The 207,871-nt window shown below is 39.5% G+C and overlaps 9 protein-coding genes across 14 annotated transcripts; 4 read left to right on the top strand and 5 right to left on the bottom strand.

The window, feature by feature from the left end:
* Positions 1-1,390: 1,390 nt before the first annotated feature.
* pde6a (phosphodiesterase 6A, cGMP-specific, rod, alpha) lies at positions 1,391-75,450 on the bottom strand. Of its 2 annotated transcripts, XM_074673820.1 has the most exons (26): positions 75,389-75,443; positions 57,532-57,592; positions 57,382-57,440; positions 54,281-54,614; positions 52,296-52,437; positions 45,430-45,582; positions 41,962-42,051; positions 38,193-38,333; positions 35,974-36,048; positions 35,833-35,897; positions 33,631-33,697; positions 32,721-32,768; positions 25,829-25,978; positions 23,461-23,604; positions 22,868-22,933; positions 22,508-22,654; positions 18,113-18,220; positions 17,511-17,620; positions 15,084-15,171; positions 12,743-12,843; positions 12,178-12,285; positions 12,042-12,105; positions 7,569-7,643; positions 2,321-2,404; positions 2,029-2,191; positions 1,391-1,855 (listed from the first exon to the last, which is right to left on the bottom strand). In XM_074673820.1, the coding sequence occupies exons 4-26, from the start codon at positions 54,607-54,609 to the stop codon at positions 1,812-1,814; spliced, it is 2,562 nt and encodes an 853-aa protein (XP_074529921.1). In that variant the 5' UTR covers positions 54,610-54,614; positions 57,382-57,440; positions 57,532-57,592; positions 75,389-75,443; the 3' UTR covers positions 1,391-1,811. The 2 variants fall into 2 exon arrangements, with proteins under 2 accessions (XP_074529921.1, XP_074529922.1); XM_074673821.1 differs by lacking the exon at positions 57,532-57,592 and having other exon boundaries at positions 75,389-75,450.
* Positions 59,571-69,287, top strand: slc26a2 (solute carrier family 26 member 2). Its single transcript, XM_074674246.1, has 5 exons — positions 59,571-59,672; positions 61,479-62,095; positions 63,623-63,913; positions 64,033-64,481; positions 67,674-69,287. The coding sequence occupies exons 2-5, from the start codon at positions 61,493-61,495 to the stop codon at positions 68,488-68,490; spliced, it is 2,160 nt and encodes a 719-aa protein (XP_074530347.1). The 5' UTR covers positions 59,571-59,672; positions 61,479-61,492; the 3' UTR covers positions 68,491-69,287.
* A 1,141-nt stretch (positions 75,451-76,591) lies between the features above and the next one.
* Positions 76,592-90,440, bottom strand: lamp2 (lysosomal-associated membrane protein 2). Of its 3 annotated transcripts, none has more exons than XM_074673900.1 (9): positions 90,253-90,439; positions 87,691-87,806; positions 85,772-85,979; positions 85,521-85,682; positions 85,197-85,426; positions 84,989-85,108; positions 84,566-84,620; positions 84,316-84,486; positions 76,592-77,750 (listed from the first exon to the last, which is right to left on the bottom strand). In XM_074673900.1, exons 1-9 carry the CDS (start codon positions 90,296-90,298, stop codon positions 77,608-77,610), a joined length of 1,251 nt encoding a protein of 416 aa, XP_074530001.1. In that variant the 5' UTR covers positions 90,299-90,439; the 3' UTR covers positions 76,592-77,607. The 3 variants fall into 3 exon arrangements, with proteins under 3 accessions (XP_074530001.1, XP_074530002.1, XP_074530004.1); XM_074673901.1 differs by having other exon boundaries at positions 77,613-78,744; positions 90,253-90,440; XM_074673903.1 differs by lacking the exon at positions 76,592-77,750 and adding an exon at positions 78,783-81,868 and having other exon boundaries at positions 90,253-90,440.
* A 1,909-nt stretch (positions 90,441-92,349) lies between these two features.
* On the bottom strand, positions 92,350-104,736 carry cul4b (cullin 4B). The gene is made up of 20 exons (XM_074674430.1): positions 103,822-104,736; positions 102,190-102,305; positions 101,995-102,098; positions 101,803-101,872; positions 99,155-99,228; positions 98,912-99,074; positions 98,634-98,723; positions 97,428-97,510; positions 97,274-97,341; positions 97,060-97,178; positions 96,790-96,982; positions 96,601-96,705; positions 96,404-96,514; positions 96,224-96,309; positions 94,540-94,647; positions 94,318-94,431; positions 94,130-94,235; positions 93,859-94,031; positions 93,636-93,788; positions 92,350-92,720 (listed from the first exon to the last, which is right to left on the bottom strand). The coding sequence occupies exons 1-20, from the start codon at positions 104,279-104,281 to the stop codon at positions 92,625-92,627; spliced, it is 2,592 nt and encodes an 863-aa protein (XP_074530531.1). The 5' UTR covers positions 104,282-104,736; the 3' UTR covers positions 92,350-92,624.
* Positions 104,737-106,404: 1,668 nt separating this feature from the next.
* Positions 106,405-109,753, top strand: mcts1 (MCTS1 re-initiation and release factor). The gene is made up of 6 exons (XM_074674216.1): positions 106,405-106,606; positions 107,045-107,197; positions 107,281-107,378; positions 109,079-109,212; positions 109,333-109,400; positions 109,490-109,753. The coding sequence occupies exons 1-6, from the start codon at positions 106,596-106,598 to the stop codon at positions 109,569-109,571; spliced, it is 546 nt and encodes a 181-aa protein (XP_074530317.1). The 5' UTR covers positions 106,405-106,595; the 3' UTR covers positions 109,572-109,753.
* Positions 109,754-111,330: 1,577 nt separating this feature from the next.
* c1galt1c1 (C1GALT1-specific chaperone 1) lies at positions 111,331-115,591 on the bottom strand. The gene is made up of 2 exons (XM_074674243.1): positions 115,449-115,591; positions 111,331-112,935 (listed from the first exon to the last, which is right to left on the bottom strand). The coding sequence occupies exon 2, from the start codon at positions 112,919-112,921 to the stop codon at positions 111,968-111,970; it is 954 nt and encodes a 317-aa protein (XP_074530344.1). The 5' UTR covers positions 112,922-112,935; positions 115,449-115,591; the 3' UTR covers positions 111,331-111,967.
* A 3,811-nt stretch (positions 115,592-119,402) lies between these two features.
* Positions 119,403-122,853, top strand: urp1 (urotensin-related peptide 1). Its single transcript, XM_074673673.1, has 5 exons — positions 119,403-119,515; positions 119,603-119,731; positions 119,829-119,869; positions 120,467-120,572; positions 122,822-122,853. The coding sequence occupies exons 1-5, from the start codon at positions 119,413-119,415 to the stop codon at positions 122,851-122,853; spliced, it is 411 nt and encodes a 136-aa protein (XP_074529774.1). The 5' UTR covers positions 119,403-119,412.
* On the bottom strand, positions 122,647-129,408 carry clic2 (chloride intracellular channel 2). Its single transcript, XM_074674082.1, has 6 exons — positions 129,136-129,408; positions 126,536-126,645; positions 125,982-126,107; positions 125,798-125,898; positions 123,762-123,943; positions 122,647-123,670 (listed from the first exon to the last, which is right to left on the bottom strand). Exons 1-6 carry the CDS (start codon positions 129,187-129,189, stop codon positions 123,509-123,511), a joined length of 735 nt encoding a protein of 244 aa, XP_074530183.1. The 5' UTR covers positions 129,190-129,408; the 3' UTR covers positions 122,647-123,508.
* A 9,034-nt stretch (positions 129,409-138,442) lies between these two features.
* On the top strand, positions 138,443-170,992 carry sec24b (SEC24 homolog B, COPII coat complex component). Of its 3 annotated transcripts, none has more exons than XM_074674460.1 (24): positions 138,443-138,687; positions 139,571-140,233; positions 140,361-140,510; positions 142,918-143,049; positions 147,020-147,103; positions 147,192-147,355; positions 148,947-149,131; positions 149,309-149,411; positions 150,499-150,625; positions 150,716-150,825; positions 150,938-151,050; positions 151,140-151,258; positions 153,270-153,325; positions 153,413-153,619; positions 154,171-154,294; positions 156,322-156,480; positions 156,575-156,748; positions 157,121-157,231; positions 158,922-159,097; positions 159,544-159,681; positions 159,808-159,912; positions 161,946-162,038; positions 162,656-162,759; positions 170,068-170,992. In XM_074674460.1, exons 1-24 carry the CDS (start codon positions 138,621-138,623, stop codon positions 170,180-170,182), a joined length of 3,579 nt encoding a protein of 1,192 aa, XP_074530561.1. In that variant the 5' UTR covers positions 138,443-138,620; the 3' UTR covers positions 170,183-170,992. The 3 variants fall into 3 exon arrangements, with proteins under 3 accessions (XP_074530561.1, XP_074530560.1, XP_074530562.1); XM_074674459.1 differs by having other exon boundaries at positions 138,443-138,714; positions 170,068-170,990; XM_074674461.1 differs by lacking the exon at positions 142,918-143,049 and having other exon boundaries at positions 138,443-138,714; positions 170,068-170,991.
* Positions 170,993-207,871: the final 36,879 nt, after the last annotated feature.

Here is a 207,871-nt window from a genome sequence, read left to right as displayed (position 1 = left end):
GTACTGAACGAGAGTCAAAGAAGTTTGCCTTTGTTTACAACATGACATATCTGTCTCGGAGATTTTTCCAGGTTCTTTTAACCGATTTCTCTTCTCTGCTGAGAGTGGCCACAATTTCACACCATGAATTATTTACCACTCCGTTATCACAGTGATCTCTGTGTAAAGAGTCATACAGATTCCTGTATTTCTGCACTTTAACCATTAGGAGATCCCATTCTTTTGCCATCTTGTCTGCGCGTCTCCGTCTGGCAGGTTAGAAATTTCTGAGTGAAGAATTTTCCGCATGAACGGTTGGTGAGGTGGTCTGCTTGCAGTGTGAGCTTGCACAAAACACCAAACAGTCCCCTGAGGTGATAGTGAAACTGATACCCCAGGTCTGAGTCGTCATCAAGGCACAAAGCCGTGAGCTCGTCAAGCTTAAATCAGCCTTTACATGCCCCCTACCATGAGGGGGCACAGTTGGCTGTGGAAACACAAACAGGACCAGGCTTAACTGATCCAACCCGAACCAAACCAAACTGATCTAAACCATAGACTGTACACAGAGTGGACAGCGTGGCTCCACCATTTACAGTTGTACGGTTTTGAAGCCAAAATTCCCCCATCACAGGCGCAGCCATTGGCAGCAGTGGAGCTGGGTGACAAAAATAATATATTTGTTTCTTCTTTCTAATCCCTAATCGCTTCTTGACTCTACCTCTCGACATATTTTACAATCCCTGAAATATATACATGAGAATGTCAGCTGTCAATCATCGTTTAATGTGGCGTAATGCCTTGTTTTGAACCTCTCATAACTAATGAAATCAAAACTTTTCGGGAAAAAGAGGATTTGAATACAAGACAGCCAAATGATATCTTCAAATCACCACAACAATCAGACGTGAGAAAAATTTCTATGAGGTGTATTAATTTTTTTAAAGTTTGACCACAGCTCATCTGTAATGACTGGGGAGATGGATTTGTTTTACCTATACTGCAGCCAGCCACCAGGGGGAGCAGTTTTTGTGGCAACCTCACTTCGAGCCGAGCAAGATGACAGAGATGACGAGATGACATTTTTTACAGTCTATGATCTAAACCGGGCTGCTTGGTGGAAACACGGCTTCAGACAGTAGGTGGTGATAATTCCCTGCAATGGGTTTAGACACCACTACTTCACAGTGTGGAAGAAGACCTGCAAGGTTTCCTTTAAGGTACGAACTGAGCATGTCTGACTGCAAGTACACCGACTCCATAAGGATGGAACCAGGATCAACAGGGTCTTTAGGCCGGTAATCACGTGAATGAAGGATGAAGACACTTAAAAGCAACAATGAGTATTTATTTTCCTGGTTAGAAAAACAAAACATGGTTTCTTTCGGATCCTCTGACTGGAGCTTGGCGTGACCCTCCAGACTCTTCATACATTTCCTCTCAAATCTTAATATTATAGATGGTTCATGTAGTGATTAAACACAAAACCATGGCTGTTAAGCTTCCATCATTACTGACATTTAAGATCATTTTTCAAACTAATTATCTGAATATTTTTGCTAACTTCTCTAGATACTCAAATTTTTAATGCAAACACCAACAAACTCCAGCATGTTACAGAAAGACAGAAGAAGAAGAAATGCCAAAGGTAACGGTTTTATGGTTATCCTTAAATGTCAGATGGAGCCTAAAACCAGGTGATCTATTAATAAAACAGTAACAAAGGACAACCAACCAAAGCGATAAAATCAAAACATCAGCCCAGAATAAACTAAATATCTTAATCTTTGAGGTAGCCCAGAGCTGGACTACGATGAGCCACTGTAGCATCCTTAGCTGAGAGCACAAGTCTTCGACTGAGACGGTGCTGCACTCGCTGCAGGAGGAAGGAAGAACAGAAAAAAAAGTTATTTCTCTGTGGATGAAAATGAAAAGTGTGCAGAACTTTCTCTTTTTTGTGTTTATGACGTCTGCATAAATTTTACGCTCGCATCGACCTCCAACCTCAGAGGTAATTACATAAAACAGACACATGGAAACTTCTCCCACCTCGTCTGCCACCTCCTTTCTGAGCCTCCTCCTTGGCTTTTTTGGCCTCCTCCAGCGCGGCCATCTTGGCCTCGTGCTCCTCTTTCAGGGCGTTCCACTCCTTCCTGTTGTTGAGCAGGCGGTCCAGCATCGGGGTGATCTCCACGTGGAAACGACTGAACTCCTGAGACACAAGAGAGGAGGAGAGTCAACACAGGAGGGGAGTTTTCTGTGTGTGTGTGTGTGTGTGTGTGTGTGTGTGTGTGTGTGTGTGTGTGTGTGTGTGTGTGTGTGTGTGTGTGTAAGGTCTCACCTTGTACACAAAGGAGCAAACAAAGTCAATGAAACCACACTGCAGCTTGGGCAGCTCGTCTGCTTTGTTCCTGTCCATCATTGGCTGAAGGAGAGAGACAGGAAGTGAACAGCGTTACTCTTCATGAAGAGGGACAAACACAGGACGGCTCAGAGCAGATAAAAGTTTAGAAAAAACGTCAAACATCATCATATTAAAGTTTGACTCTAACATATAATTATCATTATTTGCACACAAAATTATTCATTTTTTATTAAATTTGCAACTAAAATTGAATCAAAATACTCCAGCCAGTATTTCTGTAATTTATGAAAGCACATAACTTCTTTTTTATCTGTTATGTTTTGAGTTTGGAATAAAAACTGTGATTTATTTACTTTTTTATCATCATTATTTTCAAGCTTTTTGTTAATGGACCAGTTGCCAGAGTGAAGCACACAATTAAAATATTAATTTTTTGGTTAATATTGACCATTAGACATAACAACAATAATAATAATAATAATAATAATAATAATAATAATAATAATAATAATAATAATAATAATAATAATAATAATTATAATAATAATAACAATAAAAATAATAATAATAATAATAATAATAATAATAATAATAATAATAATAATAATGTATTTTATTTGAAAGCGCCTTTCAGAACACTCAAGGACACTTTACAGTAATTGAAAAACACAATTAAAAAGACAACCACAATAGAGATAAAATATGAGCTACTTTTACCTGACAGGTCCAGAAAAACATTTCATTTTATGATTAATTGCCTGTACAGAGTAAGAAAAAAATCAATCAATAAGTCAAGAAAAATTTGCTTGTCAAGTTTTTTTTGTAATAAGAATAATATTTCAATAAAAGAAACTAAAGATGTACGTTTTAACTTCTCCACTGTACGATTTTTAAGAATTTATTTTTTAAGTAGTTCAGGCATCATTTCTGTCTTTTTTCCAACTGGGGGATGGTATTTAAGATCTTAGGAGGATTACTTGCAATACTAAAGGATATTCTCTGTGCTGTGGCTTTTTGTCATTTCTCTACAGAAAAACTCTGGATCTTTGACTGTTTGATGTGGATGAATTCAATCAACTCTGCTGAATCAAACTTTGTCCCACTCCTCAAGGGTGTTTGGGACAATAATATCCCTTTAAAGGGGCTGTGAAGAGTTTCTTAGTGATATTGAAAAAGTCTCCCTTTTAGATACATACCTGATCATAATCCATACTTTAAAATGAGATTATCAGCGCCAATATTGGTTATGTAGAAATGCTACTTCTCAGCTTCCTGATTGGGACCAGATTGATTTACTGATTGTCTGAGTTTCAATGACAACACCACGCCGGCTGACAAAGTTTAGTAGAGAGAAGAGAGATCTGTGTTTTTCTCTGCTAAAAATGATTTCTGTGATTAGTTTTGTAGTGATGGTGGACACTGGAGCCAAACTGTCTGACAGGAAAAGGACAGAAGAGCAGAAAGAAGCCAAACAGGAGAGTGATACAGCCTGAGCTAAAAGCTAAAATAAGGGCTAAACTGTTTGTGCTAATGTTGACTCCAACCCACAGTCAGCAGTTAATCTGCAGTGGTCTGTTCAAACTTGAGAGTCTATCAATAAAATGAAGAGTGAGGTTATGTTAGCTCTGATTGGTAGATGACTTGGTAGTGACAGTTTACTTGTTGTCATGCTAGCCTACAGATACGTTGTAGCCCTGGGCTGCTAGTAGCGCTACATATAGTCAGCTGCTGACGTACGGTTCAAACTTAAAAAGTTTGCTTGTTGTCACGTTTCAAATAACAGCGCTACGTAACTGTACTGTTAATACTTTACCTTGTCATGTTGTATCCAGCACCAAGTTGTCATGATTATCTTTTTTTTTTTCCAAAACAAACACACACCTGGTTAGCCATGTCTTTAAAACAGTGTGTGTGTGAGACTCCGGGCCAGAAGGTGGCGAGGTAGTCCAGTTAAAACAGATCCTCCTCATAGCAGCTTTAACTGAGCTTTTTCTAACAAGTTAATCTGGCTATTCATTTGGCCTCGGACTAGATTTTCTAATAACAGTAACATGTGGGGCTAAAAATGCTTTTTGCAAGTCAAAATGGTCTGAATGATAAAATCCAAATCCTGACATATTTTCTCTATACCGCCCCCTAATGGAAAATATTTTCCTTGGTCAGAAGCAGAGTTTGCTGATGTTTAGGCTGCAGAAAACTGACCAAACATCATCTGGTATCAAGTGACACCTGAGGGACAGGTGAGCTTTGATTTCATCACTCTGGTTTCAGAAAACACGACTGAGGCTCAGAGCGTGAGTCCCGTTATTGTGGCTCTGTCTCTTCTCCTGTTCAGCCTGTGCAGCAGAACATGTACCAAAACCCTCTGTGCTCACTGACTGAGAAACTATCCCTTCAAACTGTAGTGAGACAGAAAGAAAAGTTTGAAACAAGAAAAGTCTCCTAAAAGCATCACACAGAGGCATGTTATTCGTCACGTTAGATCCACATCTGAAGACCACGTTCAGGTCTATAATGTGTCCCTGTCAGCACAGAGGACCGAACCTGTCTGAGCTGACAGGAAGTTGATGCTGGCTGTAATTGCTGGCACAATTGTCCACCTACGTCTCCTGATGGAAACCGTTCAGGTGTTTCAACCTCTGCTAAATGTTTTTTTTCTCGTGCGACCACAGCGAGCCACAGAGTCGACTGCTGGGAAATACAAACTGATCAAATGAAACGCTCTCCCTGCTGACACAGATGCTATTAAGTTCAGAGCAGAGCGAAGTGCTTCTCACACTTCAAGTGTCTCAAGGACACAAGGAGGGAAGGAAACAGAGAGAGGGGACACAGAGGGAGCCAGGGGAGGGGACGCTCGGCTGGGTTAGGGCCACAGTGCCCGCTCTTTCTGTTTCAGTGCTTCACATAATGGCCTGAACATGGCTCCGCGCGGCCGCCACAGGGAGCTAAATCCGTCTTTTCATTTTCTCCTCTTGACTCTCTCTTTCTCATCGTGTCCTTCCTGCTCTCCATCCTGAATTAAAGCCCTAAGGAGAGGCTCGTCCTGCCTTATTTCCCATCATTCCTGTCCACCCACTAAATCCTCCCTCCTCTCCGCTCGAACTTTAGCTGCTCAGCACAAAATGATTCAGAAAGAAACTGGAGGGCAGGAGAAAGTTTGAGACACTCTGGTTCTGTTTGGGGGAGTTTGACTGAGAATGAAAGACACATTAATGCAAATTATTATTAAAAATATGAGGAAATCATTTCAGTTCTAGTTTAAAAAATACGGGGAGGTTAAAACAGAAATCCATACAGAAGAATAGCTTACATTTTCTTTACCTTTATACATGTTGACATCAGTTTGTTCAGCATCATGCTGTTTTTGCAGCAGAGATAGACCATTTTATTTATTCATCAGTTTATTTAGAGTTCTAAATAACCCATACGTCACTTTTATCCCAATGTTTGAGAAAAATAAAGGTAATTTTGTACTGTTTTATTTTAATTATATTGGACTTTCTAGCCAAGCACACCACTTTTGGTCAGACCTTTGGTGATTTTGAAGCATTTTTTTTTTCCATGTACGGACACAACATTCAGTTTTAGTTGCATTACTGTCACAGACTGTGTTAGCAAAACTACAACAAAACTTCAATGCTAAAGCTTACAGTCTATTCACAGTGAAGTAAAGTAAAGCATTGACGTTTCTTGTGACTTCAGCTCTACTTTTTAACTTATCAAAGCATATGTTGATGCTACAGAAGCAGGTTTTCTACCAGCTTAACTTCCACTTTCTGAAACTGAAAAGCAGCAAAGCTACATGTTAGACCAAACAGAGCAGTCATACCACATTCGAACAGCGATACCTTGACTTACAAGTGTCCCAACTAACACGTTTTTTGAGGTACGAGTCTTTTCTTGCCTGCTTTTTTACTTTAAGTTGGGAGCTAAATTTAAGATTTAAGACCTTCGGAGACCTCACAGTTTTAGAAAGCATCAGAGTTCTGCTCACATTTGTGCTTACAGTAATTTACCAAAACTTCAAACTTTGTTAAAAAAAAACACCCAGAAAAAGTTGGGCGTGGGACAGTGCTATTTAAAGATACCTGCCCAACACATTTTCAAGACATTCTGAGAAGGAGGATGAAGGAGATCTCAATGGACCCATTTTTTTCTTCAAAAACTTCTGTAGCTGAAAGTGAGGAAAGTGTGGTGAAAGGAGGAAAAAATCAGTGAATCAGATTCAGTTACACAATTCAGCTTTTCTCCTCCACTTCCGTCAGCAACTTCAAGTCGTCTGATCTCCAAGTGAATGCTACATTATACTGAATAAAACCAGTTTATTGCAGTTCATTTTATTGTACAATTCTACAGTTTTCTTTTAGCAGATGCTTATGTCCAAAGTCATACAACACAAACAAGAATTTAGACAGAAGTGAAAGTTAGTGCAACAAAGTGCTACAAGTTATTTGGCTGCAGGTGCTGCCATCAAGTGCAAGAAGATTTTTTTTGTACGTATCAGGGACGGAGCCGAAATTTTAATTTTGTGTGGACCTTAAATTTCTAAAGTTAGTAAATAACTATTCCTATTCAGTTATGGATAAAGTAATGTTACTTTGTATGTTTCAAAGCAGATTTAGTTGCTTTTTGATCATTTAATATTTGATAAAATTTTGGTCCAATGGCTCTCTATGTTATCAGCCAAAGATTATCACTCTAATGCATCAATGGGCTGCGCTGCCTCAACTTTCCGTGTATTATAGACTGTAAGACCAGCAACATTAACCACGGTTAAAAAAAAGACAAAAATCTACAGTTTTTCCCCAAATTAGTTCTGGGGGTATAAAATTAGGTTGAATGAGTCATACCTCTTTTAGCAACAGGTGAAAAATTGCCAAACTTGGCCTCTTTCACAAAAACAAAGACAACAAAAAATAACAAAATTAGGGTGAAGTGACAAAATGTTATGATATTTCTCTTTAAAACAGATTTTTTAAAGGATAAATTTCAAATTGTAATTTTTCAAAGAAAAGTTGAGCCTGTCAGAAAGTGGCTGCATTTTTTTTTTTTTTTTTGGAAGGGATGGGGCGTGTTATGGTACAGATTAACAGCATTTCAATTCATTTCAATGGGGAAAATAAATCCATACGGAACAAATTAAACTTATAAGTCAAGGCACCACTGTTTCTAAAACAAAAAAACGTATTCCTAAAATTTCCAACATCGCGCTGTTTGTCCTTACGATGGGTTGTTGCTCCAGGACAGTCCTCTCCAGGTCTCCCTGCTCCCAGAACTCTGCAGCCACTGACAGCGCCACCTAGGGTAGGGTAAGAAAGCATACTTAAAATTCCAAAAATTCAGCAATTTCTCATCATCTCTCTGAGTACATAACCAGCCTGTCTTTCAGGGTCCAAAATGCACGGAACTGAGTTTTGCAAAGCTGTAATGCTAGTTGTGCATAACTCAATACCATGATTTTTGGACCTTGTTTGTCGAACTCCCATATTTCTGACAGAGGAGCAGTTGTAACCACCAGATTTCCCTCCAGGGGAAATAAAGCGTGTCTGATTCTTATATCTAACAATATGAAGCAATGTGATGGCTGCTTTAGCTGCAGTTAGATCACTGACAACAAATCACTACATTATCTTTCATCCAGAAAAAAATGAACCAGATCCTGAATTCCAGTATGTCATCTTAAAGTTGCTTGTTTGGATCAATTAACATTTTATAACAGCAGCTCAAAAAGTTTGAACGTGTTTCTCTCAGCTGACAAATTAAGAGTCGTCATTTCAGAAACACCTCTTCAGCTGAAACTGTCCCTGAGGACAACAACAGTCTCCATGGAGCTGCTCTCCGTGTCAGGGATCTCTGTTCGCGTTGTTTAATAAAACCTCACAGAAAGCTTTCACATCGCCCCATAAATGAGTCTCTTATTCACTGATCACACGGCAGTTTCAGCTTTGTGTCCTGATGAAATGAAAGGCTGTTTTGTCAGCTCTCACAGACCTAAAATGGAGCAACATGAGCTGTGATGAATAATCTGTGAATTCAGGGTTGAAGCCTCGTTTTAGAAAGAGTTAGTCATCCAGCCTGTTTTTAGGGGGAACAATCACACGAGGCTGCTGCCGCCTGGAGAAAAGAGATTCAGCGTGCGTGGGAAGAAACTGTAGAAAATGAAATGCGCCATAAAAATGTCAGAGAAATATCTCATCAGGAATGAAGCAGGTTGAGCGATTGTTTCTTTATAACATCCCAAATAAGAGCTGCATGTTAAAGCATAAAAAAACGTGTTTACCTGAACTTCAGATCATTTTATGGGACTCATTCACCGCCGACTGCTCATACTCAGTTTAAGTATCTGCAGCTCTCTGCGCGTAACAATCTCCCTAACCAAAGTTTGTGATGTTTAATGTCAGCCACGATACATTATGACCGTTCTCAGGCTGGAGTTCACCTTTAAAAGGACGCGTTAGTCATCAGACCACTTTTAGAGCGCAGTCTGCAGGAGGCAGGCCGCTGCAGGAGCTGATCTGACAGTGTGTGGGATGTAGAGCTGACTCACCAGGTGCACATAAAGGTGAAATCTAACAAGAGCAACAAGATGCACCAAAAATAAAATGTGGGATATCCTAATTGGCAACAGTTGTGCAATGCAGGAGGAGTAAAGGAACAGTTTGTTTTTTTATGTGTTCATACGGGAGAGAAAGAGGATGCTGCAGCTTTCACACCTGCAGAAATATCCCAAGAATGTCTCCAATTTAGCAAATAACAAGAACTTAAAGTCAGTCTACAGGGCCAGGAAGAAAAGGTCGTTTATGCCTGTTTACATCCTGGTTGTAAGGTGTTAAGGCATGATAGCAAATCATTGTCCCTGCTTTCATACTTCCATACTTCCTTTACATTGGCATTGTAGTTAATACATCCACCAGGGGGGGCAGCCCAGAGTCAAAAGTTTATGACAATGAAATTCAAAAACATGCATGGCAAAAGTGGAGAAGGTATTGTATATGCATCTAATACATAAAACACAATATCGGAGGCAGCAATGTGGGAGTGGTGGTCAATGAGGCACTTAAATACATCCTGAAATTTCAGCCATTGTTATTTCTTTTTCGTGTGTCACTAGAGCTACGTTTCAGGCAGTAACAGCAACACTGCCCCCACAGTTTCTGGTGGTACTGCTCTGTTTGGTCCATATCCCTGAGCTTCATGGAAATGTGCAGAAATACAGACAAAATGAGCACAGACACAGGGCTCTGTCCGTATCCGTATGTAACGTTGAGTCTATATCATAGACTGTATAAAACATGGACGTAGTCTCCCTGACGTCACCTGTCTGTTTCTGAAACAGAAAATGAAGCACATCGGCTATCGGTGGCCATGTTGGGAGTTGCAAGGGCTCCGCGTACAGCTACAGGGTGCCTGTCGGTCACGTGACCCTGAGCTGTACCTCTGATTGGACGAGCTTGCGATCATAATATCCTCTGAACTGCCCAGTTAGAAAAAAATTCACCCCCCTACAGTGGGTGCTGATAGTAAAATTAGTGACTCAGACAGGAGAAAACTTTTTTGAACCAGGCTGTAAATAGGTTCATTTCTGCTTTGAAAACTTTTTTTGGCTTGGTGTGTTTGTGACTTCCAGTACTTCTGGAGCCAGCCTCAAGCAGAGGCTCTAGAAGCAGCAGATTTTAGCTCTTCAGCTTTGTCTCATATTCTTAGACCGGAGGTTGCCGCTTGGTATAAATGGGCCTTTAGACAGCTGGAACAGCAGAAGATGGATGGACGGGTGTTTCAGGTGCCAACTAACGAGGGTGACTAAGTCCAGTTCAGTTGTATCAAAGTTGGGTCGGGCCATGAATTGCCTTCCAAATCCAAAACTATTCTTTTAACTGCATATTTCATCCTTTAATGTTAAAATAAATAAGCTAATTTCATACAAATCAGCTAAACCAATTGTCTCTGGACCTCTGTTTGTTTGCCTTTCTCTGTTTTTGGATTGGTATTTTGTGTATTCCAGCAGCAGTGGCGTGAAGGTCTCTGGCAAGACTGTTTTAAGAGGTTGCTGAAAAATAGAGGGAGGTAAAATTTTTGAAAAATCAATGCTTTGCAATATTTTCCTGCCAATTTAATAACAATTTAGAAAACCTCCTAGCCAAATAACAACAAACTGGCCACCAAGCGGCAACCTCCGGTCTGGGAACATGAGAATGAAGAAGTGCTAAAGTCTGCTGTTTCTCGAGTGTTCGCTTGAGGCTGTTTCCGGAAGTCACAAACACACCAAGCCAAAAAAAAAAACTGTTTTCAAAGGAGATATTAACCTTTTTACAGCCTGGTTCAAAAAACGTCTCCTGTCTGAGTCACTAATTTTACTATCAGCACCCACGGTACAGGGGGTGAATTTTTTTCTAACTCGGCCGTTCAGATGATATTAAGATCCCGAACTCCACCAATAAGAGGCACAGCTGAGGGTCACGTGACTGACAGGCGCCCTATGGCTGTAGGCGAAGCCCTTGCCACTACCAATATGGCCGCTATAGCCAATGTGCTTCATTTTCCGTTTCAGAAACAGACAGGTGACGTCGGCAAAACTACGTCCATGTTTTATACAGTCTATACTGGCTATCAAAGCAAGCAGCAGTGTAAAGCAGGCTCCTTTAGCTTTAAGTCCAATGTTTGGGTTGTTTTATTGCTCAAAAATGTGAGTTGACAGACTACATATATTTACATGGGCATAGAAGTAAATATTTAAAAACTGTCAGCAGAAACTCTAATTATTTGTGTTTTTCTACTTCTCACTTAACTGACATCTAGGCATTTAAATCAAATCAAATTATATCGATATTTTGTCTGAGGTGAACTGACCAATCAGGAAATATCTACAGCAACATGGAAGCTTTGATTGAAGACATGAAATGCGGCTTTGTTGCTCTGATTGTTTTAGTTCACTTTTTTTCCAGCATAGGCTTTTTATGACTCAATATGTGAATCAAGAAGACAAATCAGTGTGTCTCTGACCTTGTAGTTCGACCTAAACCTGACTTGTAACTCCTTGACGCAGAGTTCCACCTGGAGCTTTTATTTGAAGTTTCTGTTTATATTTATGATATGGTAAATTATTTCCATTTTTGAGCTTTTAAAATGAGTGGAATCACATGGTTTCCCAAGTCTCCAGATTTACTCAACCTGTCCCTTTAAGAGGCACATCTCAGAGGATGGAAATAACCTGCACTCCTGGCTGGTTTTATATGATATGAGACTTTAATGGAGTCTTTTTGAGTGTATATGTGTAAACAGGAAGGTGTTTTGAAGGAAAGTATATGTTTGCTTTGAATGCCAGACGTATAAAGGTAAAAAATGACCTCCAGCAGCAGCTTTCTAACAGCTCGAAATGCTTTCTGTATATATTTATACTCCTGTATGTGCGGGCTTTATGGCGACGCGACTATTACATGCTTTAGAGAAATAACACACTTGAGCCTGCCAGGCGGTGATGAGAGGAATGAAAAGCACAAAGTAGCTTTTGATACATGAGAGCGTCAGGAGTCACCACTGAACGCCGCTGAGAGGAATGGCTCTGATGACAAAATGTCTTTCTCACGGCACTTTATCACTGAGTGTGTCTCTTATTACCGCGAACAGCTGGAGAGACATTTTCAGACCCCCCGCTGTGACGTATGAGGGGACCCTGCACCAGGACCACACAGGTGTGTACCTTGCTCTGGATCTCCCAGGGTTTGGCGATGGCGGAGAGGTCGCACGCAGTCATCATCATGGCCCTGGAAGCAACACATGAGAGGAATCAGCGCCTGTGTATGCGTTGGTTTTTAACTTTCTGAGTCTGAGCTTACATCACGATCTCTTTGCGTGTGGTCTCCAGCATCATGTATTTGGTCCAGTCATTCCAGCTCTCGTAGGTCTTGGACTGGTCCACGATTTTCTGGAACATCGTCCTCTTCCTGTGGACACGAAGCACTTCAGTTTGGTTTTACACCATATTCTTTCCTCCTTCACTTGTTTTGTCAGCTCATTTGGAGAGGGTGATTCAGAAAACTCCAACAAAACCAGCTCCAGGTTTTCGCCTGGTTTTGTTTTGGAGTACGTGGGTGGGTTACCAAACAGACACGTCATTTAGCTTTAGTCAAGTTTGCTGTGCATGAAAACACACCGTGCTGCCTGTTATTGTCTGATGTTACAGTAAAGTAGTGTGGGTTGGTGGGTAGGAGGGTACTTTGGTGATCCTGTAGACCTGAACAGAGAACTCTTCTCTGAGCTGACTCAAAGGCATCATTTGATCGCTGAGACGTCAGGGATCTCATTTTTTCTTTCATCAACATGTCTGAGTTGTGGTAAAAATAGAATTACTCAGAAGTTCAGAAGTTTTGTTTTGTTTTAAGTCAAAAAGTTTTGACTGACTTGAAGTAGAGAGCCAGGTCAGTGGCGATGATGGCGATGTCCATCAGGTGGATGACGAGGTCGTGTTGACGACGGTTCAGATTCTGATAAATGTTCAAAGACTGAAAAACAAGAGAGGATAAGAACATCAACGAACAACAAAACCCAGAAACTTAAGAAAATGCATCAAACATTTCTCATCTTTTGTCAAATCCAGTCTGTAGCCTGTTTCCTGCATTTCATTTCCCAATCTCACCCAGTTTCCTACACTATCCACTGTCCTTTCCTCTTTAATTAAAGGTATAAAACACCCGAAAAAAATACTTAAAAAGAAAATATCTCATCTTAAAGCTGTTGTACATCAGGAACAAGAGGAAACTCAAACAAGAACTGATGGATATAGAATTGAAGAGATGTTTTACAAATCAAATTGTTAAAAAGGCCATTCAAAACAGGAGAGGTCAAAAATGTTTTAGATTTTACCATCTTCGTTCAATTTTGACTATCGAGGCTACCTGAGGATAATGAAGAAGACTGTTTAAAGATGCCATGAGTAGGATCTGTTTTAACTGGACTGCCTCACCACCTTCTGGCCCGGAGTCTCACACACACTGTCGTTAATTACTTTTAGCAAGGTGCAAGGTGAGTGTTGTGCAAGACAACCTTTTACTGGATACAACACGCCAGGGTAAGGTATTTATCAGTACAGTTACAAAAAGATATGGTTTGAAACGTAACATCAAGCAGATGTTGTAGAAGCCGGCTATATGTAGCGCTATCGGCAGCACTGTGCTGTGACATATCTGACGTATAGGCTGACATGACAACAAGTAAACACTGTCAGTTTGTAAGTAGATTAGTAGCTGTTTATATTTGGCAAAGCTGACAGCCCCGAGCTCTAAGGCATGTCTGTAATGTATAACGTTAGTAAATCCTGGTTAGCCATGTCCTGCCAGTCATCTACCAAGCATCTACCATCTACCAAAAGTGGAGGAAAACTTCCAGAGGATGTATGTTTCTTCATCATGGGTTTCTGGATAAATCAGTGCAGTTATTTACAGCAGATGAACAATCTTTACAGGGGAACAAAAGCAACACATACATAAAAAAAATAGAAATCAAACCAAGCAGAAACACACAAAAAGAACAGAGAGTTAAAGATTGGATTCTTTGGAGGAGAATTATTTAGTGTCCAGGAGCCACACAGGTAAAAACACAAACCTGAGATGCTTTACACGCTACATATCAGAGATCAATGCTACAGACTTCTACTGCTTGTAAATGCTCCTGTTTCTAAAGGTTGAAGTCTCTGAACCTTATTGTTCCTGAGCTGTAAGCTGCATCAACGCTGACAGGCTGTTTGTGTTGTTTTTTAATGGTCCGTTATGGCCTACTTCCATACTTTGGGTCTTTTTCACACATGGATTAAACTCAATCTCAAACAAACTATAGCAGCTCTTCTTTTGAACTTCAAACTACTTTGTTTTTTACATTATTTAATTAAAGATTCTATGAGGAGGATCTGTTTTAATTGCACTCCCTCGCCCCCTTCTGGCCTGGAGTCTTCACACACTGTTGTAAATGACAGGGTACCGAGGTAAGGTATTTATCAGTACAGTTACAAAGCAATACGGTTTGAAACGTGACATCAAGCAAATGTAACAGATGTTAGCCTGGTGCTCTGATGTATCTGTAGGCTAATGTAACAACAAGTAACACAGTCAGTTTTAAGTGGTTTAGCAGCTGTTTATATTTTGACACAAGTCCATAATGTGTAACGTTAGTGAATCCTGGTTATGTCCTGCTAATCATCTCCCAATCAGAGCTAACGTAACCTCACTCTTTGTTTTATTGATAGACTCTCAAGTTTGAACAGACCACTGCAGAATAACTGCTGACTGTGGGTTGGAATCAACATTAGCACAAACAGTTTAGCCCCTGTGTTAGCCTTTATCTCGTGCTCTATCTCTCTCATGTTTATCTTTCTTCTGCTCTTCTGTCCTTTTTCTGTCTGACAGTAAGACTCCAGTGTCCACCATGACTACAAAATTAATCACAGAAATTTCAGCAGAGGAAAACACAGATCTCTCTTTTCACTACTAAACTCTGTCAGCCGGCGTGGTGTTGCCATAGAAACCTAGAAGAGCTGTAGATTGATGTGGTGCTCAACCCAATCAGGAAGCTAAGAAGTAGCATTCTGAAATAACCTGTAACCCACTGCTGTCTATATATAATATGTGTGTGTGTGTGTGTGTGTGTGTGTGTGTGTGTGTGTGTGTGTGTGTGTGTGTGTGTGTGTGTGTGTGTGTGTGTGTGTGTGTGTGTGTGTGTGTGACAGTGAGAGGAGGGAACTGTAGCATACTTCATCTCTCAGCAGCGTCTTCCCAAACTCCAGATGGTGTCTTTCCAAGATGGAGGAGCCATGAAGTTTAGCCAGAGGATTACCAGACCTGGGAACACACACACACACACACACACACACACACACACACACACACACACACACACACACACACACACACACACACACACACACACACACACACACACACACACAGCATGTCGGGGAGGTTCTGCTGTGATAAATCATGCATGTTAAACCCAGGGTGGGCCTGGCCTGCTGTGTCTGCGGCTAATGGCGGCTCTCATTAGCTCATCAATCAGCAGGTGGAGCAGAGCAGCTGGAGGTGTATCTGGTCAATATCGGCTCATTGATGTTCGCCGCGTGCAATGTTACCTTCACCTAAAGAGCTGAGGTCAGCTCGTCTGTACACGGGAGGAGTGGCCGCTGTCACTTTGAGTCAATTAAAGACCTGAAGAAATATCAAACCTGTGATTTCAGAACCAGAGACAGAGAAACTGGGTCACAGCAACAGGAAGGAAGCAGCATATTTCTCTCATTGACCTCTTACTGCTTTATTTCTATAGGCTACACACACACCATCAGTGTAATGTGTGAGACACAGGAGCTCAATAGGTACTTATATCTTATTTTAAAGAGAAATATCATTAAGTATAGATAACATATCACATTACGCGGAAGATTATCAGTTGTTTTCTGTGGTCAGTGCATATGTCAAAGGACGATTTCATAAATCACTTTCATATTGACCCCAAAACAATTCCAAACCTTTGCACACATCCCTACCTTTTGAGATCTTTGTGTTCAGAACAAGCTCTCCAAAAGTCCAGAACTTTAATCTAACTTTAGTCAAGACTAAAGGGAATTACGTGTTTTCCAGTCAAGCTGCAACCTCTGGTGTAGAAAAGTGAAGCCAATTCAGAAGTGGGATTCCCCAGGTGTCAAAAGGAAAGGGGGGGTTGTGAATTTCTTCCAAAACCAAAAAGTATTTACGAAGGCCTTTTTTTCTGTTGATTTAAAATTATAAACTAAAACAAAAACAGAAGTAAAATTTGATTAAAAAACAAAAAAAACAAAGACAAACATAAATTTGTTCATTTAATTAAACGCAAATTCTACCCTCCGTTCCTTTTCGAGAAAATGATCTGTGACTCTGTTGTACCAACCAGGTGTTTTTTCCAGTGATTTTACCAGTGTTCTCTGAACACTCGCCGTTTTTAAGAAAGGTAAACTTGCTGGGGATCGATAAAGCCTCCGGATCAGTCCAAAACAACTCAGAAGATGCTCTGGTGGAGGGTTATACTTCAAGATCGCTGACTGGCTCATTTCACTGTCAATCAAAAAGGGATTCAGCCTCAGACAGATCATCCAATCATCATGCAGAAGCCGAGTGTCCAGGCCAGCCCACTGCCTCATAGACCCCCAGAGACGCTGAGCGTCCGATGGGCGGGACAAAGCCCAGCGTTTATCCAATGACCACCCATTTTCCACAGTGGAACAACCCACTCTACGCTTCCCAACTGAAGTCAGAAGACGCTCAGCGTCTGACTGTGTTACAGCGCTGAGATGCTGTGGGGATGAATGAGAAGGAAGTGATAGGTAGCTGATTCTGGACAAAAGATGAAGGAATTCTAGCGCATATTTTGTCAATGAAATGTACACACAGCAGAACATATCATCACTTTTTTGGGGGGACATATTAGGGGAAGCTAAAACTGGTACTAATGGAGTTTTTCTTGACCTGGGTTCTTCACAGCAGTCTGTTTCTGGAGCATCAGGCTCAGGTGACCGTCTTCTTTCACACTTTTCGATAAGTCCTGACTCGGCTAAGTCCAGAACTTGCGTAGTTTGGTCGTTGTTCTGGGCTCTTGAGAGGTACACATCAGCCTCTCACTGGTTTTCTAGTTTGACCCCGTTAGCTTTTGGTTTTTAACAGCAACTTAGGACATTTTTGAAAAAATAATTTCAGAGGGGCTAATCAGCATGACCTTAACTGAACACATCTTATCAGTTAGGTATTTTAGGGCTTTTTATACCTGTTGTCTGCTTTTTGATTGTTCTGTTGATTTATTCTTATGGCAGGAGGCCGTGGATTGAAAACTTTAGGAACTCCTGGACGTGAGGAATGGCACAATAAGCCAACCTTGTTATAACTGGTGTTGTTGAGCTCCGATCCAAACAGATTTTGTTGGTCTTTGCAGCTCTTTGGGGGCAGGGTTTAACTGACTGACAGGTGGATGCTTTGAGGGGCAGAGGTTTGCAGCTGGGGCTCAGCTCCACAGTTTGCCTGTTTCCAGTTTACATTAAAAAAGCTGTGGACAGTTTCACTATCGTCTTTATCAAAGAAACCACACCCTCAGCTTACACGGTCATTGAGCACCTCTATGACTGATTAAACCACGTGCTAGGCATCCCAGCCGCTCTTACTTCATCTGGTACAGGTTGTTGGTTCCTCTGTGGTCGATATCGTGGCAGAAGCCAGCGGTCACCATCGCCATACACTCCAGGTCTGTGTAGTAACGCTTCAGATCACCTGTCTGACAACACAAACAGAAATAAAAAAACACATGTGTATCACAGAAAGGAGATGAGATTTGTCTGCACTCATGATTTATTGGTTCAGTCTCGCATTAAGTGACACAACACAGAAACGCATGCAGGCTGACTGAGTCTCCCAGGAGGATCAGTTTCCATCCAAACAACAAGAACATACTGGTTTCTTTATTAATGACCAGTTCAAGCAACGCTGACTCCCATTTCTTGGAAGACACACTTCATTATCTCTCCAATTCACACACACAGATCAAAATAACAACATGCATTTTCACACACACACAGCTCGTTCCACATCACATGGACTGAACGAGGAAGAAAATCATGTTTAATACTGATTTAAAGGAAGAAGGAGGAGGCGGAGGAGGAGAGGAGATGAAAGATGTTGGGAAATGAGGAGGAGGAAGAGAAGAGTTGAAGAAAAGGTTTTTGTGTCAGACTCAGCAGCTGGAGGAAGCAGATTCGTGGTGTCTCACCATGAGCAGGGTGAACATGGTCTGTCCAACGTTGAAGCCGTGTCTCCAGTTGTGGTAGGTGATTTTCCTGTAGCCTTTACTGAGAGAGTACATGAACTTCACCAGGACCTGAAACACACACAGACAAATATTTCACCAATTTATACTCAAATAAAACTGATTTATTCATAGTTACATGATCTTATGTTTGATTAAGTCTGTTGTCCTGATTTATAACCTCGTTGGACTCCCTTTTCCCTGAATTCTTGGTGGCAGAGATTCATCGTCAGAGTTTTTTGGTTGATACTGATATAATAGCTTCACAGCCACTGCAGAGTTGTGGCTGAACATCTGTAATGAGAATCTCCCATTCCTCCACATCCCACATGTGCTCTACAATCTGAGATCTGGTGACTGTGGAGGCCACCGAGGTCCAGTGAACTCATCATCATGTTCAAGAAAGCAGTCTGAGATGATCTGAACTTTGTGACACTGCTGATATCAGGATGGATCCATGCTTTCATGTTGTTTCCTCCAAATCTTAATCCTGACATCTGAATGTGGAGCAGAAATCGAGATTTAAAAGATCAGGCAACTTTTTCCAATCTTCTATTGTCCAGTTTTGGTGTTGCTGTGTGAATTGTAGCCTCAGTTTCCTGTTCTTAGCTGACAGGAGAGTCACCCGGTGTGGTCTTTTGCTGCTGTAGCCCAGAACCTGGGTTGGATATATATATAACTTTTTTTTTATATTTAATTTAATTTGATTTAATTTAATTTAATCTGATTTATTATTTTTTATTTTATTTTATTTTTTCATTTTAATTTATCTTATTTTTCTTATTTACAGATTTTCAATTTTTCAATTAACAAAGTTCAACATATTGGTTTTAGAATACCCAAGAACACATTTTGACCAAATACACAAATAAACAAAAGCACAAATATACAGGACACATACACACACAAAAGAACAGAAAAAAAGAAAAGAAAAGAATAGAAAAGAAAAGAAAAGAAAAGAAAAGACAAGAAAAGAAAAGACAAGAAAAGAAAAGAAAAGAAAAGAAAACAAAAGAAAAGAAAAGACAAGAAAAGAAAAGAAAAGAAAAGAAAAAAGCAATGTGGCTGCCAGTTCATAGTTATGTACATAGAGTTTAATGTCTATTGTTTATTTGGATCCCTATCAGTCACAACTTGAGTAGTGACCACTCCCGGGGTCCACTCATACAAGCATAAATTAAAAAGAAAAAATAAAGGAAAAAAAAAAAAAACGTCCAAAACACAACAAAGAAGGATTGAAAAAAAAAAGAAAATAAGTGGCAGCTCAATAACAATCAATTACAAATTTAAGAGCCCTAATATAAAATCTATTACATATATATATATATATATATATATATATATATATATATATATATATATATATATATATATATATATATATATATTAGAAAATAAAAAATAAAAAGACTGTTTCAAAGTTTTTAGCACAAGAGTAACCATTTAGGAATGAGGTAAGTGACATGAAAATATGGTAGAAGAAGAAGAAGAGGTTCAACTTTTGGACCACCGGAAGCAAGCTGATATCACAATCTGCCGAGAGGTCTCCAAACTCTCTCAAGTTTATTGTCTGTGTTGGATTTCTGAGTTGTCTCTCATCTTCAACCAATCAGTCTGTTCTCCTCTGACCTCTGGTAGTAAAACATTTTGTCTCCAATAACTGATGCTCAGTGGGTAATTTCTCATTTTGGGACCAAAAAAGTCTCATTGATCTCCTTTCTTCTCCATTCTGATGCTCACTTTGAGCTTCAGCAGCTTGTCTCCACCATGACTACATGACTAACTTCTGCAGAGTTGCTGCCCTGTGATTGGCTGAGTGAAGATTTGAGCTGCGTGTAAATAAATTGTATAAACATATCAGTTATCAGACTGTCTGTGATTGTGTCTCAGTAAAAGCAGCTCCAGCCTCCTGCCTTTGAACCTCGTTTCTCTCTCATCTCTGGTGTGGGGGAAACCTCCATATGAAAAGCAGACTTTGAGCCTTTAAACACATAAACTCCTGACTTTATCCAGATCGTCTCAGGACATTCAGGCTCTGATGTTTTCACTGCCTTTCACACATGCACCTCACAGCAGGAGGTTGGCTCTGTCAGATGTGTTCTTACATCTCGGTATACTCGGTTTCTGTGGAGGGAGTAGGTGTCTGAATATACCTGCTTTTATGCATCACAGACTCTTCCAGAAATACAAAAACAAGCCTGAGTCGAGAAGAGAGGAGTATAAAGCAGCAAAGCTCTGCTTAACAGCTTCATCGCTCCATCCACTTGCTTTTCACCTGTTGTGTTTACATTTGCGCTTTAGCTTTGGACGAGTAGCCTATGCACAATCTAAATCTAGCTTAGTGAGACGAAATGAGATTGACTTTGGTTTGGTTTGTGCACACTGAGTCTGATTTTGGACATGCCGGGTTTGAGCTGTTGGTCTGTCTCACTCTTTAATTGTAGTGCATGACTAATCAAGTGAATACAAAGGAGAGAAGATTTGTGAATACACATTTTTATTCATGATTAAATAAAACTTAAGTCGGGGCATCTTGTCCAAAAAATTTTAAATTGTATAATGATACAAAAAATAAACTTGCCATTCAAAGGCCTGAGCAAAAATTTGCTAGCCTCACTCGCAATCTTCATCTCCATTTCTGTTGTCACCTTGGCTTTGTTTGGTTTGATCAGCGGCGCATGTATGGGTCCTTCAACTGGCTAATGTTAAAGGTCCCATATGATAAAAAAAATCACTTTAAGTCTTTTAGTGAAATTTGTGGGTCTTTGGCTTTCCTCCCAGCCCACAAAATGTGATATTTAATGACAAAATGTGTACTTAGTAGAGCTTGTGAATGTAAAATCCTGACTTAAAACGAGCTGTTTGGATTTTAGGGATTTGCCGACGTCAGCGATTCCCTTTTTTGACCAATCAGGAGCAAGTCTGACCTGATTGGTCCACCGGAGCAGATACCCCTGAACCCCCTCCCTGCCCACTCCCCTCCCCGCTGGAGGAGAATGCCAAAGTTGAAGAGCCATCACTGCTTTGTTTTTGGCTGTAAACAGCCACTTAGTTCCATGCACAAGCCTCCCATCTCAGAAGAAGACAAGACTAAGTGGCTAGAGTTCATTTATCAATGAAATATTCCAGCTACACTCAGTAAAACTGTGCATATGTGTGCCAATCACTTCACGGCCGACTGCTTTTCCAACTTTGGACAGTCCAACAGAGGGCTAGTGAACAGACTGGTCCTGAATCCAGGCGCATTACCAACCATCCGCCAACAAACCTGGGACCCTGGAAATGTGAGTATTTTAAATGCTGTGTGCTGTGGAGCAGATGTAAGAGCTTTTCCTCAGTGTCCCCCCTGTCTCTGTGTTAGCGTCAGGATGCTAACTGTAGCTGCAGTTAGCCTGTTGTTTTAGCCTGTTATGTTACTGTAAATGAGCTTCGCTGTTTTCTAAACATTGTGCACTCGGAGCTCGTGGTGCCGCTCTCAGTGACGCAGAAGAGCGGGGCGGTATCAGCGGTGGCTCATTTACATATGAAGGCCACGCCCACTAAATCAGAGCGTTCTGAACAGAGGGGCTATGAGAGCCTGGAAACAATGCTGCTGTGCTTGATTTATTGGCTTTTTGGACCAAAACATGTTACTGCCATTTCATGAAGACATCAATGATCCATATTAAACTGCAGAAAAGGAGGAGAATATGGGACCTTTAAAATATCCATGTTTGTTGCCATTGACATCAATAGACATCAATTCAATTGTAGCTGTTTACTGTGTTTATAGAAGTAAATCATGTTTTTCAGCAGGGGGCGGCGGAGTCTGTCAGAGCTTGTCAATCAAAATCCTGCTCATAAACTACTGTGGGTAAGAGCAGTGTGCTCTTTGGATGAGAGCTCAGCATGGATAAGAGGAGAAGATGAGAGATGAGAAGATAGCGAGACGCTGCAAGTCAGGAAAGTTCAGGTAGCTCACGCTCCAACTGAGGATGTGTCGCGGTAGATCAGAGAGAAAGAGCGGCGCAATCAGGAGAAAAGACGACGGAGATCATGGAGAGGATCAAAGAATGGAGCACCCAAGCTGAACGCAATCAGAAAAAGTATGTTTTTTCTGTTTTTCAGATCAAAAACAGGAAGAGGGACACAAAAGAAGAGCGTCCACTCTTCTTAGGTAGTTTTGGTGTTTACATAGTCATAAAAAACAATTTTATTTGGGTCTTGAAAGATTGTTTAAGATACCCTGAAAATGTCTGGCAGCCAATTTGTGTTGTACTTAATTAATCTAATTAATTTGTTAAAGTGACAGCCCTAAAAATAATCTTTCAAATCTTTCCTTATTTAGAGAAAATCTTACAGAGGAAACCAACAACCCACCTCTCTGGGAATGTGAAACTTGTCCACCACTTTCAGCTCGTAATACATCTTGATGCCACATTTCACCAGATCCAGCTCAGTGTGGTCGAAGTCACAGAAGTGAAACTCAAAGATTTCAGATTTCTTAGAGTTTGGAAGGACTTCTGACTGTGGACAGAGAAAAAACACATAAAGGAAGTAGGAGGTAGAAGAAACAGTGAAGTGTCATGAAAAAGTCAGAGGTTAAATTTGTGGAATTGGTTAAATCATAGTTTTCAGACGTTGGTTAAATCGTCACATCTGCTGCCTCTTCTTCAAATAAAAACGTCTCCTTCTCTCAGGATATTTACTTCAGGTGGGATGATTCTCCGTCTTGTTTACCAGAATCTCTTGGAGCTCCTCCTCCTCGCACTCATCCGGCTCCTTCCCCCACCTCTCTCTGGTATTCTGGGGAAAACACACGTTATCAACTCTCACCTTGGATGAAATGCTTCAGCATCAATCACCAGACTCCTGATCTGAGGTCAAAGCAGGTCAGCTCCCTGCTTTTGTCCTCTTTCTCTTCCTCTCCCTCTGCCCGCTGACAAATCACCTCATAGAAATCCTGACAGTTTATTTCAGCTTATAAATGATGCTCATCTCGGTTTATATCACACAATCAAAGCGACTGGTTTGAAGCAGAATGGTTTGATTTTGTCCAAACTGATAGTAAAGGAAAAATACACAGGTTAGAAACATGTCTGTCTCCTTCTTCCTTCAACAGCTCTGCTAATCCACCTGAGTTTCAGTTAAACAGAAGAAAATACTTCTGAAAAATATAAAGAGCATTCAATCAGGACTGAAAACAGAAAATATGGTCTGCGTGGACGCTTGGATCCAAAGCGTGGTCTTAACAGCAGCCTTTAAGCGGGCTCTGATTAAAGATTCATCCTGGAAGTGGAGGATTATGTAATGAATCTCATTTATTTACCCACCAGGATGTGCTGGATTTCATCCTTACGACACTTCACATGGTACATGACCATGTCCTGGAAAATGTCCTTTCTGTTCTCCAGTTTGTTCATTTTGTCGTAGGTGTCCGGATTCAGCATGGACCAGCCCAGGAACTGGGTCAGGGACTGGATGCAGGGGCCACATGGAAAGAGAAAGGAAATTAGAGTTATGATCCTCTAGCCACATGTGGTCCTTTAGGCACCCCTGTCTCGCTCGTATAAGGTCAATCATAAATTAGAACAAGTGCTGTCAGGCAATTAAAAAAAATAATCTAGTTAATTACAGGATTTGTAATCAATTAATCTAATTAATTGCATTTTATCTCATATCTGCTGAAGTTCCCCAAATAAAGAATTTGAATTCTAGGACATTACAAAATTGTAGTGCACGACTAGTCAAATGAATACATGAAAAAAAGAAGATCTGTAAAAATCTGTAAAAAACGTTTTTTTCAACTGGCCAATATTAGAATGTCCTTGTTTGTTGCCATAGTTAGATTGCAACCATCTGCGCCTACATAAGTAAATTGTGTTTTTTTCAGCAGGGAGAGGCGGGGTCTGGCGGAGCTTGTCAATCAGAATCCTGCTCGTAAACTACTGAGGGTGAGAGCGGTGTGCTCTTTGGATGAGAGCTCAGCATGGATATGAGGAGAAGATGAGAGATGACAGAGACATAGCGAGACGCTGCAAGTCAGAAAATTTCAGGCAGCTCACGCTCCAACTGAGGATGTGTCGAGGTAGTTCAGCGAGAAAGAGCGGCGTGATCGTGAGAGGAGCAAAGGATGGAGCACCCAAGACCAACGGGATAAAAAAAAAGTATGTTTTGTCTGTTTTTTGGATCAAAAACAGGAAGAAAGACACAAAAGAAGAGAGTCCACTCTTCTTGGGTAGTTTTAGTGTTTACAAAGTCATAGAAAACAATTTTATTTGGGTCTTGAAAGATTGTTCAAGATGCTCTGAAAATGGCCGGCAGCCAATGAGTGAATCACCCTGTTCATGATGTTGTTGGTGCGGCCTCTAACACCATTCTGGTGGCAGCTCATGGACAGTAATAGCCCGTCCCTGCTCCAGCTGGTGGAGATAACCTTTTAACACAGGTTTATTAACTTCTTGACATGTTTGGTTGTTCTTTTTTTCATTCATGTTGGCATAAAAAATGTGTATACAATATAAAAACAATATCTCAAATGAATAAAAATGAGCTGAAAGAAGAAAAAAGTCTTATTGGATCTGCCCCTTCTCTCATTAAAATACTGTCAGCCAGTATCTCTTTTAACTTTCCATTTATTCTTTCTGATAGTAAGAGGAAAAGCAAAATGATCCACAAACATAAGTGCTCATTTCTATAAAACAAAAGAAAAACAGAAAAAACAAAAACAACTTCTTATTTTAACTGTTATTCATATGTTTTTTTCTTTTCTGTTGAAAGGTTTAGATTAGATTAGATCAACATGTAAAACAGAGAAAAAGAGCAAGGAAGTATAAACCTCAACATTCTACCATATCCATCTGTTTTTTTTCTTTATTTTTCACATTAAAGAGAGGGTACTCTGTTTTCCCATTTTAAAAAATAAATAGAAAGTAATAATTTTGGATGTTCCTAAATTTGGGCAGATTTTGAAACCTCTGCCCTAAAAATAGTATCAGATCTGCACAAAATGGTGATAAAAACTTTCCTGACATGTTGGAGTTGTGAGCCTCAAATACCAAGGTGTACCCACAGCTTTGCCCCTAGCTTGGCCAATCAGAGCGAAGGGGGTTTGAGCCTTAAAGGGACAGCAGCTAAAAGAGTTTTTTAAAACCAGTGTCAGATTAATCATGTGAAGATGCCATGGAGGCGCCTGAGGGACAGACTAACTAAGCCTAGAAAAATCATGATACCCCCTCTTTAAGTCTAACTCAGTAATGAAAGACATGATAATATGACATGATAATTGTTTTTTGATTATAACAAGCAGATACTTTCCCCCTGTGTGTGTGTGTGTGTGTGTTTGTAAACACTGTCACACTCAATCCGTAAAAACATCAATCCTAAAAACTCTTCGAAGAACATTTTGGTGAAGGTGGGGCTGCAGTAAATTTAAACCAAATCCAATTCAAAAGTTAGAATATGGTTCGTGTTTCTAAATGCTTTGATTTGGGAGCAGCAGAGGAGGATCAAGCTGTCATGTTGTGTATTTAAAATGAATCCTGAGGAGCGAGGCAGAGAGAGGAACTTCAGTAAAAAGCCTCAGGGCCCAGAGATAAATAATGCAGACGCTCTGAATGGCCTGAGTGTATTTATAAACCAGTGACTCAGTGCTGCTCACACACACACACACACACACACACACACAAACAGAGCCTTTACCTCCATCAGTGTTTCATCCATTTCATCAAAGGGTTTCCCATCTTTCCTATTATAGAACGTGGCCACTCCCACGATCTCCTCTTTCTTGTTGACGATTGGCAGGGACAGGACGTTCTTAATGGTCCAGCCGGAGTCGTCCAGAGGCTCTTTCTGCACACACACACACACTTTGCATCATAATAATGCTGAATATCCCTTCATACAGCACTGTTAGTGACCCTTCATGGCTGTAATCAGGAAAGCAGCAACGCGTGAGGAATGAAATGTGACCATCCTCATTCAGGGGAATGTGAGAGACCATCAATAATTCACCTGCTCACTTCCCCTTAAATCTGAACATCCTGCAGCAGGCTTCTTAAAATAAGTGCTTGTTGAGCTGCTGCCTCACAAACAGCGTGAACAAAAAGAGGGAAACAAAACAACAAGGCTCCCTCAGATTACCTGTCAGCAGTTACAAAGGACTGGATGCATTAAAAACACATATTCATCCTTCACTGGAGGAGCCTGTAAGTTTCACAAAAACTGGAGGAAAACTTCCAGAGGATGTTTGTTTCTTCGTCATGGGTTTATGGATAAACACGCAGAGTTATTTACAGCAGATGAACAATCTTTATAGGGGAATAAAAGCAACACACACAGAAAAAATAGAAATCAAACCAAGCAGAAACACACAAAAAAAAACAGAGAGTTAAAGATTGGATTCTTTGGAGGAGAATTATTTAGTGTCCAAGAGCCACACAGGTAAAAACACAAACCTGAGATGGTTTACACGCTACATATCAGAGATCAATGCTACAGACTTCTACTGCTTGTAAATGCTGCTGTTTCTAAAGGTTGAAGTCTCTGAACCTCATTGTTCCTGAGCTGTAAGCCGCATCAACGCTGACAGGCTGTTTGTGTTGTTTTTAATGGTCTGTTATGGCCTACAAAACTTGTGATGCAAATTCAAGGTAAACAAAAAAAAAGGCTCACATGAACTTAACACAATATCACACAAACTACAGCAGCTCTCTTTCAAAGTTCAAACTACTTTGTTTTTTACATTATTTAATTAAAGATGCTATGAGGAGGATCTGTTTTAATTGCACTCCCTCGCCACCTTGTGGCCCGGAGTCTCCGCACACTGTCGTAAATTATTTTTAGCGAGTTGTGTCTTTGTTTTTGAATTAAACAGAGATCAGATCAAAACATTTTTTTTTTTGTTTAAGACAACTTTTTACTGGATACAATGCGCTGAGGTAAGGTATTTATCAGTACAGTTACATGGCGATACAGTTTGAAACGTGACATCAAGCAAACCATCCATATGTTAGCCCAGTGCTCCTACGTATCTATAGGCTAACATGACAACAAGTAAACACTGTCAGTTTGGAAGATAGTGAATCCAGGTTATGTCCTGCTAGTCATCTACCAATCAGAGCTAACGTAACCTCAGTCTTCATTTTGTTGATCGACTCTCAAGTTTGAACAGACCACTGCAGAATAACTGCTGACTGTGGGTTGGAATGAACATTATCAGTTTAGCCCCTGTGTTTTAGAGTGATTCTGTATCACTCTCCTGTTTATCTGTCTTCTGCTCTTCTGTCCTTTTTCTGTCTGACAGTTAGACTCCAGTGTCCACCATCACTACAGAATTAATCACAGAAATCCTTTTTAGTTGAGAATTACACAGATCTCTGTGTTTTATGTCCTCTCACTTCTAAACTTCATCAGCCGGTGTTGTGTTGTCATAGAGACCTTGATCACTCCGGTCCTGGTCAACCCGATCAGGAAACTAAGAAGTAGCACTTTAGAATAACCTGTAAGCAGTAGGGATGGGTACCGAATTAGGTACTTTTTTAGGTACCGACCGAATTCTGTCAAAAGTATCGAGTACCGATTCACGTAGAATCAAAAGGTACCATGTTTAGGCACCTAAATGCATCCTTGTGACTGCGAGGAAGTGGAAGAGTAGGTAATTTTCCATGCTGGACATGAACACAGCATTACAGGCAAGGTTATAATAGTTAACTAAAACGAAACTAAAAACGAAAACTAAAATTTAAAATACATTGCAGTTAACTCAAACTAATAAAAACTAGGAAAGAAAACAAAAACAATAAGTAAACTAAAACTGTATCTTGTGTTCACAAAACTAACTGAAACTAACTAAAATTATAGACGAAATTCCCTTAGTTATAGTTTTTGACAATGTTAATAGCCTTTAGGATTTAAATTAATCCAACACATTTTCCCAACCAATTTTACGACAGTTTTCGGCAGTTGTCAGCGCCGTACGGCACCATCATAGCGACGAACTGGGACATGCTTGTTTACTGCACTGACTGGCTGTGCGCTGTGCTGCGACGAAACGTGGTGGAGCAATAAATTAGAGCATCTGTAGTAGTTTAATTTCATGTGAGTCTGACTTTAATTGTTTTTAACTCTGTCTTTCTTGTTAGAGTCCAAGTTTCTAAATATTCAAGCTCATATTATATTGTTTTTTATAGTTTTAGTTTATATTAATTTTATGTAATTCAGGTTAACATTATTTTTATATAATTTATGTTTATATTTTTTATATTAAGTTTATATTATTTTTGTGTGAGCAGTGAGCACTATGTTGAACTGGAAAATAAACAGTATTAAAAAATATTTACTCTGACCTTTTTGAATCCTGCACCTGGTTAATAAGGTATGAAAAACTAAAACTAAACTAAAACTAAGCCTTGTTGCAAAACTCAAAACTAAATAAAAACTAGAATGCCCACTATAAAACTAATTAAAACTAAACTGTAATGGAAAATAAAATGTCAGAACTAACTAAAACTAAATTATAATGACAAATCCAAAACTATTATAACCTTGATTACAGGGTTATATACTGAGCAATAAATACGTTCAATTGAAAAAATGTATACTTTAGGATTAAAAAAAAAGATATTTTTTACCACATAAACACAAAAAAGTACCGGAAATTGGTACCATTAAGTACTGGTACCGTATCGTTTCAAATGTGAGAGGTACCCATCCCTAGTAACCAGCAATATTGGCGCTGATAATCTCATTTTAAAGTATGGATTATAATCAGGCATATATAGATCACTTTGAAACTTCTCACAGCTTCTTTAATGAAACATTATTCTTTATTTTAACGTAAACATAGTTTACTGTATCTTTTTATCAAGCTGTGTTAAAGTCTTGGTTCTGATTGGTTAATACTAAAACGCAGCAGTCAGTTATTTCCCACTAGCAGACTTGTTATGAAGACCACACGATGGCTCAGGTTTCTGCTCATTTCACTGACTCTGCTGGACTATCAGTGATTAAACTTATATGCTAAAAGAAGTGCAGTTAATTAGATGTCCTTGTGTGTTCAGTAGTAAAAAATGTATGGTGGCCCTGAGGCACAAAACTCACAGGGCAAAAAAAGAAAGAAAGAAAACAGGAAAAGGGGTTCCTGACTTAAACTACTGAAGATTAGATGAAAACACTGTCCATTTTTTTGACTCAAGGACAAACGTTGTGCTTTGTGATTTCAAAGTATTCGCTCTTTGAATCATTGGCTTGGAATGGGGTACTGACCCCTGAAAAAAGCATTTTTTGGTTGTAGTTTTTTTTCTGTAGTTCACGTATTTATGTCACTAATACTTTGTATAACAGAAGCCCAACTGAACAAGCTAGTTTACACAAGGCTTTAGCCTCTTTGCACTGGAAAAACTGAAATTGTATCAAGTGTTTTTTTTATCTTATTTTCGGTAAAAATGCCTTTTTAGACCTAATATGAACCACATTCACTTGGCCAATCCAGAAAAATGTCTTATTTCAAGTTATTTTAAGACAAAATGAGGTCTGAATTGTTTGTAACAAGTAAAAAAAAAATCAGCCAATGGAACAAGAAAATTTTGCAAGAAAATTTTCTTAAAACTAGAACAATGTCTCTACACAAGTCACCTTTCTCTTGTTCCACTGGAAGATTGATTTATTTTATTATTATTATTTTTTTACTTGTTACAAGCAATTCAGACCTCATTTTTGTCTTTAAATAACTTAAAACAAGACATTTTTTCTGGACTGGTCAGGTGTATGTGGCTCATTTTAAGTATAACAAGAGAATTTTTACTTAAGATACAACAAAAAACACTTGATACAATTTCAGTTTTTCGCAGTGTGTTCATGAGTTTAGAAGCTTTGTATTGAAATAATGTTAAATGCCATCTTTGCTGTTAGGTTTAACACATTCAGTCAATATAATGACCTTCATCAGGTTTTTAAACAGTAGTTTTGTCACGGAGTAAATCTGAATGAGGTTAGGATGAATCATCATGAGGCAGCAGGAGGACAACGCTCAAGATCAAAACTTGAAGGTGACTCCAAAGCAGGAGCTTCTGCCAGGACCAACATTACAGTCTCCACAATCAGACAAAACTGTGCAGCAATAACATGACTTCACATCCTCTTAATATCATCACAAAACAGCTCCTGTATCCCAGTGATCTTGGGCAGAAATCAAAGTGGAAAAAGGTGATTTCAGACCCGAGGATGGAGGGTCAGGCAGAAAAAATGGTCACCACTGAATCAGTATAATAAGGACAGATATAATAGGATCCTTACAGCCCTCAAGAAACTAATTTAAACCAAGAGGAGCAGTGAATGAGGAACATACCATTAATTCAATTAGGACTATACGACTGAGTCCTCCGTCTGATGGTCCCTGGTGGACTCCTATACCACACAAGGGCCCGTTTTACAGCAATAAAAGCTTTTTAATACATTAATCTAACATATACTGCTGCTTCTATTATATTCAAATCATTCCCAAGAAAAAGCTTGTATGTGATGCAATTACTGTAATCTGACTGCCGAATGCTAATGCCGCCTATTACTTTATTAAAATCTGATTAGAGATAATGAGGAGATATCTGTCTTATCGCACAGAAACAACTGGTGAGAGCAAACATTAACATCCTGCTGGATGGTTTCTCCTCTGGATAAATAAATGCATTAGAGATAATAATAATGTGGTGCTGGGCTTCACTTTGAACAGAAGCTTCTGTGAAGGAAATAAATGCAAATTTTCAATCAGGAGCGTTCTTATCGTCTAATGTGAAACAATAAAACAGCTGGGTGTAATAATGGTTTGTATCAGCGCTGTCAGAGAGGTGTTCAGTAACAGCAGCTCCATCACTAAACTCCACTGGAACTCTCTTTAAACTCGGGTCAGAGACGTAATACCTGTTTTATTATACAACATTCACTTTGTTTAAACTTGTTTATCCCTTTACTGTGATTTTATAAGCTTGCTTTAGCAGCTTTAAGCATCTTCTTTCAAAAGGTTTCTTCTGACCATTATCAGGAAGCTTTTAGTGTCTTGTGTGATGCAGGTAAAATTGCATATTTCCATTGTTGAATAGAATAAACTCACCTCTTTTTCAAAACATGTAAATAGAAATGAATTTTTTTTTCTTTGCAACTCTCTGCATCTTGGTGTGTCTCTCTGTGCAACTTCCTCTACATCTTTCTGCATCTCCTTCTGCATCTCTCTGTACCTCTCTCCCTGCATTTCTACCTGCATCTCTGTGCATATTTCTTTGCATTTAGGTGTATCTCTACCTGTATCTCTCTGCATCTCTCTCTGCATCTCTCTTTTCTCCCCCTGCATATCTCTGTATCTCTCTCTGCATCTCTCTTTTCTCCCCCTGCATATCTCTGTATCTCTTTCTGCATCTCTCTTTTCTCCCCCTGCATATCTCTGTATCTCTTTCTGCATCTCTCTTTTCTCCCCCTGCATATCTCTGTATCTCTTGCTGCATCTCTCTTTTCTCTCCCTGCATCTCTAAATGCATCTTTCTCTGCATCTCTTTTTTCTCTCAGTATTTTTTTCTCTTCCTGCATCTCTTTCTGCATCTGTTTTCTCTCCTTGTTTATCTATCTGCATCTCTCCCTGCATCTCTCTCTGCATCTGTTTCTGCATCTCTTTTCTCTCTCTCTCTGCACCTCTCACTGCATCCCTTTTTACTCTCCATGCATCTCTCAGCATTCATTTTCTCTTTGCTGTCCCTGCATCTTTATCTGAATCGCTCAATGCATTTCTTTTGTCTTTTTCTCTCCCTGGATCCCCCTCTGCATCTCCTTTTTCTCTCCCTGCATCTCTTTTTTTCTACATCTCTCTCTCTCTGCATTTCTTTTCTTTTTTTTCTCTCCTGGGATATCTCTCTGCATCTTTTTTCTCTTTTCTGTCCCTGCATCTCTATCTGCATCTGTGTTTCTCTTCCTGCATCTCATCCTGCATGTTTTTTTCTCTTCCAGCATCTCTTTGCATCTCTTTTTCTCTCCCAGGATCTCTCTCTGCATCTCTTTTTTCTTTTTCTCTACCTACATCGCCAACTGCTCCTGTCTCTGCATCTCTTTTTCTTTCACTGCATCTCTATCTGCATCTCTCTGCATCTGTGTATCTCTATATCTCCCCCTGCATCCTTCTGTGTATTTATCTTTGCATCTTGCTCTTTATCTCTTTGTTTCTCTTCTTTTATATCTGTCTTCCTTCATCTCTCTTTGCATCTCTATATCTCTCTTTGCATCTTTGTCTCTGCATCTTTATCTGCATCTCTCTCTTTATCTCGTTATTTTTCCCCTTATATCTCTTTGCACATCTCTCTCAGCATCTCTGTCTATCTCTCCCTGTATCTCTTTTTACATCTATCTGCATCTCAAAATTTTGACTTTGGATCTTTAATTTCTCCTATTTTGCTTCTTAAGTACCATTGTTTTGGTCATTGTTGAGGATATGTCAGCCATTGTTGTTGTTGTTGTTGTTGTGGAGGTGGAGGTGGTCAGATCACTTTTGTGACTCTTGCTGTGTCTTGTTTTCTCCTGAGCTGAGCTTCTTTAAAAAAAAATTCAGCTTTCTCACCTGGAAGTTGAAGAAGTCATCCTGAGCAGCGTTCATGATGTTGCAAATCTGTTGAAAACATGGAAATATGATTTATCACAGCTGGATGACAAAATTAAAGCAATTTGCGAGGCTGTGTTTTGAACAAAGCAATGCTGAAAGTAGAATTTTTAAATCCACTGAACAGTCTGAATCGTTTGGTATTATCACAAAAATAAACTTCTTCTGGTTTGGAGGAAATTATCAGAAAGAATAAATCTCCCTCTCCTCTGCTCACACAAAGAGCTCCAGCTCCAGGTTTTTGGGTCTGAGTGACTGTTTGTCATTTTCAGGAGTTGACAAGAAGTTTTATAGCTCCACAGGAATCCATTCAGAAGCTCCCGTGTCACATTCAAAACCATTAGTGTCAATCCCACACGTCTTTCTCTCTCAGATTTATGAAGAGCTGGCTCTGTGCAGAAGTTGAGCTTCCACCTCTTACCTGATGTAAGAGAGGAAAAAGGAGAGCATTTGGGATGACGGTGGAGCTGAAAAATGACACATGCCCAAAAGGATGAAAGGACAGGGGAGGAAGGATGGACAGGAAGCAGCAGATGGAGGGATAGATGGATGGATGGATAGATGGATAGATGAGCGATGGCAGGCTCAGCGGTTTGGGGAAAGCTCAGTGTGATTAATTATAACGGCTGCAGAAATTACAATTATACATCAGAGCGGCGTGAGGCTGAGCACCTCTCATTTCCACAAGCGTGTGCACACTGACAACTGTATAATAAGGCCTAATGGCGTTCTGCTCGTCTGACCACCCGCAGCTTCCAGTGAAGGTTTTCTGTAATAACGACGCTTTAAAGGACACTGCTCGAAACATGGCGCCTGCACAGCAGAAAAGTTGTCTGAAAGTTTGAGAGAGGAATAAAAAGGGGACACTTACAAGTCCAGTTTCTGCGACATAGGTGGGTAAACCAGTACACAGGACCCAGTGATCTGCAGGAGGATTACTGAGGAGGAACAGAGAAATACAAACATTTATCAGAAATCCCTGAATCTGTCTGTAAACTGCACAAAACGGTCTGTCCTGAAAAAAAGCACCAGCTCTTTATGAGACTTGCTGAAATGATGAGGTCATCACATGAGGATCTCCTAACTGGCCTCAAACACCAAGATCTGCTCATAGCCCCGCCCCCTGACAGGCTTCCAGAGAGCTGGCCAATCAGAGTGAAGGGTGTTTGTGGAGCAGGGAGCCTTAAAGAGACAGAAGCTAAAGCAAAGCGTTTCAGACAGAGGCTGAAATAAGTTTTGAACATGTCAACTTTTTTCTCACTACATTTGTTTTCAGAGATGTAATTCAAACAAAACTTCTACCAGACATTGGTATTAACTCAAATAATCCACACATGAGAGGAAATCATGACATTCAAGTCCATAAATAACGATTATGTGGATTCAAGTTCAATAACACAGGAAAAAAAGTATTGAACACACCATGGAAAGGCTTGAACTTGAACTTCCAATTAGTACAAACCAACATCAGCTGGGCTAGAGCAAATTGATGGTCCTATAAAAAAGGTTGTTTTTTCACCAAGCAGTTAAATACCACACACCTCATGATGGGTAAAGGCAAAGAGCTCTCTGAAGACATTCACAACCTGATTGTTGCTCAGCATCAGAATGGAACTGGTTACAGACTTATATCAAAGCACCTGAATATTCCAGTCAGCACCGTTGGGGCCATTATTCACAAGTGGAAGAAGCACCACCTTACCATCAACAGGCCACACAGGAGCTCCTTGAAGATTTCTGACCAGGGAGTCAGAAAGATAGTCAGAAGAGTACTCAACGAGCCAAGGACCACCCTGAAAGTGCTCCAGAAAGACTTGGAGGCAGCAGGTACATTTGTTACAGAGAAAACAATAGGCAATGCACTCCACCACCATGGCCTCTATGGACGCTCAGCCCGCAAGACTCCATTCCTCAAGAAAAGGCACGTTGAAGCTGGTTTAAAGTTTGATAAACAGCATCTTGACAAGCCTGTAGAATACTGGGAGAATGTTTTCTGGTCAGATGAGACCAAAACTGAACTTTTGGGCTGTCATACTACAGACCATGTTTGGAGGAGAAATGGCACTGCACATCAGCCAAAAAACACTACACCAACAGAGAAGTTTGGAGGTGGAAGCATCATGGCATGGGGTTGTTTCTCATCTCATGGTGTTGGCAAACTTCATATAACTGACGGAGCAATGAATGGAGCCATGTATCAGGAAATTATTGATATGAATCTGCTGCCATCCACCAGGATGATGAAGATGAGATGTGGCTGGACCTTCCAGCAGGACAACCATCCAAAGCACACGACAAAGTTGACTCTCAAATGGTTTCAAAAAAAGAAAATCAATCTGTTAGAATGGCCTCGTCAATCACCTGACTTAAATCCAGTTGAAAATTTGTGGAAAGAGCTAAAGAAAAGGGTTCACCAGAGGGCACCAAAGAACAATCTGTGCAGAGGAATGGGCCAAAATCACACCTGAGCAGTGTGGTCCATTAGTTCAAACATACAAGAAGCTTCTGGAAGCTGTCATTGCAAACAAAGGCTTCTCCACTAAGTATTAGATGAGTCTCAGTCAGCGTGTTCAATACTTTTTTCCTGTGTAATCGTACTTAATTCCACATAATCATTATTTATGGACCTGAATGTTGTAATTTCTCTTCATGTGGAGCTGCCAGAATCTGTATGCACCTTTAAGATGGCGCAGGTTGTAAAGAGGTCTAAAGATCAGTCTTAATAATAAAGAATTGGTTAAAAAAGGAAGTCAGATTGTGTCATAGCCGATAATAAACAGTCCCAATGTCTCCCTTGATTTCACGCCTCAGTAAAGATCTTTCTAATGCGATTATGGTCTTAATAGTATCAAGTCTGAGTTATCTGTCAACAAGGATTGAGGCCTAACAAGCATATCAACCCTCCAACCAAATCTGCTCTCTTCTAGTTTCAACGACAACAAACACAGGGAGCTGCACAGCTCGCCTCAAGGAACAGGAAGTAATGAGCGATCTCATGGTGGCCACGTCAAAACACTTCATATCACATTAAAGGTTTTTAGTGAGCTTTGATTGCACGAGCGCTGTGACTTACGGGATGACTTTAATGTCTTCTTTGCCATGGAGGATGTAGTCGATCAGTTTGTAGAAGACAATTTCCTAGAGGTAGAGAGATGCGAGTTTTAACAGGAGGAATGCAGGAATGAGTGATAACTAGAGGTGAATGTTTGCTCACTCTGCCATCAGGAGTTTTAGGTCCATCATACGGAGGAACCTCTCCCATCAGAACGGGCCACAGGTCGAAAAACTCCTGTGAACACACACACAGACAGAATGAAGGATTCTGATGCTGCAGTTTAGTAATTCAGAAGAAGTATCTGTGAGTTAACAGCTGACAGCACTCAGCCTGAAACTGCCAAAGCCAGCAGCCTTTAATGGCTGTCTAATATCTCTGCTCCCTCCGTTTTTCAAACTGCTGAGTCACTAGTTTTTGTTGATTCTTTAGGGCTTTATTCATGAACATGGTTGTTGTTTCCAGACAGCCATCTGTGCCGGCAGACAACATGTGTTTGTTCTCAGTTAACAGGTGCTGGGAATCAACTGCAGCTGCTTGTAATTAGGTGACAGCCAGAGCCAATAAGTAGAGTTTACGACAGCATGTTAGTTATGACAAATACTCCGACAGCGTACAGAAATGATAAGTATTACTTCTTTTACAGAGGCAAAGAGCTGAAACAGGAAAGAAACTGAGAAATGAGTCAGATTAGACAAATAAAACACAGATTCCTTTTATCACTCTGCTGGGATAAAAACAGGATTACGTGATTTATAATCAGTGAGTTTGAGAATTGTAGTTTGTTGTTACCAGTTTTCCCCATGTGCTAAAGTCTTAGGATTTTAAGATGTGAAGCTCGGGTTATGATATAAACCAAATTAAATCAACATGCCATGGTTAGTTTTTTCTGATTTGAATCTTAACTGTAGAGTTTGCATGTTTTTATCTGCTCTTTGGTTTCCCTCAGTGTTGAAACATCAAGTTGTTTGGTTGGTCACCAACTTGCACTGGTGCCTGTATGTGCCCTGGATTGGTTGCTTCTTTAAATGTTAGCTTTGTGATTGACTGGAGACCTGTTCAGGGAGAACCTCCCTCCAATATCCCAAGATTCAATGCGTGTGAAAGCTAAAGATGGCGGACACAGCCTAACTCCAGAAGGAGTTCTGTTTCATCCAGTTGTGAAGGACTTCTGGCAACAGCTATGTGATTGTATCTCTAAAACAGTGAAGAATATTTTGTTTACCTGAGAAAAAATGTGTTGTTTGGGCTCTTTTTTTAAGTAATAATTTTTAACTTAATATTATTTATTCATTTGTTTATTTGTCATTATTTTTAACTTAATTTTATTTATTTATTTATTTATTCATCATTATTTTTTACTTTATTTTATTCGTTAATTTATTTGTCACTATTTTTTAACTTAATTTCATTTATTATTTATTTATTTATTTATTTTTCATTATTTTTTATTTAATTTTATTTATTAATTTATTTGTCATTACTAACTTAATTGTATGTATTAATTTATTTCTCATTATTTTTGATTTGATTTTATTTTTTGATTTATTTGTCATTATTTTTAACTTAATTGTATTTATTAATTTATTTGTCATTATTTTTAACTTAATTTTTTTTTTTCATTATTTTTTATTTTATTTATTTATTTATCTATTATCCATCGATTGATTTATTTGTTTGTTGGTTGGTTTTTTTTTATTTCAGAAATATATGAGTCTAAAAATGTTGTTTGCCGCTCAAAATATTTTGAACAAAAGAAAATAATACCATAATACCATGACCATAAAAACATCCTGTCATATTTTTCCCATATCGCCCCCTAATGGGGAACATTTTCTTCCAGTATCATATGGTATTGTGAGACACCTGAGGGACAGGTCAGGTTTGATTTCATCAGTCAGTAATAATAACCAGTAGGTTGTCTGACCACACTTAGTGACTGTTTGTTGTTGTTTTTTTAGCTTCTCCTTTTTTACCACAGAATTAATGAAAGTGTTTTTAAGAGCTGCTGGTTCTTGGTCATTTTCTCAGGGTCACAGTTTGGACGTCTCTGCTTTAAAAGCCTGTTTCCTTCTTGTGTTGTAAATCATCTCCTCTGATACTTTCCCTAACAGCAGCTCCACTCATAAACCTACAGTAAAGGGATAATCAGTCTTGTCACTGATGGTCTTATTTGTTTTTGTAAGTCATAAAGAGACATCACTTTTAATTTCAGCCTGTTTCAGACTCAGTTAAAACTCCTCAGAGAGGTTTTAGGGACCACTCAGAGGAAACCTCAGAGCAGAGCAGATGCTGAGGACTCTGCTCACTCATCTCTTCATTTCTCCATCGTTGTATTTGTGTTAGCTCACCCCTGACTCCATCCACCTGTGAAAACCCACCTTGGTCTTGGTCATGTCCAGCAGACCCACAGAGTAGCGGTCACAGTTGAGGAAAGCCCTGACTGTGTACAGAGCTTTGTGAAACTGCCTCTCGATGTCTGTCAGCTCCTCGAACACTTTGCTGGCCGACCACAGCAGCACCTGGAAAACAAAAAGATGAAGCACTTTGAACATTTCATCATTTTTGTTGGAGTCTTATTGGATTCGGCTTGAATCGCTTATATTGAGGTGTGCATAAGTTTAAGGCAGCTTCTTTTCTTTATAAAGAGATGTCACTGGATGCTAACTAAGAATAAATTATCTGAGTAGACACAGCACAGAGAGTTTCATTTAAACTAGACTTCGTATCAGTAAAAACCCAAATATCTGGCACTTTTAAGGAGTTAGCTTAAAAATAATTTTTGTCTTTAAATGACTTGAAACAAGACATTTTTCTGGAATGAATGTGGCTCATATTGAGTTTAACAAGATAATATTTACTTAAAATAAGAAAAAAAAACACTTGTTAAGATTTCGTTTTTTTGCATTGAAGTTTTAAAAGAGGAGTTCATTTTTCACAAATCATCTCTGCATGTTTCTTCATAGCAAAGCATATAGACTTATACTATTATTATTCATTAATATCCCAAACCACAGTGTGACCTAAAATAATTACACCATTTTGCACTAAACTCTACATCATAGGAGTGGGGATGGGGATCGAAAACCAGTGCCTGTTTAGAATCGATAAGAAATGTTTTAATCCATCAATATCGTTAGCCTTTGTGCTTAATGATTCCCTTATCAATTCTCTACATTGTGCCGGAGCTGCCGGGCCTCACATCGACTAGTCTGCTGCAGCTACCTTAGCTCAACAGTTAGATAACGTTTCCTAAGAAAACTCTGATTCAGGATTTACAGCTTGAAGTTTTACTGAAGAACTGACTTCATTAAGAAATGTACATCACTCTCTCTCAGGAGATTCATATTCAGTACATTCAAAGTGGTATAAATCACCTTATTTACCAAAATAACAAAATAGCGCAAGCTTGATGCTAACGTATATGGGGAAACTGCATTGATATGCTATCAGCTAGCATACATCAGTACAACTTCAGCTTCAGAATAGAATTTCAACTTTCATCACAGAAACATATCACATCAACTCTTTGTAAAAAAAAAAAAACTGAGAATTTCAAATGTTAAAAGCTAACAAGTGATTGACAGGCTCATGGCTGACTTTATAACTATGGAAAGCTTCCAAACAACTTAAACAATTGCTATAACCACTATGAGACACTAGATGGCCTACTTGAATTATTAATATATTATAACACAGTACATCAACGTCACATTGTGTGGAATTTTTACCTGTTTCTGTATAATTATGCCCAGAAATATCCAGACTCAGGGACCAATTACATTTTATTCACTTACAGTATAAACTCAATTAAATGTTGTTTATCCACACGGGAATCCATAAAGAATCAGATCGATAAGCAGAATCGATAAGGACATCGGTATTGACAAAATCTTATCAATTCCCATCCCTACATAGGAGGAGAGGAACAAAAAGAAAGATTTGCCTTTTGGGTTAACCTTAGCATATTATTCCCACTTTAACAGATGAAAATAATCAAATGAGATAGTAAGATTTGCATTATTTTTTAGTTGCATTATAACACAGCACACTGTAAGTTGCCAAACTGTGCACATTTATAGTTATCTCCATAAAAAACCCAAAACCTCACTTTGACTTCTTCAATTCTCAGAGTTGAGGGTAATTAACGGTTTTGATTAAACACTGTAGAGGCTCCGTTTGGATTTTAACCCCTTCAGACCCTGCGTCCATTGGAATGGACATGACATATTTGTTGCTCTAAACCATTAAAAACACTGTGATTGAGTCATGTCAGTATTTCTGGTTGCTAATTGGATCCCAATTGTCCAATCAGAATCAAATTATGACTTTGAACATGCTCCAAAAAAGTAACAGACATCAGACAAGACAAGCATGGCTGAGCGGCTGAAGAGAGGGAAGAGTAGGTCCCCATTTTCAATTAAAAATACAAATTTATGTTCATGCAAGTGAAACAAAATTGCTCTGAGACTAATCTTAACTGTTAAAAGTGACAGTATTTCAAGTTATTTTGACTGCAACTCTTATAATTATTTAACAGGATTTTTTAAAAGTTTGATGTCCATTGCAATGGACAACAGGACTTAGTTGATGTTCGCTAACAGTTCTGTTTAGGGTCAGTATGCAAAGAAACAATACACCTTTTAGCTTTTCAAAGGTAAAGTTTGTTATCACAGTGTTGTTAATCTTGTTTACAAAATGTTAAATGTATATATTTTTGTACATAATGCTCTTGTAGAGTATAAAGTCGAAGACTTCCTTGAACGTCTCTTAAATTGAGTTATCTGAACTCGACTCCTTGAATTCAGGAAATGAGGCAGATGAGACCAGTGAAATAGATGGTGAGGTTAGAAATGAAGTATTTCTAATTCAAAGTATGAGTGGTAGACCCAGTATGTCTCCAGAGCCCACAGTATGTCTCCAGACCAACTCAACGACAGGTTCAGGATTTGATGCCTCTACCTGAAGTGTAGTACGATATGGTTGACCACATGCCAAATTATGATGACAAGAAAGAGGCCACCAGATGCAAGATGCCAGACTGCACAGGAAAAACACACGTCTTTTGTGACAAGTGCACCATCCACCTGTGCTTTGTACCACACCGAAACTGCTACAAGGCTGCTCATCAAAAATAAGAATATATGAAAACATGCACAAGCTTGATGTCTTCTCCAGGGCACGTTCCAGTTCCATTTAAAGTAAATGTTTGATCAGTTCATATAACCTACAAAAAAAATATGGTAATGTATTGGAAGTGATAGTTTACTGAAGGCAGAACTGATTTCTTAGATTATCTTATCTACAATCATACATCATTGAGTTCATGTTCAGATCGGGTCGTGGCATCTACCTCTCTTCCTGCAGGCCCTGGTTTTCCTGGTGGTTAGCTCACAGATGTTCACTACCAATGCTGGAATACATCTCCCAAGATTATTTGCATGTTCAGAGATGCAGACAGTCTCAAAAATAACAATCAATCAATCTTTTATCATTTTCATAAGTATCAAAATGAAATTGTGTTCAGCGCTTTCATACACTGTATAGCAGGAGGTAGCTATAGCCTTATAAAGTGCAAAAATGGTGCAGTAAAGTACAAAAATGGTGCAAGACCCTTCTCTAAAATAAAGTAAAGTAAAATAAAGTAGTATATAGGCAGACATCCAATTTTTAGGTAATACCTGATTTATTTCTATGTACTAAGTTTTCATGTCATTATACGCTCATTTAGTCCTGGCGTCCATTGTAGTGGACATCAAAAAAACCCACTAAAAACACGAGTTGTCAAAAAATAAAAAAAATCACTTTGTTTCTATGTTAGAGAGGACTTAAAATCCGTTGGACAATTTTTTTTTTGCCCAGCAGAAAAAATGCGGGTCTGAAGGGGTTAAGAGTCATACCACCAGTTGAGTTCATGACTTTCTTCTTTTGAACCAAATATTGACTAATTAAGACTCAAAATAAGTGAGTCCATGAACCTTTCTTTTCCTCTTCAAAGTGATGCTTAAGAAGCTCCAAATCTGAGCTGAAACAAGGTCATACGGAGGCACTTTCTGTAAGCCCAGCAAATAAACTCTCTGATTAAACTCTGATCCAGGCTTTAAGGGGAACGTGCATGAGGTGGTGAGGGAAGAGTTTTCAGGGTCTCACCTGTCCTCTCCTGGTCTCACAGTTGTGCAGGTAGCTCAGGTGGAAAACCCTCAGCAGCAGGTTGGCAAAGTTCAGATACTTGTTCAGAGCCTGGAAGACAGGAGCACATCACGAGTTATGTCCCCTTAAAAGTCGACTTCATGTCCTTCAGTCACAGCAGACGACACATTTTAAACTGCAAACGTGTTTTTTTTCAGCCAGGATTTCTGATAGCTCAGCGTGACCTGTTAAATTACCCCTAAAGGTTACTCCATCTCATTTTTCATGGCACAGAAACACATCAAGGCGGCAAAAATTGAGGTCTAAAACTTCTGGCTTTACAATATCAGGAGATCAACTTCTGGTAATGTGAGGTAAGATTAAATTCTGGTTGGGGGTGTATTACAAAAATTTCACATCTCGCTGGCTGTGTGATAACATTTCACATCACTCTCTGCCTGTTATGGCTGTGACTGTTCGTTTCATCCGTTTCTCGTGACTTTCTCGTCGCTGTAGCCAAATGTCTTTGCACCCAGTGGAAATCTCTCCCTCCAAATGATTTCTGACAGGTTCCTCTGGGCTGAGAAACACGTTTAAAAATCAGAACTGTTAGTGATGATTTGGAGCATGAATTAAGTGAATTAAAAACTTTTACCCATGAGGCTGAATCTTTAAAATCAGCTGTTTTCAGGGTTTATTTCCAGGATCAGGGGTGTACCTACAATTTATGCGAACACAGGCAATTTCCAGGGGCCCCAAAACATCTCTTATAAACTGATTTATGAAGGTTTTTATTTTCTTCTCATGCTTCAAAAAACATCAAAATGTTTAATCTTTCATGATTGTTTTGGGTATTCCCCCCTTTTCTTCTCATTCAATGGTCTATTCCATATTTCAACACATGTGGAAAAACAGATTCAATAAGAAAGTGGTATAAACCCCTTTGTTTTCTTATTTTCTTTAAGTTGCAAGTACAAACAATATTACACTTAGATCTGAGATAAACACATAAGACTTTTAGGTCAAATTCAGACCTTTTGAGTCGATGATAAACATTGAAAAAATCAAAATACCTTTTTGGATAAATAATTTACCGGGGGACATAAATATGGGGCACCAATTGTAAAGTTGCACACACTGTAAATAACAACATTTCTCCACATTTAGCTCCAAAACATCACTTTTTCTGCAGATTTAGAGAAATATTTGAGAAAAATATTTGTCAAGCATTATATATTAATGTTGAATATTTAATCTAAGTTTTAAATGTTATATCTCAATGTTGAATGTTATTTATAAATGTTATAAATGAATGTCCTGATTCTCAGTATTTGGCAACATTTCTAAACATTTAGTTTACATTCTAAATATTTTGCTAAGACTACATATTTCTCGAAGATTTATGAATATTTTCTAAGGTTTCTAAATACTTAGTAAAGATTTCTTAGTCTTCAGCAAACATTTATAAATATTTTGCAAAGATTTTAGGATATTTGCTAAAATTTTTTAAAATATTTATTCAAGATTTGTAAATCGTAGGCTAAGATTTCTAAATCTTGAGGTACGATTTCCAAATATTTAGCTAATATGCAAATTCAATCTCCTGCCTGCTAGGAGTACCAAAATAAAAGTTCGAGGAAGCGATCCAGCCAAGCAGATTTTAAGAATCCTAAACACAGTCGTCAAAATGAGCCATTAGAAAATAAACGTACCAAGTGCTGTGATGGTACTGTTGAAGATCCTGTGGCTGACATCAAAGAAGTAGAACTTGACATTCTCAAAATCACTTCTTCAAACTTTTATTTTGGTGCTACCCAGCGGGCAGGAGTGTGAATTTGCATATTTGCTAAATATTTAGAAATCTTTGCTTAAGATTTAGAAATGTTTGCTTAAGATTAATGAATCTTGACTAGATATTTAGAAACCCTAGAAAATATTTAGAATTTGATAAATATCCAGTCGTTAGGCGCTGCCCAAGTAGCTGCCTGTTGCAGCAGCTCTCTCATCTTTGTCCATTTCTTGTAATTTTTTTTCGTCTCTTTTTCGTAATCTTTGTATTTTGAGTGGATCATCACTTTGTATGGTTCGTTGTCGGTCACGGACACCAAACTTTTTGTGGCTTCGGCGATATTTTTTACTACTTTTCTCCTGTGTTTGTCTGGAGATCCTACATGTAACCATGGCTGCATTGTTTACATACGAAATTAGCTGTTAGCAGCCTGTAGCATGTCAATGCTAACTAGTGTAGGGCTTGATGATTTCCCTCGAGCTGAGGAGGAGGAGGTGAGGACGACGTGCTGGTTCTTGGATGTGAGCTGGGAGGTGACGACGTGGACCTGTCCTTCCATCCATCGTTGTTGGGAACGTGGGATCTAGCCCCGGGGGATGGACAAGCTAGCCGTGCTAACCCAGCGGCATCGTGCTGTTCACGGACGTGGCTGACGGAGCTGACATCGGACGCCGGCCCCACATTGGAGGAGCTTCGCCTGCTGTGAGCAGACAGGATCCAGGAGACAGAGACTGAACAGACTGCTGGGGAGGCTCAGTCCTGGACCCTGTGGAGGTGGAGACTGGCTGGGCTGGAGAGTGGTGGACGAGTGGTGGACGGGATGTCGTCATCTAATTTCTTATGGACCTTTTTGCACTTTCTATATTCTTTCTTACTTTTGTTTTCTTAAATGCTGCGGTGACTCCTGAATTTCCCCTTGGGGATAAATAAAGTATTTTCTATTCTATTCTATTCTATTCTATTTAGAATCAGGACATTCATCTACAATATTTATAAATAACATTCAACCCATATATATAATATTTGAAAAATATTACTCTAAATTTGCAGAAAAAGTGAGGTTTTTTAGCTAAATGTGGAGAAATGCTGTTATTATTTTAGTGTGTGCAACTTTACAATCAGTGCCCCATACATAAAAAATATATTAACTGGAATATTGTGGAAAAAAAAACATGATAACTATAAATATCACCTTTTTCAGTAGATTTTTTTCAGTTTCATGTTATGCTTGACATTTACATATTTTCTTTACTGAATTATTCTATTTAATATTTTTCAATGTTTTTCACTTCATACTTTCCTGTTTGCTACTGTTACTCTGTAAATTTTCCCATTGTGGGACAAATAAAAGAATACTTTATCTCATCGTATCTTATCTTAAACCTGGTTCTGTAACCAGTAAATTGAGCTGTCAATTAACTGTAAAATATTTCAAACACAGGACAAAATGGTTTAAATTACGTATTCACCTTTTTCAAAATCTAACTAAAGTTCAGAAGTTGAGGAAAGCATTTATGTGTGTTTCGTTACCATGTACAAAGTTAACACTGACTCATGCCTTGATTCTCAGAGAGAGACAGTGGACCCAGGGGAAGGCCGGTCTAGCTCTGAGGACATGGGGGCTCCAATGACTGGGTTTGCCTTGGGCCCCCAAACGACTAATTACGCCCCTGTCCAGGGTAGGTGACATCAGTCGTTACCTCCTCATCCTTGGCGGTGAAGTGCGGCCCGTCCAGCTTGTTGACGGCCATCATGACAGCCACCATGTCTTTACCGTTCATGATGGGGACGGCCAGGACGTTCTTGGTCTGATACTCGGTCAGCTCATCCACGAAGCTGCTGAAATGAGGGCTCTGGGTAAAGACGGAGACAAAGACAGAGTTTGATGGTCTTTAATTGCCCGCTCTTTGCCCCGCGCACACCCAAACTTCCAGACTTTTATGAGCTCCCCTCTTTACTTCTGTCAGTAAACGCTGCCAGCAGAGGCCCTCCATTATCTGAAAACTTCAGGCCCTTTCTGTTGCACTCCACCTACTGCTCCTCCCGTACAACAGGGGTCATCAATCGTGTCCCTCCAGGGGTGAGGCGGAAAGAGAGCAGCTCATTAACTGCAGAGAAGGAAGAGAAACCTGCAGAGAGCGGCCCTTAAGGGAGCCGAATTGGTGACACGGTCCTTATTTGGGTAAGACGAGCTGGGACTATTTTGATTTGACTTTCTGGTTTAAGACGGAAAGACACACACGTTGGTGTCACTGAGTCAGAAGAGCTTGAGACAGGATCAGTGATTTTATCCTACAACAAAGTGCACAGTAAAGTTAAGGATTATGGGTTGACTGAGCAAGAAGTTTTGAGGCTAGTGTTTGTTTCTGGGGTTAACAAACTTTTCAGTGAACAATTATTTGACTTTAATAACTATAAAGGTGTTTTTGACCAACAGGAACTAAAAGGATCACAGGAACTTCATGGTACCTGTGGCCCACTGTTTTCACACAGAATCAAAGACCCAGATGATGAAAATCAAACGAGCGGCGCAGGAGAAAAAAATTCTTGTAGTACAATGTCAGACCAATCGAGGGAAGTCAAACAAAAAAACAAAGGTCATTCAGCAAAAATGACAACGTAGAAGAAGACACAACAGCAATGGTTGCGTATCAAGGGATAAACTGCAGTCTCCTCTCTCCTCTCTCCTCCACAGCACCAGGATGTCACGAAGCGACAATTGTGCTCAGAGGAGAGAGGAGGGAGAGCAGACTGTCAGAATAAAACACTTGTGCCATTTCCTTTAGAGTTTTATTCATGAGGTTAGGGGAGAGTAAAGAGTGACAGGATTTCTATTTTCACTGAAATCTAATAAATAATATCTTCCTGAGACACAAAAACTAGGTTATATTAATAAGAGTTTAGAGTTCACTATCAGACACGGCTCTCAATAAAGGCTACTGTGTTTTTTTCCCTTTAATACCTCCAGGTTGGATTCCCTTTTGCCTTCAGAACTGCATTAATCCTTTGTGTCATCGATTTAACAAGGTCCTGGAAACATTCCTCAGAGAGTTTGGTCCATATTGACATGATAGCATCACACAGTTGCTGCAGATTTGTCGGCTGAACATCCATGATGAAAATCTCCCGTTCCACCACATCCCAAAGGTGCTCTATTGGATTGAGATCTGGGGACTGTGGAGGACATTTGAGTACAGGGAACTCATTGTCATGTTGAAGAAACCAGTCTGAGATGATTCCAGCTTTATGACATGGAGCGTTATCCTGCTGGAAGTAGCCATCAGAAGATGGGTACACTGTGCTCATAAAGGGATGGACGTGGTCAGCAACAATACTCAGGTAGGCTGTGGACTTTAAACCATGCTCAGTTGGTACTAAGGGGCCCAAAGTGAGCCAAGAAAATATCCCCCACACCATTACACCACCACCAGCAGCCTGAGCCATTGATACAAGGCAGGATGGATCCATGCTTTCATGTTGTTGAGGCCAAATTCTGACCCTACCATCTGAATGTGGAGCAGAGATCCAGACTCATCAGACCAGGCAACGTTTTTCCAATCTTCTATTGTCCAGTTTTGGTGTTGCTGTGTGAATTGTAGCCTCAGTTTCCTGTTCTTAGCTGACAGGAGGGTCACCCGGTGTGGTCTTCTGCTGCTGTAGCCCATCTGCCTCAAGGTTGGACGTGTTGTGTGTTCAGAGATGCTCTTCTGCAGACCTCGGTTGTAACCAGTGGTTATTTGAGTTACTGTTGCCTTTCTATCAGCTCCAACCAGTCTGTCCATTCTCCTCTGACCTCTGGCATCAACAAGGCATTTTGTCCCACAGAACTGCTGCTCACTGGATATTTTCTCTTGTTGGGACCATTCTCTGTAAACCCTAGAGATGGTTGTGGGTTAAAATCCCAGTAGATCAGCAGTTTCTGAAATACTCAGACCAACAACCATGTTCAAAGTCCCTTAAATCACCTTTCTTCCCCATTCTGATGCTCGGTTTGAACTGCAGCAGATCATCTTGACCATGTCTTCTACTTTGTATACATGTATTTTTGCTCATGAACTCATGTATGTATTCTTTTTATTCCCATATTTATCTTAAACATAGTTTTATCCTTATCTTTTAGAGAAAGATATGGTTTACTAATTTTTTTAAGGTTTTAATCTGATTTTAATGGAGGGTACCTCCCCATCTTTTTTGCCTATTGCTGCTGTGCTGATGGAACATGGAGCACTTCAATGTCTTAATATTTCAAATATATCTTTTTTATTTATCCATGCTTTAAAGTTTTTTTTTCCTGTTCGTAGATTTTCCCAACACACAGATGTTTTTTTTTTAGCATTAGTTGTGACAGACAAAGTGAACATGTGGGCAGGACTTAATTGCAATGTGTCTCATTGATCTGAGCATCCGAGTCAGTCAAGCTTTTAAAATAACCTCACGCTCCTTTTCCTTAAACATGTGCACCGCTACGGTTTTATTCTGCTGCTGCTACAACATGCAAAATCAACCCACTCACCTCCTGACTCTGCACAATTATGAGCTTTAGCAGATTTAATGCTTTTGTATATGTGGAGAGTGACGCGCCGACATGTTTCTCCAAGTTCAGAGCTGCTCTGTGTCAATTTTCTTTACTTTCTGCATCAGTTGGAGAAACAGTAAGACGATTTGAGCCGCCATCATCACCACAAGCTACATGCTAAGTTAATTAATCCTCCTTTGTGTGTTTTAAAGTCTCAAGTTGTGTCCCGGCCTGCAGCAGAAGAAGCAGAATCCTGATCCAGGATCTGCAGAGTACAGTAGCTGATTGCATGGATTACAGATCACCCTGTTGAAGAGGTCTGGGCAGTTTGACAGCTTGTTATTGGGTGACCTTTGACCCTTTAGAGCCTGGAGAAGTTTTTATCCTGCTTGTTATCCTTAACTGAAGCTCTGAGCTGACCTTTACCCAGCAGCTCTGCTCTTAAAGCGTGGGTATGAAATTTGTTTGGTGTGAATAAAAACACACCTGAAGTCTTCATGCACAAACAGGGTCAACGACAAACCAAAAAAGGAGTATGATGGATTAATTTAAAAAGTGAAAATGGTTAATTTGTGCACCAAACTGCTAAAGAAATGATCTAAATATAAACATTTTGCTCCTTGGTTTAGAGCACATTAAGTGGATTTCAGGGAGTTTCTGCTCGAACTGCAACAATAGAGTGTAACAGAGCAGATTAAAGGTGTGCCACAGTGCTGAGTCTGTGGAAATGGCTCAGGGCCTGTGTGACCTCAACGAGTAATCTGGGATCGCTCTAATTCAGGACAGATTAACCGGCTTCATCTGCAAACCTCCCCCACCTCCCTCACACGCACACCTCTCCCGTTTCCACACCTCAAACAACACGCAGAGTAATTGGTCTGTGAATCCTGCGCAGAAGGACAGGCAGAAATGAGGCCTCGGCACGTAATCCCAGCGAACACAATCCCCATCCAGCTCCAAGGATCCTGCGCGATGACGCCGGCTCTGGATTGGACCAGGATGGAGGCAGAGCTCAGAAAAAGTGATTCCCAGTCGCCGCCTCGCTCTGAAAGGCCGTCCTCGGTGCATTAGCATCATAAAGCCAAGCAATTATATGGAAACATTAGCGCTTCCTTCACTGCGACTGGGGAGGCTCCGAGGCTTTGATATCTTTCCAGTCGCCACATTTCCCATCAAGCTTTCATGTGTTTGTGCGAGGCCGCGGCGTGACGGACAGAGGTTTTAAAACAGCGTGATGATGTTTGTTCTCGCCATGGAGGCGCACCCGACCGGGCCTGGCAGCAGAACCCAGAGATAAAGAAACCAAATGGGAACAATCGACCCGGCTGTGTTCTGTTGGTGCATCAGCAGCTGAGCTTTCTAATCTCCCATGAAAGGAAGTGATTGAACCGATACAGAGGAGGCCTCGTAAAGCAAACAGTCATCAGGAGTGGGCTGCTGCCACGAACACGTAAACGTCACGCTAAGACACTGAACAGGGTGCAGAGATGAAGGGACGGAGGAGGGGTGAAAGAGGAAGAGGGGTGGAGAGGTGGAGAAGAAGGGGTGGAAGGATGGGGAGGGATGGATGAGAGATCAAGAAAGGATGGAGGAATGCAGTGGTGAGGAATTGAGAGATGGAGAGATGGATGAGGGATAAAGGAGAGATGGAAGGTTGGAGGGAGGATAAAAGTGTATAAGGGGAAGAGGGATGGGGTGGAGGGGTAGGAGGATGGGAGGATGGGTGGGGAAGGATGGAGGAGAGATTGGAGGATGGAGAAGGAATGGAAGTGAAAGAAGGAAAGAGGGATGCAGAGAAGGAGAGATAGGGTAAAAGGGTGGAGGAATGGAAAGATGGAGGTGGGGAGTGATTGAGGGATGGAGAGATGGGGGAGTGGAGGGATGGAGGGATGGATAAGAGATGTAAAAAGGATGGAGGAATGCAGGGGGTGAGGAATTGAGAGGTGGAGAGATGGATGAGGGACAAAGGAGAGATGGAAGGATGAAGGAGGGATAGAAGTGGAAGAGAGATGGAGAGCTGGGGGGGTGACGGATAAGGGAATGGATGAGGGAGTAAGGAGAGATGGAAGGTTGGAGGAAGGATAGAAGTGAATAAGGGGAAGAGGGATGGGGTGGAGGGGTAGAAGGATGGGAGGATGGGTGGGGAAGGATGGAGGAGAGATTGGAGGATGGAGGAGGAATGGAAGTGGAAGAAGGAAGAAGGAAAGAGGGATGCAGAGAAGGAGAGATAGGGTAAAGGGTGGAGGGATGGAAAGATGGAGGTGGGGAGGGGTGGAGGGATGGAGAGATGGGGGAGTGGAGGGATGGAGGGATGGATGAGAGATGTAAAAAGGATGGAGGAATGATACAGGGGTGAGGAATTGAGAGATGGAGAGATGGATAAGTGACAAAGGAGAGATGGAAGGATGGAAGAGGGATAGAAGTGGAAGAGAGATGGAAGGTTGGAAGGATGGATGAATGGGATAGAAATGGAAGAGGTATGGAGAAATGAAGGGATGGAAAGGGGATGAAGGGGTGAGGGATGGAGGGATGGATGCAGGAGTAAAGAGAGATGGGAGGTTGGAGGAGGGATAGAAATGAATGAGGGATGAAGGGTTGGGGTGGAGGGTTAGAAAAATGGAGAATGGGGAAGGATGGAAGAGTGATGAATGAAATATGGAGGAAGGATGAGGGAGAGATTGAAAGATGGAGGAGAGATGGAGAGAAGGAGAGATAGGGTAAAAGGATGGAGGGATAGAAAGATGAGGTGGGGAGGGATGGAGGGATGAAAGGATGGAGAGATGAAGGGTTGGAGGAGTAGAGGAGGAATGGGGGAGAGATAGAGGGGAGACAAAGGAGACATGAAAGGATGGAGGAGGGAAAGAGGTGGAATAGGGATGGAGGGATGGAGATAAAGATGGGAATGGATGGATGAGGGATAAAGGAGGGATGGAAGGTAGGAGTTGGGATAGAAGTGGAAAAAGGATGGTGGACAGGGAGAGATGAGGCATGGAGGAATGATGAGGTACAGATGAACGGATGAGGGATGAAGGGATGAAGAGATAAAGGAAGGTTTGGGGATGAAGGGACGAAGGGGTTGAGAGATAAAGGGATGGAGAAATGGAGAGATGGAGGTATTGAATGATGGAGGTGAGGCTGGAGGACCTGCAGGAGCATAAAAACTCACGATGTTCTCAGAGTAACTGTCAGAGGTTTGGGCTGAGAAGAGACTGAGTGGGCTGTGAAAGGAGGGAAACTGAGGAGGGGACAGAGTGGTGTCAGGACGCCATCTGGTGGTCACACGAGGAACAGCAACGGTGGACTTATTTACTGAACACATGAAAGAGTTCAAGATTTACTGATTGTTCTGCAGTATTTACATCTCAATATTTGTCTTCTCATGAAAACGAACCTTTTCCCCTTTTTATCAATAATTTCTCAGCACTGACTCTTTTAAAATGGATCACAAAACGAATCAAGTTTGGACTTTTTGTGGAAATCAACAGGTGGATCATCATAAAACAATGTGCATGTGTGTAAAATGGGTCAGGTAGAGCCTCAAGTCCTTAAACTCCAACATCTGGAGACAAATGTGGCAGCAAGAGCTAAAATATCACTGGATGTAGCAACTTTGTGATGAAATAAAAAAAAGCTGAAAGGTTGGGTCCAGTATGTGTCTGACATTTCTGGGGAATTCCCAGGAATCTAAACAACTTTTTATTGATGATTGACCCATGATAATGAGCAGAAGTGATGTCCACTGTCCATCATATCCATCTTCAAAACATCTCAACTAACTCCATAACCAAGTCAGCAATGAGACCTTCAACAGGCTCCAAACACTTGAGCTCCAGGTGGTGACAACACTGACACTACCTCCCCTAGCTGCCCTCTACTCCTAAACCGAGCAAAACAAAGAAGAGTCTGTGGTAAAAGATTAGTAACAAGATGTTGGGATAATATCTAAGCCAAGGAAGAGGCAAAGGGACGAAGGGCTTGAGATCCGATGCCCCTGTCGGTACCAAAATGAAAAAAAAAACACAAACAACCATCATGTTTTCAGTCATCTACCTCAGATGCGACAGGAATGTTGGCCATCTTCTTTGTGGTCGCAACATGACCCACAATTCCCATGTCCAACGGGTACACGATCTCACTGTCAGGTGGCACCAGGCAGTCATCAAACAAAGCGTCTTTGTGGACGTTGAATAATCTGGAAGTGGAGATAAAGAGTCAGAGTGGGGGAAATAAGTACTTAATGCTTTAACTTTTTTTTCATTACATTTATTTCCAAAGCTGCAATTCGAACAAAATTTCTACCAGACATTGGTATTAACTCAAATAATCCACACTTGAGAAAGAATCATGACATTCAAGTCCATAAATAATGATTATGTGGATTTAAGTACGATAACACAGGAAAAAAGTATTGAACACAATATGGAAAGGCTTGAACTTGAACTTCCTATTAGTGCAAACCAACATCTTGATGGTCCTATAAAAAAGGTCGTTTTTTTCACCAAGCAGTTAAATACGACACACCTCATGATGGGTAAAGGCAAAGAGCTCTCTGAAGACATTCACAACCTGATTGTTGCTCAGCATCAGAATGGAACTGGTTACAGACTTATATCAAAGCTCCTGAATATTCCAGTCAGCACCGTTGGGGCCATTATTCACAAGTGGAAGAAGCACCACCTTACCATCAACAGGCCACGCACAGGAGCTCCTTGAAGATTTCTGACCAGGGAGTCATAAAAATAGTCAGAAGAGAACTCAATGAGCCAAGAACCACCCTGAAAGTACTCCAGAAAGACTTGGAGGCAGCAGGTACAATTGTTACAGAGAAAACAATAGGCAATGCACTCCACTGCCGTGGCCCCTATGGACGCTCAGCCCACAAGACTCCATTCATCAAGAAAAGGCATGTTGAAGCTGGTTTAAAGTTTGCTAAACAGCATCTTGACAAGCCTGTAGAATACTGGGAGGATGTTGTCTGGTCAGATGAGACCAAAATTGAACTTTTGGGCTGTCATACTACAGACCATGTGTGGAGGAGAAAAGGCACTGCACATCACCCAAAAAACACTACACCAACAGTGAAGTTTGGAGGTGGAAGCATCATGTTAGGGGTTGTGTCTCATCTCATGGTGTTGGTAAACTTCATATAACTGACGGAGCAATGAATGGAGCCATGAATGGGGAAATTCTTGATATGAATCTGCTGCCATCCACCAGGATGATAAAGATGAGACGTGGCTGGACCTTCCAGCAGGACAACGATCCAAAGCACACGGCAAAGTTGACTCTCAAATGGTTTCAAAAAAAGAAAATCAATCTGTTAGAATGGCCTAGTCAATCACCTGACTTAAATACAACTGAACATTTGTGGAAAGAACTAAAGAAAAGGGTTCACCAGAGGGCACCAAAGAATATTCCAGATTTAAAGACAATCTGTGCAGAGGAATGGGCCAAAATCACACCTGAGCAGTGTGGGCCATTAGTTCAAACATACAAGAAGCTTCTGGAAGCTGTCATTGCAAACAAAGGCTTCTCCACAAAGTTTTAAGAGAGTCCCAGTTTCATGTGTGGATTATTTGAGTTAATACCAATGTCTGGTAGAAATTTTGTTTGAATTGCATCTTTGGAAATAAATGCGATGAGAAAAAAGTTGACAAGTTCAATACTTTTTTTCCCCACTGTATGTTGCAGCTGCTTCCCTCCTCATCCTCACCACAGCTGTGAGCAGCAGGACTCAGCTTCCAGAAGCTTCTCATTGAGGCATGTAAACGTCTGTTTGTACAAATGTGCCAAATAAAGAGAAATACTCCACAATTCCCTGTGAGCTTTATTTAATCTGCCAAATATAAGTGTCTGGAACAGAATGAGTGTGAAGCATCTGCCAGACAGGGATGAAATCTGTTTCCATCCCTCTCTGAAAACTTGTTTGATGATGAAATTCATTCAGAGTTTTATGTTTCTCCTCCTACAGTTATAAATTCATTCAAAGAAAAAACAACAAAGGCAAAAAAGAGGTATCACATATTCCTGGTCACCTTGTTGCCAGCTCAGCCACCCCGTTCCTCTGACGGTACATGAACAGGCTCATGCGATCGGCTCTCATGATGAAGCTCAGGTGTCTCATGAGGTTGAAGACAGACTTCTCCATCTGCAGGTTGTCCTGGATGTCCCGCACCAGATCGAAGAGGACCTCGCTCTCCTCCACCATGGTCAGGTCGTGAAACTTACTGAAGTCCACGGCCGCCTTCCTGTTGTTGTCCAGCAGGTCAGAGATGACCTTGGGCCTGAAGTTGAGGTCGTAGTATTGCTTTGCAAACTGTGGGTTTGCATCCAGGAACTGCTCTGCTGCTGCTGCGTCCACCATGGCTGCTGGGAGAGGATGATATGGAGTATTAATAAAAACATGTCTGATTAAAACCTCACAGTTAAAGCTTCACTGGCTCTTTATGATCATTTTTGAATTCCACCTGGGAATGTAATATGTTAAGGCTCCTTCCTAAAAGACTCTGCTTACTCCAAATAACTTGGGGTTATTTCTTCTTTACTTCATGTAATTGTGGATTTTGTTGTGTACATTTTGACGCGATTCATGACTCTGACTCTGAAGTTGCTTCATCGTCTCTTAAACTGAATCTTAAACATGTTCTTCTGCAAATCTTTATATGACTGACACAGATACAGCCACCATTTCAGGAGTTTCGAAAGTAAATGGGCACCTGCCACACAGAGACTTTGAGACTACGATCCATGCTTTTATCAACACTCGATTGGATTATTGTAACTCTTTGTATTTTGGACTTGAGACCTCACTTCTACATCGTCTACAACTTGTTCAGAATGCAGCTGCCCACGTCCCTAATGGGAAACGCGAGCGGGACCACATTTCACCCATTTCAGCTTCGATGCACTGGCTTCCAGTTGCTTTTAGATTACATTTTAAAATGTCATTGTTTGTTTTTAAAGCTCTTAATGGCCTTGCCCCCGAATGTTTGACTGAACTTCTTTGTCCTCATGTCCCTGCCAGGACACTCAGATCAACAGGTCAGTTACTTCTTCAATTGAGATTTTTAAATCTTCTCTTAAAACTCACCTGTTCTCTCTGGCTTTTAATCAAAGCTTGAATGGCCGTCTGGTATAATTTTTATCTAATTTTAATTTATTTTATTCAATTTTTGTTTAATTTTATTTTTGCTCCACTTTTATGTGTTTATGTATCTTAATGCTGTATCTTGTTATTTTTACAGCTTTTTATATGGACAGCAGTTTGGTCAACCTCATTTGTCTTAAATGTGCTCTATAAATAAAGTTTGAGTTGAGTGGGTTGATCGTCTTTACCCTACCTGGTGCCACAAACAGTGACGACTGCAAGATAGGTCAGGGATAAAATTTGGGATGCTCTACATCACGGGTAACCAACCTTTTCCATGACTCGAGCCACTTTAAAATGCAGTCATGCCCAAAGTGCCAAGAGTTACTTCTTTCATAAAACCATTAACAGTCAGTAAGAACGTCTCCTTAAATGGGCTGTGAGACATAGTATATCTTCCTCCCGCTGCCTGGTTTTTAACAGTACAGAAAGTTTTGAATGTGTTTCTCTGTTTCCCATACTTCTCAAACAGATTTTTCATGTTTGGTCTCAAAAAGACCCTTCCCACTTGATGTCCTACATACTACACTTTCACAACAAAGGGTGCATATTGCTCGATCTCTGGCCATCCCTGGCAATAAAATCCATACTCCCTTGTCCAACTATGTTCGAGAGAATGACTGGAACTTGGTTTGTTTGCCTTGATAACGCCGCTAAACGGATGCGATTGCAAGCTAGCAGACTGTACTCCCAAGAGATTTGTGATGACGCACTTGCAAGACAAAATTGTGCACTTGCAACGTCGCAATTTAAATTTACTATTCAACGTTATTTAAGTTTTTATGTAAGAACATTTATAGTGTGCACAATTTCTTGTGAAGTCTCAAACAAATAATAAAACTGTTGTATTTTATCTATTTATTTTGTCCTCTGCCTCATTGTAATTTTTCTCTGCGTGCCAACATAAATAGCCTCAGGTGCCAGCTATGGCGCCCGTGCCCCAGGTTGCCTACCCCTGCTCTACATCAACAATTTTTGTGCCTCATTTCTAAATCCCAAGACCAGTATCCTATCCTATCCTTTAAATGGGCGGCCTACTGCAGCTGGATTCCCGCCTTCTGCCTTTGCTACCCAGCACCAGTGTTGTACTCAGACATTTACCTCCCAGCATGCACTGCTTTCATTCCTATCCTAATAACCAACATTGTATCATGGTGAATGACACTATCAACAATATATTCATGAATCTGCACAGAGTTCATCTGTAAGGGATGATGAGATGCCAACACTGCTAAAATATAGTTTCATTGATTCACTGTGAGTTGTATGACTGTTCTGACTAAAAGTTGATCTTTATTGTAAATTTCTCTCCTTATACTTTTTTTTTTCCCTGTGACAGTAACTGTATCAAGTCTCACTTGAAAAGGAGTTTTAATCTCAATGGGATGAATCTGGTTAAACAAAAAATGAATAAATAAATATAAAGTTTAGAAAAGGTTGTTTTTACATCGTACTTATTCCCTTTTCATTACTGGGCTACATAAAGTAACTTTTCTGGCACCCACATGTTTTTCTCTACTTACTTGACAATTATCTGTCTGGTTTTTTTTTTATTTTCTTGTATCATTTTATTGTCTCCAGGTGCAAATATTCAGTTTTTGTTTGCATTTCCTGTTTACTTTATTGCATTGGGAAAAGAGGCCCACATCAAGGTTGTTTTCACTTTTCTTCAATTTCAGTTTTTTTTTCTTGACCCTTTTTCTCATCCCTGGATTTTTTTATTTGTCAGATCCAAAAAATAAAAAAAATATTAAAAAAGTAAAAATAAAAAAATTAAAATATTGCTTTGAAAAAGTAAGAAAGGTTGACCTATATTATGAGCATTATCAACATTTAATATATTACTGAGCAAGCTATGTGCTAATCACTCCATTGTGTTTCTTTAACATAGAAATCGATCAGCATATTTCATCTGGATGATGTCATACTGTTCCCTTTACATCTGTCTGACACATTTCTAATAATATATGATTTAAAAACCAGTCCTACCTGTTGGAGTCCTTGTTTTGTCTCCAGTAAAGCGTTTAATCCCTCACCTCTGCAGGTGTCTGTGAGAAGAAAAGAGATTACAGAGATGGTTTTAAACAGTCATGTGTGAACATAAGCCTGCATCCAATTAAAACACAGGGATTATGATACCTTCAAAAGGTTCTTTCTCTGCAGCTCTTCAAGACATTAGTCCTTACAGTGTGTTTCTGTGCTGTGTGATGAGATAAACTCTCTGATAAAGACATTTTCTACATGAATAAATGGATTACAACTATTTACAGAGTAGTTGGGCTCAATATCTAGCTGTTTTTATTTCTCTGTTTACTCTGATCAGACAGAGGCTAAACTGGCCAGATTCATTTTGGCCAGTAATGGTGCAATCTTATTCTGTTGATTTTAATATAGATAAAGTTTTAATAACATTAGTAACGATATTTTCAAAGTGGCATTCAATAAAAAATAAGAGCATAATTCCTACAATTAAAGTTATGAAAACATATTTCTCTGGGTCACTTTTTCAATCACATTTAGAGAAATATTTGTGACTGAGGTAAGTCACTGTTAAACTTAAATGCTTAACATTAATCTAAATTTTAAAATAAATGCCTAAAGGTAAACTGTAAAATCTAAATATCTACATTTACTAACGAGAAAATAAATGTTTCAAAGATAAATATTGCTCTAAATGTGAAATTAAAGAAGTCACTATTAAAAAAAAATAACTTTTTTATGTTTAAGATTATATTTTTTCACCCAAAAATATATACATTTTCAAAATTCAAAATTGTAAAGCTTAACATTTTCTGATAAACATTTCTATTTATATAAAATATTATATCAAACATTATTTGTATTACTCATATGCAACATTTATTCTTAATATCCATTTAAAAAATATATTAAGATTTATTGAGTATTGAGTACAAAAATACATGTGAAAATATAACAAAAAAAAATCTCTGAATGTGTGTTTTCAAGAGTGACAGAAAATTTCAACATGTAATTATGCTGTGATCCAAATTGTTAGAATTGTGGCTGTTATTTTTAGAGTGTACAACTTAATAAACAGCGCCTTAAATGTTTCAGCAGACTGGAAGAGTAGTTTGTTAAGTTAGAGAATTATAAACTTGTACATTTCCACATTTTAATAAGAAAATATCTGTCTGTGAAATGTGTTTTAATTGGACCCCTGTTAAAGGTTTTGTTAGATAAATTGTGAGCTAGCATCACAACCTTTGGCCCTGAGTTGGCCATAGCAAAAAGTTAAATAAATAAAAGTGAGGCAGACCTAGAAAGTTGTCTGTTGTTCTACTTATTGTTTATTTATTTATTTATTTAAATAGACAGTGCATATTAATAAACATATTCAGCCTATTTACATCCATATAAATACTCCTAAACTTCAGGAGGTGACCCCTTGTCCTGTGGGGCCTCAACATGAAGCAGGAGGCAAAGGTTAACCTTGTTTTTTAGGTATCAGTGCTTGAATAATACAACAGTCCAACAGTTCCTCTCCTTTAACTCATATTATTTCTTGTGCAGGCCTCCTCTGGAGATGAACTACAAACAGCAGACACTCTCTGACCCTCCCTCTGAATCTGAGACATGAAATAACAACAGTTGGCAAAAACAGAAGTAACACTAGTGAGAACAAAACAAACCATTTGAACAGTGTACAGCTGCTTCCACTACTGTGGTGTCTGGCAATGAGGGGTTTCATCAAAGATCTCCTAATAGAAGAAAGAGCACTCACTGTTTGTGTTTATTGAGATACGATAAGATGCTTTATGTTAATCCTGAGGGAAATTTTGTGAAATAATAATTTTAAAAAAAAGTGTTGAATTAAAAAAAATCGAAGTGTGAAAGGGGAATTCCAAAAAAGTATCTTAGTCAAAACAGAAAACAGTGCGTAAGTAGGAGATTTATACAAAAGATATGAGTTATAATACGATAAACAGCTTCAACTAAACTATCTCTGAATGAAAGAATTTTTTTCTGCATTAGTTGTCGTAATTTCTTAAGACTGGCCAATATTTCTCCCTCTTTTGCATAGGAATGGAAAATTATTAGCACAACTGTATGTGAGGATGCCATATTTAATCGGAGTAATCCATCTGCTTCAATAGAAGATCTTTTTATTAGCGAGCCAAGTGACGCAATACTCGCGCTCGTTAGAACGTCATCACGCACGAAGCAACAGGGACCGGAGTAAGATGAATTTGAAGAGGAGTCATCTGATCGAGTGAACCAAACTCGGGATAATCAGAAAACTACAGTTGGTCAGAGCTCAGGTTGGTGTTTTTATCACTTTTATAATCATGTATTAGTTTACCGTGAAAATTCAGACTGTTTAACTGGTTTTGTTTAACGCGTTTTGGTCAAAGTTTGGTAAAGTGTACACGTTGACGTTTTGTTTACAATGGTGCCCATTCAGAAGCGTAATGCAGCGTTGGCAGCTCCTGCCCGGGAAGGTGAGGGCAAGATGGACAGATAAAAAAGGACGATTGTGAATTTTTGAACAGCAACGTAAGATAAGATTATTTAAAATAAAACTGAAATTAAGATACAGTGATGGTGCCACCAGTTCCACTTTTAAAGCTGTTTCACTTCCTTGTATTTAAATAGACTGAGAGCAGCACCAGTAATCTCATTAACACCAGTAACACATGACAGTCAGTGGAACAAATCAGGTTAACTCCACTGTAATTCTGATAAGGTTAGAAATCAGAAAGTGCAGCACAAATCACTGAAAAACAAATGAATCTGCATCATTTAGATGTATTTTTATTCTGTCACTACCCAAATATTTCACTTTATCATATAACAATAAATGCAAGGCCTCATGATTTAATAAATGGCTAGACTTTGACAGCATTGCTGAAGGACATAGACTTTTGACACAATATCCCCGTTTATTTTCCTCTGATTCATCATAAATTTTGTTTTCTTGGTATTAAGAAACTGTTTATTATGTACATCTACCATGTCTGGAGAACTTTTCAGCTATCTTTTAACACCACTCAACTTTTACCAAAACAAAACAAATTTGTGCAATCTGCAAAAGTAATCTGAACTAGAGCCCGACCAATATAGGACTTTTGGCGATACCGATACTGGGGGCAAAAAGAAGCCGATATCCAATGAATTGACTGATATCCGATATATCGGCTGATATATGTAATCAATTCATTGATATACACAGGATAAATACTGTATATTAACACCAGTTATGACTAGCTATTGAGAAGTTACATCTTTCATTTAATGCATGGGACTTAACTAGATTTTAAGTAACAATGTTGCTGCTTTCAAAACATGCAATAAATACAATTACAACAAAATACATTGAAACATTTTCAAAAATGATTTCAACCAAAACAATAACTTGTGAATTTATAAGCCCAGGTTGATCCTGCGTGGCATTATGAAGTGAGACGCTGTGTAGTAACCTTATATTAATGAACACACAGGAGCAGGAGCAACACACAGCAAATTACATTAATACAAAGAAGAAATAGTATTGAATCCTTGAGGTATCCAAGAAGCACACATTGCACCATGTTTTTCAAGTTGCTTTCCTCAGATACTCCTCTAATTTTCTCTGTAACTGTCAGTAATCTGTAGTATCAAAAGTATCTGCTGCTGCTTGAACCACAATTTTTTTTTTAATTGTTTTTAAGCTCATTGTTTCATAATTAAAGCTTCACCTAGACTGAACTTCAAGGTTTATGACTGTCTCAGAATGATGTAATACAAGATCATAACATGCATGTTGTAAGGATGATATGATATAAAGGTATTCTTGTCAGAAATGAGTCAAACTAAGGCCTTATTTTCCTGTAAAGGGGTCACAAAGTTCAGCTTTATGACTAAAGGGAAGTGGCTTGATGGTTCACACCCAATGACCTGATATCTGATAGTGACTCCTCTCTTTACCTCACACCACACTGTCTTTAAGCATCATGTGGTCGTTATTGTAGTCAGGTGCATGTGTGACCTAAAGAAAGTTGAGTCGTTAAGTTTTATTGCTGGAGCTCTTTATATTCTGCGAGGTAAAATAAGTAGGATAAAGTTTCTTCTCTCTGAAATCCCCACAGATCAGAGCTCGACCATGACTCTCGGCTATGACTCCTGCTCGGTAGCAGAAGATGGAGCTGAGAGTGACCAGCAGCAGCGGCCGCTCATCCTGGAGCGAGTGGAGAAGGAGACGGAGGGAAACTGTAAGTCATTCTTGACACGACGGCTGAAAAAATGCTGCTCCTGCACTTCAGAGAAAGCCAAATCCAAAATCCTCGGCTTTGCTCCGATCCTGAAGTGGCTGCCTCAGTACCAGCTCAGGGATTGGCTGCTGGGTGACGTCATGTCAGGAGTGATTGTCGGGATCCTTCTGGTCCCTCAATCCATAGCCTACTCCCTCTTGGCCAGCCAGGACCCCATTTACGGCCTCTACACCTCATTCTTCTCCTCCATCATCTACACCCTCCTGGGCACCTCCAGACACATCTCTGTGGGGATTTTTGGGGTGCTGTGTCTGCTCGTGGGTCAGGTGGTTGACAGAGAGTTGGCTTTAGCAGGATACCTCACAGAAAGCAGTGGACTCAGTGGGAACCTCAGCAGCGTCCGGGTGAATGAGAGCATGGGGATGGACTGTGACAGAAGCTGCTACGCGATCACAGTGGGAGCTACGGTCACTTTTACAGCTGGAGTTTATCAGGTAAGACAACAGAGGTGAGCTTACGAGCCAGATGATGATGATAGCTTTAAAGAATGTCTATTTATTTCACATTTTCTGTAAATTATGGGAAGATTCAAATTGTTTTGGATCTGTATAGGAGATCTTTCAGCCAGCAACTGCAACAAGTCCATTTTCATCCAAGACTGATCTCCTATGTCCAAAAAACACACAAATACCATGAATATCCATGAATATCAGTTATTACCTGTTTTCAAACCATGATTTGATAAAAAAAGTGTTTGTGGAATCAACTTCACTTCTGTTTATCAGAACAGTCATACTTCCTTCAATTGTAGTCCGACTGTTTGTGGTTTAAAAAACAGACACAAAGAAAAACTGAAAAAGGAAGCAGGAGACAAAGTACCGTACTGCTTTGAATATAAGAACATGTTTTTTTATACCTTTGAAAAACTGAGGGTGTTTAATTTTCGGGGATTGGGCTTTGAACAGCTGCACCACCTTCTCTGTCCTCTCTCTGTCTCCACTGGCTCCACCAGTCTTCACTGGCTTCCAGTAGCAGCTCAAATCAAACTCAAAGCTCCTCTTCTGGCTTACAAGACATTGACAAGAACACTCCTTCTCGTCCACTGCGCTCTGCTTGTGAAAGACGCCTTGTGCTCCCAGCCCAGCGTGGCTCCAAATCACTAGCCAGACTAATCTCCTCTGTTGTGCACAAATCGTAGCATGAATTACCTAACTCTATATGATCCACAGAGTCCCTTTCTACTTTTAAGAGATATCTGAAAACTCATCTGTTCAGGGAACACTTGTGCACTTAAGCTGACCCTTCTCCTCTTTGTAAGAAGAATGAGTCAGAAGGTCTAAGACTCAGCTCTTATGATTTTTCAGCTCTATTACTGAATGTTGTTGAAGTTTGAAGTAGACTGTTGCAGCAATTAATTGTGGTTTGTGGCTTGTTGATTATTCTGTAGTACTTTGAACGATCTTTCAAGACCCAAATATTGTTTTCTATGACCATGTAAACACCATAACTACCTAAGAAGAGTGGACTCTCTTCTTTTGTGTCTCTCTTCATGTTTTTGATCCAAAACACAGACAAAACGTACTTTTTTGATCACGTTCATCCCGGGCGCTTGATCCTTTGATCGTGTCCATGGTCACCTTTTCTCAGGCTTGCACCACTTTTTCTCTCTGAACTACCTCAACACATCATCTTAGATTGTTTTTGTTTTTTGTTTTTTACCAATATTGATATTGGTAAATATCGGTTATCGGCCATAACAACAATATTAATATCAGTATCAGCCAAAATTTTTAGTCATATTGGCACAACATGCAGAAAAGAGGGGCAGGGTTTTAGGAGCACATTTGGATCTAATGCTGATACCAGGATGAAATTAATGCATCCCCACTGCGGACAAACTCAAGACGTTTTTTTGTCTTCTGAAGCTGTTGGTTAGAAACCATGACTCAGCTAAGTTTAAAAAACTGCACCGTAACATATCCATTACTTGACTTTAACACCCAATCATCTCTTTCTCTCAGGTGATCATGGGTATTTTCCAGATCGGCTTCGTCTCCGTCTATCTCTCCGACTCCCTCCTCAGCGGCTTCGCTACAGGAGCCTCACTGACCATCCTAACTTCCCAAATCAAATACCTCCTGGGTCTGAAGATCCCCAGACCTCAGGGTTGGTTCACCCTCTTTAAAACCTGGTACAGTCTCTTCATCAACCTGGGGAACACCAACATCTGTGACCTGGTGACCAGTTTAGTGTGTTTGCTGATACTGGTTCCCACCAAGGAGCTCAATGATCGCTTCAAAGCCAAGTTGAAGGTAAGAAAGTTTCGAGGAGTAAGATCATCAAAGTGTCTTTTTTCCCTTTTAGAGCCACAGTATGATGGATCTGAGAAATGTTTGTCACTTTTATTAAAGTTTTTGTTTTTTGCCCCAAGGCTCCGATTCCCTTCGAGCTCTTTGTCGTGATAATCGCGACCCTCGCGTCTCATTTTGGCCACTTCCACACTGATTACGGCTCAAGCATAGCCGGAGACATCCCCACAGGCTTCCTCCCTCCCAAGATGCCCATGTGGTCTCTGATTCCCAACGTAGCCGTGGACGCCTTCTCCATCGCCATCGTTGGATTCGCCATCACTGTCTCGCTGTCCGAGATGTTCGCCAAGAAGCATGGCTACACGGTGGACGCCAACCAGGAGATGTACGCCATTGGCTTCTGCAACATCTTGCCGTCGTTCTTCCGCTGCTTCACCACCAGCGCTGCTCTAACGAAGACTCTGGTGAAGGAGTCGACGGGGTGTCAGACTCAGGTGTCTGGGCTGGTCACTGCGCTTGTGCTGCTGCTGGTGCTCCTGGTCATTGCGCCGCTCTTCTATTCCCTTCAGAAGTATGTATACCTTTAGATTATTCCTTTTACCACACATTGACAGGCTGTTGGAGGATGAATAAGAAGATTTCACCGTGCTTTGAAACCAAATAAGTCATCAGCCGTCTTAGTGTACACGTCAGAAGGGAACCTTGTTGGGTTAGTTCCTGATCCGCCCAACAGTCTATGAGTAATTATTAATAGTTTTGTGTAGTTGGTCCAGTTTGTTTAGCAGGTGTGAGTTACCCGTCAGGCTTCAATAGAAACACGCAATTAATATTCACTCACATGCATGAGCTATTTCATGACTTTAAAGGTTTGTACTGGCGTGCAAAGAGGAAGATGCACTCAGAGAATGCCAGCAAGCTATTTCTGGAAAGCAAGGTTCAACATTCAGTGAGGAATTGAATAAAAATGCTGCTACACTTTGTTATGAAATCACCAAAGTTCACTTTTGCAGCTTTCAATCTTGCAGATTTCCACCTCAGTCTGGTTTTGTGGTGAGGTTTGGAGTCGTTCTGTTCCGTCTTTTCGGACTACAATTTGCCTCTGGCTCTTATCTTGTTGACTGTGAGAGGAGGTTTTTTCAGATTAGACAAACACAGATAACCTTTGCCCTGAGCTCACCGACGGCTGGATTTCACTCACAGAAGCTGTTGGTTCAACAAATCTGAGAAGATTCACATGATTTCCACTTTCATGTCACAAAAATATAACCAGGATGCGAGGAATCAGAAATAAAAGTTATAATAATAATAAAAACTCTCCAGGAACTGGGTATGTCATGCGAACTAGGGATGTCCTAATACAATCACGTTTGGTGATTTCATTGTAAATGACAAATCGTATTTGTTGTATTAAAGTGAGCCCTGTCGATACCTCCTCGAGGAACTCTCACTTTATAAATCAGGGTGTCCGCGGGGTCTTAAAAAGTATCAAAAGTTGATAAATCAATCGTGGGAAAATCAAGGCGCTCAAAAAGTATTCAAAAGTCTTAATTATGGTTTTATGAGGTATTAAATTTTAATGGTGTTCAAGCTTTGACTCCAAAAGTATCCATGAATATTTCTTTTCCTCCTTGCAACCCCTGATTGTGCCATTAAGCATTCGGCCAGTGAAGTTGTCAGCTAGCAGAGCTTGACAAAATGGACATGCAAGATTTCAGACAATGAACAGTGTCAATAAACCTGCCAGTGGTTTTATTTATTCTTCCAAGCCTATACCTCATTTCTATTTAAATTTAAACCACAACTGGGTTGCTACCAACAGCTTTAAGTTGGGATGAGGTCTTAAAAGTTTTTGGAAGTTTTTTTTTTTAATTCTTAAAAAGGTATCTAAATTGGCTTCAGGATTTCAGTATATACCCTGTAAATGTTGCAAGACGCTGTTTGACTATCACTGCTTTCCAAAGAGAAGTAGTCCCACACAGCAGACATGTTTGCATCGTGGTTTGATTTACAGTAGCCGTAAAGTGTGACAGTGCTGAAAACACACGAAAACTGCATCGGTCCCGATCACGTAATGAAATCCAATGCTATCCAATCCTCCAAAAACAGCCATATTAGGCGCCAATACCAATCAGTGTGTCCAATTGGGACATCCCTAATGTGAACTACAGTTCATATAAGACTTTAATCTGATAACTTGCTCGTAGATAACTCCCCACTTTCAAAGCAAATCCAACACCAACTTCTTATTCAGTTGTCTTTATTAGAGTTCTGTTTTTATGATGGGCTATTAAGATAAAATCCTGTCTAGAGTGGGGATTTATGATCTATGGAGTTCACATACGTTGCTTATTTTAAGCATTGACCTGATTCACCCTGCAGTTCCCCATGACTTTGACTTCCTGCCAGACTCATGTTCTCCATGTAGCTTCACAAGGTCGTATGAGGGTCTTTCTAAAATAGAAATGCATACTTCAAACAGAGCTTCTCAGATACCTTTAAATGTACTTGGCGGCAACACAATATGAATGAGGGAACTTGGAACATGAAAGACCAATAAATAAACCTGCTGATGCCAGATTTAACATGATGGGGTCTTCTTTTTCTGGAGATTTAAAGTTGAAAGAACTCCTGCCGAAACCATTTATTTCATTAATTGTTTAGCCCTGGTTTGTTATTGTTGTTAAATATTTTATAAAATGCAAAAAGACAAAAAAATAGATATCTGCTAATGTAACCAGCATTAGCCAGAAATACCAACATGAGAGGGATTACTATATGGAACCCCAAAAGATTTTTAATAAATAAATAAAAACAAGGTTTTGAGATAAAAACCATTTTGATACATAACAGAAAAATATGTAATATTGCCGTTGAGTTGTGAAATATGGCACTATTATTATGAAATGTTTATTCTTTAATATTGAATTATTAAAATGAAAAATTTCAAAATAATTATTTGAACAAGTTCATATTTTTAAAATTATGACTTTTTATTTAATTTCCAAGCTTTTATAAAATAAATGTTTTTCATTCTGATGGAAAACGGCATTATGAAATAAAAAGTGACTTTGAAAAAACTTTTTTTTATTAGCTTGGAAAATGTAATTATTATTATTAAAAAGTAATTATTTTTAAAAGTATTTATAATAAGTTGATATTTAAGAATAATAAAACATATTTCATTAAAACGTTACCTTATTTCACAATTTAATGGCCATATTATATATTTGTTATTTATCAAAATGGTATTTATGACAAAATGTTGTTTTTATTTACTCATTTGTGAATCTTTTGGGGTTCGATATTAACGCACACTCTTTTACTCTCTTTTTGTCCCTCTGGTGCCCCCATAATAATTATAAATGAGTTATACTTTAGAAAAATCTCAATTATTTTCTCACTGGTGTTTTAGAAAACACTTATTTCAGCTTCTGTCTGAAACAGTTCATTTTAGCTGCTGTCTCTTTAAGGCTTTCGAGTCCACAAACCCCCTTCCTTCTGATTGGCCAGCCCTCAGGGGGACTGTTAGGGGCGGAGCTATGAGTTTGAGGCCTTAGTGTTTAAGGCTCGCCTTGAAATGGTTTGAAATTCTGCACGCGCCCAGTCTGCATATCCAGCCATGGTATATATTTTTATGCGTGTTTGTAATATGATAAAGCAGAGTACCCCCCTCTTTAATGCTAACTCTGACAGCAGACTCACCTCTTACAGCACTAACTTGATGCTAAAATCTGGCGTTTTTACCTGTCTCCTTCCTGTCCAGGTGCGTGTTAGCCGTCATCATTGTGGTCAACCTCCGAGGAGCCCTACGAAAGTTCACCGACATCCCTCGCATGTGGCGCGCTAACCGTGTGGACGCAGCCATCTGGTTGATCACCATGGCCACCTCGGCGCTCATCAACACAGAGCTGGGCCTTCTTGTCGGGGTCTTGGTGTCTGCTTTCTGCGTCCTGGGCCGGACCCAGCAGGCCCAAGTCCTGGAACTGGGTCGTACTTCAACCAGGGAGCACTACGAGGACCTGTCGTCCTATCACGGCCTCAGAACTCATCCTGGAGTGGCTGTGTTCAGATACAGCGCCCCCATTTATTACGCCAACCAGAGCTTGTTTAAAAAGTCTCTGTACAAGAGTGTGGGGCTGGATCCTGTCGAGGCCAAAACCCAGCGCATCAAGTTCAACAAGAAAAACAAACAGAAGGGAAAGAAAGAGGCCCAAAACCAGAAAGAGGATCAGGCGGAGGCTGCTGAGACTGTGACGCTAATGCTGAATAATAAACCCCAAAGCTTACGCAGCTTAGTCATCGACTGCAGCTCCGTTTTGTTTTTAGACACAGCTGGAGTGAACGCTCTGAAAGAGGTGCGTAAAGATTACGGAGAGGTTGGGATCAAGGTGGTCTTGGCTCAGTGTAGAGCTTCAGTTCTGGATGATCTGGAGAGAGGAGGATATTACGACGAGAAAGGTCCTGATGGTGGAGCCAACAAGATCATATTTTTTACCATCGCAGATGCTGTTAACTACGTTCAGAGTCTTTCAGCTGCTAACGGGGATCACAACAGCAAACACACAATCACGTGTCTTTAGTTCATTTCTTAAAAGGGGGAAAGTCAGTTTGAGTGCCTTGTGATAACCCTAATAATGCTTCAATGATGCTGAGGAAACACTAAAAAATGCCTTCAATGTTAAAAAGAGCCAAAGTAAAACTTAAGGGTTGAATCTGTTCTGAGAGTGAGTGACGGTTTTGTTTTTTCAGATACCAAAAAATAAGAATTTAAGCTTTAAGTTGTTATGCCCTCACTCATTGTTGCTGAATGGAAAATATTTAATCACCACAAAACCTGAGATCTGTAAATTTCACTGTAAGTGTTTTAAAAAGTCGTGGATCAGAATCCCAGATGCTGTCCGTAATGAGCTTCAGCCTCGTATCTGTAAAAGAATGAACTGTAACTTCAAGTAGCTCACAGCTGTTATCTCTAACACCAATGATTGACAAGTTTATTTTCCCTGTGGGAGAAACTCAGCCATGTTTACAAGCCATACATCAGTGAATGACCGTGCTGATTGTTTTAATGCAGATCTGAGGAGTTCTGCTCTGTAGCCTTCATGTTTCTGACCTGCAGTGCCTTTATTCAGAGTGCCTTCACAGCACAAACCTACACACAATGAATGTCTTAATACCAAGTGCAGCGACACATGAATGTCAGGAAGATTTTTTCTTTTATAACTGGACAGGGTTCGGGTTTGGGATTCTTCTATGGAGAGCTCGGCTGGAGAGGAAATGAGCCGATGGAAAACAAAGATTAAAAGAAATCCAACTTTAAGGAATTGCGATTTGTTTTCAGTTCCTAAAATGTTGGAAAAGCCAATCTTTCTGTCTTTAAAGTAGGGGTAGACTGATTATTGGGGCTGATATTTGGCATTTTGGGGCATATCGGCATCTGCCTTTTTTTTTAATCTGACAGCCGATATGAAACCCACTCAAAACTTTTGTTTTGGCTCTGATGCTTCTCTGCACAGAATTTCTCCCTGTCTACTCTATGGAAGCCCTAGATGGTCATTTAAAATCAGTCATGTAAAACCAAACAGAAAATTAATTGAACTGCATTACATGCCTGTAAAAGGCAGCACAAACTCAATTCTGTACGGTTTTATTGCAGTAACAGAAATTTTGGAAAACTTTGTTTACTGTAGAAAACTTTTGCTATATTTTTTTAAAGTTTTTTATTTAACTTTATCAAACATGCTGCTAAGCCTGGGAGCTGTTTGATAAATATATGCTCGAGGGCATTGATGTCCCGATACGATACCGATACTGCAGCATTGAGTATTGGCCAATACCGATGTTAATCCGATGCGATATCAGCATTAAACATACATACTTTTATTACTTATTTTGTAGTATGTCTGTCATGTTAGAAAAGGCTTGATTAAGTGATATTATTCAAACAAAGAACAGTAGTCAGCAACAGTAGGTATGAGGAAAAACTGACCCATTTATTATTAACCAATGGGTAACAGAAACTGCTTATATCAGAGATTTTAGATGCATTCTGATACGATACCGATACTTGTTATTTTCCAGATATTGGACCTATATCCGATATCAGTATCGGACTGGGACACCTCTAGTGTTGTTCACAATTTTTTACGCCAATATTTTCACTTTGATGGGGAATGAATATCGGCTTCAAATATCTGTTATCAGCCTCTTTGCCCACTAATAATCAGTATCAGTGTTGGCCCCACAAAATCCCTGTCAGTCTATCTCTACTTCAAAGTTGGAATCCTATTTGGGCAGATTTCTTTGATCTTGGAATTCTGATTTAAATTCCAGAATTTACTTAAATTAGAATTCCAACACTTAAATTGGATTTATTTCAGAAAGAAATCTGAGATTACTGTCAAAATTCTCTTTTTTCAGAATTCAGAGATCAAAGCTGGAAATCTTTGAGGTCAGAATTCCATTTGGTCGGAATTCTAAGATTTAAACCAGAATTCTGAGATCAAAGTCAGAATTCAAGGTTTAAAGTCAGAATGATTTAGGTCAGAAATGTGTCTCATCAGAATCCCAAAATCAGAGAATTCTGAGATTTAATTGGAATTCTGTTTCATCAGAATTTGAGATTAGGAGAACAGTCTTTTTATATGAAAGTGACTTTTTTTCCATTGGTTAAATCCTCTTCAGTCGAGCATCTTCATCTCATGCTGCACAATCCTTTTTAGCATTAACTTCATTTTTGTTATTTTTGTATTTAAATCCTTTGTTTTTAGAACTAACTTTTCATGTTGGGGGAATCTCCTTCTCAGCTCAAATCGTAGAGCTGTGGGCATTTTACTTTTAATGTACAGGAATTAGCGCCATCCCTCAAACTGATTAATTACTTTTATGAACTTCAATCTGTGTTTACTGAGGGTGGCTCCAGAAAAGACTTCAGCCTCTGGGTTTCAGCCTTTGAAAGGGGACAGAGAGGGGTGGGTCTAGGTTTTTAGTGACAGGAAAAAATAACCTTATTAAGTTGGTTTTATTCAGTTCAAAGTAAAACTGTATTTCTTTTTGTGAAAGAGAGCGTCTTGTAAAACTCTGGATCAGTGACTGTTTATTGTCAGGGGGATTGAAAAAAAAAAAACGAGGTTTTTCCTCAAAGAAAATCTGCTCTGTCCTGTAAATTTGAGGTAGACGTGTACACTTACTTGTCAGACTGTGAATTGAAACAGGTTTTGTTTGCTCACCTCACAGCATGAATACACTGTGTCCTCTTCATGTAATCATTTTATTTTCCTTGCTGGAGGCTGTTTGAACTTTTGGGAGGAGCAGCTTCTTCATCTTAAACTCTTTGTGTATGGAGGAGTTGGAGGAACTTTTTGACCTCAGCAGGGTCAACACAGTCACAGGGGATTGAATCAGATTACCTGATGTGAAGGACAGTCCAGATTTATTTCGCTAAATCCTTAAATATGGTCCAGCGAGCCTCTCTCCTTCACACAAAAGCTCAGAGGGAGAAAGAAATCCTGTCGGGGTGAACTCAGCAGGCACCTGGATGTCCTCTCATTGAAGCTGTTTTTGTCACTACCTTGTTACATCAATGAAAAGCACTTAAACAGGTTGAATCCTCATGTTTGTAGTGACATCCTTAAAATTCAGAAGCCTTTAGCTGCGATATGTTGTACGCTGATGCAGTAAATTATGTTTTATGTGTGTTTTTGTTTCAGACACCAAAATAAAACCTGAAAAGCTAGATCCACCAAAAATAATAACTCTTATTGGTAGCTCATTCCAAGTCTGGGCATACAAATTAGTTGTTATTATTTATCCCGAAGTCTCTTATATATTATATATTTAGTAGATGCCTATCCTAGATTTTAGTTAGTCCAAATTTCTACTTTAGAAATAAAGTTTAATGTTTTGTTTCAATATTAAGGAGTTCCTAGGAAGTCTCCTGTAAGCTTTATCATAGTGTTATGGGTCTAAAACTTTCTATTGTTTATTTGTTGGGGATTAGGATCTTCAGTGTCACAGAAAAGCAGCCACTCTATCCAAAAATAAAACCTTTCCTAAACCAGATGCCGACCTGTCTTTACTGAATCAGGAATGCCGTCCGGCTAGAAATGTTTGGACTTGTAAACTTTTGTATTCACTGCATTGAGCCTCGCCCTTTAATTAAACATCTCAGCAATCCTTACTGAAAAGGCGGTGAAAGCAGAGCTAAGAGAAACTGCTTGACAAACTGTGTTAAAGATCAAGCTCAGATCATCTCAGGATGTCACACTCAGATGGTGTTACTGACCAAAGTGTTGCTCTGAGAGAACATTTCCTCTTCCTGTTGATCAAAAATGATCCAGAGAAGCTCTTTAACTCATAACTGCAGCTTCTGCTCTGTGTATTAGTCAATGATATGAGTTTAAAGAATGTGCCTTGGATTTTTATGATGTGTATTTGTTGGATAATTTCTGCAGTTTCAAGTCACACTGCAAAAAAAAAAAGAAATCTTATAAAGGATTTTCATTTTATTTAAAATAAATAGTCCCATTATGTTTGACATGAGCCACATTCACCTAACTAGCACAGAAAAGTGTCTTGTTTCAAGTTATATTACATTTTTTATTCAAATACCTTGAAACAAGACGATTTTCTGGACTAGTCAGGTGAATGTGGCTCATATCAAGCCTATAAAGATATTTCCTCCTGAAAATAAGACAAGAACACTTGAAAGGGTTTCAGTTTTTTGCAGTGCATGGGTGATCGTCGGGATTATTCTGAAGAGGATTGGGGCCACTGGAAAAAAAATTAAGGGTTAGCATTTTTATTATTATTTTTATTTTGTTATTATTATCCCGACGTCTAATGTAATAATAATAATAATAATAATAATAATAATAATAATAGTAAAAAATACCAATATATTAGTATTATTTCATTATTATTATTATCATTATTATTATTATTATTATTTCATTTTTATTATTAGTATTGTAAAAATATATATTTTTATAATAATAAAAAATATATATATTTGGCCTTTTTTTCCAGTGGCCATTACCTTCCTTCATAAAAATGTAGATCTTTAAAAAACAGAAATTCCAGCGTGCAGACGGCCTTCTTGTCTAGGTCTCATCCCATGAGGTCTGCCTTCAAGTAAGAGGCCTGGGTTTGAACCCACATATCATTCCCCACCTTTACCGTGTAACCTCCCTATGTCAGACCTTTTACTATAATGTCAGATAAATTAGGAAACTAACTCTTCCGTAGGGTTCATAAGAAAGTGTTTCCTCTGTTTTTATTGAAGCTGTCCAGGATTTTGTGTCCTTTAAATAAGTGTCCTTTTTTTTCTTTTTTTTCTCATGTTGTGTTTTTCTTTGGATGCCTTGGCTGAGGGACTTCTCTGAACTTGTCTTGGATCTTTGTCTCTTGTTGCTTGACTGTAATAAAAAGGAGCAGTTTATATTTATAGCCAGTTTTATAAAACTCTATAAAACAGAGTGTCTGTATCGTAACCCCACAGGGTCCATCAGGTTCATGTCCAGTTTTAACAGCATACTGAAGATGACTCTGAAGGATTTAAGAAACCATCCTGTAAATGTTTTATGGAGTTTTTTTATCTTTGTTTTTGAAGGGAACAAGTGTGTTTCTGTACCTGAAGCAGGGAATCAGGACTCATTTCTGATCAGCAGGACACGTCAAAGGCCTTCTCTATGATTACACATATTTAAATGTTTTATTTATAAAAGACAAATAGTGATTGAAGGAACATGTGTACCCAGTTCTTCTGATGTAGTAAAATGCTTTACAAACTGATGCATCCGTGTCCTTGTCCTCTTGGAGTAACTGCAAACACTTCACTCCACAAACACAGTTTTTGACTCTGGACTCCTTTGTGATCCAATGACTAATCTCAGCCCTCTTGAATTATAGGTTAATACGCTCTGATATGACGTTTGTTTACCCCGGGCAAACTGTTTAAGGAGTCTTAAACCATGCTTGTTCAAGCCAATTCAAATTCCAAACCAAATCAGCTAATCGACATGAGCCAAGGAAACTCATGAAGGGAGGAGGAAAGCAGTGCTGGAATCCACATACCGAAACAACTAATGACAACTAAATCTAGTCAACCTCATGTCATCATACCATGGCCCTCCTCAGTAATATATAACACTTAAAAACATTACTTTAAAAACTCTCACTCTATCAGATCATTTCACTGACTTCAGCCCGGTCCATAAATCTCCTCAGCAGCATGCCCTTGGTGTTGACTAAATAGCACCATCTGCTGGATATAGTAATAACAACAAAACTAAAGCGTGTCCTCCAAATAAAAGCATATTAAAAGACTGAGCCAAGACCTGTGTGTGAGTCCACTTATCTCATCAGTTTTCTTAATAAATCAGAGAAGTAAAAGATGATCATAAAAAATGACTTTTACCTGCTGTAATAATCAAATTCTTGAAGAGATCTGGAGTGACACCAACCTAAATAATCAGGTTATTTTGTTTCCTGGAAGAAATATCAGAACAGAAAACCATAACCAGAAGCTTTTATTACAGGAACAGTGTTTGAAGCTGGTGATTTTGTTTTATTATTTTTAAATGTATGAACTCTACGGTCAACACATCAAAACCGCTTCCCTAACTTATCAGTCATGTTATCTACATTCAAAATACCCTGATATTGGACATATTTTATTTTAACTGTCAACTTAAGTTTTTTAAGTCTATTATTACATTTTGAGCCAATGTTAATATTCTTTTACTTGTTGATTCAGTGACTTTTAACCCTTACAAACTCATGTGTGGGAACCTGTTAGCTAATGCAGAGGCTGCGATAAAAAATAGCGCCTTAAATTGTGCAGGAGAACCCAGGAGGACAGGAAGTCACATACGTCGAGGGAAAAAAAAAATCAAGGCACAAATACACCTATTTACAGCCTGAATCTTTATTTTTTAATTAATTATTCAGTCTATGGCGAAAACCAAGCAGAAAACTCCAGTCAAAGAATATGAGACAATGCGGAAGTGCTAAAATCTGCTGCTTCTCGAGTGTCCACTTAAGGCTGGCTCCGGAAGTACCGGAAGTCACATACACACCGAGCCAAACAAACACCTTTTTTACAGCAGAAATTAATCTATTTACAGCCTGGTTCAAAAAAAATCTTCCCTTGTCTGAATCGCTAATTTCACTATCAGTACAATGTTTCGGGTGAACTAGTTTCTAACTGCAGTTTAGAGGATTTGAAGATCGCGAGCTCCCCCAATCAGAGGCACAGCTCAGCATCACGTGACTGACGGACGTCCTATAGCTGTACTCGAAGCCCCCGTCAGTTTTAATAAGGCCGCGATAGCCGATTTGTTCATGAAATCCGTTCAGAAACTGACAGGTGACGTCGTGGAGACTACGTCCATTAATTTAACAGTCTCTAAGGTGAAAACATACAGCTACCATCCCACTCCTTCATATCACTACACACAACAAACACGTATTACCTCTTACCTTTCAACTCGGACAGTTTCATATGGAGGCAGGCCTGGCGCTTCGTTATGACATCATTTTACCGGTGCCCAGGTGGGATAATTGTATGGAAGATCAACCGTCTTAAAAACTGCGCCTGTTCACCTGTATTCCGTTTATTCTGTGTCCTGCTGAGAAGCATGACTGATAAATTTGCTGAAATTAACATACAGATGGGAAATCTGCTCAAAGAAAGCCTTAATGAGCAGTTAGCTGATAGATTTAATTTAAAGACACAGTTTGAATAAATAGCTTAGAATAATATGATTAATAAAGCTATCTCTCACCAAATTTAGAATTTAGCTTCACCTGTCCATTTCAAGAATGTGATAAGGCCCTCAGGTGAGTGAAATTTAAAATACTAAAGGGAAGTCTAACACTGATTGAAATCTGGGCAAACGTCAACTCTCAAGGAACTTTCTGGAAAAGTTGATCAAATTTGTACCTCCCCTCAAATTTTCCAATGTTTTTTTATTTTTATTTGGTGTTAAACATATTTAATTTAAAGTACAATAGCTGGCTGGAATTCAGACCTTTAAAGTACAGCCTCACGATGCCTTTAATTTTTGGATTTTTGAACCGGTTGTAACTTTTCTGAAACCTTCTTGAAAATCCAGCCTGTGGTCATTGTCCTGTCTTTTCCAGTTAAAGGTGTAACAAAGCCCAAAAATAACTTAAAAAGAAAACCCTTATTTCAGCTGCTTGTATGGGCTGCTGTCTCTTTAAAGCCTTGCTCCATAAACCCCCCTCCCTCTGATTGGCTCGCCCTCTGGAGACCTTGGTGCTTGAGATCCTTCTGTGATGACCTGACATCCAGATTCAAAGATTTCTACAACATTTTTGAAAATCTGAACATCCAGCATTTGGTACTTTATATCCATGTTTACATAATAAGAAAGCAGAATAATCCCTCTTTAGGTAACAGTTAGAGAGAAGTAAAGGCAACATCTGACCCTTGTCACATTGACCTCTGGAAGAGGACAGATATATCTGAGTATCCAGTCATAAAACTTTGATTGCTCAATGTCAAATGGAAATTAAAAGTTATCAAAGCAGCTAACCTTAAATTGAAAACCTCGTTTACAACCCTCTGACCTTTGAATTCAATTTGGTCACGAGAGACTCACAAGCTCCCGCTCTGCTCTTTGGACAGTAAAAACCGACGCTTGGAAAGAACGACAGTGATACAAAACAAGAACGAAACTTTATTGAATTTGTTCCCCACTTGTGTTAAACAAGCTCATCCTATCACATTCTTCATCAGATGGAGACAAGCTTCAAGCAAGCGACTCACAGGTGCACAACAGAAAGGCACGAAACTGTCATCGAGGGTGGGGGGGAGTGACCGAATGTGGAGAACTGAGGATCGTTTACATGAGGTGATGTGACGTGAGTTAGTGTGCAATCTGGAACTGCTCATGCTGCGTATGTTATCAAATCAAAGACCTGATCCATCCATGGGTCTACGTCTAGGTCTGGTTAGGAGTCAAGCAGGTTCTTAAAGGAACAATTAATCACACAAACACTGATTTCTTCAATCATAACATCAATCATCACACATTAAAAAAAACAAACAGAAAACTGGTCCCATTGCTGGTAAAGTGTCGTGATAACTTAATGTCCCTTTCATCAAGCTACGATTAAGTGACTACATGTGCAATATTTCCATGAAGCTGTTATTCTACATCAGGTGATGGTTAAAGAAAAAAAAAACAGTGACGTCTGGACTGGGAGATGAGTAGTGTTTCTATTAGCTTGCTCGTACATTCACGTCATCAAAAATCAATGTCAGTCATTCTATACAAGAGAGAAATTTACATGGAGACTACTGTACAGCACAGAGACCGAGAGGAAAAAGCCTCTCTGGGGCGGGGAGGAGGAGGAGGAGCTCTCTGGGAGGTACGGGGAGGAGGGCGGCCAAACACAGCCATGAATTTAAGTTCAGAAACATGCAATCTACAATCAAACGATGCAATATTGATCATAAATGTTTTGGTACTTGTCTCAGTCATTGGCATTAAAAGCAAAACAAAAGGAAACTCATGGAGGAGGAGGAGGAGGAGGGTTGCTGGGATAAATCTGAAGCTCTGAACGGGACAGAAGAAAGCAGGGTTTCTTTTTGGATGCACTGACGGGCAGCGGAGTGATTCAGTGGGTGTTTTTAAGGAGCTGTGAGGGCCGGGAGTGTGCGTGGTGTAGGATTATACAGACTGGTAGCCAGTGCGGCTCTTCCTCCGGCCAATCAGGTAAGAGATAAGCACGAGGACGATTAGGAAGCTGAGTGCCACACCCACTGCGATGGGCACCAGAAAGCTCAAATCAGAGTCCAGGAAGCATTCCTCAGCTGACAGACGGACAGAAAGAAGACAGACAAACAGACAGAGAAAGGGTTAGAGGTTTAATCAGCAGGAGAAAGAGGGACAAAGCAGGGTTAGAGAAGAAGCAGAACAGGAAGTTAGGATTTCAAAACCTTTGAAAATGTAGTGTGTATTAAAAGAGGTGTCATAAAGAGGAATCAATCAGTGGTTATTCATCATCACTCAGGGAGAAGGAGCAGGTGAGATTATTAGAGAAGTTACAGGACAATCTGGGAAAAAGCCAAATTTAAACCACTCTTCTGTCGCTAGTTAGCATAGCTTAGCATTAAGGCTCAAAACAGCTGGCTTGACTTTGTCGAAGACGAATAAAATTATAGGTTTAATCCTGTTAGTTTCTAAAAAAACTTTTTACACTGGGATAAGATGTTTAAAACTTCCTGGTGTGTGAAATAAGAATTAGTTTTAGCTCACGAGGAGTTATTTTTCCAGATTCCATTAGGAAAAGCAGCACCAATTTATCAGTTTACTATTAAAATGTGGGAAAAGTGTCACATCTGAAGAGAAAAAAAAGTCCCTCAATTTCCCTACACTTCAAACTTCTTGTGCAAGTTTTGGGGCAGAGCCAGCCTCAGTTTTGATGCTAAGCTAAGCTAACAGGATGCACTTTTCAAACTCCAATCCTTACATGAAGGTGGTGTTAATCTTGTCAGCTTGTTTCCCATTATGCCGACAGCCAGACAGTCAACAGCATGAAACACTACATGGAAAATTCAGAACACAAGTTGGTGATTTCTCACACATGGACAAAAAAAGGCGGCGAAGCAAACAGACAGAAATACATCCACCCATCCCAGGGTTAGAAACCAGGCAGGTTTATCTAGAAAGACTCGTAGCCGGTAGCTGCGTTTCTCTTTCTCCCGATGAAATAGGCCGCCAGAACGATAAGAATGAGAACAAGCAGGGAAACGCCGACAGCTATGGGAACAAGGAAGCTCTCTGCATCAGACTGGCATTCCTCAGCTAGACGAGAATGAAGAGAGCAGAGAGGTGAATGTCTTACAGGCTGAACAGAGGGATTAGAGTCAAAGAAGAACACATGGTTAACGCATGAAAACCTGAAACAAAGAACCCAGGTTTGTGAAGAGGAACATGTAACGCTTACGAAATGAATCAAAATTAACTCAAGTGTCCAGGGCAGCAACGCATTTTATTTCCATGAATCTTAAAATACTAAAAAGCTCCACTTCAGTCACACACACAGTTTGAAATCCAACAGCATGAGGGAAAAGAGAGTCAATCATTGAATCCACAAAACACACACATTAATTGATCTTTCACAAGACAGTCCTGCAGCACAAATTCCCTTTGCTGAACATGTATGTGCAACATCCTCGTCGAGAAAAGGGAAACCAAACCATGAGCCGAATCTTCAATCAGAGCAGAATTAGTACGTTATCGACTACTGAAGAACCAGTGAGAGGATTTCACTGACTGGAGTGAGTTAACTTTAGGAAAGAAAGCATGTGAACCAGTGCTGCAAAACCATCTTCATAATTAAGTTTGTACAGAGCGGAAATACTCAAAGCAGCAAAAATCACAAGCAAAAAAATCAGCGTATAAGTGATTTACAGCCATTATTCATACACACGTACAACGTCCTGGGAAAACAGTTTTTTAAGCAACGTCTAGGTGGAGCACTTTCATTTTCAGCATAGTTTACCGCCTGCTTTGCTCCTGTCCTGGAGATGTCACTAAATCAGACGACGGTACACAGCACTGTGCTAGGATGAGGCAGCAATATACGGCTATCAACGCTGTCACATCGGCGCTCTATCACTGAATCAAACGCTCAGGGGCGTTTTAACGTTCCTGACTTCAAAAACTCCTGAAAACCCGACTTTTTTTAATCAAAAAATGTTGTTTCCTTGGAATTGACTTATACTTCTTGTTAAGAAACAAAAGAATTTAAGATCTTTAGAATTTGAGGAAACTGTTTTACGAGATAACATATCCTCATCTAGAATATCACCAATTTGCTAACATTTGGCTAGCTCTGACTGACGCTAAATTATCTACAGGAGCCTTATTTGATTTCTCCTGTCACCATAAGGTAACACATTTCATTTTTGTTCTTATTTCAGTTGTTTTCCTGAGATAACAAGATCATTTTCTGGGGAACAAAAAATCAAATCGGTATAATTGTTAGCCAGAAGATGGATTTCTACTGCTTCAGCCTGGCATGCCATCTTCTGTCCAATGACAGCAATAAACCAGGAAATGATCTCTATATCCTGGGAAAACAATGATTTTTTGGAGATAACCTGAAGAAGAATATGTGGAAGTCTAAGTGGAGAAAACACAAACTATTCAATCATGACCTTTTAGGGCTTCTGTAATGAGTTTTACCAGATGTTCAGGTGCCGTTTTAGACACTGGAAGAGATCATTCAGGTGGAAGAAGAATAGTATTTTTAAGCAAAAACCTCCTTGAATCAGATCAGGACATAGGCTGGCGTACCTTACAAACACAGGTCTCAAATATTGTCAAACGACTGGCTTACACTTAAATCCACTTAACAAGAAAAAAAACATCTTGCTCTTCAGCAGATTCAATGAATTCTGAACAAAAATCTGAAGACAGGAAACGAGATCTGCAGGGTCAAATAATCCAAGCTTTCCCTGTTCCTGTTTTTTGTGCTCAGCTAAGCTAAGCTAATGCTAACAGCTTTCTTGATTTGGCTTAAGTATCTATCAACTTGGTCACTGAGTCTCAGAAGAATGATTTGGAGTTTTCAGGAGTTTTTAAGTCCCCTGATGCAGCTACAGCAGTCCAATCTGACCACACAGAGGCGAGAGAATGTGACAACAGCTTTAACATGATGCAAAACAATAATCTAAACAGCGCTTTAGTGCATTTTCAGGCATGTATCCTTGTTCCAGAAATGCCTCTGCTGAAAGTGAATATCTACACACCAAATTTCTCCCTTTTCCAAACATAATGCCAAAATGTATCAATGAGAAGAAACGCTTTCCAGATTTATTCTCAGCCTGGACCATGTGCAAATATAATATGAGAGACCTTTTAAAGCAGCAGACTTTTTATACGGAGTGGCAGAAAAGGCACAGGAGTGAATGAGACACTGTGGAGTGTTTTTTAAAGGAGTAGTTTTGTCAGTTTCTTAAGGTTTCAAAGCTTCTTCCACCTGGACTTTTAGTGCTTCAAATCTTTCAATGAAAAGGTTTGTTAATGCTTAAACACTTGGATATGATTGGAGTCACATAATCAGGGCTGATCCCATGAGTTCCTGCTCTACAGGAGCAAACACGGGCAGAAACTTTTACACATTTCGAAGTCGAGGCTGACGGGTTTTCCTGATCAAAGATAAACAGCTTCTCAACAATCTACCTTTGACTTGTAAAAGAGATAACAAGCAAATTACCTCTCTTACACGTCTGAATGTGAATATGTACGGGGATGAAAGTCAAACCTTAACGTACAAAGTAAAATAATTAAATAAAGACAAACAGAAACATAATGGGGAATGTCTACGGAGCAAGTGCAGCATCTCAACTTGGGTAAAAAAGTCTCAAATTAATGTCAAGATGGGTTTTTTTGTTTGTTTTTAAGCTTGCTTTCATGTGAATTTGTCTTTTTAAATGTGTCATGTGGATCCTGTACTTGCTCCTTTACAAAAATCACAACTAAAAGGACAAAATCTCAATAAAAGAACAAAAAAGAATTAAACATTTGGGGTTGACAAGTTTGGTCCTTGAGGAAAACACCAAACCGCCTCTTTTAAGGTGGAATTTGTCTTTATATTTAGCACAATAATAGACTTTTTGACTTCAACTCATAATATTTTCTGCTCTTAATGTCTCATAAAGGCCGATTGCTTTGATTTCCAACGCTTTGAGTTATTTTCCAATTGAACAATTGCACATAAAACCCAAGGACCAGGCTCGGGTACCCCTCCTTATTTCAGGATAGAGATCACACATTGGGAATTAAAGGGTCTGATATCCAACATAAGTCTTTCTTCGACCAATCACGTAAGCGATCACTACAATGAGAATCAAGCCAGCCAGAGCAGCACCAACAATGATTGGGATTAAGATGCTGGTGTCATCCAATGAACATTCATGGGCTGCAGATGAAAAGAGAGTCAGTCAAATAAAGGGCGGGATTCAGATGTTATCATGAACAACAGAGAGAGTCTCTTCTTGTTGTTTATATCATATTATAAAGCAATCACAAAAATATTCATCACGGCATGAGAGATGTAGTTGTAGAGGATTAACTCTGAGTTGTTGGATTCGATAATTCAGATTTCTAAAAATCTTTATACAGCAGATTTCTACCTCCAGATCTTAAGGGAAGCAAAGCCAAAAACATATGTTGATAGATTAAAAAAAATGTAAGCGCATAAAACCACTTTCTCCGTCTTAGGGATGCATCTTTCCACTCCTGGTTTTGGGTATCAGTCTGATCCAGACTCAAAAAGTTGGACCAGAAATCGGTTGATGATGAGTTTAATTTCTCACTTATCTTCTGCTGAGGTTTACAGTTAAACTACTAAACTAATCCCTGTTAGGAACTGGATCAGATCAGTGTTGGCTAATACCAAAACCCAGGACTCAGAACTGGAACTTTAAAGTTGGATTGACGCATCCCTTCTCTTCCACACTAAATATCTTCATTTAAACTTTAACAGCACTCATGGCCCTTTGGCTTTTATGTAGTACCATAAAAAACTGACTCATTTCTGGAATGTTTACTCGTTACAGCAATAAAAGAGCAATTAAATGCACTCGTGATGGTGTGAAACATCAGCTTAATCTGAAAGACACTTGGAATGCATGAAATGAGTCTTTGCATTTCTCTGTGGAGTTAAGCTGTTTGGTTTTTATTGCTAACTAGGGATGTTCGATACCACTTTTTATGCAGACCGATACCAGTACAAGTACTCCTTCTTGAGTACTCACCGATACCGGGTACGGATACTTCTAGTACTTCTGATACGTAAAATTTCAATTAACAGTGACAGATCATTTTGATCAAAGACAGCACAGTCACTATGCCATAAAGTCCACATAAAACACAAACAACTCACTGAGTTCAGAACTTTTTTGATCAATATTAAAAAAATAATATTAAAATTGCACAATAAAACTAACAACTGTCAGAGTTTAAGTATTTTTTCAAAGTAAACTTGAGTGCAAAATATTTTTTTTTTACTGTGAACTCTTCCTGGTTCATTCATATTGTCTGAAAAGGACCTGGCGCACATTTGCAGTGGTGTTAAACCGCAGCAATTAGCAGCATTTAGTGGCGAGGAGGACTAGCTTGACCTACGATTTTTTTGCCAAGAGTATCTGCCAGAGTCCTGCACTGGGTCGGGTACCCGCAAAAACAGCCGATTTGTGGGTGGTTTTTAAAAACTGTTTTTTTCCCGGGTTTGGATGGAGGTGGAAAAAATAACATGCGGGTCGGGTCACGGGTTTTAGTTTGACACATCAAAATTAATATAAAATAATAACAAATACAATAAAATAGAAACATAAGTTGTAAGCTGGTTGTAAGGCTGTGACCATAGAGATTCTGGCTTCAAATCCGTAACATGGTGGAAAGCTAAGCCACACTATCCATTTCTTATAATACATCCATGGTTGTGACATGATCACAGCTCGTACCTGCTGAGCTTCGCTTAAGTCTGGACAGAAAGTAAGTCTACTATTACACATGTAAAGGTTCTTTTAAGAGATTAAAAGTTTAAAGGCATTAAACGTAAAAAGCGAGTGATTTTACAGTTGTATGTGAGAAGATCACAGAGGGTTGATGATGGAGCTGAAGTCAGGCTTTTATTGGAAGAGTTGCTTCATTCAGGTGTGTTGTTTACTCACTGGCATCTGAACTATGGCGATATACCATTCAATTTTCAGACAATATGACCAATAATGATTACTCTAAATATGGTTAAGGGTCGGGCTGCGGGTCGGGCTGCGGGTCGGGCTGCGGGTCGGGCTGCGGGTCGGGCTGCGGGTCGTGTTTCAACGGGTCGGATCGGGTTGCGGTACTAATGGGGATCTTGAAAATTGGACCCGTGCAGGACTCTGGTATCTGCTGCTAGTACCTGCAGCCTTCATGAGTATCGATACCTTGAAAAAAGGCTGGTATCGGTATCTGGCAATCCCTATTGCTAACTGTGATTAATTCTGAATTTTATCTCATTCAGATTATTCTTATTCAAAGTTTTGGCCTAAAAGTTTTGGTCTAATACTGTTATTTGTACTGCCAAATTTAAAACCATCATCTAGCTGGGCTAAAACACACAAAATATCCTTATTCAAATGTGCATTTGATATGCAAAAAAAAATGCTTACAATCTCTAACTTGTGGCGATGTTTGTTTATGATAAACTTAAATACCTTGATAATACTGTATATCAAGATATCATCAAATAAAGTGCACCACAGCTGTCCCCTCAGCTCTTGAGTTAAAAAAAATGAGCATTTCATCACAACCTTTAGTGCCACAGTCACTTTTTCTGCTAAAATCATCTCAAGTTATAAGAGTGATGGAGGAAGAACCTACCTGTACTGAAAACACCCTTCTTGACCCCAAAGGGCTGCACCCGTAGGTCAAAGGTGAAGAGGGTGAGCGCGCTGGTGATGGTGTAGTTCTGCTCTTTGTTGCACATGTAAGAGGCACCGACAGCCGCCTGCCACAGACTCAGGTTGGTGTTAGCCTCGGAGAAGGCGACACCTGGAGAGAAAATACACAAATATAAGGAGGAGAAACATACGTGATGCTCTGTGTGAGTAAATCAGAGGCTTCTTATTACCAGAGCTCGTCTTTCCTGTGATGTTCAGAGCGTGCAGGCGGAACTTCTTTGTGTCCTGTTAGAGAGAAATAACAAGTTTGAAAACTCAGCAAAACTGATCAGCTTTGGTGTCAAGAGACAACTGAGGGACAGGTGAAGCTTGATTTAATCATCACTCCAAGTTAAAGTTAACAAATCCAGCATTTATATGTTGCTTTCATGGTTATTAAATATGTCAGTTAAAGTTCAGACACTCCTGTGCTTTGAGGTTTAGAGAAAAGCTGTTGCAGCTAATTGCAATCTGCGGTCTGACCACTAGATGTCACCAAATCTTCAAACTTAAAGACATTTTTAATGGAAAGCTAAGAGTGAAACAGCAATTTCCACTTTTTTTCACATTTCTACAAAACCAACATCTTGAGTGATGTTGAGTTAAAGTCTTACATTGGTGAAAGTAAGCATGATTGTCATCGAATTGGAAACCACAATCAAGTCGCTGCTGTTGACGCCACATCTTCCAGAAGTCGTGGTTCCATTAGGGTCAAAGTTCATCTCCTGATATTTCTATGCCACAGAAGAGAGGAAAGTCAATTAATTGTGGTGTATATATGACTACAGTGTTGAAAGCAAGAGGTTTAATAAGCTTATATACCTGTCCCTGCTTCAAACCGATCCGCAGGCCAAAGTCAGCCAACAGACAGGCCGTGCTGTTTTCATCCTTCTTGATGCTGTACTTCCCAACAGTAGGAGTGGGAAGGGTTGGGATTGGTGTGGTGGGAGGAGGAGCAGTGGTGGCTGAAGCGTTTGTTGTAGGAGCTGCTGTAGGGGCATGGGTAGTAGGGGGAGCCGTGGTGGCTGGTAAGTCAGCAGCACAATGGGTAACTGTGTGAAGGGAGGAGGAAAGTGTTGATCAGCACACGCAGGAGAAAGATCATCGTACAGGCTGCTGTGGCTGTGACGATGCAGCTGGACTTACGTTCACCGCTCTTGCTGTTGTTGCTGACGAAAGCCTGCATGAGCACGTTCCACAGTGTCTGATTCACCGCGTCAGACTGAATCATGTCTCTGCTTTTGCATGAGTAGCACGTGTCCTTGACCACATCTTTGATTTCAGGCTTGGCGGTGATGGTGAGGGTGTCTGTAGGAGATTTAAAAAAGAACTCAGTAAGCGTCACAGCTAACTCCCATCGATAACTGTTTTAATTAACTGTATGAGGAAAATTATACCATTCGATTCAGCATCAGGGAAGTTCGTCTTGTCGCTGAGGTCGTAGGAAAAGGTGATCAAGTCTGCTTGGTACTTTTCTCCATCCAAGGTGAAGTTAACGCTCCAGGAGTGTCCACCAAAGTTCAGCTTCAACAGGGAACTTTTGGAGTCGCACTCACTTCCATTTATCGTGACTTTACTGGGGAGTTCAAACTCGGCTACTCCGGTCTGAAAGAGAGCAGAGTCACCTGATTTAGCAGGATTGGGTAAATTTGATGCTTAAAGGTTTAAATGCGACCTCATAGACATTTTGGTACCAACAGGACGTAGAAGTAGACATCAAACTGCTCAAATGGATGCAAACATATGACAGGGCTCGAGACTGCGACCATTTTTTTAGCATATGCGAGTAAACAATTCATCTGGTTGCGCTCGTGCGAGTGCATATGTTTTAATACTCCATCTATCACAGTCACTGAACAAGACATTGTGGTTTGAATTCGCTCTCTCTTTCACAAGCTCAGTCAGTCTCCTCCACCTGAACTCTCTCCTGTTCTGAAGAGAGAGCGCTGTCACAGACACGCGCAGCACGAATGCGCATCACACATGAAGAACTTCACAACGACACGCGTTTCACAATTTTAGAGTCAGCCTTCTCTCTATATGATTCACGCTGCTCTAAACTCTCCTTCTTGGGCTGTATACTGCGATAGAGCAGAGCTACGATAGTTTAACTCACGACATGTCAACACCAAAAAAGAAAGAAAGGAAACAGCTAAGGCTCTGATAAACTCTTCATCAACGAGTGCTGCACTGTTATCTGTCTCCGTCTCTGAGGTGGTCTGCAGCGTCTTTGGATCAAACCAACTAAAAGAGAGGGGTGGATGGTTTTTGAGTTTTTGATATAACGCTCAAGGATAGGACTTAATTTGACTTAGTAAAATATTAGAGCTCACAGGAGCAAACTTAAAGTTGGGGGACAATCAGGAGAAATCGCAGGCCAGGAGAACAGCGGGAAAAAAGGTAAAAAAATGAGAGACTCTCTCCTTATTCAGGAGTGTCGGCCGCCTGCCAGCACTCTCGATCGGCAAAAGTAATGACACAGAATGACAAAGATGAAAACTTAAGACATTTTCTCTGTCATTTTAGGTTATTTTAGTAATTTTTTTTTAACTCTCTTAGGAATTTTATTCATTGCTTTAGTAAAGCCTTGTTTTTAGTTTATATTTTATTTTTTCAACAAAAATGTTTTTGTTAACTATAATAACCTTGATATGTACACACATGCGTATCTTTTGTTATTATTTGCTTTTATTTAAGAAGCATTTTTATTGTTTTCTTTTAAAGTTACATAGAAGAAATAACCTGTTTTGTCAGCCAGAGCTTGTTGCAGACAAACTTCATATTTACAGTAAAATATTTTGCAAAATCATAGCAAGGGTTACTGCACACAAATAAATAAATAAATAAATAAATAAATAAATAAATAAATAAATAAATAAATAAATGGTGTGACCATTTCATGTGCTGAGAAAGTTGGTCGCACCAGTGCTACCAGTGAAAAAGTTAGTGTAGAGCCCTGTATGAGACAGTCTTATTTCTAACATTTTCTTTACAAGAATATCAAATACAACTCAGAATTATCCATGAGCTGTTTTCACTTTAACACCCCACTTCTAAAAACACAATTGCAGGATATTTTCCAGGAAAACTCAACGACTGAAGTGCTGAATGGCAAACTGTTTTTCGTCTTTCCTTTTTCCTGGATGACAGTCACTCCCTGAGGAGATGTGTGACAGTCACGCTGTTGAGCTGACCTGGTAAGAGCAAAGCTGCTTTGCCCCATTTAAAGAGTAATTGCATAAGGACACGGTGTGACCTGATGTCATAAAAATGACTAACAGAGTTGGTCAAAGTAGAATACTCGGTCAGCACTCACCTTGTTGTCGTTTTTTTTGTAGGAGACTGAGAAGTCCACTGTTAGATTGGCATAAATGCACAAGTCGCCTTTGCTGTCTTTTACCTCCACCTCGACACCATGTGACAGCTGGAAAACTGAAAGCAAAAGACAATTATTGAGCTTCATTAAATAGGTTACTGGACTTGCAAACCTGTTGTAGCAGCAGCTAAAACACAACTTCAAGACAGCGATTATGTAAGCTTGAAAAAGTGAAAATATGAAGAGTGAAATTTCAGCACTTACTCTGAAATTGTGACACTGATGTGTTTTTGTGCAGCTTCTTGTGCTCACTCAACTAAACAAACCATGCATCTAAAATGCTATGATAAACTGTGCAAACTTAAACAGGAAATGGGCTAAGGCTTACTCAAGGTTTTTCAGTATGCACTGTCATCGGAAATTAAACGACCTGTAAGTAACATAAACCTATAAAGCACCTGAGCTGAGGTCACCTGAGCTCCATGATCAGCTCACGTCAGTCGATCAACTTGCTAATCAAAAACAGGAACACCAAATCTCTCAGTTAGACCTGCTTTTACACCTGATGTTGACTGTGCTCTGAAAGTATTTGAGGTATCAGATTTATTTTGAAAGCACAGTGACCAAGTAGCTGGAATTAACTAAAATATTTGCAATAAAAACACAGATAGTGGTGAGATTTTTACCATACCCTACAGTTGTTTATGTTAGACTAATACCAAACTAATCTTTATAAAGAGAAAAACAAACAGAGCAATAACAACAACAGACTAAATGGTATTTTGACTACAGTACAGACAGCTCCACCTGATCCAAAATGGAGCTAGCAGTGTTCAGAAATGCACAAGTTAATTTGAACACATAACCCTGGCTCTAAAAATGCTTCATTGGATTCCCGTTCAATACAAAATCACTTTCAAAATCTTATTATAGTCCATAAAGTGCTCAGAGGTTCAGCTCCAATGTATATTTTTGACTTGCAAACTACGGGCTAAAACTGCATCTAATGGTAGTCTTTTAACTGAACCCAGAGTCAGATCAACAACAACAATAATAATAACAATGATAATAACAATGATAATAACAATAATAACTTTGTAAACTAATGTTTTTACGGATTCTATAGAAACAAAGTGCTTCACAGCAGATGTCCAAGAACAGGAGGGATAAAATACAAAAGTTAGCAAAGAGACAGTGAAGTAAGTGAAACCATATTAAGGGACTAAACCTTAAAATGTACGGTAAATTCATAAAAACCCAACAGTAGGAGGTGAGAAACCAGGAAAAACAAAAACCCAATAAAAGACTGTGACCATGAGGGCCAGAAATAAGGAAAAGTAATTCATAGGAAGGGAAAGAAAAATATTAAATAAAGGAAGATACCGTTTATGATAATATAGAAGCCAAAATTTATATTAGCAACAATAGTATGAAGTTTACTAAAATAACTAAATTCAAGTAGAAATGGCTTCTGAAAAGTGTGGCCCTTGTCTCACTGTCACTAAAAAACATGATTGAAAAACATTTTTTGTCTCCAGAATGTATAGCGTGTCTCTATAACGCTTTGATGAAAGATTTAGTTCCCTTACACTGTGTTCTGTCTACTGAATGATGAAACTGTTGTCACATTTTTATTTATCTAATTTAATTATTTTAATTTGTAAATTGCATTGATGTTGCTTGTATTGAAACAAGCTTTACAAATAAACTGCTATAGTTACTGGAAATAATCAAAAAAAGGTCAACAGGATTTTAAAAACTAAAAAAAGAGTTTCAACGGTCAGTTTTTATAATAAAGTCATGTAATGATTTGTCAGGTTGGTCTCATTTAACGAGATCTCGTTCCAGTCCAGACTGTCACGTGCTGTCTTACTGTAAACTGCCAAGTGTAGCTAATGCTAACTGTAGTGTGTATATGATAACAGTACGATAAATATCGAACTTGTGAAATTACAAGCACTTTTTTATCTTGTGTTTTATTTTGGAATGAAAACACTAAAATCACTTTGCACCAGATAAGACACAGGCACTCAGCGGTTTTATCCTCATTAGCGTCAAAACAAGTGTTATCCAACCAGTGTGCTAACTGCTAAAGGAGCTAACGTCCCTTTAACAGTAAATTAAAAATATAGATTAAAAAAATTTCAAATATTGCACGTTTTCATTCTCAGGGTAATTAACTTTTAAATATATTGGCATGACAAGATGAAAAACGCTGAAGTACACACAACTACAGTGTCTAATGTTGTTGACGTAGGTAACAATTAGCAGGAAAGCTAGTTTCAAAACATCACGACAGGACAGACAGCTGCTGAGACGAAGAGCTGAGTTCACCCAAAGGCTTCTACGGGCAGTTTACACACGAATAATACATCTTTTTATGTTTTAAAGATAATCTACATTAATGGATGTTCTTATAACACATCTGTCTGAGCTCCATGTAGCCTGCGCCTAAACGCACCAGGCCTGGGTGTCTCACAAGTTTAACCGCGTCACTTGGCAGCACATCGATATAATACTCCCCACTTCTTGCCATTAATACGAAATAAAACAAGTACGTACCAATGCCTGAGGTGAGCAGTAGAACAAAGGCCGCATATCGGTACATGATCACAGAGCAATGAGCGGTGTCAGCCACCGGAGACACGACGAAAATAAACCCGACTGGAGTGCTCAGGCAGCGGTATGGAGGTGAAGCTTTGCAGCCGCCGACTGTACCAGGAAATGGAAGTCATATGACAGGGACGAGTGTTTCACTCCAGAGAGAGGTGTGGACTGACAATCCGGCAATAAAACCTCTACCCTCATTTAAAAGGGTTATTTAATACACTACACTGAGAAAAACACGAGTATCAACTAACTAAAAATGCTTGAAATGTGAGGATTTTACCAACAAAAAGGGATATCTAATGAAGAGTTTATTTATTTGGTAAAATAAATATTAGATTTAATGAGTAATATTCATCTGGCTAGCCCAGAAAACTGGCTGCAGATGGGCTAAGACAAGTACAAATGTACTAGTTAGATGTGTAGGGGCATTCTTAATCCTATGGAAGCCTGTTCAGCCAGGGAAAAAAAAATAAATCTATTAACTTGCCCAAATAAAAATAAATAAATGAACAAATAAATAGATAAAAAAATAGGAGCCCTATTAAGCAGCATATAATAATAATAATAATAATAATAATAATAATAATAATAATAATAATAATAATAATAATAATAATATTTCTATAATAATATTTATAATTTATAATATAATATTTCCTCTTTTTATAATAATAATAATTACAATAATAATAATAATAATAATAATAATAATAATTATTATTATTATTATTATTATTATTATTATTATTAAATAAAAAGAAAAAAACAATATAAAAAAATAATTAAAAACAATAGCTTGTTACACTGAGAACAACTAAAATAAAATTATTTCCTGACTAAAAACAACTGAAGAAAAACAAAAAGAAAAAATGAAATTAAGGAGGGCAGGTTCCAAAAAAAAATGTAATTAGCTTTTATGTTATGGGCAATTGCTATTTTTTAATTTAAAAACAGTTGTGAAAGGCATAATTATCATTTAAATTTTTTATAGGCAAGCCCTTAAACGATCTTTAATTGATTTTAGCTGCCAGGCAAGTCTCTAAAGCTATATTTTTTTTTCTTTTATTATTGGGGAAGTTTCCCTTTTTTTTTAACCTGGTGGATGAAGACAAGCTTAGTGCATTTATGAGTGTGTCACTATGGGTGTGTGCAATGTTGTTTATGTTGCTAACTGTTACAATATCATCAAATGTTAACTCTGACATGTAAAAAAAAAAAAAAAAAAAAAAAAGGCAATAAAGATGTAAAATTGGGGATTAATGATTAAAAAAAAGGAAACCCGAATGAAACAGCTGTTTTAATCTGAACCCATAAATCTAACAGACTCATACAAATGAGGGCTCTTCTCACTCATATTGTTACTCGTGTTGAGGAAATTCATTTGTGTTACCAGCACTTAAGGCCTGCAAGCCCCACAGGCCTTACATACAAAAATGTATCGTGTGTGAAGATGTGTAAGGACTGTAATGACACCAGGGAAGATGGAGAAATTGGCTTTGTGCTTTTAGTATACTTCCTAAGGGTTAACAAAAAACCTACAAAGCAGTTGACTGTCAGATGAGATCATTTAAAATGTTACTTTTGTGAAGTATGTACAAAAAATACAAAGTCAGAACAAATGAGTAAGTTAAATGCATATACTTGTACAACTGAACTGTTTTAGCAGCCTCAATATGCCCTATAACAAAGACGTGCTCCTTTTTGGCACAAAATGTTTGAACGCTTCATGTGTTCATGATCACAGCTTTATCAGACGGCTACATGGCCTTACAAATCCTTGCTGCACAACCATTCATTCAGCACAGAGATTTCCCAAATTGTCAAACATTTGACACTTACTGAAGAAACAAGCATCACTTTAGCAATTTTTTTTATCCTTTTTCTCTCCAATGTGTGGAACATTTAAAGTTTTGATAAGTGTCAGCATTTTCTTGGGGTATTGTGTGTAAAAAAGAAAGAGAAATGATTGATAACAAAGAGCATATTGATTCAAACTATGGACAAAGAAGAACCTAAGTTTGAAAATAAATATTTTTCCTCTTCTTTAAAAAAAAAAAAAAAAGGCAAACGCAACATCTGTGTTTCGTCTCTGTCTGTCCACGGCAGCAGTGCTGAGAAAAATGGACAATATTCTCTTTTCAATGGGCATGCAGTCCACAGGATCACAAGACCCCTGACAAAAAGACTAATCCTGTGGAGCAGTATCCATTCACTTGTCGGTCGCTGTGTTGAAGATGATACAGGTTAACGTCCACTGGAGCAAAGGTTTAGAGACTGATCTCCTCAGCCTGACTGAACCCTCAGCGTCTTTTTCCCCCCTCTTTCTAAGCCACGTAGTTGTACTGGTTGGAGTTCTCTTTGTCACGCTCCATATAGTCCCTGTCAATAAGAGACTCTATCCTCTTCTTCAAGTCAGCAGGCTGAAAGGGAAGAGGAGAAGCACAGGTTCACATGTGGGGCACATGCCAACATTTCTGGCTATTTTTAGACTTTCAAGTTAAACGCAACAGCAGAGAAAGCTGAGTCATGTTAGTCAATGCTGTAGCTTTGTAAACAAAAATCCTTTATGCAGGAGCAAGTCAAGTCTTGTTTTTAAAACTTGTTCTTTTGACTGCAGTTTTTCTGAAAGTACTTCAGTTGGTAGAACAATAAAACAAAAATAGCCCATATCACTCTTTAGACAGTCTTTAAGATGTATTCTACAAGAGTTGAACCTCTCTTTTAGAGAAATTGAAGAAAAAATGTGATGGAATTTGTGAATATTGCACCAAAAATATATTTCCTCTTTTTCTATTTGACAATAGTGGGCACAAGCGCACACTGCAACAGGTAGTATCAGGTTGGTGTCCCTGTATAGTTTTTTTTCTTTGCTGTAAAATCATCTTTTCTTGACTTAGTGTGTATGTGGTTTCTGCAAGACAGCCTCAAATGGACACCCAAGGAACTGCAGCTCCACATAGGCCTCATACTTTTCGACTAAAGGTTGATGCCTGGTACGAATATTAGATGATCTCAAAATATTTTATGTTTATTTTCAAAACAAAATTGTGTCAAATTTATGTTTTCAGTTAAGTCAAGTATCTCAGTCTGGTTTCTTTTAATCTGTGCTGTTGCAATGCGGGCTAATAATCCTTGAATAACATCATTATGTCACACTATACTAACCCTAACCTGAGCATATTTTAAATCATTAGGTTTTAAAGTCACAAATTTCATAATATCAATATGAAACCAAAATTAGACAAAATGAATACATTAATTATTTTCTACTTTCTTTTATAAAATTAATGACACATATTTTGTAAATTAAAGCAGTTCAGTGTTGTGTTTCTCACCTTGACGGGAAATTTGAGCTGATTGTAGACTTCAGACATCAACAGATTATGGCTCAGAGTCTTCCTCATCTTCATAATCCGCACAATGGCAGCGTCGATCTGATACTGACGATCCTGGAAGACTCTTTCTGTGGTGCTCGCCTGCTCCTCCACCTGAGAGGGAACATTTGTTAGAATCCTTCACCGTCACCTCAAATTAACTAAATCACTGAAAGACTTTTACCGTTTCTTTCATCTGAATCTGGTTGATTTTGATCCTGAACAGCTTGTGTTTGAAGTCGTCGTTGCAGGAAAACTTATCCCCGTCTTCTACGTCTTTGCTTTTTGGGATTTTGTGGAGGACGCGTGCTTTTCCGCAGGCCAGCGACTGCAGAGTCCTGCGTAGTTCACTGTCCTCTGTTGACAAACAGAACCAGGAGCGGTGTTTTCATCAATGAAAGACTTCTCCCTGCTTTAAAGAGCTGCCAGCTCCACTTCACTGTGATCATACAAACCTATTCCTGTCGCCAGTTTGATCTCCTCCAGAGTGAACTCCTCTCCTTCATTAAACATCAGCAGCACAAGCGTTTGGAAGAGGGACACCTGCAGCTCCTTCTTCCCCTTTAATCAGAGACATCACAGAGAAGAGTTAACACAAAGCTCACTCACTAAATGAGCCACACTCCCAGAATCCAGCCTGTACCTCTTTGAATTCAGCTTTTAAGACACAATGGCCGAGCGTGGACTGCCACTGTAGCTTCCTGCCGCTGTGTTTGCCCAGGTAGAAGGTCTTAAAAATCTCCTGCAGGCGCACCATCTAGACACAGATAAGAGCAGCGTTTCAGAGCAACACACAGTTTGTTTCAAGCAGCAGGCAATAAAAACAAACACGGTGTGAAAGTTTCAATATTTGCTCAGCACTCACCTCAGGAGGCAGGTGCACCTCCATCGGGACATAGGTCGGCCAGTAGCCCATGGTGAGGATGTTCACGGTTAGCTCGATGTTGCCAGGAATGTTTTGGCACTGCATGTACTACAGAAAGACAACAATGCACACTGATGTTAGAGACTTTCTTTATTCCTCAGTTATTTTTGGTCTTTTATGCTTTTTATCAGGGGACAGGGCTGTGGATCAAGCAGTAAACAGGATTAGAGTGGAGTCTAGCATACGGGCATGGTTGGATCTGCCGAAGGGTTTGCCTTTGGGGTGTGCAACCTAGACCTCTAAACTTTACCAGCCCCGAGTGAGAGACATTATGACCATCCAAACACAATACTATTAAATTCCTGATGATTGGCCTGCTCTCTGGAGGCCTGTCAGGGGGCGGAGCTAGAGGCAGACCTTGGTGTTTGAGCCCATTATGACCTCATTATTTCAGCAAGTCTCGTTAGGATCTGGTGTTAGGTCTAGGACCAGTTGTTTTAAGGTAATCTGATCAGATTTTGGTTATCATATTGGATCAAATTTTGAAAATGGGTTGTTCAAAGATCAAGTAATCCAATCCTAGTTTTAATTTGGATCAAACCTTCAGTTTGTGTAGTTCAAAACTTTTCAGTAGAAATTAGATAACTTTGATCCCATTATCCTGATCCATACAGGGGGCAGGATGTTAAGGTAGATTTCAGAAAAATGTTGTAAAGCTTTAAAATTGGTCAGATAATACAACATTAGTATCATTTAGTGAAAATACTTTTGTTTACATTTTGAGCTTGACTTGTTTCACCGTTACTGTGACAAAGTTGATATAGTAGACACAGGCCACTAATGAAGCCCTTTAGTAAAGTAACACAACAATAAAATCAAAATGATCTTTTTCCCATGAAATGATCCTCAAAACAGGTTTCAATAATAAACAAAAAATATGTATTTAATTTTCTGTCTTTTATCACTTTATATTAATTTCAAAGGAAAAATCACCAGAGAGGAACCTGTCAAAATAATTTCTGACAGAACCAGAGGTTGATCTGGTTCTTCAACAGGCTCAGGTGCATCATTAACATCAGCACAGACAGGGACATAGCACCTGGTAGAGATGTTGTACAGGACAAGGCATGCAAATATGATGTGTAATATGTTTTTCTCTGAACATCCTTTATTTTGTGCACATTTAGCCTTTGTAACTGTTTTTTTAAATATCCACAATGTCTTTATTAATATACATTTGTTTTTTTGTGTTGTTTCTCAGATAAAGAGTCATAAATAAATTATAAATGGAAGTTAATGTTTCTGTTATTTTTATGTTTTGTCTCAAAATAAGAAACACTTTATGTGAGTCTTGTTCTTTACAGAGCTAGTAGCTCACATTGTGATACATGGTCCCATTTAGGACCCTGGTAATCCAGATTTCTTGAAAACTGTGTAACCAGATCAGGGTGGTACAATCCAATGTTGCTTTGAAAAACCCGCACAAAACTGAGACTGATTACCTGATCCTAGGTAGCAGAATACAGTTTACGGAGAGATTCGGGTATTTCTACAACATTTGAATGTGTAGAGGTTTGAAAATCTGCACACGCTCAGTCTGAACATCTGGCATTGGTACCTAAGATCCAGGTTTACAACAGAAGAAAGCAGAATGCCCCTCTTAAAAGTGTCTGTATGTTCTCACCTGCTTGAACTGCACCATAATGTCTTTTGAAAGCTCCATATCTTTGAACATTCCCTCCAGTTTGCTGGTGAATGCTGCTCCACATTCTGTCAGGAGTCACAGACAACAGAAATGGTCACAAGTCAAAGTGTGTTCAGGATGCAGAGTGTGTCTGTTTATAAAACTGAAGACCGCACTGACCGTGTTTCAGTTTCGACAACATCGATTTTTCAGCATCCACTGAGGCACTTTTTCCAACCAGCAACCTCTTAGCCAGGTCTTTTTTGTAGAAGGCCTCGAAAACGTCTTTTCCTGTGGTCACAAAACATTTTTGTCTTAAAAAAACAAACAAAACAGATAAAAAATTGAGCTGAATCATGTGTGGCTGTAAAGATTACCATAGATGAATCTAAAGATGATCATAATCTTATCCAGCATCTTCTCCAGCTCTTCGTCCGTCGCCTCTTTGTTTCCTGCTCTTAGCTTTGAGTCCACGTGTTTTGCTACACAGAAAAGAAGATATCAAATTAAAGATATTATCCTTTTTTTTTACAACAGAACAGCAGTTATAAAATAAAAACATTTACCTATGAGTTCTGCAGGTTTATTTGGCCTCTTATTGATGAAAGTCTCAAACGCCTCTTTCATGGCGTTGACAAACTTCTCGTTCTTCATGAAGCAGACGTCGATGATGTGATCAACCTTGTCCTTAAAGTCCAGCAGCTCTTGCACCATTGTTTTGTCTTTTTCTGGATTGATTACGATTGTGCTTCCAAAAGCCTGCATAAAGATAAGTTAATACACAAAAACTCTGATCCCACAGCTCCTCCAATCACGCCTCCATCGTGGTGTTTTACCTTTATGTACTCTATCCAGTGCTGCAGGAGGACCTGAACTCCGCCTCGCACTCGACTGAAGAGCTGATAGAGAAGGGACAGGTCCTGAATTCTGTTTTCATCCAGCAGGTGAGTCAGCCCTACGAGTGTCCAACAACACAAAGTCAGACAAAGGCCTGATTTGCACATTTAAGCCTCTTGTGCAGAAATACAGAGGATTCACCGTCGTGTTTACCTTTCTGCAGGGTAGCAGTAAGATGTTCACCCAGCAGCTGTTTCTCCACGGTAGCAATGAGCGGTTTCCTGAGCAGGGGGAGGAAACAAAAAGGTTAGGGTTCACATTAATCTTAGTTTAGAGTCAGAAAGGAAAAACTGATTCCAACACTTACTGCGTGCTCTGATCGAGATACGTGATCACTCGGTCCGCCTCCTCCTCCAGGCGTTTGTTGACGTGATGGAGATACTCTGGTACCTGCAAGACAGAGAAACGTAGAGATTAATATCTTCATATTGACTTTTTAAATTGACTTCAATGGTGTGTTTCTTCAAATTGTAAAGGGCTTCACATGGAGTTGAAATGAAAATTAGTCAAATAAAATTAACTGAAGCACAGTGTTCGATACTTTTCACATTTGAAGTGATACGGTACCGATGCCCGGTACTTGGCAATCAGAACCGGTACTCAACGGTACCAATTTTTGGTACTTTTTTGTGTTTATGTGGTAAAAAATACAATTTTGTTAATGATAAAGTATAACATTTTTTGAATTTAATATATATATTCTTCAATATGTAACCTTGCAATGCTGTGTTCTTCTTCACTTCCTCACAGTGGCAAGGATGCATTTAGGTACCTAAACATAGTACCTTTTGGTGTTACGTGAATCGGTACCCGGTACTTTTGACAGAATTTGGTCGGTACCTATAAAAGTACCTAATTCGGTACCCATCCCTATATTTCACTTTAAGTCTTATCAAAAAGTGGACTTATAGAGTGACTGTTGCAATAAGACTGATGGCCAGAACAGGAAGAAGAAGAGTGAAGAAGGATAAAAACAAAAGTCCACCACAGGAACTGGGGTCTTAATTTGGAAAGTACTCCCCCGAAGGCAGAGGTGTTTTAAGGGGTAGATCAATTACCCCAGAACTAAATTAAGACCCTGGTCCCTGTGGTCAAAAAGCACATAGTTTCTGAAAAAGTCTCCAGTTCCTAATAAAAGCTGGTTGTAACCAGGCAGTCTCTATCACAAGCCAAATGAAAGCACCAAGGCTGCAGAGATCTTCTGGTGCTTCATCCCTTTTTCCAATTGCATATTTTATCCATTATTTTAAAAAGTAGACAAAAACAGGAGTTAAACTTTTTATCAACCATGCAAAACTTGGACAACAGTCTGTGTTTAGAGGATCAAGTTCCTCTTCATTGCTGTTTGGAGTCTTCATCGTGCTGCCTGATGTTGCAGTTCATGTTTCAGTGCAGATGCTCAGCATATGTGCAGAGTAAAAAGACCATCAATGTCAAGCCACTTACTCAGTGAAAAAGAAAAACCAGAGCTAACACTGAAATGTGCCTCGAGTATGAGGTTCCCATAAATCACCTCTCTCTCCTGCATCAGCCTCTGTCCCTCGGCGGCGTACAGTCGATTAGTTTCCTCCAGAAATCGTTGCTCGAAGGAGTCTTGATAAATCTGTCATGGATGAAGAGAGCACGGGTTTCATTAAAGTCATTTGTCAACAGGAAAGTGACACTTCATCACGGCCCTGCAGCTCATAATCTCACACAAACAAAGCTGCCAGAGTTTCTCACTTTGAAGGAAACGGACACAATCCAGATTCCTCACACTTAAAAAAGCGGTAACAGTCCACAGTTAGTCACCTGAAGGTCAGAGAGCATGCTCAGAAGACTCCTCAGCAGACTGCGGTCTATCGCCTCCCCGTTACGCTCCCTCTCAATGAGCAGAAGGATCCCGTCGATGGTTTTACTCTGGACCTTCAGGTCGCTGATAATGTAGAACCTGAACAGCTCCAGACCCATGTCCCTGCAGACCAGACCAGATCTTATTAGACTTTCAAAAATCAGCCTCGTAGTGAAGATGAGCTGGAACCAGTGAGTACTCACCAAATCGACGGCAGCATCGAGTTTTGTAAAACATACGTGCGATCCAAAAACAAAAATATACTCCTAATCATAATCTGTGAACAAAGGAAAAGTCACAGTTGATGATGAGATAATCATCAATAAACATTTGTTTCTGATCAAAGTTAAAGGGGTAGTTCACTGATTTCACACCTCAAGACCTCAGCACAACCTGAACTTTAATGAGAGGGAAAACAGTCGTTTGGTTTCTGCTGACTCTGAGGCAGCTCTGTTTTAGATTTGAAAACGGATTTTTAATATTTCCCAACAGATTGCTTCAGTGGTCTCTGGTGTCATGCTCGTCGATTAAACTAAAAGTGCTAATTTTAAAGGTCTTCAGGAAGAGCATTTTTAATCTAAGGGCACGCTTTGATGTGGATTTAATTCACTGGTGAACAAAATATAATTAAGGGGGTTTCTAAATATTCTCATTTTTTTCCTGGGTGGGAATATAGTTGGCAATAGTCACAAGATTTTGAAAAAAAACATGATCCAAGGAAGTGTTTTTGTCTTATTTTTAGATTTTTAGTTTACCTAATAACTCCAGAGGGAAAAATTACGCCTGAATTGCTTGTAAAGAGTAAAAAATATCTTTGGATGGGGTATAAAACATTTTCTAGTTAAGTTTCTTGAAAAATGACATAAACACTTGATTAGATTTGAGTTTTTGCATGTAATCCCTGTAGAATTTCCCAGTGTTCAACTGTTAAACACCAAAAAGTTCAAATGTGTTTCTTTTAAACAGAAACTTGCACCATTTACCTAAATCAACAGGTGTACAAACTTCAGCGCACATGGGGGAGTTTTGCATGCTACACAAACATGAATGGATGATGACAGAAAGAAATCCACTCTTACGTTTCCTTAAAAAAGACAGCACCACCAGTCTCACCTGTATAAAGCTGTGGCATTGCTTTGAATTGCACTAATTAAGGACTGCAGTATCATGTGTCTCAGGTCTGACTGCATAACAAAATGAGTTGATCCATAGGAGCTGTTAATTGAAATTATATGAATGTAAAGGAGTTTTTTATGTGTATTGTGTGTTGTACTAGAGGACAATTAAGGTTTTCAAAATCCAAAGTATTTCACAGATAACATGATAGACCTTTGCTTAGTCTTCTTTATTCTTGGTCTGTTATAACCAGGGATGGGTACTGAATTAGGTACTTTTATAGGTACCAACTAAATTCTGTCTGTAGTACTGAGTAACGATTCATGTAAAATCAAACGGTACTATGTTCAGGTACCTAAATACATCCTTGTGACTATGAGGGAGAAGAAGAGTTGTCAATTTTCAGTGCTCAACATGAACACAGCCTGGTAAGATTGTTTATTTCTCAATAAATGTGTTGAATTAAACAACTTTGGGATTTTATTATTAAACAAATTAATATTTATTACCACATTAACACTCAAAAAAGTACTGACAAAACTGGTACCGTTGAGTACCGATACCACTTGCAAGGTCTCTGTCATCAGTACCGTACCGTTTCAAATGTAAAAGGTACTAGAGGTAGACCGATATATGGACATTTGTCTCTATCGGCCATCGGCCGTATTTTCTTTTAAAAAGACGATTTTTGATCTGTTGTATAAAATGATGCAATTTTTGATCAGGCACAAAAAAGATGAGCACCTCAAACTTGTGGAACCACTTGGATACATTACATACTTTAGTTCAAATTATATTAATAAGTTTAAATTTCTTTTTTGACATTTTAAGAAGAGTGTGAATGTTTACTACTGCTTGTTACATTGTGTGTTTACTCAGACAAAATATTTCATTGTTTTGAAAGCTGAATAAATGTTCAGAGGACTGGACACGACTTGTTGTAGTAGATTTCTTTTAGTTGCTCAGAAATTGCTGCGTTTCACAAAAATGTGATAAATATATATTTATTTAACAATCGGCCTGAATATCAAATTGGAAAAATCGGCTATGCAAATTGGCATGGGCTGCCCAAATTTGGAAAGCATCGGCATCGGCATCGGCCCCCAAAAAACCCATATCGGTCGACCTCTAAAAGGTACCCATCCCAAGTTATAAATAAACCTCTCAGGGGATGCTGCCCCTACCACCAAGGCTCTTTCACTTTTAGCGGTAATCTCCTTTCTTACATTTTACACATGGATCTAAAGTACAAGCACTGGATGTACAGACTGAGCGTGTGCAGATTTTCAGACCTCCTCATATTCATATGTTGCAGAAATTCCTGAATCTGTCTGTGAACTCATCAAAACACTCTGTTTTATAAATAGCAGCAGATATTCATGAAACTTGCTGAAGTTATGAGGTCATCACATCAGGATCTCCTAACTAATTTATTAAGGATTGGAAAAGCAGGCCTCAAACACGAAGGTCTGCCTCCAGAGGGCCTGGCCAATCAAAGTGAAAGGGGTTTGTGAAGCAGGGTGCCTTAAAGAGACAACAACTAAAACAAAGTGTTTCAGAGGCTGAAAAAAAGGGTTTTCTAAAACACCAGGCAGAGAACAATAAGGTGTTTTTTAAGCTAAAAAAAATCAAGTTGAGATACTACAAGGGCACCAGAGGGACAAAACAAAGACCAAAAGGCACAATACCCCCTCTTTAAAGAAATAATCCTTAAAGCATGGTGGGTTTAACTTACCATTTGTCTGCAGTGATCTTGCCAGCATTTGTCAATTTTCTTTAAGAAAAGCACGCTGTCCAGGGCATCCGTACGAACAGAGTCAAGGCAAACTTTGGCTTTAATTTAAGAGCTTTCAAAGGCAGAAAATCAACACTTAGAATTACACAATCAATACCTCGTACTACATAACGAAAGCAGTGTAAAGGATATTCTCTGAACTGATCGATCTGTGCCTTGATGTGGTCTTCACACACGGCTCTCAGCTGTTTGTAAAGCTTAGCAGAGATCTTATGAGAGCACAGGTTCTCCACAGCCTGAGGGGTAGACAAAGACAAGTGTCAGAAAAGACTGTTTTCATCTCAGAGAAGGATCATAAACACAGTGGACAGACGGCAGGTGCGTTACCTGATAGAGCTCCTCCAGGTTGTACTTGATTGAAGTGCTGTTCTGTATGGCCTCCACCGCCTCCTTCAGCTTCTGCCAGGTCTCCTGCGTGTAGTTCTCCGGCAATTTGGGCTTTTCTGTGCGACACGGAAACACAACATGATGATGAGAGTGTGAAGTGACGCAACCTCTCAGTGACACCAGAGTGTGCTGTGTCACCAGCGCTATTTTAAAACAGCTGTATTTGTTTCTATTTAAAGGTGACAGGTGACGGAGACCAAAACAAACCAATCACATGTTAATTTATGTTTTTTTGACACCATATCACTGAGGGATTAAGCACTTTGGGGGGAAAAATATTTATTATACAATATTTTTTTATCCTGACTTAGTTAATATCAGGACCAGCTGTATTTCTGTGTAAGGTCTTGTATGGTATGGTCAGTTACATATGTTTGCATAAAGAAATCAGACTACATTCTGAAGTTTGTTCTTGACTGTTATGCATAAGTTCTGTCTCCCTGTTTACCTTTTTTTAAATAGAAATTAGCATTAAAACAGCATTAAAAACATCTGATTTGATTGTATTTTCTCATAACACTCAAACTGCAACAAATACTTGCATTATCTGTGACTTCTAACCCAAGTGTGAATCAATTTCAGTGCATTTTCAAGAATGTATGAGCCTTTTTTTTCTACTTTTCTGTTTCATAGAACTTATTAAATAAGTACATCTCTAAGTTTTGAAGTGTTACTTGACCCTAAAAACTTCGCTTTTCTGTGTGTGTCAACTTCCACTACAGAGCAGAGCCCTAGCCAAAGTGGTTATTCAAATTTGTAAATTAAATCACTGAAGGGAAATTCCTTTGGGATGAGTCATTTTGTTTACCAGGGGGTATTTACCAAAGTTCTGAGATTTGTATATTTGTATTTTAATGAATAAACTTGTGTATATGACTATGTACTCCTTGTTTTTCCCAACAGGAAGATCATTTTCCCCAATCTCACTTTTATTAAGTTCTCATTTTTATGCCTATAAATAAATTTGGGTACTTTTTTTTTATATAATTTGAACTATTTATAGTCTTAATTAAATTTCTGATGCTTCAACTTACTTTTAAACTTTTTCGAATTATTTTGGGGCATGCATTGGTCTCTTCTCTTTAATCATTTTATATGTTTATACTATTCTAAATGTTTAAGTGTCCTATTTTCAATTAATAGTCAGAAAACATGCTTTGTTGGAGACTCCTTTCCCCTTTTTTAAATCACATTTATACAATTTTGGTTTGTCTATGTGTGTGTCTATTTACAGTACATAGCGATTTCTCCAACATAATTTAAATCTCTTTTAACAAAGAATAAAAAAAACATGATATTGTCAAGTTTGATCTGCTCTGATCTTTGTTTTAGATATTTTTAGTTGTTGTAGGTTTCAGTCATTAATTGGCAGTTTAAAAGGGTCAATGTTTATAGTATATTAGCATTTAAACGAATCCATTTCAAGGGGAAATGTGATCTATTTAGTCTTATAGCACATTATTATGATGTATAGTCTGGTCTGCTTTATGTCCCCACCCCTGAGGTCTTGTATGAGTGGACTTTGATGCTGTCAGTAAATGTTTTGGGTTTTGAAATCACATTTTCTGCTACCTTTGAAGTTCTTGATGACTAGTTTCTTGGCAGCTCCGGGTTTACTGTTGGAGAAGGTGCCGGAGCCAGCGGTTTTCGTCAGCCCGTTCGCATGGTGTCCCACGCCGCCGGACAGGAACACGGATTTGCTTTTGTTATTGGAGCACGAAGCGGCGGCAGCCTCCTCAGCCATTTTCACATCCAGTCCTATGAAATCCACTGAATCCTCGAACCTCAACTTCTTCTGAATGTGCAGAGGAGTGGGGGAGCAGGAGGAAGAGGACGAGGAGGAGGAATTCAGGGTCTTTGGAGGCGAGGAGGAGATCGTGTCAGTAGTGTCTTCCCTCTCGGATCCGTTTATTTTCCTCTTCTTCGGAGATGTGATGGTACCGCTTTCGTTTTTGACATCAGTGGTCGATGCTCTTGCCTCCTGGGTTGGCGGTGGTGGGGGATTAGGGGAAGATAAACCTGTTGGAAACATGAAAAAACGGGGAATCTTTACAGCCAGTCTTATGTTCCTAAACTTCCAGGCTTGCCGGGAGATGGGCTCGGTGTCCGGGAGCTTTTGTCTTTTTCGTTTAACACAGGGAGTCCTTTCTCCAGATTAAAAAAAACACTATAATTTTCAAACTACCAGCTCCACTCCAATCGAGCCTGCTCTCTTTCTTGTTATTGCTGGCAGAAGAAGAAAGATGGTTGGCTATTGCTTCCTCTTTTTTGCCTCGTTTGTCTGCCCGCGTTGTCCGGTGTTTCCGTGAGAGCGGTTAAGTCGAGCGGCCGTTGACGAGAAGTCTTCGCTGGAGAAATGTGGCAGCGGGGAAATGAGGCTTTGATGATAGTTTAACAGCCGCCGGGAAAAACGCGAAAATAGTCACTCATGAAAGCTAGTCGGTGACCCCACCGGAAGTACTTTGTGCAAAACTACTTTTTGCTCAAGCATGTTTTTTAATACGGACTGAAATGTAACGACTGAGCTGACCACAAGGTGGTGCCATGCCAACGCCAGTGACACAAGTCATATATATATATATATATATATATATATATATATATATATATATATATATATATATATATATATATATATATATATATATATATAAATATATATATATATATATATATATATATAAAATCATTTTCTTCATTAATATATTTTTAGTTACAAACTGTAAGGCACAGAACAGTTCATATCCAATCACAATGTGTACATTCGGTTGAGTAGGAAAAGTAACATAAAACAAACATTACACAGAACAGTGTATGTCAACAAAGAAATAAATAAATTAAAGAGAAAAAAAATTATAGTAATAAAATAAAACAAAATACATTTTTTTATTTCATGGTCAAGGGTCAATTAAATTATAATTTTGTATTTGATTTAGAAGCTCTATTAGATTTGTCGATTTCATAAGTTTTCTAGATTTATAATACATTTTAAACTCATTAATAAAACCTTTAACTGCAGGTGGGGACTTGAAAAATTTAGAGTTATGTATGTAATGTTTTGCCAATAAAAGGATTACATTAACCAGCAAGTTGTCTGATTTGTTTTCTAAAACCATTCCATATAAAATATCTACATGTGATTCTAATTTAATTGGTATTCTTTCTCTCCAACCATAGCTGGATCTGGGACCAAAAGTTTTGAACACATTTACATTCATAAAAATATGACATGTGGTTTCCACTTCATTTTTACAAAAGACACATTCATTACTATCAAAATTAAATCTTAGTCTTAAAAATTCACTTGAAGGATATATGTTGTTGATAACTTTAAAATGAATTTCCTTGGATTTTGGAAGTTTGGGATACTTTAAATATCCTGTTCTTAACTTTTTAACCTTAACCAAGTCATAATCTTAAAGATCTTGGGTTCTACTGTACTGTTTTGAATAAAGCTCATCAGTTAGTATTTGTCTAATGAACTTGTTATTACATTTTTTGTCAAAAAAAAAGTAAATCATCTATAAGAAAACTTGGTAATCTGCATATTGAGTTGGAGTGAACACAAGTCAGATATCTGGCAACTGACAAAACATCTATGACATACTGACACCTTTTTAATTATCCAATCTGTGTTGTTTCATATTCTCTCAATATTTTTTTTCTTACAAAAATTATTCAGACAACAGAAAAATGGCTTAAAATATTACTTTTGATGAGTCAACCTAAGACTGAAAAAAATGCATTTTCCTACAACATCTTTCCTTATTGTGTGAAAATACCAGTGTCTGCATGGCTAGCTGTGTTAGTTGTATTACTCTGTGGGCTTTTGTTCCTTTATAACTAACGAGTAAAATTAAGTATTCATTGGCCATCCAGTGGCCCTAGTGTTTTGAGGCCACTGGAAGCAGGATTGGTTGAAGAGTACATTAAAACAGGGGGAAAAAAATATGATGTAAATTTGATGAAAGTTTTTAATTTTTCTGTTTTTCACAAAGTGATAAAAATTCACAGTGACTGTTTTGATAGTGAAAAAAAACTAAATAAATATTAAATATGAATTTTGAATTGCGTGTTAATGAAGAAAAACCATAGAGAAAAACTGACAGCAAACCAGTCACCGTGCTGAGGCCTGACCTGCCGTGAAACATATGCAGTTGTCGTAAAGTGACGCAATCATATCGCTTTCCTCTCGGAGTTCGGAGCAGGCGTGGATTAGCATTAGCATAACATGATAGATTGTTAGTTTATTGTTGATTTTTCGCGTTATCAGTTGCAGGTTTTGTGTTTAAAGGGGAGACGAGTGCTGTTTCATTTGAGTGTTGGGGACACGGAAACCATCGAGGATGTTTAAGAAGTATGTGTTGATCTTTGTTTCCCCTGTGGTAGCATTAGCTTAGCACACATAAGCAGCTGGACGCATTTTACAGTCTGTTATTAATGATATTTAATCATCTGCTTTACCAGAAAACACACTTCTTCATCGTCCTGGTTTCTAATAACGCCATAGTGTCCTAAAACCAGGAACGGCAGCATTATTAATTCATTCAAATGGAGCTAGTCACATCTGTAGTTGATGTTACAATATAGTCTCTTAGATCTTTTAACATGTACTTAAGTTACTTTTATTTTCTGATTGGGCCGTTAACTGAAACATATAATCAAAGCTATTAAACAATATCATTTTTGATAGTGGTTTTTACTGCAGGGATACCCGCAGTAAAAACAAAAGTACATACATGTTTGTTTGTGCCTGTTTATTTCAAAGTGTTACTATTTCTGTTTATACTTTCAGATTTGATGAGAAAGAAAACGTGTCAAACTGCATCCAGTTGAAGACATCGGTGATCAAAGGCATCAAAAATCAGCTGCTGGAGCAGTTTCCCGACATCGAATCATGGCTCAACCAAATCATGCCAAAAAAGGACCCGGTCAAAATTGTCAGATGGTATGACTTTGTGACTCATTGACATCTCGTTTATTTCAAAGTAATTTATTTATGCATCATTTTGCTTTCGACTCTCCCCATAGCCATGAACACATTGAAATCCTGACTGTGAACGGAGAACTGCTTTTCTTCAGACAGAGAGAGGGACCATTTTATCCAACCCTCAGACTGCTGCATAAATGTAAGTTCTTCTGGCACAATCTGCTCACTGATTATGTTCCTGTTAGATCTGTGAAAGCTTAACCCTGTCACAGATCTAACAGGGTCAGACTGTTACATCTTTAAGGGATCCCTTGCAGACTGTTTTTCAGCACTTAATGAACATAGTAGGTGGGAATGGAATTACCTGGAGTTCATATTGTGATCTGAAACCAAACAAGCAGCCCAAGGTCTAAAAAATATGAAAAGCGATTAAAACTGAGTCCACTTGGAGCTGGCTTCAAAAACCATACAAACCACATTAACACCATACCTAAAAGTGGTTCCTACTGCAGAAATATTACTGTTTACAGCAAATTTCAAAAAGCCTTTTTCTTGAATAGATAATTTCTATGTCAGCACATAGTGTTCAAGGGAAGAATATTTTTTTGTAACTCTTTGTTTTCATAGTTATTAAACTTACATATTGTTACCCATATACGGGCAGGGTTGACTTGACTGAGAGATGGGCACCCCTGCAGCTGTCTACAAAAAGGCTGAAGGCCTGCCACTTTGTCTCACCCCAAATTTAATGAAGTTTGAACGCCAATGATGGGTTTCAAAACTTCCTACCAACACATGGGTGACATCATTGAAACTGTTTATACTTTACATAGCCAATGCATAAATATACGTAGTCTATTACAAGAGGAAACCTGTAAGCATTGAAGGTTTAACAAACATTGAAACACAGAATTTTTGTTTTTTTGTTTTTTAAGGTGCATGCTTTATGGACTAGCACTTGACTGTGTGGCCTGGGTTTAACTTGCAACACCTTTGTCACAAATCACTCCTCACTTTTAGTCTGTCTTCTGCTCTATCCACTGTCTTCTTCTCCCTGATTAAATGCATAAAAAATACTCAAAAAATCTTTTAAAAATGTAAATACTTAAAACTAGGGATGGGTACCTTTTATATTTGAAATGATACAGTTCTGATGCCCAGTATTGGTACCTATTTTCAGTATTTTTGTGAGTGTTTATGTGGTGAAAAACAATTTTCTTAATCATAAAATTCTCCAAGTGTTTCAATTTAATATATTTATTTCTCAGTATATAACCTTGTAATGCTGTGTTCATGTCCTGCATGGAAAATCAGCTCTTCCACTCTCACAGTCACAAGGATGCGTTTAGGTACCTAAACATGGTATCGTTTGATTTCACATGAATTGGTACGCAGTACTAGAGACAGAATTTGGTAGGTACCTATAAAAGTATCTAATTCGGTACCCATCCTGACTTAAAACAGCCTAAGTTAGCTTGATGCTATGTGTCTTCACAAGCATACAGTATGCATGTCTGGTATAATTTACCAATCTTTAACTTGATATTTACAAATAACTTTAATTATCTGGTCTATCAAAATGGCAATAACAAAAAGTACATCGATAAATACACAGTTACTTCTCAATTAGTCTATTTTTCAAGAGCCAGGGTCTCATTAAAATCATGCAGCACTTTGGATTTGATGAAAGAAAAAAAGCATACCACATAAAATCCTTGATACTATGAGGTGAGCTGATGTCTCATTGTTAGGTATACAATTTTCCCACTGGGAACTCAATCTTCCCCTGATGGAAGCCTAAACAATAAAGCTCCCCCTGGTGAGGAAATGTAGAATAGATCAGAGAGCCTTCCTTGTTTCTATTGATATTCTGTCACTAAATATTTTTTCTTCCCACAGATCCTTTCATTCTTCCACACCAGCAAGTAGACAAAGGGGCCATTAAATTTGTCTTAAGTGGAGCCAATATCATGTGCCCAGGGCTGACGTCACCTGGTGCTAAACTCTACCCAGCAGGAGCTGACACAGTCGTTGTATCCTTTTACAAACTGGTTTGACCATGAAGTCAAGTTGTGGAGCTGCTCTGTGCAATAACATAACAGCTGCTTTACAGCGTGAGTAAACCTGAGTTTGTCTTTAACAATCGAATGCAGGCCATAATGGCGGAGGGCAAACAGCACGCACTTTGCGTTGGCGTTATGAAGATGTCTGCAGAAAACATGTAAGAGTTTCTCTCATCTGTGTTTTCAAGAAGAAGTAAAAATAGTACGCTGTCACAACCCCTGATCATGATCTTTCTTTCTAAAACAGAGAAAAAGTCAACAAGGGGATCGGTATCGAGAATGTTCACTATCTGAATGACGGACTGTGGCACATGAAGACTTACAAATGAGGAAGTCAGCGTCATCATTGAAGAGCCCCTCCCACTACTGCACCCACTCACATTCACATGAAAGGCGTGGATCTCTCAACGTGAGGCCTGAGCTGCCAGTCAATTGTTTACACTTGAACTTAGCTGTGTAACCACCTGGAGGCTTTAAGCTAACTACCACAATGTACAAATAAAGGAAAGGCCGTGCTTCAAAACAAAATCTCTGTTGTAGTTTTTTACTTACTTTAATTTTTTCTTTTATCCAATCAAAGATGACACTTGTTTTACTTCTTCAGTCCTAAATCTTTTATGGTGATTCAGGAGTGAAGCAAATGGCAGTCATGAATCATTTTTGGTATGCAATTTATTAATAATACAGCTTTCAGGTTGTACCAGCTTCTGTGGCATAGATTGAACAAGGTCCTGGAAACATTCCTCAGAGAGTTTGGTCCATATTGACATGATAGCATCACACAGTTGCTGCAGATTTGTCGGCTGAACATCTATGATGAGAATCTCCCGTTCCACCACATCCCAAAGGTGCTCTATTGGATTGAGATCTGGGGACTGTGGAGGACATTTGAGTACAGTGAACTCATTGTCATGTTGAAAAAAACAGTCTGAGATGATTCCAGCTTTATGACATGGAGCGTTATCCTGCTGGAAGTAGCCATCAGAAGATGGGTACACTGTGCTCATAAAGGGATGGACATGGTCAGCAACAATACTCAGGTAGGCTGTGGACTTTAAACCATGCTCAGTTGGTACTAAGGGGCCCAAAGTGAGCCAAGAAAATATCCCCCACACCATTACACCACCAGCAGCAGCCTGAACCGTTGATACAAGGCAGGACGGATCCATGCTTTCATGTTGTTGAAGCCAAATTCTGACCCTACCATCTGAATGTGGAGCAGAAATCCAGACTCATCAGACCAGGCAACGTTTTTCCAATCTTCTATTGTCCAGTTTTGGTGTTGCTGTGTGAATTGTAGCCTCAGTTTCCTGTTCTTAGCTGACAGGAGGGTCACCCGGTGTGGTCTTCTGCTGCTGTAGCCCATCTGCCTCAAGGTTGGACGTGTTGTGCGTTCAGAGATGCTCTTCTGCAGACCTCTGTTGTAACCAGTGGTTATTTGAGTTACTGTTGCCTTTCTTTCAGCTCCAACCAGTCTCACCACTCACTGGATATTTTCTCTTTTTGGGACCATCCTCTGTAAACCCTAGAGATGGTTGTGGGTTAAAATCCCAGTTGATCAGCAGTTTCTGAAATACTCAGACCAGCCTGTCAGGCACCAACAACCACCTTAAATCACCTTTCTTCCCCATTCTGATGCTCGGTTTGAACTGCAGCAGATCGTCTTGACCATGTCTACATGCCCAAATGCATTGAGTTGCTGCCATGTGATTGACTGATTAGAAATTTACGTTAACAAGCAGTTGGACAGGTGCACCTAATAAAGTGGCCGGTGAGTGTGTGTATATATATATGCTTATATCATATTTTTATACATCTATATAGAAAGATAGACTTTCTTGAAAATGACAGTTTCCTCTGAGAATCTAATAGAGCACCTTTGGGATGTGGTGGAACAGGAAATTTCCATCACGGATGTTCAGCCCACAAATCTGCAGAATCCCTATGATGCAATCACTTCAATATGGAGCAAAAACTCTGGAGGGTGAATCTATGCCACAAAGATTTAAGGAAGCTCTGAGGGCAAAAGGGGTCAAAAATCAAAACCACAAATAGTTTTATCAGAAATTACTTTATTCATTATCCAAAACTTACTTTTTAAATGAGATCTGGTCAGTACAACACCCGTGTGTTCTTAAAATATCTGGATCACCATTTTAACATTTTTTTAAGATAAATAGTCGTTTTAGTTAACAGTGAGGTATAATCATTTTGTTTTAAGCAGTTAGGGCCAATATTTCAAATGCCGAGATGACCGAACACAGTAGAGCAAGAAACACATATCTGTACTCTCAGCGATAAAAAGAAGTTGTTCATATTGTAGTTAAGAGGTCCAAGCAACTTTCTCAATTTAAATAGTATCAGAAACTTAACAATCAGAAAATAGTTTTACTCAATAACTCGAATGTAGCTTTAAGACCACAAAAAGACAAACATTTAAGATACATAGCATTATTACAATAACCAAAACCTCCAGATCATCACGCCTCACGTCACATTTCCTATCTTCATTCATAAGAAAGGCACACCCACTGACCCTCTTTACCGCCACCAAAAAGGAATGGGGTGCTGATTGTGCCCAGTGCAAATAAGGTACAAATAAACATGACTGTTTTTCCCACCCAACAACCATGTTTTTACAAACAGCATTTGAAAAACTTCTCCCCAAAATAGAGTTTGCAATCATAGAAGCAAAATATTTAAAATGCCTCAAAGGGTTGAGTCTTTAGTCGTTGTCTGAACCTTCAGGAGGGAGAAAAACTAAAGAGTCGTGGAATTCGTGGCCGTAAGGTCGAAGTCTGTAAACTCCAAACATCATGACCTGCATTTGATTTGGAGACATCCCGTTGAATGTGACCGCCAAGTCTGAGCAGCAGCTCTCCACTACATTGCTGGGATTGTCCCTCATGTTGTCCTTAATCAGAGTTTCTACACTGTTGCTGTTGAACAAACCCTTTCCGTGTGCGTCTTCTCCGTTCTCTGCAAAGACACCGGTGTATTTGAGACACACGGCCAGCTGCTTGTCTTCACTCAGCTTCCAGAGGGAGTGTCCTCTCTCTGGACATTTGTCCTCATCTTTGAATATATCCACCAGCCTTTTCAACGCTTCATAACTCAGAACAATGCCGCTGTCGTACGTTACGTACTCCAGGTCGCCTGACTTCATGGCGTTGCCCAGGTAGAAGGGCTCGCTGGGATCCTTTGCAAGCACTAGGTATTTGAGATTCTCAATGATCGCAAACGTGGTGGCTTGTGCTATAAAGAACCAACGCAGGTCTCCCGCGTTCTCATAAGCATGCTTCAGAGCTTTCCGTAATCTCGTCCACTCATCTTTTTCATTCAGGTCCACCGCCTCCAGAGCCTTGGACTGCTCAGACGTGTAAAACACTGCCTTGTCACAGTGTTTACTCCAGGTGTCTAAAGCTGTAGCCCAGTAGACAATGATCTTGGGCTGGACCATGATGACACACGACACTCGGACTTGATTGGTCAACTCCTTCATCCGACTGTCAGAGAACTGTTGGAGCTCCTCTTTACTCAGAGCCAAGACGTGATGGTGGTTGTGGTCGTCCGTCCCAAAGTCTGTGCTGGGGCTGAAACTACTCAGGAGCGACAGCACTAGGCAGAAGAGGCCTCCCAGGACCACTCCCTTCATGAAAGAGCTGCCCTCTGACAACATTTTGGCAGCAGACACTAGAAAAAAAGAGAAACATATTAATCTAACTGATAAGGGAATGGACTCAGTTAGGCCTGTCACAATAATCAATAAATCGATTAACCGAATGATAAATAAAAACGTCCTCGGTAAGTTTGCCAGCCTCGATAAACTGACACGTGCGTGCATGTTTGTTTTCCTCCTCTCGTTCGACCAAAGAGGCTGAATGAGAAGATGGCTCACTACGTCTATCTTTCCTAACATCGGGGTGCATAGGTTCTATAGCGGATTTAGCAGATTTATAGCGGAGTGAGCATCTGTCAAAAATGTGATCTTTGGGGTGAAGACGGGGCTGCTGGCGCGTACACAGTGAGAGCTGAAGCGAGGGTCCTGAGGGGTAAGGAGGAAACACATACTAATATGAGCGATGGCACGAAAGATACGGTTCTTAAGCCGCCTGCCACAGTCCCAGTGTGGGAATATTTTGTTTTTTATCAGAATAAACAAAGTGTGAGCTCATGAACACCAACGAGCTGATATGTTGCATTTGTTTGAAAATAGTGGCGACGAAGAAGAAGAGGGGGAGGTGCAGCGGAGCCTTGTTCTTTGACAATTCGCTCTTACTGAGGCTTTTGGTCTGCAAAGTAAATAGAAATAAAAGCACAAAATGGTGGGCGCTCAAAGACAGATACATTGCCAAAGAAATGCAGCCCTTCAATACGGTTAAAAGCCAGAAATGTTTGACAGACAGTACTGATTGACTGAGAAAAAGTACATGTTACAAACAATTCAGGAACTGTATAAACTCCCTTTTATTTAGGCTATAGTTTTTATTGTTTTATTTTTTTTTTTTTTTGGAGTTTCGTTTTTTCTTTAGAGACAGGGTCTATGTTTTATTGTTTTTGATTAGTATCAATTATTTTCATTGACATGTATTTTTTTCTAAAAGAGAGTCCATTTCATTTTCATTGTATTTTTTTTCTCTTTCTTGTTTGTTAAATTTATTATATTTTTTGTTTAATTTATTTATTTTAAAGATCCTGACCTTTTAATTACAGTTAAATACTCTTAAGAAATTAAAGTTTCTTGCTTTTGATACGGTGTACTCACTTTATTATCCCATTTATCATAATTACATCAATGAAAAAATGGGAAAAAAAAATCAAAATAATATTGACAATGATATCGTTTATCGGCAATAATATTTTGGAAAATTATCGTCTCGCAAAATTTGTTATCGTGACAGGTCTAGACTCAGTATATACCTGCTACAGATCCTGCTTTACTTAACCGTGGCTGTATTTAATCCTTGTTTAAAAAGGGTGTCAGATTTAACAGTTTAATAATTCTCTCTAGTAAAACAAATAGGAGATGGTTTGATGAGGACATAATTCTCAGTTCCTGTTCGTAGATACAATGCTAAGTATGTTTGTATGTACAAGAAATATGAGAGTACTCAGGTTGTGATGTAACAGATGTCTGATGCCTTATTGTTTTTCCTTTTATCCATTCACTGTTGAAAAATATAACCAGGTCTACCTCCTACAAACTCCGACCTGTGTCTGAACCTTGTGGCTGTTCTCACAACAGACAGCAGGGCTACAGGGGACTGACCTACATTTGTTTCAATGAGTTCAATATCAAGTTGGAATAAATGAGCTCACAAAAGACTAGCACCATATTTGTAAGCAGACTCTTTGCATGTAATATCTTGACATCTCAAGCAAAAATAAATACTCAATAACCATTTTTTGTTTACATTTATTTTTTCAATAGAAGGTCCTCCTGGAAATCTTTCACCAGCAACTGCCCCCTGTGCCGTGTACTGTTATCTGTAATGTTTTTATTTTATCATGGACACTTCTTTGTTATCTTATGGCTTAGGAGAGGGCTTTAACAGCAAAGTGCGTAGCATTACATTAAGTTTTACAAAGCCAAATTGTCTTCTCTTGTAACTGGTTCTGCAGCTTGTTGTGCTGATCATCTGACACTATATAGAATAAGTAAACAGTGACTGTTTACACAGAACTGTATACCGTAGTTGACTTTACTCGACAGATTTCCTGGCTGATGTTCAAGTGGTTGATAGAGTGATGAGATGATGAACCAGGGTAAATTTAAAGACAGCTGAAACATTTCCTTCCTGTTTTCTGGTTCCTCTAACATGTGGGTTTGTTTGTCCACGTTTCCACAATCTTTGTATTATTTGTGCTTTTTGACGCTTAGCTATAGGAATATGAGCCTGTTAAACTTCTATGGGGTGTAATATTGCCTGAATATCGTCAAATAGAAAATTCGAGTCCCTACGTCCCTTCTGAGTTCCCGTTGTTGACCTGTTTGAAGAGATCTGTATGCTTTTAGTCACGAAGCCGACTTAGACATTAAAGAGTACATCGCGTCGAGTAAAAACAGGTCGATTGGTAGTCAACACGGCTGTAAATAGTTAGCATTAGCAGCGACTGACTTCTACGACGTTACTTTAGCTGCAAACACACCACACAGCTCATATTGTTACATTACAGCTTGTAGATGATAAAATTAATCAACGTACCTTAGTTAAGCTGCCGTGTCAGTTTCTGGTACTGTCGCTGCTCGTCTTTCAGCTCCCTCCTTCCGACCTTACCTGTTTGGTGAGGTTATCACCGTCAGTTTGGGCAGCCGACGATCAGCCAGCTAGCTGCATGCTTCAGCTGTTTAACATGTCACTTCCGGTTGGAGCAGTCATCTGACTGTTGTCATACCGGAGCGAGAAAAAAAATACTACACCAAAAAACTACTCTGGTAGTTGTAAATTACAAGCAAATTCTACTAAAAATAAGAAATAAAAAATAAAAATAAAATACATAACGACTTGGATTTATTTTAAACTACTAAGATCGTCTCAAACTAAAATACGGTAAACTTAAAAGAAGTTAAAAATTAAATCAACAAATAGATTTAAACAAAAAACAGTAATTCCAAATTGAATTAAACTACTAATGAATTTTGAATGTCATGTCACGTTATCCAAAAAGCCCGTTTCCACTTAGTGAAAAAAAAGGGAAAGTAGAAAAAAAACAACAAAAAAAAAAACCTAGCTAAACGGGCTTGCCTTAAAAGAGTTTTCTCTTTGCCTTTTCTTTTATACATTTTTTATTGATATTAATATCATGGGCAAGCTTGTCTTTTTTTTAACCTGGTTTATAAATATATACATCTCCTTCATTGTCATTCTCATAAAAAAAATGATTTTCTGATTACAATCGTTAATAAATATTTAAGCAGACAGTGTCTCTTGCTGAGTTTTTATCAGTTCAATTAATCCCCTTTACCATTTTATTATAAGCAATGAAAAACTACTATTTTAATTACTATGTCTTAATAGACTGCATATTTTCATATGAAAGGAGCACAATGTTACACACAACTTCATCAGAGCTGAATACCTGATTAAGGACCTGTGGATTTTAACATTGATGTAGTCCTGTTTTGAGTGTGCATATTGGTCATTTACATTTAAAGAGGTTGTAAATCTTTTTTAAGTAAACTTAAGCATGTTGTCATTGGCTTTAATCATATTGAACATAATTATCCAACAACAAATTGTGGCTAGTGAAAATACTGAGTGGCTAGTAACTCAGGGATACCACTAGCCACAGAGGCTGGTGAGCAAAAAAGTTAATGTCAAGCCCTGGGCTTGACATTTACTTAACGGGAAAAAACACCCATGTTTATTCGTACTTTATTTGCACTTGGCACAATCAGCACCCCATGTCTTATTGGTGGTGGTAAAGAGGGTCAGTGCGTGTGCTTTTTATATGAATGAAGATAGGAAATGTGACGTGATAATAATTGTTGTCATTATTCGTTAAAAAAGTGTTATGTATCTTTAACGTTTGTCTTTTAGTGGTCTTAAAGCAACATTCAGGTGATCAAGTAAACTATTTTCTGATTAAGTTTCTGACACTTGACCTATCGCCTTGAAAAAGTCAGTTATAGTGTATGAGAATGTGTATGTGTAGAATTATGTGAAAGTCTTTTAGAGCAGAAATCAATTTTGATAATGAGTTTACCAAAATTTGTTTTAGTTGTTTTTCGCACAGCAAATACAACAGGCAGAATAGTGTGTTACATGCTTTCTGTGTTTCTGATATTTATGTTTAAATCCATGGTGGCAAGTAAGTGCACAGCATAGACAAAAGGCAAAAATATATGTTTGAGTGTGTTTATTAACCTTTATCTGTATGTTATTGTTTGAACTGGCAGGCTCTAACAAGTTTCTGCACATGCCAACCAACTAGGAGAGTTTCTACTCAATGCTGTCATCTTGTGGCCGTACTCTGTAACTACCTGCTGCAGCCCACTGACTGATTCACATTATAAAGATTGGACATAGTGAATGTAAATACACAACCAGAAAAACAACAAACCAAACGTACATTTTATTTATTTATTTATTTATTTATTTATTCATTCATTCATTCATTCAAAAAAAAAAAGACAACTTGGTCATATACTCCACTGCAAATGTGTCAACACCCCTGTTGGCCAAAACAACGATCAGGCTTAAATGCTCCCACAGTGCTTTTTCAATGAGAGCAGTATCGAAGAAACTTGAGATATCATCTACTCTGATCGAAGCAGAATTGTTATTTTGGCCAGGACACTCTTGTAAGGCCAGGACACTCTTGTAAAAGAGATTTTTAATCTCAATCAGTTTCTCTTCCTTCTTAAGTAAAGGTTAAATAAAAATATCTGACCTTAGCAGATGAAAATAGAAACCAACTGTCGTCTATTTGTTAGTGTATTGTATGATCGTCCCTGATTCTGTAATGTATAAATCATTGTCACTCTCCACACATTTAAGTGTTTTAATGTCTGCAAAACCTTGCGAACAGGAAGATAAAGTGTTTACTGAGGAGAAAAGACAAGGAAAAAAGAAAAAACAGGCCTCTGAAATTTTGGTATGTTTCAAGGTTTGAGTTTGGGAACTGATTGGCATCTTGAAAAATGTCTTTTTTCATGATATCATGACAAAAATGACGTCTTAATATGAATCATATGGAGTCTAAAAAGACCATCTTTTCAGGGATTAGATTTCAGTTCTTGCAGTGCAGGCTCTTTTTTTTCTGACACACTATCAAGCCCAAATATTGCATCTACTAGGAGATGTGCCTGTAACAAGGAAAGCAAATATTTTAGGGAGCAGAAGAATGAGGAGTGATACTGTTGGCACAAATTAGCTCAGAGAAGTGCTTTGCTCAATGTCTTTCAAGTTCAGAGGAAACATCCAAAGTAAATCATTGGGTGTTGGATATTAGCCACCACAATGAGCATTTCTTTGTGGGATGTGAGCATCCATTTGTGTTTCTTTAAAACTCATAGGGAAGTCTGCAACAAGGGCAATTTCAGGCCAATATGAAACTGACTTCAACTCTAAAATCAACAGCCACCTTGTGATTCACACGACTTGTTCTGATTGTAACTTAACTAAAGAAAGATTCTGCAGGATTTCGACCAAAATATTTCATTTCATGTATCAAATCGCCAAAGGCTGATTCAAATCAGTTTGAAAACAATAAACAGCCTTCAAATCAACCTCTGCTTGTATTTTATGTCTTCCTGTTGACTGCTCAGCCACCAAATACATCAAATCCTGTTTCTGCAGCCATTTAGCTGACAATGTGACAAAAATATAAATCACCTCATACCATGGCGATCATCTGGAGAGCATTAGTGACCTTTCAGTTTGACGGAAACCCTCCTTTTACGGCCTGATCCCTCTCCTGGTTATCTTTTAAGGCTGCTTTTAAGGCTGAGTGTCAGATTTCTTTGAATGCTGCAAAAACTGAGCTTTAATCAAGCGTTAATGTCTTATTTTCAGTGAAGATAGTCTCATTAGATTTATTATTATGTCTCTAAAATGTTTTGTTTCAAGATATAAAAAGACAAAATGACTCTTGGAGGAAGGAAATTCCATAAAAGTAGAAATAAAGTTGCACTTAAATGCAAAAAAAATCATTACCCTAGTGAAATTATTCAATTTTAAGGCCTAAAGACCAAGACTAGGTATTTACATCTTTGATTTACACCTGACAACATTTGAGTTTCTAGCCTGACCTTTGACCTTTCAGAATGAACAGCTTCACTGATGAACAAAACGTGACGTAGGAACCTGCAGTGACACACTGGATGTCAAACCCGTGATCCCAGACATGAGTGATGATTCCTTTGAACAGCCCATCACAGAAACTGTGTCAGACATTAAAAAAAAACCCATCAGACTCTGCTGGATGGCTGCTGATCACTGTCACAGAGTAAACATTGGTTTGTCGTCTCTGAACAAGCACAGATAGGCTCTCGCTCAATCGACAGGGTGTCCATGACGCCTGATCCATCGTGTCAACACCATCAAGAAGCCAGACTGGGTGTGGTGATAATGTATTGATCAGATTGTGATTGATAGTCTCTCAGGGTTTATAAGTGAAGTTCTGGGCCCTGCAGCTCAGATCTGAACTTACAGAGATAAAGTCACCATGCTCTCTGTGGCTCTGTTTTACCTCCTCGCTGTGATTTGTTCTGCAAGACGGACACATGCTCTACCTCTTTATCCTGACTCCAGCCTGGAGCCTCCAGCAGGTAAGACCCTCTTTAAACTTCATTTGCATCCTTTTTTCCCTTAAATTCAATACAAATGATTAAGGAACTAACTGTTTCATTCTACAGATTTCATTCAGAAATTGGTCTCAGAGGTGGAGGATGGAGCAAACACTGCGGAGGGAGGGCAGAGAGAAGTGAACAACCTGTTTCCTCTTCTCATGCAGCACGATGGAGGAAGAGACTCCTGGACAAAAGGTAGAAATAGAAATAGAAACACAATGAAATCTGCAGAAAACAAGTCTGATTTATGATGAATCAGGCTGTAAACCTTCTATGTTTGTGTGTCTTCAAGGGGCTAAAGATTTAGCAGCACAAGAGAAGTTTGCAAACATGGTAAGTCTGGTTTTCATTTGGTTAATATTTCAATAGGGGGCGGTATGGGGGAAATATGTCAGGATGTTTTTATGACAGGATCAGGATCAGGGTTTGATTATTCAGACTATTTTGACCTGCAAAAAATATTTCAAGCCCCAAATATGTCTGATTTCTTTTTTCTTACGCTCAGCTTTACACAAGTAGCCGATGCACAGTCCAAATATAGTTTAATAAAACCTTAATTGATAGACTTCTGGTTTGCTTTGTGACCTCGGCAGAACATTATTCAATACAAACTGGTTTACAAAAAGATGGAGAACAACATAAAAAGGTTGAAGTAAAAGATAATTCATAGAGGAGATAAAGAGCAGCTGAAGATTTATCAAACCAGAAATTGTTTTTTTTATTGAGGTCCTGATACGGGGGCAGATTCAGCTCTGTTAGAATTATGTCACAGGATCTCAGATGGAGAATATTTACATTTCTAAAAACAGGCCTTTAAAATCAATTTGTCAATCAAGCAGTAGTCTTTCACTGTGATCATGTGATCCATGCCCGAGTATCTCACTGCTTTGATGAAAATATTAACACTGATTTATAATGTTTATGTTTTAGGTGGAGGACCTCAGGGAAACAGTCTTTAAGCTGGCGGCAGCCGACAAGCTCCGCTCTCAGGGTTTTCTCAGATCAGAGCAGAGCCTTCCCAGAACAAATAAGAGAGGTGAGTGATCCATGGATTGTCATTTTTAACAACCTGCGACTCCTGCTCCTTATACACAAGTCAGAAAGAGACCCGAAAACATTTAAGATGACATTTACTGAAGAAATAAAGTGAACAAATATTTAAACTGTAGTTTATGATGAGATAACTGAAACAGGCAGAGGTTGGAGGTTTCTTTGGCTGAATAATTTGCTCAAATGCTCAGCTACAAGACTTGATGTGCTCTGAGCCTCTTTGAAACTTAAACTAAAATTTTTCATGATAAAAAAAAATATCTGACACAAGTGATAATGATTTTATGACAGCTAAATTCTAAGAGTTTTAAAAGACGCTGGTGAATCTTTGATGGAAAATAAAACAAGCCTGGGATTTCAAATTTGACATTAAATAAATGTCTTATAACTATCATTTTAAAGGTTTTAAGATGTTTTTGGAAAATCTTTTGTAGTAAAATGATCTTTTATTACCTGATGTTGTCTCTTTGAATACCTTTATATAAATATTCATTATTTATATTATTTATATTAATATTTAACTCATTATTCTAAACAGGATTTTGCTAGTTAATACATCCATCCAGTACTTTTGTACATTTCTAAAAAAAAAAAAAAAAAAAAAAAAAAAAAAAAGGGTTTTTTTAATTATTATTTTTTATTATTATTATTTTATTTTATTATTATTGTTTGTTTGTTTTTTAAAGAACTTAATGATGCACTTTTTGTTTTGGAGTAAAGAATATACAACAATATTACTCCATCCCTTTGCCTTCTATTTTTGATTTAATTCCTACAACTCTTATGCTTGCCTCTAAGTCTTGATGAACTGTAAAAAGAAAAATAAATTAATTAATAAATAAAATAAATAAATATAAAAAAGCTCTTAAAATGTTCCTTTTAAATGCTTTTAAATGCTTTCTATAATACCACAGTTACTTTATTTAGTTAAAGTCTTTGCAAATAATTTTTGTTCCATTACCTAAGGTCCATTTCTAGTTTATATAAAGTTTTTTTTTTTTTTTTTTGTGAATTATAAATATTTATTAATCCTTATATATCGTTCAAATTTGATACCTTTACAGTGTGGTTCAGGTCAGTTTCGGCCCAGACTGAGAAATTCCTTCAAGTGTCCGTCTTTATCAAATTTTAAAATTCAGATCAATTAAGGATGTTTAAATATCTAATGTCACATTATCAAGTACATTATTTTCCTATTCTTATTCTTGCACCTTATCTATATTACTTACTGTATCATACTTTGGTATTATATGGATATTTACATATGAATATATCTTATCTTATTTTATTTTATTTTATTTTATTTCATATTTTATTTTACTTTACTTCACTTAATTTTGCACCTCACACTGTTTTGCACTGACTGAAGGGCTTTTGCAATTTCGTTGTACTTGTTTCAATAACAAATTAAGTTTTAATCTATTCTAAATGATAATCTTTAAAAACGTTTCAGAGCGCAGGGCGAGGGTATGTTTTAAGTTTTAAAGCATTAAAGAGGAAAGACGTCTACTACTACACAGTGTCATGTCCTGTTTTACACAAGACACACAAACATAAAAGTCATAACGATTTAAATGTATCAAGTATTGAATTCAAAAATGGCATGAACTTCTGGATTTGCTGGAACGTATAATGTAATAGTCTGTAACCAATGAAACCATTACTTGCTGTTCTCACATCTATATCACAAGAAACCAGAATTATCAACGTTAGTTCAACAATAACCGGTCAGAACAAAGACATTGTATAATTTAGTGCTTATTATAAACTAGTCCCTGCATTGAAAGCAAACAATTACTGTGATCAGGGTTTTCTTCCTGCTCTGACGTCCTCCTCTAAATCACCATCGACCTCCTTCTCTTCTCTTACGATCAAAGAGATTTAAGATTTTTTTACTCTGCAGATTATTTATCAAATTACAGGTGCTTTGTGTTTGCAGGTGCTGACCTTTGGTTGAAATGTAAGGGTTAATCCAAATAAAAGGAAAGAAACATTTGAAACTGACTGTTTTATTCAGTGAAAAAGGAGAACATGAAAAGAACTCACACTAAGTACAGCAGATAGTTCTTAATTTTTACTCAACGCACAAAATAAACCGTTTCAGAGTTTCAGCTTTGGGATACAGAGACACTCTCAGGGATTATTATTATTAAAATAAATTTTAAGTGTAATAACTTAAAGAACTCAGGGATGGATGTTTGATGTGACTGATTTTCCTCTCTCATGTCCTCACAGCGTGTTTCTGGAAATACTGCGTCACCAACTGAAGTCCGGCTGCAGGAGACTCTGTGTGACTTCTGCACAAACTGATCGGGCTCACCGAACAACACACGCTCCATGTGATCAACAGAAAATATATTTTTGAAGCTGTAAAGTTGTCTTTTTGTCTCTGAGAATAAACTTAAATATGGGAAAAGACTTTTCTGTGGCATGATTTTTGATTGCAGTGGAACAGTGATCAACAATCCTGCAGAACAGCATCAAATTCTGAATTATTTCACCTTAATTTTGCAAAAATTATGCATAATTCAGACACAAAATTTACATTTTGAACAATCTACTGATATAGTTAATCAGTGAGACAATCTAATCACATCAAACTGTGCTCTGAAAGGTGAAACATGTAGATGTTTTTTTTGGTTTTCAGCTGTGACTCACTCGAACATACTCATGAGAGTTTTCTGGTAATAAAAAGTTTATAAAATATGTATTTACACTATAAACAATAACAGTCAATTGCACATTTGGCCTTTTCAGTGTGGCATGACAACACCATTAATCAGAAAATGAGCATGAAATGAATAAATCGTCCAAACGTTCAGCCTCAGTATGATTTTCTCAGGGTGAGCAGTGTGTGGTTGTAGCGCCCTCTACAGGTCAGGAAGTTAACATGAACGGTCAAGCTTGGCGAGAACTAACAGATCATTTCCTCTGCTTGGCCACGCTGAAGTAAGCCTTCTCGATTTCGATGTCAGCCGGACATGTCTCTCTGAACTCGTCTCGCTCTGAGGCGTTCTTCAGGTATCGCCACACGCCGGTGAAGTGTGCGGGGATCTCAAAGTCACAGTACTTCTTGGCAGCGACCTGAAAAATGATAGAAACAGCAGAATGCTTGAGATATGAGCAGATTATAGGATCCTTCAGTTATCATCCACCAGTCAGGTCAGTGTCTCACCTTGATGACGTGCAGTTTGGGCAGCAGGTTGCAGTCAGCTAAGGTGAGACGATCCCCATCCAGAAACCTCCTTCTGGAGACGGTGACGGTTTCTCTGGAGTTGTGATCGATCTCCTCAGGGAGCGGAGAGTTCAGGTAGAGATCCAGGCGTTTAAACTCCCTCAGCAGATTTTTCTCATGGACTGTCAGGGAATCAGGTACAGAAAGGTTTCAATATCGTGTGTAATCACAAGTAGTGTCATAAAATAACAGCTAGCTTGTCTCATCACATGTAGCCTGTCCTTTTGTGTCCTACTGCATCGTATAAAGAATCAAACTGTGATGTGGTGAATTCTATGTTATTGTATTGCAAGTTATCCTGTGATCACAAATGCTAACTCATTTACTAAGGTAAGCAGCCACTGACGGCTAGAAGTCACAATCTCTGCTAGGAGTCGAAGGCAATGCTAAAATTTGCAGTCACTGCGAGGAGTTGCAGTGGCTGCTAGAAGTTACAAACAATGCCAGAAGTCACAGTCTTTGCTTGGAGTCGCAGTCGCTGCCAGAAGTTCCTGCTAGGAGTTGCGGTTACTGCTGGAAGTCACAATTGCTGCACTGAGTCAGCTAGAAGTCACGGTCCGTAGCTTCTGGGAGTCACTGTTGTTGATAGAAGTTGCAGTTGCTGCTTTAAGTGATTTGTATAATTTACATTGTGACTTTATGTCATGGTCAGTGGCGGCTGCTGCTCAGTCAAGGAGGGGAAGCTCATTTTTTTCCGGCCTACATCATAAATTTGTTTTATTTATTTAAATGTAAATTCTACCCTCTGTGCCAGCTTGCTAGCAGCTGGAGCTGCTACGTGAGACTACGACAGGCTGTAAGTGTGAGTGACAGGGGGAGAAGCTCTGCAGCTGTAGCTGTAGCTGTTTATTGGTGAAAAGAGAGAGAATCTTTAAACACAACACTCATTGTTTTTAAGAAAGGTAAACCCACTGGGGATCTATATAGCCTTTAGATCAGTCCCAAGCAATTGAGTGTGGAACTCAGAAGGTGCTGAAGATCACTGACTTGCTCATTTCACTGTCAATCAAAAAGGGATTCGGCCTCAGACAGATCATCCAATCATCATGCAGAAGCCCAGCGTCCAGGCCAGCCCACTGCCTCATAGACCCCCAGAGACGCTGAGCGTCCGAGGGCGGGACAAAGCCCAGCGTTTATCCAATGACCATCCAGTTTCCACAGTGGAACAACCCACTCTACGCTTCCCCGCTGAAGTCAGAAGACGCTCAGTGTCTGACTGTGTTAAAGCACTGAGACGCTGCAGGGATGAATGAGAAGGAGGTGGAGCCAGTCACCTGTGATAGGAGCTGATTCTGAACAAAAGATGAAGGAATTTTAGCGCATATTTTATCAATGACATGTTCACACAGCAGAACATATCACCACTTTTTTGGGGACATTTAAGAGGAAGCTGAGCTTCCCTTGCAGTCTGAGAGCAATCGCCACTTGTCATGGTCAATGACACTGTAGGAGAGAAGAATGGCATCATGGGAGAGACAGTAAGCTTGGAAAAAAAAATCACTCCTTTTACATCCAGAACTACAAATGAACTTTCTCCTGTCCATTTTGACTCCCAAAAAAAAAAAAAGTTAAAAGGGAGGGGAAGGCTGCAGGTGAGGAAGACATGTCCACCTGTGAGTGGTTTGAAACAGAGGGGTTTTCTTTCATGCCTGTCCCCAAACTCCAGAAAAGTCACTAGATTTACTGCTATAGGACTCTGTAAACTCCCTGAAATTAGAGACAAAGTTGCTAAGTTGGCCACACTGCTGGTGTTTTCCTCTTCGATTATGTGAACGAGCACTTTCTAAAGACATCTTGGGAACTATCTGTTTAGCATTGATTTCAGTGACACCTGTGGTGGGAACTGGTAGTGTTTTTCTAGGGACAAGACCCTGTGTGCCATGAGCGCCATAGCCCTCTGTATTTACATATATTTGTTTATGTCATAACATTATTTTGAAGAAAAAAAAAACTGTCCCTGCTTCTTAAAAACTTACAGTTGTTGTTGGGGCTGTTCTTGATGAAAGCCGAGAACTTTGCGAAGATGTCCGCTCCCACGTCAAAGGACTCTTTGTTCAGCGGGCTGAGGTGAGGATACCTGCAGGAGAGGGGAGTCGAGCTGTTTGAACAAACTAATCTTTTATTAAGATCACATCTCTGTGAAATTTGCTGGATGATTACCTGGGAGGAGCCAGTGTTTGCTCAAGAAACTCCTCGATTTTAATGAAGTCTGTCTTCAAAGTGCCGTTGTAGAGGAGGAAAGGAGGGTTGGTGCCGGGGGCCAGGTCTTTGAGCTCAGCTGGCTTCCTGGAGGAGACGTAAAAATATGTTGAGACGTGAGTTTCATACTCACACATTATTATCTAGCCCCTAAATTGGACTGTTGGCTGCTGGATAAGTTGTAAAAACACACAGCACGTTGCCTGGGAGTGGTTTGTTGCGTGTCTGTGCTTTCAATCACTCATTATTTGGTTCCTTTCAGAGTTTCCTGATCTTATTTGCTCTCCAGTAATGACTCTGAGAAGTTCACACAGCGCCCAAATTAAATTAGGTGTTTGTTTAAAAGTCACACAGAGCTCTTTGTACACCTGTGGCTCTGAACCACACCTATTGATAAGTGAGGAGAAACCTTTCAATTTTCCTCTTGTTTGCGACTTAATAGGGCTGCTCTGTGTAAAGCCCCCATGACCAGATGCTCAGGAAGTGTGTTTTGTGCCAGAGGGAGGGTTGCTCACTTCCTCATGTCGACGGTGGTCACAGTAAACTTGACTCCCTTCAGCCACAGAACCATGAACAGCCTCTGACAGAAAGGGCAGTTTCCTACGTTTTCACCGTCGTGTCCAGCCTGAAAACAGAAAAAATAACAAAAATTAAAAGTTTTATAGCCTCATGAGCTGAGAAATCTGTCCTTGAACCATTCTGGTTTACAAAATGCGCTTTTGCTGATACAGAAGAAGGGATTTTTGAATAGAAAGGCGTGTCCTGGATATTTAAAGTTTCCTCCTCTGGGAGGAAAAGCAGACATTGTGTTGTAGCAGAAAATAGATGCTCACTTCACTGTTTCAGCAAACTCACAAAATATCAACAGAGACAAGGGTTTAGATACAACAACAGATAACATTTTGTTTTCTAATACACAAATAGTTCTTATTTATTTTCCTGCAAAGAAGTTAGCTGTTTTATTTACACAGTAAATACTGAAATCTAAGCAGAGGTAACACCAGGTCAAGTAAACTCATAAAGAGACTGAACACATGCAAAGATGATGAAAGAAAACTTTAAATTATCATTTAATTACTCATAGGAACAGCTACATGTGCATTTTCAAGCCTGAATGTCTCATTTAAACTGCAAAAAGTAAAAGCTAAGCAAAAGCTTATGTCTGATTTTTAGTAAAAGTGTCAAGTCCGAAGTAATGTTTGATTTCAAGACATTAAAGACAAAACTGATGCCCGAATTGCTTGAAAGAGTTAAATAATGTACCAGCAGGGTAGGAAAAATGCATGTGTAGAAACATTATTCTTATCTTAAGAAATCAAACTCATACATCTTTCCTTAAACAGTAAAAAGTGTGTGTTTTGGAGATTTTATGCTAAGTTTAGCTAGCATCACAAAGTTACTCTTTGCACAAGACATGAGAGCTGAGATAGTTTCATTGGCACAGCAAACAATGAAACCTTTGGAAAAGTTTCTATTTTGGAGTGAAAAAGTCTTATTTAAAGATAGTAAAATACAAAAAATGACTTCAGTTGGGTAATAATTGTTTTAAGAAACCAATAATCAGGTGTCATTTAGTCTTTTAAAATACATGAATAATACTTGTCAGGTGAATGTGACTCATGTTAAGTCTAATAAGACGTAACTGTAAGAAAATAAATGTTTCTAAAATGAGAATAATGTCTAAATATAAAAAAAGACTAACACATTTTTGCCTATCTCGTTGGAGGGTTTGTTTACTCTTTAAAAAAAAGTTTCATTTTTGTCTTTCACTATAACAAAATGACATCTTTTCCTGCTGTCAGGTGAAAGTGACTCATATTGTGTTTAATGAGACAAAATTAGACATGAACACTTGATTAGATTTCTTTTTTGTTGGTCATTTTTTTTGATAAATGATATTTACATCTTGTATAAAGAGCAACTCCTAGTTTTCTTTAGTATAGGGGTGTACTGATCACCAATCTTTAAAAAGCCTGACCTGCCGATACCGATTATTTTTCATTTTTTATAACTGACAGCATTTACCTTCACTGTTCCAATCATATTTTATCAAAAATCATTGAAAAATACCTGTGAAACAATAAAATATTTACGTTTTAACTTTAAAAACCAATAAAGTGTCCTGAGTTTTAGGTCTCAGAGCAAAAAATACAACATTGGCTGGCTGTCAGACCTTCCTGGAGGAATATAAGATCAGTTTCATGTGTAAGGATGGGCTGATCACCGATCCCCCAAAATTAAGGAAATCAGCACCAAATGATTGGTGCATGACTACTTTAGTATAACAGTTTTTCAACTCATAGATTTTTTTACTCACTTCCAGCAATTCAGGCATCATTATCTTTAATATCTTCAATTCAGACATTTTTCTGGACTTGTCAGCTGAATGTGACTCATATTAAGTCTAATCAGACAATTTTACTTAAAATAAGACATGAAAACTTGCTTATACTTCAGTTTCTTTGTAGTGTGAGTCATAGGAAGTTGGTTCACAAACTATTTTTTGTTTCACTTCTTATAAAATTGTATATGAGCCATTTTCGCCTTTTAAGCTTTTACAAAGGTGTCTTATCAAATATAACAAAAAAAAAAAAAAAAAAAAAATGAGACTTTGGTTGCTTGGAAAAAAGACTTTGCCAATAAAGTTTTCTCATCCCATACCAATTTTCTTTTAAACTTTTACTAAAATCAAGACAGACACAGTCTGCTGTCTCTACACTTTTGGACATTGCGTATACAAGCTTGATAAAACTCTGAGTTCTTTATGAGCTTATGATACAGATGAGATATACGTTCATATATCTGAATGTGTGCGTAAGTGAAGTGGGTGTGTCCGGCTCAGGCTGGGGCCTTTCACCCTAAGTGCTCCTCTCTCCTCCTGATAAGCTGTGGTGTATCTGTCTGTGGACAGAGTTCACTGATAAACGTGTGCTGTCACCCTCAGCGAGGATAGAAACACTCCAACATCTGTGGGTCAGAGCCTGCAGATGAGTTTCATTCAGAGGAGAGTCGACCTCTGATTGATGCTCCAACAGAAACATGAGCTGTGTCTCCAGATTCTTACTTTGCAGATGATCAACAGGTTGGTTTGTGTCAATGGAAAGAAAACACTGACCTTAATGAACAGCTCGATGCTCGGCTCCTTCTCAGAGTTCTGCCTCAGTGCCATGATGTCCCCAAAGAAAAGTTTATTTCACTCTCAAAAGTCTAAAGTTCTTGCTCCTTCTAAAGTTGTGATCCTTAAACACCTTTAAAAAAATCAGATGTGTAAGGAGTGAGACCTGATAGCAGAAAAACGTCCCGCAGCAGCCCTTTAAGTGCCCCCTGGCTCTGGATGTCAGAAGAAAGTGTAACACCTCACAGCTGCTCAGTTTTGTGTGAGGGCTCCTTAAAGGCTATCGCTGTGAACACACTTCACAAGGCAGAGGAGAGAGGGGAGGACCCAGGGAGGAGGGCGGGGTCCACACACTTATATACCCAGAGCCGAACTCTATGAGGAGGGAGCTTAAAATAGGATCCTTTCAGTTTGTTATAGGCAGGAACTGATAAAACCATGTGAGTCCACCTATTTCAGCCCTTCACATTCCAACACCTTCAGATATAAAAGGGAAAACCAGCATCAACACTTCACACAGGACGTCACAAAGCAGTTAGTGTGTGTTTAGTGACTAATGGTAGAGACGTGTAATCTTATGTTAGAGAAAGAAACCTTCAGTTTGAAGCCTGCTTGCCCGTGTAATGAGTCACAGGCAGACTTTGACTGCAGGGTGTGATAATATCATACGTTTAACAGTCATTTAAATATGATTTCATGGATATTATTTGGAATAAGCTGCTGTGATGATGTGAAATTGGAGAAAAGCTAATAAATGGGGTGAAGGGGTAAGCACACACTGTAGATTATTAAACACTTGCCAGGATATAAACACTAACATTTAGATATGATAGAGATTAAATGGATCTTAATATTTGAACCTGAGCTCCTCTTTTTTTGTCTCAATAAATCAGGGGAAAGATCCCCTTAAAGGGGGGATCTTCAAACCCAGGTTATAATAGTTTTGGATTTGTCATTATAGTTTAGTTTTAGTTAGTTTTGACATTTTATTTTCCATTACAGTTTAGTTTTAGTTAGTTTTAGAGCGGGCATTCTAGTTTTTATTTAGTTTTAATTTTTGCAACAAGGCTTAGTTTTAGTGTAGTTTCAGTTTTTTCATACCTTATTAACCAGGTGCAGGATTCAAAAAGGTCAGAGTAAATATTTTGTCATACTGTTTATTTTCAAGTCCAACATAGTGCTCACTGCTCAGTCAATGCTGATACTGAACTGTAGGCAGCTGCCTTAAACCCATGAAAACAGTATAAACTTAATATAAAAAATATAAACATAAATTGTATAAAAATGATGTTAACATAAATTTAGAAAAAAAAATGTAAACTTAAATTATATAACAATATAATATGAGCTTAAATAATTAGAAACTTGGACTAAGTAACAATAAAGTCAGACTCACATGCAACAAGGAAATTTAGAGTCACAGCAGCAACACAGGAAAGCGTATAGTGCAAAAATGCCAAGGATAGATAAGTAGGATAATATAAAAAGTGTCAACTTGACAAAAAAAAACACTGCGAAAAATGAAGTCTTATCAAGTGTTTTTGTCTTATTTTCAGAAAATGTCTTTTTAGACTTAACATGAGCCACATTCACCTGACCAGTCCAGAAAATGTCTTGTTTCAAGTTATTGAAAGACAAAAATGAGGTCTGAATTGCTTGTAACAAGTTAAAAAAAAAAATCTGCCAATGGAACAAGAGAAAAGTTACTTTTGTTAAGACATTTTTCTAGTATCAAGCAAATTTTCGAGCAAATTTTTCTTGAGCCTGGCCAAGTCCAAGAGAGAACATTGGCTGGTACAGAGATGACCAGGTTGTGTGCTTCGTGAGAGCAATACAGCCTGAATACAAAAGATTTGTCCAGTTATTTTGAGGGTGTGTCAATGAAAATGACTTTTTCTTTCTTTCTTTCTTTCTTTCTTTCTTTCTTTCTTTCTTTCTTTCTTTCTTTCTTTCTTTCTTTCTTTCTTTCTTTCTTCATTTCTTTTTTTCTTTTTTCTAAAATTAAAATGAATGGTTATAAGATGTTAAATGTCCACCTTGTTACTGCTGTGTCCACCCTGCATTCTTTTATTTTTTAGATTACTTCAAGAGTGTTCAACAATGTTTTGATTGTCTTTGTAGTCATTAACGTGGTGAATGAATTGAGAAACTGAAAATAGTTAAAAACAGGGCACATGTCCCATGAACTTTCTTTATTTTATTGCAAATGAGATGTGTTGAATGTACATTTTGTGTTGGATTTAAACATGTTTTCTTTTTTCGAGATAATGGATATTTATAGATATTTTTAAAAAAATACTTTTACTTATAAAATAGGGGACATTGACGTCTCCAGTCACCGGTCGAACTGGCCGTCAGCCAACCAGCAGCACCGTACTGGACTTCTCCAGAACGTTCAGATGGCCAGTCCGCCCCTGGTGTGGGGGATATTTTCTTGGCTCACTTTGGGCCCCTTAGTACCAACTGAGCATGGTTTAAAGTCCACAGCCTACCTGAGTATTGTTGCTGACCATGTCCATCCCTTTATGAGCACAGTGTACCCATCTTCTGATGGCTACTTCCAGCAGGATAACGCTCCATGTCATAAAGCTGGAATCATCTCAGACTGCTTTCTTCAACATGACAATGAGTTCCCTGTACTCAAATGTCCTCCACAGTCCCCAGATCTCAATCCAATAGAGCACCTTTGGGATGTGGTGGAACGGGAGATTCTCATCATGGATGTTCAGCCTACAAATCTGCAGCAACTGTGTGATGCTATCATGTCAATATGGATCAAACTCTCTGAGGAATGTTTCCAGTACCTTGTTGAATCTATGCCACAAAGGATTAAGGCAGTTCTGATTTTTTAAAATGTTTTCTAACTTATTGTGGAAACTGAAAAGTTCACGTGGGGTGTTGACCAAAGGCATTTTTGTTGTGTTTAGTCATGTTTTTTGTAAGAGGGGTATAAAGAAAATGAAAGTGGGAGATAACGTTCATATCCAAACCACATTTCCCCCGAGGGTTCAGTTCTGTTTTCCCATTTCTTGTGATGTTGTATCATTTACGATAAATAGAGAAATGGAAAATTAATTTCAACACCCTCATCTCATGGTGCAGACTTCCACGAAGAATCACCACCAGCAGGGTTATGCAACGCTTCTTCAGAAATTCAGTGAAAACAACACAGAGAGGAGGCTCAGTGTCAAGTGCTCTGTTTTAAGTGGCTGCAGTCCATCAGAAATAAACGTATCAAGCTGAAATCTCAAACAAATCCTGGAAATGTGATGAAAAGGGGAAAAAGGGTTTCGAGAGAAAAAGATCTGTCTTTCCTTTTTTTTCTCTACAAAGTAAGAGAGGTCATCCTGGGATGTTTGAAGTAACACACACTCCCCACAGCTCTGGTAATTAGTCATATGTTTACTCTTAATGGGAGGAGAGTGGAATTCCACTGGTATATGGTGGGAGGATGACTTTTACTAACATGATTAAAACATCCTCTAAATGAGCATGCTCAGTCTGGATCTGCTGATAAATAACAGGAGGAGCGTTCTGGCTCTCAGTCATGTTGTTTCGCCATCAACAGCTCTCTGCCAGCTCTGATAAAGTTGAGATTTACCTCACAGTGTTTCAAGTCAGTGTCTGGTTGTTGTGGCAACAGATTTGCAAAGAGGGGATGTATAAAGGAAAAACTATGGAAGCACAAAAAGGGTGTGGTTGAAACCTTTTTTTAAACAACTTTCTTTCATTTTTTTTCTTGAAACGGCTTGGCTTATCTTTCCTCGTATCTTGAGAAAAAAAAATTGTTTAACTGGAAACCAAGTGTGAAGGTTGATCGCTATCAAGAGGGCTTTGATGTTCCCTCCAAGCAGAGGCAGGTCAGTCATTCTCTTTACCAAGGGTGTATAATTGCGTATGTCCACACCAATCTCAAACGATGGTTGAAATGTCCCCACCAATACTAAGGCTGGAAGCAAAGAAAGAAAAAAAAGCACCTCATTGGGCAAACAAAGGGTTAAATCCTTTGACACCTGGATGTCAGACAAGAAGAGAAAATCTTTCAGCAAACAAAGTGTAATGTGCCTAAGGAACAGTCCCTACATTTAGGCAACTGCTAATGAATGCAAAACGTAATTTTTGGTAGTTTGGTACTTTCACTTTCTGGAGCTAGTTGTGTCCCCACTAATGTCAAAATCAAACCTAAGCCACTGCTCTTTACCAAAATTATTCCTTGCTTATTCACCAAACACTTTGTAAAAAATGGTTGGCCGCGATCGGACTGGCTATTTAACCATGATCAAACACACTTTAACCCTTAAGTCTAGTTTGTTTTGGCCAGTGTGACCACAAGTATCCCATGCGCAGGCACAGTTTACTTCTCCCCCTTGGTGTGGTACATGACACACACATGGACATGATGTTGTATGATCACTGCAGCCGCTCCTCTCAACAATGGCGAGGGCCATGTTGGTCCTAAATGACTTAGCAAAAGCTAAAAAGTCACTAAAGTTGTAGCAGTGCTATGTCTGATTCTGCTGTCTCTGATGAGACTGTAAACCAGGGGTGGGCCCTAAGGTCCCAGGCCCACCCTGAACTTTTCTTATGATTTTTATAGTGTTAAATCGGTTTAAAAAGAGCATGCTAAAATTTTTCACTTCATGTTTGTTTTGTTAGCGTTAGATGCTCTCATTTTGTAGAATGAGTCACGTTTTTTTGCCCTCTGGAAAAAAAAGTAAACATTCACCTTAATGTAGGCGGGATCAGAACATTATTTTGGAAAAGACTTTAGATTTTTATTTATTTTAACATGGGTAATGTTCTTGCTCTTACAGTTTATAATGCAAAAAAAGCTAATTAAAGTTAAAAACAGAAACCAAATCCACATTTTAACCACACAAAGTAACACTGGTATATTGTCAGACATTTTATTGATTAAATTAATGATCTACAAACTTTTGTAACTTAAGACCCAGCCAAAATTTGTCCGTCCCACCCAAAACTGACATCCTGGCTCCATCCTTGCTGTATAGATAGAAGCTCCATGTTGACATATAGAGCTCTTAAAGTCATGATAAGCCTGTGTCTTTCTCTTTGCGCTCTACATGACCTCTGCATCACTTTAAAACAAAACTACTTATATTGCATGAGAAATAAAACAGAAATCCAGCTTAACCTTCTTGCGCATAAGCATGGTCTCTGCAGTGGTCTCTATGGTGGAACTGCTTACCCAACACAGACAGTAACATTTGGACCCCTGCAGGCATATTCTGTCAGTCCTATTAGAAAAAAAAAGATTATGACATACAGTAACATCTAAGTAATGGTATTATTCTTCTATTCTACTATTAATATTTGTTTTGTTTTGTTTGCTCTGGCGCGTAAAGTCAGCTGGTGTGGACATGTCTGTAACTTTATAGGGAACATATTACACAAATTCCACTTTTATAGGGTTTACTGACAGAAATATGTGTCACTGGTGTGTCTACAACACCGCCTAATATGAAAAGGATCCACCCACCCCCAAAATGATGTCACATCTCCAGAACGAAATGATGCTTTCATGTCTGGCAGTTTGTTTGTTTGGAGTATAGTTACCATGGTAACAGAACGCTTGGGCTGCGGGTTACTTCCTGAGGGGGCGGGGCAAACCGAAACTCATTTGCATATTCTGTTCCAGATGATGAAACAGCTGCTGAGAAATGCAAAGGTACAGAGTGATTTTCAGCAGGCCTGAATAAATGATCATACTGTTCTTTTTGTTGTTGTTGTTGTTGTTGTTGTTGTAATTTTTTTTTGTTAGATTAATTAATTTTAATTATTTTTATTTACTTAATTTTTTTTTTATTTTTTTTATTTTTTTGGGGGGGGGGGAATAATGTCACATACATAAATGATTTGGGGACAACAAATTTTTAATTGACTTCTCAGATTTTTTTAAAAGTATAATGTTTCACCTTTAAGATAAAATCAAATATTTGAAGGAGAAAAAAAAGGAAGGTCGTTTCCTCAACATAATGAAATTATTTCTAGCAATTTAAGACATCATACCACTAGTTTGCTTACTATCATTAGCCATAATACAGCATGTCAAATGCCTTTATGCTTTCAAAGCACAAAGAAGCGCAGAAAAAGGCTTTACTTACTTCATTTATGAGGGCAGCTGCAGAAAGGCAGCTTTGTACTCTGACGCTGTAATGATCAATCTGCTGATATGGGATTAATGATCACATAATCTCAAGAAAACAAATTTTCTTTTCTTTAACTAACAAGGAAAATAAAACAAACTCCCAGAAAAATAGAACGTTTTTTATCATGACCTTTCAGGGCTTCCATGAAAAAAAGATCATTATTAAGTGATAAACTGAAGTCAAGTGATTGTCCTTCCAGAGACAGAGAGAGATCATCAACAGGAGGGATTTTCTGACTATTATCCCAATAAAAAAAAACAGCCGAAATGGAAACACTTACGACCTTCCCCGCTTCCTTTTCCAAAGACAAAAAACCCCGGAAAGATCTATCTCATGGAGAGAGAGAGAGAGAAACAAATATCTCTGCTGGACACACACAGCGGCTGGAAGTGACCTCTGGAAACAAGAGGCTTATCTCCAGGAACAGGACCCTCTGTGTTGACAAGCCAGGCCAAGAATGAGTCCTGATTTTAAACACACACACACGGTCAAGATGTCAGAGATGTCCTGTCACTAAATTACTACACTGGGATGTCTTCTTGTGGCCTTTTTATTCAACTCAAATACTACGATAAAAGTAAGGAGAACATGTAAAAAGAAGCTTTTCTTAAAGAGCTCCAGGCTGTCACCGCAGAGGTCAGCCTCTCTTTCCTCTCAGCCTTGATGGAGGAACAGCCAGGAGCAGCTGCTCAGATAATTTAAGAGCTGCAGGAAGGGGACAGATGGGGGCATGTAAAGCTTTAAACACAAACCAAACAACTCAATAGAAGCCTGTGCAATGTCACAAGAGAAGGAGAGATGCTCGCCCTCACTTAACCATCTAAAAACAAGACAGGAAGACCAACTGATGCTCAAAAAGAAGGCGAAACAGCAGAGCTCTGGAAGATTGAGTTTAACAGTGATACGTAGAATCTGCTTCTTTCTGTCTGTGGAGGAGGAAGTGTGGGAGGTCAGGATGGTTTCCTCTTCTGCCATGAGTAGAATGGGAATTTTAGAGATATCAACAAACTATCCTCACTGCCTGTACAAAGATAACTGATAACTCGTAAGGCAAGTGACAGGATGTTACCTTACTATTTTTATGTTTTCTTTCTCCACTTCTACACCAGGAGTTTTGAGAAATTTTCACCCCATAACCTCCAAACTGCTGTGGGAATATACAAATAAACTAATCCAATAACAGACATATTTTTGTGTTTCTTAAAATAATCTGCCTTCATTGATGCCTCTGTTATCCTGGTTGAGGGTTTTCAACAAAACAGGGGGGAGGGGGGTTCCCCTTTGAGGAGGATGAAGTAAGGAAGAGCGAAGGGCAGTGTGAGGGCAAGGAGAAGAGAAAGTAAAAGGGTAAAAAGAGGTCTGGAAAGTCCAGTGGGGAACAGCTTGAGCAAGTGATGTAATCAGTAACACCCCTCTGAGTGAAATGACATAAATGAAAGTGGAAATAGTTAGATACTTCTGCATCTTAAATGCTGAGTGCCGGTTGCTTCACCGTTAATACCACAGGTAGAAATAAATCTGAGTGCTTTACTAAAGAGAAAATATGCTCTACTTCCAATCTGAGGCTATGTCAAAACAGTTTTAATGTCAGCTGAGGAGTTCAACAGATCTGAGAGGGGAATGGGAGCAAAAAAACTTTCTTAAGGCCACCAATTGTTTTTGAAAATTGTCACTCAACCCCGTGTGCCGACATAAGAATAGGAAGATTCTTTGATGGCAGCAAAAAACTTCTGCAATTTTCTCCATATCCAAATCTCTCTTGTGTTTTCTGTTTCTGTTATTTATCAGCTTTCTTTTTTTTTTATCAGCTTTCTGATGTGCTACAGCCACCTGCTGGGTACCATGACACATTACAATCTGGCACAATTAAATAAATATAATAAATAAATAAATAAAATAAGATCAATGTTGCTTCTTGTTTGCCTTGAATACTTTGCCACTCATTTTTCTGCCATTGTTTCTTATGCAGGCCTCACATGCGTCATGTTTTGAAAATCCACCCACTTAATGGTGTTTCTTGCTTGTTTTGAATGTCTTGTATTATCTTTTATTAATGTATCATAATATTGTGATTAATATGAAATAATGCTGTGCTGCTTTTTCATGTACATTTTAGTGATGTTTAACTGAAGGGTGTTATTTGTATGGTAATTAATGTTTTATTTATTTATTTATTTATTTATTTATTTTGCTTTTTTCCTCACCCCAACATTTTACTTTACTTTACTTTATTTTTTTTTCCATTTGTTTATTCATGGGTAGCCTATTTTTACATCTGGTCAGGGACTTCAGATGGAAACTAGCTTTTTGGAAAACTGGCATATTTACAGAAATATGAATGGTCCCTGCCAACTTAACCTTCTCCGTCATTATTAAACCAGTTTTAAATAAATAAATTAATCCTCCATCCTTAATTTCAGCAAAATGTTTTTTGTTTTTTTTTATTTCTCTTTTCTTTTACAAACAATAGTATGGTGCAGTGTATATTCTAGTTATAGCACAGTTTGTGTTTCATTTAAACTAATTTACATTGCCAGTAGGTATTTTTTACATCAAACAAGTTTCATTTTTAGTCACATGAGAAAAGTTAAACTGTATCGTACGTTGTGTATTTTGCAGAATTTCAGGCTGTATACTCACCAAGATGGGTGCAGCTGTGGCTCAGTGGTCGTCTCTTAATCAGAAGGTCAGGGGGTCAATCCCAGGTCCTGCTGTCCACATGCCTGAGTGTCCTACGGCAAGACCCTGAGGTGACCCTGGGAGCTTTGCCACAAGGGTGTAAAAGAGATGGGTTAATACTGATGGGCTCCTAGCAGCGTAGACCATCAGTGTACAGGCTTACTTTACTCACTTTACACTTGTTTACTTGGAAAAAAAAAAAAAAAAAAAAAAAAAAAAAAACTTACCAAAAAGGTGTGTGCATTAAAAATCGTGTGAATTACTGAATGCCCGTGAGGTAGAATGGTATCTATACAGTGTTTCATTGTTTCATGTAAAATAGACGCATTATTAGCACTATGAATAATACTGGTAGTAATTAATAATTGAATTTGTATAATAAATCAATTAGTAACACACACTTTCATGAAAAATCCACCAGAGGGAGTGATAAGACCAGATACAGGGGTCGGTTTCGATCCTCAGCATCACTCGGCTGCAGGCTTCAGCTCTTAGCCCAGAGAGCCAGGCTGCCCGGGTCTTCACCCACCAGCAGCAGCCTCCCTGCCGCATTTCTGGGCTGAAACCGGGACGGAAGAGCTCATGTGTTTTTACCCAGCCGTGTATCTGTGGGCATAAGGACGGGAGGACCGAGAGATGTCTGCACCGGGTTTTACAAACCTGAACAGCTCCGTCAGTTACAGCCAGAACTCGACGCCGAACGGTGAAGCTGCGTCCCCATATCAGAACGGTACAGCAGGCTGGTGTTCCGCTCTAAAGTGTTACCCGTTTAAGTAGCGACTTCAGCTGAATGCGAACGGTCGTGTGGTGGTCTAACAAAGCGGTGGAAATATCCTAGCGAATCGCTCTCCAGAGAGTTTTTTAACATGGTGTGTGTTTATGAAGACACAAATACGAAATATTTAACAATCGAGGCTTATCGCGAGGACTCTTTAGACATTTTAACCGCCGTTGTAACCACAACAACCACTGGCTGAAAGTCGCCGGTTACCAGGGTAACTTGTTTAACCGAAACACCAGGGTGATGCGATTAGCTTGAGAGTTAGCATTAGCATAATCACTATTTGTGATGTCAGATTTATTATTTAGAGGTTTTTATTTTGTGTTTGTATTTTTACTAAAGCTCTCTTGTGTTAATTATGACAGTGTTATGATATATATAATTTTAAGTGACCGGAAAATTTGAAAAAGGTGTTTCAGCTAATGCTAGCTGCTAACACTAGCTAGCACTGAAATGATAAGGAGATAGCGGCTGGCTTCCAGATTATAACCGGCTGACAGGTGGTGCATCACCGGTTAATAGTGTTTGATTTGTAATGAATGTATGATGTACAGTCAGTTTCTTGAATCCATACTGAAATACTTCACTTGTAATAGTTAATGTGCTGTCAGAGAGCTGACTAAATCAAGGCATAACTGGGTATTAACCCTCACTGCTAAAGTAACAGATGCTGATGAAGCCTGTTGTTTACAGGCACTGATAATCTCTCTTCGAGTCTCTGCGACCTTGTTCTTTCTGCTCCACATAACTAAAATACTGCCAGTTTCTTACACTTAGCTCACCAAGTATGTTTTTATTCCCTCAGGTCCAGCACAGGCATACCAACCTATGTACCCACCTACAGGCTGCTATGGAGCCCCACCTCAACAACAGAGCTATCCCACCATCCCTGCCCACTCCACTCCAGCTCCCAGTAAAGCATCCATTACAAACAGTGCCCACAGTGCAAACTACTACCAGAGCAACCATCATCCCCAGCAGCAGCATCATCACATCCCTCAGCATCATGTAGCATCATCCCCATACAGTGCTCCCTCTTCGCAGCCATATGCCACACTCCCTTCTTCAGGACCACCACCTCCACCTTCAAATGCTCAATACAACCAGCAGCAGCACCCACCATATGCCGCTCCAGAATCCTACTATGGACAGCAGTTGTACTACCCTCCCCCAGCACAGCATTCTTCACAGCAGCAGCCCACTTTGGTGTCTGCACCAGCTAGAGGCCCTGGAGCTCCCTTTTACCCCATTGTTTCCTACCCATCTGCACCGGGAAGTAGCCAGTATGGCACCCTGAGTTCCACCCAGAGCAACACAACACCGGGGGTCATGCCCACCCAGATGGGCGCACCTTTACATCAGTATAACAACTCTCGGCCGGCCTCTACAACAGCAGTGCAACCTGGGTTCAGTGGGCCTCCTCCTCCCCGTCAGATGGCACCAACAGTTAATGGTCAAGGGAGCACAGGTAAGTGGTTAAGCTAATGATTTAGCTTATGTTTTTTTTTACTTTTTGAATAGATCAATTTTCTTCTCCAGGGTCACTATGAGCATATTGTGCTGCAATGTCTCTCCATGTCTCTTTTGTCATTTAGTCCGCCAAAACATTGACCAAAGCCACCAGGCCTCTCTGAGCTACAACTCGTATGGCGGCGTCACTCATAGCAGCGGCAGTGCTGAGACAGAGCGACCGCCCTCAGGGACCCCCTCCACTTCAGTCCATTCCTCTCCAGGACACCACCAAGGTAACAGATTGCCCAGTCATCAGGTTTATTATGATAATATTTGACAGATAATGAAAAATCACACACAGAGGGGATGGATCGTTTTTTACTGCACTTTGGTGTCCTTGTTCCTGATGAACTGCAGCTTGTAAAGTGGAGTTGTTGAATGATTTAAGAGAAATGTGATCACTGATCTACCGTGCTTCTGCATATGTAAAGTTAAATATTACTTAGATTACTTTGTGCATTCAGTGTAACTAAAACTGTAAATCACTTTTATAATTTAAGGTTTTGAGTCTCTTTCCAAACTTAAAAACAGACAACTTCTAGAGATTATTTCCTTTCTTGTTGGTTCTTCTCAATCAGTGTAGTTTGCAGCAGGGTTTTGGTTGAATAGCTTCCCATCTTGAGGTTATAAAGATGATCATTTAAAGCTTAAATCAGATGGTATGTGAACTTGTTGAAGCTCCAAAGACTTCATCTGCAGGGCTTCCTCTGACAGCTCCTGGTTCTGTTTTTACTTTTCATTTTCTGGTGCAAATTTTTCTACACTGCTATTTTTAGACGTTTTAAACCCTGCTCTGAAAGTACAGTACCAATGTGTGTGTGTGTGTGGATGGTTTTCGTGTTCACACCTGCACTCTACCAGAGCAACACACACATAATCTGTTACACAAACACACACACACAGACTCTCAAATGTGCAGGTGTGGGTGTGCACACAAATTTGAGGGTTTCAGTTTGGAAATAACCAGCCAGCTGCTGCTGTGTTACTGGTTTTGACGTGTGGATATTTCCATTGTCATCTCAGCAGGTTGAAATGAATCGTGCACCACCTGCACCTGCATTTGATCATTACTTGGGTTGCAAATAAACAAACGATTTTGAAGCTCTGCATAGCTGCACCACAATAATACTCCTAGTCATAGTGGTGAAACAGTGGTCAGTATTTTTGCAGATTTTTCCTCCAGTTGATGTTTCTCTTGATGTGTCTTGTTCTTTACGGTTGTGTTAGCCTGAAGCAATAGTGGCACATGTTGTAAAATAGCAAGATAACAGGACAAAGAAATGCCACACCTCTTCATGGAGGTATTTTTGGGTGTTAATTAGTGAAATACTAAACGGTGAAGTCATTTCTTATCTGTCTTGTAACACTGAAAGCATTTATTTGAGCGGTTGTGCTCCATTATTAGCAGCAACACATGTGCAAGCTCCCACAAACCTTCAACAAAGATATTTGATGCCTGGCTTCATTTATACCTGACAGTGTGCATGTAATATTTCAGTTTTCTCTGTTTGCTGTTTTTCTGTTTTGAACCAGCTTCTCATGTGACCTCTGAAATCTTAAAGGCTTGTTATTCAAATTTAGATGTGAAGTTAAAGTGAAGCATGACACCTTTATGCAAAACAAAAAGTCACTAATTATCTCTCTTGTCTCCAAATGACAGTCTCTATGAATCCTAGCTTTCTGTTGCCATAAAACATTGAACTAAGCAGAAGTTATCGGTGCTACAGGGGTGACTTATTTATTTTAGTGACCTGGAAGTATCCATTTATGAATATTTGAGTATTTCTAGTAAGAAGCATTTATGATACAAACAGTTTTCTTTCAGTGAGATGATTTAGAAAGACTTAATGTTAAAAAATGACACTTAAAGTCAGTCTTCTTGGTTTCAACTGGTCTTAAGTGGTCCACAGTTTTGATAAAAACACAGCAAAGTAGAGCTGAAACGATTCCTCGAATGATTCGAGGTACTCGATTACAAAAGTTACTTGAGTAATTTTCTCTGCCTCGAGGAATCGTTTAATTTTTAAAAAGATCAAAGAGTGGTATTTCAAATAGAGCTGAGGCCATATTAAGAGAGTTTTCAGACCCCTCAAGCTACCTCTTATACAAAATAGCACCTAGCAACAAATCTAGCTTCTTTTCTGGAGTTTGGAGACTAATGGGTCATTCTACGAAACGGGTGCCATTTGGGTCCGCAACATTTGATGAGATATACAAGGCACAAAAAATGTGTCACAGTGTGTTTACAAATTTTGGAGCTACCAAAGCAAGTGCTCTTATTGACATGCTGTATCAGAAAACTCTATTTCTTAAAGAGAAAAATTTTCATTTGAAAAATAACTACTCTTTAACTAAACAAAAATGTATTTTATCCGATTACTCGGTTAATCAGTGGGATTTTCAGTAGAATACTCCAATACTAATATATTCGATAGCTGCAGCCCTACAGCAAAGCTTTACAGTTAATTTAACTTTAACTCTTCGCTTGGATTCAAGCTCATTTCTGTGTGTCGGATGGATTTGGAATCCATCAGCTCCTCTGGAGTTTATTTCAGTTAGTTCACCGTCTGATCACTGCCTCCCTCTCTGCTGCTGGTCTAGAAAGTTCTCTCATGTTCCTCTCCCACCCCCTTCCAACAGGCGTGCAGTATGGATATGTTGCTAATAGTGGAGCTAGCTCTGCCCCTGCCACCACTTCAGACCCTGCCGCAGCCCCCTCGTCATCCAGCTCTGACGATGACGATGATGATGAGGAGGAGGATGAGGAAGCAGGTGTGCTTTCGCTTTTTAATACCCCAATCGCTCCTCTCCATTTCCATCAAGTTCACTCATTCATTCATCTCTTAAACGTTTCTAATCCCATTTTCAGACAGCAAACGACATTGATTGTGTTTTCACTTTTCTTCATCCTGTACACATGCATCCTGCATCTTCATGTCTCACGTCCTTGTGGCTTGGTGCTACTTCTGCTCCACCTACCATCAAGCCAAATCAGATCATTATTTGAATCTCTCTCTTTCTGGAAAGCCAATCAGATCATTCCTCTTCATCCCCCTTCCCTCACAGCCATCATTCCTGGCATGGTCTCACCCTTTAACTCTCTATCTAACCTGCTCTGCTGTTTCAGCACTAAGATGTTTCTGATAAATCCAGTATATCCAGTTTAAAAGTGCTTGAAGTGTTGAGCAGAAAACAACTTCAGTGGAAGTTTTTAACACAGATATGTTTGCTTTAAAGCTGCATAAAAGCTGCTCTCCTCTGTTACACATTCATAAAAAATGAATGTTCAGGATTTAAGATACTGAAGTATTTTTGAGATACTACTGACCTACATTTACTTCTTAAAAGTATGACTTTTATAACTCTGACTCATTCTCTGTGAGTCTCACTCTCCTCCGTGTTATGAGCCACTCAGGTTCCTCTGATAACCGTCCCTCAGGAGCTGTGTCATCATCCAGAGGTTAACAGGTTTTTAAATATAACTGCTCCCCAGCCAGCAGGTCCAGGCTGTGTCTGTGTGTGTGTGTGTGTGTGTGTGTGTGTGTGTGTGTGTGTGTGTGTGTGTGTGTGTGTGTGTGTGTGTGTGTGTGTGTGTGTGTGTGTGTGTGTGTGTGTGTGTGTGTCTTTTTGTGTGTGTCTGTTTACTGACTTGCCTGATCCCTGTGGGAGCAGAGGAGACTTTGTCCGCACTTATTTACACCTCATCAGAAGGAGTGTTTCCCCTCCAGATTCCTGCACTGGGGCCTGTGTTTATCACCTGGATGCAGTAAAATGCAGCGTTAGTTTCTTAAAGCCTCACTTATATTTGACTGTATCTTCACAGAGAAGGCACCGGGAGATGTTTCTTGTGGTGGTTTTCCGAGCTCTCTGTCTGCTATACAGAATGTGTTGGTGTGCGCACACTAGGGAGGGGAGAACAAAATGAAAATAAATATATCAGGATTCTTGTTTGACAGCATCTAAATCAGGATTCTTTGTCAAAAATCATTTTTTTCAGATTCATATTCTTCATTTCAGTCTTTGTTTATAAACTATATTGGAAATAAGTTACAACTTTTCTCCAGTAGAGGGTGAAATGTGGCTCTCTAGCTGGGTTTCCATCACACTTTTTTTGCAAAATAAAAGCGCTATTTCTGTAGTTTTCGACAAAGAACAATTTCTTCTTGTTTCTGTTACGACCAGAATTGCGCACAACTCGAGTAAAGTAAAACATGATGTCCATCCAGACACTGCACTCATGATGATGCCGATTCTTGAACATTAGTGTTTTTATTTACTGCTAAAACTGTCAGCTGTGATCACGCTAACTCAAATAAGGCACAAACAAAACACTGAATGAAGATCATCATCTCCAGCTCACATACTCTCACACACACACACACACACCACCCGCCCCTCCCTCCTGCTGATCTCTGACTCTGACCGGCTCACAGCCGTGCTGATGCCTTCACAAGTGTCGGTCAAAAACACAAACAACCCTAACCCTGCATTGAACATGCAAATAAGAGCAGAGCTGATAAAATATGAACGCTGGAGTCTGTTTGTGTGGCAGTGGACACACATGAGGAGGTGAGGGAGGATCGTTGTTATGACAACGTGCGGCAAAGGTGTTTCCATTGCACTTTTGTGCCAAAGTTCAGTATCAAAATGTCTGAAAAACCACCTCATGAGAGTGTAAAAACTTTTTATCGAAATTTGACAGGTTTTTCGAAAATGTGGGGTTTTCATTACTGTTTCTTTATTGTGATGTTTAGGTTTTGCGCAATTCTAGGTAACATAATAATGTCACTAATGCAAAAAGGCATTAGTGACATTCCATAAGATGTCCACATTGTGTGTCTAACACAGCATCTTTTTCTTTGAAAATATTAAAGTGTCCATTCAAGACCTCACATTTTGCCTGATTTCATCAAGTATCAGTCCCATATTAAGTTGAGGCCATTAAGTAGACTTTGTTGGATGTATTTCTATCAATTTATTCATTTATTTTGTGATAAAATAGTATTTCAGGCTGTATACTTGCACCTTTTTCCTTATATCAATTTATCTCAAAATTTTTCACTTTTAAACACGTCTCACTTTATTTACATTTGTCACCCTGCATTCAGTCTTTAGACCTATAAACGAAAAATGTTAATCCATTCGCAATCTCTTTCATCCCACAGTAACCTCTTGGGGAGGCTCTTCTTTCTGTTAAATGTCCGTACACCCAAAGAATCCATGAAATAACCACTTGAGGCTTAAAAAAATCTTCATTGAGAAACTGATTTTAAGAGAACAGATTGTTTTGTCCTTTTGCGTCCTGCTGAGTCACTCTGCAGCGTGTCCCAAAACGATAAGCTCGTCTCAAATTAGTGGCACAACATGTACCAGTTGTCATGGCAGGCTGTAGCAGGCCTTAACTGTCATCGAGCACATGTTGTGTCTCTTCATAACAATCTAAATGTGAAGTCTCTGGAATAATCCAGAAACTCTTGAAGCTTTTTCTCTCTGCAGATTATCAGATTGGTGTCACTTGATGGAAACAGATTAAAAAAAGAGACAGTGTCAGTCACAGCATGGATGCAGCCTTAATAACCAGTAAACAGGAAGTAGGAAAGTCTTGGGATCAGAAGTTTGCAGAAAATGGAAACTAATGCATCTTCTGTGTTAAAATTCACAGTTTTGTGATTCAAAACTCCCTGAAGCTGAACAAAGAGGCAGAGGAGAAGGTGGAGGAATCTTGACGGAGGTGGAATAAGCTCTCCTGATGTCCTCCTCCTCCTCCTCCTCCTCCTCTGGAGCAGATAATCCAGTAGTCTATTTAGTCTGAGATAATTGGATCCTGTCCCGTCCAATGAGCCGCCTGCCAGAGTCCTTTCGTGTCTTGGTTCGCTGCAGTTCATCCCTCCTTTTGGCCAGCATGGATTAATGACTTCATTCAAATTTTCTACCCTTGTAATCCTGTGGAAAAAAACTATTCATGAGAGGAAAACCGCTCCGTAATGCAATGCATCTACAAGACTTTATTTGGAAGGGATTATTTTTTGATTTATTTGATAGGGTACAGTAGAGCAGCAGAGAGGAAGTGTGAGCACAGATGGAGGGAGAGTGGGTGGACATGTCAGACCAGGACGTTATGATGGCAAAGTATGTTTCTGTGGCGACTTTCAGGCTGCAGGAATGTAAACATTTCTGATCCCGTGACTCAGATCTGGTTTTTCTCTCATCATGCACAAATCACATGAAATCTCATCCTTTTTTACTCACCTAAAGATCCTGAATCTGATACAAACTGAAGAAGAAAATAAAAACATAGATCAAATAAAGATGGAGGGAATTTCAGCCCATGATCTTCATCTGTTCTCCTGTTTCTCCCCTCTTTATTTCCTGGAGTTTCACCATGTTTTCTGTCTTTCAGGACACTTGCTTTGCTCTAAACACTCACAGCTCTTGGGAGACTAAAGTGCATCATTTCATCATCTTCTGTTCACTCGTCTCTCCGCAGGGAGCCGAACAACAAAGCTTTTCTTAACTTTTCATCCCCCTAGTGTTTTGTCTGTTGTTCTTTCTGTCTTATCTCCTCCTTGATCTCGTTCAGTTTTATAATTGATTGTATTTGCATCACTCCTCCAGCCTTCACTCACGCTTTGAGGCTTTTGTCTGACAGTTTCATGTCATTTCTTTTTGTCTCCAGCCCTTGATTTGATTGTTAATCCAGCTTCTGTTTCTCTCTGTGTTTGACTCTCTGTGCGTCTCTCAGGTGGAGACACTTCATCTTCCTCCACAGGCAGTGCCTCTCCGGTGCCCAACAGCTATGATTCCCTGGAAGGAGGCAACTTTCCAGGTACAACCTGTTTATAAACCCAGTATTCCTAAAATACAAGTTTTCTAAGATGAATGTATCTTAATTTAACACTGAACTGTGTTTTCAGACTCCATGCAGCCTTCTGACGATTTGACCAATCAGGCTGTGTCCTACGGGAGCTACGGCTACACGAGCATGCAGCAAGCTTACCACCAGGGCCCAGCCTCCCACGCTGACTCCTCCCCCTCTCACGACCTGTACGGACAGTCGAGTTATCAGCAGTACTCCCAGGTGAGGTCACAGTTCAAGAAAAATCCCCATTATTCTTTGCAGCCTTTACACTGCAAATACTAAAGTCTAAGCAAGTGTTTATGTCTTATTTTTGGTAAAAAAACAAACAAACAAACAAAAAAAAGTCACTTTGGATTAAATATGAGCCCCATTCACTTGACAGGTTTAAAAAAAAAGGTCTAATTTCACATTTTAAAATCCAATATAATCCCTGAATGAAATGAAAAATGAAATGAAAAATACTTTATTTACTCCAAAGGGAAATTCAGGAATTGCTCTTTTGCAGAATTGCTTTGAAAATTCTGTCCAATGGGTAAAAACATGTGCTAATTACTCTTATTTCTAGAAACTTGACATATTATTATTTTTTTTTTCCAAAAATTGTAAGCAATTCAAGCCTCAATTTTGTCTTTTAATATCTTAAAATAAGACATTTTTCAGGATTTTTTAAGAGAACATGATCCACATTAAGTGAGTTGTAGTCTCAGGTTCATTCCAAAAACTCTAAACTGTGCAATTTTTTTTATTTTCATTTGTCTTAAAGATGACAAAGTAAGATTTGAATGAGCCAGATTAACCTTATAAATCAACAAAAATATCGTACTAAAGATATAACAAGCCAACAATAAGACTTAAGTTGCTTGTATTAAGTAAAAAAAATCTGCCAATGATGTTAGAGAAGTGTAGTTTTTTTAAGATAAGTATGTTTTTCTTATCCAATGGAGTTACGTTTGTCTTTTAATACCCTTAAATTAGGGATGCACGATATTATCGGCACAATATCGGTATCGGCTGATAAAAGCTTAAAAGCATGTTTATAGGTATCGGCAGATATGAAAATTTCTGCCGATAAGGTGCTATTCAGTTAGGATTATTATTATTTTCCATCTGAAAAATAAGCTCCTTAAATAAAATGTAGCACTTCATTTATTTGCACTGCAGAGCTCTGTGTCTGTCACCAGGTTGTTACAGTCGCTCTAAAATAATCAAATGCAACTTGGTTATGTTTAAAAATGCATTGTACATTTAAAGTTCATGTGATATAAAGAAATTATTTTTCTGTATTTCAATACTGAATGTCTTGAGTTTGAAAAAATAATACATTTCTTATTTATGGTAAAATCAAATGTTTTTTTGTCTTGTTTAATGTGTGTTTCTTAAACAAATAAGACAGTCACAATAAGAGTAACATATAAATTCCAGTACAGGATAGACTTAGCTTTCTTTACAGTATAAAAAACAAACAAACTTGTGATTATCGGTATCGGCCAGAAGGGGTTTTGATATATCGGCATATTGGATATCGGCAAAAATCCAATATCATGCATCCCTACCTTAAATACAGCATTTTTCTGGATTTGTCTTATGATGTGACTCATCTCAAGTCTAATAAGATAACTTTTACTAGAAATAAGACGAACACATTTGTAGGTTTCAGTTTTTGCAGCATGGAAGTGAAACACTTCATTAAGCACCAATCGATTAAGTCTCCAACCTGTCAGGCAGCAGCTGATCTCTCTTCTCTTTATTGCTGTATTTGTCCTGATTTATCAGAATATTAAAAACTAATGTCTCTCTTCTTCCTCTCCAGCCGTTTCCAAGCATGTCCCAGCTCTCAGCAGCTCTGGGGGGACTGAGCGGGGTACCAGAGCTGGAGGTTGAAGCCCTGAGGCCGGTTAACCTGCTGCAGGAGAGAAACCTGCTGCCGCCCAGACCCCTAGAAGCCCCTGAACCAAACCTCAGCCCAGACCTGAAGAAAGTCAACTGTAGTCCACAGTAAGTGGAGTGAAGACGACACATCATTAATCTGTTTAACTCCTTACTATCATCAAGATATTTAGATATCTCAGTTGGACGGATCTTTGTTAATGCTTATATTTCAAGTTTCTAAAATTTTAGAGATCTTTTTCCTCACACAGTTTGGGTTTTTGACTCCTTTTCTCCTCTAATCAGAACCTTCAGGTGCACCCTGACCAGCATCCCACAGACCCAGGCTTTACTCAACAAGGCCCGGCTCCCTCTGGGCCTCCTCTTACACCCGTTCAGAGATCTGCAGGTACGATCTGATGCCTCTGACACAAACCATCTTTAACTTTTTTAAAAAATGTCAGAAGTTAGCACTTTCTTTGTGATTGTTTAAGAAGGCACATCATACGTTTGAAGACTTGAAGATACCACAAACATCTTGGCTGATGTATTCAAAGCTGATACTTCTGGGTACCTCCGCACCCTGCAGGCCTCCAGACGGCTAGCCAATCAAAATGATGGTGGTTTGTGGAGCAGAGAGCCTTAAAGAGACAGCAGCTCGAATAAGGGTTTTCTAAAACACTAGAGTAAAGAATAATGGAGATTTTCCTTGAGGCGTAAATCATTTAAAGCTCCTGCAGGCGCACCAAGAGGAATAACATAAAACCATAAAGCCTAAAGAAGCGCATTACCCTCTCTGTAAAGACTTTATCATCACATTTTGGTCGGCTCACAGCAGAACAAACCAGATAAGAATGAATTATCAGTCTTAAAAGCAGCAGCTGTGAGAACAGGGCTGTAAGAGAAGAGAAAAGTGCTGATGGAGGATGTATTTATAGAAGTGTTAGCTGATAGACAACAGAGATGCACCATACCACGACAGAGACGGGGAAGAAGACGGGAACAGCTAAAGGAGTCACAGCAGTGTTTCACGAGAGGGTTTGATAAATAAAGGAACTGTTAAACAGAGACTGAAAAGTGAAGACACAATCAAGACTTTTTACTTCAGTTTTTTTGGAATTAAAAAAAAATCTTTTGTGTCAGAGAAAATTATAAAATCCTTGCACAAGTGTTTGGAAAGTTTCAGAGAAGAAATAATGCACAGAAGAGAGATTCTCATAAGCAGGACACAGGAGAGACAGACAGAAAAGTGGGTGGAACAAAGACTGTAGTTTCTTTGATTTCTTTGACCACGCTTTCTGAGAGACGCAAACAAAGCTCTTCAGTCTTCAGCCGAGCATGAATAGAAGAATCTTTGAAAAGGTCACGACTGAAAAAACTGAGGCAAGGGAGTCAAACTCAGCCTGAGTCCAGCCCACAAGATCATTCACTGCTTTCCTTTATTTACTTATTTCACTGAGTTTCTCTTCCTCTCTTATCTTTTCCTCCCCCTGCAGCAGCTACCAGTGATTACGTCAAACACGATTGTTCGCTGTCGCTCTTGTCGCACCTACATCAACCCATTTGTCACTTTCCTGGACCAGCGAAGGTGGAAGTGCAACCTCTGCTACCGGGTCAACGATGGTAGGAGTTTAATCCAGACTCAGCAAAGGATCTTTTTTTATTCTGTTTAGTTTTTAGACGTCACACTTGTTTTCTTTCTTTCTCTTTCAGTCCCAGATGAGTTTATGTATAACCCAGTTACCAGGTCGTACGGAGAGCCTCATAAAAGACCAGAGGTCCAAAACGCCACCGTGGAGTTCATCGCCTCCTCAGACTACATGGTACAAGTCCTCTTGGCTGAATGTTTGTCCACTAGAGGGCAGCATTGTCTTAATGCTGCAGCACTCAGAGATGTTAGTGTGACATTATCTCTGATTTCTCCTGTGTGCGCAGTTACGCCCCCCACAGCCAGCTGCCTACCTGTTTGTTCTGGACGTGTCTCACAATGCTGTGGAAGGAGGTTACCTGAAGTATTTCTGTGAGTCCCTGCTGGAAAACCTGGATAAGTGAGTGTTTGATATCAGAGGAACATAAATTAACATGTCAATGGGATTTTAACAGAAACCGGTCTTAACAATGAGTGTTTCTGCTTCAGGTTGCCCGGAGATTCCCGCACCAGGGTCGGCTTTCTGACCTTTGACAACACGATCCACTTCTACAATCTGCAGGAGGGACTGTCGCAGCCGCAGATGCTCGTGGTGTCAGACATAGATGGTGAGACTGAGCACATGGTTTTGGGTTTCAGTTGCAACAAAGGAAAACTGTGTGAAAGATATCAGAGTCAATTTATCGTGCCAAAAAAACTAAGGGATTATTACTTTAGGTTTTAGAATGAAGAGACCAAAATTGATCTGATATAGCTATCAAAACCCTTTAATAGGTAGAGATTGGGGCTGATGAAAGAGTTAGATGGTTGATCTTAAACCTTTAATCAGAGTCTGAAAGTCTTTATTGTTGTAAGGTGGATAGGGATGCACAGATCTGATCTTAGTATCAGGTTTTAGTCTGATACGGACTCAAGAATTGAGATTGGATATGGGTGACACATAAATGATCCCTGGGGAAAATGTATTCAAGTCAGTGTGTTTTTATGCTAAAATATGTTGAAGGAAGTTAAACTACAGCAGCTTGGAGGTTTGGAGGTTTTTCACACTTGTTTCACCAAAAACTTTAGCAACAACTTGCTTTAAGTCCTCACTTATTCACTGCTGATACAGATAAACTGTAATTCACCACACAACTTTACATTAATAATCCCTTAAAAAAGATTGTACCCTCAGTTTGAATATACTTCAATTTCATGTTGGTTCACAGAGTCAGAATAAGAATCAGAACAGCCTTTATTTGCCATATATCTCAAGAATACAAGGAATTTGACCACACTCTCAGTACAAGTATTGTAAATAAACACTAAATATTACAAAAATAGAAAAAAAGAGCTTAAGTAGTAAAAAAAATAAATAAATAAAAATTAAATAAAATCTAATGATAATAATAGTAATAATAATAACAAGAATAATGAAATAAAATAATAATAATAAAAATAATAATAATAATAATAATAATAATAATAATAATAACCTGAAAAGCCTGAGGTTAGCAAAACACAACTTTCAGTCTCATCCTTATGTTGAGGAACAGAGAGTTTAGTTAACACTGGTATCAGATTGGATCAGGACCTGATCGGACCAGGTTTTGGTATTGGGACTCTAAAAGCTGAATTGGTTTATCTCCAGTTGTTGGGATACAGTGATTTTAATACTGATACTCCACTGATGAATTCATGAACACAGAAACAGAGAAACATGAACCACAGGACGTTCAGAAAAACCACTGAGACATTTGGTACGAAATAAAAACCAGCGGCTCCTAAAACAGTCGTAAGAATCAGAATCAGAGTACTTTATGGATCCCAGGGGGGGAGTTTCATTTCAGTTACATCCCTTTTAAGACATATAAAAAAACAAACATGGGGAAACACAGAAATGGGATGAACCTAGGAGCTGCCAGCTACCCAGCGCCCCTTTGCAATAGATATGAAAAAACAACATTGGAAGAAGAGCGGGGGAAAAAAAGGTCAATCCCAGACTATTCCCAACAGGGGGCGTAGTTTGAGATCGAGAAAAAAAACAGTTAAGACAACAAATATGTAATACAAAGTGTCTGAATATGAATATAAAAGTGTTTTTAGTGCAGCAAAGTATGTAGTGGATGTCAGACGAGCTGTGGTAAACATCTCAATAGTTTAAATCTTGTGTTTTTAGTGAATCACTGTTTCATATTTTTGCAGGTGACTCATGTTTCTTGAGAAATGTATGTCTGTGACTCCTCACCTGACCTCAGGTGGCTAAATGAAGCAGGGGATCAGGCTTTAAATCAATGCTCTGATAATGATTTCTGTTCTTAACAGTAGGTGGCAGCATTGTTTCAAACACTTCTGGCCTACCTGTTAAAAAAAGACTCAGCAGAAAATCTTTTTTTATTGCTTCTTAGAAGAGACAAACTAGTTGAGGAGGATTCAATAATGTAAAATGAGAAGAACGCCAACAAATATTTTCATGTGGTATCAATCCTGCAAAGATTTCTTAATCTTAATGATCTCTTTAATTCACATCTTGGAGAAATAAACCCCTTTTAATCACTCTGTAATGCTGCTTTCTGGTGAGAGTAATGAAAATGTGGATAAATCTTCCTGTTTTGACTTAGGCATGTGTTTCTTTTCCAGACGTCTTCATCCCGTCTCATGACAGTCTCATGGTTAATCTAAAAGAAAGCAAAGAGGTACACCTGATATTCTTCTCTCTTCACGCCATCTTTACTCTTTGATCCTCAAACCCAGTCGCTCTGAATTTATCCATCTTCTTCCAGCTTGTGAAGGATCTGTTAACGTCGCTGCCCGCCATGTTCAGCCAGAGCAGAGAGACCCACAGCGCCCTCGGCCCGGCTTTACAAGCTGCGTTCAAGCTCATGTCTCCCACGGGGGGTCGCGTGTCCGTGTTTCAGACGCAGCTGCCGACGCTGGGGGCTGGAGCGCTGCAGTCGAGGGAAGACCCCAACCAGCGCTCGAGTAGTAAGGTGGGAAGGAGACTGATAGTTTCAGATAGTTGTTGTGTAGTCCCCTGTGATTTATGACGCCTAAACCAAACCACATGACTGATGACATAAAGCCAACAAATGACTCTTCCACACACCCAGCCACTGGATTTTACTCATTCTTTTGGCATCTCTCACTCTGTCTGTTTTGTATTTAAACCCCTCAGCATTTAAAGCTGTGTTTTTGTCATTCCAGGGCTGTGATTTATGGATCATGATCTTTTGTGGTCTATTTTTGAGCTAAGTAAACCAGCAGGGGTGTCCAAAATATTCAAAATAAAGCAAAACTAGAACAGATGTGTTTCATCTCAGGGAACATGCTCTTTTGTTTTGTCGCCTCTAAGATTTTGGAGGATTTGGGTCTAGAATTAAAAGAAAATATAACTTTTGACACACTTGAACAGCAGCCTCAGCATACCATACATGATTCTGTTGGCAGTTCAGTTAAAGCAAATGCAGTGAGAGTATCTGATAACTCAGGAAGCTTTGGGGAGAGTGATATTAATGGAACATGTCTGATGGTATTTTTACAGGGAGTTCAGCACCTCGGCCCGGCCACAGACTTCTATAAGAAACTTGCTCTGGACTGCTCAGGTCAACAGATCGGGGTGGATCTTTTCCTGCTCAGCTCGCAGTACGCTGACCTCGCCTCAGTATGTGAGTAACAACAAACATCCAAACCTCAATCCTCTTCTCTCAGTCAGGCCTTGGGTAGATCGTGCTGTAAGGAGGATCTGCTTTAATTGGACTGTAGTGCCATCTTTTGGCCCAGAGTATCACAATGTCATGAAGATGTGACTTTCAACAAGGTTTTGGAAACGAATAGAGATCAGATAAAACAAACTTTCTTTGGTCAAGACAACTTTTTAGTGGATATAATGGGATGACGTAAGGTATTTATCAGTTATGTAGCACTGTTGTTTGAAACATGACAACAAGCAAACTTTGTAAGTTTGCACCGTAACTTAGTAGCCGGCTATATGTAGCGCTACTGGCAGCCTGGTGCTACGACGTAGCCGTAGGCTAATGTGACAACAAGTAAACTGTCAGTTTGTACAGCAGTTTAGTACTGGCAGCCTGGTGCTCTAATGCTGCGGCCACACCGGACGCAAACTCGGGAATTTAAGCGTGCGTCACACCTGTAACACGCGAGTCTGGATGCTGGACTAGATTTGACAAGCTGAGGGGCTGAGGCGCGTCACTGTGCAGGCGGAGTAGAGAGCCCACTCATTTAAAGACGGAAAGCCCAAAAGAGCATCTGAAAAAGAATGAGCTGTGGTTTCAAAAGCATGACAGGAGAGTGTGTGAAAGCCTTGGAGATCACAATCCATGTCTGCTGCCTCTCCCTGGTAATCCACCTCCACTGGCCCTGCCTGGCTGTTCCCTGCGATCTCATCCTCGATACAGAACTTACCTTCAAAATTTGTCTCCTCAGTGACTTTCACCCAAGCCTGCTCCTTTTTTTCTGGTTCTTTAGAGTACACACGTCGTATCATATAGCTCTGGATAATGACACACCACACAGATTATTTTCTCCTCCATCTTCCAGCGGAGTTGGAGTCGGAGCAGGTGGCGGTTCCCCTCCAACGTCATCAAATCAGTGACGTCGGGGGGCAATGTCATCGCTGATTGGCGGCCGCGGCACAGCCTCACACAAATTTGCGTCGAAAGTTCAATATTTTCAACCCGAGCATTTAGGCGTCTGACGCCCAAACGTGCAAACGCCCCAAACACGCGGTGTGGCTGTTGGTTAGCTATGCAGAGCTAATGTAACCTCACTCTTCATTTTATTGATAGAGTGCAAAAACTGAAATCTTATCAAGTGTTTTGTCTTATTTTAAGTAAAAATTGTCTAATTATACTCAATATAAGCCACATTCAACTGATCAGTCCAGAAAAGTGTCTTATTCAAGTTATTTAAATACAGAAATGAGGTCTTAATTGCTTGTAACAAGTAAAAAAAAATCTGCCAATGGAACAAGAAAAAGTTACTTGTATTAAGACATTATTCTAGTTTCAAGCAATTTTCCAGCACATTTTTCTTGTTCCATTGGCAGATTTTTTTACTGTTACAAGCAATTAAGACCTCATTTTTGTCTTTAAATAACTTGAATAAGACATTTTTCTGAACTGGTCAGGTGAATGTGACCCCTGTTAAGTCTAAAAAGATATTTTCTACTGAAAATAAGACAAAAACACCTGATAAGATTTCCGTTTTTTGCAGTGTATATTCTCAAGTTTGAACAGACCACTGCAGAATAACTGCTGCATGTGGGTTGGAATGAACATTATCAAAATCAGTTAAGCCCTTTTAGCCTTTAGCTCGGGCTGTATCACTCTCCAGTTCAGCTTTCTTCTGCTCTCCTGTCCCTTTTCTGTCTGACAGTTTGGCTCCAGTGTCCACCATCACTACAAAATTAATCACAGAAATTGAAAAATACAGATCTCTCTTCTCTCTACTAAACTTCGTCAGTCGGCGTGGTGTTGTCATGGAGACTTTGACGTGCTGTTGATGAGTGCTGTCCTGCTCAGCCCTCAACCCACACTGCCGCTGATCATCTAAAGTGTTGATTACGATTAGGCATATATCTTGAAGGCAGACTTTTTTAAGATCACTGAAAAGCTCCTCACAGCCCCTTTAAGTTACAAACTTATATGTTTCTCTTCTCTTTCTTGTTTCTCAGCGTGTATCTCCAAGTATTCAGCAGGCAGCATCTTCTACTACCCCTCCTTCCACTTCATCCACAATCCAGCTCAGTTAGAGAAGTTCCAGAAAGATCTGGAGCGATACCTCACCAGGAAGATCGGCTTCGAGGCAGTCATGAGGATACGATGCACTAAAGGTAACTGAGTCGCTGAAGTCAGACACACAAAGACGCTTTGTGTTCACAGTTTTTCTTCTGCTCCTACCTGGCCTCACTCTCTGCTCGCCCTCAGGTTTATCCATCCACACGTTTCACGGTAACTTCTTCGTGCGATCTACTGACCTGCTGTCCCTGGCTAATGTGAACCCCGACTCTGCCTTCGCTGTCCAGATGTCGATCGAAGACTCTCTGGCAGACTCGTCTCTGGCCTGCTTCCAGGCCGCGCTGCTGTACACCTCCAGTAAAGGTACATAAACAAACACACACACGTTTATACCATTGTGACAAACATCAACGGGCTTGTTTTCATCACTTTTCCTGAAAAGTGTCTACTCTTCTCTCAATTTCTTTGCATAAGTTAAAGCTTTTTGCTGCACAATAGTGTGACTGTTTTAAAACAGGTTTTAAAGGCCCAGACGTGTCAGCAGATCAGAGAGTCTTGAGGCTTGTTTTGCATGCCTGCCGTCATGCCTGGGAACTGAATTTGTTTCCTTGAAATCCCCTCAATTTGTTTAACAACTCCTCTGATATTTGTGTGTTTTTAACCCTTCAAATTGTCAGTTTTAACTTTTTCATTTAATGCTTTTACGTAAAGCCTTTTCTCTGTTTACTCCTGTAGGAAAAAGGAGAATTCGAGTCCACACTCTCTGTCTGCCGGTCGTCAACCAGCTGAGCGACGTTTATGCCGGAGCGGATGTTCAGGCCATCACTTGTTTGCTCGCTAACATGGGTGAGTTAGTAAACTGTAGCGTAAATCCTCTGCTCACTGACCCTGCATTTATATTTATACATGAGATTTGTTGCTTTTATCATCTTTTCAATGTTTTTTCTGAAGCTACTCCTCAAAAAAATCCTAAATTACATCAGTTCCTTTGATTGCATTTGATTTGCATGTTTTTGTTTTGCACGGGCGGCTTCCTCCCACAGTCCAATCACAGTCTCCCACAGGCTCATCAGATTGATTGGTGATTCTAAATTTCCTGTAGGTCAGAGTGTGAGAATGAATAGTCGCCTATCTCTACATGTTCGCCCTCTGATAGGCTAGCAACATCAGGATTTGCCTGTGTGCAACAGCAGCTGGGGCAGACTTTAGGCCCTTTGTGACCCTGAATGGGTAAAGCAGTAGAGATAATAGATGGATGGTATGAAAAACCTACTTTTTTAGTGTTTTTGCTCATTTACTTGGATATCTGGAGTATTACAAAAGATATAAAATGAGCCAACCCACTCTGTTTGTTCCGGAAAACAGAAGTCCTGATGGTCAGTCACACCTTCAGGGCTTCTGTTTTGGAAAATCTGCCATTTTTTTCTAAAAAGAGGAGGAGAGGGTAGAGCAGAGCTGGTTTGAAAACCTCCAGTTGTGCTTGATTTATATTTCATTCAGACTCCAGGAACTGTATTACATGGTTGAGACAGTGTTTAAAGAAGGGGTAATGTGCTTTTTTCAGTTTTTATTCTGTCCCTCTGATGCTCCCGTAGTATCTTTGCAAATCACCAAACACCCCCTTCCTGCTCGTCAGCCTGTTTCCTCTGCACTCAGACGGGGACATATTTTACCTGACCAAAAACACAAATAAACGGACTCCCACCGAAAAAATCTGACATCAGTCTGCATTCACACTTTATTCAAAGTGAACGGCAAGTCGTCCTCGCTCTCATAATCACTCATCTTTACGGTGTTATTGCATAATTCATCCTGGCATACTACCTGAGTTTGTTTATATCTGGCACGCCGCGCACGCGGACTGATACACTAAGCGGTGAGCGCCTCGTAGCCAGCTGTGGCTCTGCAGCAGAGGTAGCGCCGTTTAACGACACAATGAGAACTAGAGCCTTATTTAGCGGTGTTTTTGTGTGAAAGTTACGCGCTGAAAGTTCTCTAAATAAAGCGTAAATGCAGACCAATATCAGATTTTTTCGGTGGGAGTCCGTTTGTGTTTTTGGTCAAGTAAAATATGGCCCCGTCTGAGTGCAGAGGAAACCGGCAGAGGAGCAGGGAGGGGGTGTTTGGTGCGTACGCTCTGGGCTTCTGCTGCACAAAAACACTGCTGTAGGGGTAATTTCTGCCCTAAACTTTGTGATAGGACCCAACTTGTTCCATCCCAGAGTATCACTTTAAGGCTCCCCGCTCCCCAAACCCCCTTCCCTCTGATTGGCCAGCCCTCAGGAGGCTTGTCGTGTCATGACATGACCTTGTCAGTTCAGCATGTATTGTGAAGATCTCATGCTTTTTTTTAAGAAAATCCTGGATGTTTCATATGAACATCCAGCATTGTTACAACCAGATTTAAAAAGTGAAGAAGCAGAATACCCCCTCTTTAAAGAGTCATGTTTAAAAAAAAGTTACATTTTCATCGATTTTTAGATCGTTTTAACCTGTATGTTGTGGAACTCTAACCTTTTCCACCGTCATATTTCAGCCATTGACCGGTCGATAACATCCAGCCTGTCAGACGCTCGTGACGCCCTCGTGAACGCTGTGGTGGATTTAGTCAACGCCTACAAGAGCAATGTATCAAACCTGCTGCAGTCCGGCCTCGTTGTCCCCGCTAACCTGCGCCTCTTCCCCGTCTTCATCCTCGCTCTGCTTAAACAGGTGTGGCACAGGAAACACTCACAGGCACACATTCCACATTAACACCCAATAATCCACACCTCCAGACTAACTACTTTATATCCACACGTCTCTCACACTCCCTTTATTTTCAATGACTGTATTCATACACACAGGGCTTTTTCCATTCATTCATGCAGGGTGTGTCCACTTCCAAACACGTGTGTACATACGCTAAGAAAAATGATACCTGGAATATTTAAAACTCGCTGATTGTTGTTTCACTTTCTTAATGCTCCTTAATACCAGAATGAGATTTGAACTCCACTTTCCCTACAGCTGTCTGCCATGGAGCTTCTCAGTGATGGGCGTCCTGGCAGCTCTGTAGTTTAAATTTACATTATATCAGTGTGGAGTTACAGGTTTAAAATGGAAAAACTAAAATCAATAAAGAGAGGATGACTGGTCTGTTTTGTTCGTCCTTCCAGAAAGCGTTAAGAACCGGTACCAGCACACGTCTGGACGAGCGCGTCTTCGCCATGTGTGAGTTTAAGACGCAGCCGCTGCAGCAGCTGATGAGGATGGTTCATCCTGACCTGTACCGACTGGACAACATGTCTGACCAGGTATCACTCAGAGGACGAGTCAGGGCAGACATTTTTAACTCTTACTCAGATGTGGGAGTGAAGCACTGGCTGAACTTGCCTTGAACTGTTTCCTGACCTCTCTCTTTGAACCATGTTGAATCATAGGGCGCGCTTCATCTGAATGACACTGTGGTTCCTCAGCCTCCCCTGCTCCACCTGTCTGCTGAGAGAGTGAGCAGAGACGGAGCGTACCTGATGGACTGTGGATACGTAAGCTTTTTCCGATTTTATTGTTCACTCTCTCAGAACATCATTAGCTGCAAAGTTAAAGTTTTCCTCTCCTCAAATGCATGTTTAGTTTCTTTCTCTCTGTCTTTTTATCTTTGCTTCTTAAGACCCAGCATCCACATATGTGCACATTACATTTCTGGCTCTTAGACCCATGATACTTAATTTTCTTAAACCTCGATCTATTAGCCACATTTAGGGACACTGCCCACATAATATTTTGGTGATATCACAACATTACACCCATTTCAGTGAAAAAACAACATATTTAAGTTCAGTGAAACTAATAAGAAACAACTAATAGAGAACTCATTACAAAAATAATCAAACTTCCCATACAAAGACTAAGTTTAGTTTTTATACTTAGAAGGTCTTACTTATCCTAAATAGCAAGCTGAATTAAACCAGACAAAAGCTCAGGTCTTAAAAGGTTAAAGCAGGTGAGGTGTTATCGAAACTTAAAACATTACCTGAGAAGGAACTTCTTTGAAACTTTTATCAATTGTCAACTAGTCACTTGATTTGTAAGTCTGCAAGGAATAAAATGAAATATGTTTTTATTGTTTTTTTTTCTTCATGCAGTTCTTCACATTCAAGTCCGAGAAAATCCAACAAGCAACTGCTTCATTGTTGCAAACACTGAAATCTATGCATTTTTGTGTCTTGTCTTTAGTAAAGACTTAAAAAATGTCTTAATTGAAGATGTCAGAAGACAAATATGAATCCTGAAATTTCTTTTAAAGCAGGGGTGCCCAAATTCTTTTCAGTGAAGGGCCAAAAACAACTCAAGGTGGAGGGCCGTGGGCCAAAACTGAACATTCATGTTGCAGTGCATGATATCAAATACGCCTTAAGCAAAATTGTGCATAAAAAATACTTATACAAGTGATTTGAAAATGAAAACATTTTTCTTTACTGTATTTCACAGCATTAAGTTACTGAACGTCCATATGTCACAAATACTAAGCATATGTCTTCAAAGACATTTAGGGTAATTTAACCTGAACAACATGGGGCAGAACATGCTGCTATGAAACCAAAATAGTGCATTTTCCGTCCTTTTAAGATAAGGAATAGGAATAAAACTGGACACCAGCTATAATTTTTTTTCTCTATAAATGACTGCTGTATTCAAATTAATTTACGAAGATTATACTCTTTTAAAACAGCAACTTTCTGCTTAAATATTAGACAAACTACAGAGGAATCAATTTTTGTAAAAAAAAAGTACTCATGTTCGCAGCTTTTTTAAACTTTCTCTTGTCGGAGTACCACTGTCTCTGACTTACTCCCAATGTAACACAGTGTTAATTTGTGGCCAAGAGAGGAAGTGCAACAACGAATAGATAATGGATGAGAAATTCAAGCTGCAGGCAGTGGAAAAATAACAATGATAAATTTAACAAAAATTCAAATATGAGTCGTTGGCCGAAAAAAAATGCTGGCAGGCCAACTTTGGCCAGCGGGCCCCAAATTGAACAGCCCTGTTTTAAAGAGTTAGAAAGTCTGCAGGTAGGGTAGAAAGAAAGAAGAAAAATGTTCATCTTTATTTTTTGTGTCAGAGCATTCTTCTTTTTTTCAATTAACTTTTCAATTAAACAATTTTTTTTCTGACCCCATTTGTCATTTTTGTTGCTTAATGTCTTGAAATCAGACATTTTTATGGACTTTTCATATGGAGGCTTTACTTGCTTGCTGTGGATTTTATTTTAACTGTTCTAAAGAAGAAGATCTCAAAATCAGAATCAGTAATTTGTGTTTTCTGCTTGGTACAAACTCAACTTAGCTGTCACTCTATTATGAACATGTAGAAGTCTGAAAATCTGCACGTTTAGTCCTACAGTTGAAAACCTCCTCTTTAAAATCAGTCATGTAGCTAGTCGAAAGCCAGTGGAGAGATGTAAGAATCAGAGTAATGTGGTTTCAGCTTTTGTTGTTTGTTAGTTGTCACAAAGTTTGGACGCAGTACTTTCCAGAATCTCTGACTTCATGTTTCTGTGTTTCTGTCTGTGCAGGTGTTTTATCTGTGGATCGGGAAATGCTGCAACGAGATGTTCATCCGAGATGTTCTGGGCTGCCCCAGCTACTCCTCCATCCCTCCCAACATGGTCAGTAAGAGAAACTCTGAACTGAACCAGCTTTCATTTCAAGTACAGAGTGCAAAGTTTAAGGAAAGTAGATGAAAACCAGTGTAAAAAAAGTTGTATCCTTATCCAACTCAGAGAGAAATATCAGAAACTAGTGTGACTGTAGAGATGGTTGTTTTTCCACTGTTGTGTAAAACACCACCCATGAATGATGCAATGCAGCGTTGTAGATATTTCCCCTGAAATGAGTCACAGTTTCAATAAAGGAACAGTTTTTTCTCTGTACATTAAAAAAACAACTCATGCAGCAGAAAACATTTCGCTGGTGTGGCTTCTCTGCTTTTCTAACAGCCCGTGCTCTTACCCAGAAAGCTCTGTCGTGACCATAGAGTAGGCGCAATGGCGACACCCAGAACAAACAGCGGCCGTCAGCACAATTTGTCTCTGCTGCTTATTGTATTTTTTTCTAGAAAGGGGTCGATGCAACCCAGAGCCACCTCCAAACCCGACTCCCCAAACCACACAGGCATATTTCTGCCGGCCACATTGTGTAGGCGAGATGTGGATCTGCATTATCTGAAACACACGGCCCTGAAAACAATGTTGTTGATGTTTCTCTTCCTCTCCATGAATCCCAGAGTCACATTCCTGAGCTGGAGACCACGCTGTCGGAGAGAGTGCGAGCGCTCCTCGACTGGCTGCAGGATAACAGAGCGTTCAGCTCCATGGTTCACGTCGTCAAGTAAGCACCGCCGCACATCTGGAAACACATCTGACTTTAACTCACACTCTGTATCCAACGTGACGGCAGACATCCTCTGAAATCCACATGTGTCGGGCTGTCTCTCTTTGTTCATTTATCTAAACATCTTAAAGATGGATACACGTTTTGATGCTGACCTGATATCAACTTAAAAAACACTAGTTTCACTTCCTCTGTGTGACTGATTTTCAGCACATTTTCACTCAAGTCTGACATCTTCAAATATTCAACTAACCTTAAAGTCTGTGTTCAGTGTAAAAGGCCAAGACAAGAAAGCATAAAACACGTCTTCCAGGTTTATTTTTATTCCTCTTTCCAGCTCTAAAGAAGCCGCACAATACCCGTTTTGTTCTCCTCTCAGCCCAAAAGGACTGTCAAAACAAGCGCTGTGTCAAGTGATGCTGCCCAGACACCAAAATACGCTTCTAAAAACACAAGATATGTATTTTTCATACAGTAAAAAGCACAAATCGTAGCCTTACACTCTGTCTGGAGGATGTTTTAAGCCAAATGATAGCGCTGTGAAAGGAGACAATGTATTTGAAAATGAACTGATGGTTAAAGTAAAATTTAGGGTCAAAATGATCAAACATACTCTTGTTTTAGTCACTTGCTAATGAGGACGGGAGGGACTGAGGGAAGTGTCCTCCTTCCCCTCTGGCTTTTTACTCCTTATTTTTATAATTAAAACATTTTATCAAAGTGAATTAATACAAACAATGAAGCGATAGTCCAAAAAAAGAGAAGCATACTGGGACACAGAAAATACATTACTGTCAAAGTTTTATTTTGAGGGAGCTTCAAAAGAGAGAGGAAGTTTAAAACTAGAGATGCAGATTTCCATTTTTGGAAATGTTAACGATCCATTTTTGATAATTATTAACACAATTTGACTTTGAAACAGTAGTACATGAGTTAATCACCCAAAATCACATTTTTCACAGAAACACAACAGATAAAACTGACTGTAAAAATAATCTCCAGGACATGACGTCTCATAGAGTGAGGTACAAACTGCTGAATGCAACTTGCTAAGTCTCACTTTGTCTCTCAGTGTCCAATTCCCTGCTCACGTGTCCTTATTGAAAAAATAAGTATGTCTATGTGGTGAAGGTGTCAGTCAGGAGCACAACCAGGTCATAAGAAGTGCAGCAGAAAACACACTCAGGCTCTGATGGTGCTGACCATAGACTGTATCAAACATGGAGATAGTCTTCGCGACGTCACCTGTCTGTTCCTTAATACCCTGAAATGAAGCCGATCTAGGGAAGTAGCCACATTTGATGTGACGCCGGCTTTGAACTTCCTCTTGAACGGCTACAGGGCACCCTGAACTGAGCTGTGTCTCTGATTGGACAATCAAACAATCCTAATAACTTCCAAATCGCTGACTGAAATCAGTCACCGTACAGTGTGTGCTGTTAACAAAATCAGCGTTTCAGACACAAGCCATTTTTTGAACCAGGCTGTAAATATGCTTTTTATTGCCATAAAATACCTTATTTTTGACTGTTTGTGTACGTGACTTCCAGTTTTTCTGCAGCCAGCCTCAAGCAGATTCTCGATGAACCACATTTTTAAGCACTTCCACAGAGGCTTCATTTTTCTAAACTGAATGTTGCCCCTTGGTGCTGACCTGTAGACATACCAATGCTCCAGAACATCACCTTTCTGAAACCTTTTTAGTCACATCTGGGGAAATTTACTGTGAAAGTTCTCAAATTGTATGTGCTAGTTTATACCGGTGGCTGTTGTGTTGTGGCCCCTACAGAGAATTTCCTTGATTCAAACTGAAACATGCTTTAACTCTTTCAGGCTCAAATTAAGTGTTAGTAACAGAAAAAAAATCAGATATTTGTGGAAAAATATCATATGGGGTAGTTATATACAACTCTGACTTTTTTGAGAGAGACCTTCACATGCAGTGCATTCTGGGATGTTGCAACATTATAATGAAGCTACCCCTAGGGAAAAACTCAGAGGAGATAAAATCTACTAATTGGCGTGTACTGTATCTCTATATATATTCAGGATTCATCTTTTGCAGTTTTGGTTTTAAATAAATGGAGGTTGAAGTGAAACTTATATGAAATTGATGCCTTGAAAATCTGTTTCAGTGAAACCAAGGAGGCAGCCATGTCGGAAGTGACACAGCTCTGCCACTTGGTGTGGTAGTGGGAAACTGTTTGTTGCTAATGCACAACTAAGTTTTGCAGTGGTACTTCTGAGAAAAAAGGCTCATTAAATGAGGATGTGGAGTAATTAGGTAACTAGCAATTAGCTGTTGCAAATCTGCAATGTCTGCCTTGAGAGGGTTAAATACAAAACACCTCCCTGATAGCTTCATGTAATATAGGACCACATTTGTTCGCCGTGATAGAAAACTGAGAGCTGAGCATTCAAGTAAGTTCTTAACAATAAATTAATCAATCTTGATTATTTGTGAACATCTGTTGTCTGAACTGTTACCTGCATAAAGACCTCCCTGCCATTCAGACGTTTCTTAGCAGCTCTGTCTAGTTCTCCCCTATACCGACCTGGCAGTTGTACTCAGCCGACAGTATCATGGATCGTTCTGGTGTATAGACAGATTAGCTGTGGCAAAACCTTTAAATAAAGCTGTTTTTTTTTCTTATTTCAAGAAAAAAAAGTTTTGTTAGACTAAATGTCAGACATTTATCCCATCAAGTCCAAAAAATCTTTTTTTTTTTTCGATAGTGAAACAAAGCCTGATGTGCTTGAAATGAGTAAAAAAAAAGAATTTACTTTAGGTCTTATTTTAAGGACATTTTTCCCCAAGAAAATCAAGCTAATTTTTGTCATTTTAAGTATTTATATTTCTCTATATATAGGCATATTTATGAGGGAAAAGACTTTAGGAAAACTTTCTTCTTTTGGGTCTTTTGTAGTGAACCGACTTCCTGAGACACTACCTCCCTTCACCTGTCACCTGTTTTCTTTAGCTGAGAAGTCTTTGTAGTCAAACCAGCTCTCTGCAGGTTTTTATGATTATTATTATACCTCTGTTTTCTTTAAATGCAGTAATTTGACCTAAAGAGCTCAAATCCTCAGTAAACAGAGTAATCTACTGATGAAATGAATGATTCATAGCATCTCTGCCTATTTGCCCCCCTCGAGTTAAGCGCTCAGAAAAGAGGCGTTATTTCAGGTTTCATGTGAGGTGGAATCTGATGTTGACAGAAAAGTATTTCCAGTGTAAACACAAACTGTAGTAAGCGGTGAGCTCACTGATTGACAGCTGTGGTGGAGGCTTCCACAGGGAGCTCATTGTTTCTGCTTCCTGTCTTTCCTCCTCTGAGGAGCTGCATTGTTACTCAACCACGTTTACATCAGAGCGTCTGTCAGACGGACTGAGTGGATGTTAGACATCACGCTGAAGGAGGAGGAGGAACACTGGAGCTGATTCTCTGAAACTACTGAACAAAAACACATCCAGTGACACATTAGGAGAGTGAATGAGAGAAATCAAATGAGATTGTTTAAAATCTTTGACAGTCTGTTGGAAGGTGTTAAAACTGAGTTCATGAAACTATTTGTTTTTCTGACCAAAACAAGAAGAGAAGATGAAGAGTTGTGGTTGACCAACATGGTGTCGGTCAACCACAACTCTTCAAAATTGTATGTTTGTTGTTACCCACACATCAAAGATGCTTTTGCGGAAACATCAATCTGAGCAGCCATCGACAGTAATCGTCCATCATTGTCTCAAAGTGCCGTATGATCAATACCCCCGGGAACAGATGCTAGCTTTGAAGTATTTCTGGTTCAGCCAGTGGTTAGCTTTGTTTCTGTTTGCACGGCATCTCTTTTTTAAATCCCTCAAGTAGCTCCCCCATTCATCTGTTTCCAGTCTCAGTTGAATGTCTGACTTCAGCTGCATGAGCCTGAAAGAAAGACTGTTTTTCTTTCTTCTCTTGTCTTTTAATTAATTTTTGATTTAGGGGTAAAGTTTGCTGTAATAATACCAATTCAATTTTGATTCTTAAGGTAGCGATTTGATTCGATATCGATTCGATATTGATTTAAATGCTTTGATTATTGATTTTCATGCCCCATGTGAACATACGTGGACTTCTTCACCTCGTGTTTTTGTTCAATAAAACAACCCAAACGCCAGACTTTAAAGCAGAAGGATCTGGCTTTATGCTGCTGTTGCTGCTTTGGATGACATTTTTTTGTTGGTTTGTTTTGTTTTTTTTGTTTGGTCTCTCGTGGCCCTGGTCCATACAACGTGAATAACACACACAGTCCCCCTCACTTGCCAGGAGATTAATCAATTTGCTAAATCGATATTGAATTGGGAGAGGAAATATTCAGATACATCGATTCATCAATATTTTTACCCACCCCTAATTTGAGGTTGGATGGATTATTCCTTGCCCCCCCTTTTGAGAAATCAAACCCCTGATTGGCTTCTTCCACACAAGGCCAACCAGATTCATCAAGTCCAAATGTTTTATCTGGAACAGACTGTGAGCTTCACTTTAGATGCAGAGTTTAAAAGAATAATGCAGATTACTTCAGGTAAAACTAGAATCAGAAATACTTTAATTAATCCTGGGGTGAAATCCGGTCATCACAGTTTCCCTCATACACAGTGGATTAAGAACATTAGAGGTAAAATATCTGAAAAATTAAAAAAAAAAAAAGGACTGCTCTCCTTGACACCTTGAGGGCAACACAATCTACTGACTGCATTAAAAAGGGCCTATGACCTTTTTTTTTAGCAAAGCTTTTAGCCACCTTTATGCTTTTTAAGTTTGTCGGACACATCAAGGTGTTTTTTAAATTTTAAATTTTTTAATTTTCTGTTTTTATGAAGCTGTAGCACTATGAGAAAATCTGATAAAAAGGACTTTATAAATAAAATGTATTATTATTTATTATTATAAGTACTGCCGGGTGTGGTGGCGCATGCCTATAATCCAAGCTACAGGGAAGCTGAGGCTGGCGGATGGTTTGAGCTCAGGAGCTCTAAGCTGTAGTGGACAATGTCGATCAGGTGTCCACACTAAGTTCGGTATTGATATGCTGATCCTTGAGGAGCCCCGACCACCAGGTCGCCTAAGGAGGAGTGCACTGGCCCACGTCAGAAAGCCATGTCCCCGTAAGGCATACTGTACTGCATTACAAAAACTCTAGTCGACTCCTGGCTAGTCCTGTTAGCTCCTCCATGTTAATTACAGGATTCGTACAGGTCCTTGAAATCCTTGAAAATGCTTATTTTTTCATGTTGTGTTTTCAAGGTTTGAAAAGTACTTGATTTTCTATTCGAGTGCTTGAGAATGCTTGAATTTATAATCGTATGTAACTATTCAGCCTCCTAATTCAACAGATCGATCAAATAGAGAGAAATAAAATAAAATTGTGGCGGGAAAAAACGTTCCATCTGTTGGGCTCGCGGGTGTAACATAACTGGTCTGTTAATATGTGCGTTCTGACGTCTCCCTCATGAGGATTGTTCCTTAAACAGCATGCCGGGAGGCATGACCGTTGATTGGAGAAAGACAAATACAAATTTTGGATTAAACGTAGCGCAAATCCCCGTGCAGCATACTGCAGTGTATGTAAAAAGGAGATTGCAGTGGAAGCTATGGGCGAGTCGGCACTCGCCAGCCCCATGAAAGCTACCCTGTTAGCCCTACACGTTAATTAGCCAATTAGCCTGCTACCTGTTGAAGCTAACCAACTTTTTATGCTACATGCGAGGCATGAGTGATGAAGGAAGTGTCCCATTTAACTTAAAGGTAGTGTTGCCCGCGGGTGTTTGTCGGGGCAGGTTATAAAATAACTGCGGTCGGGCGGTGACAAGTTTTGTCTACAAATACCGGGTCGTGCCTGGTCTGAGCATACGGCCGCGGCGGAGTGGGAGGCTCGCCCTGTACATACGAAGGAACGAAACTGCGTTTCTCATTGAGACCCGGCACAGACGAACAACGGTCATGTGATAACCTGCCCCGAGCATCAAACCATAAAGGTTAGATGGCTCGTTCGTGCTAAAGCCGCGCTACCGGCTTGGTTTATTATAAGCGTCTGAGATGTGGCTATCTAACTCATTGTTTGAGAATAATAAAAACCATAGAATTCGATACAAAAAGTAGGGCTGGGTTAAAAAAAATCGATTCTCAAAATTAAAAACGATCCTCATTTTCAAAATTTGACATAGATTCATAAAGTCCAAGGATTAAATCAAATTTGTTCAGATTAATTCTGAGGGTCTGAACTGGAGATATGACTTCACTGTTTGTCTTCAGACTGATCCACTGAGCTGTCAGCTGCTTCATTAACATACACGGTGTTGGGAAGGGTGCGTTTAATTTGTTCTCCCAGTCTGCCCTGTTTGTGGACAATCTACTTTGGAGGGATGTTGTTTTCACAAAGGAGGGAGCTGCATTAAAAAATTTGTTGTAATATAATAAATTTAATATAAATCCTCATAATGCTCCTTATACTCTTAGTTTCAAAGATAATGATACCAGTTTTGTCAGCAAGTGATGAGAATCAGTTCTTTGAGAAGTAGTAAAAAGACAAGAATCAGGAAAAAAAATGCTGTTTTTTTTGTAAATGCGAGTCCTCTCTGTGAAGTTGTGAACAAATGTGCTGTTAAACACAAAACAATGAAATTGCCATTTTGTTTGCGCATCGATTTCTTAACATTATGAAATTAACAACTGCTCACAGTACTTGAAAAGTTTGAAAATTGACCTTGAAGTTCCTTGAAAAGTACTTGATTTGACCATGAAAAATCTGTATGAACCCTGTAATTATTAGCAGAGATCTCATGTTGTTTATAGTAAGAGAAGAGGCACAGCTTATATCTCCTTTCCGAAAGCCTCTGTCATCTTCCACCAGCTCTCTTCTCTCTGCTCCCCTAGCATCAAAAACAGCGGCGACACTGCGAGTTACAGGTTAAAAGTTTGCGATTCCAACGTGAAAAACTGTCTACAACTACTCAAAGAAACCACCAGAGAAAAATATAAAAAGTTGAATTAACAAAAATAGAGAGAAATGATGGAAAGAAGAAATGTTGAAAAGAAGAAAGGTGTGGAGATGTCTGCCCTGTTGAATGCATTGTTTTTATCTGCACTGTTTTTCCTGCATATATGCCTCATGATACTTGAGTAGTTGGAGGAATCCACTCTGATTACAACCAGAAACCAGAACATTTCCTGTGCCAAACATCAAAACGGTGGACTTGAACATAAATTTATATCACAGACCATTTGCTAACTCTTTGCTTCTTGTTTTTCCTTTCTTCTCCTGCAGGGATGACGCTTCAGCTAAGGCCACTTTCTTTCAGCACATGGTGGAGGATCGATCCGAGTCTGCTTCTTCTTACAGCGACTTCCTGCAGCACATCCAGCAGCAAATCTCCAAGTAGGCTCCCATCGCTCAGACACAAACTTTGAGTCTTCAAACCGGAGCGAGAGGACGATTTCTGTCTCGTAGAGTCAAAACTAGCGTTAGCTTATGAATTGATCCTTTCGGTTTGAAGGGTTTCCTCCTTGTGGAGACGGATCATCGCTCGATCAGGATTAAAGCGTCAGAACAGAATAATGAAGGAAATAATAAAGAATTGTAGAAATAAAAGAAGAATGAAGGATATTTCCACTTTGAAACAAGTATAAACGCTCCTCAGCCTCTTGTTACATCACCGCTCCAGGAGACGGGGAAAGTCGAGCCAAGAAGATGCCACTTCACCACCTTTTAGTTTGTTTCTTTGGTGAGCCTCACATGTAGCCAGTGCTGTCCTTTTTATGATTATTCTTACTTTGTAATTTATTCCTCTCCCTCTGCTCCTGCTGATCTTATTTGAAGACTTTTTGAAGACACTGGAGGACAGAAACAAGCATTCCTTCCGTTGTTTTTTGGGCATGTGCTTTGAAGTACGAGTCGCATGTCACTTTGTTTGTTTGCTGCTAGTCTGAGGGGAAACGAGAAACCACCAGTCTGTGTATCGGGATCATCTTTTCGACGGTGTCTGGATGTTGAAACTCCCTCTTTTCTCTCGCCTCATGTCTGCTCCTGATTCGTCGCTCCCAAACTGTCAGAAATCTTGTCTTTTGTTTTATTTTTTCCAGACGCTAACTGAAGTTGCTATCTACTTTGTAACTACTGAAAAAGAATCTTTTATGTGCGATAATTTATGATCCAGCTTATTAAATAAAAAACAAAAACAGACGCTGTTCGTTTCATGTGACGGCTTCGTCTCCGAGTTCTCACAGCTTCTGTTCACAAACAAACTTTGGGTTCCTCTCGCTCTTTCATCCCTGAACAGGAGCTGATGTAATGTCCTTCACCCTCTGAGCTCAGAGGTCATGTGACTGTTTCAAAACAATGACTAAACGCTCGTATGTTCCCGCATGTTCACATCATCTCACGCTCCCAGCATCTTAGAGCATAATGGATCTTATAACTGTTCAGCACCAAGCAAGATTATAAAATTCTTAGATTCAAACACATAAGATGTATTTAACCTTGTTTTAAAACTTTTTTAGCCTTCTTTTATCTTTGAGTGTAAGCGACAATTTTACATTGAGCACAAGAGAGACTGAGACTGAGACTTTGAAAAGGTCTGTGAAACAAAAAGAGATAAAAAACAGTATTCAAGCCCATGATTCTCAATGTGAGATTATTCTAATTTCAAGATGAGCCAACTTTCATCAAATACCACTGAGTCTATTTTTTCATGACTCAGTGGTATTTTTCATGTTCTTAGGCTTCATTTGCTAAAATTAAGAACACAAAAATAATTTCTTCTTGTTTCAACACTTTGAAACACTTATCAAAGCCCAATTCCCTCTGGATTTTACAGTTGTATTTCAAGATTTATGGTCCAGTACAAGGGTTTGCAACCTGTGGCTCTTTGACTCTTTTGCAGTGGCTCCTTGTAGATTTAAAAATGATATTTAAAAAAAGAATTTTTATTTTTCTTATGGAGGGTTTTGATAATTAAAGACATCTACAATAAACAAAATCATGACTTAGCATATTGTTTAACTAGGTATGCATTACATAATGCAATAAATTCTGCCACTGCTCTACTCCACCTCCTACAACATCAACAGCCCACCAACTTTCCATGCACCTGTGGCTAACCTCAAGTTTTAGACCCCTGGTAAGAAAAATAAATCTACAGAAAGACAAATTTGGAAGAAAATCAAGGATTTCAATTCTGTGTGGATGGATTCATTTGATAGCTAATGCGCCTACTTAATATATGTACATGGTATGTGGCAAGACAAAGCATGGCAAATAAGAAATGATGAGTAGGGCAATTTTATAGGTATATTTTACCACACTGAAGTATTCTTTTAACATTTAAATTTTTGAAAATTGTTGAAATTCAATATTTTTGAACTTTATTTTTTTTTGCAAATTTGACTTTTTTTTATACTTTTTTTTGATATTTCATAGACATTTGAAATTTGGGGTAAAAACAATTTTTTCAAACACTTTTACAATTTTTGGAGTTTCATTATTTTTTAACTTTTGCAATTTAAAAAGAAATCAAAGATTTTTTTAAAAATTAAAATTTACATTTTTCAACTTTTGCAATTTATTTTTTAATTTTCTAAATTTTGAAGATTTAGCAAATAAATAAAAATAAAAAACTAATATTTTTTCAAGTTTTCTAAAATTCTAAATTCTTTGAAACTTTTTGCCATTTTTTGAAATTTAAATATTTTTCCAAATTTGTTTGAAATAAAAAAATAAGATATGTAAAAAAAAATTAAGTTAAAAATAAACCCACTGGTTTAGATAATTATTTAATAGATTTTAATTATGCACAGAAGTTTATACACTTGATGGTCTTTGTTGAGAAGATAAAATAGATTTTTGTGGCTCTGGAATGACTTTAATTCAGGTGAGCTGAGGCAAAATGTCTCTGATGAAAACAAAGGTTACAGACCCCTGGTCTAGTAAAATTATTTTGCTACAATTACAGATATTTTGATTAGTATTAGAACATTTTTTAATTCTAGTGTTTTTATCTTTATTTTAGGCTTCTGTTTTCTTTTTAATTTGCACTTGTATGTAACACTGATGTGTGCGACTGATTTCACACCACCATGACGATTCACTCAGCTCTCCTCCTCGTTGAAGCGTGGGTAATAACTGAGTCTGAAAATATGCTTTTTGTTGTTGGGAAACTCTTTATCTGATGCAATGTAATGGATATAATTTGAGGTCTTTCCCATGCATATCCATACTCTGACAATTTTAACAGCAGGAAGTCATTTGGAAATACTCCTTCTCCAGCTTCACAGACCTGCAGCCTGTTTATGAGAATGTTTTGAGCGGAGTGGAGCTCCTTAAGAAGGAGCTGTGAAATACTCTGCAGCTAATCGCCTGTAGTAAACACACAAACAAGCAGAGAACTGCTCTCTGCTCCATTTGCAAACATATCTGGCTGCCATGTGTTCCTTCGGCTGATGTTCTCATGGAAAACTGCACCTCAAATATTTCACCCGGTCACGTTCTCTCCGCCTGTTCCTCAGAGGAGCACAAAAACATGCAAACCTCTCAAATACAAGTCAATATGTTTGGGAAGAAAAACTGGAAAGTATCAGAAAGCTCAGATTTCATCCACAAGTTCAACTTTCTCGACTCTTTATGATGCCAGATGTTTGTCATTTTCACACACTGTCCCACACGTGCACGGACCATAACAAATCCAGCTCTCTGTCCTCCTCTCTTTCGCTCTTTTCACCCAGCAAACAACAAGTGGGTGCTGTTCTCTCCTCATCTATATTTAAACTCCTCTGTTGACTGGTCCAACCCTTAACACACCCTCTTCCCGTACCCCTCACCCACCTCAGCCAGAGCTCAGTTCCAAGTTTCCTTCTCACTACAGACCCTCTTTGATAAATCCACGATGATGGAGTCACAGTCTCCTAATCGGACTGTACGTTTCCCTCTGATTCCTGTAAGAGAAACTACAAGAATCTAACAGAAGTGGGGCTAAAGAGCAGAGTTGATTGGTTTCTTATGGATATTTAAGATAAGATAAGATAAGATAATCCTTTATTGATCCCCAGAGGGGAAATTCAAGTATTGCAGCAGTACAGGGCAGGTAAAAAAGGTAGCAGCATGCATTGGGAGAAAAATAAAGTAAAATAAAATTACACATAGTATGTTTTTGGACAAAGGAAGGATGACATGAAGAAGCAAAAACAAATTGAGAGCAGTGTACACAGTATATATTAAATATTAAATTTTAAAGTGCAGAGCAGTGTAGTGTATTATTGCCATAGACATCGATTAGTGGAGGTCAGTGCAGTGATGTACTGTGGCCTCCGCTGCTGTTCAATAGTCTGATGGCGGTGGGCACAAAGGAGCGCCTGAAGCGCTCAGTTCTGCTTCTGGGTGGGATGATGCGCTGGCTGAACGAGCTGCCCATGTCCCACAGCTCGTTGTGGAGGGGGTGAGAGGAGTTGTCTATGATAGCCCTTATTTTGTCCATAATCCTCCTCTCTGCCACGGTCTCCAGAGTGTCCAATTGAAGGCCCACAACAGAGTGGGCCTTCTTTACCAGTTTGTTAAGCCTGTTGACCTCACCAGCCTTGATGCCACCCCACCAGCACACCACCGCAAAGAAGAGTGCGCTGGCCACCACAGACTGGTAGAAGGTCTTCAGGAGCCTGCTGCAGATGCCAAACGACCTGAGTCTCCTCAGGAGAAACAGCCTGCTCTGTCCCTTCCTGAAGAGGGCATCTGTGTTGTGGGACCAGTCCAGTTTATTGTTAATGTGGACCCCAAGGTATTGATATGAGTCCACCCTCTCCACTTCCTCCCCCTGGATGGTGACGGGGACAGGGGACTTTCTGCTCCTCCGATAGTCCACAACCACCTCCTTGGTTTTGCTGATATTGAGCTTCAGGCTGTTTCTGTCACACCATGTGACGAAGCTCTCAATCAGCCCTCTGTACTCCCCCTCGTCATCATCAGTAATGCATCCAACAATGGAGGAGTCATCAGAAAACTTCTGGAGGTGACAGGAACCAGAGTGGAACCGGAAATCGGAGGTGAAGAGGGTAAAGAGGAAGGGTGCCAGAACAGTTCCTTGAGGTACTCCTGTGCTGCTTGTAACCACCTCAGAGATGCAGCCGTCCACCCTGACATACTGCGGCCGGTTTGTGAGGTAGTTCAGGATCCAGGTTGTGGTGTCTGGGTGCAGTTGCATCCCCAGCAGCTTCTCCCCCAGGAGGCAGGGACTGATGGTGTTGAAGGCACTGGAGAAGTCAAAGAACATGACTCTCACAGTGCCCCCAGGCCTCTCCAGATGGGACAGGGCCCTGTGGGTGAGAAAGATGATAGCATCTTCCACGCCGATGTGCTGCTGGTATGCAAACTGCAGGGGGTCCGAGAAAGCAGTGAGCAGAGTCCTCAGATGCTGAAGAACCAGTCTCTCAAAGGTCTTCATGACATGCGACGTCAGTGCCACAGGTCTGTAGTCATTGAGAGCGCTGGGTCGTCCTTTCTTAGGTATCGGGACGATGCAGGAGGTCTTCCACAGGTTGGGGACCTTCATCAACCTCAGGGAGAGGTTGAAGAGGTGCTGAAAGATTCCAGCAAGCTGTCCGGCGCACGCCCTGAGGACCCCGGGGCTGATGTTGTCCGGCCCACTGGCTTTGTTGGTGCGGAGTTTGGAGAGCTCCCTCTGTACCTGGCTGGACGTGAGTGTGAGGCAGGGAGAGAGGGAGGGGGAAGGTTTCTGGGTGAGTTCAGTGTCCAAGATGAGTGGTTGGGGGGGTGGGGGTGAACTGTCTGTTGGAGTCGCTTGCCAGCTGAGGGAGGAGGGTGAAGATGAGTCCATGGTGGGGGGAGGAGCAGAGTCCCCAGCCGAGGTGTGAGTGGGGGCTGGGGTGTAGTGTGGAGACCCAGATCCATTCTCTGAGCTCACAGAGGTGGGGGTTGTGTCAAACCTATTAAAGAATAGATTCAGCTCAGAAGCGAACTCTGGGTCTCCTTCGATTCTGGATGCAGGTTTGTTGAAGCCTGTCATCCGTTTCATGCCACTCCACAGCTCTCTGGAGTTCTCCTGTCCCATCTTGGCTTCTATCTTCTCTCTGTAGATGTTCTTGGCCTCTCTCAGTTTCCGTTTGAGCTCTTTCTGAACAGCCCTCAGTCCTTCCCAGTCCTTGGCCATGAAAAACCGCTTCTTTCTGTTAAGGAGTCCTTTAATGTCCTTATTGATCCATGGTTTGTTGTTGGAGAAGCAGCGGATCTTTTTGGTCTGGACAATGTTGTCCTCACAGAAGCGGATGTAGTCTGTGATACAGTGAGAGAGGCCTTCAATGTCCTCGCCATAGTCCTCTTTAAAAAGGTCCCAGTCAGTGACATTGAAGCACTCCTGCAGCGCCTCCTCTGTGTCCTTAGACCAAACCTTCACAGTCTTGACGGTGGCTGCCTGCTGTTCCACCAGCGGCCTGTAGGTGGTGTCAAGGTGAATCAGGTTGTGGTCTGATACCCCAAGAGGAGGAAGAGAGGAAGAGCTGTAAGCCCCCTTCACGTTAGCATACAGGAGGGTTAGTTTATGTTTATGTTCTATAGATTAAATTGTAAGAGTTCAGAGTCTCTGTGATGTCACCCATTTGTTCCTAATGGAGAGTTTTGAAGCATATTGTCGATAAGGGTCATATCTAAAATCCTGAACTGAGCCTATCTTTGTGTTAGGATGAGGTTAAGAGTGGGACTTTAGCCTCTTCACAGACAGCTACAGTGTGCCCACCTGTCAATCAAGTCACCCATACCCTTATATGGGCAGGCTCGCAAGTTCATTAAGTTTGAAAATAACAAGTTGTGAAAAAAATCCCCCCTTGTACAGTGTGAGCTGATAGAGAAAATCAAATCTAAGGCGTTTCTTGAACCAGGTTGTAAAAGTTTATTTTTTGGCTTGGTGTGTATGTGGTTCCTGGTGTTTCTTCAGCCAGCCTCTAGTGGACACTCAAAGAACTGCAGTTTTTAGCACTAGCACATAAGCTTAACGTCTCAAACAGCGGTTTCTGCTTACATGAGACATTTAAATGTTAATTTGTTCCTGTGTCCTATCGTTGTCAGCGTCTTCACCACAGGGCCACAGAACTGAGTAGATCATGCAAAACAAGACAATGACGTACAGAGAAAAATACAGGTAGTTGCAAAAAAACGACAAACTAGTGGTGGGCAGTAAGACAACACTGGAAAAAACACGTTGCAAACTATCGTGTTGTACTTGTGCTGCTCAATCTGCTGTATCTGCTGACTGTCTTTATACAAAATGAGCATCTGTTGCTCCACTTTTGAACTTAGTATCCCCCAGTACACCAGATGATCGGCCCAACTCTTCTTCGGCAGCTTCTGGACAAGACAGTGATAGCGCTGACTACAGGCCTGGCATGCTTACTACAGCGTTTTCAGTCCCTTTGTGTTTCCATGTAAACACAGACTTTTTTCACTGTGTTTCAGCGTTTTCAGATGAAATGTTGCGTGTAAACGGGGCCAGAGACACATTGACACTATCGAGCTCAAAGAAGACCGTTGTTTAGGAGGTACTAAACCAAGTCCATCACAGGTGGGTGTCATATTATTGTGGTCAGAGGGAGGGGGAAATGAAAACACTGTGGCTGCTCCACCAATCAGAAACATTTAGCTTGCAGGCCTCGCCTTCAAAGTTCCTAGATATCTGGAAAGTACCACATCCCAGGAGGTTGATTTATAACCCAAGAACTAAATTCAGACCCCAGTTCGTGCAGTTGAAAAGCACTTTCATGTTTATTTAAAGTATGTTACCCAAAGTTGTGGAAACATCTAACCACTGTTGGGTTGCCTTGTTGGTGAAGTGCACGCCTCATGTGCAGAGGCTGTGGTCTGTATTTCAGTTTCCATGTCTCTTCAGCTGTCCCGTCACATAAAGGCAAAAAAAAAAGCAAAAATAATCAAATAACCAAAAATCTGACCACACAGCGGAGCAGCCTGACTCCTTCAAACAGTGTTTTCAGTTTTGATTTGAGACAGAGACAGATGTGAGGGATGATAAGCATCCTGCCCCCCCTCCCCATCTTCCTCCCAGCCTATCTTAAACAAGATTTTCAGACACATACGCAGCTCCGGTCTCGTGCACTCGGAGGTTATCTTGCTGATATTCTCGGCTCGGCGGTCTGTGGGAGTCTCTCTGGGACTCTGCTCCTGGCTTCCCTCTAAAGCACTTTCTGTGTTCATCCTGTAAGCAAACAATGGGGTATTGTTGCACCGGATATACTTCAGATAGTTGCAGGCAGCAGTCAAAATACAGCGAGACCTCTTTTTGTGGTTGGTGAGGGAAATATTTGTGGTCCGATAAGGAGCTCATGTGCTCTGTTTTTACCCCTGAGCTCTCCTTCTCTGTACTCTCATGAAAGATGCAGAAGAGGTTGAAACCTGGGTAGAATTCAGCTCATGTGATTCAAACGTGAAGTTTCCATGAGCCCAAACAAAGTCCAGGTTTCATAAGAGCTGTCTGTCAGAGCGTCATTAATGTTTCAGCTCTCATTGTGTGTCGGGACAAACAGACACGTCTGTTTGCTCAGCTTTCCTGCAGCTTGATGCAGCAACACGCTAACCCCTCCGCCTGATCATCCAGACTTTAACCGTCCTGGAGAAGAAAAGAAAAAGTCCAGCTGAGTTTGTTTTGATGAGACGAGCCAGAGTCTTTATCTTGCACCACATGCAGGCAGAAAGATCAAGCCGAGGCCTCATAACACCCCGGACTCCTGCAGGCCGCAACATTTTGGTCATCGAAGAAAATCAAAAACAGAATCTCTTACACAAGTCCTTCTGGCACTTATGTTAGGCCCTTCATCTTGCTGTAGGATACTGGACACAGAATACTGTGAGAGCCGCTTTTGGCTTGGGGTTCCTCTCATTCTGTACAAGTCCCAGACCCTGGATCCAGAAAAACAGACCATCATGCTTCCTCACGCTTCCTCCTCCATGTTTGCATTCAATGTCACACACCGAGGAACCATCTTTTTCTTAACCTGCTCCACGTATGATGTACAGAAATCCTGATGACGAAGCAAAGATTTCTAATTATATGGCAGTGTTGGCTTGATACCGCCAAAAACTTTACAACAAAAATAAAAAAATAGGAAAGAGCTGTTGCACGATTGAGAAGAAAAACAGATGGATTGCTGCAATTTTCAGAAACAATCCAGGCAACGATGGCTAAATCTAGGGTTGCCATATTTTTGGGTTAAATCATTCCTTAAATTTTGAAATCACTGAATGTTAGCATTTCTCATTCAGATATGTTTTTTGGACTGGAAATTTTGTCTTAGTGTGATCATGAACCACTGTGCTTGACACGATTTGTAAACTGGCTTAAAGTGATACTCTGGGATGGAACAAGTTGGGTCCTATCACAAGGTTTAGGGCAGAAATTACCCCTACAGCAGTGTTTTTGTGCAGCAGAAGCCCAGAGCGCTCGCACCAAACACCCCTTCCCTGCTCCTCTGCCGGTTTCCTCTGCACTCAGACGGGGACATATTTTACTTGACCAAAAACACAAATAAACGGACTCCCACCGAAAAAATCTGATATCGGTCTGCATTCACGCTTTATTAAGAGAATTTTCAGCGCGTTACTTTCACACAAAAACACCGCCAAATAAGGCTCTAGTTTCTCATCGTGTCGTAAAACGGCGCTACCTTTGCTGCAGAGCCACAGCTGGCTACGAGGCGCTCGCCGCTTAGTGTATCAGTCCGCGCACGTGGCGTGCCAGATATAAACAAACGCAGGTAGTCTGCCAGGACGAAGAGACATGATGAGAACTAGAGCCTTATTTAGCGGTGTTTTTGTGTGAAAGTAACACGCTGAAAATTCTCTAAATAAAGCGTGAATGCAGACCGATATCAGATTTTTTCGGTGGGAGTCCGTTTATTTGTGTTTTTGGTCAAGTAAAATATGGCCCCGTCTGAGTGCAGAGGAAACCGGCAGAGGAGCAGGGAGGAGGTGTTTGGTGCGAGCGCTCTGGGCTTCTGCTGCACAAAATCACTGCTGTAGGGGTAATTTCTGCCCTAAACTTTGTGATAGGACCCAACTTGTTCCATCCCGGAGTATCACTTTAAAGGTGTAGTCAGCGGTCTGTGGAGACAAGTGGAGAGGTTGTTGATAAACAAATTTAAACCCACCTCTCCCTTCATACCCCACCCCTGGCTCCACGCCTGAAAGATGAGGGACATGCATCGTCATGGAAACGACCGTAGAAACTGCGTAGCTGACCAACATGGCGGGGGCCGGACCAGCGAACGCTGGAGGGTCAGTTCACTATAATATGTGAAGCTGTATTTATCGCTTTGGAAGTAGTAGTAGTGGGACGAGTATTAGTAGTATTGTAGCCAAAAATATTATAATATTTAGATATATAAATATTTTGCGATCAAAGACGTGCGATGCTCCACAATAGAAAGGCCCAGGTTGATGAGCTTGCCTTTGAAAGAGACCGGCCAAGATATAGTTGGTGACGACTTGTGATATGCTAGCTAGCCAAACCTTGCAGAGTTTGCACTGTACCTCATTGTCTTTCATTTTTTCGAAGAATAGTCCACTTGCAAAAAGTACAATCTGAATACGAACCGCACCAAACGAAAAAAAGGAAAGTCCGCTTTTGGTCCGGACCAAATAAGTGGACCATGGGACTTTTCTGGTCTGAATACAGCCTTAGACTAAGGGCGTATTCAGACCTGGACTGTTTGGTCCACTTTAAACGGACCAGGGTTCGTTTCCCACGCTGGTGCGGACTTTTCATGCAGGTGTGAATAGACACAAACGAACCCTGGTGTGGACCAAACAACCGGACCGAGACCCACTTTTTGTGGTGGTCTCGGTCCGCTTCCAAACGAACCCTGGTGCGGTTTGTGGTTCTCCGGTGCAGGTCTGAATACAAACCAAGGTCCATCCGAACTAACTACAGGATACATGCGCCTTTTGGGCCTATAAAGCCACCGTAACCTAACCGTCTTTGGTTCATACCTGATCCTCCGTCTTCTGTTTAGCCACGCTGTTGCTAGCATGTTGTGGGTCAGGACACGCAGAGCATAGCGTCTCCTTGCTGCACGCATTTGTCTTCGCTTTTCCAAAATTTGAAACCGTGTTGTTAAGCCTGCTTTGAAGGAGCTGCTCTTGAAACTGAAAATGATTTTGCAGCTCTAATAAGAGCACAAACACACATGTTTACCTCAATTTCTGGGTCTGTATTCTGTGTGCCACCCTTTGACAGTGCTGTCCAATGAGAGCACTGATCGTCACACACGTGGATGTGTTTACAGAATATAATCCACTTGCAAAAAGTACAATCTGAATATGAACCGCACCAAACGAAAAAAATAAAGTCCGCTTTTGGTCCGGACCAAAAAAGTGGACCAAAGGACTTTTCTGGTCTGAATACAGCCTAAAACTGCCGGTCTTGTGATTCTGGTTTGGCTTCGGCTCTGCCAGACCTCTTCCTGTCAGAGTTTCCAGTCCCAGTTTCTGAGCGTCTTTGGATGCTGAAGGAAACTCTCCTCACTGAGCTCACCTTGACTTTCTTCCAGCTCTACTTTTATACACACAGTGATGGTTAGAAGGACTCAAAAAAACCTGGGACACCTGTTGGTGTTGGTAGCACCAACTTTTAAAACTTGATCAATCTCCATTGCTCAGAAAGTAAAGCGTAACCTTACCTTCTTTAACCTTAAGCAGTTCATCACTTATTTTTGTGCCATTTCAAGCTTTCATTGGACTGTAAAATCCTCCTAAAGCAGAGCTGAAGGGAAACATGGTTGTCAAAGACTCGTGCAGGATTTTCTTCTTTCTCCCGCTGCCTGAAAGTACAAACACTGCTTTAACTGCTTTGTTTTGGACCTCAGTTTAATACTCCTCTGTCAGAGCGGTGGCAGCTCTGGCCTCTTGTTGTGTTTGGCCTGCAGATCCAGTGACTCTCAGACCCAACCCCTTCCCCAGAGGACTCCGTCACTTTCTGAGGGCCCCCCGTGTTTGACGTGGAAAGTATAAATCCACCCAGTTACGTAAGAGATCCTGCCTTTATGCTCAGAGCTCCTCTGAAGCTTCCTTTGTAATGGTTGGATCCTCGAACCGACTCAGGAAGTTGCTTCCTGATGTGGAGTCTTGGCTTCCTCCTCTGGCTGCTTGAAACGTCTTTCGCACTTCCTCTGAGAAGGCGCTGGAGAAAAACAAGACTGGAAACAGAGATCTGACTGGATTCATCCACGCTCTGTTGTGGTTTAACTCTGGCTCTGTGGTTCAGGGCTCCTTACAAAAACCATGACCTCACATGGTGTTTATGCTGGTTCAGGTACTTTAGAGCTACTCTGGAGGATCTGGATCACATGGGCTGCGGCTGTCCTGACTGAAGAGTTTATGTGGCTTTTTATGATGTGTCCTGCTGCCCTTTTGGACAGGTCGCCCTCGTAAAAGAGATCCTGATCTCAGTGGGTTATTTACCTGATTAAATAAAGGTTAAAATACTGCAAAAGTATAGGAAACACTGGACTGGATCCCTGCCATGGACAAATGTTGTCCTAACCCACCATGTGTGGAGACCTTTGCAGCATTTAGTGCGTTCCAAACTTCCTGTAACAGGCAGAAACTTCAAGCAGAACCAGACTCATGTTAAACAGACACCTGCTGAGACTGTTAGGGTATAAAGATCTATGCTTAAAAACTTTAATGGGGAGATAAAATTTAAAGTTAATGACGTACAGACAAAGGAGAGAGTAAATCAACAGTCTAAGTCTGTAGCGGCATCTAAGATCTGGTTCAGCTCTAACTTTAAGCTTTGTCAAAAAGGAAAGTTTGAAGCCAACTCTTGCTCCAAAGACTCCACCTCCCATACTACTTTTAGAGTACAATGCTATAAAATTCTTAAAGTTAGGGAGGTTTATTAGAAGAGAAATGTTTGTCATCATGTGAAAGGTTGATGGTCTAATTTGCATCTTATCTCCCACTTCTGTTCTTTTTTTATATTAACTTTTGGGCATTTTTTGGATTTTATTCAGCCAGAGATGAGACTGTGGATGGAGTAAAAAGCTGGAAAAAAAGGTAGAAAGGATCGAAGGTCATTCATGAGTATCAGAAAACACCAACAATGAGCTCCTGATGTCTGCACATGGGGACAAACATCAGTGTTGATTTGGTAATAATGGCCTTCACTTGCGTTGGTTATCTAATAGAGTATTTTTTCCCCCTCACAGTTCCTTAAGTTGATTCTTTTCAGAGTAATTTATTTGTCTTTAATTTTTCTAAGTCTGATTATATGTAGGGCTGAGTATTGGCAAGAACCTCACAATATGATACCACAATATCAAAATTTTGTGATATATTGCAACAGTCTACCCAGTTGACTTTTTGATTGAAAACAACTTTTCTATTTTATCATGTTTGAAATAATAACACTTAACTCGTCACTTAAACTACTGCAATATTAGACTAATGTTGCAAAGAAATTATCGTTTTAAAGACACAGTCAGTTGGTGAAACTGATAAATGTCACTTGCTGTAACCAATGTTACCCATAAAAAAATCTAATATTGCAAAAAACATGTCTATGGACATTATTTTATCAGTCTACTACACTGTAAAAATTAAACTTAAATTGATTTTAAACTAATTGAACCAAGAATAGAGAGAAAACATTGATGTTTACAGCATCAAAACCCACATCATCAAGTTTGGTAATAAAATATTTTGAGTATACTTTGAGATTAGATTTATACAGTTTATTGGAAACATACAGCGGAGAAGCTCTTTGGCGCCATCTACTGCAGTGGAGGTGCAGAAGAGGTATTATACTTCCAACTACCCCAAATTATCAATTTTTATTTTCACCAAGAGTTTAAACATGGATATTTTATCACAGGTCAAACTATCGTGATGTGTTGCTGTATTGATATTTTTTTACACCTCTAGTTATAGATATATTGGTAGGATCAGCGCTGTTGCCTCAGGTCAGAAAGGTTCCTGGTTTGATTCCCACATCTGGTCAGGTGCCTTTCTGCATGTTCTCCCGGTGCTGGTTCTCCAAAAACATGCTGATCAGGTTGATTGGTTACTCTAAACTAGTGCAACCCATTCCAAAATATGTCCAATCTGTGAATCAATTGACAGGATAACTGTGAAAAAGAAATAGAAAGGTTCTTCAGTCATGTTTCTGCATCATCTTACATGATTTATAACAGATAACAGACCTAAGAGACACATTTGACAAATGCATTACAGCTTTGTTAGGCTTACACTTTAATAATACTTACATTTTTACTGTGACGGGTTCGCCTGCTTGCTATTAGAATTGTATTTCAGCTGAGAGAGCAAGGCACGTATGTAGTGAAGCGTCTAGTCTGCTTCTGTATTTTGTCTTCATTTTTGTGTTCTTAGAGAACCCCACTTGATACTTGTATTTGTTTTAATCAGCCTGTCAGTTGAATTTTTATCAATTGTGACAGACAAGAGAAAGGTTTTTCTTTTCTTTTCTTTTTTCTTTTCTTTTTCTTTCTTTTCTTTTCTTTTCTACTCTATGTGGTTGTGAAAGGGATGAGAAACAAAATACAAAACTCAAGACAAGATATTCAGATGTGATGCTCATCCAGAAAGAAGGTAACAGCATCCGTTCATGCCTTTTTCTTTTCCATGTGACGTCACCGCACAGCTCTAATGGCTCTGTTTCTGCAGCTGGTGCCTGTCCAAGATATAGCAATGACATTAGACTTCCAAACTCAAAGAGGTTTTGAGTTTGGGTTTGCACTTTCACTCGTGTGACAGTTACACAGCTACAGTGTTTTCCTCTGAGTGCTGTAAAACAGTAGGAAAGATACGGTAGCTGTGTTTTAGTTCAGCTCATAGCATCAGACTTTTGAAAAACAATTTTATATTTCCATATAACAAGATGTGGCAATGTGAGTAGCCAATCATCAGTAAACAAATCGGTGAGGGGAGACTTCTTCTGGTTAAGGAACACATGAATTTCATGTTAACGTTTTGAAAACTAATTTGGTGACCCATAAAAAATCTCTGGTGACCCACCTGTAGGTCAGGACCCAGACTTTGGGAATGACTGCTCTGAACTGTCCGTAGGTTTGTGTTTGTGTCTGATGTTTGACTGTCTCAAGGTGTTAGACCTGTGATAGTCTAGGAATAAGACGGACGGGATAATCTCCAGCGCCTTGCAGCCTTACAAGGAGAAAGAAAATGGATAATCATAGACCCACAAACCTCCTGCTTCTGAATGTGATTTATTTTTCTGAAATGTTTTGTTCCTGTTTCCTTTGATTGATCCACCCTCAGAGATTATTCACCTCCAACACGCTCTGCCCTCACACGTCCTCTCTCAGCAGCCCATTGTAGCAGCTGAATAAAGCCACAGCTCTGTTTCCGCCTCTCCCAGGTCAGCGAGGATTAGACTCTTTATTACCAGATGTTTTTGTTTGATGGAGGAGTGGGTGGGCAGCTGGGAGCTCACACTTATGTAATCGCCATGTGCCGAATCCTCTCTTTCTCTTTAACTAAAACCAGTCTGCGTGAATTATGAGGGTTAAACAGAAGACGGTGATCGTGGCCGGTGAGACTCAGAGATCTGTTTTCTCAGTTTCCCACAGGAGCCGCAGATTTATTAATAGTAACCTAGTGTGAGTATCAGATTCTCCACGGATTTACTGTCTCAGGAGGAGGATCAGAGTCCTTTTCTGAACACAAAAACTCGTGTTTGTCTTGGATTTCCTCTGCTCACAGTGGTTAGACATCCTCCTGGAGCTCATGTGCTGCTCTCTGACTGATGTTTGGGATGATGAACTGTGCAGAAAACAAGTTCGAAACAAAGGTTTTCAAACACATCAGTTAAAGTTGTTAATCAAACCTTAAAGCTGTGTTATCACTGCGTTCATGATAAAAAATAATCCATGATGCAGTAGATCCACTTACATCATGACTTTATCCTCTGACTCAGCCGTTCACAGCTGGAAATCTGACTCAGCTTCTGTCTGCATGTCGCTCAGACTCTAAAAGTCACACCAGCTCCAGTGATGAGCGTTAGTGACGAGACTTTGACACTTGTACCTGTAATTATGTTCAAAAACACGACTTTACTCCCCGCCTGCCTACCTGCCTGTAGGTGTAATAATCTGTCTCTGCTGCGAGACGTGTGAAGAGATGATCCCACGTCTCGCTGCAGGAATGACGGATGTCATCGTCGTGACTCAGAGTCTGACACGAGAGGGATTCCTGCAGTCGCATCCTGAGGGAACAGGGGGGACGCTCTGGATCCTGACCACAGTGAAGATTGTTTCATAAAAACTGAGATAAAGAGCTGAATTTCAACATTTTTCAAGTGTTTTTGTCGTATTTTGAGTAGAATTTGTCTTGTTATACTTCATATGAGCCACATTCAACTGGTCAGTCCAGAAAAATGTCTTGTTTCAAGTTGTTTAAAGACAAAAACGAGGTCTAAATTTCTTGTAACAGGTAACTTACTTGCTACAAGCGATTCAGACCTCATTTTTGTCTTTGAATAACTTGAAATAAGACATTTTTTCTGGACTGCTCAGGTGACTGTGGCTCACATTAAGTCTAAAAAGACATTTTCTACCGAAAATAAGACAAAAACACTTGATAAGATTTCAGTTTTTTCCAGTTGGGGCCGAGCTATGGGCAGACCTTTGTGTTTGAGGCCTCTAATGTGTCATAAACTAGGTTATCATTGTGCGATGAACTCATCATTTTAGCATATCTCTTGAAGATTTGGTGAAGATCTGGTGTTATTTCCAGAACGAAGCATTTTCAGATTCAGATTCAGACAACTTTATTTATCCCACAAGGGCCAATTCATTTGTAGCTTCCCAGTATAAATGCATTCTTACAGTCAGTCAACAACATAAATAAATGAAAAAATAATCATCATGGAAACATATTTAAGCAGGCATGGGAGAGATAGAGATGTCGGACATTATGAGTAGCCTACATATGCAAATCGTAGAGCAAGATAAAAACAAGGTAAGATAAAGATTTTAAAAAATCTATGTAAAAACTTTAAAAACAGCGAGAAAGGAGATAAGACAAGAAATAAATAATATCCTTCAGAAATAGTCATTTAAAGTGGGTGCAGTCTGTATTTAGGAGCTTAATAGCAGAGGGAATGAAGGACTTTGAGTAGGTATTTGTTTTCCTCTGGGTCACATTGCAACGTCTGCCTGAAGGCATGAGGGAAAATTGATTTGATAGAACATGATCTGGTGGGCTGATAATTATCTTTGCTTTTTGAGCTACTTGTTCTTCTCTGATTGATCATTTTTGAGCACACTTTGATGATGCTGCTTAGGCTGTTTTTGTCTTTCACAGACAGCCCATTATACCAGCAGATACAAGCATTTTGATCTGTTTACAGACAGATTCAGGGATTCCTACCACACATGAATCTATCGAGGTTTGAGGATCTGAAGAATCTTATCGAGTGTTTCTTTGATCAGTGTTTTTCAGCAGACTGTCTGCTACAATTTGGTGTTAGTTGCAGGTTTGTACAATAATTTGTTTCCTGACAGTGTTGAAAATTATGATGACCCAGTACATATTTCATATTCCAGATCTTAGTATCCACAATATTGCCAGGATCTGGATCGTACTTTAACATCTGTCAGAAATTATGGTGACCTTGTCTTTTATTGTTTTGGAAAACAATAAGACCATTTGTCATGGAGTTATATATACATACGGTGAAAACAGCCCTATCTCACAATGATAAAGAATCCTTTAAAAAAGTCCTGGATCCAGACGGTGATCCAGATCACCTCCAAAATTTAATCACTTCTTCCTTATCCCATCTTGAACATTTCCTGAAAATTTCATTAGGATATGTTTGTTACTTTTTGAGTTATGTTCACAGACAAACTCTCCCAAAAACATAACCTCAGTTTACGCGGAAATGTTTAGGGACTGAAAACGCTGTAGTAAGCATCCCAGGCCTGTAGTTGGCGCTGTAACTGTCTTGTCCAGAAGCGGCTTTTGGTTGAACATGGTAGTCCGTGAGATCAGCGTTTCCTCTAAAAACGCCAGCTTGCTGTGTATACGCTAACGGTGTCAGCACCATTTTAGAAAAATCCCGCTCTGGAGGCCGCTTTCAAAAGTTTGCGTTTAAGGTCGGCTTTAACGCTCTTTCCATGTAAACACGAGGCCGAAACACAACAATACTTTTGTGTTTTACCCTAAAATTGTTGTTGTCTAATTGGCCTCTCAGTCTTATCTGGACGGTTTTTGGATGAGACTCTGAACAACGTCAATGAGACTGAGATAGTGTTGGACAGATTTCAAATATGGCCCTTGTCACGGTCGCTCTCCTCTTTCTGCTTCCCGTTTCTCCTCAGCCTTAAGGCCGACATTAATCTTCCAGAAACGCAAGCAACTTCTCCAGAAAGTCAACTCAGCTTGTCAACCTGTCATCAACCTGCGTGCCTCTTGGTTCTCGTAAAGTTTTCGTGTTGAGGCAGAACTCCAGGACAGCGTGACTCATAGCGGCTCTGACAGTCGTGGCTGACCATCAAGACACAGAAACACCGGCTCCAAACCGGTCGTCCTATCATGTCCTGAAGAAGCTGGAAACACGGGGTCATGACCTGTGATATTTTTACTCTCATATCCAACATGAACTCTGGCACACTCTCTGTTATCACTGTTTCTCTATTTCAGGCTCTTTTCTAAGTCCTCTTATCCCTCACCTACAGAGGAAAGAAAACATGGGGCTGTGTCAGCAGCACATCACATCTCTCCCTTCATTTATCTCAGCGGGCAGAGTTTGCAGACACAACATGAACCCTCAGAGGCTGATCTGTGATAAAATAAACTCCTCCTGCTTGGTAAAAGAGCTGAAATTCTTTCCTTTGTCATTTCTGGTCAGAAGGATTAATATTATAGTTAATTATAGAAATGATCTCATATATTTAATCCCTGACTGGTATTATTTAGCCTTTGTGCTGCAGATGATTCACTTCAAAAGTTTTATTTTCATTGGTAAAATCGTCTTTTGATAGCCTTTGGTATGATTGGACATATTAGATCGAACAGTTTGTGGATAATTTCAGTCGTTGTCATGCAACAGGTGAAAGCTCAGAGTGACCTTTGAACCCCTCAGACAGGATTTACCTTTCTTATCGTTAAAACTTGACGTGGACCACCTGCAGCAGCCAATCAGAGGACAGCAGGTGTGTTATGTACAGCAGGTTTTACACGTGTTCCACAGAACTGAGCGTTGTGTTTGTTGGTCATAAAGTGACAGCTTGTTATCAGGCGCCACACGCTGCGTTGTGAAGCAGGGGCAGCGTTCAGTGGTTCGTTGTCCTCTGCTCTGCTGAGGACAGTTAGACAATAATAACACCTGTACAACACCACACTACATGACAAAAACTTTGTTAGGTTTCTTTTTTTCTTTTTTTTTTAGCCCATTTCACATAAAAACCTAAACTGTTTCAGCAATGTGTTATTCTGTTTTTACAACGAAGGATTAAGATGATTACAGAAGATTTGGAGATTAAAGATGAATGTTAGAAATGGATAAAACACAGGAATAAGATCAGTGAAACTATGAACTATGAGGAGACATGTTTGAAAAAAAAAACTGGAAAGAGAGCACGCTATTGAAACCTTGATTTGTAATACTTTTCCCAGTTTTTTGGTTTTCTTTTTTTTTCTGTATGAATTTCTTTTTTTCTGTATGCTTAACACAGCCAGAGTCTATGTAGTAGAGACGATGAGGGATTGTAGGAGAATCTGAGTGGAGCTGGGTGACAAAAATATATGTATTTTTTTTTCTTACGAGAGTCAAATCACTTCTTGACTCTACCCCCCAACATATTTTAATATCCCCCCAAAAATACACAAGAACGTCAGCTGTCAGTCATCATTAAACGCTACATACAGCATCGTTTCTAACCTCATACAACTAATGAAAACAAAACTTTTCAGAAAAAAGAGGACTTAAATGTAAGGCAGCCAAATAATATCTTCAAATTACCACGACAATCGGACGTGAGAAACATTTCTACAAGGTGTAATAATTTTTAAAAGTTAGACCACAGCCCATCTGGAATGACTGGAAAGCCAGATTTTTAAACCTATACTGCAGCCAGCCACCAGGGGGAGCAGTTTTTGTGGAAACCTCACTTCGAGCTGAGCAAGGACGTCCACTTTTTGTACAGTCTATGAGAATAAGATTATCATACCACAAGAATAAAGACATGATGTCAGGAGATTAAAGTGGGAATATTAAGAGTAAAATCAGAGATTTAAACCTGATTCATATGATATAATAACTTGATTACCATAATAGTACAACTTAAATCCTGTAACATGATGACTGTCTTAAGGTAACATAACTTCAGTCTTGTAACATTACAACATTTACCTTGTTACATTTCACCTTTAATCTCATTATAAAGCAGTTACAATATTAAACTCATTCTCTTATTGTAAATTTCCAACCCTATTCTTATAAAATGAAAATTGTGACCACATAGTTTCAAATTGCTGACTATCTTGTTACATTATATCTTTAATCTCACAACATTACATCTTTTATCTTGTCACATTCTGTCTTTGATTGCGTAAGATTAATTACTCATGTTAAAACAAAGTGGCAACCTCCGAGTGATCAGTGCTAAAATCTGCAGTTTCTTTTGTTTCTTTTTTTGTTTCTTTTTTTTTTCCTTTTTTTGTTGGCAAAATACCTAGATTTGAAAAAAGGGAGGAAAAAAAAAAGGGGAAAAAAAGGAAAAAAGAAAAAAAAAATCTGCAGTTTCTTGAGTGTCCACTTGAGGCTGGCTCTGGAAGTATCAGAAGTCACATATACACCAAGTCAAAAAAAGTAATTTTCACAGCAGAAATACACAAATTTATAGCCTGGTACAAAAAATTCCCCCATCTAAATCATTTATTTTTTTTTGTACTGAAACATCTTTATCCTCATAACATTTTTACTGTACGGTATACAATTCTGACTTAATTCACGTATTACCTTTTTAAGCTTGTGACATCTGTATTCTCATTACCTTACAATTTAAATTTTGTGCGTAATAAGTTTATTCCTTTTAACAGTAAGACTTTATAATTGTAAAATTTCACTTAAAGGGGCTGTGAGGGGTTTCTCAAGCCGCGTTTCAACCAAGTAGACCAGTTTGGTTCATCTTGGTACGGCGCACATTTTATGGCGTTTCCACTGACTTATCCCAGGACAGATCCCCAAATAACCAAGACGAGCCATCTCACTTTTTGGGACCCTTTCGTATGGGTGCCAGACTGAACCGATCCACAACACTGCAGACCATTGATTGGTTGAAAGAATCGTCACTTACCGTGCAACTGTATTTCTCCTGTCAGCACACAGACTTCTCTGAAACAAAGCTTGATTGTTCTTTGTATCAAAGAGCTCCATGCCAATCACAGAGAGGATGAAATGCTGCATGTCTTCCATCTATGCTCTTTGTTTATTGTGTCGCGTTTTTCTTCTTCTTTGGATTTATTAACAGGGTAAACTGTGTCGTGCTGCTATGGCGTCACGCTATTGTTTAAAATCTGCGGCTTTTGGCATCCGGCTTACACGTGCCTACCATGAGAGGGCACAGTTTGCTGTGGAAACACAAATGGGATCAGGCTTAACTGTACCAAACCATGCCAAACCGTACTGAACTGAACCAGACTGCTTGGTGGAAACGCGGCTTTAGTGATCTTGCAAAAGTCTCCCTTCTTAGTCCAAGTCTCTTTGACAAATACACTACCGTACAAACTGACTTTAACATGCAGCACGTTTCCAGGTCATGTTAAATATTCTGTTTCCCCTTTTTTGTGTTTTCAGTCTTGGTCCTTGCTGGAAGGCCTGCTATCAGATATCAACATCCGTCTCCTCATACCCACAACACTTTGCTCTTTTTGGGTCATTTCCTTGAGTTGGGTCCGGTTACGTTTTCACTACAAACAAACAAAACCTCCATCCTGTTGAGGAGTGACCTGCTGACACTTTTGTGAGGCTGGTCTGTGACACCATGAAGGATCTTTTCTCCAAGACTGAAGGGATAAATAAACCATTTAAAAATCTGTCTTTACTTGGAGATTTCTTTGTGGATTCGTGCGATTGGGACGTCAACTGCCACCATAATCTAAGCAAGAGGAAATCAGCACAGAGCTTTGCAGTGGATTAAGTTGAACTTTTAGAGAGAGTACCACATAATTATGGGTCTAATCAGAATCTAAAGATAGCATCAAAAGCAGCTCTGTGAAGAATCTGTGGCAGCATTAATCAGGCCTGTATTTACTGTGAAATCCAGCATGCTCAGTTTGGATGTTTCCTCTGCAGCGGAGTCCCCGCAGCAGGCGGTGCCCGTCGGATCAAAGTGTGAGTGTTGTAAATAATCCACAGGGAGCAGAAGGCAGAGGGAGTGCTGAGGGTGGAGTGTGTAGGAGAGTGTGAGGAGTATCTTATCTGCATCGTCATGCTTACACAGGTGCCTCCCAAACTATTGGGCTTTTCTTAAGCCAGTCAACATGTCCAAAAAACATGACAGAGATTATGACGGATTAAGTGTTACTTTAACACACTTTTTGGATATAAAATGGTCTATTCTTCTTTATTTGTTTCAGATTTGTAAATACTGTTTTCAATTTTTTTAACAGTTTTTTACAGTGCTATTACCTTGTTATCATGTTGCTTACAAAAGAAAAAAGCCCTTGTTATCTAATCTTTATCATACAGACATGTGTAATGTTCCTATATGGGAGGTAAAGGTGAACCACTTCTGTTACATAATCCACTTAAAGGAACTTTTTTACACATTCAAGCATTTTTATTTTTTTTTTTGAGGAGTTACAACTGCTTTCTTGGAAACTGGATGTACTTATTTCATCCAGAGAAAATTCCCTGTTTTTGTCACACTGGTGTTTTCAAAAACCCTTATTTCAGACTCTAGTTTTAGCTGCTGTCTCTTCAAGGATTACCGCTCCACAGACCCCCTTCTTTCTGATTGGTCAGTCCTCTGGAGACACCCCTTAGTGTTTGAGGCCCACTCTTCCAACAAATTATGAATGAAGATCTTGTGGAAATTTGATGATTTATCTAGAAGATTGTGTTTTGATGAATTTCAAGAAGGATCCAGGAATTTGTGCAAGAGGGTCTCGCGTGTCATAGAAAACCTGGAAAATGACTGACCAATTTCCCAGTCATGGAAAACATATAAAAAATATATTTTTTAAACAAGTGAAATATCCTGGACATGGTTAAGTTACCCTTGAGAATTATTGATCCTCCTCCTGCCTTGTGAGGGAATGTACATGTTTTAAAAGTTACAGGCATGCATGCACAGCCCTGGCGCCCAGCATGACACTACTAGCTAGCTAAATATGCATTTTCGCGTAGAGCAGTTCTGCTGACCAGTACTTCCAACTGACTTTGTTGTTTGACTTTGTCCCCATTTTTATGACAATGTTTCATCCAACATTTCTGGAGGCCATTTTCAAAAGTTTGTGTATTAGGTCGGCTGAATTGCCATTTCCACGTAAACACAAGGCTGAAGTGCAACAAAACTTTTGCGTTTCACCCTAAAACCGTTGTCGTGCAAATGGCCTCTTAGTGACTTCTCAGACCAGGCCAAGGACTTTGCACCTAGAGACAAAACCAGCCACAAAAGTTTAACAGTGTTGCTAGTATTGGTCTGTTAACAAAGCCAAAGACTGCACATCAGATGTGAGTTATAAACATGAAAACAATCTGGGAAAATGAAAATTACAACTTCAGAAAAGAACTCATCAAAACAATGAGGGGGGCAGGGGAAAGCTTAGCGTTTGACGTGATAACTTGTCTCTATAGTGGCTGAAAATGTCCTGAGAGTGGGAACCCTGTACAACATATGTATGAATATGTAGAGTTTTGAAAATCTACATGTTTAATTCGAACATCCGGCATTGGTTCTTTATATCTGTATGTATCAGAGGTGTCAAGTACCTAAGTAAAAAATAATTTCTTACCTTACTTAAGTAAAAATTTGGGGTGTCTATACTTCACTTAAGTAATTATTTTTTAGGCAACACTTTACTTCTACTCCTTACATTTTCAGCCAAATATCTGTAGTTTCTACCCCTCACGTTTTAAAAAGAGCCTCGCTGCTCCTGTTTCATTCCAACTTGACATCGTTCAAAAAGACACACACCAAAAAAAGTAAAAACCTCTCCTAAAATAGCTGAAATCACGTCATCCAATACCCTATTGATTTGTATGTGATCTATCACGCCTGCACATGACACAAATCACACCAGCAATGACATAACAGACGTATGTAGTAGTATGAAGATGTCTGTGGCAGAGACTCAGGAGGGAGATGAACTATATGAACTATAGCCCCCCTTTTCCCCCCTTAAAGTTACTTTTATACTTTAAGTAGTTTTGAAACCAGTACTTTTACACTTCTACTTAAGTAAAGAGCTGTAGTTGATACTTCAACTTCTACAAAAGTCTTTTTAAACCCTGGTAACTGTACTTCTACTTAAGTAATGAATGTGAAGACTTCTACACCTCTGGTGTTTACGATATGGGAATGAAAAATATTTCCTCTTTAAACTTTGAACATGAATGCAAGCAGATGATTGGCTTAAACTATCATAATCAGGCAAAGCAGCAATAAAGACATTTAAGATCCTAAAACTGTTTTTCATGTGCTATATAATGTCCAAAAATAAAATTAAAACTTATATTGAGTAAAAAGTTTTTTACAAAATGTTGTAATGCTAATTTTTGGAAATTCTTAGCTTTGGCGCCCCCAGTGGCAGGATTGTTTAGTTAGTTATTATTTACATCAGTGGTCCCCAAACTACGGCCCGGGGGCCGGATATGGCCCACCTCCACATTTTGCCCGGCCCCCTGAACAATACCAGAGGCGCATTATGTTGTTTTTTTTTTAGCCTGGCCCCATGATTGAGACTTACGCGCGCATAAATTATATCTTTTTACTCTACCTTTCTGCAGTTTGTGCCCTATCTGAAACCCCTCCCTTAAAAAAAACAAACAAAAAAACATACTGTTAGTGAAATGTTTTGTGCTGGTAGCTGTTGTATCACTTAGTTTGGTTTCTTAGCCTGCTTGCTTTCTGGTTTTCACAGTGAAGTCAATGAGAGAGAGCTGCAAACAGTGGAGTCTTCAAGAAAGTTAATATGTCATGGTCTTTTTTCAATAAAAAAAAACCTGAAAAGGGTCATTTATTTATTATTTATTTCATAAACAGTGTTATATATGTCATTAACAGTGTTATTATTTATATTCTGTTTTTTTTCCTGTCAAGATCCCAGAAGGGTTATTAATATTTGGGTATGTGTGGCTTTCCGGGAAACAATAAATATTTACGTTTGGACACCTCTATGATCGTCACACTTTTTTTTACTAACTGACCCTGGCCCCTCCTCAGAGAAAGGAAAAGTTGTTTGGCCCAGACGGGAAAAAGTTTGACAACCCCTGATTTACATTTTCATTTACTCACTTTGCTCAAAGCTGATAATTGAATTACCCTTTAACACAGTTTAAAGAAAAAAGAAAAATAATATCCTGCTCATCATTTGTCCTGGACACCCTCCCTCTGTGCTCTTTGGTCCCCTTCACTGTTCCCATAATGTTCCTTTAAGCGCGGGATATTTGGGGGAGGGGCTTCCTGGTGGGAACGGCCTCGTGACGTCTGTCTCTGTTGACAGTTGTAAAACCCCATACAGACACACACACACCCTCACACGCACACTGCCTCCTGCTCGTTCACACGCTCCCTCCGAGCTGTCAGTGAGTCTCCACCGCTCCATCATCACCGCGTCTCTGCATCTGCGCGTCCGGCTGTGCGCACAACCAACCCTCCAACCCGACCCGGAGCCTCCACCAGGATCTGAACCTGAGCCGAAACCGTGACTTAAGAGGAAAGAGGAAAGTGGGAATATGTCTTCTTCAGGGATGAAGCTGTCGGAGGAGCAAGTCAAAGTGCTGGAGGAAGGTTTTAAAGTGGGCAGATATCCGGACGGGACGACGCTCATGCTGATCGCTGCGGAGTGCGGGCTGTCAGAGGAGGAAACACGGGTGAGTGAGACCAGAAAACGGTCTAAGTTCTTCTGTGTGAGCAGGGACTGGCAACTTTTTGCCTTGAAATTTTAAGACTGTGATCCATATCTTGCTCCTGAACATAGTTTTCTCTCATTTTGAATCATAATATCATTTCCAGGTTTTTAATTTAATGTGACTTTTCATGCTTTTAGTTTATAAAATTGCCTTTATATGTATTATTAAATTGCAAAGGCACAATTAACTCAGCATATTTCTTTTTTCTTAAGGATACAGAAGCTGAATTACGCATTAAAATATTTCTTTTAGTGTTATTAGTCATTAAGAGGGAGGTGGTTTTAACTGTGCTGCGTCATTTCTAAAACAAAATCAGGTTTTTCTGTGTAGGTGAGTCTTTAAACCTCCACAAAAACATGTTATCTTTCTTTTTTTAAACTAAAAGTTTCAAAAAAGAATCAGGAAACATTGGCGAAATACTTAAATAAAGTATGTTGTAATACTGACACACTTTAAAGATTTAAATATTGAGCAAAAAAATGATCATAAATGACCTTGAAGAAGAGTTTTGAAGCCATGTGTGTCAGTCAGGTGACCTCTGAGGTGTATTTTTAATCTCCAAGAAATCAAAACAACTTTAAAATCTCTCAATCCTGGATTTCAGAGTTAATAAGGATCCTTCACGCTCAATAAATCTGTTAAAGCGCCACAGTGTGATGAAATAATCCTCATTAAAGCGTAAACTCTGACCACAGAGGCTGCATCGATCAGCAGCAGCTCCAGCAGCTCCGAAGTCACATCAGTTTGTTTTCCCTCATCCGTCACAAACACTGAGACAACTTTAATAAGTGGTTTTACAAACAAAGAGGTGGCTTTAATGTCAGATTATCAGAGAAACAGTGAGATAGGGACTGTGACATCACATTGTTGGCAGAGTTTGTGGTCTGTGCTGCTGCTGCTCGTGTTAACGTTTCCTTCAAATGTGGTCGGATGTGCTTTAATGAGCTGTGTTTGATGTGTGTGAAGGAGAATGAACTGGAAACACATGTGGGGAAGTGTTTGCAAAGCTTGAGCAGAAGCTTCAAGATGTAGTTCAAAAGCCTCTTACTCACTTTGTATAAAATAAAAATACCAAATTCTTTGCAGTTTTAGCTCCTAAAGAGATGGTTTCTTGCTTTTCATTGTTTTAGGACAGCTAACATTTCACCAACACAACTGAACGATTAATAAAGACTAGATAAGTGGTAGATCTACCTGCAGCTGCACCAAAACAATCTTGATCTTGACAAAATATGGCTCAACTCAAAGTCTGCTTTAAGAAAAAAAACTTAGCAGAAAGAGTTTGTTTGCCTTTTAGATAGCAGCTACTGTACGAAGTTTTGATGGTTATGAAACAGACTGAAATGAACAGTCTGTTTGTGTTGTTTGTGTCTCGTTTTACAATCTGTAAAAGCAAACCAGACCACCAGCATGAAAATAAATTATTTCTTTTTGGTTATTTTTAATGTCTGAAACACTTTTTTTCAATGCTACCTCTGGAAAAGTGTTAAAATGAAGAAAGGTAAGATTCAAAAGTTGGATTAACTTTTTGGGGGCGCCAAAAGTGACTCAAACTGAAAGTTGCTCACAGGAGCTTTGAAAGGATCTTACAGAGCAGATACTAAGAATCTTTATACGTTTTTTGCTCATATTGATATGACTTACAACTGGAGGTTATCAGCTGTTTTAGCACAGGGAAAGGATACACGCATTTTGTGTCGTTTCCACTGACAGATCCCCAAATAACCAAGACGAGCCGTCCCACTTTTTGGGACCCTTTTGTGTGGGTGCCAGACTGAACCAATCCACTCTCACAAGGTGGATCTACAACACTGCAGACCATTGATTTGGCGAAAGAATCATCACGTACCGTGCTACAGCGGCTGCATTTCTCCTGGCGGCACACAGACTTCTCTGAAACAAAGCTTGATTGTTCTTTGTATCTAAGAGCTACATGACAATCACAGAGAGGATGAAATGCTGCATGTCTTCATCTATGCTCTTTGTTTACCGTGTCGTGTTTTTCTTCTTTGTTGGATTTATTAGCGGGGTAAACTGTGTCGCGCTGCTGCGGCGTCACGCTATTGTTTAACAACTGCGGCTTTCGGCATCCGGCTTACACGCAGCCTACCACAAGAGGGCACAGTTTGCAGTGGAAACACAAACAGGATCAGGCTTAACTCTACCAAACTGTGCCAAACCATACTGAACCGAACCAGACTGCTTGGTGGAAACGCGGCTACAGCCTGGCAGTTTGGGTCTCATCCACTGAGGTTTAAGTTTCAGCAGTTAGCCAGGGTTTGAATCCAGCTGTTGCCTCTTTGTTACATGTCACATGAAGCCAGAAAAAAAACCCTAGAAAGGGATCTTGAACTCGTCATAAATAATTATGTAAAGTATTTTTTTCAACTTCAAAACCTAACTTAAAGTTGAACTTCAAGTTCCTAAAGGGAAATTCAGTTTAAGTTGATTTTGGCGCCTACTGTGTGCACAGCAGTAACTTTTACCTGTGCTGACTTTTGAGATTATAAGTCAGTTTTTTGATCCCCTAATTATAAGCAAAGGCTTCAGCCTGCACCTTTTTCAGTATTGTTTTGCTAGTTTGTTTTTATTTCGTTGATTGTTTGGGGTTAATGCAGGCACTAACGTTACACTTGTTTGCTTGCAATTTCTATGGAGTTAGATCAGTCTCATAATAAATAAATACACACAGAAGGATTCACAAATGTATACTGGGATCAATACATAAATGTCTCTCAACTCACAAATATTTTTCAAAGTTCACGAATGTATTTCTGATGCACACACAAATATGACTTGTTTGATGTATTTATAATGGAAATCCACGAATGTCTATATTTAAAATAATTTGCAAACAACTTTCACAAACCGCTCGTCATTTGTTTTTGTTTTTTAAATATTTTTTTTCTTTTTTTAAATTAATTAATTTATTTTTTTCTTCTTCTTTTTCTTTCTTTTTTTTTTTTCCGCTTGTCATTTATGAACATCGCTGCATTTGTGTGTGAATCTTTTTGAGACTCCCTTGACGTGGCTCGATCCACAAATGCGTTTTTTTTTCAACAGGGAAGTAGCTGTAGCCAATCAGATTTCTCCATCCTTTCAGCCAATCACAAGAACGCACACCACATTGAGTGGGATGTACTTTTCAGTCAATCATATGAACGCGACTTAACTTTGGTGTTTGTACGTGAGATTTCATGTTTGAAGTGACCGAAGGGGGAACAGGAGTCTAGCAGCGATTTGCGAGAGTGTTTAACCTCGGATACCTGCTTCATAGCTCAAAGTTTTCTTCTGTTTATGTGTTTTTTAATCCGTCTTTCTTTTCATGATACATCACCCAGTGTAAATATTTTCTGTGGAAATGTAAACAAAACTCAGTTTTTATGGTCGGCTCCTGTTAATCCCTATAACTGACATCCTACATGGTGACAGGAGCATTGACCCTAGAAACGCAGCGACCACTGCAATCATGAGCGCTACAGACATCACACAGAAACACATTAGGGCAGTGTAATGTGTACGATCGTTAGCTGTTTCTGGCTGCGTTTCTGAGATTTTTATGCATTTTATGGGAGATTAAAGATGAAACACATTGTTGTTTTTCGTACAGCAAGTACTACGAATAACATGACATCACTCATTGGATGAATTAAGGCTTTGGCTCTGCATTGATTTGCTGCATAGTTACATTTTAGAGGAGATGCATGTCAATTTCCATCACATTATAAACCAGGCTTGAAGCTTTGGTGCTAATTTCAGTTTGTTTATCACCAGATAAAAACTCAGAGCATGAGCCATAACCAAAAAATGCACAAATATCCAAACTTCAGAAGCTGTGATCATGGGATGCTGCTTTCCAAAACTCATTAAGCAATTAAACTGTTATAAAGAATCTCTCAGACTAAGCTGTGTGACTTTGGAGGTTTTTATTCCAGCTTTTTTAAACTTTCATCCCAAAGAGCCACAAGGCAGAAAGTGTGCAGCAAAGCCGAATGAAGCCCGGGGTAATAGCCATGAAGTGAAGCAGAAAAACTGCCAATTACATGAAACATCACATTAGTACTCCGGTATTTAATCTGTACCAGCCCCCTCTCCCACGTGTAAACACTCCCACCATGCCTCTATCTGAGGAATGTCTTCAGCCCGCCGTGAGGCCGGAGCATCCGTCACATCAGGAGCCAGATGTGAAGCTTCACAGAGACGATAGCGAGCAGCGTGAGGACAGCCTCTGAAGTTCTGCTGGTACCCACGAGGTTAAACCCTTCATGTAAATCCTGTCATTTGGTTTGACGTAACATCAGGTTTGTCTCATAGGCAAATTTCTGCTGGTGAAGCTGGGGGCAGGTGGGCTCTCACGTGGCGTGGAGCATGTGTGTCCTTTTCATAATTAGCTCAACATTTCGACAGTAAATAGGCATAGATGTCACGCACATGCCTGTCAGTGGTTTTTCCACTTCTGCGACAGCACGAACCGGTTCCTCTGGATTTTGTAGAGCTGAAGTAACACAGGGACAAAGGGGCAGCAGGTCCTGGAGTGTAAATAGGAGTAATTCATGAAGTATTTGTATTTAAAGTGCAGGTGTGGCCTCCTTTTTAATCGTCTTGACGCCAGCTGTCGGGCTGTGGCAGCAGCTCAGAACAATCACTGTGTCACGTACGCCAGAGGAGAAGACTCAGGGTAAAGGAGGCTGCATGCAAAATCTCAACAAAACAAACCAATCAAATGTTTTTAGTACAGCACCAATTATCAACAATATTCAAAATAAACATGTAAATGTTTTCAGTCCCATTCATGCTCTTAATACACCACCAACCAAGAGAGGAGGGTTTCAGTCCCACAACCTCAGGGTAAGGTGGCCCTGAGAGCTCACAGTGCTGCAACTTAGGAAACACATGCAAAAAGACAACACATCTTCATTAATTTGACAACATGAGCGAAGCATTAAGAAAACATGCTGTAAATACACCGAAACAACAAAAGAGGTGTTTCCAGAGGACGCTGAAAAGTGATGCACATGTCCTAACACGCTTGTTGTTGCAGCTCCATTACAAATACTCTAATACAATGTTAAATAAATCAAAAAATCACACGTTTACTCTATTTTCCAACACAACTGATGGAAAGAAAACCATAGTAGAGCTGTGACTGAAAATTTACTTCAACAACAAGTGTGTTGGGACACGTGCATCACTTTTAAGTGCCCTCTGGAAACACTTCCATTGTGTTGCAGTGTATTTGCAGCGTGTTTTTCTAATGTGTTGAGGTGTAGTCTTTGCATTTTCTAAATGATGCTCATGTGTGGTCAAACTGATAAAGATGTTTCTTAATTTGGTTGTGTTTTGTCTTTTTGCATGTGTTTTCTTAAGTTGCAGCGCTATGAGCTCTCAGGGCCACCGTATCAGGGTGTATCAAAGAGATTAATTACAGCATGACTTTTAAGATGACAAACTTGACCCCTCACTGAATGAACTAATTAACAATTATGAAAAAAGATTGTTTTTGTGTGTTTTTGCATTCTTACTAGGGATGGGTACCTTTCACATTTGAATTGATACGGTACTCAAGGTACCAATTTTCAGCACTTTTGTGTATTAATGTGGTAAAAAAATATCAATTTGTTTAATAAAAAAATCTAAATTCCTTTTGATTTAACACATTTATTCTTCAATATATAACCTTGTAATGCTGTGTTCATGTCCAGCATGGAAAATCTCCCACTCTTCCACTCCCTTACAGTCACAAGGATGCATTTAGGTACCTAAACATGGTACCTTTTGGTTTTTTGTGAATTGGTATCCGGTATTTTTGGCTGAATTTGGTTGGTACCTATAAAAGTACCTAATTCAGTACCCATCCCTAATTCTTCCAGATGTTAAATTAAGTGGATATTGTAAATTTAAGTATAGTACACACAATAGTTATAACTAAGCTATATGTATAGACATGGGAAGTTCATCCTGTACCAGTATATTGTGACATAGTGGATCTGATATGATATTTGCTTTGTGTAGAATATGATTTAATCGGTAATAATGTTAAGATACAAAGGTCATTTCAGCTGCATCAAGACCCAACAGGGTATGATGCAAATATGCAACCACAGGCATCAAGGGGTTAAGGAGGCATTAACAAAAATAAGGTCTGATGGTTGAAGCTGAGTTGAAGATATGCTGTCAGTCATGAGGCTTGCCGGACTGAACAGGCAGCTGGTGTGAGATGATGAACCATAGACTGTATATAGAGTGGACAGCGTGGCTCCGCTGTTTACCATTGTACGGTTTTGAAGCCAAATTTCCCCCGTCACAGGCGCCGCCATTGATAGCCAATGTCTGCGCAGTAGAGGCTATAAGGGACTCATAGAGAATCTGAGTGGAGCCAGGTGACAAAAAAAATATATTATTTTTTTCTTTCAAGAGTCTAATCACTTCTTGAATCTACCTCCCGACATATTTTACAGTCCCTGAAAAAAATACACAAGAACGGCAGCTGTCAATCATCGTTAAACGTGACGTAAACCCTCGTTTTTAACCTCTTATAACTACTAAAAACGAAAATTTTCAGAAAAAAAGAGGACTTGAATATAAGGCAGCCAAATAATATCCTCAAATCACCACAACAATCAGACGTGAGAAACATTTCAACACGTCCATTTTTTTTACAGTCTATGTGATGAGCACAGACAACAAGCTGCGGAGTGGAGCCAAACTGTGTATCTGGGGTATTCTAGGCGTGATGCTGAGGGCTCTGACTCGCAGGAGCAGGGACGCAGCCTGAACACAACAGAACAGATCGGACTTAAATACTTCGGTGCTTTAAGACTTTTTTTATCCTTTGTTGGATACCTCAGATTAGCCACTGTTGCTATAACAAATTATGTCACTTCTGTGCCTGACAGTGGAGATGGTTCACTGTGGAGGTCTGCAGCTAGATGTCACTCAGTTCAGGACACATCCCGCCATGACAGATTCTTACTGAAAACCTCTGCGCTAGAGGAAAAGTAGCTGAATTTACATCCTCACTTTGAGATGGAAAGCAAAGGTGTTTCATTTAAGACTCCGTCTGTTGCAGACTTTCAGAGATGCACCTAAGTAGATATGTCCGGGCAGAGCTCTGGCGCACTATCCTGCATTATTATTAATTTAACACTATTGTTGGCAGCTAATCTGAAAGAAAAGCAGAGTAAGGACTCCAGGTTTCGGAAAAAAAGCATGTGCAAAATGCCCAGAAAGAAAGCTCTGGAGATAATGTCTTCCAACATTGCTGCTGTGATGGATGAAAAGCTTGAAAACCTGGCCAATGATACAAACACTGATATATCACAGAGCTTGAAAGAAATAGTCGTCTGTTCAAATATATGAATCTGGCTCTTTTGCTTCCTGGATCTTCTTCCAGCATTTGTGAAATTTCCCATTCATCCTAGATAAAAGTAGGAGAAGCCGGTCTAGGGTGATGTAAAGATCTAGCCGATCCTCAAAAGCCCTATCTGACTTCATTTCCATTTGATTTCCATCTGTGAGCGTTTTCTCTCCTCTTTCCCTCGTCAGGTGTTAACAAACAACTCCTGATAACAAAGCTCTCATTGGAGGAGGTGTGAGCTGCAAAAACAGTCCACTACTACAGCTACCACTCCTCGTTTCACATTAACAGCTTTTACAATGTGCTGCAGCCTCTGTGCAGCATGTTTGAGCTCCTTTCATGGGCCGTTTTATTTGTTTTCAGGGCCGCGGAGTCTCTGACAGAAAGGTAAAGTCAAGGTTGAACAGCCTCATTATGTAATCCTGAAAGGGAACATATGACACAGCTCCATTGTTTGGTCAACAGGATTATAGATCTAAGAAACAGCTTCAAAGGAGCATGTGTGTGCTTTAACAAGTTGTTTAAATATGTTTTACACTTTTAAAGGGCTAATCCGTGGAGAAACAAAGCAGCCGCCTTTTAATGCTAAGACTTAACCTCAAGAGTTTGTACCGCTGAGAAATATCTGTGACGTCTCCTCCAGATGTAAGTCCCAAACAGAGTCCAGCTTTAAGAGCCAGATCCAGACTTGATTGGACTCAGTTTGAGGCACAAACCCAGACGTCCCCACATGATAATCTCATCACAAAACCCTGAACCCATTCCTCCCACCATGTCTTGTTTTTAAGGCCAATGTTCCCGATTCCTCCCCCCTCAGCGTTATCAAAATGATGTCAGCATTGTTGTGGATCCCATGACAACACAAAAACAGCCGGGTCACGGGTGTGTGCGTGCGTGTGTGTGTGTGTGTGTGGAGGCGCTCGGTGCAGTTGTCAGAGTTTTGGCGGCGTTATTGGTCAGAATGCAGACAGCGTTTGCAGAGAAACAGGCGCAGCCATTGACTGCAGCCTGGGTTAAGACTGGATGGAAACATTCTTCTTCTGTGGTTTCTTTAATACAACTCAGCCTCCAGGTCACGGCTGTGCCTGTGTGAGTCAGTGACCACATTTACATGCAGAGAGAAATGTGACTGTAATGTGATTATGAAAGTCAGGAAGAAGCAAATCTGCTATTAATAAGTCTTCTGATCAGATTTTATGCTCGGGGTCTCGGCGCTGAGAGTCGGAGATTCTCTGATATAACTCAAAACAGCTGCTTGAAGCTTCATCAAACCTCATCCTCAACCACAGCGAAACATTCGGACTATTTATCCTCCTTGTTTGTTTCTCCAAGAGACTCCAGAGACAGACCTGACAGAGGCTGACTCTGGGCTTTATCAATTTTTCTAATGATTTTATTTAAACAAACTTAAGATCTCTTAAAATGCAATAAATCAAAAGAAATCAAATTTCTATTGTGGTTTATGATACCAGAGAAAGTCAGAGTGGTGCCTTTGTGTAGCGTTTTTGTTTAATGATGTTAAGGATCAAGAAATGAAAAGAAATTGATAGATAACCAATAAAGTTTAATCAGGCTTAGTTTGTCATACACAAATAGAAAGGTCACTATGTAAGTATGTGCTTTATAAAGAGAAAGCAGGCAGCATAAAACTGCTGAGGTTTCATGAACCAAGTATAAGAAAAAAAATAGTCCAAGAATGCAACAACAACAAAAATAGTGTATGAAGCAGTGGAAAGGTTATTATAATGCTTAAACATGTCTCAGTTGCTTTGGCAATGCAAACATATGTTTGTCATGCCGATAAAGCTTTTGAATTGAACTGTCAAAAACTTTTCAGAAGAAAAATCCTGCACACTGGCCAGCTTCCAGAAAAAAACTTTAATGCAAACTTTCAAGCAAATGTTAGTGCTGGTTAAAGAAGCCACCTTAAAAAGGAGTGGCTGTGTGGCTTCAACCAATCGCTTCTCTGCACGTAGGGCTGAACGATTTTAAGAAAAGATTGAATTGCGATTTTTCTGGCAGATATTGTGATTTCAATTCGATTCACGATTTTCTTCAAATCAAGCTTTGGGATATTCACATGAAGGGCTGAACGATTTTAGGAAAAGATCTAATTTTTCTGGCAGATATTGCAATTCACGATTTTTTAATCATCAATAGTGATGATAAATAATCTGTTTTCGTCAACTTCTACTCCTAAACAGAGGCTTTGTGTTGTTGACCTGCTTACCAGCACTTTTAACATATAGATTGTCTACATTTTTGTAAAACAGAATGTGTATGATACTTGACACAACAGATCCTGAGTCAGTCAGGAGCGCTGCAAAAAATTGCTGCTTTGGCGATCTCAAAATTGCATTGTCTAAAATTGCGATTTCGATCTGAAAACGATAAATTGTTCAGCCCTATCTGCATGTATAAAGTTTAAAGTTAAAATACAATTAGGACAGTGTTAGTTTACTGATAAATTAAAAAACATTTAGACCCTGATAATGTTTCATCTGAAAACGCTCAAACGCTGCGACAGTGCAGTGAAAAAAATCTGCGTTTACACGGGAAAGGCGCGGGACTGAAAACGCTGTAGTAAGCATGCCAGGCCTGCAGATGGTGCAATAACTGTCTTGTCCAGAAGCAGCTTCGGTGAGATCTCCACCGAAGTAGAGTTGAGCCGATCATCTGGTGTATTGGGGAATACTAAGTCAAAAGTGGAGGAAAAGATGCACATTTTGTATAAAGACAGTCAGCAGATTGAGCAGCACAAGCACAATGTGGTACTCCACGATGATCATAACAACGGTACTGTTGTCATGTTGTATGCGCTCACGCGAAGCAGTGTGTGACGTCAGCGTTTTCACTGAAAATGCCAGCTTACCGTTCACACAGCAACAGTGTCGGCAGCGTTTCAGAAAATCCCACTCTGGAGGCCGTTTTCAAAAGTTTGCGTTTTAGGTGGGTTGAAACGCCGTTTCTGTGCAAACACAAGGCTGAAACGCAACAAAATTTTTGCGTTTCAGCGTAAAACTGTTGTCGTGTAAACAGCCCCTTAAATGGAACAATCTCAACTGTGTCGCGACTGAGCACATTTGGTCCTTCAGAAAGTAAAAAGTAGGTGACTTCAGTCAGAAGGGAACACGACAATCTAATAATAACTTTTTCATCTTTACCCAACGCACCTGCCCAAGGATGAATAGATGTCTATGGGCTAAAGCCGCGGTCACACTGGCCTTCTGAACCATACCATACTCAAACACAATTTGCTGACATCGATGCCCCACTGGCTAGTTTGGCCCACTGCCACACTGTTACAAACCAGACTTAAGGCGCACACATGCCAACGTCATCATGTTAAGTTGTTTTGGGCCGACACAGCCCTCTTACACCCCAACTATTGTTTAAAATGATTGTAGAGAGGAGTGACACAGGCTCAGATGGCCAGTGTGACAGCAATGTGGACAATGTCACATGCTTCACATTAGTCTGTAAGTATGTCTTAAATGTTTATTTCAGAATTTTAATCTAGACAGACACAGGTGTAAAGGTGCAACTGTTGATCGGACCAAATTGTTTCTTAAATGCTTTGCTTCCATAGAAAACAGATATAGTCAAATTATCCCTGAACAGTTTGTGACTAAACAGAAATTACATCCATGTTTTTATTTCTCCTACAAAATAACTGTGCATTAATGGTGGTATAATAATTAACTTTATTTCAGAACCAGGGAGATCAGTATATAAATGTTATGTATTATTGTCTATTATGGGGCATGATGGGCATTTCCCTTTGTTTTGCAGCCAGCCTCTAGTGGTCACTCAAGGAACTGAACGTACAGTATTTGGTCTGGCTTCATTTTGCCATGGTAGTAGTTGCTGCTTGGATTCAAGGATAAATTTTTGCTTTCTGGAAAGGTTTTGCATTTAATATTGTTTTAGTCACATTTGATAAAGAAGGAGCTCCCGATGTGCCATAAACAGAAGCTATTATTATTTTTATTTTTTCTATTAAATTATTTTTTTATGTATTCATTTGTTTAATTATCATTATTTTTTAATGTATTTATTCATTTATTATTATTATTATTATTATTATTATTATTATTATTATTATTATTATTATTATTATTATTATTATTATTACTCATTTATTTATATATTTTTCTTTATTTCTTTATTTATTTTTATTTTTTATGAATTTTTACCTCTTCTCTATGTTGCCAATTAGCACCTGGCAAAGGGACTACCAATAAAATTAGCCTTCTTGGGTAACTTGGGTACATTTACATTTGTTAAAATGTCAATTAATGTGCACTGTCCCTTTTCAAGTTTTCAACCTGTTTCCTCCACTATTGTCTGTCTTCTCTTCTATCCAATTTAAAGCATTAAAGCTAAAAAAGTAAAAAGAAAAAAAAAAAACAGGTCTCTCACTGATCTCTGACCAGTGAGCACGAGATAAATCTGTGCTGTGCTCAGGGAAAAGTTTTGCACAGCCATATAGTGTCCAGTAAAGCTTGAAGTGTGCTCAAATTCATCAACATTTGAACCTAGATGTTTCAAAATTTGAATATTTCATCTTTTATGGCTGAATAAAGTAC

Source organism: Halichoeres trimaculatus, unplaced genomic scaffold (genome assembly GCF_033239565.1).
Source record: "Halichoeres trimaculatus isolate MK-OKI-2021-1 unplaced genomic scaffold, fHalTri1.1 fHalTri1_scaffold_7, whole genome shotgun sequence".
In the NCBI taxonomy this organism is placed as follows: Eukaryota; Metazoa; Chordata; class Actinopteri; order Labriformes; family Labridae; genus Halichoeres; species Halichoeres trimaculatus.
The sequence above is the reverse complement of the archived record's forward strand: the minus strand, read 5'-3'. Positions and strand labels throughout refer to the sequence as shown.

Coding starts and splice junctions, on each gene's coding strand:
- pde6a (XM_074673821.1), bottom strand. CDS start 54,609: ATGGTGGACGCAGCAGCAGCAGAGCAGTTCCTGGATGCAAACCCACAG. Junction 25,979..32,720: donor ATGACTTCTTCAACTTCCAG/GTGAGAAAGCTG, acceptor GTGTGTGTGCAG/AAAGAGCCTCTGGACGACTC. Junction 2,192..2,320: donor TTTGCTCCTTTGTGTACAAG/GTGAGACCTTAC, acceptor CTTGTGTCTCAG/GAGTTCAGTCGTTTCCACGT.
- slc26a2 (XM_074674246.1), top strand. CDS start 61,493: ATGACTCTCGGCTATGACTCCTGCTCGGTAGCAGAAGATGGAGCTGAG. Junction 62,096..63,622: donor TTACAGCTGGAGTTTATCAG/GTAAGACAACAG, acceptor TCTTTCTCTCAG/GTGATCATGGGTATTTTCCA. Junction 63,914..64,032: donor GCTTCAAAGCCAAGTTGAAG/GTAAGAAAGTTT, acceptor TTTTGCCCCAAG/GCTCCGATTCCCTTCGAGCT.
- lamp2 (XM_074673901.1), bottom strand. CDS start 90,298: ATGTACCGATATGCGGCCTTTGTTCTACTGCTCACCTCAGGCATTG. Junction 87,807..90,252: donor ACTGCTCACCTCAGGCATTG/GTACGTACTTGT, acceptor TTTTGCTTTCAG/TTTTCCAGCTGTCACATGGT. Junction 85,683..85,771: donor CCCTGATGCTGAATCGAATG/GTATAATTTTCC, acceptor AATCTCCTACAG/ACACCCTCACCATCACCGCC.
- cul4b (XM_074674430.1), bottom strand. CDS start 104,281: ATGTTTCCAACAGGTTTATCTTCCCCTAATCCCCCACCACCGCCAACC. Junction 94,236..94,317: donor TAAAAGCTGAATTCAAAGAG/GTACAGGCTGGA, acceptor CTCTGATTAAAG/GGGAAGAAGGAGCTGCAGGT. Junction 94,032..94,129: donor CAAACTGGCGACAGGAATAG/GTTTGTATGATC, acceptor GTTTGTCAACAG/AGGACAGTGAACTACGCAGG.
- mcts1 (XM_074674216.1), top strand. Junction 109,213..109,332: donor CAGGAGCTGACACAGTCGTT/GTATCCTTTTAC, acceptor AATCGAATGCAG/GCCATAATGGCGGAGGGCAA. Junction 109,401..109,489: donor AAGATGTCTGCAGAAAACAT/GTAAGAGTTTCT, acceptor TTTCTAAAACAG/AGAAAAAGTCAACAAGGGGA.
- c1galt1c1 (XM_074674243.1), bottom strand. CDS start 112,921: ATGTTGTCAGAGGGCAGCTCTTTCATGAAGGGAGTGGTCCTGGGAGGC.
- urp1 (XM_074673673.1), top strand. CDS start 119,413: ATGCTCTCTGTGGCTCTGTTTTACCTCCTCGCTGTGATTTGTTCTGCA. Junction 119,870..120,466: donor AAGAGAAGTTTGCAAACATG/GTAAGTCTGGTT, acceptor TTTATGTTTTAG/GTGGAGGACCTCAGGGAAAC. Junction 120,573..122,821: donor TCCCAGAACAAATAAGAGAG/GTGAGTGATCCA, acceptor ATGTCCTCACAG/CGTGTTTCTGGAAATACTGC.
- clic2 (XM_074674082.1), bottom strand. CDS start 129,189: ATGGCACTGAGGCAGAACTCTGAGAAGGAGCCGAGCATCGAGCTGTTC. Junction 126,108..126,535: donor ACCACCGTCGACATGAGGAA/GTGAGCAACCCT, acceptor CGTCTCCTCCAG/GAAGCCAGCTGAGCTCAAAG. Junction 125,899..125,981: donor CAAACACTGGCTCCTCCCAG/GTAATCATCCAG, acceptor CCTCTCCTGCAG/GTATCCTCACCTCAGCCCGC.
- sec24b (XM_074674459.1), top strand. CDS start 138,621: ATGTCTGCACCGGGTTTTACAAACCTGAACAGCTCCGTCAGTTACAGC. Junction 150,826..150,937: donor TCGCCTCCTCAGACTACATG/GTACAAGTCCTC, acceptor CTGTGTGCGCAG/TTACGCCCCCCACAGCCAGC. Junction 156,749..157,120: donor GCTGTACACCTCCAGTAAAG/GTACATAAACAA, acceptor TTACTCCTGTAG/GAAAAAGGAGAATTCGAGTC.